Source organism: Diospyros lotus, chromosome 5 (assembly GCF_014633365.1).
Source record: "Diospyros lotus cultivar Yz01 chromosome 5, ASM1463336v1, whole genome shotgun sequence".
Taxonomy (NCBI): domain Eukaryota; kingdom Viridiplantae; phylum Streptophyta; class Magnoliopsida; order Ericales; family Ebenaceae; genus Diospyros; species Diospyros lotus.
The window spans coordinates 40,466,681-40,701,004 of NC_068342.1; the positions used below are offsets into that span (position 1 = coordinate 40,466,681).

A 234,324-nucleotide genomic window follows, 5' to 3' on the forward strand; every position below is an offset into this window, starting at 1 on the left:
TATCACACCACATATGCTCATAATAATAATAATAATAATATAAATAAATTATTGTTTTCCACACCAGTGCTCATCCTAAATTCCAATATTGCTTCTGGAATTAATTGTCTTTGGGGGGTGAATTAAACGTTACATATTTAGGTTAAAAAATGATTTTTTTTAATAGAAATTTTATGTAAAAATGTCACCAAAAGTATACATTTATTGATACTTTATATGATCTTAAGTATGGCAGTCACTGAGACTGCAACCCACTGAACCAAGGCTTCTTTAGCATATGGATTTCTTGTTCCTAATGAGCAAATATATAACGATTTCATCAGTTATTGAGTTAAGCACCAAAGTTATCATTTAGATATATAGTTGACTGTAGATGGTAAGTTTCTAAGACCAAGTGTTTGAATCGGGATACAGCCTTAATCATATGGATCATGTTTAACATCATGTTTCTAAAGAGATAGTTCGCTCAAGGCCATTTTGCTTTTATCATTAATTATATATAATTAGGGCTGTACTTTGTGCTATACACATGAAAGTTAAAAAAATATATTTAATTCTTTAGATAATATTTATACGAAGATAACTTTGAGTACAGTGGCATAATTGGTTCTGTGAGTTGATTTATGTGTTTTTTTTTTTTTTTTTGGCTTTGATATTTAGTTTTTGATTGGTTTTATGGTATTCTATATCGAGAAATAAAAGATAATTTAAATAGTGTTCTTGGTTAGATATAACAATATATTTGTAGTTGGAAAAGAATATTTGTCTCTAGATTTATCTCCGAGAGATCTATGAAATAGAAAATAGTCAGGGGCGCAAGGTCTCACACAAACCCTCCGTTGCTTAGTCCGTGAAAGTATATATATAGAAGTAATATAAATATAATTTAATTGAAATTCCAATCATATCTTGATTGCAGAACTCACTCCTTACACATATAGATTAAGACTGTCAGGCAAAGAGGCATCCGAGTTTTTCAGGAGTATTTGTTACGGATCTCCAAACAAAAATTTCAGAGACTAGTTGACGTCTTCTTGGACTCAAAAAAAGGCTCCCAAGAGGGTCTCCCAGAGACACCAATAAGAGGTCCCTAAGAAGGTCTCCCAAAAGTACCCGACATTGTCCTTCAGGAAAGTCTCTCGAAGACTATTAGTCTATCAAGCATACCTCTTTTGGCTTTCTCCCCTTGGGCTTATTTGAGCTTAGATTCACTTTTTTAGATACAATAAATAGTAATATCAGGTCAAACAAATGATAATTTATAATTAAAACTAAAGAAAAGTATGGTATTATTCTTGAATATTTTAAGAAATCAATCTAAAAATTGAAACTCAAACAAAGTTAAGATATTTTTTGAATAATTAACACTAAAATAATTAAATATACTAGAATTGACAGAATGGGTAACCCAACTAATAGTTAGCCTTATAAGAATTAAATGGCAAATGTACTAAGGTTTTGCTACCAAGTAGGTAACTTTTGTTTTTACATAATTACAAAATCTTACCAATTTATATGAAATTTCTAAATAAAAATATCAGTTTGTATAGGCTAGTGCTTTTTTTTCTGAAAGAACTCAGCAACACTAAAATTTGTCAAAAAAAAAAAGAAAATTAATGATATATATAGCTAAAAATGCTTACATAAAATGATGTATTTTATTAATAATCCATTGTCTTGTTTTTGGCCATCCTCTATCCCGATGTCCTAAGATTCCTTCTCAGCCTCAGGGTCGTGATAGGAAAGACTCTGCTAACAAGTCTACTGTTGAGATCCCTGAAGATGTCTCTAAATCTATTTCTGTTAAGTGAACTATGATGGAGTTGTTGATGGAGAATAGGTTTTGCTCTTTTACAGGGGAGGAAATAGACAACCCTTTTCTTAGGAATTTGAATTTTCCTTTAGAAAGAAGATGTGATGATAAGTATGAGATGGATATTGAAAATAAAGATAAACGTGATCGTATAGAAAATGAGGTTTCTACATCTAATAAGACAGATAGCTTGGGATATGTTTCTATTAAATCCAAGTCTCAATCAAAGAAATAGAGGAAAAAGAAGAAGAAACCTCAAAAGGGTTCCAATGATTCAAGACCCATGATTACGGATCTAACTTAATGGTACTAGTCTTTTATATATTTTAACATGAACATGTTGATAAGTTAGCTTTGTTTTCAGAGTTATTCTTTAGTGATTTTTTTTCCTAGCTAGTTTGTTTAGTTTTTTTGTGGTTGTTTAGAGTATGTCTTATCATAATCTATAGACACTTTGCGGTTTTTTCTATCAATAGTTCATAGTTATAATTTTTTTTTGTCTAGCAAGTAAGAGAAATATAATTATAAAATTATTATTGCTATCATTTCATTTTACACAAATCTTATAAAAAAATATCTCAAAAGAAATGACTTAAAAGACTTGTTTGACTGCAATTTGGTTTTCAGTTTTTTGTTTTCGTCTCAACTACAAAAGCGGAAAGTCAATAAAACAAACCCTAAATTGTTAATTTTCTTCTTTGGCGACTTTTGGACATGTCCACATGCAAAGCAAAGCAAGACTTCCAAGTCGTTGTGGAAAAATTAGCCATTCGCATATGGTCATGCTCACCATAATCAGTGTCCAATCTTCTTTCTTGCTTTTGTGTTGGTTAAAATTCATACATCGTGTAGTATCGGTTTAAGTGTACATTGAATACATGCTCAAATTTATATTTTTATCAGTATACTTTTATACACACTTTTTTTATATAATCATTTAAATTTTTCATTGTTTCAATTATACTTATATACTTGTATTTTTTAATCGATTTAATCTATGTATTTTGATCTTTTTTTTATGTAGTTTTTCAAATTTTTCGTTATTTTGATTACACTCATATACCTGTATTTTGGAATCAATTTAATTTCTTATACTTTGACTTTTTTTTTTCTTGTGGCAAGCTAAATTTTTCATTATTTCAACTACACCTACCAACATTTTCAAATCAATTTAACTCTTATACTTTGACATGTAAAAAAATAAATTGACTCATATCACTTTATATTTTTTTTACGCGTTAAAGTACAGGAATTAAATTGACTAAAAAATACAAGTAAATTAATGTAATCAAAATAACAAAAAGTTTAAATTATCACACAAAAAAAATATCAAAATATTAAAGTTAAATTAACTTAAATATACTTGATCAGGAATGTATCACACAAAAATAACATAAAACAGAGGGACAAAAATATAGATTTGGGCATCATTAAATTTATTAAATTACTTACATTGTCATGTTTGAGAGAAATTAGTGGAATGAGTAGCCTCGCTATAAGCATGGGAGATTATATCGAAAAAAATCTCTTAATTTTCAATCGAATAAGATATCTTGTTAGGCAGAATTAATATATGTTGTATTTAAGTGAATCTTCAAACGACAGCGTTTTAAGGAAGGGCAAGAGGGTCTTTTGGCAACCCCCATGGCTGCCCAAAATGGCAGCGTTTTGGGCCCTAAGTGGAGGGCCAAAACGGCAACCCCCTGCCGTTTCATTTGGCATGCTTTAGCTTGTCCTTTAGCCTACCTCTTCCCCGATCGTCGATTCTTTGTTGTACCTTTATACGATACAATTTTCACCGCTTGTGTTCTCTTTATATCAGCTACAGTCGCCTTGAGATGGGGTATGCACAGCCTCTGATTATCAGCTTCATTTAGGATTTGTTTGCTCATTTCTCTGTTTTCATTCTCTCTAAATAGCCTTTACGATTGCTTATTTTCTCTCTAGGGTTTGTGTCTCTAACCTGTAGTTGTGTGGTTATGGGACCGAGTGGTTATGGGACCGATTTGAATTGAGAGTTGTTCTTTGTACAGTGAGGTTTTGAGAGTGAGTTTGTACATTGAGACTGCAATCGATTTTATCCCGATAGTGCAGTGAGCTCTCTTTACCAGAGCTCAACGTGGACGTAACTTTCTTTAACAGGTGAACCACAATAAATTGCTTGTACTTCTTTCGCTTTGATTTGTTTTACTTTTCTGTATATATTGTTGGATGAGTTACTGCTAAAATCGATCTCTTTATAAAAGAGGTTGTGGAGAGTTGAGGTTGGTCTCATCCCAACAATATAAACACAATATTATTGATTAATTATGTGGAGACCAAGCAGACAGAAAAGTACAATAATTGGAAGTATAACAGCGTAACAACTAATTGGGAATAAGATTGGTATTGACGTACGACTGTTCTAACAGCAACATTTAACTTTAATTATAACTTTACCAATTATCATAATAATAATAATAATAATAATACTAATTTTCCCTATGTTTGTTGTGTCTATATGAGATTAGGTTCATCGATTGATAGTTTCAAATTTGTACTTTCTTGATTTTTTTGTTGGTTTTTTTTTTTTTCATATTTGGCAGTCTGGTTATATATAAAGTTCAGAATTTGATTGTATTTATGTTTTTTACGATGACTTGAGATGCTCGCATTGCATCTTTTTTTTTTTTTTTTGTAAGTTCAGTCAAATTTTAGGGGCTCAGATTTAGGCAGAGCCGGCCTCAGATTTTAGGGGCTTTAAGCTAAATTTTATATGGGACCCTTTACGACTATATTTAAAAATAAAATTAATACAAAGAAAAAAAATATTATATAATTAAAATTCATAATATTTCACTTTAAATTTACTCTTTTAGCATTTTAGATGAAAAATAAATAATTAAACTATTATAATTAATTTGTTCCAACATATGCTTTTCAATAGACATAATCGCCATTCCATTAATGTAGATTCACTAATAACAAAGAGATCACAAATATTGAAATATATACACAAAATTAATTAGTAATTTAAGAGCTAATAAAAAAAATCAAAAGATATACCTAATAAATCACACAACGAGATGATGAGAATGAAAATAGAATCACCAAACATAATGCATAATTATGAAATCAATTGGATTGAGGACCTACGTATGTGCAAATTGATGGCAGATGCAGTGATAATGGATGGATAAAAAATTGAGAATGAGTGACACTAAAGAAGACGATGGAATCACGACCACTGCTTGCTGCATGAAAATAATTGTGATACAATCATACAAGGGGGAGATTGAGATTAATTAAAAATACACGGAATAATTGTAAGGGAATAAGTGCTACTGCGAGACATATGGGAATGTGATTGATTATTAATAAAGGAAAGTGAGATATTGAGATTAATTAAAAATTATATTGATACTCATGGGATTAATTATTGATAAAAGAAATATGAGAGATTGAGATTAATTAAAAATTTACAATGATTTAAAATAAGCATGGGTCCTAATATCTCTTTAATTTTTAAATTTATTATTTTTAATTAATTTTATTTCATTAATTAATTTAAAATCTAAAAATTAAAATGGGCAAGACCACTGCTGGCTAAAAATGGGCATGGGCCCTAGGCGGCTGCCTAGGCAGCCTACGCCCAGGGCCGCCTTAGTCTAAATTTTCTAACTTGACTTGCATCATGACAAGAACTAGTCACCATTGAATTTTTTGCATTTTCTTGAATATTCTTTTAGTATCTTTGAATTTTATACATATAGTTCCAATAATTTTCCACAAAAAACCGCAGATAATATGATGATAGTTTTGGATTACTTGTAGCACTATATATGGGTTCCCACTAAAAATTGCTATAGAAGTTAAGTGGTCTCAAGTTCATGCATGAAACATATTTAAGACAGCTCTAAAAAGACTACTAATGTGAAGTTAATTAGATATTGACCAAGATAGATGGAAGTCTTTTTGAGATAAATTCATATATAAATTTTTATGATACACGTAATTTATAAGGTGTGCCAAAAAGTTAGGGAGTCATCATTTTCATAGACTTGAGTTTACGGGTCCTCATTTTCAATAGTGACTTGCATGACCAGCACTTTTTTCCACACAATTTCCCTATAAATTCCTTGATTACCATCATCTATGATCATCGTTCACAACAACCCTAATTAGGCCTCTGCAAATTAGGGTAGAGATCAAACGAAAAAAATGGGGTTGAACCCTAAAAGAGCAATGCACGACATCTCGATGGTGTCTCTCATCCTTTGTTTCATCATCATCCTAGCAAAGCCCCACACCTCTCATGCCCAAAACACCCAGCAAGAGTACCTTGACGCCCACAACATGGCTCGCTCCGAGGTGGGCGTGGGAGGCTTGGTATGGGACGACACTGTCGCCGCTTATGCCCTAAACTACGCCAACCAAAGGGCCGGCGACTGCGCCATGATGCACTCCAATGGACCATACGGCGAGAACCTCTTCTCTGGTTACGGCAAAGAGTGGACCGCCACCGACGCAGTGAATTCTTGGGTCTCGGAGAAGGCCTACTACGATCACGCCTCAAATTCTTGCGCTCAGGATCAGGTGTGCGGGCACTATACACAGGTTGTGTGGCGGAACTCAGTTAGCCTTGGCTGTGCTAGGGTTCAGTGCAGTAATGGCTGGTGGTTCATCACTTGCAACTATAATCCCCCCGGCAATGTTAATGGCCAATCCCCATACTAGATATGCTTGCTTCTGTTTCAACATCTGCATATATATATATATATATATATATATGCATGTTATGTTAGTTGCTATATATGATAAATAAGATTTGAATCGTCCCCATGGTGGCAGCCCACCTTACTTTGGTTTGAATCTTTCAACACCCCTTTGTGTTCGTATTTTCATTTAGCTTTTATGTATAATAGCTATATAAACATGTCTTCTAAAAAGACATGATGATCGAAGCCAAACCAACAAAAATATGAGTATTTTCTTAGATCTTCTAGCTTGGTCTTTTGTTGTAACGTTCAAGGTATGTCTTTTCTTGTAGTTGTAAACGCTTCTACTATATTTTCTTTTAATGCAATTCTTACTTACAAAAAAAAAAAAAAAACAAAAATATGAGTAAGCACAAGCCTTCAACTAATAAGAAACTAAACAATTACACTAAAATGGCAAGAAAGGCAGTCCCTATCCAAGGGGAAGCATACCCCTTGTGTCCATCCCAATCCTTGAGAAATGGAGGAGAGGGGTAGGGTAGGCTAACTCTTTTGGATGATAAGTTTAAATCATTAATAGCACCCCCAATTCTATTTCTTTGTGACATTTATTTGTTCCAATAAATTTGAAATAATGAAAAAAGAACTTTTACTCTTATAGTTCTAATTCTTAGATTTCTTATTATTTCCAATATGAATCCAACCCGTATCTAATGAAATAATTAAATCAATGAAGGAAAATTAATTTCTAAAATCAAGTAAGGTTTTTTTAATAGCATTTCAAAAAAGTAATTAATTGAGCTATTGACTGGAGTTCTATGAAAACTTTTTCAAATTTTGGAAAAGGATAGTAAGCCTTCTCAATTTGTAACGCTTGAACCAGAATAAGGCATCTTGAAAAATACATACTTGCACTCTCAATTGATATAGCAAATTAATAGAAAAAATAAAAAATAATAATCACTTGAACTTTTCTTTAGAGCAAATATTTCTCCAAACTTTAAAAAATTAATCGCCCGTTCAGTTACTATGAATTGAAAAAACTCAATTTTCCATTTTTTTATTTTATATTATGAATTGAAAAATATCAAAAAAGATATTTTCTAAATTTTATTAAAAAGAATGCTAATATTTTTTAAAACATAAATTGATAGAGCATATATATTTAAAAAATTGGAGTTGAATATTAGAAAATATTTTTTATAACTGAACGATCTCTAAATGTTTTATTTGAAAAAATAAAGCTATTCCAATACTAACATAATATTGTAGACTCACGCTATATTATTTTCTAATAAATTGATATAATTTTTTTTCATCGAAGTTACATATATATTTTATTCTACAATAATTTATTATAATAGTTTATCATATATTTCTTTTGGCAGAAAAATATTATGCAAAAACAATTAATTTGCGACAAACACTTTTGTCACCAATGTGCCAAAAATAAGTGACTTTTAACAGCGATGAAAAGGTTTCATCGCAGAAAAATCATTAATTTTGGTGCAATGTACTTATTCTTTCCCTATTAAGCGGAGACAGAGATACAGATAATGATAACATATTGGCTCCAAAATTAGAGACTTATCAGAGAAGAAGCATTTTCGTCGCTATTGGTCTAACTATTAGCCACAGATTCCTCTGTCGCCATATTTAGGATAAAAAAACATGAACATTCAACACCTTTTCTCAAAAGGTAAATATAACTTCCCCTACCATACACTAAAATTAGCTAATTATAGTTTATGTCTAATTAAAAATTGACCATCACTTGAGCGAGATTGTCGAAGTATTTTTTAGCATCAGTACTGTCCAGAACATTAGAAAAAGATAAAGTATGTAATATAAAAACATCATCACTAATGTTCTGTAATTAATTGAATGTCTGGTCCCTATTAAGGCCGCTTGTGATTATTACTGATTGTTCCAATCATGAAGTGATAATTAGAACTTGAAAACGAATACATAAAAGTGGATGGTAAAATCAAGCTGAATAACTGTTATTTGGTCTCCATATTCATCAACCATAATGATGAATCAATTAACATGAATAGTATAATAACTATATATATATATATATGTAAAGGCCATATATAGTTTCTGAATCGTCGTTGATTAAAAAGGCCGTTCGCCGACATAATTCCCTGGAGGATAGTAGTTGCAGGTGATGAACCACCAGTCGTTGTTCTTGCATTGAACCCTACCGCAGCCGACATCGGTGGTGGTGTTCCAAACCACCTGAGTGTAATGCCCGCAGGCTATCTCCCCAATGCTGCAAGTGTTGCTCTCGTAGTCATAGTAGTTCTTCTCATCCACCCATAGCTTTATTGCTTCTGCAGCGCCGAAGTCACCCGAGCCTTGGGCAAGGTTCTCGCCGTATGGCCCGTCAGAATGCACCATTTCACAGTTGGTGCTCTTCTTGGTAGAGTATTTCACGGCAATACCCTCCAACGTTTTGTTCCATACCAACGGCTTGACGCCGTCGACGGCCCGGTACTTGTTGTGTATGTCAAGGAAGGTCTTCGGGGAATTCTTGGCTAGGGAGAGTTGAGCCATGGCCAAGGAAACAGTGGCCAAGAACATTAAGAGCTTTGAGAGTGCCATTGCTAGGGTTTTCAAGATTTTGTTGTGTCGATGAGATTAAGGGTAGGGTTTGTGGGTATTTATTTATAAGGCTAGCTAGGTGTTGGAAGGAGTCTGCTCCTATTTTTAGTCATGGAGATGTTAACCATGCAATTAATGCATGCTTAATCAGGATTAGGGCAGTCTACTATTAGTTAAAATTAGCAAATAACAGTTGTCCAACTCCACAAAATGAGGGTTAGAGACATCTAGCTAAATTTTTATTATGCCAAAGTTGGGGGGGAGGGAATTGCGCACCCTTAATTGTATGTACTTCTGCCCTTGCCCACGAGATGATACCTTAGTTTCTTGTGGTTGCTTGTAGGTTCTTCGAAGTCTTCCTAGCCTAGGTTCTACCTCGATGCACTTCTCCAATGTGTGGACCACCTTCTGCCATTCTTGGTAATCTAGATGTTCCATGAAGCAAAAAATAGAAATAAAAACAAATCTACAAACATAAAACTCTTCCCAATCCTCTTGACAATATGATAGAAGTATAGGATTGTAACTCCTAGAACATAGGTCAAGCGGTTGAGCAAAGCGATATGTCGGGTTCGCATCGGTAGGTCGTGAGTTTGATCATCGTCGTGCATAGTGAGGCAAAACCTCACGCCTACGATTTACCTCATCTGTTAAAATTGAGAGCACAACTTGCGAGAGCCACGCAAGGGCCATCATCTCAAGTATAGGATTGCAATCAAATCGAATCAAGCTGAGCTTTGTCGAGCTCAAGCTCGGCTCAGGTTCAGGCTCATCAACCTTTTGACGAGTTGAGCTCAACAAAAGCTTGAGTGCTTGCTGGCAAACTCGAGCTTGAAGTCGTCAAAATTTGTTATTTAGCTTAAACCTAATGTACTATTTTATTTTATTATATATGCATATTTTATATTATGTTAAATGATTAAATTAATATATATATATATAATAATTTTAAGCATATTCAAATCAATTATATCATTATAATAATTTAAAGTTTGATGATATTATGTTAAATAATATATTTATAAACAAATTTGTTTATAAACTATTCATGAACTTTTAATCAAGTATATTTACTCGTCTTTAATTGAGCATCTAATCGAACATGCATGTTCGCAACTTTTAATGAGCCAAGTTTTACTGAGTTCAAGTTCGTCTCGTTTGCAAATCAATTTTCAAAATTAGACTTAATCTTATCTCATTTACCTTAACGAATGAGGTTTTGTCGAGCCAAACACCGAACAGTTCACAAATGACTCAACTCATTTACGACCACAAAAACACTAAATGACAATACCTAATATACCAAAATAAAAACTAAATTATCATACAACACAAAAATTTAACATGAAAAACTTTTTAATATTAAAAAAAAAAATTACGAGACATACTCCAACAAACATTTGCTATTAACAATCAACGAATTTCTTTTTCATTTTTCATAAATTATGCCAAGAACACTAGCTAATTAGTAGTTACCCCTCAACACTTTTCATTATCTTCCAAGCACAAAGCCAATTCATTACATACAACATTTGCTCCCAATAATATGTAAAAACTAATTAACTATATCCTAGTTAAGCCTATCTGAAGTTCGAAGAGGTTATCTAGACACTAACATTTTTAATGACACTCATATCTTAACGTATTATATATTAATTTGTATTGATGTTATACAAAATACAACATATTAATACACAATTTTCATAAGAGTAAGTATCAAAATAGCATTTCCGTTTCAATTCTGAGTTTGTTTCCAAGTTTTTGTGTTTATTTCCACAATCATAAAAATAAACACATGAAAATATCACTTCAATTTATGGCTTGTGTTCATAAGTATAGATTGAACTCAAAGTTAGATATCGAAATAACCTCAAAAATATGAAAAAAAAAACATTTTTAATTAGAATTATATTAGTAATATATTAGATTAAAATAATATATAATATAATTATTAATATTTCTATTTTTTATAATATAAAATATATTACATTAACATAATCCCATACAATTATTTATAACAATACATAGTGACATCAAATTTGATTTCTTAATAAATGGCATCAAAACGATTATCCAATAAACGAAATAAAATCCAAATTATCAGAATTTAGAGTCGAAGATCCATCAATCGACTCTTGTACAACACAACCAAATTAGGAAAGGAGAATACTTAGGTACACCACATCATATACCAAATGGTTACGTCGTTCAATAACTTTAGATTTGGCTAATTCTTATTTTACTTTATTTATTTATTTAATCAAATTTAAAATTGTTTATTGACGTTATATAGACCTAACCATTCAATATATGAATGAGTTCGTACACTAATTAAGTGTATCTAAGTATTTTCCTACCAAGCATGACTCATTCACTTTAGAGGAATTTGATTCGTGCGACTTTGTTATCACCATTAATTTGATATGATCTTGTTTCCTCTATATATGAAGTTGCATATACAATATATGAGTGAGATAAGATAATTGTAAAATTGATCGATTATCATACAAAACAAATTCATTATATTTACTTAGTGAATATTTAAGTGGTATTAGAGCTAATTATCGTAACAATATTAATAATATAATTATTATATTGAAAATTAAAAATAAATCAATCAATCAAATCGTGTATTCTATCATCAGCTGTATATGGGTTTGAGTGTAAGATAAATTCTATAGAATGTTTGCTATCCTGAACTTTTTTTGTCTTTTCTAAATAATAAGTAGAAAAAAAAATTGGATCAAAAGAAAATGCTATTTTAAAATTTTATCAACAATTTGCTTGTGTAGAAGGGGATTCGGTATTTTCAGAATCCTTATGTAAGGAATTATAAAAGAAATTCTTTCAACAAAGATGTGAATTAGAAAGAATTGGTCGACAAAAATATGAACCAAGGCTAAATCTTGATATACTTCAAAACAATACATTTCTATTACCATGAGATATATTGGCCTATAGCTGCTCCAAGAGAAATGTTTTTGTGCGGTGCTAACAATTTAATAGCTATCTTTGTAGCTCCAAAATATTTCAATTTATGTTTCTATCTCAGAAAAACGAACGGTCTAATGAGGCTATACTATATTCTTGAATAGAACAAACTCTAATACTCTTGTTTTCATGATTTCTCTTGGCTTGGCTATATGATTCATCCCCACCGGGGGGGGGGGGAGGGGGGATCGAGATTCAAGAAATAGTGAATGTTATTTTTGTTTATTGACTTGCGACAACTTAAAAAAACACCAAACAACATGCGATCAATCAAAAAATTTCTAACTAAACATAAAAACATCTTAAAACGAACATATAAAAATTAATAGTACTTAATTTTACAATCAAAGGAGTTGGAATATATTTTTTCACCAACAACATGATCAAGAAGATATATATATATATATATAAGCGATTACAATTCCTCGACATGGATCTTAATTTAGTTAGTAAGGGTGGTTGCCGATGTAATTTCCCCGGGGATAGTAGCTGCAAGTGATGAACCACAAGTCCAGATTCTTGCAAAGAACCCTACCGCATCCAACGTCGGTGGTCGTGTTCCAAACAACTTGAGTATAATGCAAGCACCCTACATCGGAAAGAACACAAATATTGGCTTCATAGTTGTAATACTTCTTCTCATCCACCCACAACTTAACCGCCTCCGCCGCCCCAAAATCACCCGAGCCTAGGGCTAGGTTCTCGCCGTATGGCCCGTTAGAATGCACCATGTTACAGTTGGTGCTCCTCTCAGTAGAGTAGTTCTCGGCATATTCCTCCAAGGTTTTGTTCCATACAAGCGGCTTGACTCCCACGTTGGCTCGAGCCGCATTATGCTGCTCAAGGTAGTCTTCCGGAGAGTTTTGGGCTATGGAGAGATGAACCATGGCTAAGACCATGATGAAGAGTACTGAAATCTTTGGAGTTGCCATTTTTAGGGTTTCTAAGTAAGGGTAGGATTTGTGGGTATTAATTTATAGGGCAAGTGTTTGAAGAAGTCTCTGCATCTATTATTAGTCGAGGTATTTTGCGTGGTTTAAGAATTTTGATCTAAAAGCATCCTTTTTTAGCATTGTATTAATTAGGAAATTAATACAATATGACCTCCAACTAATTATAAAAATATTCTAGTAAATTATTTTTAACTAATGTAAATAAATCTCCAACTAATCTTTACAACAAAACCCGAATCTCCAACTAATCTTTACAACAAAACCCGAACACGACCAACCCGACTTATAAAAAAAAAAAACAAAACAATTAATATAGGGACACAAATTGGGTCGATAAGGTTGATATCGTCTACAACTTTGTTTAGGTTTGGTTGGTTTTATCCTTATTCCAATATTATGACAAGCTAAAAAAATTATATTGACATGTATAAATACGTCAATATTGCAGGAGTGTCACGCCCAATGTGATTTTGAGTATGCAAGTAGCATTTTTTAATATATATATATATATATATATATATCCCTTTACATAGAGAGCTAATTTCAACCCCATTGATTAAACAATTAATTGAAGACACGTGAAAAAAGGTTAAAAGTTCCCTTAATTTTGTCAAGGTCTCTTGAACATGAAGGCCCGCCATTAACGGTCACTGATTACGAAAAGTCTGGTTGGTCCTTGTGTCAAAAGCTCATGCAGCAATAGTAATTGGAATAAGACATATATGTGTGTGTATATATATATATATGAAATGATGATGACATAATTTATGTGCGTATATATTATTGTTATCGAAATATAATAATAAATTTATTTGACTAATAAAGTCATATTGTGACACTATCTGACTTTTGCAAGAAAGAAAATTGTCATAGAGTATAGAAAAGTTCCGCGTAAACATTTCAATACTTAAATCAGACACAAAAAATGCTAAAAATTGTAAAGCAAAATTTTCACTAGTATCGTATATGTATCTTTTTGAAATGAGTGATTATTTATTTATAAAAGAATATCGAGTAATCCTAAGTATTCTAAGATTATGATTCTTATTGATAATGTTCATTTCTTACAAATGATTCATCCTCTTAAAGAGATTTTTAAATGTCAAAATTATTTTGATTTGCGTGTTGCATAGACCCCCCAGGCGCATACTCAAGCACGGGTCTAGCCCCTGCGTCCGGCTGGGTCACCATGATTAACCCCCCCACAGTCTGTCGGGCCGGGTGTGGGGGCACCCGGGGTGAGCGTTTCACTTTTTGGACAAGGACATGTTTTGGCGACAAAGCTGCTCCCAGGGGTAAGATTGCCCCCTTCCTTTAGGGGTTAATTCTTGGGTTTTGACCTATTCGATCATAGCAGCCCTGGCGAGGCAGAGAGCACCCCCCCCACCCATTGGCCCTGGGGGCTACCCTCCACAAAAGCCCCTCGTGGCTGCCATGGTTGGCCCGTGGGGGTTGCTTCCCATGGGGGCACCCCGTAGTCGTCTTAACCGTCCCATCGCCTGCTATGATCACTTGCTGCGAGAGGCTTGCTCCCCTGCGACCCTTCACCACTAGGTTAACCCGGTTAATCTGGGTCGACCTACTTTTATTAATTATTAATTAATTTATTTTTTGGTTTTTTTTTCTCATGACGCACCATATATATTTTTTCAAATATTAAAATTAATTAAATCATATTAACCTTTTTTTTTTGTTTTTGCTTGGTTTATTAACCTTATCAGTAGAAAAATTTAGTAATATTTCTCCTTATTTTGCAGCCATGCACCCATCTTCTGCCATGTCTTGTGTTCCTTTCCTTGCTTATGCTCAGCTTTTGGTTTCTCTTAGGTTTCTAAGTTCTTCCTCATTTTCTCGGGAAAATGATGGATGAAGAGATTGAAATTTTCTCCAATTCAGTACGATTACGCATGGAAATTATAGGAAATGCATGGCAAGCACACTAAACAAACTTTTTGAGGGTTTTCCACATCTTTCCAAGCACAAAGCCAATTAACATTGCATTCCCACCAAGCCATAGCTAGACAACTACAACTTGTTGCTAATAAAGTGTAATTTCATCTCCATCATATTTTTCACCAAACATGTCGATGGATGGAACATAAGATGATATATATATCTTTAGTAAGGAACTTCGCCGATGTAATTTCCCGGGGGATAGTAGTTGCATGTAACAAACCACCAGCCATTCTTGCAATGAGCCCTAGCACAACCAATGTCGGTGCTCTTTCGCCAAACAACTTGAGTATAATGCAAGCACCCTCCATCTGGAACGCTACAAGTGTTGGTGTCATGGTCATAGTATTGCTTCTCATCCACCCACATCTTCACTGCATCTGTCGCGCTTAAATCACCATAGCCTTCAGCAATATTCTCGCCATATGGCCCCTCTGAATGTTCCAAGTTGCAATCGGCACTCCTCACACTGGCATATTTTTGGGCATAGGCCGCCACCGTTCTATTCCATATCATCGGCTTGAGCCCGACGCTGGCCCGAGCAACGTTGTGTGCAGCGAGGAAGTCTATCGGGGAGTTTTGGGCTAGGGAAAGCTGACCCATGGCGAAGGCCATGGTCAAGGAAACAATGATAAAGAGTTGAAGCTTGGAAAGTGCCATTGTTGGGGTTTGCACTTTGCAAGGTTTTGTGGTGTGTGTGAGATTTGAGAGGGCAGAATTTGAGGGTATTTATAGACTAGGTGTTTGAGAAGGTTGGCATATATCGATTAGCAAATAAGAGACCTAAATTTGGATTTTGTCCAAGTAATACTTTGTAATGGCATGAGTATGTGCATTTAAAGTCACTTTTATTATGTACCCAATAATGATAGGTTTATTTAATTTTCAATATTTATTATACAATAATAAGATAGTTTGATGAAACATAAAAATAAATAAATAAATTAGGGAATATAGTTTAATAATAGTGATTAAAAGCAATATTTTTAGTTTTGAATTATAAATTATCTAATTTTAAGTGGTAATACTAGTGAGCTCTAGACCTTGAGTCTGAGTCTTAAAAAAATAAAATTCTCTCTTATATGTAAACTTTGATTTGTATTATTTTTTTTAAAATTAATTAAATGAGAGACAAATAAGTTTTAAAGCATCAAAATGAATTTTTCCAAAACAAAAATAATTGATCAGTTATAGATATGATAATTCTATTTCTATAATCATGTGACATTTGGATGGACATTTTCGTAATCAACAAAGAATATGCTCTCAAAGATGCAAGCTAAATTTAAGGGAGGAAACAAGATAAGATCAATCCAACTAGTCGACTCAATTATTATATTAACATGATATAAAATATAACACATTAATATATGAATATCACAAAAAAAAAAAAAATGTAACGTCAGACAGGTCAATTCGACTAGGATATATTAATTCAATGATAAAGAAGGTCACATGTTTAGGGTAGGGATTTCCACGGCTTTACTCACAAGCCAAGAAAGATGCATAGAAAATGTTCCATCTTTGATGTAAATATGATTAATTAATCAATCTCAAAGTGCTTTCTTGTACCCGTGAGTGAAGGCGATGGATGCGTGCCCTGCATCAGCACATTTGAAGGTTTTTCGCAATAGAAATGGGAGATTTTCCAATATTTAAGGGCATTCATATCTTATATATAATGTAAAAAATATGATATGTAATACAAAGTGCGCAGATAACGGAATCTAAATGTAGATTTTAATCTCTCAACTAAAATTTTAACATATTCTCTCCTTCAATTATTTTTTTTTTTCTCACTTAAGTCTTTAATATTAGTCTCCATTAAAGCGTAAATTATGCACGCTTACAAGGATGTGAATGGGACTTAAGGTGATAACAAAACTAGTTGAAGGAGGGAATATGTCAAAATTCTAGTTGAGGGACTAAGGTCACAATTTTTAATAATCAAAAAACCCCCTTATGTATTAAGTCAATTTTAGGTTATGTGGATTGAAAATTTTATTTAAAAAAAAAAAAAACTAAACTCTCAAACCCATTGACTCTATTCACCTCCAACTTTTCACATGCCACCACGGTCTTCCAAACTTGTCACTGATTCTACCCCACTTGCCTCCACGAACTCTCACTGGTATCGACTATCTCTAGTTATTGTTATAACGACATAACTCAAACTCTAAGTCCCACTAAGAAGTCAACAACTTCTTCTACCTCTTTTTCACTTTTACCTTCCCCTTCTCTCTCTCTCTCTCTCTCTCTCTCTCTCTCTCTAAACTCTAAGTCCCACTGAGAAGTCAACAACTTCTTCTACCTCTTTTTTCACTTTTACCTTCCCCTTCTCTCTCTCTCTCTCTCTCTAATATTCAAACACTAGAATCACCACCACTAATCCTGAGCCAACCATCAAAAACCACTATCACCATACCATTCCATCTCAAACAACCAAAATCTTCGCAACCATCACTGCTCTGCTACCAGCTAATCCATCTTAAACAACCACCATTGCGATCAGCCATGCCACTCCAAACAATCAAAACCACTGCAACCACTGTTGTAATCAGTCACTCCACATCTCTCTCTCCTTGAGTAGCTATGATGTGATTAGGTGCGGTGGATGAGTTAAGATCTAATCTTGATTCAATTTTGGTTCCTTATTTTTTATTTCTCATTTTTTTTTATAAGATGTGATCCTTTTTTTTCTTTAGATAACAATTCTTATGAATGTCAAGGTTGTTGTCGTCAATAAATGAGGTTTGATTTTTGTTAATCTCTTTGTTTGGTTCTCAAGAAAATTAAGCAAAATATGTAATTTTGAATTTTTGTAATTTTTCTTTAATTTTTGTTGTAATTTACTATTTAATTGCAATTGTATTGTATCTAAAATTTATTTAATCTTGCATTTGTTAATAAGTGGGCTTTGGTGTGATGGAGTGGTGGGTGGAGTTTTTGATTAGGCGGTTTTTGGTTGCGTAGAAGTAATTGGTGGTGGTGGAGAGGAAGGTCTTAAGTGCGTGGTGGTGGTGGCGGCCGAAGTAACTAGGTGGATTTTACTTTGGTGATGGCTGGCATCAATATTTTATATGATGTAAAAATGCGATGTATAATATGAAGTGTGTTACACAAGATAAAAGATATATTATACACATGAAGTATTTTTTGCATAATAACTGGATAATACATCTTTTGTGTTATACATCACACCCTTTACATTTACAAGGTACTAGAACCCATAAGTACCATAGAATTTCCTGAATGGAAAATTGGAAATGGAAGACTTCAAGCATCACATTTCATGATTCAAGACCGACTGTTATTGCAAAATAAAATACATACAGATCAAATCGAGTGTGTGACTAATATAAATTCATGTTGTTTAATCTGATGAGCAAACAATAGTTAATTGTCTACCTAGCGTAACCCTCTTTCTTTATCCGAACTCAGACCAACTGTAAATGGGAACTCTTTCTTTATCCGAACTCAGACCAACTGTAAATGGGAACTCATATGCCTACTTAATGTCGACAACCAACAAATTCTAGGGGGCTCAATTTTGTTGAAAGATTAGAATGGTTACCTCTCAGTTTCTAACCTTGATGTCGTTCAGATGAGCTATGAACAAGTCATTCCAAGTATCGGTAACTCCTGGTAAGCACCAATGCATGCAATCGTCATGCTTCTTCCCACCAGCCGCGGCTGGATGGGCGTCGGCTCTGAACTCAGTCATCCGGGTAATGTCCAACACGATAAATTGAGAGCTGTCGAGGGCTTTGTACAGATGCTGGTTCACCAGGCGCGTCTCCACGTTAGTTCCATTGTTCGTCGGGGAGAAAATTTCTTCGACCTGAAAGGATTATAGGAACTCAAGATCTGACTGCTAAACTATATAGGTGTTGCCGGAGAGGGTAAATACTTGACAAAAAGGCGAAACTATTAAGTAGATAGTGAGTGAGACTTGCCTCTTGTGGCAACAGAGGATGCGACCGCTGACAAGAACCACCTTGGTCCCAGTCGCCTCCTTCAAAATGGCGCGGGGATTGTGTACGAAAGAATATGATTGCACCTGGTTTTATTCGTTTCTCCACAAATGGTACCTGTGAATAGGAGCATAAAACTGGGCAACTCAGCATAGTAATTTAGAAGCCAACCGTGGTACCACACTTCCATTAGCCTCTGGGCAAGTCATAACTGTATCCCGCATGCGATTACTTTAGTTTGCCGCAGGTACTTGGAGATTTGTGAGAGAACATCAATTGATTAACACAAGGAAAATACAATCCCTTCGCTAACCTAAAGCAAATACCAGAATGATTTCTGATTCTTCAAGATTATGTTATAGCAAGATGGAGGGGGGTCAGAAAAATTTAGGGCCTATTTCCACTTTTTTGTCATTTTCAGTTTTTGTTTTGTTTGGTCGGCAGGTTTTGTTTCTAAACATAGAAACGTGTTTTAATTTTCTCTGCAAAAGGCACAGACACACGCGTGCGCGCGCACACACACCAAATTAGTGTACTCTCCTGTGTTGGAAATACACGTGACATACTTTATCTGGCTTTCCATATCCTTCACCTTCACCAGCCAACCCTCTCCTCTCACACAGCAACGCAGCCAGCACCTTTGCTGTAGCCAAAGAAGGTATCACCGCTGGAGCCTCTGGCATCAGTGTTCATCTTCTTCTTCTATTTATCTCTCTATTTTTAGCTGTTGCAACAGAGGGCCAAAGAAAGTTCTCTCTCTTCTCCTCCTCATTTTACTTTGGTCAGACCAAATTTAGATTCTTCATGAACTCAAACTCAACCAAATCCAAACACCAATCAAGTATGCGAGCCCAGACCAAAATCTAAGTTCACTGGCAATGGAGAATTTTAGGTTTAAAAGAAAAGAAAAGAAATGCCCTGTTGGCCAATACTATCCTGTCCTCCTTTCTTCGCTTCTCTTAGCTTTTCTCTTCTGGCCAACACTCTCCTCTCCTTTTTTTTTTTTTCTAATTTTTCTTCTTCTCTTCCTCATTGCTAACAAACTCAAATGCCAATTTGGATTCACTGGCAATGGAGAACAAGAGGGAAAATGGCCAACAGGTTCTGGGGTTCAAACCCACAAACTAGTGGGTACCAAAAGAGAAGGAAAAGGAAGTCCAAAATTTTTTAGTTCAGGAGTATTTTCATCAATATTAAGTGAACTATTACATATTTTTTATTACTAGAATTTTGAGAAAATGTATCAAACGACATATTCAGATTTTATTTTTCGAAAAAAAATTGTAAACAAAAATTTAAAAGGGAAAACTAAAAGCAAACACATAAAAACTAACAACAAATTCAAACGGGCCCTTTAATTTTCAGGTTTATCCTTCCAATAAATTGTTTAAGCTCATTTTAAAGCAACTATATAGAAAAAAAACTGTCAAAAAGGTTTTTAAACTAAAGATGAAAAGTTTAGGCTCCATTCAATTTTAGAAAACATTTTTTAGTTTACAACTCCAATTTTATAACTAAAGGTGTAACAACATTTTATGTTTCAAAAAGTCATAGCATTCACTTTCAGAAAATGTAGAAAACATAAAAAGTATGTTTTCTAATTCATAGTATAAAATTGGAAAATTAGAAGGCTGAGTTTTCTATTTTCCAATGGAAGATTCAATTATTAAATAGAAAATTGGAGTAGAAAAACAGAAAATATTTTCTACAACTAAACAGGCCCTTGGGGTTTTGATTAAAGATTTGACTGTGGATTGATGGTTGGTCTTATAAAGAATCAAACTAGAATGCACAAGATGACAAGAATACTGAAAAACCAGTCTCGGATCTGTCTTCAATTTAACAATCAAGGCTACTCCAAAATACATAAAGAGGGATTTACCTAAGGTGTGCTAACAAACAGTATTTACGCCCACAAAAACTGGAATTAAAAAATAAATAAAACTAAGCAAAGCCTATTTGAAATAAATAATTATAATTAAAGAAACAAATAAAAGGCAATAAGGAAACAAAATAATGTCTACTTATCAACTAAACAGCCTAGAGTATACTTTCATAAAATCTCTAGACTCAGGTTCTCTATCAACTTGTTTCAACACCAATGTGGAGATGAGTAGAACTTCTATCGTGAATGGGAGAAGGAGAATGGAATCTTTCTAAATGGATATCAAAGCTGGAGTATGATTCTTATTTGCCAAATACGTTGGACTACATATGTTCACATTTTACAGCACTTTAATGTTCAAATGTGAACAGAAGGCATGAAATTCATTATTTACAAACCTTTAGCTGTATTCCACTTGTTTCCATCCCCAAGTCCAACACTTTTTCCTCTATGAACAGCATAGAATGCAAAAGTGTAAGTTCTCAGCGTATCCTGCATCCCCATAATATCTCATCTAAATAAGCCAAAGGCCATCATGTTCTCAGGCACTAAATGTTTACAGATAGCCAAATGTGGCACTGAGGACCCTGGGCCAACAATATAAAGCAAGACTTACAATATCCTCCATCTTGATTATTCAGTTACCAGAGACTTCACAAAATGGTCACATTATACTCTTAACAGATAACTTGTGAAACTTTTTAACTTGGCTTTGAAAAAGACCATAGACCTAAAGCAGCGTGGTCAAAAATTGTCAGACCTGAATGACCAGAAGAGTGAGAAGTCAATTTACAGTGCCAAATCTGAATGCACAAGTGGAAATGCAAACATCTTCATACCATGTGAATCAGAATCAAATGATAAATAACATATTGTTAATCAAACTTCAAAGGGAAATTCTAGTACTCAACAACTATTGACTAGAAAACCATCCGATTCTGCAATGTGTCAACAAGTTTCTATGAGTTATCTGTGCAAAGTTATTTGCAACACAACATTCACTCTTTGTCATTGTCAGATATGAAGTAGTCCTATGTAAGATGCAAAATTTCAAGAAGAATGGCACCATACCATGTGTTGTAGAACCATGTCAAAGCCAACATCAGGAGGTACCGGGGGCACCACAGGCAAGTCCTTTTCAAAGAAAAGCATGGGTGATTTTACAGGGTCAAATTTTGAAGGAGCCCACCACCTGAAAAAAGGACCATGAAGCCAAATAATGTGTAAGAGCAATCCACCCATGTGAAAGTTCGCTCTACATTTCAACACTGAAAATTCCTATGTACCATGTGAACATCACAGTAAGAAATATGGCATTTTATTGCATCATGAAATAATATCTCATTCATGGGTGATGATAGACCCTCATTAATCAAGGATGGTTAATCCAATAATGGGCAGAAAACATGCCTCACTCATGCCCCAGAACAGGAAGAGTTAACCCATGGCCGGCCCTGAGGATAGGTGACCAAGGCGATCGCCTAGGGCCCCCCAACCATAGAAGGGCCCCAAAAATTAAGTTTGGGATTTGAATATATACTTTAAATATATAATAAATACATGCACGTTTGGTAGAGTGGTGGGTTTTAAATTAAAAGTTTCTCAGGACATTGGGTCAAATCACTCCACCAGCATGTTTGAATTTTTTTATATTTTAATATTTTTTAAACAATAAATACCAATCTCACAAATTTTGTTAGAAAAATTAATGCTTTAGTGAATTTTTTTATATTTTAATGTTTGCTAAATAATAAATACAATAATAAATATCACTTCCATAAATTTTGTAAGAAAAATTAATGTCTTAGTGAGTTTTTCTACGTTTTAATGTTTTTAAACAATAAATATCATTCCTGTATCAAAATTTGTAAGAAAAATTAATGCTTTAATTATTGAACTTTTGAAAGTTTTCAGTTAAACTTTTTAAACTTGAAAGTCAATCGTATAAACCGTTAATATCATATTCGATCTAAAGTCTTGAAAATTTAAGGCCCCAATAAAATTTTGGTTTATGGGCTTGCTTAGGGTTGGCCCTAGGTTAACTGATAGGATTTCTCTCCAAAGGGCTAGATAGACACTATTCTTCTTCGGTAATCATAAGATAATCCTAGCTTATATTCCATGTACAAAAACAATAATAATATATCAATTCTTAATCCCACTATGAGGGGTGGGCTACAAGAATTCTAACTCACCAATTATTTCTACTATATTAATATAATTATAATATCTTTGGTAAAGTCATTAAAACTTAAATTATACTTCAGAGTTTTCCACCACATTTTCCTTGGTTGTCCTCTTAGCTCTTTTATTACAAATTTCTTCCATTCCATCCACTCTCCTCAGAGGAGCATCTAGTGGTCTTCTTCTCACATGACCAAACCATCTTCTACTTTAACTTCCATGTAAAAGAAATCTCAATTTTCTAAATTCATATTAGTGACTAACTTCATAAAACATAGCATTCAAACAGAGAATAATTACCAGTGTCCTGTGTTAAATATAAGGATATCATGGAACCTCACAGCCTCTGCCCATGTTTTTTCTGGAACATCAACATCAACTCTATATCCCTCTTTATACCCAATAGACTCTAGGGCACCACCATTAATGCTGGCTGACCACCTGCAGAATATATAAATGGAGCAAATCCATCCGAAGTCAGAAGAACATGAGGAACAGTCACATGTGGAATCTACTTTGAAGCATAACAAAAACAGTAAAAGACAACCAAGAAAAAAAAAAATCCCTCAAAAATTTAACAAAGTATTGTAAACAAATATCTAGTTAATCAGATGCACCATCATTGGTGGAGTAGAATTTGGAAAAAATATCATTGGTAGAGTAGAATTTGGTCACTGATAATTTGTCTCAAGCCAGATCAGTAAGAATGTTCATTCGATAGGCAACTGATGTCTTGTCCCACTTTCAGGACAAAGCACCAACATATTTTCAATCATGAAAATGCTTAGTATGTTGATACATGATATGAGGCAAATCAATAAAATCTGTTTTTATGTTATGATTATATACTTCAAAATGACTACAAAATTCAAAATTTGGTTCAGCGCGGATCAACATCTTAGAACCAAATACATTGTTAAGTCAACTTGCTCATATTAATTAAATTTTGATAATTAACAAAAATATTTTTATGATATAAATGTATTCTCTTTCTCATGCAAAAAGTAAATTTATTTTGAATTACAGAGAATTATTTTTAGACATGTTTTCTTTTACTCATACAAAAAGTAAATTTATTTTGAATTAAAAGAAAATTGCTTTTAAACATGTTTTCTTGTTTTAATCATTTATGTCTCAAAAACTTATATTTGAATTTTCAAATTTTGAATTAAAGGAGAATTATCTTTAGACATGTTTTATCTTACTCATGCAAAAAGTAAATTTATTTTGAATTAAATGAGATTTTTTTTAGACATTTTCTTATTTTAATCATTTATGTCTCAAAAGCTTATATTTGAATTTTTAAATCTTGATTTCTCATGTAAAAAGTAAAGTTATTTTGAATTAAAGGGGATACATGTTTTCTTATTGTTTGAGAAAACCTAAATATTTTTTGAATTTCAAACTTCATATTAACCCTTTCTTTAATGACTAGTGTGTTTGGAAGATGTATATATATAGGATAAGTATGGAGGCTCAAAGAGAACAAATTTGATGAGCATTCAAACAAGAGTAAGAAGGTTCGAAGTGTTGGAAGTGTGCTGGCTAGTGGAATTCTCAACCGCTGGTGACTTGTTTGCAATTGTCTTTGATTGTAAGTTTGTTATTTTTACTCACTTATTGTGTGAAGGGATTATATTTGCTAGTAGTATGCTAGTGATTCTTGCTTAAGCAAAGGATTGTATGTTGGTTCTACCTCCAATTAAAAGCTAGTGTTGATTCTCCCTAGTAGAACCTCAAGCTAAGTCTTGAGAGAGAGAATTAAGCTCTTTAGAGCCGAGTCTCTATAAATTTCTCTTGTTCCTTGTGGTTGTGTGATTTTATTACTATTAATCCTACTGCAATCACAACATATTAAGATCACAAATTTAAGAGTTTTTAAAAGAGTTAAAATTATTAATTAATTTTTAAAAGCCCAATTCACCCCCTCTTGGGTATTTTTTTGGACAACATACATAAATATCGGGGGGGTTGGAATCATCAATATTGAACAGAAGTACTTTAGATTATGTTGTAACTATCTAATTGAATTCAACACAAAGGAAAAATAAGTTGGGGTATTTTCCTTTCTTCTGAAATCTAGTACACTTCCAAGAATAAATAACATCCATCACACGTTAGAAAACAACCACCTCAATTCAAAACTTTCAAAATCATGCCTCAAAAGTCTTGAGCCATTATTAGGAGGTAACTGACTAGTTCCCATGCATTGCAATCCACACACAGACTAACATATACAAAAGACAATTCCTATTGGAACAAAAATCCGTTGCTACGGAAGAGAGCCTTTTTGACCTTTTTGACCTTTTGGACTCTTGACCTTTTCCATCTCAAAACAACCTCCCAATCATTTATAAGGAAGATATCATTAAAAATAAATAAATAACAAAGCCAACAAGATCCAAATACATTAAAACATCCTCACTATTACTCTCTCTTTTTTCTTTGTTCTTTTTTCTTTTTTCTTTTTTCATCTTCCTTTTTACGTATCCCACTCATTCAACTCCATTCAAAAGGAAATGTCCTATAATCACCCACAAAAGCATTTCTAAGAAAAAAATGTGAGGAATAGCAAGTAAAGTCACTCAAAATTTTACATGAAAGAGGGAAGAACAAGCAGCCTCTCATTATTACATGATGTCATATACCTAGACCGAGGCTATTACATTGAGGGTAGTTATAGCTACAAGAAGTTGTACTTTGAGTATGCATCACAAGTTGTAATCAAAATTGGTAACCCTTTTTGGCACCAATTCCCAGTTGTGGATCAATATATAAGAGCTGACCCAGCTCATTTGAAACCATCGAATACAATTTGAATGATCTGATTTCCCTCCTCCAATTTTCTATCTCCCTCTCTCTCTTTATCCTTCCTTCCCAAATTCTCGAATTCTCATTCCTTTCTCCTTCACTTTCCCGCCTAATTCTCTCCTAAATAGTTGAGAATTCTTTGTCAGATCTAGGATCTAACATTCTGGTATCAGAGCAAGCTCCTAGCCGAGGAATCCTCAAGTGATCCAATCCCAATGGCGAACGGCACTCACATGAAGCAGATGGAATCATAATTGCAACAGGTGACAACGTCGGTGATGGAGATGCAAGCTCGTGTGGGGAATGGAGGAGACGATCGGAATAGTGGTGGATAAGAAGTTGGAGCTGTCAAGCCCTCAAGTTGTGGGCTGGACAATTGAAGGAATTCAAGCAAAATTTTGAGAAGAAGAAATGAATGTATGGAGAATAGATAGAACGAGGAAGGGAGAAAGAACAGATAAAATGAGAAAGAGGGAGAAATAGAGAACGAGAGGAAGAGAGAGACAAAAATGAGAGAAAGGAAAGAGCTTATTATTCTTCCATAATACATTCTCACAGTAGCAGGTCTCTTTATATAGAGCCTATATCAGTATAACAACAACCTAACTAATCTAACAATAAGGAATGGGCTGTCAACTAACCAACTAACAGCTACATCAGCCTTTTACGGATTTACCCCTAGGGTTGTGACAATCCCCACCCCTTCAAACAATTCTTGTCCCCAAGAATTGACAACTGTGGACCCCGTTCTTCATCCAATTCCAACCTTCACAATCTAAATTCTTCTTTGCCTTCTCTTGCTCTTTTCTCTTACTCACCTTGGCCTCTTTTTTCTTCCTCCTTTTTGGCTTTATCTGATGAATGAGAGAGGAAACAACATCCAGTTGTTCAGTAGGTTTTTCAAGCTCATTTGAAGTATCGCCTTCATTCCCCTCTACCAAAATTAACACCAACTCCTCTGCCTCTTCAGCGGCTATGAAATCTCCAACAATATCATTTGTTGTGATCTTTTCCTTTCCCGTGTTTACAACATCTTCTACTTCCTCATCTTCCCTAGAGATCTTGTCAATAGGACATAGTTATTAAAGAGGCGCCTTAGCGCCAGTTCAGCGCCTCGACTAGGCCGAGGCGAGGCCTTTTTCCAGGAGGCGCACGCCTTGCATGGCGAGGCGTTGGGGCGTGAGGCGCGTTTCATGAAACCTGTTGTCAAGTAGCCCGCTGCCCACTGAAACCAGCTGTCATTCTCAGTTCTAGCCTGCTCTTGTAAGTTTTTTTACTTGTTTTATTTGATTAGAATTAGAATTAAACAAACTCGATCACAATCGGGTTCAACTTTGGTTTCGACCATACCCACCATAGCTCTCCTGAAAAATCCACATTTGGGTCTTGTCCCAAATTATCCGAGCTTGGTCATAACAGGCTTCATTCTAGAAATTAAGACATACTTCAACAACTTCTTTATTGATTACGGACTTGTAATGTTTATTGATTGTGGACTTGTAGTGTTTATGTGTTTGTTTAGAACTTTGCATGTGATTGGTACTTGTTTGAGTTTGAGACTTTAAGTTTGAACTTTAATAATGTTTCTAATTTATAATTTGCATGATGAATGAATCAACTTTAATGTTGTTAATTTAGAATTTGAAGATGATGAATCATGAATGATATGCATGTGTTATTATTGATAATTTGATAGTTATTTATGATTTTACAAGATTGAGTTTTTTTTCTAAAAAGCGCGCCTCACGCCTCAAGCTCCAGGACCCTTTACGCCTCAGTGTGCCTATCGCCTTTTAGAATTATGCAATAGGATTATCTTTTTTTACTTCCTAAATTTCCTAATCCATTGCGGGAAATTCATCAACTTCTTGCTATAAACAGAGGGTAGCCATAGAATTACCTTTGTTTTGCTGGCTACTCTTAAGAAAACTTTTAAGCGGCAGCCTATGCTTTCTGCAAATGGTTTCCAAGGCTAATTCTTGCAGCCTCGCCTTCTCCACCACTTGTTCCACCGTCATAGGACAAAACATGTTCACCATAAGCCTCAACATAACATTAAGACCATTAGTGAATCTAGATACAAAATAAGACTCATTCAATATTGGATGGCGATGGAGCGCCTATGCTTTCAATTTCTCAAACTTGACCTAATACTCCATAACCGAGTCCTCATGTTTCAGCTCATTGAACTCCTCGTTGTAACTCTCGTCTCCCACCTGATTTTTCTTGGTAGACTTAAAAAATTCATCAAACTTACTTGATAGACCTTTTAATTTGCTGTCAAAACTATCCCAAGTATTTGCAATTCTTGTATCCATCTTCTCAGCTCAATTCCTTGCAAATCCGCCTCCAACACAGCAATATGTCCTTGCTTCAAAATCGCACCTTCAAGATTGCCCGGAATCACCCAATCACCATCCAATTTCTGGGATCACCGAAATTTGCTTGCGCAACTCCCACCAAAATCCGCCTTTGATTACCACTACAGTCCTTTCAAGTCTGAGTTGAGAATCTCAATTGGAATAGCAGCAATTGAGAATCGCCAATTGTTAGAATTTGCTTCAGAAATGGCCGAACTTCTCAGCCAAGAAGTATCGGTCTTGAACTTCAATCAAGACCGATTCTTGATCCTTCACCTTCAACTTCTAACCCCAGCTTCGTCAGGATTTCCTTGGGTGTTATACGCAATTGACACCCAAGGTGCTGGAATTCGATCACCCCCGTCGCACCCTTGGGTATGCTTCTGTCGTGCTTGCCTTCAAGTTGCAACCACTGGAATTCACTACCGCCCCCGCCAACATCTTCCTCACCGCTTCCAATGCCATATTCGTCATAATACCCTTCAAGATTTAATTGAGAGCCGTCGCCCGTGCTTGCCTACCCAAGCACAGGCTCCTCGCTTTCAAATTTCAATTCTGCCTCGTTTGAGTCGTCTTCGAGTCCGTTAGTTCCGCCTCTTCTTGGGTCGTGTCACGTCCTTCAGTCTTCAATTCTGCCTTGTCTTGGGTCACCTCTTGCCGACATACGTGAGTTTGACTACTTCAATCGCTTGCAACTACCACTTCTCAAGATTCTATTGAATTAATGGCACTGACTCCCTAGAATTGTTTGCACAACCATGACCACGTCAAAGTTGCTATCGCTAGCAAGTTTTGATGCCGTCCCTCACCGTGATGGCTTCCACCAATTACCCCACAGTCGGTTTGTCTGGTTTTGATACCACTTGTCAAGCCCTCAAGTAGTGGGATGGACAATTTAAGGAATTCAAGCAAAATTCTGAGAAGAAGAAATGAATATAGGGAGAACAGATAGAATGCGGAAGGGAGATAGAACAAATAGAATGAGAAAGAGGGAGAAATAGAGAACGAGAGGAAGAGAGAGACAAAAATGAGAGAAAGGAAAGAGCTTATTATTCTTCCATGATACATTCTCACAGTAACAGGTTTCTTTATATAAAGCCCAGATCAATATAACAGCAACCTAACTAACATCCTAACTAACGTAACAGTAAGGAATGGGCTGTCAGCTAACCAACTAACAGCTACTATCATCCCTTTACGGATTTACTCCTAGGGTCGTGCTAGGAGGATGTCTCTGATCGATTACGACGAGAAATGCGCAATCAAATCCGAGAGGAAATGCGAGAGCAAAGCAATATGTTGCGAGATCAGATGTAGCAGTTCATGCTCATGTTCTCTAGCCAGAATCAAGTAAGGATCTCCCCTAATTTTCCCCCTAAAGATAGGTTGGAACCAGTCCTCTTGGGAATTGGAACCAATCACAAAGTGGTTGGATCCTCAGAGTTGGAGGGAGAACCAACCACTGTGGGAGAGACTGTAGTAGAGAGAAGGCAGGAGACATGGTTAAACCCCCACCCTTCCAATTTCCCGGTGCTGAAGTTAGAATTGCCCCTGTTTGATGAACAGAAGCCCCAATGGTGGATAAGGAGATGTGAAAAAATGTTTAGCATTCATCATGTGGTTGATAGCCAGAGAGTTACTCTGGCATCTGCCTATCTAAATAATGTGGGGGATGTGTAGTTCCAGGGATTAGGGGTGTCAACGATTCGGATTGATTCGGTTCTATAAGAATCCAGTAATCGAACCATTTTTAACGGCTCCAAAAAATTAAGAACCGTAACCGAACCATTACATAAATAAAACCAAACCATGATCAATCCGTCACACCGGACCGGTTTCAGTTCTATCCAATTAACATTTAGCTTCTAAACATTTTCGCAAAATATGAAATTACAAACAAATTTGTTAATTAAAATAAACCCATAACTTCATTAATGCTTCAAGTCTTGAAGTAAAAGTAGAACAAAATAATTCATAGACTACCTCATCAAATGAGATTACATCTACCATTTAGTATAGCAATAGCGCATAAAAGAATAGAAATAAAAGAATTCATAAATCTTGCTAGTTTCCTAGGAAGTGATACCATTTATGCGTATATATATATACTCAAAAAATTATAATATATAAGTATAATATCGGTTCTGGTTCGATTCGAACCACGGTTTGAAAAAAAAAAACTAGTAACCAAACCAAATATATCAGTTCTTAATATTTTAGAACCAAAACCTAACCACTGAACCATAGAACCAATCCAAAAGGCACGGTTCGGTCCGGTTTGGTCTGGTTTACCGGTTTTTGGATATTTTTTAACACTCCTACCAGGGATGGTCTAGAGTGAGGGATGATCACAATTGGGCAGAATTCGTGAAAGGATTGTGTGAAAGGTTTGGAGAACGAAGGACAAGGGATATAGTAAAAGAGTTCAACAAGTTGAGGCAGGATGGGATTGTACATGAATATCAACTCAAGTTTGAGGAATTGAAATCGCTTATGCTAAGTCGAAACCCTTACATGACTGAAAAGTATTTTGTGTCAAGTTTTATTATTGGTCTGAGTGATGATCTCAGACCCATGGTGAAAATGATGAAGCCAAAAACGATTACCAATTCCAATTACAACTTGTGATGCATACTCGAAGTACAACTTCTTATAGCTATAACTACCCTCAATGTAATAGCCTAGGTCAAGGTACATGACATTACAAACCTCATATTATCCCCCAAACTCATTCCAAACCATCCAAAACCCCTTAGGAAGACCCATCCATGAGATTGAACCACCTCCTAGAAACCAATTTCCCACATGCTTCCTCCTTTCAAGGTCACACATCCTTGCTCCAATATGTCCCAAGTATACTCATAGGGCATTTTAACAAAAAAAAAAATAATTAAATATTAAATATGGAGCCTTTGAGACCACGACAAACCCCTCCCACATATCAGTGTAAATGATGCCCAATCCACTACAACAATAATGACATATCAAGTTTTAATCCCACTAGCTAGGGTAGACTACATGAATTCGAGCTCACCAATTATCTCTATTTATGGTCATATTTTCTATAAGGCCCTTATAACACCTATTATTCTAAGGCTTTCCATCATTTGTATCTTTTTGCCTTCCTCTACCACTTTTATTAAAGATTTGTTCATTCCATCCAACTGAATCATGGTTCCCCTTTGGAGCACTCTAAAGTCTAATAATGCTAACAAGTCCCATACTATCTTTAACAAATAAACCTTGTTACTACACTATATAACCACAACTTCCATCTACCATACAGCTTCCTAACTAGAAGGAATATTAACAGGATAGCAGCAGAGTCAAGTTTGAAACATAGAGAGATATATTTATAGTGGAGTGTCTCTAAACTTCACAGCCAGCACATAACACCGACAGAGAATGCTGAGCAGTGAGTTAAATTATATGCCCGTCCAGATGAAATCACCTCCATTTCAAATACCACCAGCCCAAGTGATAACAAGGGTTAAGCAATATCACTTTTTACCTATGATATTTGGAAGCCCAATAATTATTACCATAAGTTTCTAGCATGATATGACTAAAGAGACCTGAATGACCACACCAACCAGCTTGCTTCTAAAATTTCTTGGTTGGTTGAAAAAGTAAACCCAGTATTTAAGAAACAATAAAACAGAAAGCAGAAACTAAGAAAGACAAAATTAGAAAAAAAAAAAAAAAGAAACGTAAATTGCATAGAAAGTCATTTAATTTGAGGGTCCAATCATATAGCTTACCTACCATAACGCACCAACAGATTTGTCCTGTGATATGCAATGGTAAGGTTGTACTGAAGAAAGGTAAATCCGCGGTCAGCTCCAGCAGGACGCCACTTTCTGACATCACCTGCCACTCGTTTCAAGGTGCAAAAGAGAGAAACAAACATATTCCTATTCAGAGAGTCACCTATGAACCCTGCACTGTTAAAGAAGTATAAGGCCTACAAAGTGTAATAACACTGCAAAGAAAATCATATTGTCAACTGATATGCAAAAAAGGCTTCATATTCTTGTGAATAGCTGGAAATTTCATCACAGAGGTGAATTTTATACACAAAATGGAATTTTGAAAGAGAAGGAAATAGAACAAAGCTTCATTTTTTTCATTTCAGTTGTTTGCATTACAAATTAAAAATACTTTTATCATTCTACAACAGTGTTGAGAAGAGGCTATTCTCGACATGACGAGATACAGTGGCCCCTTGCTTTGAATTGTAGAGAGAGAAAATTCCAAAAATAAAGAAAGTTGTAGTGTCGAGCGGTGATCTCAATTAGTGAATCCATTCTTCAATTTGGCTGAAATTTTTGCAGGCCTGTTGGGACATGTGGTTCTACATTGTAGAGGTGAGACTGTCATTTGGTAGCTGCTAGAGGTGATTTTCCGTGCTTGACAATGTACTGTTTTTGGAGAGATTTTTCCAATTTTTCTCTTGTTTGGCTTACACCCTTGTTGGTGATGGCCATTGGAATTGCTATACTCCAAGAAGGGGTTGTTCACGATATATGTTGAAGACTTGAGATGTTGTTAGCCTCTAGGAAGACTTGACTGTAATATTTGTTGAGCTATATGAAAGTTTGAAGTGGACTACGGCCCCGGGGGTCTTCCCTTATTGAAGGATTTTTCACCTAAATCTTGATGACTTTTTTTGTATGTATGACCGTGTGATTTAATTCTTGTGACATATGGGTAATTTGCTTTAGAGGGAAGAGGTGATTTGGGCTGTTGTTTTCTACTTACGGTTTGCCTTGCTTCATTCATGAATAACGGAACCCATTATAAAACAGGGACAAATATTTGGAAATTCGAAATATTATTTGCTTTCTTTCTCCAACTATTTGTTTTTTTCTAAAGAACCAAATAGAGCTCAATCTGAACGAAGTTAAGAGAGAAGAGTACCAATGTTAGTGTCTATGTGGCGTTGGAGAAATTGAATAGGATCGAACTGCGGCAGATCACAGTGATGAGGCTTCCACCGCCACTTGACAATGTCAATAGCGTTGGATTTGTTACCCGCAATGCAGTTCCAGCCCTTGTAGATCTCCTTGCAAGTGTGGTCGTACCGTGACGGTCCGGCCGCCGGATCGTAGATCCACTTCCCATCCAAGTAATCGCAGGCTCCACCTGCTTCACGCTTCTCCGTCTCGCCAACTCCGGCGGAGTCGAGCTCGAAGTTCCGGTGGTCGGGAGGGAGAGAGGGACCGGAGGAGGAGACTCTGAAGAAAGAGAGAGCGACGAATAGAGAGGCGACGCCGAGGAGGGAAACGGAAAGGAAGAGGACGGGGGTGAGAGAAGTCTTCTTCGTGGAGTGATGGCGGTGGTCTCTGGTAGCCATGGAGGATGCTGATGCACAATGGCGGCGCACGTTAGCCCTCACTCCTATGTCTGGCACGATCATTAACCGCCTACATCTTCATATTTTTGACAAAAAAAATAAATTTTCAATTTCAAATTCAATAAATTTTATATATAATTAATAATGAGAAAGCTTTTTAAAATGGGTAACAATTAAATAAATGTCATTTTTAATTAATATATAATTTATCACATTTTATTTTTAATTTTTAAAATATAATAAATATATTTTATGTTTAAAAACAATATACACTTATTATATCTTAATCATGCGTGTCATATGTAAAATAATAACTACCATTATTCTTATAAAATTATTTTGTATGAAAAGATATCTTAAACTCAAAAATAAATTTAAAAGCTTGTAAAAGTTATGGTAAATCAAGTTTTATATTAAAAAAATAAATTTAAAATAATCTTTAAAACAAATATATCTCTTTAGGGTTAAGTACATTATTTTTTCTTTTTTTGTAACATATTAAATCAATAAATATTTTTATTAAAAATTAAATAAATAAATAAATTAAAGTACATAATTTTATTTTTTTCTTAATAAAAAGAAATTTCAAGAATATGGATAACTTAATAAAAGCCCTGATTTTTTTTTTTTTTTAACGTGAAAAATTCGAGAGATTCTTAATACACAAACAATCTTCGGTCCAAGTTATCTCACTCTCTATAAACTCGCAGTCCACTTAAATCCGACGTAAAAATACAAACAAGTTCACCACCAGGCGAAGCCCAAGGCCTAGTCCATCATATAGACACAAATCATTGCATAATTCCACACCGATGCAGTAAATTAATAAATCAATTTCAAATGTAATTAGAATTAAACAGTCCATCCTCGGGGCACAATTTGCTCAAAATCAGACAAAAAGGGAAGTGTTTATAGCATTCAACATAGCTCAATGTGTGCTAAAAAAGAGTTTACTACAGTGCCAGTATAAAAAGCTCCAGCATTTGGGAGCAAGAATCTACAAAGATAAACCCTAGCAAGGGCTAATAATACACAATCTTTCCTCAATAAATTTCAATCAACAGATATCTATTGTCACATAATTTAGACACCAAAAGAAAGGGTATCATGGTTCATTAAGGAAGGAACAGGGGAGTATTTGGGACTCTTGTTGGCCAAGAGGCCCGTATTAACCTGTGATTTTCAAGGTAATGACTTGAGGTGGAAGACTTGGCAGGCTGGCTTATAGGATTTCTTGGTTGCAGCCTGTTCAAACTTCTTAGTAGCAGCTTCATTTTCTTCTAAGTTGGTTTGAACAAAGAACCTTATCCACCAAGATGAGCTTCGCAACTTCGCCTTCACAAGAAACACAGATAAGCTTGTCATGAGTTTTAAGTTTTTTTTCTAATCTCAAAGGGGGGCCGAGAATAGATTGCTGGCATGAAATTGGGAGCAACCAAAAACATAAGTGAATGTTCAACAAAGAGATGCACCTCTCTGAATACTGTTCCTAAGTCCTAACAAATCAAGCATCATTTTTGACTGAATCACTTGAGACTTTCATGATTTCACGAATGTAATTGGCAGGGCTATAAAGCTCCAAAAATATTCCTGCTAAGCTTCGGTGTAACCTCACCATCCAAATACTTAACATTTGCATGGCATATCTCTAGCACTGTTCCCCTTTTTTTATTCAGTGTAAGGCAACTAGGCCTGGGATGAGGGGATGGAGAGTTCGAAACTTCGAATCTTAATAGATTAGACTAATTGCCATACCCCTTGAGCTACTCCTAAGACTCTCTAACACTATACTAAACTTATCTTGCAGATCGGAGTACAAAAACATCCAACTAGGCTTTTTCACAAAAATAAGTAAATGGATATGGTTGTATTTAGAAGCCAATTGTAGGATGCACCCTTTAAAAAAAAAAAATGGGAGGGGTTAACACTTTAACAGTCTGCCGAACCAAGTCACTCGTATTTCATGCGCTTTAAAGCAAAATGAGGGAAGGAGATGAGACAACAGATCTTGAACAAAAATCAGTACTGTCAATAGCAGTAGGCTAGCAACAATATAAATATGGCACCAGTCAGAGTTTGTCAGATTCTAGTTAAAATCCTGAACAAGCATTGCTCCCAATAGAACTTTTTTTGAATCTCTTCTCTCTTTTTTTTTATTTTTTTACTGTAAGAAATCTACTTCAAATGGATATGAGAAATGAGATACAAATCTACAAAACCATTTGGATCAGACTTGATACTCCTGGATTAATGACTACCATTCAACAAGTCAGCCAAAAAGTCAATAATGCATGTGACAAGTAGCATTGTAGAAATCCAGCAAAAGTTTATAGACTTACTGGACGTCCAAATTTGGATAGTTCTGCCCCTTTAGCTCTATGCTGACCAGGATAACCTATGCATGATGACAAAAGAAATTGCATAAAAATATTAACTCATTGTTGCCATAACATGAGAATATCACCAATTAAAGAATATTTTGATAACCATTGGTGGAATTCGTGTCCATTGGTGAAAAAGTAGAAGAAACAAAAATATTATATTATATGTTATAATATTTTGACAACCATTAGGGGAATATAGCATCCATTGGTTTCTGTTACAAAAATCACAAACCAAACTGTAAGTCGTTTTCTGTATTATTTTATATATTTACTTAAAAATATATATTATACCAAAAACTATGTCAATGACAAAATGTCTAGGCAATTTTCTATATATATTTTTTATATAAATTATACAAATAATTATTATTCTAACTTTTCATAAAAATTAATATAAAAAACTATAAAACCAAAACAAATCAACACAAACCTAATTACGAAGAGCAAAAAGTCGAAAAGAATAAAAAAATAACTAAACTAATTAACTAAACAAAAACTAAGCAATACAAACCATAAAATAGTGAAACACATTCCTTCCTTCCTTTCATGCCACGTGAATTTTGATGTTTGGGGTATGTAGAATAGTTATTACTAGCTCATGAACTCGGCTGTATCCACATTAATTAATAAAATCATTGCACAGTCTTCCCAAAAAAAAAATTTGTTTGAACCAAAAGAAACAGTAAATCTTTGATTTGGTTTTGTTTCACAACAATTTCTCCAAACCAAAATTTATTATTTGATTTCTAAATTCTTCAAAACCAAACCGCGCACACCCCTAATGAGCAAAACCAAGATGACGATGCTAAGATGGATGTGCAGCCATACAAGAAAGATAAAATTAAAAATAAAGTTACTCGAAATAAGGTTGAAGTAGCTCCTATTAAAGTTAAAATGTGAGAGGCGCAATACAGATGGTTTGCTTATTTGAGAAGAAGACCACTAGAGGTTCTCGTGAGGAGAGTTTATGGAATAGAACAAGTAGTTAGCAAAGAAGGTAGAAAAGACCAAAAAACTTGGTGGGAGACACTTAAGTTTGATATTAAGAATATGGGCCTTACAGTTACAGATTTTTTTTTTTTCTTGCTGCAATTACAGTTACAGAATATAAGGCAATGGATACACATGAACAGAAAGCTAGAATTTATGTAGCCAACCCGGCACAGTGCAATAAAGGCTTGGTATGTTGTTTTTGGTTGGTAGGTTTTTTTTTTTTTTTTTTTTTTTGAGGGGGGGGGGGGGGTGTTGAGAATTTCATGATTACGCAAAATGCTCAAGAATATATGAAATATAGGGCTTTTGAAGGGATTTACCAGCAAAAACAACGAAACCATCAGCTGATACTCTTGCTAACTCTGGCAGAGTCTTGTTGAGGTACTTTGGTGACAGATAGTCTAATGCATCTGATACTATGACAAGAGAAAATGATTTTGCCCGGTACGGAAGAGGAAACTTGATATCAGCCACCCGCACAATGCCTCTGCGCACCAGACTCTTGCAGTTGTCATCAGCATCATCTAAATCATATGGTTCCACACCCCAGGCTTCGGTATCCTCTTCTTTCAGTAATTTAGAGACCATTGAACAGGTTTCAGGTCCTACATGCAGTACTTTGTGCATGCTGTCACCATAAGCTTTCTGCAGAATCGGCAATGCTTTCTGAGCTTCCAATGTGCATGAAACACCATCTGCATGTACACAAGTTGCCCCTTCAAATTGAGCACAATCATTGCTCAAACGAAAACGTTACAAATAATAAAGATTAGAAGAAAAAGAGTGGAGAAAAAAATAGAAAAGGAACCACTTTAACAGGCCCCTGCCAATAAAAGAGATTTACATGGGTCCATACCTGCAAGGGCATTAATCATAATCTTTTTGTCCTTCATCTCAAAACCCAGAAGAAGAGGAAAAAAAACCATCTCATGTTTCCACTTTGCGTGGATTTTGTACGCTTACATCTCTAGAGTGCATAATAGTTACCTATATCAACTCCTCCATTGACAAACAACCTAGGGATGTAAATGGGTCCCCATGGGAAACAAACATGTAAATGGGGTTAACCCATTCAAATCCCTACAAGCAACTAAGTCTTCCGGTAAAATAGGAATTATGGCGAGTGAATTTTGGCATTAAACCAATTTTCAATCATCAAGACAGACGTGATATAGAGGTGACAGCGTTGACAACCAAAATATACATAAATGGACACACATATAGCCAGACAAATAACTTTAGTCAGGTGCTCAATTGGAAGGCATAATTGAGGACAAAGTCAAAGTCAAAGTAAAATCATAGAGCAAATAGGTCATAATACTGAAAAAACAGACAAGAAGTTTCAAAATGTAGGCACCTATGTCAAAATGTTTGCTGATGGTGAGACAGAAAATAAACTGTGGCAACTAATTCAGAAAAGTAAATAAAATTAGAAAAATAATAACTCATTACTTTTCTCAGAATTTCCTCTAAAAAGAATTATTGTTGGCAAAAGAAACTGTCACGAAGTCGGTAATTAGAGAGTAAGGACACAAATCCTCAAATATAGAACTTTCAACAGACAACATCCATCTTGTTATAGGGACACCATCAAAATGTCTGACAAATATGTCTTCCAACTCCTATCAATCTCTAAATGCCTCCAATAAGGGAGTATAAGTGATATCCAGTTTATGCATCCTCAAGATATAACTCACGTTTTCTTTTTCCTTTTTTTATAAGTTTCTTGCATAATAATTTACTTATCAATCACATCCACAAATAGTGCAATAGGGCAAGAGCTCTGGTAAGAGTCCAGAGATATTTACCTTCAAGTTTACTTAAAGCCTCGATATCATTTCTAGATTGACCTGCCAGGCAAAAAGTCAAAGGTCTGAATGCACGACAGAGAAAACAAATTCCATCACTGAAGAAGAGTAAATTACTAGAAAATTCAGTATTGAAACTGAAAAGTTCCCCTGCTCTCAGGGTTTCTCATGAAAGCAAGAAGAAAACTAACATAAAGCAACCTAGGGCAAGATAGTAGCCAGATTGTTCTAGCTCATTTCTTCCGAATAAAAATTAATCAGATTGATAAAACATTTCCAGACCTGAACCACTGTACAGATACCCAATTATGAGAAATGCACCCTGAAAATTCAAAAAGAAAAAAAAGTAAAAATAATAATCAGCACTTACACGGTTAAACTTAAGCCAACATAAGAAACAAAGTGCAAATGCCTGTGTTAAAATATAGACAACAATTGCCAAAGTTAAGCAACAGCCGCTTATACTTAGCACACAAACATATCCACTAACAGAAATTACAATTGTTAAAGTACAGACATGATAGTTTATTGATGGGATAAAGGAAAATGTAAGGGAGCGCCATCTAGAAGAAGAAGCAAGTGGAGGGGGAAAGAACAGATTACCACGACCACAAGTCCAATAGATAATAAAGGTGATGTCTGAGCTTTGGGATGCAATGAGCTCACAAATGGAATACTGCCACCATCTCCAAGACGTCGTGAGGGCCTTCTTGACATGGCTACTATTGTAGTAATGAGCCTGTAATACCCATCTGACATCAGCTTACAGAGAAAAGAGAATTTCAAGAGTTAACTGTGAATTAAAATAACAATCTTCCAGAGCTAGCCCAATGGAGTGGCAGTTGAATCTAAAAGAACCATAAACTTGAAGGTTCTGGACTCAAACCCACTACATGCACCTTGAACTTAATTGATATCAGTCGTTTTTGGATAATTGGCAGATGGGTCCAATATGGGACCTTTGGGAGGTTCAATGTCATAAAAACAAGTTATCAAAATCCTATTTAGAAGGAGAATAACAGAAATATCCTAAAATGGCAAGGAAAAAATAGTTTACTTTCTGTTTATTTTGACCAAAAAAAACATCTTATACTGAAACTATTAATCATGGAAAAAAAAATTACATTAAAAAATAAACAGATCAATGCATACCCAGGAAAAGAAAAACAAGGAAATACATGTGTGTGTGTGTGTGTGTGTGTGTGTTCTGACCTAATCATGTATATACATACACATGTTGGCCAGCACAGATGGCTCAGTTGATATTTGATTCATTGATTCATGAGATAGCTATTAGATGCTACCTGTTAGGCATAGACTGTTCTGTTCTGGATTATTGCACTATTAAATTTTACTCCCTACCTGTACATCATGTTCATGCACATTTTCTACTACATTTCACCCATTTTCCCATCTGAACTATTGTGTTCAAGCTATAATGTGCATGTCTTTTTTAAACATAAAACCTTTTGCATTCATTTACCATGCTTAGCTTGTTTCCCCTACATCATAGCGTAGCCTACCTTCTCACTGTTGTTTATAAACTCATGTAGTTTTGTATATCTTCTTTTCAAATTCTGGTACTAGAGTGATTAATCCACCTTAGCAGATTGCAGCTGTTTTTTTCGTAGGCTGGATATATCTCTTCTATCTATGGTGTTGTGTACATTAGACATGCTCCTGGTTGAACATAACCATACTAGTTGATTATGTGGCCTTTAGGAGTTAGACTGGATTGTTGATTCTGATCAATTGATATACATATTTCACAATTCATATTCTGACTTTGGTTTTGCCCACTCAACTGTTTTGATGATGTATTTGACTTCCATTTGGTTTCTTTATTCATGAGGCATTTTTAGTATCTCAATGTGCACATAGTCTGATTTAGCTTCTGTCATCATTTGATTAGTATTTCTTAGAAATAATCAAAGACAATTTGTCTTAATTGATTGAAATGAGCAAGAACAACATCCTCTTTTAAGGAGAGGATTATAAACAAAAAAGGAAGGAAATAATCTAAATATTGACAGGATCCTAAACTACATCCTTGACTTACTATATTTACATATTATTTACATAAAACTCAGATCCTAGAATATTATAGGATCAAGGACAAATCTCCCTTGATTTTAGCATATTTCCAACACTCCCCCTCAAGCTAGCTTGTAGATGTCTTCCATAGCTAGCTTGCCAATAAGTTTATCAAATTGCTTCTTGTGAAGACCCTTAGTTAGAACATCAGCAATTTGTTCAGTTGTTGGAAGATATGGCATGCATATTATTCCAGCATCGAGCTTCTCCTTGATGAAATGTTTGTCCACTTTTATATGTTTTGTACGATCATACAACACCGGATTATGAGAAATAGAGATGGCAGCCTTGTTGTCACAATAGACTTTTATAGGTTTTGATCGAGGAAATTTCAACTCTTCAAGTATCCTTTTGATCCACATCCCCTCACAGATTCCATGAGCAACAGCTCTGAATTCTACTTCTGCACTACTTCTAGCCACCACATTTTGTTTTTTGCTTCGCCAGATGACAAGGTTTCCCCCAACAAACGAACAATAGCCTGAAGTAGATCTCCTATCATTAACACTTCATGTCCAATCTGCATCAGTGAAGATCTCAACTTGTAGGTGGCCATGTTTCTTGAATAGTAAGCCTCTTCCAGGAGTCCCTTTCAGATATCTTAGGATTCTGTAAACTGCTTCAAAATGCTCTAGCCCTGGTGAGTGCATAAATTGACTCACCACACTCACTGCAAAAGCAATGTCGGGTCGCGTATGAGACAAGTAGATTAATCTACCCACAAGTCTTTGATATTGTTCCTTGTCCTTTACTTCTTCAGGTTTGACAGCATATAGTTTCACATTAGGCTCAATGGGAGTTTCTGACACTTTGCAGCCAAGTAATCATGTTTCTCCAAGAAGGTCAAGAACATATTTTCTCTGATTGGCAAAGATGCCTTCTTTGGATCTTGCAAACTCCATTCCAAGGAAGTATTTTAGGATTCCCAGGTCTTTGATTTGGAACTCATTTGCAAGTTTCTGCTTGAGGACTGCTAACTCTCTCTCATTATTACCAGTTAAAATAATGTCATCAACATAAACAATCAAAATTGCAACTTTACCATCCTTTGAGTGTTTATAAAATATAGTGTGATCTACCTGACTTTGAAGGAAGCCATAACTGGTAACTGCCTTTCCAAAGCGTTCGAACCATACTCTTGGAGACTGTTTGAGACCATACAGGGATTTCTTCAGTCTACATACTTTGTTACTCCCAAGTTTATTTTTGAATCCAGGAGGTAAACTCATAAAGACCTCATCTTCAAGATGACCATTAAGAAACGCATTTTTGACATCAAGTTGGTGTAGAGACCAATCTGAATTTACTGCAAGAGACAACAGGACTCTGATAGAGTTTATTTTTGCCACAGGAGCAAAGGTCTCCTGATAATCAATCCCATAAGTCTGGGTGAAGCCTTTAGCCACCAGTCTGGCTTTGTACCTGTCAACACTCCCGTCAACCTTACATTTTATTGTAAACACCCATTTACACCCTACTATTTTTTTGTCTCTGGGCAAGTTAACTATCTCCCAAGTACCACTTCTCCTTAGAGCATTCATCTCCTCTATAACTGCTAATTTCCAGTTTAGATCATCCAAAGCTTCCTGTATATTCCTTGGCACAAACAAGTGTGAAATCCTAGATGTGAAAGCCTTATGAGTCTTAGATAATTTGTGGTAGGAGAGGTATTTAGCAATAGGATATTTAGTGTAACTTCTGACACATTTCCTAATTGCTATAGGAATATCAAGATCAGAAATAGTAAGTAAATGATTGGAAATAGCTGAAGAATCAATTTTGGAACTATTAGGTAAAGTAGAGGGAGGTGGACTAGAAGTTGAAGTGGGAGTTCTTGAACTTACAGTGCCATTTATCAGGTTTTCAGACTGGTTTTGTGCAGAATTGACATTCAAGTCTTTGTTCTTTTGATGAAATCTCTTCCTGATATAAACCTGAAGCTCAGAATTTAGATCATTATGATCAGTTTGTAGTAATTTTTCCCCTGCCCGAGAAACCCTTTTACTTGGCATCAAAGAACCAGAATCTCCTAGGTGACCATTATCAAAAACATGTAGTTCCTGAGTAGGACAAATTGCATTTGGAAGGGGAACAAAAACATCCCAAAAATTGTTTTTAGCTTCATGGTTCTCCCCCAGAAGGGAATTTTTGGTAAAATAGGGTTTGTTTTCAACAAATGAGACATCCATACTCACGTGAGTCTTTTTTGTGAGAGGATCATAACACTTGTAGCCTTTTTTATGAGAGGTATAACCTAAGAAAACACATTTGACAGCCCTAGGATCAAGTTTTGAGCGAAATTGAGTAGGTATATGAACATATACAGTACATCCAAAAACTTTGATGGGAAGGTCCGAATGTAATCTAGTGTTGGGAAAAATGTCTTTGAGGCACTCAAGGGGTGTTTGGTACTTTAATACTTTAGTAGGCATCCTATTTATCAAATAGGACGCCGTTAAAACAGCTTCGCCCCATAAATATTTTGGAATATACATAGAAAACATGATGGCACGTGCTACTTTGAGTAAATGTTGATTTTTACATTCAGCAATGCCATTTTGTTGAGGAGTATACCGACAAATAGTTTGGTGGTGAATACCTTTGGTTTTCAAAAATTCCCCCAAGTGCTCATTGAAATACTCAGTGCCATTGTCAGAGTGTAAAATGCCAATTTTGGTTTGAAATTGGTTTTCAATCATAGCGTAAAAGTTTTTGAATAAAGTTTCCACTTCAGATTTTTTGTGCATCAAATAAACCCAACACAAACGGGTATGATCATCTATAAAGGTAACATACCATTTTTTTTCAGATAAAGTAGAAATTTTAGATGGGCCTCAAACATCACTATGAATTATATAAAAAGGTTTGGATGCTTGGTAGGGTTTTGGTAAATATGTAGAACGATGATTTTTTGCCAAGATGTAACTTTCACATTGAAAAGAAGAACAATCCATTCCTTTAAATAATTCAAGAAATAAATGTTTCATATAGGTAAAACTAGGATGTCCTAGTCTAAGATGCCATAGCATAATTGTGTCTTGAACATGAATTGAACTAGTACTACTAAAGCCCTGAGCTTTTTTATTACCAGAAAACTTTTCATCAAAGTAGTAAAGACATTCAATCATCCTACCACGCCCAATCATCGTCCCCAAGCTCTGGTCCTGAAATTCACAATAGGATTCAAAGAAAATAACACGACAATTAGAGTCTTTGCAAAGTTTACTAACAGACAAAAGATTGCAGGCCAAGTTAGGAACATGAAGAATAGAATGGAGATTAATTTTTTCGGTTAGTTGAATAAGACCTTTTCCTGCAATAGATGAAAAACAACCATCAGCAATTTTGATTTTTTCATTTCCAGAGCTAGGAGAATAGGTATTAAATAAATAAGGAGAACTAGTCATATGATCGGAGACTCTGAAATCAATAACCCATGGAGAGGAATGTAGACAAGAAAGAGCTTTAGGTTTTCTACCTGTGTGTGCCAAGGAAACACTAAGAATACTAGATGAGGAACTGGATTGTAACAGCTTCAAGAGTTGATCAATTTGCTCTTTGTTGAAGGGACATGTGTTAACCTCATTCGCAGTAGGGACCCCACGATTACTACTCTTGTCTCCTTGCTTGTTGCTCTTCCAATTGGCAGGTTTGCCATGAATTTTCTAACAAGTCTCATGAGTATGGCGTGGCTTGTTGCAATGGTCACACCAGACCCGAGGCCGCTCATTGCTTCTATGCTGGTAATGCGCAGCCTTGTAGGCAGTTGTATCAGTAAACAAGGCAGAATTTTCAATTGATTCACCAGCAGTTTTTTTGCCGAGCATGACACTCCTTCGGCTTTCTTCTCTTCTAACCTCAGCAAATACTTCACCAATGGGAGGTAGGGGGGATCGGCCAATAATCCTCCCTCGGACCTCATCGAACTCAATATTGAGACCAGCAAGAAACTTGTAAATACGGCCATCTTCAACCATTTTCTTGTGGTGGTTGCAATCTTTAGTAAATTTCCACTCATAAGTGTTGAAGAGATCTTGATCTTGCCACAGTCTCTTCAAGGAATGGAAGTATTTAGTAACAGAATCGTCTCCTTGCCGAATCTCTCCCAGCTTCAGAGTTAACTCAAAAACCTGAGATTGGTTACCTAGGTCAGAGTATATCTGATTTACATTATCCCACAACTCCTTTGCAGTAGGATAACACATATAATTGGAACTGATATCTTCATCCATGGAATTAACCAACCATGTCATAACCATAGAGTTTTCAGCATCCCAAACAGAGTGTGCTAGGTCATCCACTGCAGGTTCCTTCTTGTCGCCAGTAATGTAGCCAATTTTTCCTTGCCCGCAGATATACATTCAAACAGATTGAGACCAGCGAAGAAAATTATCACCATTTAAACGAATGGTGGTGATTTGGACAGAATGGGTACTTGAATGGTTTGGCTGGGTTGCTGGATATTTTGTTTGGATAGCAGTGGCAGGATTTAAGGATGTTTCAGAAGTGACTTCCGACATAACTTACACGTTGGAAGAGGAAAAAAACAAGAAGGAAAGGAAGCAAGTAAGGTTACCAAGATCTGGGAGATGGCTGCAAAATTGGTTGCTGTCAATGTAAGGTGCCAGCAAGTAGAAGGCGGTCACGATTCTCTGCATAAGCGGTTGCAACAGTAATGTTGTGAAAAACTGTGGCCGTCGCGTTGTGCAGAATAAACAGTTGCGGCAGTGCTTTCCAGTGGCTATGGTGGCTGCGACTGCAGTGGCTGTGATGTGCGGCTGCGCTGCACTATGCAGCAATAGTGACTGAAGCTGGTCAAGGTAGAGAGGTTGCGAGCAATCGGCAGTGGCTGAAGCGAACATAGCCAACCCAATCGGAGTGGGTGTCACCGTTTGGAATGAAGGGCTTGCACTCGCCCAGCGGAAGCTTGCACTCACAGGCGGTAGAAAGAGACCTGGCGGTTGACGATGGAGGACGCGATAGAGAAGATGACCTTGGGTCGATCTTGGGTGGCCACGACCAGTAGATTCAAGCTTGGCGATGGCTGGGAATTGCCGAATCCGGGCGTCAGCGACCGATCGAGAGGCCAATAGAGGAGGCGTAGACGGTTGCGCGAAGAGCCTCACACGGAATGGATGGCTGGGATTTAATCCAGTTCTGATACCATCTTAGAAATAATCAAAGACAATTTGTCTTAATTGATTGAAATGAGCAAGAACAACATCCTCTTTTAAGGAGAGGATTATAAACAAAAAAGGAAGGAAATAATCTAAATATTGACAGCATCCTAAACTACATCCTTGACTTACTATATTTACATATTATTTACATAAAACTTAGATCCTAGAATATTCTAGGATCAAAGACAAATCTCCTTTGATTTTAGCATATTTCCAGCAGTATTGTGCAGGCTTGTCAATCCCTAGTGCACCCCACGCCTACCCTAGGGGTCTACCCCGGTCACACCCCCCTATTTTGGGTCATAACAAAAGCAACCTCATAATAATAAGAAATCCCAACTAGGGTAAAAATTTATCACTCTACTATTGGGGAGCTATGACACAGTGCTTACTAAAGGAATAGAGATGCAAAATGCAAAGAAAAAGAGCAGTGATGGCCACGAGAGAAAAGACTAAGAACTAACTATGAGTGATTAGTTGATGTAAATTTCATTCACATAATGGATTGCAACCATCAAGTATAACAATACCATGAGAATGTGTGTGCACGAGTGTGCGCATGTCTGATCTCTCCACAAGTTTCAAGAAATTAATGTTACAAAGAACCCCAAACTATGGATATTCTGGTTTCTTATTATAGCAGGGGGGCCAACAGCAACAACAACACGCCAAGCCCTAATCAGTTGGGTTAATACATAAATTTTTCTCATCGATCATCTCTACCTATGACCATATTACCTGTAAGACCATGTAATGCCATTACATCCAATGCACAAAATATGAAGCGAAGATCCAAAGTAAGACTAGAAAACTTATCCTTCAAATAAATATGTCCACGTGTTTTACCAATAAATATAGTTATGTAATTACAGTTCCATAAACCTGAGAAATTTGTTCGTTAAATAAAAAAAAATATGAAGAAATAAGTAAAGAATCAAAAATCATATGACACCATGTAAAGCTCCAGCTTCAATATTTTCCAAACGTTGTAGAATGCCATGTAAAGGTTCAGCATTGTTGGCATAGCCAAGAACAAAAGGAAAACTGCCTGCCTCACCCCTGAGGACATAAGTAAAGAATCAACAGTATATTGCTCTCACACTTCCATACTTTTCGAGGCAAGCCATCCACTTTAATTTTAGTTTCCTTACAAATTCATTATACAATTCGATGCAAAGCTCCAGCATTTTCCAAACTTCAACAAGCACAAGTCCAGATATGAGAATATTTTCAAGATTTTCAATCACACATGCGCGGAGAGTTCCAGTACTCGGTATGAAACCAGAAACATTCATTGCATGATACAGCTAACAACAGACTAGGTCCTGCTACACTGAATGGATCCACTTAACACAGAACAGAAGCGTCCCGATTAACAGAAAGCCTTAACACGTACAGAAAATAACGATTCCTCGAGTTTCTATTACAGGTTAACAGACAGTGGAGATAATAACAATCAGTTCCCGGTAGAAACTCAAGCAGAGCGCCAATTTTACTGTGCATCACCGAGTTCCTTAGAAATCGGGAAACAAATCAAATGGAGAAAGTGAAATTAAGTAGCAAAACATGCACAAAGTCACATGGCAAGAACGGCAGATATAATATCCACAAATCGAGATGCGATAAGTTCAAATACAAAAGTTGCGCGCAGAGAGAGAGAGAGAGAGAGAGAGAGCTACCTGCGATGAACGATCTGAGGGAACTGAGTTTGGGATCTAGATCTGCCAATTTGCCTGCAACTCAGCTCGAATAGAGAAAGCTATAAGTATTATTTTATTTTTATATATATATACATGCAAGCGAGTATATTTTGGGGTCGATCTAGAAGCTGGATTTGGAGTTGGAAGACCCGAGTCAAGCAGTGAATACTGCAATAGGGGAGCAAGAGGGCTTATTGCGCACTCGGAGCACGATAACGTGGGGCCCGGATTAAGTTCGGCGCAGGACCAGTTCGGTGCGTTTATCGCCTGCTGCTGCCCCATCATTCCACCTACACCGCGCATTCTAGCGGCAAGCAGGGGGCCTCGGTTTTTACCGTGGGCAAGCAAAGATTATCCAATAAAGCAGTGAATTCCCTTGCCAACACACTTAAAATATCTTTTCGTAATGAATTCATTAGATCTTTTTATGAAATTTGGTCCTTTTATTATCTTTAAGTTTTTTTTATAAAAATATTGGATTTTTTATTAAAAAAATTAGGTATTTTTAAACAATTTTTATATTTTTTTATGAAATTTATGTATTTTTTAATATTTTTAGATCTTTTTATGAAATTTTAAGTTTTTTTTAAATTTAATAATTTTTTATGAAATTTGTAGGTCTTTTATGAAATTTATGTCTTTTTTATTATTTTTAAGTTTTTTAAATATTTTTATGTATTTTAAAAATATATATAGGCTTTTTATGAAATTTCTATCTTTTTTTAATCAAAAAAAAAAATTCATATACTATAGACGAAATGTCAAATTTTTTAACTGTTTTAAAACCAAATATCATATTTATGTATTAAATCTAATTTAATGTATTTCGTTGATCTAGCGTCAAACATGATATTCACTCTTGAAAATGGATATATTCATACACGCACTAATGTTCCATTATGGTAAGAATTTAAAAAAATAAATTTTAATAGCTCGGATATTGAATATTGACATTTTACACATTAATGACTAAATACCATATTTTTTAATTATTGAATGACCATCATATGTATTAAGTTTATTTCATATTAATTGGACCAGCCCTACCATTATTCAATCTATTTTTTGGTCTAAATTTGTTGGTCTTATTCAAACCAAATGAACACCCTTATGGGACTATCCAACTCAATATCTTGGTTTAAATAGAGTTTGATAAAATTAGATGGTTGATCACCATTTAATTCATAAGTTGTTTGCCTATTATTTGCATTGTCCCCTAGTTCAAGATTGTCTTAATATTTATTGGAATCTAACATGTTCCCAATGCTCTTGCAAAAAAACAGATAGTCTTATCTTATGATAAATCATTTGATACTTAAGTTAGTTATTACTTTTTATAATGACGCAATAGATGCTCAAGTTAGTCACCACCCATAAATGACACAATAGTGATGTTATTTGAGTGTAATAAATTATGTATATAATTTGTTGAGTATTGTACCTTTATATTAGTATTTAGAATAATCAAGATAAAATCATATAATTAGTTCTATTTAATGGGCTTGAAAGGCCATTCATCAACATTCATTTTTACTAATGTTTGAATATAATAATAAATTTGTCAACATTCATTTTTACTAGTGTTTGAATATAATAATAAATTTATTCGTTGAAAATGTCGTTCTTAAGTCGATCAAATTTGTTGAAAGCTTTGATACAGTATTGAAAATAGTAACAGATAAGTATATTTTTTAGAATAATAACTCATCTATTTATTGAGGCTCATGGGAACTCGTGATAAGTATATATAATATTTCAAAATCAAGTAGGATTAAAAAATTTGTTGATCATGCTTATCATTTACAAAATTATCGAAGAGGTTTTTGAATGTCAAAATTATTATGTTCATACTTCAATGGAGATTTTCCCATGAAGAGTTTGTATGTTGGTTTTTGCGAGAATTCAATATCTTAGAATCAGTTATAGTCTCCAGCAAATCGAAATTTTTTTAATATTACTAATGGTATTTGGGAGACATGATCTCAAAGACGCTTTAGTCTTCCAAAATTTATTATGTATTGCATTTAGGTTATTTTTGGTTGGATTTTTGCTTATGACATGTCAATTTTATTTAAATTTCACCTAAAAATAAAAAAAATATTATACCTATCATATGTCATTCAATAAACTATTATTGATAATTTTTTAAATTTTTACATATATGTATCACACCTCACTCCTCTAATTTAGCCTCCAAAATAAAATCACGATATTTTTCTCTCATATAATTATAGATGAATGACCATTAAAAAATTGCAAAATTAAAGCCAATCTAACAATAATATTTTACAAAATATTCTCAAATTCCATCGTTTACCTTTAAACCTCTTCCATTTTGGGTTCCACGTGACATCAACTTTTCAAAACAAAGCTTTTCACCCTGCGTCCTACTCAAGCCTAGCTGTGTCAAGGTTGTGCGCCACATCAAGAGGCCCATGTCATGGCCCACACCATGCTCTTTGTTAAAGTGGGTGCCAATCCCCTATTCTTGCCTCCCAATTAAATAATATTCGTTCTTTGTATCCACTTGAGAATTGTTAAAAGAATATAAAATTGATGCGTCCAATAGTTCATTAAAAAATCAAAAATCAAAAATAATTTTTTAAACTAAAAGAAGTGTAATGGAAGAGTCCTGAATAAGATGTAAACACGACAAGTCTAACATTAAAAAAAATTTCAAAGACTTATACAAAAATGATATAATTTATTTATAAAAATTAGAATCTTAATAGATGTCGAAATATTAAAATAGACATTATTTATAAGAATCACAATTCTAACAGATCTTATGATATCAAAAACAGTGTCTACTCAAGACCCCAGAGACTCCAAAATCACTAATTTTTATAACTAATTATTAAATTTTTTTTTTTTTTTTTTTTGAGATACAAAATTACAAATTCTGTTTTGTGATGGGTTTTTTTTTCCGAATTCATATTTTATTTATTTTGTTATTTTATTTAAACGATGAGGCTTCTCAACTCTTTATGTGCAAAGATCATTTTCTAATGTTTAGCAATAAATAATAAGGTGTTATTTAGATGAGTAGACCTCCCAACTTCTCAAGTTTATGAATCATTTTTTAATATAAGACAATGAATAGTGAGATGAAAAAAATAATAATAAGTTATGTTATTTTAGGAAGACAATTTGATAAAATAATTATTTGGACGACGAAATTTTCATCTAAAAAATCTGCACTTATCTATGTATTAAAAAAAAAAGTAAATCGATGACTTTTTAATTTACAGGAGTTGGTTGTGGATTCTCCACATTTTTTGTTTATTCAACTTTCATGTTCCTATATATTTTCCTTGTATTATCAATTTTTATAAAATTGAATACAAAAATTTAAAGGGCTACTAAAATAACTCTTGTCTGAGGCCACAAATATTCTTAAACCAACTTGAATAGAAAAAATCATAATCCTAGTAGATATCGTAAAACTCAATATTTCTTGATAAATATTTCTCGATAAATAAATAACCCTTCATTTCAAAAGAATTATATTTTTTATATTAATTTTAATACGATCTTTAAATATCTAATATTTTATTTAAACATTAAAGTGATTACGTAAAAATTTTATTATTTTTTGGTCGTTCTTTTATTACAGAATCTAAACAGCTTCACGACGACGTTTTTAATCAATAAATTTATTAATGTGTTCGAACATCAACAAAAAGTTGCATGACATTTAACAATATCAATATTTTATATAATTAAAAAACTATATTATATGGCATGAAATATATATATTATGAAACTTTTTCATCTTATGTAATATATTTTTTATGTCGCATAATACACCTTTTACTTTATACCCGATACCATTGCCTTTAAACACTTTAACATTATACTTTAATTTATGTTATTTAAATTTCAAATTCTATTATTTTTAAATTCAAATTTATTTTTTAAAAAAGATCTGTATGGTTTGCGTCATTTTAAAATAAGCATCATGTAATTTACTTTTAATATTCATATTATACGTACTTTATATTCTTTTTAGCGACATGTAGAGATCTCAATCAGGTTAGGTGGGTCATATCTGAGATAGCCTGGCACTGTGCGTGTGGGCCAAGTCAGACCCATTTAGTGAATGAGATGGGTGGGGCCTAAGGGGTGGCTCAACAGACACCTGTGTGTGCAAAAATTCAGTTTAATATAAATTATTAAATTAAATTGATTAAAATTATCATTTTACTTCAATTCAATTCACTTTCCCGAGTGTTCAAAAAAATCGATGCACTGCAGAAACTGGTCAGATCAAAACGAACCAAATCAAATCAGTTGATTTTTTTTTTTTTTTTGCGATCGAAAATAATTTGAAAACCGTCAAAACCACTCAATTCGCAATTTGGATAGTAGGCGGTTCGATTTTAAATCGAACCACCCAAAAAATAATAATAATAATAATTAAAAATAATTATTTTGAAAATAATTGGTTTGGACAATACATTATTCAATTGTATGTATATATATTTGGAAATAATTGTATGTTGCATATTTATTGTATGATACATGCATTATTTGATGTTATGTCACTGATAATCTGATGGTAATAATTGGTAATCTTTATTTATCAATTTTAAGTAGCATTTTTAGTGATTTTAAAACTCACCTGTACTAGATTTTCAAATCGCGGTAAATCGCACCAAATCAGACTGCAAATGCGGTGCGGTTTGGCCACACCAAAACTAGACCGCGGCCTGATTTGTTCGAAAAACTGCACTAGTGGTTTAGCGTGCTGAAAATAGTTCAAATCGGGCAAACTCGCGCACACCCCTATCACTTTCAGTTAAAAGTCAATTTGGTCTAATTATTAAATTTGATAATTTTAATTATTTTTATTTAATTTGATTTTTATATTTAAAAAAAACCCAAATAGCTGAATCGATAGAAATTTTTAATTTTTTCCCAATCTGTTCGATTTTTTTTTTATTTTTTTAAAAATTTTGTTAAGTCTTTTACAGTTTATTCAATTTAGTTATCAAATTTGGCAATTTATATTATTTTGGTCCAATTCGATTTTTATACTGAGAAAACTGAAATAATCGAACCAACTGGAATTCTTGATTTTTTAGTTTTTACAATTTTCTAGTTAATTTTAAAATTTTGTTGGGTTTTTTTCTACCGTCTTTTATTTTCTGTTCGTTCGGTTCAATTTTTTATTTTTTTTTTAGTTTGCTCGTTTTTTTTTCTTTTCCAGTTGGTTTGATTTTTTGTATTTGTTTATTTTTTCAATTTTTGATTTATTAGGTACGTTTGGCTCATTTTTTTACATAATTTTAATTTATTTGATTTTAACATTTTGATTATTTTCAATAATCAAAATGACTGAATGTTTACCCCTACTTATAACTAGGGACGGGGGAGTAAATTTTTCACTTCGACCTAAAAATTTAAAAATTCAATCTTTACTCTTAAGTCTCAATTTTAGACCAAAGATCGGATAAATACAATAATATGTATACTGTTATATTTATTATTGTATACTTATATGCATAATAATAGTACATACATACACATAGCAGTTTGTTTTTTATACATTATATGCCGTGCATGCGTATTGCTCATATACATTGTGGCATTATTAACTTTAGATTGGCTTGAAGTAAACTAAACTAGCCTGGTCGGTCCCATCTTTATTTGGTCCAAATTTGTTGTCAATTTCAATTTTAGTACTATCTTGACCGATTAAACATCCGGATTGACACTAACTCCTGTTTAGTCATCTAAAATTAAAACAAGAAATTTTTTATATTTTGAGTTATAGAGTCAAACTTATCTACTAAATATCTTCTATCCTATATTCCTATTTATTTCAAGTGGCAATCAAGAAGGAATTTATTCTTTAATGGTCTAAACTCTAAAAGTCAATTTAAATTCAATTAATTTTTATTCCCGTAGAAACTTCGTAATTAAAGAGAGTAAATAACATTTTTGATTAAACCAAAATACCAGAATCGAATTAGCCAAAATTGTTGGTTCGATTCAATTTTTTAATTATGAAAATTTTGGTTATTTTAGTTTGATTCGGTCTTCATGTTAAGGAAAATCGAAATAACCGAACAGATCGAAATATTAAAAACAATATCATTTTTGTATTCTGTTATTTATATTTTTGGGTTTCTTGATTTTTTATGTTGATTTAATTTTTTAAATTTCTTTTTATTTTAAATTTGAAAATCTATTAAATCGATTAATTTTAATCAAATATAATAATTTTATTAGATAGAATTTGTTAAAATGAGTAAAATAAAATTATATCAAAATAAGTTATTCGAAGGAAAAAAGATAAATTTATTTGAAAAATCTAAAATAAAAAGTCACTTAATTTTTTATAAAATAAATTTAATAATTTTTTTTTTATTTAAAATAATTTTTATATTTCACTTTTTATACTCTATATATTAATTAACAAACAATACCTTAAATCCTTTACAGCAATGTATAATCTTTTCCCGTCCCGGAACGTTTCACTTTGGGGAGGCAACTGAGTTCTTCCACAAGCAATGCAACGTAAGCCAAGCGGAATCGCCGGGGCCTTTAAAACGTGGGGCTCTGCTCTGGCTTTTTGGAGTTAAAAGAGCCTTCTGGAGAAGTGAACAATCTCGGCTTATTCCTGTAAGGTCCGGACCGGCCGACCGAACCGACATCGCTACGACTCGCCGGTGGATCCACCGCCGCCGGGGAAATCTGTGCTTGTCTTTTAGCTTAGAGCCGAAAGCGAGGACGTAACGGTCGCTTTTGGCGTCCCATTTTTATTGTCTCGTCAGGCGGTTCTCGAACCGCCTCATTTCTCAGTACTTACGTCTCTCTTCATGTATGCGCAGAAAGCGTGAAGTCGGTGAGAGAGCTAGGGTTCTGATCGAGTGATGGAGGTTTTTGAGGTCTGGTTGTCGTTTCTTTAGCGGTCAGAGTTGCTGGTTTCTCGAGGATTTGGAGTTGTGTTTGGGAAGTGAGGAAGAGAGAGAAAGCAGGGAATTAATGGCGGTGGAGTACAAGTGTTGCGAATCGGAGTTCTTTATTCACGTACTGATAATCGTGCTGTTGGTGCTGTTCGCCGGACTGATGTCTGGGCTCACTTTGGGGCTGATGTCTATGAGTCTCGTCGATCTTGAAGTTCTTGCCAGGTCTGGAACCCCCACCGATCGCAAACATGCTGGTACGAGTGTTGCTTGTTTCGTTCAGTTCATCTTTCTAAATTTGTGCTGGCTGTTAATAAGTGCTGGTTTCGTGGTTGTTTTACCTTTTTTGGCTCTGTCGAGCTGTTGCGTTCGAGTTCCTTTATGATTTTTCATTAATACAACTATGAATTGTGTTTTTTGTAGTTCCATTCGAAGTTACCTTGACGCGATGACTCTTGTATTTTTCGCATAGTCTCGTTCTTGATGATGAATGTTTAATTGACATATTGCCATCACACAATAAAAAAAATGCGAAAACCGTCTTGGAAGTATAACAGATTCCAGGAAACATGACAAATTTGTCTAGCTTCTTATAGTCTCTCAGCAAATTTATCTAACTTCTCTAGTTCCTCTTTTAATTAGCTATTCCACATTTTGATAAGGTGTAGTTTTCCATTTAATAGTTACTATATGTGGACAATCCTCCACGAGTAAAAGAAAATCTCAACTGCAAATCCCCTCTCACCTCTGAATGTTTTCTGAACCAGTAAACATCTTTTGCCACCAACTGAAATGAGTAATTAATTTGAATAACAAAGAAAATAAATTGTGGAAGGTGTTTTGTTAGAACAGAGAGACAAAGAGACAAAGGTGTAAAATGCTTTCTCGATCTCTTATTCATGGATCTCAGCCATTTAAATACCTAGAACTAATACATCACCTAATTACAAGAATGCCATTATCTTGGTTTAGTTTATCAACTAAACAAATACAAAGAAGAAGACTAACACTACACACTAAACAGAAAGTAAAAAATACATATACAACTAAATGAAATAAGAAATACAAGAAATACAACCACATATAATACTCTCCCTCAAGATGGACTGTGAATATCAAGCACAACCATCTTGGACAACAAAGATTGCATTTGAGAAGTTGGCAACGACTTTGTAAAGAGATCAACAAGCTGATGGACTGATCTAATAGGCATAAGCTTGAATAAACCAGCCTGCAACTTGTCCCGAATGAAATGACAATTCAATTCAATATGCTTGATGCGCTTATGAAAAACCAGATTAGAAGCTATATGAATCGCAACCTGGTTATCACAAAACAAGAGAGAAGGAGTTACTGTAGAAAGCTAAAAATAAGATAAAAGCTGGTGTAATCAAACAATCTCACTAACAGTAGAAGCAAGAGCGCGATACTCAGCTTCTGCAGATGACTGAGACACAGTGATTTGCTTCTTAGCCTTTCAAGAGATTAACGAGTCACCAAGGAATATACAAAAACCGATAACAAATCTTCGAGTGTCCAAGCAAGATGCCCAATCAACATTAGAAAATGCTCGAAGCTGTAAGGAAGAAGAGGCAAAAAAGAACAATCCCTGCCCCAGAGAGGCTTTAATATATCTCAGCAAATGATAGGCAGCACCAAGATAAGGCTTCCTGGGCTTAGAAACATATTGACTAAGCTTATGGACAACAAATGTGATGTCTGGCCGAGAAATGGTTAAGTATAGAAGTCTCCCAATAAGTCCTCGATAAGCATACACATCCTCAAGTAAAGCACCCTCATCTGAACTCAACCGTATATTAAGAATCATTGGAACATTAACTGGTTTACTAGACAAGAAACCCGCGTCTTCAAGAAGCTGTAAGGCATAATGCGCTGGGAGAAAAAAATGCCCTTAGAAGATCGGGTAATCTCAAGACCAAGAAAGTATCGTAACCGGCCTAGATTCTTAAGTTTGAACTTGCTATAAAGAAAAGACTTAAGAGAGGCTATGGCAACCACATCAATGGCAACCACATCAAAACCCGTGATGATTATATCATCAACATAGACAAGTAAGGCCACAAATGAAGACCCAACACCTTTGGTAAACAAAGAATGGTCAAGTTTTGATTGAAGAAACTCATATTCAACAAGGGCAAATGCGAATTTAGAGAACCATTGCTTAGAAGCCTATTTGAGCCCATATATAGACTTGTGAAGTCGGCATACCAAACGCTCCCCCTGAGGTGGAGCATCAACCTTGGGACTATAATCAAGAGGGAGATCCATATCCACTTCCTCAAAAAGATGCCCATTGAGAAATGCATTATTAACATCTAGTTGAATAAGGGGCCACTTATGAACTGCTGCTAAAGCCAACAACACATTGACAGTGACCAACTTGGCAACCGGAGAAAATATATCAAAAAAATCTAACCCCTCTTGTTGTGTATATCCCTTCGCCACAAGACGAGTCTTATATCTCTCGATAGTACCATCTAATCTATTCTTAATTTTATACACCCATTTTCACTCAATAGCATGCTTATCATGAGGCAAGGAAGGTATAGTCCATGTATGCATAGCCTCCAACTCTGTTATCATAGCATCCCTCCAGTGCGCATAGGGCACTGCTTGATGATAGAATTGGGGCTCAAAGGTAGATGAAATGTTAAGAAGTAAATGTTTATGAGTAGGAGATAAATTGGAGTAAGAAACAATATGATCTAGGGGATATAAAGATTTGGTAGAAGGTAAAGAAGTTTGTGATAATAGGTTGCAATGGAAATCTTGGAGATAAGAAGGAGGCCTCGAGACCATAGTTGATCTACGAGGAGGAATAGGATGACAAGGAGAACCTGAAACAGAATCATCAACATCAAGAGTGGTAACCTCAGTTGGGACAGAATCAATAGGAGGAGAAATGATAATAGGCTGGTCTTGAGGCTGAGGAATGACCAAATTAGGGAAATGATTCACCATATCATGAGAAGAGACAATGCTATGAAAAGGAAAAATATTCTCATGTAAAACATCACGGGAGACAAAGAAACGTTTAGCAGCCATATCATACAGTCTATAACCTTTCATGCCGGGAGAATATTCAAGGAAAATACAAGCAGAAGCTCTAGGAGAGAATTTAGTTCTCTGGGATAATAATGTGGATGCATAACAGAGACAACCAAACACTCTAAGACAACTATAATCAACAGCTATATGATAAAGAAGCTAAAAATGAGACTGTTGATTCAATATCGGGGTAGGAGTACGATTGATCAAAAATGTGGCAGTGAGAATGCACTCACCCCAAAATTGGATAGGAACCCTAGATTGAAACATCAATGTCCTAGCTACACTAAGGAGGTGTTGATGTTTGCGTTTGACTACTGAGTTCTGTTCAGGACTCTCAACATAAGAAAACTGATGCAATACGCCCTTAGAAACAAAGTAATCTTGAAACCTCAACTCAGGTGCATTATCAAACCTAAACATCTTCACCTTAGCATTAAATTGAGTCTCCACCATATTGAAAAACTTAAGAATTATGTCCTTAGCCTCAGTTTTATTTCTCATTAAAAATATCCAAGTGAAACGTGTGCAATCTTCAACCAAAGTCAAGAAGTAATCTATAACCCGCATGTGTAGGAATATGATATGGACCCTAGGTGTCACAATGAACAAGATCAAAAACATTTTGAGAGATATGATTATGAGAAATAAAAGGAAGTCTCTTTTGCTTAGCTAAAGGGTAAGTCGAACAATGAGAATCATTATCACTATTTTCAAAATGCAACACGTTTTTCAATTTTTCCAACTTGTCAAACGAAATATGTCCAAGTCTAGTGTGCCAAGTATTTCTACTTACAACATGTGCCACAGTGACATATTTATTATATTTGCTTGTCAACAAATCAGCATCAGCATCAAACACATAAAGGTCTTCGAAAAGTTTACCTTTGCCAATCATCTTCGAAAGATGTACATCCCGAACAATACATGAACGAGAGGAAAAACTGAGGCTCATAGTATTCCCTCTTACTAGAGCACTCACTAAAATTAAATTGAACTTGAATTATGGGACAAACAACACATTTTCAAGCACCAAAAACTGACTGAGCCTCACAGTCCCTATAGATTGCACAGGTATCCGAGAATGATCAGGCAATGTAACATATGTATTAGTAACAGGCCTTAAGGAATTAAAAACAACCTTGCTAAAACATACATGGCTAGAACCTCCCGAGTCTATTATCCAATACCTAGGGTTATTAAGGATTGGACTCACTGATATAGAAAAGCAACTACCCGAGGTTTGTTCTTGTGAAATATCAGGTTCTGCCTTCAGCTTTAATGACCCAAAATGAGAGTTCAACATACTCAACAAGTGTTGATATTGATTAGAGTTCAAGGTTTGCACAAAATCCCCAACAACCGGAAGAATTTTCAGAATTTTGACTCATGACAACAACATTCATTTGATTAGGAGTGTTATTATTGTTATTGTGATTAGGGAGCCTCTGTTTCATCTTATAGCTAGGAGGATAACCATGCAACTTTAGCACTTTTCTATGGCATGACCATGATATCCACAATGTGTGCATATCGATCTCTCCTCCTTTTGAGATTTGTTATGATTAGATTTATTCACCTCATGTTTGACATGAAACATAACAGAATTAGTAACACATCCTATAACACTCCTTTGATTCTCCTCTTGTGATATTAGGGTAAACACCTTATTAATTGGGGGAAGGGGATCCATTAACGACAACTAACCCCTTACTTGAGAAAAAGACTCATTCAACCCTATAAGAAACGACATAGAATACTCCATCTGATAATGATCAACCAAAGCCCTAACACCACCACAAGTGCAATGTCCACAACTACAAGAAGGCATAAAATTAGGAAGTTCATCCCATATAGTCTTGAGTTTTGTAAAATAAGCACTAACAGATGACTGTCCTTGACTTAGATTCATCCATTCACGCCTTAATTGGAAGATTCTAGGGCCATTACTTTGTTGAAACCTTTCTTTAAGATCAATCCACATATTATACGCATAATCAAAATATATGACACTGGCAGAAATCCAGGATATCGCCATATTGTCATTCCTTATCTAGGCATTAACAAGAAAGATATCACCTGTAGGTTGCGTGATGGTACCGTTGATGAAACCTAACTTATTTTTCATAGACAAAACGATTGTCATCGCGCGACTCCAAGGCGCGTAATTATCTCTGGTCAATGGTTGACAGACTAACACAAGCCCATGGCTGTCGGAGTGGTGAAGGAAGTATGGGCTCGATCCATCATCAACGATAGAATAATTCATCGACGAGGAAGAAGAATTAGGCGCAATCGTGGCCATAGAAGAAGCTTGAAGATTAGAATAGACAAATTTGGATGATAAGAAAACCAATAGAAAACCGGATCTGTCCAAACAACAGAAAGATCGAACAAATTGATGAGCTAGGGTTTTGAGTTTGAATGAATCAAAACAAAACAATAAGATCACCTGGAAGAGAAGAAATCGATGAGATCCGGTTAGAACAACAAGATCTAACTGGAAGAAGAATGACAACAAGATCACCAGGAGAAAGACGACAAGAATGACACAAGTTATTGGAAGCGACGGAGGCGCTCTGATACCATATTAGAATAGAGAGACAAAGAGACAAAGGTGTAAAATGCTTCCTCGATCTCTTATTCATGGATCTTAGCCATTTAAATACCTAGAACTAATACATCACCTAATTACAAGAATGCCATTGTCTTGGTTTAGTTTATCAACTAAACAAATACAAAGAAGAAGACTAACACTACACACTAAACAGAAAGTAAAATACAAATACAGCTAAATGAAATAAGAAATACAAGAAATACAACCACATATAATATGTTTTGAGTGTGACAACCAAGGAAGAGCACTGATAGGTATTGCGACATACTTGGGGGAGAGCATCTAGTGGCTGCATTTGATGTGAAATAAGATTGGATTTCTTACAAGGAAAGGGGAAGTTTCAACTTAATTAAGGAATCATAGCACGTGTAATGAAAATTATGCATGATATAAATGTAATTGAGATGCTGACCAATGATGTCTGGGTGATGAAATAAGTTGTAAAGTCAGCATGCTGTACTAGTTGATTTGATTTTGTAAAACAATATTTCTTCAGACTGGGGGTGTTTTGAATTGCTTCCTTCCACATTCCTCATTGTGATTTGGCGCTACCCTGTTTGACAGCTTGCCCTTTATCATGACAGAAAAAATACTGCCAGTTGTCAAAAATCAGCATCTATTGCTTTGTACGCTGCTTATTTGCAATGCTGCTTCCATGGAGGTAAATATGTTGTGAAGTACTGAAAAAGGTAGTTAATTGCATGTATATTGAACTACTTGAAAATTTGTGAGTTTTGTTCTTGTTGTCAGGCACTCCCTATCTTTCTGGATAGTCTAGTTACTGCTTGGGGTGCAATCTTGATCTCAGTTACATTGATACTTCTATTTGGTGAGGTAAGGATTTAGGTTTTTATTTAGAGAAAAGCTATAGAAGTTGGAACACACTGATAGACACCTGAGTTTGTTGGTGCAGCTAGTTGGGTTTATTAGCCATGCATGGTTGTTACATGTGTAATTGAGGTCTGATACATGAAGTGCTTTCAGGAAAAACTGAAGTTATATGTAGAATTGGCACATTTCTAAGCAACCACTTTTCTGGAAAAACTGAACTAGTTTCTTGCACCAATTAGCTTTCAGTTTGGTTGATGCTATCAGCATGGTGAGTTTGCACCCTAATTGCTACTGCTTTGCATGACAGATTATACCACAATCTGTTTGTTCTAGATATGGATTGGCTATTGGGGCAGCTGTTGCCCCATTTGTCCGAGTTCTTGTCTGGATCTGCTTTCCTGTAGCATTTCCAATAAGCAAGGTGATATTTGTGCTTACTATGTCATTCCACTACTTCAACAAAAATAATTGGTTGGTCTTACTAAATAGTCTTCTTGGCTACTTGTTTTCTGTGTTTTCAGCTGTTAGATGTTCTGCTAGGACATGGACGTGTAGCTCTTTTCCGCAGAGCGGAGTTAAAAACACTAGTTAATTTGCATGGTAATGAGGTGTGTAGCTGTATCTCTAAAATTATTACGTCCAATAAGGACCTGTTTTGGTGCTGTTTAGATGCAATCTTGCTCCACTCACTCCGTGAACTCCAGCTGGGGAAAACCCTTCTTTCTGATCTTCTGGTCTCCATTTGTTTTTGTTGTGGAATTCTCATAGCTTTTACCCAGCATTCTTGCTTATTCCTTCATATTTTGCCACTTCCAGTAACTTATTTTTTCTCTTCTAAAAAGTCATTTAGTATTTATTTTAGCCAGTCTTCAATACTTTAGACTTAAAAAAGAAGATTCCTTTGCCATTATGTTTATCCTATTAGTTTTTTGATTACTGGAAATCAGGCTGGAAAAGGTGGGGAGCTAACACATGATGAGACAACAATTATTGCTGGAGCACTTGAGCTTACTGAGAAAACAGCTAGTGATGCTATGACTCCGATATCTGAAACATTTTCTATTGATATCAATGCCAAGCTGGATAGGTATTGCATGTTTATAGAAGTTTTCAGTAGAAGGTGCAGTTTTGCAGCCTTGTGTAATTTTGTGCTGATTACTCTCGTACATAATATGTTTTATGAAACAGGAAGCTGATGAATTTAATTTTGGAAAAAGGGCATAGCAGAGTACCTGTCTATTATGAGCAACCCACAAATATAATTGGACTTATCCTGGTAAAGTATACATTTTTTCTATATGCAATTTGGGAAGTAACAACTGTAGATCTTCTTCTTGGAATGATACTTAAGACTTTAGCTTACTTATAAACTTCTTTTGTTTTAGTTTACTAAGGGAGTTGTTAACTAAGTGATGCAGAACCCAAAAGAACCTGAACAAAATAAAACTCTTAATCAATAACTCAACTCAAGATTTCAAATTCAATTCGATAATCAAGGTTGCCTTCAATTATGATGATTATGTACTTCTAAAGAAGACTTCTTCTTCTTCTTCTTTTTTTGAGGGGTAAGAGATTGGCCCCTAGGGGAACAGAAAGCTGTTTGACATGAAAGCTTGATTAGGTTTTGAGTTGGCACCTTCGCATATCTCCAGATCTCTTATATACCAGCCAAAAGGTATTTTGTTGGTGGAAGATAAAGCTAGGGCTGGCTTGTGCTAAGGAATAAACCGAGAGATACCAAATAATCTCATTCATATCTTCTCATCTCTTATTGATAATAATCTGTTTCAGTTTGTAGTTAATTATCTGTTTAAGTTTGATTATTTAATTTGCTTATGTTGTAATCTAGAGCTATAAATTAGGAGTTATTTAAGAGCTGTAAATTAGGAGATATTTTAGGAGTTAGAGTTGAAGTGGAATTAGTAATGAGCTAGGAAACTCGTGTATTTATATTCAAGGAATAATCTGAAAAAGTGTGAGGTAGAATTCATTCAATCTACCTAATTTTATCATGGTATCAGAGCTTTGCTCGTGGGATAACTGATTAACAAGAGTTCTACTTGTAAGGGAACTCTTATACAATGGCGGAAAAACCTCAAATCAGCGAGGTCTCCACATCAAGTCCTCATTCGGCACCCAGTAGCCAAGTTCCAGCAGCAAGGAATATTCAAGCTCCAGCGGCAGCAACATGCTTTGATGGATCCTCCCTACAAATCACACTCCATAAGTTGAATGGAACCAACTTTCGCAAATGGTTCCAATCGATTATGCTTGTGATAAAAGGCAAAGGAAAGGTTGGATATTTGACTGGTGAAACAGTGCAGCCCAGTGTAGAATCTGTAGAATATGGCTTATGGGAAGCCGAGAATGCCATTGTCATGGCATGGCTTGTAAATTCTATGGAACGAAAGGTTGGACGGACTTATCTCTTTTATAAGACTGCTAGTGAAATTTGGAGTGTTGTCCAAGAGATCTATTCAGATCTTGCAAATACTGCTCAGTGCTTCCAAGTTAGATCCACTATTTGATCCACCAAGCAAGGTAACAATTCTGTAACTGAGTATTACAATATCTTGACTGAGTTATGGTAAGAGATGGATCTCTTCCATGAGATCACTGATAGATTACTGAAGATAATCTATCTTGATTTACTGTAAAATGAAGAGAATTACACTGGAAAAAGTAAGTAAATGAAGGAAAAATGGACTTTCAAGAGGTCCACACTCTCCCAATATCTCCCTTACTCCTGAATACCTTTCTATTCTACTCTCTTCCCTATTCATGTGTTGCTCCAGCTATGCTCCTCTAACAGAATCTGTTGTACGCACATGCCACTTGCTTGCTCTCCCCATAATGCCCTTTAATCGCTTTTGTTTCTTTCTTCCTCTCCCTTATCGCTATTTTGCCCCTGCTTATTCCGTCTTTGGTAACGGAATTGTATGAGTCTTCTATCAATGCCTCCCCCCATAGAACTCACCTTGTCCTCAAGGTGGAAGTCAGGAAATTGTTGCGGGAGCATGTCATAGGGTTCCCAGGTGGCTTCCAAGGGTGGCAGCCCTTTCCACTGAATGAGTACATCCAAGCCTCTTAGGTTCTTACCCATTCCCGGCCTTACTCTAATAACGACCTCCGGTTCTACTAACATCTCAAGTTCTTCACTGAGCTGGCTAGGTATATCAGTTAGGGCGGTGAGCATACCGTTGGCCTTGCGTAATTGGGAAACATGGAAGATGGGATGAATGCTGCAAGTCGCAGGCAAGGATAGCTTGTAAGCGACTTGCCCAACCTTCTTCTCCATAGTGAATGGGCCATAAAATCAAGGTGCTAGCTTCTCATTAGGACGTGCAGCTAGCGACTTGCGACGGTAAGGTCTGATATTTAAATAAACCATGTCGCCCACTTCAAACTGAACATCCCGCCTTTTCCCATCTGCTCTTGCTTTCATCTGAGCTTGAGCCCGCTGCAATTGAGCTTGCAGTTCCTCCAACATCTGATCCCTCGCAACCAGCTGCTGCTCCACTGCTGAGACCGGGGTAGAACCCCCTTTGAACCGCAATAACCTCAGTGGCTCCCGTCCATAAACCACCTGGAAGGGAGTAAGTATGGAAGCCGTGTGGTAAGAAGTGTTGTACCATAACTCCGCCCATGGCAGCTAGCTGAACCAAGCCTTGGGCTTTCTTGACGCAAAGCATCGTAGATAGGTTTCTAGCGTCCGGTTTAATACTTCCGTCTGACCATTCGATTGGGGGTGGTAAGCCGTACTTCTACATAGCTTCGTGCCTTGGAGGCGAAATAATTCTGCCCAAAAATGGCTCATGAAGACTTTGTCCCTGTCTGACACAATAGATCGAGACACCCCGTGTAGGCGTATCACTTCCTTCACAAAAATTGCAGCCACACTGCTAGCAGTAAAAGGGTGTTTGAGCCCTATGAAATGACCATATTTGCTCAATCTATCCACCATGACCAATATGTTGTCCATATTTTCGGATCTAGGCAAGCCTTCAATAAAATCCATAGTTATATCTTCCCATACCTGACCCAGAATAGGGAGTGGTTGCAAAAGGCCTCCTGGTGATAAGGCTTGGTATTTGTGTTGTTGGTAGATGGCACATTGGTTCACATAGCGATGGATATCCCCCTTCATTCCAACCCAGTATACATTCGTTGCTATTCGCTTGTATGTCTTCAAGAACCCTGAATGCCCACCCGAACTACCATCGGTGCCCCTCTTGGAGTAATGTAGGAATCAAAGTCGATCCCTTAGGCAAGTATAATCTGCCCTTGAATAAGAGTTGATTATTGGCCCACTGATAGTTTGGTTTGGCCGACGGATCCAGCTGTATTTCTTTGATTAATTTATGCAATTCCACATCTGCCTCCACTTCCTTAGCCAGCTGTTCAAGTTGAATAACCTTAGGAACTGTTATTGCAAAAAGACCAGCTGAGTGATTGATCCTAGAGAGGGCATCTACTACCTTGTTCGCCCACCCGAGCCAATATTGGATGTCAAACTGAAAGCCCATCAGTTTCAACAACAATTTTTGGTGTTCGGGACTCACCAATCTTTGCTCCATGAGAAACTTCAAGCTCCTTTGATCGGTGTGTATGATAAACTTTCGGCCCAATAAATAGTGCCTCCATTTTTGGACAGCGAACGCTATTGCCATCAACTCCCGCTCATACACCGACTTATTGCGATCGTTAGGATTAAGTGCATGGCTGTAAAAAGCAATGGGGCGATGCTCTTGTATCAAAACAGCCCCTAAACCTGATCCGGACGCATTCGTTTCCACCTCAAATCGTTTAGTGAAATCTGGTAATCCCAACACTGGTAAGGAGGTCATAACTTCTTTCAATTGTTGAAAAGCTTTCTCTGCTGTTTCATCCCAAACGAACCCATTCTTTCGTAGTTTTTCTGTAAGAGGCCAAGCCAACTTCCCATAATCTTTCACAAACCGTCTATAGTACCCTATCAGCCTCAAAAACCCTCGTAATTCTTTTATTGACCCCGGTCTTGGCCACTCAAGCATGGCCTTAACCTTGGACTGGTCAACAGCCACCCCTTCGCGTGAGATGACATGGCCCAAATACTCCACTTCTCGCTTCCCAAACTGACACTTTTTTTTGTTTGCGTAGAGTTGGTTTGCAGCCAACACTTGTAGCACCTCCTTCAAATGTTGCTCATGTGCCCCCAAGTCCTTGCTAAATACTAAAATATCATAAAAAAAAACCAACACGGATCGTCTCAACTGGCCTTTGAAGATCTCATTCATGAGGGACTGAAATGTTGTCGGCGCATTGGTCAGCCCGAAGGGCATGACCAAAAACTTGTAGTGCCCCTCGTGAGAACGGAATGCTGTCTTCGGCACATATTCTTTCTTAACTCTAATCTGGTGGTATCCGGCCTTCAAGTCCAGCTTTGAAAACACCGTGGTCCCATGTAGTTCATCTAACAACTCATCAATCACTGGAATAGGAAATTTATCTGGCACCGTTACTTTATTCAAGGCTCGGTAATCTACACAAAATCTCCATCCCCCATCTTTTTTTTTACCAACAAAACAGGGCTGGAAAAGGGACTAATATTAGGTCTAATAATCCCTGCAGCAAGCATTTCTCGTACTAGCCTCTCAATTTCATTTTTTTGAACATAGGGGTAACGATAGGGCCTCACGCTTACCGGAGAAGCTCCCGGCTGTAAGTTGATAGCATGTTCTCGTGTCCTCCTTGGTGGCAGCCCTTCTGGATCATTGAATACTTCATCGAACTCGGCCAACACTTGCTGGATACCACCTTGTGTGACAGCAGTGAACTCCCCACAATCTACCGAGAGACACCCTAATTCAAGAAGCACTCCCTCCCCGCTATCCTTTAGTGCTTTCATCATGGCCTTCAAGGTGACAAGGGTTTTGCTTAAGCTGGCATCCCCTTGCAATGTGACCATCACCCCTCCTGCATTGAATCTCATAGTTAGGGACTTCCAATCAACTTGTACCTTGCCCAAGGTTGCCAACCATTTCACTCCTAGGTTGCCAACCATTTCACTCCAAGGTTGCCAACCATTGCACCCCCTTACAGATCCTGGCGCCCTACACAGCAATCCCCGTTCCCATGATCACTCCGTAACTTGCCGTCTTTGACCTTGGCAGTCCCAATGTCTGTACCAGTTCAACTGAAATGAAATTATGCGTAGCCCCACTGTCTAAAAGTACTACAACCTCGTGGCCAGCATCTGCCCTCGCACCTTCATAGTTTGGGGTGGGGTAAGCCCCACCATTGAATTCATAGACAATTCTATCACCTCTCCCTTAGCCTCCTGCACCTCCCATTCACCCCCTCCTTCCGTCTCCTCTTCTACCCCCAGCTCATCCTTCTCTTCGTCATAAATCACCATGACTTGTAACTCCCTGTTTTTGCAGCGATGCCCAATAGAATACTTCTCATCACATCTAAAGCATAGGCCCTTCTCCCGTTTGGTCTTCAAATCTGCCTCACTCAGCCTCTTGAAAGGCGGATTACTCTTCTTACCGGCAACCGGATTCTAGTGCAGCACAACTGCATTGGTTGTTGCTGGCTTTGGCGATGTTGGTGGGGCAATCGTGCTTATCGAGCAGTGCTGGTTCGGAAATGGGTTGAAGTGAGTTGTTCCCCTATTTTGACCACTTCTGAAGGAGCCTCCTCTGACCACCATGTTTCTTTCCTCAATTCGCTAGGCCACTTCCATGGGTTGATCCAATCCGTTCGGCCTTAGCATTCTTAGTTCTGCTCTGATTTTCGGCTTCAACCCATTGATGAATTGGCCCTCCAGCATGCCTTTGAGAGGTGAAGCCAATGTCTCAAAGCAAAGGCGGTACTCTCTAACTGATCCCCACTGTTTAAGGGCAAGGAATCTCTCTTCCAGGGTCCTCTCATGCGTGGACCTAAATCGGCTTCTTAGCATCACCTTCAGTTCTTCCCAACTCCGTACCCGCCTCTGCCTTTGTTCCCATTGGAACCATGCGAGCGCTGGCCCATCAAAATAGAGGGCTGCGGACTCCAACTTCTCCAGCTCCGACAACTGATTAATGATGAAGTACCTTTCAGCCCTGAAAATCAAAACATCTGGATCTTCCCTCTCGAAGATCGACATTTCTTGGCGCCTCCCCTTGTAATTGCATCTGCCTGCCCCTTCGACTCCATCATCCCCATTGCCTCTGCCCATTCTCACATCCGGCGTTCCCTCCATGAACGAAGAGGAACCTTGCGGTAGCCCCGTCCCCTCCCGCTTCCCTTTTCTCCCTCGCTCTTGATCATCCCAATGCGCCATCAGAAGAGCAAACTGATCCATCAGTGTGGCCATGTTTTTCTCAATTCCACTCACCTTCTGCACTTCTGACTTCAACGAATCCAACCCACTGTACAACGCATCTATCCGCCCTTCCAAGTCCCTTACTCGGTCACTAAGGTTCACCATGGGGATTGATTTTGTTGCTCTGATACCAAATGATAGATTACTGAAGATAATCTACATTGATTTATTGTAAAATGAAGAGAATTACATTGGAAAAAGTAAGTAAATGAAGGAAAAATGGACTTTCGAGAGGTTCACACTCTCCCAATATCTCCCTTACTCCCGAATACCTTTCTATTCTACTCTCTTCCCTATTCATATGTTGCTCCAGCTATGCTCCTCTAACAGAATCTGTTGTACGCACATGCCACCTGCTTGCTCTCCCCATAATGCCCTTTAACCGCTTTTGTTTCTTTCTTCCTCTCCCTTATCGCTATTCTGCCCCTGCTTATTCCGTCTTTGGTAACGGAATTGTATGGGTCTTCTATCAATCACATGGGAATGCTCAGTTGATGGGAGGAAATATGATCAAATGGTGGAGAAAGAACGAATATTTGACTTCCTACATGGTCTAAATTCGGATTTAGACGAGGTAAGAGATTGCTTGGAACCAAGCCTTTTTCCTTTGTGAGAGAGGTATTTGTTGAGGTTAGAAGAGAGGAGAGTAGAAAGAAAATAATGTTGTCCAATCATTCAACTAGTGAAGGATTATTACAAAATTCTGCCTTGAATACAACTTGAGGAAGGATGTCTACTCCAACTAAAGGTGACAACCAGCGAGAAAAACAATGATGTGACTATTGTAACAAGCCATACCATACAAAAGAACCTTGTTGGAAGCTGCACGGAAAACCTCCTAATTGGAAACCTAAGAATCAAAGGAAAAGTGGACAATCAGCTGCCTACGTGATGGAATCTGACAAGGGAACTCCAACACCGATTTCTTTAACTCAACAACAGTTGGAAGTCCTTCATCAGTTGTTGACTCAAACCAAGATACAAAAGCCTGTCGAAAGTTCAAACAGTAATAACAATTTTGTGGTATCTTTGGCCAACCAAGGTAAAATTAGTCATTATCTATTCTCCAAAAGATTATCAACTGGTGTTTGGATCATAGATACTGGAGCTTCAGACCATATGACAAGTGATATTGATACATTATCAGATTATAAGCCATGTAATCAGAATATTATAGTTTTTATGGCTAATGGTATGTCGTGATCCTAGGGCTTAACCTAGGATTAGTTTGGGAATCGGAAGAATCCGATTCAACTACGGCCAAGAACAGAAGGAAATTAAGGAGGAATTTGAGAGAATGAGGGAGAGATTAGAAGAAGTGTTAGGGGGATTAGAAGAATAGAAAAGAGGGAGGTGAAGATCAAGAAAGGGGAGAGAATTTGGAAGAGGAGAAAAACAGATTTCAATTCATTAATTTCTTGGATAAAGCAACAACCCATTACAACAACCTTATATATAGGCATATTTGCCTTCTAACAGCCTAGCACATGCTCCCATGTGCTTCTAACCACTTGCTAAAATATACCTGCTTCTAACCACTTGCTAAAATATACCTGACAAACTATTCTACTCTATTACAATAATACTCTTTTATTGCTCTTAGGGTCATGACAATTCCCCCCTCTTTAAGAGAGTTCTTGTCCTCAAGAACTTGCCGCAAGTAGCCATTGCTCTTCATCCAATTCCAACCTTCTTTATGCGGATCATCCTCTGTTCTTTCTTTCTACTTCTAGGTCTCTTCTTCTTCATTCTTAGGTTTTCAAGATCAATTTCAAGTATAAATTGGCTCAGAATTTCAATAGGGAAAACTTCGTTACCATCCAATACAAGTAAGGATAGCAAATCTACAACCATAGTTGTTGTTATTGGACCCCCATTCAACCCACAACCATACTCTGCTGCAAAAATATCAACAACATCCTCGAATTGCAGCAATGGGGGATTATAGACTTGCCTTGAATGCTCATACCAAAGCTGTTTGTGAGCATTAACATTAGGAGCTACTGCCACTTCAATTCCAGCCAACAATTTCTCAATGACCGACACCTGACCTTCATCTCGACCTTCTTTCCGAACATGATTTGCATCTAGATTAGGCTGTGCATCACCGGGATCAACTTCTTGCTCTTGTAGAGTATGGTCTATCCCAATCTCCTCATCCAATCTTCTTTCATCTTCGGAATCCTGAGTTTCCATTGACTTGTTCGCTTCATTTACAACACCAACTTCCTTAATATTGGCTGAAGTTTCAGTCGGAATCTCCTGATTACATGTAAATAATTCAGCAACTCCTCCTTCCTTGTGTTTGCTGGAATTTCCCTCTATGTGAACCTCTCTTTCAACAATTTCAAATTGTCCCTTTGCCTTTGTTGCCCTATCAATTTGTTCATCATAGATTCCTTTTGAATAATGCCATTCACCACCAATTTCATCACTGATGTTACATTCCTCCTTGATAGTTCTGCTGAAACCGGTACCCTTCTTCCACTCCACGTTGGAGGTAAGCAATGAATCGCTCTTCCATAATCTTGACTTCTCCTTCGGCTCCTCCATTTTAAGGAAGTCATCTTTATTAAAACTTCCATGATAATCCTCAAAGAATTCTGTAGGGAAGCTGTAATGATACTTCTTAGTAAGTATCATTGCAAACTCTTGCAATTGTTTGTATAGCATCCGGCCGAATTCCTTGCTTGATTCATGTACCACACTTCTTGTTCCCTTGTCTAATTGGCTCATCCCCTTCTCCTGCTTCCCGTTGTTTCCAGTTGAATTTACAACCTTCTTCTGCTGCCATTAAGGCTCCAATTGCCTAATGCGTACACTGCTTTCTGTGGCTGATTTTTCACCAACAGAACACTGCAAAGAACAAGGAGTAGGAGTTCTGTCCATTTTTTCATTTTACCTATTGTAACAATTCCTATACTCGCCTCAAATGCAATTTAATAGCCTAGGAGCACCCGCTGTTCTCCACCTTTCCAATTCGAACAAGTTTATCAGATTCCAAGCCGAAATTTAGAGTCGCTCACTGCAGTCGTCTATTATACTGCTTCTCACTTATTAATTGGCTGACTGAATCCACCTATTGTGCTGATTGACTCGGACACACCCACGGAATTCACCAAATCGGCCTTGCCTTTCAAAATTCGAATTGAGACCCGTTGGACAGTAACAGTCGTTGAACGACCAGAAATGAGCCGTCAAGGAGCGTCAAAAACCCTCCTTCACACGACAATTCCGAGCAAGACTTACTAAAATTCACTATCGAGAGCCAATCTCCCTCTTTGCTTCCACGTTTGCACCAAAGGTTACCTAAATTGCCCTACTGAACCACACTCATTGTGTAATTCATTTTCCGATCTCACTGCGCATGCAACGACCAGATTTGGAAGCCCAATTGAAACCACAGGTCCTGTTTCACCTTCGGAATCATGACAACCAAGATTGATCGATTGCCTTGTTCACCTGCACGCTTTCCCTCTCACTTTCTCCTCTCACTCAAGGTGAATTCAAGATCGCCGATGTAGCTGCTACCCAATCACTGACCACTGGACCAATGGAGTCGGCTTAAGGCCCACTGCCTCAATCGCATACTTCCTTTAAACTCTCCTGCTTGAGTCACCTAAGTCCACGACAATTGTGGCTTATATCGTTGGACTGTTTCACCCTCCAACAGACTTACACCCCTTTGGAACATCTACTACAGCCGAAATTTTACACTGGAATCACCTGGGTTGCAACTAATGGGATTATCTGGAATTGAGGATCGATCACTGTGGAAGGAGAGTAATGGAGAGATTCTGATTATTATTGATGTTCTCGTTGTTGATTTCGGAATTCACCACATTGGAGTTGCAACGTCTCGAGAGTCCGATGGTCTCTCATTGCAATTCCTGTGAATCACCTCCGTTGGATCGACTCCGCTCTCACCACCCGTTGTAGATCGGTGGTCTACAATTTCGCTCCAATCTCGGAATTCATTACAGCCGATCTCTATGGATCAGCCATTACTAGATTTGATCGTGTTCACTGGTAATCGATTTTGTTGTAGTCGTTGGGCTCGCTGAATTGTTGTTCGATCACGTCACTAGAATCGCTTGGGTTATCTTCTAAGATTACAGCCTACCCTGCTCTTGCCTGTTCTCGAAATTATCTTTAGATTTCGTGAATCCACTGCATCAGACAATAACCATCGACATCCGACGGACCTTAATTAGCAACGAAAATGGCCGAGGAAGGATGCTTTGATACCATTTGTCATGATCCTAGGGCTTAACCTAGGATCAGTTTGGGAATCGGAAGAATCCGATTTAGTTACGGCCAAGAACATAAGGAAATTAAGGAGGAATTTGAGAGAATGAGGGAGAGATTAGAAGAAGTTTCAGGGGAATTAGAATAATAGAAAAGAGGGAGATGAAGACCAAGAAAGGGGAGAGAATTTGGAAGAGGAGAAAAACAAATTTCAATTCATTAATTTCTTGGATAAGGCAACAACCCATTACAACAACCTTATATATAGGCATATTTGCTTTCTAACAGCCTAGCACATGCTTCCATGTACTTCTAACCACTTGTTAAAATATACCTAACAAACTATTCTACCCTATTACAATAATACCCTTTTATTGCTCTTAGGGTCATGACATGGTACTAGGACTTTTGTTCAAGGAACATGGAAAACACATGTTGCAGGATTAAGCCTAAAATCAGTCCTTTATGTACCTAGTTTAAGATGTAATCTTATGTCAGTAAGTAAGATTACAAAAGAACAAAACTGTTCAGTAATATTTTCTTCCTCTCATTGTATTTTTCAGGACATACCTTTGGGGAGGAGGATTGGCAAAGCTGAAGAAAAGGACGGTCTATATCGAATATCAAGGCTTGATCACCAAGAAGAATTTAGGTCCCTAGTTCACTCCTCTCTAGTTACTGTTTCTGGAAATAACTTGATGCTATGGCATCAAAGATTATGACACCAAGAAGAATTTAGGTCCCTAGTTCACTCCTCTCTGATTATTGTTTCTAGAAATAACTTGATGCTATGGCATCAAAGATTATGACACCTAGTTTAGATTATCTTCGAGTCTTGTACCCTTCAGTTTCTATCAATAAAATTCAAGGCTTCTCTTGTGAACATTGCATTCTTACAAAACAAACTAGAAGTACTCACTCCAAACATACCTATAAACCTTCACAACCATTCCACTTGGTGCATAGTGATATCTAGGGTCCAGCTAGAATTCCTAACCTAACCAATACTCGATGGTTCATAACCTTCATTGATAATCACACAAGAGTATGTTGGGTATTCTTATTGAAGGAAAAATCTGAAACTTATTTGATATTCAAGAAGTTTCATCAAATGGTCAAGAATGTCTTCCAATCTTCTATTCATATCTTAAGAACCGACAATGGCCGAGAATACTTCTCAAACCACTTTGATGATTATCTAAATGAGCATGGTATTGTCCACCAAAGTTCTTGCCCATATAACTCCCAACATAATGGTATAGCTGAGAGAAAGAACCGGCACCTACTTGAGACAGCTCGAGCACTTATGTTCACTCAATTGGTTCCAAATTCATATTGAGGAGATGTGGTACTTACATCAGCTTATCTAATCAATTGCCTTCCCTCAAAGCCCCTTCAATTCAAAACACCTTTGAGTGTATTTCTTGAGTCTTTTCCTCATTATACCAGAGCCTTAAATCCACTTCCTCCTAAAGTATTTGGGTGTACCTTTTTCGTACATCACAACAAGCTAAACCAGTCCAAACTTGATCCAAACTTAAGTGTGTATTTGTTGGTTATTCCCCAACTCAATAAGGATATAAATGTTATCATTCTCTTACTAGAAAATTTATTGTGTCATGCGATGTTTCTTTCTTGGAAAATAAATCTTTTTTCGTTAACACCAACTTAAATAGTGAACTAGTAGATTCTTGGACTTCAATCATATCAGTTCCTCTCAACCCATCCATCTCCAAGTCAGTTCTTGAATCCCATCCAAGTTCAGTCCTAGCCACTGACATTGATTAGCCTCACCATAATCACTGCTCAAGCCTAGAATCCATCCCACAATTCCTAAATCAGCAAGAGGGGGAGAAAGAGGAAACCGAGATTCAACAAGGTGGCTCAAGCTTGCACAAACCTCCTCTTAAGGTATATTCAAGATGACTTCCAGCACTTCAGTCAACCAATCCTTCCAACCAGGAGGTAAGTCCAAATCAGCAACTTACTGACAGCATGACTGCACAACAGTGTGAAGATGATCTAAGTATTCCCATTGCCTTAAGAAAAGGGAGAAGGACATGTACCAAGCATTCTATCACAATTTTCCTCGAGTATTCTAAACTATCTCCTACTTATAAGGCATTTACCCTCAGCCTTGATAATGTTGTTATCCCAAGGAATATCTATCAAGCACTACAGGATAGTAGATGGAGAGAAGTAGTTATGGAAGAAATGGCAGCCTTGGAGAAAACAAGTACATGGAGAATTGTGGATCTTCCTAAAGGAAAGAAGGTCGTTGGGAGCAAGTGGGTGTTTACATTGAAGTATAATTAAGATGGAAGCCTAGAGAGATACAAGGCAAAGCTTGTAGCTCAAGGGTTCACTCAAACTCAAGGCTTGGATTATGAAGAAACTTTTGCCCCTGTGGTAAAACTCAATTCAATCTGAGTGTTGTTGTCCTTAGCAGTAAATCTGGATTGGAAGTTGCATCAATTGGACATTAAAAATGCCTTCTTGAATGGAGAATTGGAGGAGGAAATATATATGCGTATACCACCCAGATTTGAGACCGATCACACAAGAAGCAAAGTATGCAAGTTAGAGAAATCCTTATATGGGCTAAAGCAGTCACCTCGAGCTTAGTTCAAGAGATTTAGCAACACATTATACAAGCTGAGATATACTCAAGGACAAGCAGACCACACTTTATTTATTAAGATTGGGAGAGATAAGAAGAGAACAATTCTAATTGTCTATGTAGATGATATCATCATCACCAGAGACAATCATCAAGAAATTCAGCAACTGAAACAACAGCTCAAACAGACATTTGAAGTAAAAGAGCTAGGGGAACTACGATACTTCCTTGGATTGGAAGTAGCAAGAAGCAAGGAGGGTATTTTTGTATCTCAAAGGAAATATACTCTAGACTTGCTAAAGGAAACAGGCAAGTTAGGATGTAAACCAACAAGTACACCACTTGAGCCTAACTAGAAGAATAGAGAAGGAGAAGAAGACTATCAAGTAGACAAAGGCATGTATCAGCGACTGGTTGGCAAACTCATTTACTTATCACACACAAGAGTGACAAGACCCGACATTACATACGCTGTAAGTATTGTTAGTAAATTCATGCATCTTCCAACTAAAAGACATTTGGAAGCAGCCTATCACATCCTTAGATACCTAAAGGGAACTCCAGGCAAAGGGCTGCTATTCAAGAAAAGCCAAGACGGAGGAATAGCTGGGTATGCAGATTCAGACTGGGCAGGCGCAGTGGAAGATAGTAAATCAACATCTGGATATTGTACAAGGCTATGGGGTAATTTGGTGACTTGGAGAAGCAAGAAACAACAGGTAGTAGCTCACAGCAGTGTTGAAGCTAAGTATCGAGCTATTGCTTAAGCAAACTGTGAAATAATATGGGTAGAAAGGCTGATGGGAGATCTTTCTATGCAAGTATCATCTCCTAAGTTACTCTATAGTGATAGCAAATCAACTATCAATATAGTCAATAACCATGTTCAACATGATAGAATGAAGCGCGTCCAAATTGATCGACACTTTGTGAAACAGGAAATGGAAGAAGGAGAAATCAAATCAACCTATATCCCCACTGTAGATTAGCATGCTGATATTCTGACCAAAGCAATGCAAAAACAGAGTTTTGAATCAATTCGAAGCAAGCTGGGAATATTTGATATATATTCCTCAGCTTGAGAGTGGGTGTTGGTGGAAGATAAAATTAGGGCTGGCTCATGCTGAGGAATAAACCGAGAGATACCAGATAATCTCATTCATATCTTCTTCTCTCTTATTGATAATAATCTGTTTCAGTTTGTAGTTAATTATTTATTTAAGTTTGATTATTTAATTTGCTTATGTTGTAATCTAGAGCTATAAATTAGGAATTATCTAAGAGCTGTAAATTAGGAGATATTTTAGGAGTTAGAGTTGAAGTAGAATTAGTAATGAGCTAGGAAACTTGTGTATTTATATTCAAGGAATAATCTGAAAAAGTGTGAGGTAGAATTCATTCAATCTACCTAATTTTATCATATTCTCTATATGATCTTTGGGATACAGTACATTGGCTGCAGTCTAGAGCTCTCTCTCAATGCATATGTGTTACCCAACCAAGGTAACGCAAGGAAGGCGGGGGATGAATTTGGTTTCTAGCAAAGCCATCAATCCTTATATGATATGGTGTGGGCAACTACTGGTGTATTTGGTTGTATTGTTTTGGATTTATAGTCATTAATATTATATCCTTGTTACAAAGGTCTTTGTATTTGTTAAATTTCAGCATATTAAATATGTTGCCCAACACAATTGCATTTGTATATTTAAACCTCTTAAAAGTTATACGCGCCCGACCCAATTGCTTGCTGTACATGAATGTTAGTATTAATTAAGTTCTGTTTGCATTCACAGATAGATTCATATTGTTGAGAGTAAAAAAGATAATATAAAAGATAAAGTAAACCTTCTATCTAAAAGCTTAGAAGATGGTTGACAATTCAATATGGTATCAAAGTAGGTACATGTTCTAAATTTAAACCTTATCATTGACCTTATATTTAAATAGTTGCACGTGTTTGGACTGGTTACGTAGTGAAGTTTGGTCACACATGAGGGGGTGTATTGAGAGTAAACAAGATAATATAAAAAATAAAGTTAACCCTCTATCTAATAATTTAAACTTTTAGATGACATGGTGGTTGACAATTCAACACATATAACTAGTAATACCATGAAATTAATTCCCAAGACTAGGTAAAGAACATTCCTATGGATTTTACTTTTACTGATGAGTATTAATCAAGTAATTTTGGGACTTGGTCTCATTCTCCAACAGCCCCTATGATCTTGTCTACTAATTAGTAGGAGTGGAACTTCTTTTTCTAAGGGAAACAAAAATCTTTATTGTATGTGGGTGTTTTAGAGAGAGTTATTTTTAACTATAGCCATTATTTTATCACTTGATTGTCAATTCAGCCTATAAATGGCAGTTATATCTGTTAATATGTATGGTCTTGGATCATTGATAATGTTTTTTCTTTAGACGTTGGCTATTTGATCAATCCACTTATTTCTATCATGACAATATTAATTACTATTGTTGGAATTATGCTTCTTGTTTATGCTGATAATTATATGCCTCATGATCTATGATATTTGTGATTTTTTTTTTTTTTGGCACTTATATGAGTTTTTTTAGTACTTCATGTTAGGATTAGTTACTAGTTCTTATTTGATACATAGTTATATTTTTTGGGATTTAGTTGGATGATACTTGAGAATACCTTGAGAGAAGATCATAATAAGGGGTGACTTAAATGATCATGTGGGTAAAGAAGGGAGTGCGTATAGAAATGTACATGGAAGCTATGGATTTACAAAATTAAATAATGAGGGTAAAGCTGTTTTGGATTTTGCCATGCCATATGAGCTCATTATAGCCAACATGATGTTTAATAAAGGGGATGAACACTCGATCACTTAAAAATGGCATATCAACCACCCTAATAGACTACTGCCTTATGAGACGTGAGAACCAATTATGTTTCAAGGATCGTGAGGCTATACCAAGAGACTGCCTGACTGCTCAACAGAGACTTTAGTCCTTGATGTCCTATATCAGAAAATGGAAAGGGAAAATGACAAAAAAATGATGCCCAAGACTTAGATGGTGGTATTTAAAAGGAGAAAAACAAATCATTTTGAAGGGCAAAGTGGTGTAGGATAAATTGGGCTGTAGAAGGAGAAGCTAACCAAGTGTATTTGGAATAAGGCAAAAATGGCTCTTGGAGAGTCAAAGAGAAAAGGTCCCAAATTAAGAGTCTTGAAGAGGTTTAAGGTCCCAAATCAAGATCCATCTTATGTAAGGAAAATAAAAAAAATTAATTGTTACAGTTACAAGAAGATTCTGATAAGTAGGGTTAAAGATGATTAAACAACGTGCTTGTGAAGTCAAACAACAAAGGGAATAAAGGTGTAGTTAGTATTTGAGGTGAGTAATTTCGGCATATAAGATCCATCTTATGTAAGGATGTAGAGATTAATGTTGGAGTGACAGAAATTAATGTGTGGAATAAATTAAGAAAAATACTTCAACTCATTTGGGCAGCCTGCATATTAACGAGTGAAGGAAAATTTTATAACAAGGTCCTAATATTATAATTTATGGTGCAGAGTTTAGGGTAACAAAAAGGATTATGTTAATGAGTGAATGAATGTGGTTGAGAGGAAACTGTTAAGATGGATGTGTGGTAAAACGAGGAGAGAGAGAGTTAAGAATAAGTGAGATGATAAAGGTACAGAAATTTAAGATAAAAAAGAAAGGGAGCTTGTTGAGATGCTTTGGACAATAACAATGATTAAGAAAGTGAATTTTGTTTTATTATTTTTTTTTTGGGGGGGGGTGTGGGGGGGGTGTTGGGTGTCAACATGAGTTCGGAACAATAAAAGAAAGACATTACATTGTGTTACAAGAAAATGTGGCATTTGATAGATTTAAATGCAGAAAGAGTATTGAGAAAAGATCCAGTTGATTGTACTCTTCTTGTATAGAACTTACTTCATCTTTAAAGGGGAAAATGACATCAAATTTATTTGAAGCTGTTTGTAATGCCTTTTCATTTTCAACTGTAGCAACATGAGAAGTTTTAGGATAGATAATAGTTCTTTTTAACTGACTTCTCCATCCTTATAATGAACAATATTCTTAACCTTGCAGTTTAATATAATATACTCAATTGTGTTGCTTCTAGTTTTATTGTTTTCCTAAGTCATTTGTTTCATGCCTTTTTTTTTTGGGTATTGTGGACTAGTTAATAACCTTTTCCTTGAGCCACCAATAAGTCATTTCTTGAACAGTGGTTCATATAGGATAGAGTTTTACAAAAAGTTGTTGGGTTGGGAGGAAAATTTCCAAGCCCAATGCCTTTAGTGAACTTGTGCTTTAGAACCATGAGTTTAGGTGCTATGGATTCATTAAACAGTTGAGCAATACAATCTGTTTTGGGGAACCATTTCATTGGTTCGAACCTGTGGTTCCAATGAGTATGAACTTATGTTGGGGAGCCCCAGGTTCAATGAGGGCACCGGGTTTGGGAATTTTGTTTCTGATCACTGGCCTACTAACTTCTATTAAAACAGTACTTTGCCAACTAGTTTCTGGAGAGAAGTTGGTAAGTCTACTTATTCGTAAATGACTATTCCATCCTTATAACTAACCAATTTGATGTAAATATTTTTATCATGTCACAAGCTGTTTTCTGCTCTTCATATTCTTTCGTTTTCATGCCTATATTTTTGGTACTGTGGACTAACTAATGGCCTTTTCCTTTTAAATCAAGCCACTAATATGAAGAGTTTTAGGGTAATGTATAGTTCTGTATAATTTTTTTTCCATTTTTCTATCATACAATGTTCCTAACCTCCCAGTTTCGTATGAATATTCTTTTCTTGTTGCAAGCAGTTTGCTAATTTTCATGCTCTTTTTTGTTTATGCCTTAATACCCATTGTATCACCAGCGTTAGATCCCTCTGGTGTATGTTTTTTTGTCTGTTGATTAACCTGAACCATGAGACATAATCACCCCTCTTTTGATAATTTTTTTTGGTGCTTCAGAAAACATCTTTTGAATCATACCAAATTTGATACATAAGCCTGATTGGCCTGCTAAAAGGACTGCAGTATCGGTGTTCTGGACATGGGATTTATAATTGTCTGTAACTATTCCATTAGGTTTAATTGTAATGCTCATACATGAATTAGAAATTCCATAGTGGTAGCTTTACTTTTATTGAAAAAGTCCATCTAGGAAGCAGTGATAGATTTGAACCGCAATCTTTGGCCATGAGTGTGGCTTAAGCAACGATACATATATTTATACTTGTTTTTAGAACTAAGGTAAAACTAAAACAGCATCATAACCTATATGATGTGATGTTCTTATGGTATTAATCGAGGCTCTTTCTTGTGCCTCTTTGGTCAGTACTTGGTTTCCTGAATGTTTTAGAATAGGATGCCAGGGACTGGGTGGTTCCTATATGGTGGATGACAGGCCTCTTTCAGTAAGTTGGTTTTGCATGATTGGAAATTTGGTTAGCCTTAAATATCTTTGCATTGAATTATAGAATTGGTTAAAAGCCATGTGCTACTGGTGCATATCCATGAGTCAAGAGGTTGGCTGCCTGCAAGGTTCTTTCTGAAAACACTTCAGAAGTGATTGTTTTTTGAGTAAGTGTTCTCTTCTGAATAGTTGCTAAGGGAAAAATTTGAAGAATCTTGTCCTTCTGATATGTCACAGGACAAACTTCTATTCTGGAATGAATTATTTAGCTTAGGTGCTTACCTGCTGATTTGCCATAGGAATGTGATCTACAAGCTCTCTCCCTTTGCAGTTTGGACTATTCTTTAATGCCAAATTTAAATTGTTACATTTCAGTCTATGTAGTTTATGTTTTTAGAGCACTTATAATGGTAAATGTGTAATTTGTTACTTGTTCATTAACTGTGTATGAAATGCTTACTTGGTTCATTTATTTATTGTAACTCTAAACTTATAGGTGAAAAATTTATTGACCATCCATCCAGAAGAAGAAGTACCAGTAAAGAGTGTTACAATTCGCAGGATTCCAAGGTAAGATTCTTACATTCATCACACTATGGTGGCATAGTTACAGATTTGGATATTTGTGTGCTGTTGTTCATCATTTACAAGTTTTTTAGGCATAAATTACCAATTCCTATCTGGTTTGAGGCCGCTAAGCTGACTGCAGCTATTATCTTGAATTCTGAAGAGCATAAAAGTGGCAACTATTATTTGCTATTTCTTGTTCACCAAAAGAATTATAGTGATTAACTTGAAATGCTTGTAGCCATAGGAATAATGGGAACAAACTTACATGCATGATATGTATAGATATATCATGTAAATGAGCTTTCATTCTATTATTTACTTTTCTGACCTTAATATTTAAAATTGCGAGCAGGGGATGGAATTTTGGAAATGTTTTTTTATTTTAAATACGCAATTAGGCGTTGCTTTCTTTATTATAGTGTTAAGGCATGTTATATATACGGTTGCGATTTATTCTTCTTGTATTTTGTGTAAACTGCTGTTTTCCTTTCACCTACTTCTTATTTATGAGTATATCAGTTTAAAAAAGAAAGACTGGGTCATGTATTGTTAGACAGGTCTCAGTTCAAGCAATTGATATTCTATAGTCATTTTGTTGGTAAAAAAACACGGGGGTGAAATATCTGCTAAATGTCCAGAATTATGAAAATATGGGTGTAACATTTTGAAACAAACTTATTTTGAGTGTCCAAGAATTGATTGTGTTTGACCATGGCCTTACAGTGTGTGCCCTTAATTCTATAATGTTTTAACTTGTGTTCCTTGCTGATTTGAATTGTTGCTTTGCGTAATAGCCTGGAGGAAACTATTAATAGATTTCTTCCATTTTCATGGTATCTTATTCAAAATTTTCATTATCTGCTAAACAATGTTTGACGTGTAAGCAAAATGCTGTACGTGGAGTTCTATCTGTTATTGAAGTAGATAGTGTGGCCCAATTCTTTTTTGAAGTAAAATTTGGAAATCTGTAGTGCAATTTATGACTGATGTGGTTGTTGTTCATGTGATAGGGTTTCAGAGACTTTACCTTTATATGACATTTTAAACGAGTTTCAGAAAGGTCACAGTCACATGGCTGTTGTTGTAAAACAGTGCAAAAAGGCGGAGCAGCCTGCGACCAAGGCCACTACTGATGGTAAAAGCTGCTATAGTTCATGCATGTTTGAACTTCTTACATTCTTCGGATATTAATTTGTTTTTCTTTCCCCCTCCCGACACTGCATGCGCGCTCACGCAGGTTCAGCAACGGATGTGAGAGTAGACGTGGATGGTGAAATGAGGCCTCAAGAAAGGGCTTTGAAGGCCAAAAGAACGCTCCAGAAGTGGAAGAGTTTTCGCAATTCCAACCGTTCTTTTGAGGGCAGCAGGAAGTGGGCGAGAGACATGTACTCAGACATCCTGCAGATAGATGGAAGCCCACTCCCAAAGCTTCCCGAAGAAGAGGAAGCAGTCGGCGTAATAACAATGGAAGATGTCATCGAAGAACTTTTACAGGTGAATCTCATAACTCTCACTTCCCAACACCCTCTCCCTCCCTCCCACCTGTCTCTTCTTCCACTCGGTACTGCATTTTTGGGATCCTGACATCACCTTTTACGCCCCCATATTCAGGAGGAGATCTACGATGAGACGGATCACCAGTTCGACGATTCATGACGATGGTTTTCTTTACACAAATCGAGCATTTTGTTCCAGCAGTATGTCTGTCTGTCTGTCAGAGTGTGTAATTGTTATTGTTAGTTGTTTGAAGGTTTGAGTCTGCTCAGATGTCTTCTCTTCGGTGGTGCAAGTGTAAAGAGATAAGATACAAATGTGTTCTCTACCTAACTTCAGTTTCATCTTAAGAACAAATGGAAAGGTTGACGGTTATTATGTTCTGTAAATTAATTTAAAAATACAGATTCGGGTATAAATAAAATAATAAAAAGTTTGAATTGTCATATAAAAAAGAAAGTTAAAGTATAAGGTTAAGTTGCCTTGATTATATATTTAGATTTATATTTTTTAGTCAACAACAAATTTGAGTGATTACATAAAATATATATATATATATAACTATAAGAATAAGAATATAGATTTTGTCAAAATTAATTACTCACAAAATTATATACTTTTACTTTTATTTTTAATTTTATTAAATGGGGCATTTAATCTTTATTTAGTTTCAATTTTAAAATATTTTTTCTGTGGATATATTTTATCCTCAATTGTTAACTTGATAAGCTATATTTATTTTTGTTGATGGATAAAGTTTAATAAATAAAATTATCTAAAAATTAAAAATATGTAAAATAAATGTATGGCATATATAAAATTGAAGATTTTAATATATAATATAAAACTCATGAAACCAAGTGCTCTCCTAATTACAAGTGTAAACAATTTTAATAATGCATTAATCAACAATTTAACAAATGATTGAAACTAACTAACCAACTTAGTAATGATTTCTAGTTTTATTAAGGTAGCGAATTAAAATTGTTAGGCTTTAATTGCCTTCATTGCTCTTCCAAGAAGATTGGATTGGATTAAATGTCTATGTCTAGTTTGTTGGGTTTTACTTTAATTTTAACCATTACAATAGTCTTAAAATTAAGATAAAAGGACAAATTTGATATTTTACCTAATTACCCAATTTATAAGAAAATAGTATTTTATTAAATAATTTAAAATTTTGTAATATATTTAAAATTTTCTCAAAATTTCTGTAGACAAAACTTGATTTCTGATTTCTTCCTATTACCCAAAAATATTAATAAGAAAATGTGAAGAGATTAAAGGAAATAAGAAAAATGGTGGAGTTACTGAAATGCCCCTGCCCGAATAGAGCCCTTCTCAGTTCTCTAACGGCTACTTACAGAGACAGCTGTTTAAAGTTCAAACCTCTCTCTCCCTCTCTCTCAGAAAGCAAAGCAGTGTGAGAAACGCAGCCTAACGCTCTCTCTCTCTCTCTCTCTCTCTGAAAAATGGAGGACAAATCTCAGGTGATCATCGACAAGCAAGAAGTCGGCGGCGGCGAGGAAGAGGAAGAGTTCTACGAGAAGATCGAAGCGCCCAAGTTCGTGGACTTCACGGACCCCAATCCTTACCGTCCCGATGATAAGTACTGGTTCTGCCTTCGAGTTGGTAAACATCAATCGACCCTTACTTTCTCCATTCTCTTTCTAGGTTTTCCTTTTTCTTATCTTAGCATCTTGATTTTAGCTCATCTCCATGTTTAATCCTTCCGAGAGTTGTTTAATTGACCGTTCACTTCATTGATGAGCTCTGATTTGCCCTAGTACTGATCTGAGCACTTCTTCCAGGGTTTTCTTATGTGATTTCATTGTTGAGCTTTGATTTAAGCCGAGAATTGATATTTAATTCAAAACTGAGCTGTTTCTTCTCTGATTTTCACTCTTCCTGGAGAATCTGCAACTGGACTTTGTGTTCATCGTAGATTTCAAACTCCCACGTGAAGAACAGGGGTCCTGATTATATAAATTGGCCCACTTTTTTTTATCTTCCATCTCCCGTTTTTTTAATTTTTGGGTTCAACAGAACTCTACTGGGTTCCTGAGAAAATTACAGAAAGAGGGGAGCGGAAATTGGTTGATCAGTATCTTTCATTACCTTAACCGTTGAACAAAGTTGCTTTTTTCTTGCTTGTAAATTTGATTTTCTCCAGCTAAATTATATCCATCAGCCTCTATATGATTTTCTTGACGAGTTTTCTGTTTCTTGCTTGTATGTCTAATGCCCTGGCTCTTCAATTCTGTATCAGGATGTGACCAAAAGCACGAAGAAGAGCTCGACCCAGAAGAAATTTCCAGGAACTTTGTTCTTCGGGTTGGTTAAAAATCTACCCCTTTTCTGTCAAATGGCATAGTTGAATTGTCAATTTAAGGGTTTGGCACCACTGGTTCATGCAGGTCATGGCAGCCAGGAGCCCCAATATCCGACTTCGAAAAATGCTGAACATAAAATCTTCTAATAGGTACTAAGGAAAAGTTCAAAGAGTTGAATTCAAGCTTTACTTTTCTGATGTTATATGGAAGTTGTTTTCACTTACAATCTATACTTGATCTTCTAGTGTGAATGAAAAATGCCCACTTTCAGCCCCACCAAAGCCTTCCAAGCCTCGAGCAGCAAGATTGGCAGTGGTTTCTTCAATTTCTCAGAGGCTGGTAGATGCGAAAGGGAAAGCTAAATCTCTTCCCAAGCTTAATTCAACTCCCCATCCCAAGGCCAGGCAAGTTGCAGCCAAGTATTTAACTACTCCTAGGAACAAGAAGTGCCTTCCAAATCCAAATTCATTTCGAAGTGTTCAAAACCCGAAACCGACAAGCCTTGCAATGCCCAAGAACAGAATGGTAGCAAAGGCTTTGGTCTTCCACTCTCCGAAGAAAGTCATAAGCATAAAGACTTCAGCAGAATTGCGAACTCCATTGACAAAGCTTTGTGAAGGGATGAGGAAGCTAGAGATATCGAGTCAAAGGAAGCGGGCACTGGGGAATTTGAACAAGAAGTTGAAAGAAAATGGCTCTGATCCTAACAGATTGTTGCCTGTAGATTCTTCCAGAAGACAACTTAGTGCCTGCAAGAACAGAAGCAAGGGCAGGGAACTGCCTAGGCCCCCAAATTGCAAGGAGAGGGAAACCAAATCTTTAAGAAGTACCGTGGGAAAGACCAAAAGGATTGTAAGCAAAACTTGCAGCCCTGTGCCCAGGGAAACTGTTGAAAATGACTCCAAGGACAAGGAGATTGAGACAAAATCAAGGAATAGAAATGATACTGAGGAAACATTAGGTTCCATAGATTCTGCTCAAGAAGATGCCTCTACAGGTGAAACAAACTGCTTATTGAGCGCTGAAGAAGGGAATTATTCAGAAAATGATTTCTCCAAACCTCAAGCTAACTCAGAAGATGGCAGCGAAAGCAATGACGGGATTGACAAGGAGAACACAAAAGCATGCTCAGAGAAAAGAGAAAGCCAGAAACACAACCAACCTGAGTTTCAAACTTCAGGATTGGTGGTAGGACATGAAGCTGTAGACATGGAGAGTGATGACAAAGAAAATGCTTCGGCCTCTGAAGCTAACAGGTACGCTAGTTCATCTCTTAAATGCTTCTGATGTACTTACCATTATAACAACCTTCAGACTTCAGCCATTATGATAACTGCAATTCTGTGTTTAATTGGTTACTGCAGGGACTTGGGTCTCACTAAAAACCACTCTGGAAGAAAAATAGTTGGCAAGCAGGAGACTTATTTAATCACCAAAAAGGTTCCAGTCCTTTCCTCTTGTGTTTCATTAGATTAAGTTGCGGTGCTATGCCTCTATAGTCAGTTACACCATCTCATGCTTTTGCACAGGCTAAGAATTTGAAAGGAGCTAGCGCTGTAGCCGCAACCGGCAATCAAGTGATGAAGTTGAAGAAACCAAAATCCACTAATCCCAAGCCCTTCAGACTAAGGACTGATGTAAGTTGCAAAGTTTTCAAATTAGATATACTTTTTAACCTTAGTGTTCTTGTTTAGGATATCTGATAGAACTCCATGATACTTCAGGAGAGAGGAATTCTGAAGGAAGCGAACCTGGAGAGAAGGTTGCAATCTTCAGGTGCTCAGAAGGAAACTGCAGTAGTAACAGAGAAAGAGCTTCAGAAGGATGAGCGTGTAAGTATTTAGTTTCAAAGTTTAGAATTTTCACCCGAAAACAGTCACCACCTTGTTTGTTTCATAAACAGAGAAACACAGCTAGCTCAAGGACTTCGGAAGGGCAAGCGCGACCAAGGACAGCTACCACAACCCCACAACGGCGTTCCAAATCTACACCACAAAAACTCAAGCCGGTTACTGGTGATGTTGCAAGTCAGAAGACAGAAAACAGTCTGAGAAAGAAAAACTCACCTTCACTGCAGGGGCAGTTTATTAGGCCCAAAGGGTGAGTACAAACTCTCTTGAGTTCTGCTATGTCATCATCCTTGAGTTGTGAACCACTGTTGGGGGCTGATTCAGCTAGTTAACTTTTCATTTCAGGGTTTCTTTGAAGACGGAAATGGCTTCATACTTGACATCTGGTAAACAACTCAGTGTGATAAAGGAGCACTCATCAACAGCTTCGAGATCCCAGGAAGCAGGAGAGCAGCAGCATTCATCAACAGCTGCAACTACTACAGCAAATAAAGCCACAACTTCTCCCGCTTCAAGATCACTGTCAAGGGGAAAAAGGCCTGTAACCATTCCAAAGGAGCCACACTTTCACAGTGTACATGTGCCCAAGAGCTGCTCAAGGAAACCGACATAGGCCATCATGAGGAGGATTTCCCAGTTGAGTTGTTGAGTGTGTTGTGTTGTATCTTCTTTGTTGTTCAATTATTTATTGAATTGCATTTGCTTGCCTTAGTTTCTTTTCCATTTCATAAGCAATTTTATGTAGCTCTCTAACCGAGTTGGGGCATCCAACTGAATTGAGTGTACTTTGTCTACAAAGTTTTGCAATATAATTGTTTCATTTTTTTACGGTCCATCGTAGTTATAAAGCTGACTCTAGATATTTGATTTTAAACTTCTCGAAAAAAGGTCCGTTGTTCAGCTGTGCATCAGATTAACCTGAAAGATGATTGGTGTACCATCAAAGTGGTTTCAATTAGGAGAGACGACTTCTCTTGCTTCTGGAGAGTCAAGGAATCATTTTTTTTTTTTTAAATATGAAACTAGCTTATGATAAACATATTTTAATATAAACAGATATATGACCTACCATTATACATATTAGTATGGTTAAGGTGAAAAACTCATTTTACTAATAGTAATTATAGCTTAAATTAGACATATGCTAGCAACATAAAACTTCTATGACAATGTCTAAAGGGATTAAAAGTTATTATATTCATCGCTCCACCTCTGTTTTTTTCTTGAAAAACTTGTCCCTTCCTTAGATTTTTTTTTTTATGTATAAATAAATTAAAATTTAAATAAATAAACTTGTTATCCATCTCCCTTATATAATTACAAGAGAGAAAATTATAACTCCCATAGTACAGGTCCAGTTGTTAAATCATGATAAATTGAAATTCACTATAATCGATTATGAATTTGATTTCTTACCATGCATAATGAGGCAAAACTCCACTTATGATTTACTTACGAAATCAAGAATATGAACGGCAAGAGATCGCATAAAAACGGTAATCTTAAGAGAAAAAATTGTAAAAAAAAAAAAAAAAAGCAATGATGATGGTTGAGACTTTCCTAGAACCAAATAAAAATCTTTTTGTGAATAAGCAAAACAAAGAACTAACAGCATCAGTTATCAAAACTCTACATGTTGGGTTCAATAATTCACAAGATACTTCTAATGCCAAATTCATTAATTAGTCGATAATCAACATAAAATTCACTCTATATTCAAGGATATATTCTAGACAAATATGATAGAGAATTCATATGGAATGAACTCCACCTAATAAAATTAAGACTTCTAAGAATAATAGCGAATATCACAATTTACTCAAAACCTAACTGGTATCACGACGATGGCACTCCAATGTACCTAAATGCAAGCCAACAGTCAATATATGCTCGGCAAGAAACTTAAGAATACAATGAGACAAGTTGCTGTGTTCATAACCAAAAGAGACAAGGACCATATGTTATGTAATCCGTGGGAGTTTCAGGACATAACCAAAAGAGAGCCCTCACGCTCTCAGTTAGGCAACAATTTAATTCAACAACTATAAGTGTTCAAAGTTGAAGCATAGGCATTCACTGTATAAAAACTTTCAAGCACAATAATTTAAAACCATCAGCCAGCTACTGACATGTTGAGTACCAATTTTGTGTTTTTTTTTTTTGGGAGGGGGGGGCGCAAGTAGAGCAAACATCAAGTTTCAAATCTGGTTCGCTGAACTCAAATTCCTTTCCTTTAAATTTCAAATTATTCACTTTTGTCCTTCACTGGTTGAGCCACAAGCACAGGAAACTGCCCTAAGATTAGAGCTAGAATCTGGGCCGCGGTAGAGACAATGCCGCCAACCTCTACTGATGAGTGCTTACACCAAGTCAATTCACGAGCCAATTCCCTTGATAACGTTTTTTAGCTTCTCATTAGCAGCCACAAGCTCTGCTGCTATTCCTGGTTCATTAGCAGAATGGCCGGCATCGGGAACAACCTGTTGCACAGCAGACAACTCTATTAACTTAAAAAGAGCAACCTGGAGAATGAACCAAAAGAAATATTTTCCATCAAGATAAGTAGAACATTGTTCACATAAGAGAAGCACTAGTACTGTAGGCATAGATAACTGAAAGTTCATGTATGATGAATGCCTTTGTTCCCCCCCCTCCTTTTTTGAATGTTTTTAAGTTCTCTTCTCTTGTGGATTATCTTCATCTAATTTTCATCTGTTGTTGAGAGAGAGAGAGAGAGAGAGAGAGAGAAACTGAGCTAAAAGAAGCATGTTAGGCTATGCTATTTTGTCGCCTGTTTAGTTGACCAATTAGTCTGCTAAAGTCATTTTCTATCAGACTTTGGGTATTATGCTTTACATTACTATTTCTGTTTCATATGGATGGAATTTTAAGAACCTAAAATTGAGGACCAGAAAATGAAACCATACTGAGAATGATATTCAAAATTATAATCAGCAAGTTACACAGAATTGATGGAATTTTTAGGACCAGAAAATGAAAACCGTACTAAGGATGAAATTCATAATTAATTGACTCCAATAACCAGAAGGTTACCAAAATTAGTCGCCACTCATGGGGCTGGTTGTAAGTGGAGTTACAGCTCAGATATACAACAGTACACATTTGTGAAATACCTTCTGCTTCTTGAAAAAAAAACTGGTGGAAAAAAAAATGGAAAAATAATATACACTGGACAGTGCATACGTATCCTTTTATTTTGACAGGTAACTTAATGTGAGTTGAACTAGTCTTCTTTACTGGGATTAACAGCACAAGCTGTTGGGTTTCCAAAGGAACTACACATGGATTGTGGACGGCAAATAGATCAGTGAGTTTCCACAAATACACAAAAGCATGTGAACATGTGTATGTAAGCACATACCAAGAGATGGCATTGCATTAGAAGAGTAGGAAAGACCGTCAACGCATTGCTAAATAAAAATCATGTGCTAATGTTGGCTTCAGATCATCCATGTCATACAGTATCACACAACAGAGCAGTAGAACTACCAGATAGACTGAATTACTAAAGCATTGAGTTAACACACTCAAATAGTGAAGAAAGCTAACATCAATCAGTAAAGATGAATAATACCACACTTTTTACCTTAAAATCAGCTTCTGGCCATGCTTTATGCAGATCCCATGCTGACATCATTGGACAGCACATATCATATCTTCCCTGTTATAATTCAAGAAAAGTTCAACTTGGAGACAATCTACCAGGGGTAAGCTGTGCTGATGATTTGTACATGAAATGCAATTTGATATTGCAGAACAGTTTTAGCCTTATCTTCCACATCAAAAACAAGGTGACAAAAATGAAAACAATTGAATGTACAACATAAATTAACCAGCTAACCCAAGTCAACTACGCCTTTTTACCTACTACACAAGGTTGGTGACATGTTTTTCCTTCTAATTTTTTAAAGCTCCATTAAGGTATCTTGCCAAACTTAAGTTTGGCCTCCCAAGTCCCTTAGCAGTACCTTCAAATATGGAAGCGTTGCACTATAATGTGCCTCAGTGGTCTATGCACACACTACAATCATCTCGATTGATTTTTCTTTTATTTTATCTTCAATAGATCCTACACTACTATCTCATAATTCATTCGATCCAAACCCCATTTTACGTAATTTTTCCATGCATTATCTTAACATCCTCACCTCAGCTTCATTCATTTTGCTAAAATGTGGTTCTTAATTGTCAGATATTCCCTACTATAAAATTTATTTTTGTTGCTTCTTGAACAGAAAAATGAAGAAGAAGAAGTTTAAGGGAAGGAAGGGTATGCCAGAAAGTCAAATATATATATCCATGCCAATGCTACAATATGACAAATCATGTTTTAACCATTTCATTTTACAAGCATGTACCTGTACAATTACGGTATTGATATGCCTTATCTTTTCGACATTATCCAACAAGAAAGAATCTGATGGGAAAAAGCCCTTGTTTGTGAAGTAATGATTTTCAATTCTTGCAAATGCCTGGATAGAACAAAAAAGATTTACATGAATCACAATAAGAGGACAAAGTCAATGATATCGACAGATCACATTCATGAAGAGAAACGACAGCATAGAACGTTATAGAATATGTGCTCAGTATACAGCAATCAGCACCAACTGAAAGGCAATGGCACAATGTATACATATTGGAGGCACAGGTTTCTGTCACATTGGAATATCCTCTAAGAAATGGCGTACCCATTCTGCCTCTTCACCACATTTGTCTAAGGCAATAAATTCATATACCATAGTGGATCTAGTTATAACAGTCTGTTTAAAGAATTTCCAGGTCACAACTGCACCTGCAAGTGTGAATACATATTCACTTATAGATTTTGAATTTTTTATATCAAATATCTAGTTCACATCTGTAACACCCCGCCTCGCCGGGCGTGTCACTATAAGGGTATTTTTGGAATTTTTTTTTTAAATAACATCATCACGCGCAGTGCTTCATGAACAACCTTCACATGCACATACAACGTAATCGTACAACTATTCATACACAAGTTGTAATACATACTAAAACCCCCGAAGGTTACAACGACTATCAATCTAAGCGCCATTGACCTTCAACCGGCCATGTCCTTGCCCTTGCAGTGGTCCCTAGTTGGAACATTGAACGTTCCAGGAGCATAACCCAGATTAGATGACAAAACATCTAAGTGACGGTATGAAACAGTTTACATAATGCATGAAAACATACGAGCATGACATACACAAACAAAACGACATGCAACACGTCTAACTTGAGAAATCTCCCTGACATACTCAACCTCCCGTGAAAAATCTATTCCACACACTGTTGGGGTTAACCTTGCCGCGACATACTTAATCTCTCGAGTGCCCTACTGTGTCACTCGTTCACCAGAATTAACCTTGCCCCATTCTCAAGAAGACCCCATCCCGTCCCATATGGACCCAATATCGACACAAAAATCAATGCCCCGATGTTATGAAAATCACACGCCATGCACCGACTCTTTTATAAGTAAAAAAAAAAAGTTGATACAATATACCACATGGTCAATATGCAAATGATGTCATATATGCATGAATAAAACGCATAAACATAGCATCCCGAGTTCTGGTCTTGAGTGCCCTACCGTGTCACTCGTTCACCTGAACTCACTATACTCACACCAAGACATCCAAAACAAGAGTAAAACTCGAGTCAAACCACTCACCTCAATTCGGAATAGATTGGTTCTTGTCTCGAAAAACGTGTTGTGTCTCGAAAAACGTGTAATCCTTCTTTCAAAAACCCAATTATCTCCTATTTACCATTTAAGACATCAGAAATTAATATTTCCATTTTTCCCATAATTTCATCTATTTTCTCTATTTTTCAAACACTTCTTCCCCTCTAAAAATCATAATAAATACCAAACACCCATTTCTTCCAAATATTTTTATACCAATATTTCTAAAATAATTTTATAAAAATAATGGAATTAATTTCAGGCCCGGATCGTACCTCACGCGCCCTCACGCGCTAGCACGTGGGTGAGGCTGAAGTCCGCACGTGCACACGCGCCAGCTGCCTTCTCCAATCTTCTTCTTCGGCCACGGTCGTCGGGGATGACCTCCGATGCCCGATCTGACTACCGGGGCTTGAAGCTCTCCTCCAGACGACCTCAATGGAGCCTTCAACCACCGAAAATAGTCACCGGAAGAAGCCTTAAAAGGCTGTTGCAGGTCGCGGCTCCGATGAGCCCGACTTTCCGGCCATCTCTCTGAAACTCGATGAATCCCATGCCAAACTCTCCCATTTTCTCCAGAAATGCTCCCCATAACACAAAGATCAAAAGCCCCCAATCCTCTTTGCTCGATTTAACCCAAAACGCCCTGAATTTCTCTTGATTCCCTTTTGAAACCCTCGGCCTTGGTTGGCTATTTATACCCGATTTTGATGCCAAAACCCACCAAATCTCGGCCATTCTTATCCTTTAGACCAGCTCTAGCCTTTAATCCCATCATCTAGCCCTAAATCATGCACAAAATCCCTCAAAAATCCGGTCGAAAATTCGATTTCATCCGCCATTAAAAACCGATCACATCACGGCGGTTCTTGGCCAATGGCCATTCCTAACGCGACCATCATCACCTGGAGGCTATCCCTGAGCCTCCAGGCGAGCTTCCCGACGCTTCAGGGTGGCTGGCCGGCGGCCGGTCGGTTTCACACCATGGAGTTTTGTTTTTTTGCATTTTAGCCCCCAATTTTCTTCAAATGGCTTTTCTGCCCTTTCTCCTTACCCCCTAATCTTTCTAATAATACCACAAAGACCCATAAGTTTAATACTTCTCATTTCCCTCTCGAAGCTTTCAAAAAATTATCCATTTGACCACCCTCAGGCAAAATTAGAAAAATTGTACTTAGGCCCGATCGATTGTTTTGACCTTAAGTCCATTCGTTTCAGCCCGGAATCACATAAGGGTTGCTTATACATAAAATATTGATCCTTGACATGTTTCGTTGACTTTTCGGATGTCTCCTACGTCGATTTGGTTTTCTCAGGCCGGTTAACAGCTGTACCGAAAACTGTTCCCGATCCAATTTCTTTCATCACTAAAAATCATAATTCGAATCAGTTGTCGATACTATATCATTTTCCTTGGCTATCTAGGGTCCGGGGTACTCCCTCGGGCCGTTTCGATCACTTAAGACTGCGACAATGTGTCCTATAGCCTTATTCTTTCGATAATTCCACTTGTACCCTTCATCAAATATTATTTATAGCCTTAAATCATTCCTGGGTATTACAACATCACTATATCCTTCTAGGACAGCTGAATATTTGGTGTAGTGCAACACATAGTTACGAGTACATCGTAAATACCTAAGTACTCTTACTATTGTTTTTCAATGGTCAACACTAGGATTACTCGTATATCTTCTACTTAGTCTACTAACTGTATAAGCAATATTTGGTCTAGTATAGCTCATTAAATACATTAAACTTCCAATTATTTCGGAGTACTCTATTTGAAAAATACTCTCACCTCTATTCTTGAATAGATGAAGACTAATGTCTAATGGTGTTCTAGTCATACCAGAATCATTCTTGTTGAATTTTTCTAGGATAGTGTTCTACCATCGTGTAAGTTCACTAGAAGGTTTTGAAGTATCTGTGCTAACTTCAAAATCTATATACTGTTGTACCCTGAGAGATAGACGCCTAAACAACCTCTAGCACTCTCAGTGAGGAGGTGAATTTATTATAAGGACACTATATGTCACACAGGCCTCGGTTCTCTATCCCTTGCACTACTTCCGTTCAATTTTATATACTGTTGTGTTAGGATTTGCATTAGTTAGCAGTCAATTCTCAGGAGAGGGTTTTAAAATGTAGTTAGGAATAATTCTGTAATTTTATATTTTATGAGTTTAAAATATAACAGAAACTAACTTTTATAAGTTAGTACTGGAAGTCCTTTTATTTCTTGTATTTACATTTTTAGTCCTCTGTTGTAACTGCCTCTATCTCTTATAAATAGAGGCGGATAGGTCACACAACATTCATTCATTTTTTCTGTTTAATCTTGCACGGGCTCTAGAGAGAATTGAGAGAGAGCAAAGCGCTCGATCCTTGCATTCTCAGAAGGGAAGGCTATTGTTGATAGCCAAGTGTGTGTGAGAGGGAGTGTTGAAATTCATCGCTTTCTAGTGGATTTTGTCAGGTCTTCGGCAGTCTAGATGTAGGGCATATTATCCTAAGGGGAGATAAGTTTCTTGCCTCATTTACTTTCTGTTGATGTTTGATTTCCTCTGCAATCTGTTATTCTATTCCTGTTCTTATTGGTTGTGAATTGGCTGTGAGAAGTGGGGTTTCTTGTGTGTATAATCGGTCCTATAGTCAATATGTTGTATTGTTAGTTTTAGTTATACAATATTATATTTTGTAACAATCTTAAAACAGATTACTCACATTTAATTTTTGTTTCAGAAATGGCAACTAGTTTAAATTCTGTTAAAGCTACTGAGAATGTGACTCAAGGATCTGCCCCTGCTGCTCAGATGTATGTTACCGTGGCTATGAACCATGGTGAAAAGCCAAAGAAATTCAATGGGCTGAATTTCAAGAGGTGGCAGCAAAAGATGCTGTTTTACGTTACCACTTTGAATATTGCGAGATTCTTAACTGAGGATGCTCTTAAGCTGAAGGAGGAGGAAACAGATATGCAAGTCATCAATGCTGTTGACGCATGGAAGCATTCTGATTTCTTATGCAGAAATTATGTGATGAATGGTCTGCATGATTCATTGTACAATGTATACAATACAATTAAAATTGCCAAGGAGCTATGGGAATCCTTAGACTGGAAATACAAAACTGAGAATGTTGGAGCCAAAAAGTTCATAGTTGGTCAATTCCTTCATTTTAAAATAGTGGACTCCAAAACTGTGATCAATCAAGTGCAAGAAATTTAAGTGATTTTACATGAAATTCATGCAGAAGGGATGATTCTAAGTGAAACCTTCCAAGTGGCTGCTATTATTAAGTTGCCTCTTGGTTGGAAGGATTTCAAGAATTACCTTAAGCATAAGCATAAGCATAAGCGGAAGGAAATGAACCTTAAAGAACAAATAGTTAGACCTTGAATTGAAGAAGACAACAGAGGATAAAAAAGAAAGGGTTCAATCCTGCTGCTTCTAAGGCATATCTAGTGGAGCATGGGCAAAGCTCCCAAAACAAGCCAAAGCTGGGACCTAAAAGAGGAGTTTCCTAGAACAAGTTTCAAGGAAAATGCTTCAACTGTGACAAGGTGGGTCACAAATCTACGGAGTGCAAACTTTCGAAGAAAAAGACCAAGAACCATGAGGCACATGTGGTGGATACCATTACTCAAGATGTGTTTGATATAAACCTGTTTGCCATGGTATCTGAAGTGAATTTAGTCGGGTCTAACTCGATAGAATGGTGGATTGACACTGGTGCCATGAGGCATGTATGCTCAAACAAGGAATTGTTCACTACCTTCGAGCCAATTAATGGGGAGAAGGTTTTCATGGAAAATTCTACTTCTTTTGAAGTTGAGGGACAAGAGAAGGTGTTGTTGAAGATGACTCAAAACACCATACAGAATCCATGCTTGTTCAACAGCAACCCAGGCACTAAGTTTTTACGGATTTCCGGCACATACAGTATGTTGTTAAATGTCTAAGTTTTAAGCTCAATGTAATGACTATTATGAATAAAATTAATAAGCATTTTGTTTGCTTGCTTGAGTCTTCCAATTTGTGGCATGGTATACTAGGACACGTTAATTATGATACATTACGTAGATTAATTAACTTGGATCATATACCCTATTTCCATATTGATTCAAAACATAAGTGTAAACCTTGTGTATAGGCAAAGTTAACGAGATCATCTTTTCGAACAATTGAAAGAAATACCAAACCCCTTGATTTAGTTCATAGTGATGTGTGCAATTTAAAATTCGTACAAACAAGAGGCGAGTATAAGTATTTTATTACTTTTGTCGATGATAGCACTACATATTGTTATGTGTATCTGCTTAAAAGCAAAGATGAAGCTTTAGAGAAATTTATTCTCTATAAAAATGAAGTCGAAAATCAACTTAATAAGAAAATTAAGGTGTTGAGATTGAGAAGTGATCAAGGTGGTGAGTATGAAACATCAATTGGTGAATTTTGTGCACAACATTGAATTATACATAAAGTTATGATGCCTTATTCACGTCAATCAAATGGTGTTGTTGAACATAAAAATCACACATTAAAAGAAATGATAAATGCAATGTTAATAAGTTTTGGATTGCCTCAGAACATGTGGGGTGAAACAATTTTATCAAGCAATTATCTTTTAAGTTATCGTTTGTTAAAATGAGTAAGATAAGATTGTATCAAGATAAAATTTGAATGCTTTCTGAACCAAAATATGGAATATTCAAGATAAGATTTTTATCAAACTGTTTGTTAAATTTTTTGAAATACACTAGAGGACACAAGCGTTATTTTTTCTTATCTATAAGCATCAAGATATGTTTATTTTAAGGGGAGTGGGGAGAGATAAACATATATGAAAAAACCAAGATAAGAAGTCACGTGACTTCTTTTCCTAGTGTTGCCAGATAAGTTTAACAAACACATTGGAAATAACAAAAGTCTGGAATACTTTCCGTATCTTACATTTTTCAGTTTATATTGTGTTTAACAAACACTATCTAAACAAGATACCCTGAAAGAAAGAAGATAAGACTCTCTATGAACTCTGGAAATGTAGGAGACTATCTTACAAACACTTAAGAGTGTAGAGGTGTCTAGCAAAAGTTGTCGTTCCGACACCAAAGAAAATGAAAATAGGTCCTAAAACAGTGGATTGTATCTTTATTGGGTATACACATAACAGTAATGCTTATTGATTTCTTGTGTATGAGTCTAAAAATCCAGACATACACAAGAACATTATAATGTAATCAAGAAATACATCGTTCTTTATTCTATTTATATCCACTTGGCGCTTAAGCTCCGTAAGCTATCTACAATTAGCACTTTTCAAAACATTGGAATTGGCCATAAAAAGAATTCTAGTAATTACCCCAAAATATCATAGATAGGTAGATGTTATACATTTTATTGAAATGATTTTACTATTTTTATAATATATTTTAAGGTCACAATGTTATTTATTGAACATTGTCGTAAATAAATTACAACTTAATTAAGGATATTTTATAAAGGCATGTAATTTAAATTTATAATTTATAAGCTAAAACCATATAATACATAAAAACTAATATTCTTTATATATATTTGTCGAGTACGGTTATGGACCAATTATGGTTATGGATACGGATTAGTTATGGACATCGTTATTTTTTAATAACCATAACCGGCAGTTTTTCTATTTTTTAACTATAACCAAATCTGTATCTGTTTTACTCAGTTAGCGATTTTTTTTCAGATTAATCTAACCGTGCCCATTCCTAATGTGGATGCAACTTTTCATCTCAGAAGAGAAATAATCATAGCTGTCTCTCCAAATGAGGAGCTTAAAGCTTTTATATCTTTGTTTTATCTCATTCTTATGAAACACGAATAACTAAATCAATTTTGAATGCTACAATTTAGAAACCTTTCTCCAATCTAAAACAAACAAATTCCTGAATTGTATACAACCATATATTAGGAGATACCACTCACAGTCATCTTAATCTAAATTTCTCCAACACTGTACTCATAATTTGGAGGACTAAAAAGGAAGGAAACAATTTAAACTTCTCTTAGATATTGAGATTTTATAAAAGATGCAATTTGGATCTAAATGGGTAAACCAACTTGTACAAGGAATTTTAAGTTGCATACTAAGTAGGCCCATGCTACTCACTGCAAATAGGAAAAAAGAAAATAACATAGCAGTTACACTTTGCATACAGTTAATAAGATCAAAATACACTAAAATAAGTGACTCACCAAAGAGAATTTGTCATCATCTCCCCTCTTGATATTCTCTTCATTTGGAAGAAGATGGGCAGTCATCATTTCCCACTTGGTCCATGCTCTAGCTGCTGCATACTGAAGAAGTAAGAAATTAAAAAGAAGCATAAAATTTCCCTCTACAAAGACTACAGTCAGTAGATTTCCAAATAGTAGCAACACAATTTCGCTACCTGCTTTCTCGTCTTTTTCTTCACTTTTCAATCATTTTGCCATGGAAGATATCAAAAGGCAACAGAGAACAAACGGAAACAGAGGAAACGATGCAGATACTTAAGTTTAACATGAGATGAATTTCAGGTGTGATCAACAGAACAATTAACGGAGTTTAAGAAAGGGATGTAGGCATCAACACCAGAAAAAGCAACTCTTACACCTAACAAAGAAAAGAAAAATCAACTCTTACTTGTGTCTCCAAGTCATCAGAGTTCAATCTCTTCCAGTAGGCATTGAGAAAACTTCCCCTTTCATTTTCTGGTATAAGATCTCTAAATGGCTCCCAAGCTGTATATCAACAAAAAAACACAAATAATTCAGCAACTTTAAAAAAGCAAAATCATTCTCCCCTGGAATAGTAAAAAGGAAGCACACCAAATAAATACATGAAGAAGAGAATAAAAGCCTAATGGCACCTAGTTCATCTTCTTGCAGTATGTTATCACCACAATATGTTCTGAGTAGGATACAGTTGCAAGGTTTCTAACTAAAGGTCAAAATAGTATTTTACAATCTTTATTGGGACAGAATGAAAGAAAAGATTTTACCACTATAACTGCAAAAGCCCCATCTTAAACCCTAAATCCATTAAAGAGAACTTACACATTTCAATAACAAGATTTCTGATCAGTTCTACCAACTTTCTGATAAATTCTTAGTAGGAACTTTTGGTGAATTTGAATGTACTTCCTATAACCAACAAGTTCCAGACCAAATTCAGAATTTGGCTCTGTGATAACATTAAACAAGTTTAAAACAAAGAAGATGTGGCAGCAATTCTTATGTAAGTCAGGACAAAGAATGCATCTTAATAAGGAAAACAAGTCTCAGGAGGCATTTGACTAGAAGCCAGAACTCTGCAAAATAGATCTTACAGTGATCTTAAGAGAATCTAAGAACATGAAGGGTAAAAAAATCTAAATTTCACATGAAGGGAAAAAAAATTAACTCTTAACCTAAAAAAGAATGAAACATATGGGAAGAGACCTCCTCCAGACTGAAATTTAGCTATGACTCCTGGACACCAGTTGAGTAGCCTACTTGGACAATTCTGGATGCTTCACCTGAAGTTCATGTTTTACTATTGTTGCATCCTATCCTCCAACATAAAAGACACCCAACTAGGAAAAGTATTGCATGAATTTTACTATTTGATATAATAACCTAAAAAAGAGTAGTAAGTCAAATTAAAAAGGGAAAGAAAGAAGCAGACCATCAGGGCATACAGCAGCAGCACCACCCTCATAAAACCAATCAATCTCTTTCTTCCGCAACAAAAAGATCCCTCTAAGAACAATGCCAGTTACCTTAAAGTAAATTCAGTGAAGCATTGTGAGCAGTTAATTCCATTCTCCAACAAGAAACCTTCCTAAAACTTTCTGTTCATATCAAAAGATCCGTATGAAAGAAACAATAGGAAATGAAAAAAGAAAACCTTTTCCGGGTGAGCTTGGCTGTATGCAAGAGCAAGTGTGCTTCCCCATGATCCACCAAACACCTATAGAATGGGCAAATTTAAAACATCCAAAGGAATGTCCACCTATAGATGGCATTCAGCTAGACAAAATTCTAACCTGCCATTCTGGAATTTCCAGGTGTTCCCTTAGCTTTTCAATGTCTTCAACAAGATCCCATGTTGTGTTTTCCTCCAAGCAAGCATGTGGTGTGCTCTTACCTGCACCTCGCTGGAAGAAGATAATTTTTCAGGGGAAAAAAAAACATTGCTGAGACATTCTGCAAATATGCTAGCTTTTTGAGAAACAGCTAAATAGGTAACAAACCTGATCAAATAGGATGATCCGGTAAAAGTCAGGATCAAAGAATTTCCGGTTACTAGGGGATGTTCCACCACCAGGGCCCCCATGGAGAAAAACAGCTGGCTGTAAGAATATTTAAGGGGAAAAAAAACTCTTTAAAAGAAGCTGCAGAAGCAATAATTATGCAATATGGCCATTTTAAGAGCCTGTTTGTCTGTGCTCTGGTGAGGGAGAAAAGCACTTTTTTAATGACAAAAGTGCTTTTGTCCATTTTTTGTACTGATTGGCCAAAATATAAAATCGTTTTTAGTGACAGCAAAAGTAGTTTTTCTGCTGTACAGCAGAAGCGGGAATTTGGACAAAATTAACCTCAATAAAGAGGCGACAGCCAACGTTACTGGCTGCCACTGAGGCAACAAAGGAATCCCATGGCTGGGGTTTCCTCAACCCCAGCCAGGGACTTCCTTCTCCCAGCGATGGGGCTGCCCATCACTAGGGGAAGGAAACCCCAGCTATGGCCATGGCTGGGGTTCAACCCCTAGCTATCGATTTCAGATGCAGCAGCGGGCGCTGCTTTGATATACATGTGTGTGTGTGTGTGTGTGTGTAACATAATAATATAAAATATATTTATAATAAAAATGTAATAAATTTTTTATTATTAAAAATAATATCTAATCATAAAAGTTAAAAAATATTGAAATCATTTTTATACAAATAGTATTAATTATACAAACACTTCTTTCAATGTTCTTTTTGGTAATTTGATCATTAAGAGAATTTTTAAATAATCTGGCCAAACACTAAACTACTTTTTCTAAAAAGTGATTCTTACAAGTGTTTCTCATGACAGTAAAAATTTCCCAGCCATACGAAACGGAGCCTAAAGTCCTTGGAAAAACAACTTGTAAGCCTACAGGGAAATAAAGGACAGCCTTGACACAAACTTCCTTCCAGCCACTATAAGACCCCATATTGTTCCCAAGGCAATGAATTTCACAATTTTTTAGATCTGTTGGGAAGTAATATTTACCTCCTAATATATAGTGAGGTGATATGCAATACCTGATACAATATTTTCCTGCTGGCTAGTATTAAAAGGTTAAAAGAAAAAATTATGCCCATATTAGAAAATCAAATAAATAAGTATGGCATCAGTGAACATATGCTACATACATCACAACTTGAAAAAAAGAAAACAGTTTTCCTATTTGTGGGCATTAAAAGATATAGCATTGCATCTAAGATACCAAAACTAATTATAAAGGGTAGAGTCTCAAATTGTGTTAACACAAATTTTCATGAGATTACAACGAAACAATTATGTGACCGGTGTTTAATGTGATAGTAAAATTCCATTAAAGGTAAAAGCAGTGTTCTTAAAGACGTGCCTAGGTGCACCTTGGGCGCCTGGAATGCTTCCAGGCGGGCGCAAACCATCAAGGCACACTAGGCCCAAGGCACCTTGGGCTTTGGCGTGCTTGCGCTTTTTTAATTGTTTTTTAGGATTTTTATTTTACTGTGTATTACTTTATTTAATTTTTTACTGTTTAGGGTTTAAATTTATTGTTTCAACTACAAATTTGACAATGAGTAAGACGGTTATTACTTCAAATGCTCCAATTGAATTTGAACTATATGAAGATGGAGAGGGAGATGATATGGAAGAAGATATTAGAGATGATGCTTCTAATGATGAAAATATAGAAATGTTTGATCTTAATAATGATGATGATTTTTAGATTATTTAAAATGCATAATTAGTTAATCTTGATTAAGATTTATGACCTATAAATTGTTTTAAGATTTAATTTAAGTTGACTTAACCTATTTTATACCTTATTCTTCAATTAGAATATATATATATATATATTTTAGTTAGCATGTGCCTAATTCCATCAGACACACACCTCGCCTTGCGCCTTAGACTTCAACACCCTTTTACGCCTTAATGCGCCTTGAGCTTTTAATAACACTAGGTAAAAGACAAAATTTATATAATAGCTATAAAACCAGCTTTATAGTATGGTATGGGAAATTGGGCAAAAAAGCACTAACATGTCCAAAATATGAGCATAATAGAAATGAGGAAATTAAGACAGATGTGCAACCGTATAAGAAAGAATAGAATAAAAAAATGAGGTTATTTAGAATAAAGTTGAGGTGCACCTATTGAAGACAAGTTGCGTGAGACACAATTAGATGATTTGTAATGTGAGAAGAATATAAATGGAAGCTTTTGCGAGGAAAGGATAAGAAATGAAAGAATTTTTAACAAAAGAAGTAGCGGAAAACCAAGAAAACCTTGTTTGGAAATTCTTAGGCATGATATGAGTTATTAGTATTACATAAAATATGATCATAGATAAAGATGATTGACGTGCTAGATTCTTGTGGCCACATGTGGGATTACAACTTGATATGTTATATTTTAATTGTTCTAACTATTAACAGCCATGGACTGTTCACATTCCCGCAACAAGAAGATTAACCGTTAGAAAATTACAGGAAGAATCGGATATTTACCATGTCAGAGGTCACCTTGATCAAAGGAAACACACACACACACACACACATAATTAAAATTCTCATAAACAAATAATCAAAATTCTGATAAATTAGTGACAAGGTGATTCAACCACATGAATCTCAAAATGCAGCTTAAAGACTCCTTACATGCCCATTTGGATTTCCAGACTGCTCCCAATAGATTGTATGAAGGTCTGAAACCTTCAAAAAGCCAGTACTGTAGGGTTCTATATCCGGATAAAGGTTCCTATTTAGCTCCGGAAATTCTTTCTTGGGCTCCATGGATGACGCGCTTGGCTGTTGCTCGCTCTTGAGATCAAGACTTTGAGCACGCAACACCAAATGCTCCGTCTCTGTACATTCATACAAACACTTGCAATTTCAGCATACGCATATGAAATGGCGAACACAGCAATCAAAATTCTAAACTCTACACGAGACAACCACAGTCGAAAAAGGCTTCAATTTTAGCTTCTACAAAGTAATACCACCACCATCCCGGAAACAAAACAAACCCACGAAGCAAGCAACACCCACCACTCCAAGCGAAACAGCGAACAAAATTATATACATATATATGGATAAATTCCTATATATATATGTATATATTAATGTCCGGATACAAATTTGATGAGTCAAATCTTCAAACTGTCTTCTGCTAGTGATTCTTAACAAAGATGAACATTTCACTCACTGTACCGTACTCCCACCTAGAATTCGATGCATTCTAAAGAAACAGAACAACAAAACCACCGTATAGAGAGAGAGAGAGACCTGGGAAGAGAGAGTAACGACCCTGTGATCGAGGTGGGCTGTGAAAGGGAATCGGGGGAAAGAAGCTTGAGGGACGAAGATTATTAGTAGCTGGAGGAGTAATAAATCCAAACCCTAACCCTAAAATCATGGGCAAATGCTCCGATTGGGCGATAATCCGAAGCAGATTTGTAGAAATCGCATCCTATTCCGTTACCCAATTGGGCTTTGATTCGCTTCTTTTTCAATTTTCTTTATTCTTGATTCCATTTTTGTCCGACTGGTCGGAGCATTTCGTGATTCTACACCTCCATCCATGCGGCAGAGGCTCTTTGGCTTGCCACTTTTTTTTCAGGGGCTTATAAGCCCTTATAATTAATAAATGTGTTAAAATTGCAGTTATATAATTATGTATTTAATTGGAAAGAGTTGATAAATCATTAGAATTTAGAACTTGACAAAATGATGAAAATAGACATGCAGTTGAATATTATAAATAAAATTTAAAAAAATATTAATTTTTAATAAAAATAAATTATAAATTAATATCAATAAATAAAAATTTATTATTAAATATTAATAAATTATACATAATTATTAAAATTATATTAGTATAATATATATATGTTACATATATACACACACAGAAAGGCGACCGGTGGAGAATGGTGGAGCTGGAGGTGACGACCAAAAGTTGGAAGGAGGCAATAGTAAAATGAGTAGATTGGAAATTAGAAAGTTGTGTAGGGGTAAATATGTTTTTTACTTGGTCAACGCAAGAAACTGCTAAGAGCTTATTTTGAAAAATTGGGAGTAGTTTTTAGAAAATACTACTAAATTAGCTTAAAAATTAGGTAGCGTTTAAACTCTTAAATATTACTAAATATGTAAAAAATAAATTACATAACTTATAAACTATTTCAATAAATTATAAGCCATCAAACCGATAAACCAAACACCCATTAAGGCTCCGTTTGACAATGCGGTTTGACCGCTTATAAGTTATTAGTATAGCGTTTAATCTAAGAGGCTTATTTTCTTACATGTTTGGATTTACCAATAGCTTCAAAGCTGTATAGATTAAACGCTAATGTATTAGCGTTTAAGGAAAACTCTGGGGCAATAGCTTTTGCAAACAAAAAGCTTTTGAGAGCTTTTGGAGTTGACCAATAAAATGACAATCTTGTCTTATGCTAATTTCAATATTTACACTTTATGTCCCTATACATTCCCGACCCTCTTCTTCTCATTAACCGAAGCCCTCTTCTCCCGTAGCATTTGTGTCTCCTCCATTGCTGCCATCACTGAATCTCCATCCACAATGGTCGATGTCGCTAGCCACTGCCCATCGCTGCCATCCTCGCCCAACGTCACCCAAAAAACCCTTCATTATTGCATTACGACTCACATCACTGCCCAACGTTGCCATTGTTGCCCAACGCCGCCATCACCGACGCCACCTAAATACGCCTATCGCTGCCATCGCCTCCAGTGTCACAAGCTGCCATCGTTGCCTCTTACTTCCATATATATATTGAAGATTTTTATAAATTAAATTTAAATTTATACAAAGTTTAAAAATTATATATTTTTATTTTTTTCATAATTTATTAAATATAATTATAAGTATTTTAACAATTGGATATCAATTTAATTTTTTTTAGAAAAAATTATATTTTCTAAATTTTATTTATATTATTCAATGTTATGTTCATTTTAGTCTTTTTGTCAAGTTTTAACAACTTATCAGTTTTTACAAACCAAACACGTAACTTTACACTAATAGTTTAAAACAACATTTATCCAAACACATTATCAGTTTAAATGCTACCTAGCTTAAATACTATTACATAATTTAAATACTACCTAACTTTTCAACTCTTAAAAAAAAACCTAGCCAAACTAAGCCTTATTCAAATACACTATTAGTTTAAACTCTACTCAGCTTTTAAGTTTTACATAACTTAAAAGTTGCTGAAAAAAACAATAAGCCAAACACCTCCTTATAAGTTGTGTAAAGCTATTTGTAGAAAAAAAATATGTAAAGCTAAAAATCTATTTAGCGTTTAAGTGAATAACGTATTTAGATAAATGTATTTTAAACTATCATATATATAGTTATGTTTTTTGTTTGAAAAAGATAATAAGTTATCATAGCTTAATAAAAAGACGAAAATAGACATTTTGCTAAATAATACAAATAAAATTTATAAAAATATTTGTTTTTAATAAAAATAAATTATAAATTGATATCTAACTGATAAAATAATTATAATTACACATTAATAAACTATACACAATTATTAACAAATATATTAATATAATATATATGTTAAATATATATATATATATACATAGAAATGGGGAGAGGACGCTGATAATAGAGGCGATGATGGACAATGGAGGCGGTGGTGGCAGATGATAGTGACAGACATGGATAAGGCAGCGATGAGGTTGGATGCGGCAACCATTGGGGATGGCTCTAGAGTTAACTGCTGATGGGGATGGGGCTTGAGGCTTGAGGCGATAGACAATATATAGTTGCCATGGAAGAAATGGAGGCAACAATGGTGATGAGAAGCTCGAAAGAAGTGGTGACAAAGATGGCAAAGGGATGAAAATGAAGGGATAGAGTTGTAAATATCTTGAATGTTTGAGGGTAAATTTGTAATTTGCTTGGTCAACTCAATAAGTTACCAAAAGCTTATTTGGAAAAGGTGGGGGGGGGAGGGGGGGGAGTTTTTGAATAAGCTACTAAAATATAGCTTATAAGTTTGATTGCATTTAAACTCTTAAATTTTAACAAACACGTAATGAAATAAGCTATATGGCTTATAAACAAAAAAAGTAGTTTATAAGTGGTCAAACTGATAAGCCAAACACCTTCTTAAACCAATAATAATAGGCGAAGCCATATTTTTGCCACTATATTTTTAAGTTTTTTTGTGTGATTATTTAATTTTTTTTATTATTTCAATTACACTCTTGTATATATATGTTTGAGATCATTTAATCCCTGTATTTTGACATTTTTTTAATGTGATAACCAAAATTTTTCATTGTTTTGATTACACTTTTGTATCTACATTTTTGAATCAATTTAACTCATGTACTTTACCTGCAATTGATCTAATATAAGGGTTAAATTGACTAAAAAATATACAAATAGAGGTGTAATTAAAACAACAAAAAATTCATCTTGACACAAAAAAAAGAAAAGAAAATCAAAGTATAAGAGTTAAATTAAATTGAAAATACAAGTATAGAGATATAATCGAAACAAAGAAAAATTTGAGTTGACACATGAAAAAAATGTGAAAGTATAAGAGCAAAAAAATAAGTTTGGCCAATAATAATATGATTATGAGTTTTAGCTTAGACAATGGTGTTTTGGAGATTTTACTAACACTAACTTATAGTTGGTGGTCGAATCACCTAAAAGCTCATATATAAGAGTGTTCGTCATAACGGGATTGAAATTTGTTCATCGTATAGTTGGTGGTCGAATCACCTAAAGCTCATATATAAGAGTGTTCGTCGTATTAGGATTGAAATTTGTAAATATTATAAATAAATAATCAAATTGGGATCGATTCGGGTCAAATTAGTTCAATTCATTTTTTTTCTTTTCTTAATATAAATTTTTTAAAAAATATCATATATATTATGCAGTATTTTTTACTTGAATTATTGTTAAAACGAGATTGAATTACACTTATTTTTTATAGTTCGGGGTATGAAATATTTTAAACGCTCCTAACAATTTTTTTCCTATACATTTTATTAAGAAACATTTAAACATTTCATGACTCGGATTGCAAAAAACAAGTATAGTTCAGGATTGAAAGTTGTTTTATTTTATTAATATTTAATATTTATTAATTATAACTGATTTTTGGTTTTGGATTAAGATTGGATTGGATCAAATTGAAAACTAATTATGGTTAATATTAAAACTAACAGATTGGACTAAGGTCCCTTAGTCCTAGATGGGATTGATTTTTTGGCTTAGATCGAAATTTGATCACCCTTATGCATAAATGCTTGGTTTGTAAGTTGTCGTATAAATGTTTCAATAATTTATCTGATACACTCATACACATTTAAAAGATGGTATTACATTACAACAAATGTCTTTTACAAAAAAAATAAGTAGAGTTAAATAGAATTGTTAGAGATATTTATAAATGTAATATCACGTGTCTCTCAATCATTTTATATATATCTCTAATAATAATAAATTGTCAGTAAAAATATAATTAGCAATACAAGAAAATAAGGTAGAAATATCCTCTAATGCATGAAAACACTAAAACGGTATCATTTCAATGTTTCTTATCCTGAAATGCCCAGAAACACACACAAAAAGAGTTTACAGGCCATTTTCATAATTTTAGAAACATTTCTAGGACGTTTGCGTAATTTTGAAAATATTTTTAGATCATTTCGCAATGTTAAAAAATTATGAAAATGCGTTATGTTCCATTACCACGCTAAAGATGAAAGCAATTTCGCATCTATTGTCCAAACGACTACATTAAAAATAGAAGTAATTTGTATTTATTTTTGTTTGAATAAATGATAGAATTTATGTTTATTTTTGATTAAATAATTATTTTTATACTAAAATTATTTATAAAAAATCTCTATATTTTTTTATTTATACATTTTTTTTTTTACTTTTCAAAAATATTATTTTTTTATTTTCATTTCGTATTATATCCGTATCACATTTTTTGTTTTCACACAGCCTAGAAAATATCTACCATCTTTATTATAGATACAAATTCTTTAGTTACTTATCTAATTATATCTTTGGGGACAAATCATTATCTTTAGAGACAAGTAACAAAATATTTAGAGAGATTTATTAATACTTATCTCTATTTAACTCTAATTATTTATTTATAAAAAACAAATTTCTTCTAATGATAAATACATATATATATCATCGTCAATATATATAAAATAAATAAATATTATAAAGTTTATGTGTACTAGAGGTCCGTATGAGTTTTTCAAAAATGCTATACAAATACTTAAATTTAACATTTATGGAGATATTCTGCATTAATAGTTCGATATTCACAAATAATTATTTACTAATAGCTATTATTCACAAATATAGAGAATAATCACTTATAAATATCTAACTATCAATATAGATCGTAGTTATATAAAAATATTTAACTTGCGCTTCCGTATTTTTTTTTAGAGGATCTTAGGAGTGATGTTAATGGTATTTAAATTTACCATTATGATCACTTAGGTACATTCATCAATTTACCTTCTCAATGTAATTTTAGAGATGGGGTGGTTGAGGACGTCAGTAATAAAACGTATTAAAAAAATATATATATCAAACTTGCATGTCAGTATAATATTTTATAAATTTTTTCATGGACGGCTGATATGATCAAAATATGAATAGATTCTACGAAAATAAAATATTATTTGCTTTGATTTAGAGGTAAATTGATCCAACAGTGAATAAGAAATTTTTGAATAAGAAGTCTTCAGTCTGGCCCACCTTCTAGCCTTTATTGACAACGACTTCCCTCAACTCTAGAGGCTTTGCCTCTTCCAACATCTGCACCACCGCCCTCATCGACGGCCGGAGAGCCGGCGTCTTCATGGTGCAGTGGAGAGCGATGCTTAGCACGGTGGCCGCGCTTTCTTTTAGGTCCTCCGAGATGGCAGCATCTACCAAGTGAAGCACGCCGTTGTGGCTCCTCATTTGGCCGCACACCCATTGGACTATGTCCCTGTCCTCGCCGAACTCCGCCTCTACTGGCCTTTTTCCGGTCACCAGCTCCATCAAAACCACCCCGAAGCTGTACACATCGCTCTTCTCGTTCACCTTGCACGTGTACGCGTATTCTTCAAAACCCAGAACAACAACCTTAGCACAAATGAAATTCATCATAAAAATTAGGAAAAATGAAGGATTATATAGCTAATTAACCTGGAGCGATGTAACCGAGAGTCCCGGCGATCACCAGTGTGGAGTCCATAATGTCGTTTGCCGGAGCAACTCTCGCCAGCCCGAAATCCGCAATCTTCGGCTTCATCTCCTCGTCCAGCAGAATGTTACTACTTTTAACGTCGCGATGTATCACTGGCCTATTACAGCCATGGTGGAGATATTCCAACCCCCTGGCAGCACCCACCGCGATCTCATACCTGACGTCCCAGTCCATCTCCATTTTTCGGCCTGTATGCATCCGGTCCCACAAACTTCCATTGGGAAGATATTCATAAACCAGAAGATTTGAATCCTCGCTCGTGATGCTGCAGTACAGTTTCACCACGTTCACGTGCCGGACGGAGCTCAGAGTCGCCACCTCGGCGTCGAATTCCGGCCACCGGCGGCCGCCCTTTGCCAGAATGGCGGCGCTACTCCTGCAGATCCTCCGGTCATCGGACTCAGGCTTCCAAATGTGCTTCACCGCCAGTTGCTTTCCGCACCTTAGAACAACTCTGTACACGTTACCGGACCCGCCTTTTCCGATCAAATTCTCCGTTCTGATTCCGTCCATCACTTCTTCTTCCGTGAAGCTCAGAACATGGAACTGTTTCATATTCCAAGAGCCATCGCTCTTGATAGGACGGTTCTGATCTCTGCCTTTGGTTTTATACTTCACATACATGAAACAAGCTAGAGAGACAAACAAGACAGTTGCTCCGGCGACGAAGCAAGACACCTTTGTCCGGATACTGCTTGAATCGTTTGAATCCGACGAACATGACCGGAAGTTCCTGAGCTTCCCATTGCAAAGTCCTGGGTTTCCGGCGAAGCTTTTACTGTACGCTTCAATGGATAAAGATTCCGGTATAGGGCCAACCAATCTGTTGTTCGACAAATCGAGAAGGCTAAATCTTAGTGAAGATAAACTAGCCGGGATTTGGCCGGAAAGCTTGTTGTCGGATAAGTTTAAGGAGTTCAGGCTGAGTACAGAGCCTATACTCGCCGGGATTACGCCGGAGAATGAATTGCAGGCGAGGTTCAGCTCACTAAGAGAAGAACACGAGCCTAATGACTCTGGGATAGTGCCAGAAAACAAGTTGCTCTCTAGATGAATGCTGCTAAGTCTCTTCAAATTGCCGATTGAGGCCGGAATTTCGCCGGAAAACTGGTTGTAGCTCATATCAATGGCGACCAAAGATGTGGTATTTGAGAGTGAGGCCGGTAACTCGCCGGAAAATCTGTTGTAAGCTAGAAACAGCTGGGCTAAAGACTCTGCCCCGCCGATGGTGGCAGCCACCGGACCTTCAAATTGGTTCCCAGTGAGATCAATTATGGATAAATTTGGCAGGCTCCAAATTTCGGCTGGGACTACGCCGGAGAGTGAATTGTTGTTTACCCGTAAACGTTCCAACGTCGAGCAGTGTGCATAGCTCGCCGGAATTCCACCTGTTATAAAAGATGAAAGATGAAGTTGATGGAAAAGATACTAAAATCATCTTGTATACAGAAGGAATATAAAAATTATAAAAAAAATATTCACATTACCTGTGAACTTGTTCTGGAGGAGGAGGAGATCAATCATCTTGCCATTCTTGCACATGTCGGCCGGAATCGGACCAGTCAAGAAGTTTCCGGTGACGTCGATGAAATTAAAGTCTGCCCAAGAACCAATCTTTGGAGGAAGAGAACCTGTGAGCCTGTTCGTGTACAGAGAAAGTCCCAGGAGAGACTTGAAATATCCAAATTCCGCAGGAATTTCGCCGGAGAATCGGTTCTCAAACAGCTGCAACGATTCTAGTTGTGTCAAGTACTTGAGCTCCGAGAGGTCTCCTTCTAGATTGTTAGCTGAAGCGTCGAATTTGACGAGATTGGTGAGATTCCTGAACCCGACGGGAATCTCTCCGGCGAAATCATTGTCGTAGAGCTCGAGCTGCCAGAGTTGCTTCAGCTTCGTGATTCCCCTCGGAATTTTCCCGAAAAATAGGTTGTCGGAAAGCTCGAGGTTTTGAAGCAGCGTGAGGTTCCCGATTCCTTCAGGAATTTGCCCTTCAAGACTGCAATTGGATAGGTAGAGCCAATATAGTTTCTTCATATTCAACACCTCCAGAGGAAACGAATTTTTATCAAATGGGTTGTCTCCGAGGCTCAAGAACTCAAGTCTCGTAAGATTTTCCAGCGATTTCCACGGAAATTTCCCGGAAAATCCACTTTGGTTCAAGTTCAAAAACTTCAGCTCGACTAAAGACGACAAATCGGGCACTTCTCCGGCGAACGAATTCATACCCAAATCCAAGTACTTCAAGCGAGTGCAATTCGCCAATTCTTCACCGATTCTCCCGTTCAAGGAATTCGAACCCAGAGAAATTTTCTCCAGCGATCCAAGCGAGCAAATGGCCTCAAAAGCAAGAGTTCCAGACAACCGTTGCCTGGGAAGATTGATTTCTCTGACCATTTGGCTGCCGTCGCAGCTGATTCCGGTGAAGTCGCAGACGTAATTTTGATCAGTCCACGAATCAAACACGGACGTGTTTGATCCTGCCAGAGCGGTTTTGAATCCGAGAAGGGCTTCAAGCTGTTCATCCGCTCTGGATGGAGGAGCAACGAGGGAGAGCAAACAGAGGAAGGCTAGAAATATGCCCCCGCCAGGCTGTCGCCGGGAAACGAGCTCTGCCGACATGGCCGGCGGCTGCTGAAGTTTGGATGAAACTTGGAAACGGCAATTGAGAGCGCGAATCACATTGGGCATGGGGCGGCTGCGCAGTAGCTGGCCAGTTGCCGTTTTCTTCTTCTGTTCACATGGCGGTATATAAATGTATTAAATATAACTAAAATACCACTAAAATAGTCTCTATTTATTTTAGCAATTTGTAAAATATTTTATTTGAAAAAACACTTTTTCACAAATCAAAATATACAATAGTTTTAATAAATTACAAAACAAATTTTTTTTTTTTTCAAGTAATGTTATATTACTCATGTCATAACCTATTTTTTGGGATAGTTAGATGAAAAAGTCTTTGAGAAAAAATGACGACTATTCTCAAAAAAAAAATCTTTTTTCCTAAAGAGATCATCAGGGTCAACCCCTTGGAGACTTGTCTCACATGCACCACTCGATAAGGTAATTTTTTTGGGCAAAATCTTCACGGAGACACATCTCCCGCATTGCTTACCCCACTTTGTTCCGCATAACATGGTTTATCCTTCTTCAAGTATTTTTCCTCCTAGTAATCATTCTTCCCAAGGGATTTCTCACCAAAATCCTTTTAAGCTTAACCACTAGACAGTTGTATGGGACTAGAAGAGTCATGCAACCCAAAATTTGAAGAGTTGTGTATCCTCTACATATGCAAGAAACATGTCTCGGTCACCATTTAATGCCTATAAATACTTCTCGACCCTTCATGGTTAGGATTCCAATTTTGATTTCATGATTCTTACCCTAATTTTTCCTAGCTCTTCGGGTGACCTAAATGACTATTCAATGTAACTCTTCGTATAATTACATACATCACATTGCATCTGCATATTTTCTTTACTATAATAGTGTTTGACTTAACCATCTTAACCATCTAATGCCTATAAATGCTTCTTGACCCTTCATGGTCAGGATTCCAATTTTGATTTCCTGATTCTAAGGTCAATATTTTCTAACTCTTCAAGTGACCCAAATGACTATTTAGCCTAACTCTTCGTATAATTGCATACTCACACTGCATTTGCATATTTTCTCTACTATAACAATGTTTGACTTAATCATTAGAGAGCCCACGTAAGAGAAATTTTCGTATATTTTCTAATTATCTTTTACTTTCATATCACTCTTCTTAAGCAATCTCTTCCAACGACCTCTTCAGGAATATTTCTATATTCTCTTGGACAACGAATTGAGCACCCCTTCGGCTATGTTGGTTTTTTTTGGACTAGTCTTCTATCCTTGCCTCACTCTATTAACTATTTATCGAGTTATTTTTAAAATAAATAAATTTTAATTATTATAGTCTAATAACAACAGCTCCAGAAAGAGAAAAAAAGTAACCGAGTTTAACACGGCTACAACCCAAATCACAATTCTTTATTTTTAAACTACCATTTCAGCTTCATTATGACAATTAATATTCATGAAAGTTCCATTTAGGTGTAATTTTCTATAAAAGTAACTTGGAAGCTGGGATTGAGACTAACCAAAGGGAGTAGTTGGGGGCCGCCAGTGTTGACGGCTCTAGGAAGCTGCCACGTGTTCAAATTCCCTTATATATGATAATAATATAGAAAGACATTATTATAATAAAGGAGAACACATTTCTCTTTGATCACATGTCATGTCCCTTCTTATCTTATAGAGAAGTTTATCTTTTTTATTTAAATTTAAAATTAATTATTATTAAAAATTTTGCCCGACAATTGCGAAAGATGAATAATCTTATCAAAAATATCCCACACTTATTTCGGGTCGGGTCGGGTCGAGTCATATAAATAGTACAATTCGTAAGAACTAAATACAAAAATATTATTCTAATTGTTTGCTCTCTTTATATGAAGTACTAACTTAATGATCAAGATTCATTTAAAAAAAAATATTCTATTTAGTTAATGTTTGGTGTGCAGGTGTTTCTTAAGTAACATAAAAATAAAAATGAAAAACGAATACAAAATATATGAAAATAAAAAAATAATAATTTAAAAAAATAGGAAACGAAAATACTTTTTTTTATAAATATAATTTTTAATATAAAAAATTATATAATAAAAAATAATACATAATATACAATATAAAAAAATTTCTTTTATAATCTCTTGAATGCATTTTTAATATTTTATTAATATTATTTTAAAATATTTTTAAAATTATAAAAAACTCAAAAATATTATTTTAATATTTTTTAACATTTCGATAAAAAAAAATATTTTAAAAAATGTCAATAGGAGACCCCAAAACATTCACGTGTTCTTAGCAACATCGTGAAGGTTATATATTAATTAACCAAATAAATATTAAATATTAACCATACCCCCTAAAATTTAGACAATTATCAAAACTTTCTTTACTTTAGTTAGAACCTTAAAGCGGAAAAAGCCACTTTGCCACGTAAGGGTGGCGGCGGCGTTGACACCTCGGACTTCGTTCAACACACGTCTGTGCTCCTCTCTCCTCCATTACTATCCCAACCAATGCCGGCCACCTAACTCGCCGACGTCGGTATAATAGAACATACATGCATATACATATATATGCATGCACATGCACGCATGTATACATATATATATACATATACATTGATGATTTATATATATATATATTTATTTATAATCATATAGAGACGGATCTAAGAGAGACAGGTGCCAACTGCAACTCATGCCAGCTTCAGACGGATCTAAGAGGGACAGGTGCCGACTGCAACTCATGCCAGCTTCAGCTCTCCTTCAAATCTTTCTTAAAATTTAAACTATTTAAGAGAGGAGGAAGACTAAAATCATTGATGAATTTGGGAACTACCCTCCACCAGATCCATCATTGAATCCATGTAAAATATTTTACATTAAAAATAGTTTTTATTATAAAATATTTATCACATAAACAAATTAAAACAGAGCTGTAACATAATTCTTTGATACGCAATTTAAATTTAAAAGTTAAACAAGTTTATAATTGTCGTTCTTGAGATATAATAATAGATTTATAGGTAGGGTGAGTCTGTTTTCAAGTTTTTGTACAATTACAAGATAGAACACAGTTTGGGGTCTGAGATGTTTTCTGCGCGAATCCTCTAATATTTAAGTTTGTTTCAATCAAAAAACAACGAAGTATTCAATTAGCTTGTGTTACCTTGATCAAAGGGGTCAGTTTCTATTTGTAAAAGTTGAATCATGATAGATGAAAGAATATTCAGATCATTTGAGAGATTTTATGTTTCAGATTTTTAAGCAAATACTTCAAAAGTGAGTGACCCATTTTTAACAAGCCATAATCTAGAGAGCCCCCTAGAGATCACATCTCTAAAACTTAGTATATTACAACATTTTGTTTGATTTAAAGCGATAATGTTTTGAGAATTTTAATTAATTCAATTTTATGCATGTGTCAAACTAATTGAAAAATATAACCGAATTAAATCAAATCATTTTACAAAACTAATCGAACTGAATTGACAATTTCGTTCCACTTGTAAGATTATAATGCTGACCAATAGATTGCACACTTAAGCTGTTAATAAAAACAGAACTTTATGTTCTTATAGTTTAACGACTCGTCACATTATAATTTGATTGTGATTCGACCAAACCTGATATTTGTCGCAACATGAACTGGATTGGACCTCACCTAAGTTGTGACCAACAATCACCATACAATAATAGAAATCTCAATACATAAACTTGCCTGTGACATTAAACAAGCAACTTTCCACAAGAAACTTTGTAATTGACTTTAAAAATCTTTAATTGTTCCATTTTCTATGGTAGATTTAGATAAGCATTAATTCATCAAGAGCAAGCAATAGAGAAGAGATTTGCTGCCTAATGAATCAATGTGAGATTTTGTTCACAAGAAGAGGTGGGAATAATTGGAGAATTTCCGCACTTTAGACCCAAAATAAATCATGTGACTAATTTGTTAAATTTTTTAGAGATAGTGTCACACAATATTTATATTTATACTATTATGTAAGCAAATATCATATTTTGGTGTTATTAAATTATTTGTCATGTGACCAGTATGTTAAATTTTTTAATGTATTCTGAACTAAATATAAGTTTTTAGAGTAAGCTCACCTTAGCAAAATTGTGACCCTTTGTCCCATCAATTGTAGCACGTCTGTCACCCACAAGCCCGGTTGAAGGGTAAGGCCACTAAGACTTATGCCTAGGACCCCAAAAAAGATGGCCCAAAGTATTTTTAAAAACCAATCTTGTCTGTTATAAAGAATTAAAAATAAAAAAAATTATTATATTTTTAAGAGCTCTTAAATTAATAATGACCTAGCACCTCCTAGTCCCTTAAGCTGACCTTGATCACCCAAATTGTGACATAATATTTACATTTACACTATGATATAACCAATATCTATATTATTAAAGAGAGTTGCTTCGCATCATTAACTATTATCTATTCACTTAATGGGTGTTCGGCTTGAAGGTGCAAAGTGGTTGAGTTGAGTTTAACTCTAAACCTTTAATTCTAAAATTAAATATTAAGCAACACTCTAAAATTTTTAAACTTAAGTCACTTGGATTCAGTTGAGATGATCGAACTCAACCTCACCAAAAGGGACAAATTATAAAATCTTTCTTTAATATATGTCTTTTAAGAGACTTAATACAAATTTTAATTCCCTTTATATCCCTATAAAATCTCTAACCAAATTTCTTTCTTTTGTTAAAATAAATACATTTTTATATTTTGTATTCATGCAAAAAATTATTATAATATATTTTTTCTTAAAGATTTTTTTTTGTAAAAACCCAACTCAACTTGATCGTCATTTATTATTTTTTTAAAATAATTATTTTTTATTTATTTAATATTTTAACTCAACTTGGTCAAATTATACAAAGATTTGTTAAATATACTTTATCTGTAATAATAAACTTTATGTATAATTTAGTTTATAAATATAATTATAACTTTTATATCATTTTTAGTCATTTAACATTCTAACTCAACTCAACTTTAGTTTGTAACCGAACACTTTAACAAAATCAAACTTAGCTCACATAAAAATAAAAAAAAAAAAGAAAAATTACAATTTTAACCTTTTCTTTTGATTAACATGAGTTAGTTCACTCATTGCTATCAGTGAGATTGGGACTCAAAATTTAGTACTTAATATTAAGAGAAAATGAGCAATAAAATAGAAGAATAAATAGATATTCAGATCTCTCTCTTTCTTACTTTATGAGAATATTATTGTTTATATGATTCGATTTTGAGAGAGGTTGAGTTAGATCCTCAATAAAATTTTCTCTCTTATATTTGGATGAGACCCTCGATCGATCGAAGGATTTTTAGAATCAATCAAAGGATTTTTCAGGATAAAATTGATTTGGCTTGTGAGAAGGGAGGATGACAATACTTGGTATATCTTGCAATTGGCTTGTCTCAAGATGGGAGATGAATAGAGGACTCTCCATCACTCATATTAATATACAAAAATGATATGGATTAAATAATGTTACTCCAAATATCATATCTATTTTCAAACAAATACAAACTTGTTAAAAGAAGATAAGGAAAAAGATTTTTTTTTTTTTTTTTGTTATTCTTATTAGATAAGTTCATCTATATCTATATGCATGAATTATAACATTTCAATCACTGCCTATCCATGGTCATTATCTTTATTTTGTCTAAATTTCATTATAAGAAGATCTAATAACTTTTATATGAACAATAAGCCTTCTTAATCATAAGGCTTCTTTCATTTTCCTTTCAACACTTCTTTTCTTCCTTGATAAAGAGTAAAATTGGATGGTCAAAAAATATAACATGTTACTCTATCTTACCCTACATATTGCCCTGCCCGAGATTAGGCATGATGGGGTTGACAACCCTATTTGTAATTCAAAAGGTTGAGCAATAATTCTCAAGTGACCTCTGTAAATTTAACAATACTTTATTAGACTTTTATGATAGTATCATTAATTTCTTTATTCTAAATCACCATGATTGGAGGATTACATCAAGATTTGACGAGCGAGGAAACCAAGACTCATAACTGAAACTTGAGTAATTGAATTTGTCAATATTGCCACATACCATTATACTACTATCGAGTATTCCTTTTTGACACTTTTACTTTTAAACTCTAAACTCAAATTATTTGCATTAGTTAGGTGAGCCCAATATACAATCAACACAAGAACCCATTGTTTTTTAGCCACATCCACTGGATAGGATATGGAAGGATAAGGGCTCAGAAAATCAGTTTCCACACAAAAAGAACAAGGAAAAAAAGATGACATTTTTTTCAGGCAACATCCTTCACGTCAGCCTCCTCGTCTTGGACTGTCCAAGCATTGCCACCATTGCTGTTCACGTCCATACATTTCCCCTTTCCCCATAAATCCAATCCCCAATTGCTCCATTACTCTCACGGGCTCAGGCTGAACCCAAAAATGCGGCCAACTGCAGAAGCTAACCAACGCATTGCCAGAATCTCGGCTCATCTCCATCCTTCCAATCTTCAGGTAATTGCTTTTGTAATCGAATCTGGGTATTGGGTATTTCAATTATGAATCATGGGGCTGAGATATCTGAATGATGCTCTTTTGATAATGAACTGGAAGATGGAGGAGAGTTCCATTTTGGGGAGAGACAATTGTAGGGCAAAAGGTGGTGCTCCTGGGTTCAAAGTTGCCATACTGGGTGCTGCTGGAGGCATTGGCCAGCCCCTTGCCTTGCTAATGAAGATGAATCCTCTGGTTTCTGTTCTTCACCTCTACGATGTAGTCAATTCCCCTGGTGTCACGGCCGATGTCAGTCATATGGACACTGGTGCTGTGGTAATGTTGTCGACTGTTGCCTTGCACAGAAACTGTCTGAGAATATGCCTAGCTGAAACTTTCTATAGTTTTATGATGAAAGTCAGTGTTCCCTTCTTCTTGTTGTTTTTTTTTTTTTTTTTTTTTTGTGTTCTAGGTTCGTGGTTTTCTGGGGCAGCCGCAGCTTGAGAATGCTCTTACCGGGATGGACGTTGTGATCATACCTGCCGGGGTACCGAGGAAGCCTGGGATGACAAGGGATGATCTTTTCAACATCAATGCTGGAATTGTGAAGACACTTTGTGAAGGAATTGCCAAGTGCTGCCCCAACGCGCTCGTCAACTTGATCAGTAATCCGGTGAACTCTACTGTGGCAATTGCGGCTGAGGTTTTCAAGAAGGCTGGAACCTATGATCCCAAACGGCTTTTAGGAGTTACAACACTTGATGTTGTGAGAGCCAATACCTTTGTGGTATGTTCTTGTAACTCAATTTACCATATTTTTGTTTGCTGTGCTTAGCTAGGAAGTTTAGGTTTCTTGTTCTCAAAGTGATTGCCATACTTTGTTTACTAGGTGTAGATGATCCAATGCCAAAAGTATTGTATCCTCAGAAGCTAAAGTTGAGTTTCATACACTTGGACATGTTCTCACATTTATAGATCACCAGCTGTAACAACAGAGACCTCATGACCACTCTTTCTTTTTAGACACGGCTTAGAAGTTGTAGAAGCAGCCTCTTAGCAAAGCAAAAATAAGACTATACAAGAATGACCCTTTCCCGACATACACAAAGTGGGGATTCTCATGCACCATGGGATTGTCCTATCTAATTTCCCCTCTTTTAGATGTGCCCAAATCTCACTTCAAATCCACTGGAGAAGAAATAGAGCTAAGTCATAATTTCTGCTTGATGATATAGTTGTAATTGTAGGTGCTGACCTATTTGTCCGCAAACAAGAATTTCAACCTTGATTGATGCAAATAGTTAACGATATCTCTGCTCCTAGACATGGGTCCCTATACAGTCAGGCATTGGTTTGCAGCTGCCAGGCTATCTGCTTAGTGGCTTCCTATTTATTCAACAGTTTACAACATTTTCTCTTGATGGTATTGCAGGCAGAAGTTTTGGGACTTGATCCCAGAGAAGTCGATGTCCCAGTTGTTGGAGGCCATTCCGGAGTGACGATATTGCCTCTTCTGTCACAGGCATGAGTGAATTCATTTCCCAGTTGTAATATCTATGATGTGAAATGGTTTTCAACATCTGCTTAACCTTCTTCTCTTGGTTCAGGTTAAGCCTCCCTGCTCATTCACTCGAGAAGAGACAGAATATCTCACTAACCGAATTCAGAATGGTGGAACAGAGGTGGTTGAGGTATTGTACCTTGTTTAAGGTTTCCTGAAATTCAAGTACTACATTCAGGAAATTAAACTTATGCCTCACATTTCATGTAGATTTTATGGGTTTTCGATATAGCTCTTGATTGCATCAGAGGGTACTTGATGCATGGTCTAGCCTGTGAGCCCTTTTAACAATTGCCCATAAACCATAGAGATTAAAGGGCTGATTCAGGTGTTTCATCATCGTAACCTAGTTTCATCAATCATTCACTGGAGTGTTAGGAGAATAATGCTAATTTAAATTGGTTCACAACCAAACATCTGGTTTGCACTTTGCTGAAACAGTGCTAAAATTAGGCATTTATGTTTCTTTCTTATTTTATCTGTAGACCAATTATTTTGAATAATATTTAAGCAAAAATCCTGAACCCTTGCAGGCAAAAGCTGGGGCTGGTTCTGCAACACTGTCAATGGTTTGCAAACTATACCCTTTATTCTTCTGCTCAATTTTGACAATCTTGATAACAAAAAGAATCTGAAACTCATGAAAATAAGGAGAAACATTGTATGCACAGGCATATGCAGCTGCCAAATTTGCAGATGCTTGCCTTAGGGGCTTGAGAGGAGATGCTGGCATTGTTGAATGTGCTTTTGTGGCTTCCCAGGTTCTTTTTCGCGCATTTTGGCTAGGATTTCTATACTTCCCCATCTTGACGACTCTAGACAAACAATGCATATTGTCTGTTACAGGTGACAGAACTCCCTTTCTTCGCATCCAAGGTTCGACTTGGCCGCACTGGAGCCGAAGAGGTTTATCAACTTGGACCCCTGAACGAGTTTGAGAGGTATGATAGCTCAGTTATATTTTCATCTCAAAGAACATATACCAAAAAGAAGAAACCACCTGAATTCATTAATCACTTGATAAAATTAAACAGGGTTGGGTTGGAGATAGCAAAGAAAGAACTAGCAGCCAGCATCCAGAAGGGAGTCTCCTTCATTAGGAAGTGAAGGAGGAGATGAGCAGATCTCATGTATCATTGTGGAGGTGGAGGGTTTCCTAAACCTCTGAAAATGCTTTGTATATTATGTTGCTTTTCCGAGTTATATGCCCTAGAAGGCAGTAGTTTCCACTTTGACCCTCAAACTGATGGTATGATTTTTCCTCCTATGCCCATGATGCACTTGGATCTATGAGAAATTATCGAATGAGAAAGTATCCGTTGGAAATTAGATTAGCTCTCCAGTGGTGAAATGTTCATGGTTTTTAGTAGTATGGAGAGAGAATAAAGATTTAAAACTTTTTAAATAACATACCCGCTTTTTATCCCACTATGTAGTGTAGCTAGCTAATAATTTTTTTAAAATTCATCACTGTTTGATCCAACGAGTTTTATCTTAATTGTCAATCACCTACGTAACTCTGCTCTTATCTGGGGTAAGGATTGCGGTAGGTATAAATCTACAAGAGGAGTTCAAAACTCCTTCAAGATCAGAAGAAAAAAACAACATGTTAACAAAAAACTTAAGGGGCAAGAGGATGGCTGAAGTGTAGAGCTAATAACTGAATGTTGTGGCATTGATAATAGCATGAGACTCTCAGAAGGGAAACAGAGCAAGACAAAACAATAATACACAGATCTCTTCATATTTAGAATCAATAACATATTTATCTCAACAGGTAAAGAAGGGTCACAGCATATTGGCTAAATAAAAAAAAGCCTCTAGCGACCCACTAATTTTTACAGCATACCAGACTTCCACAAACCGATACATATATGATTTGTAGCTTAAGTGCTATATCAATAGAAAATTAGAAAAAGGAAGAAAAGATTATCGCGTCTTTACACTTCACCTCTTAAGAATTATTACCCCAAACATCAACTGCTTACAAAGTGAAAGGACTGGAAGGAGGGCGGAAAATTGGGATTTTTGACAGGGTCATGTTTCCGTTAACCAAATTTGGTGCTACACTGTCGACTACCATTACAGGATCCACCGGCATCACCCGCTCCGGAACAATCTTGTCTCCCTCAACCTTTGCCAGGACTTCAAAGTGCATCTTCACGGTTTCGGGGTTTGTCCTCCACGCAGGAAAACCCTCCCAATATTTATCCCCTTCTTTCAGCTTCCTCTCTAATCCAAAACCCAGCTTTACAAATGTCTGAGCTGATGCATCTGCCTTGAGCAACTTGAAACTGCCTTCCTCATTTGCTTTTGGGCCCAGAATAGATGAAAGCAGTGCCTCAAAGCCACGCAGATTGGAGTTAAAGCCGTTGATTGAAGTAAGGGGCCATAGAGTGGTGAACTGATCTGGAGTCAAAAGGGTAGTGACTTCACCTTTGAGATCAATGGTTGGCATGGGTTCAACGGATTTGGTTTTTGATGGAGAAGACAGCTCCACAAGGCCCGGGGCAAGACGCTTGAGCTTGAGTTTGTTGTCGGCAGACATTGAGGGCGACTTGGGGGAGGTGATTGAGGTAGGGCCAACAATGCGGAGGGACAGGAGAGGATCACCTTGGGTGCGGGAAGCATGGCGGAGACGTTCAGCCAGTGCGAGAAGACCTGATGCAAAACCACTGTGCGTTCGGTTCAAGGGAAGTGGAAGCTCAACAGGGTGGCGCAGGCTAACTGATCGGGCACCTGTTACTGTAACCACTGCCCCATCTGCTAATATCACTTTTTTGAGCACTCCAGCATCCACATCATGCTGTATATAGAAACAACAACAGGATCTATGATCAATTTGAAAGATACGAACTACAGGTCCTAAGAGAGAAAGGAGGCAAACAATAAAATAATAACTACTACAGATGCAGCCCAGACATTCCTCAAAAAACTAGGATCCATGACCTTAAAAAGTGTCTTGATCCAAATTAGACCATCAATTGCCAAATCCCGTCTGGGATGCACTTGAAAACATGCGCATGATTCCTGTTCCAATCCCCATCTTTTACTAATTAAAGATAAACCACAGGTTAAATTATTGCCCAAATCTTTGCAATTTCTTTATTTGGATTGGGCGCAACCGTATATATAATGTGAAAATTTCAACGTTTTTCTGATGTTCCATGACCGGAACGCAGCGAAGGCAACAGTGAAAATCTAATCTTGGAACATTTATCATAAAAAATTATAATTATTATATATATTTTTTATAAAAATAATTAAATACTCTTTAACTTTTTATGAAAAATATATATATGATATAAGTATTTAAAACTTTTTTTCATAAAATTTATTTTTTAAGGTGTCGGTTGATTTTTGTTACACTTGATACAGACCCGAAAATAAACAAATATTCGAACGAAATCAACCGACTGACAAACATAACTTACCGGCAAAGAAAGCCTCATATCCTTGGCATCCTGAATCCACAGTTCCATCGGACCAGCGAGCTGGAACGGAGCCAGAACCGGCAACGCACTCTCCATTCTCCGCTTGTCAACCAATCCATTCCCGTTCGCACTCCCCGGATCCTCCTCTCGAAAAATCGGTAAATCCACGTACTCCCATCTGTTCACGTCCTCCAGGAGCTTGAACGGAAGGATCTTGTTATCAATCTCAACATCAAACTCGTACGAGACCGATTGCCCCACCAACGCGTCCCTCAAATCAAACCCGGAAATCTTGATGTCCTCCGCTTGAAGCCCTAACCCCTTCACGACCGCCTCCTTCAAATCCTGCAAACACCAAACAATCAATCCACAATAATAACACCATAAACACGATTGAGAATGGCTGAAACGATTCAATATACACTTACGGAGATAGCTTTTGGATGGGGAGAGAGGTTCGGAGACGACATCAGAGCAGTCGACAACGATTGAACAGCTGAAATCACCAGAAACGTGGCCGCGAAACGGAGCGATCTACGAGCCATCGTTGACGGAAGAGATAAGAGAATTCCGATTCTTATCGCTTTCCGGTAGAGAATTGGAGGAATTTTGTTCGGAGATTGATGAAAACAATAGGGTTTGGATTTGGGGCGTTAAATTGGGAAGTTGATTTCTGGAGGAGCGGTGGAGGTAAGAGGTTCGTCGTGGTGGTGACGTGGACCAATGGGGATGGAGATAGTGATATGGTCCTCCAATGTGATTGGCTGGAATTGTTTGTTGACGTGGAAGTTAACTAAACGTCGACTGGAGTCTAACCGACGTCGTTTCGAGTAGAGAAGAGAGTCATGGGTTCGCCTTGCCTTACACTGCTTGACTGACGTGGAAGTTGCAGGAAAAATGAGATAAAGACTAACCGACGTCGTATCAGTTTACAGGGACGAAAATATAAAACTTGTGGCGTCGCCCGGGTTCGAACCGGAGACCTTCAGTGTGTTAGACTGACGTGATAACCAACTACACCACGACACCAGTTAATAAGATTGGTGGGTTGGGCTACATATTGAATAAAATTAATTATAAAAATTGATATAGTTCTTGGTATTTTGTTTAAAAAATAATTTTTTTCTACATTATCAAAATTTGAACTCATGAGATTTTTAAACAATAACTAATTTCTAAACCAATTTTACCACTACATCAAAATTTATTTTTTAAAAATATTAAAATTTAAACAATTATTGTAAAATGTCACCTAATAAACTTTCCCTTAAAATTATTTATTTATTTATTTGATGAACACCTAAATTATAGTGATAGTAAATTCTCACTATAATATTTGTATGTATGTATCTATGTCACCCAAGTGAGTGAATAATTGATTAAATTTATATTTTTGTATATATACTTTTACGTTTTTCTTGTGTGATTATTTAAATTTTTTGTTATTTCAATTATATCTCTATATACATTTTCGAATCAAGTTAGCTCCTATATTTTGATCTGTTTTTCATGTTTCAAAATTTTTATTGTTTCGATTACATTTATGTATCTACATTTTCAAGTTAATTTAATCATTGTATTTTGATGTGAACAGAATATGACGTGTATTTTTTTATTTCATTTTATCATTTATTCAATTAACTTGAAAATGTGAATAGAAATGACGTGATTAAATTAATTTAAAAATATAGATTAAATGGTGTAACCAAATAATGCAAAAAAAAAAAAAAATCAAAGTGCAAAGATTAAAATAATTCAAAAATCAAGTTCACGATAATAATTGAAACAACAAAAAATTTAAATAATTATACCAAAAAAAACATTAAAATATGAATTTGGTCGTAAATAACCATCTCTCAAATAAGGGGAGGAGCCCAAATGGCGAAAATTATTCTACAAGAAAAATGGCACCAAAACCTTCTTGTCCAGATATATGTAATCCTAAAAGCTTAGATCAAATGGTGCCCAACCCAATCTAATCAAGCCCAAGCCCATACCCAAAAGCCATGGTTTGTGCCATCACGACAACCTTTTACCCCTCTTGGAGAGAGCATTTATTCAAGCTTAGGGCTGCAAGTGAAGAGCATCGCTTGCAACACATTTAAAAAGCGTTTAGTAAAAGAATTGAGATTGAGTTTTAAAATATTTAATTTATTTAAAAATTGCGACTAAACTTGTTGGTAACTCATAAATTCTTTTATAAATCCATTTATAAACTTTTTTGAAGTAGATTTTGAAATAATGCGACTTTTTTTATAATTGAGAATTTTTGTTTCCATATTATTTACATCATCTAAAAATTTTAAAATATATTGAAATACACTAATTATATTCTACATAAATAATCCTAAAATCAAGCTTATAATAACGTTTGAATTTAAATCTTATAAAAAGTTTTATAAGAAACTCCCGTAAAATTCATTTGAAACTTATTTAAAACTCTTTTAATAAAAATACATCGAGCTTGAGACAAACTCAAGATTGACAAGCTTTTAAATGAATAAACCCAAGCCTATCTTTGAGCTCAATTCAAGCTTAGTCTTAAGGTTTAGCCTCATAAAATTTTTAACAAACAAGCTTGTGCTTTTATGGGTGTAATACTCCGAGAGTTTAGAGAAGAATAGTATATATCGAGAATAAATAAAGAAGAAAATAACACTAATTGGATACCTTTTGAACTGAATACAGGCAAAGAACTCCAGGGTTAAGCGTACTTGATTTGGGGAAATCCAAAGATGGGTGACCCCCCTGAGAAGTTCGCATAGACCCATCAAGATAAGTTGTTCCGGTCGTTCCTATCGCTCGATACGAGATGTTACAGATAGTATCAGTGCCGACTCTTAAAGAAGGCAATTCAATGAGGGTGAGGAGTGGCGTCGGGCATGAGGCCTGATCAAAGAGCAGCTCCTAGCAGGCTTCTAGGATGACAGCCTCCAAAGAGGAGAAGGTCTGAGACCAGTTATAAGGTCGCATGATGAGGACGTCATGTGCTCAAGGGGGGAGAATGTAATACCTCGGGAGTCTAGAGGAGAATAGTATATATCGAAGATAAGTAAAGAAGGAAATAACACCAGCTGAATACATTTTGGGTTGAATGCAGACAAAGTACTCTAGGATTAAGCATGCTTGGCTTAGGAAAATTCAAAAATGGGTGACTCTCGAGAAGTTCGCGTAGACCCATCAAGATAAATTATTCCGATCCTTCTTATCGCTCGATGCAAAATGTTACAATAGACTTGCATAATCTTATTTAAACTCACATGATATCACTAATCAACTATATATATATATATCGTGATTTTTATACTGTTATTTGTTTTGTCTAATTATTACTTTTAATATTATATAATTATAGATATTGTTCATGATTAATTTTACCTTTATGATCAACACCGGGTCATCAAAATGAGATGATATATCACTATTATAATAAATGTTTCCTCTCACGTCAATTATATATATTATTAAATTATATTGTTAGTCATTAAAATTTCTACTCTGTAACAAATTAACAATTGTACTTTAATTTTTATTCCCATAATCACTAAACTTTAATTTTTGTAAAAATGTAGTCTATCTTCTAATTTTTTTTTTTATCAAATTCGTAACATGCATTAATATAAATCTCAAAATTACTTTATTATTGGATTTAGGTTAATTTTAACATTAAGTGATTTTGAGATTTATATCAATTCACGTTACGTCATATTTCCTTCAAAGAATTTGACAAGAAATTAAAAGATAAACTATATTTTAATAAAAAAATCAAAATTTAGTGACTAAAATAACAAAAATTAAAATATAATGATTAATTTATTATGAAATACAAAATTCAATGACTGATGATACAATTTACCCTAAAAACATAATAAAATCCTTCATTGTCTTTCCCATTCACTTATAATTTATAGTTCCATTCACTTTCCTCCCCTCCCAGGCAAATCTTGATTAGAATAGAATTATGGATGAATAGCATCTCTAAATGGGCTCACCTCTTGAGACTCAAATAATTTAGACTAAAAAAAAAAAGAAAAAAGAAGAAGAAACATGTGATTGAGAAGGCAGGTAAGGGATTCAAACGATCAAACCCAATAATTAAGGACGTGGGTTGATGAATATGTTGTGAGGTGAATTTTGTTTCATTTCGTTGTCTTTTTGAGTTTATGTTGTTTTCTCGTTCTATTTTTTTTTGTCGTTGTTCGAGATATGCCTTACCTTAAACTTTTGACGCTTTGAGATATGTTCTATGATATTCTTACTTATAAAAAAACCTTTTAATTATTAAATAAGAAAGTAACTTCAAATGCCCTTCTTTTTAAATGTTGAAATTTGGTGAGCTCTTTGACATTGCTTGCCCCTCTTTGGCTTTCCCCATCCCTTTTATCCTTGTCATCTCCCCTAATAATAATAATTGGGGATGGTCTTTTCCATTGTGGTTATAAATAATGGAATTCAAAATCATATTAATCAATGGAGACTTACATATTAGCCCAACTTGATCTTATTTTATTATGTCTCTTAGTTGTTAATTATGTAAATAAGATCTCAAACAATCACTTAATATAAGAGTTATGCAGGTTTTTTTTTTTTTTTTTAATTCATATCCCTGCAATAAGAATCTTTTTGTTGGGTGGACCTAATTTTGTCCTCATTATAAGATGTGATATCTCTTTCTTTATTTATTTTTAGAACTAAATCATCGGTGATTTGATCTTGTTTATATACGATTCGTTAGGTACACTTTAATATGTATAGCACCATATATTTAAGAGGGAGTTGAATTGGGTGAATAAAAATTTGATTGGTCTTAAAAATGTTTTCGAAATAATAAGCAAGATATGGTTTTATGCAAAAGAGTTTTTCAATGATAGTGTTATTCAATGCTTGAAAAGAGCAAGTGCACAAGAGATACAAAAGATTCATAATGATTCGGCCTTCTTAGTCTGCGTCTATTACTCTAGCACTCAAGTAGAGATTTTCAAATTCGCTAACTAAAATCTAGATTGTAAATCACAGCCCAATATAACTATTAACTATCTCGCTAGCCTGCTAGAACTTCCCAACATGAAACTCTTATAAAGAATAATAAGAAATACATCTCTTAACATAAGAATCTCAACATGAGATCATGTTACAATAGGGCTAAAATGAATTGAAGATCTAATATTTAAAATGTACAAACCCACTCTTTCATCAGCTATTTGATCTTCAAAATTCTTGTATTTATAACTTTAAATGTCTCTTATAGATTTTTAGTCGTTGGAGAACAAAAATAACAAAGAATCAATCTGCAAAAAAATAAGTAGTCGACGATTTGTTTTAAAATTTAAGAAAGCGGTCTACAACTTGTCTTAACTTTGAAGATTTCGTCAACAATTTTAGAAAAGAAATCGACAATTTTTCCACTAGATTCAATGTCTGAATATTTTTTCTTCTATTTCAAAACTATTTCTTTTGCCTTTTAAAATTTTGACAATATTTTAGAATTGACAAGATTTCATCAAGTTAAAAAACAAGTTCAAAATTATTTTCAAAAATTATTAAAAATAATTTAAGTTCAAAACCTTTACGTCTAAATCACTTATTTGAAAATTATTTAAACAACACTTATTAAAATTGTATTAAGATACTAATCATCGAAACATCATCTACATCAAACCAACACTTTTTAAGGGTAGTTTTAATGATGTATGATGAAGCAGACATACAAAAATTATAATCACAAATCTCAATTTTATTATGAGATATCAATTGCATAAATTTTATGTTTTTTTTATTATTTTTGTTTATAACCAACTCTTCAACGATGTTAGAAAAAAAAATAAGTAAACCCGTGTCATCGAAGCTATAGTGGAAGTCAATGCTCTCAACCAACTAGATCCTTAGATTACCTTAAGGTTAGTAGGGTAAAGAAATCCAAGTCGACTAGAAGATAAATATCAAAATATTCTTCAAAGCGGGATAATAGTTACCACAATAAGCACACTTTGAGCAAGAGAATGTCTCAAAGATTTATTAGTTAAACCTAAACCATGGGGCAATTCCGCACCGATAAACTCTTGATTTGAGGCAATCCTTAAGACTTGGAAAACATATAAATATTTAAACCTAGCATGAAAAATTATACAATAGGCGTTCTAAGTCTTTTTGATATCACGTGTCCTAATTATCATAAACTTAATTAGATCAAAATAACTCAGGCTTTTTCAACAATTTTACTTCAACTTATTCTTAAACTTCCAAAATTAAGGGAATCAAGCAATTCTCAATGACATAGACAGCATCACAAAGCTCAATTCGAAGGTTATAAAAATATCTTGAGATTTAATATTCAATTCTATTCTCATAAACCTTCAAATTCATTCAAATTTCTTGTTATCGGAAGGTTATAAAAATATCTTGAGATTTAATATTCAATTCTATTCTCATAAACCTTCAAATTCATTCAAATTTCTTGTTATCGGAGTGGTGTCATCCCAGTTATGTCTTGGAACACTCTTTCTTATTTTGTTTATGTATATATATATAAAAAAAATCTTATAAATTTAAATGATTACTAGTCCCTACCTCCTATCTTATATTCAAAAGTTTTTCACCAAATTGTTTCTCTTTCATAAAGTAGACATCGATCAATAATATATATATATATATGTATGTATGTTTGTATGTATGGAGAGAGAGGGGGGGGGGGGGGGGGGGGGGTTGACACAGAGATTATCATTAAAGAGAGAAGATTACAATCTTTTTGTGGGACCAAGATCACAGCAGCTTCTCTAAATAATGGCTAATTAAGTCAATTAACCCTCTGCTATTCCAGATAAGACCTGTAATTAACATGATTAAATTAGTAAAGAACCATATTTATTTCCTAGCTGTCACACTCTCAGTTCCTGCACAAACTGGTAGAAAACAAATTATGCTCAAGGTTAGACTTAGATATAATAATGAATAGGACACAATTCTATGATTGAGATCCCAATTTTCAGAAACCCTAAATTTATCTCTCTGATTTTAAAAAAAAATTATTACAAAGCCAAACATTGCATTCTCTTTGCTGTTTTCGATTCGTTTTGAGTTTTTAATTTCTTAAAATACTAAAAACGCATTTACTTTATTATTTTTAAAAATATATTTTCAAAATTTTATAAAAAAAAACTTAAAATAATATTTTATTATTTTGGATGCTCTCAGTTTGGTTGAAAATACCCAAAACATGGAAAACACACATCCCCCCCCCCCCCCCCCTCCCACCCCTAACCAATTTCGCATAGACCCAACATCTCTTTTCTCTTTCATCTCATCTCTCATTTCTCCTATCTTTTCTTTCTTCGACCGTCGACCGCCGCCATCACCTTCGTCAACTACCCCCTTTGCTCTTTTGCTAGTTTTGTCTTCTCTCTCTTCCTTCTTTTGATAGATTTTGAGTATGTTGGTTGATGTGCTCTTGGGTGTCAGGTGGTTGACTTTGATTGTTGAAAACTACTAGCTATGGTGGCGACTGGAAATGCGTATATAGGCGGGTGTTGAGTTTGGTCGAACGTTTAAATTTAGATCTAAAGAGATTTGACCGTTGGATCTTGCTGATTTTTAGGTATATTGGTCAATAGGCCCTTGGGTGTCAGGTGGTTGCCTCTACTCGCTAAAAATCATCGGCCACGGTGGCCAATGGCGACTAGTAGTGCATTTTTTACTTGTGGCAAAAAATTAAAAATTAGATCTACAAAAATCAAATTGTTAAATATGGTCCGTTTTTGTATATGTTAACCCCTTGAGTTTTTAATGGTAATTCTGATCATGTGAATCTCTAGTTAACGATGGTCGTCGGTGACGAAGAAGATGTAGGGTGAGAAAAAATTATTATAAAATTATATATTTATTTAAAATTTAAAAAATATAATATATCTATATTATAATTAAAAATATAAGATAACATATACTATATTATTAAGTATATAATTTAATATAAATTATTGTTAAGATGTATATCAATAATTTATTGATTAAATTTATTATTTTATTTTAATAATAGAATTTTATTTATTAAAAAGAGTTAATTTTATTATTTAATAATTAAATTCATTGAATAAAATATCATAAAATAATTTTTTTAAATTTTAAAATAAACACGTTTTTTAATTTTTTATTTTAAGAAATAATTTTTCAGAATGATAAAAAGAATGCGTTTCTAAAAATCTCAAAATAAACATTCAAAATACAAAACTGAATAAATTCAAAACATAACTCAAAATTGAAATACGAAAAGAACATCATCTGAGTTATGAGTTTAAATTGTGAAAATAATATTTTTAAAAAATAATATAAAATTATATAAAAAAGCTATTTTTTGACCTTACGAGGGACACTCTTTAGAGGGAGAAAAGAAAGTTAAAAGAAAAACCAAAAACACCTTTTCTGAATATATCCAGCCATCCATTCTCTCCTTTTGGCCACTGTATGAAACAAACACATGTGCTTTTGGCACAGAAGGAAAAGGAATGGAGAGAAGAGTGAATCAAAGTTTTCCCCTTTCCTTTTTGACAAAGAAAAGTGCTTAAATCAGGACCACTTAACTTCAATGTAAACAACCACTAAGAAAGTCAATAATTCATTCACATCTTCAACCACCAGATTTGGATGTGCTAGGCGTGATAACAATCAATTCAACAACCAGTTCATTCCATTCCAAGAAACTATTGTGTCATTCCATTATTGTCAACAGATTACAAAGAAAAAAGAGGCCCAAGAAGAACATAAAGAGGCCTCTAAAACACTGCCAAAAGGTATCATAATTCATTAAAAAGGACTGTTTACCCATCCACCAAAAAACCATCTCTCTTTCCACCCGGACAAAGACACAGAATACAAGTTCAGTTGAACTTTCAATCTCCACAAACAAGCTCAATCAAGCTGCAAGGTCATTCCTTTACAACAGGTGGGTTGATTAACATGGTCGAGAAATCAACCATGAAAAAAGAGAGAGAAAAAACCCTCCTTAAAAATGAACCCCACAGCAAACAAGCTTCAAGGTAATGAGTGGTCTAAAGTGCTGGAGTAAGGCAGACGTTGACTACTGAAAGATTAGAGATTCAGAACTACTGTAGAAACAAGGATGATTCCGAGGAACAGCTTCATAGGAGAACCGAAAAGGAGAGATTGTTGTGTGGTTCAATCACACGAACATCTTAAGAGATGCATGAAGATGCTTCACAAGATCCTTCACTGTCATGGTGAATTCTGCATTCATCTGCAAAAAAATGAAATTGGTTCAATAGAAAGCTAAAGAGTTTGAGATAAGGGCTTGGACTTGGTATTGTTCCCAAAATTTTAAGGTTCTGAACTAAGATATAGACAACTCAATAGCAGAAAAACCACTAATAGCAAATGTTCCTTTGAAGCACTTGCAGCTGAAATGATGAAGCTAGAAACAATGATCTTTAATCAAATTAAGGTTTGTGAAATTACCTCAGCAATTATGGTAATATCTAGAGCTAAACTTCCGAAAGTCAAGACGCTGCTATTGACAATTGATAGACCCAGCTTCTCAATTTCAGCCACTGTTTTCTCTAGAACTCCTTTCTTTTTCTCACAGTGAACCCTTATGAGCACATTTTTGTTATAAATACGTGCTTCCACCTCAGGGAGAGGCTCATCATAGGCGCCACCAGAAAAATTCTCATCCGAGGAAGAACTGTCACCATCAGCATGGAGCTCATACTTCTTCACAATGACAACCGATTCCACCAATCTCTTACTGGCCTGTTCCTCGAGCGTCTTCACTCGCTCCTGGAGTTGTTTCAAATATTTGATAGCATCACCAAGAACAGAAGCCTTGTCCATCTGTTAAATAACAAGTTCACAAGAGTCAGAAAAATACATGTTGTTGCAATAGTTACACTGATGTTAAGGAATTGCTTGACAAAGAGCAGAAGATGCTTTGATCAAGAAATTATGAGCAGATAATATTGAGGGCAAAATAATCTTGAGGTGCAAGACACCGATCTTTATTCAATTTTCAAGCTACCCAAGGTGATTCTCAACTGTCACTGACTTGACAAAGCACAGGCAAAAGAGATGGTGAATACCTTCTTTAGGCCAGGGACTATAGCAGATAAAGCGATGAACAACTGACTGAGCATCTCTCTTCTCTTCCTCTCAGCTATAATGTGATCTTGATTGCTAGAAAATCCATTGTCTGTTCTAGCCCGTTTAGCTCCTTGGCAAGCCTTGAACAGATAATTTTGGTTTCCAAATGCACCTTGAGAAGCCATAATATCAGAGGGCGAAGTACACAAGGCCTCCTCTTTAGGTTTTACACTGCCAACTTGAGATCCATAACTTGAATTGGTGAAAGAAGGTTGGCTGGTGTAAGAATTAGTTTGCCCGTTTGACAGATGATCGATCTTAGAGAAATCCCAACCATAGGTTTTGACCATTCTCATGGGGCTATCGATACCAGTATGAGATGCTTCTGTGGAAGGTTTAAGATCGAACATTGGATGAGAGATAGGGTGATTGGAACTCTCCCCTAATGAAGCTGCAAAAGAGATTGTGCTCATCTCATCAAGAGAATTAAGGATGAATCCCGTATCCTCCATTCCCTGTAAAGATAGGATTTGTTTCCTATTAACTCATACAATTATAAAGCCACCACCAACAAAGTAACTATAACCATGATAATTTTGAATTCTCGCTATAACTATCATATGATATAGACAAGAGGGCAGGGAAAAAGAAAGACAAAAGATTGTTAGGTTCCAGAGAGTGGTCTTACAAATTCAGGCATGCCACTGATATGTGCAATCTCCATGAGGTAACTGCAGAACCCTGAAAGGAAGGTGTTATCAGAATTGGTCCGTTGAGTCATTATCATCTAGCAGTCCACGAGCTTCCTAGGGATTATTCATGCCAAACCAGAGAGGAAAATAGCATCACTTTCAACCCAATGATGACACACAATACATGCCCTAGAGATTTCAATAACTCTCATAAAGGTTGGAAAAGATAACTTTCTGATGCACGACCTCAAAGTAATGAAGTCACCAAACATTTTTTGAGCCACCAGAATCAATCATGCAAGTTCAGGACATCCGTGTGAGAGAGGGAGAGAGAGAGAGAGAGAGATGAATGCTTACCCTTCAGTTCTGGCCTGAGCTTTTGTGGTACAATCCACCAATGTTGGAGACTTTGCTTCAACTTATAGCTTTAAGACCATTCAGGATGTCCCCTATCTCTATTTCTTTCAAATGTTGAACCATCATTACTTAAGTGTTGGTGGGTAGCTTTGAGCTGACAAAATGGAACAATTAACAAAACTTCTCCTTTTTTTAATTTATCTAATCTATTGTAGACTTTTTTGGGACCAGTGCCCTATTTGTTCTAATAAAAAAAGAAGTCCGTGGCCCCTACCGGTAGCCATTGATATTTTTCTAAGTTTTGGCAAATGGAAACACAGGAGCACAATTACCCAGTTGTTAATCTCTGCCGCGTAATACAACTACCCACAATCATATAATAATTGTCACATTCGTAAAACCATTCCAATCCATATTTTGCGGAGTCCTATGACAAACACCATCTTACTGGCTAATGTTGACCAGTCTTATGCACGTGTATATATACATATTATTAATCTATAGACAATACATGTATTAATACAATATAGATATTTCAACTTCGTTAAAAGGGAAATAACGTATATTTTATGTACATATACACATGGATACAGTATAATATTACAAGTAAGTAATCAACACGGATAGTTACATAAATAGATATGATAAGCTATTAATATGAACACTACATATTTTACAAACTTCATCTTGGGCAAATAAGAGAGATGAGCCAGCCAATTATGTGTACAAACAAAGAATTTTTATAAAAGAGGACCTCTCACAACGTGAATTATGCCCAAAACATCAAATCCAAAATGACATGCTGTTGGTGATATATGTCTCAAATAGAATAAAAAATTTTGATGACCCTTTGCTTTAAAAGAAAAGCGAAGAACGTAGAAGAAAGGAGCAATCAGTAGGTCCTTTTATCGAATACTTTCTGGGTAGTAGTCGTATAGATACGTAAAATTCTACTGAAGTAATAATTCTAGTATACATACAACTGCATAATCAAAGAATTAAACCTGTGTCTTGAAAAGAAAAAAGATGGAAGAATGAGATGAGAACAAGAAGGTTGGTGGTAGACTAGACCTTTTGTCGAACACCTGGACTACACGGCATCGATTGGCGAGCTCGTTTAGGCTCGGTTAGTACGAGATCGGAATTGTTTGGCCGGTGGAACAGACTTTCGTTTGATGATCGCAAAACGACAAACGAATCCGCTATGGATTGAACATTTCAACTCACATGCCAATTATTGGAAACAAAAGTCGCTGTTTCGCTTTTAAAATTAATTAACAAAAAATGTTGTCGAGAAGTAGAGATATGAACACGAACACAGATACGATGATTCCGAGAAGAAAAACTAAAAGCAGAAAGCCACAAACGCGGCGGAGAAATGGCGAAAATGTAATGATTTTGTCAAATGATCAGTGCATAGGCTGGTGGTTGGAGGTTTTGGAAAATCTGAAGCCAAAACAAGTCCAAGATTCCAAAGCATCAAATCCTGCAAATCGGAAACGCTTACTGCAGATTGGTTCCTCGCTGGAAGCAGCTTCGATCCAAGAGACAAGCATCCCTAATTGCTAACTGGCTTCAACATCTTGTCTCCAATATTTCATTAGCTGCATCTTCTAGCAATTACAGTTAACTGGCTTCAACCGCCATGGTGGTAGCTCAGGCGGTTAACGGTGGAGGTAAATTTTAAGGTTGAGGGGATAATGCATGAATAATAGTATTGATTCACCTTTGTGTATACTTTGACAACACAGAAGTATATTAATGATAAAAATGTCCCTAATAAGACGCATGTAAGCGAGAGGTATTTTGGTCATAATACTCTTTTATGTAGTCCAAGATATACAAAAATAATGTACATCTAGCATGATTCATAACGTATAGAACATATGATTCCCAGCCATGCATACTTATTAATGTGGCATTAAATACGCTTAATACCGTGTTGTCAAAAATTAAAACAAAATAACTTTTACTCATAAAAAATATTAAAATTTTGTACGTTAAATATTAAAAATTATTATTTTAAATTCTTATCATGACGAAATGTTAGCCCGCGTATGAAAGCATCTGTTTTGTCCGATAAGAATTTAAAATAATAATTTTTAATAATTAAGATACTAAATCTTAACATTTTATATATCAAAAATTATATATCATATTTTTTAATTGTTCAAGAGAGGTCATATGTATTAAGTTTATTGAATACAATATTAAATTTGTTATTCATAAGATATCATATTAGTGCATACTACAACTAATGTTTTATATTGAATTTATAATAAAAATATCATAATGTATTTTAAACGTGACAAAATAATAATTTTGTCAAAAAACCACATGACCTATTAAAAATAATTAATTTTGTTTAAATAATTAATTAAACATAACTTAAAAAAATCGTAAAAAAGTTCTATCATGCATGAAAATACCTCAAGGGATGCTATTTTGACATATGAGAGACTGATTTTTTTTTGAAAATAAAAATTCTCTTATATTATATATTATAATATGTAAATATATTAATTTTTAATATATAATTATTTATATTAAAAATTATATCTACAAAATGATCTCTATATTTTTTTATTTAAGCATTTCCCCATGTTTTCGTTTCTGACTTTTTTTAAAAAATGTCGTTTCTCTATTTTCAATGTGTATTGTATCCGATTTCAATTTTCATTTCCTTAGATTTGTATTATGTTATTTGTTATTCTTATTGATGGTCTTGGCTCTTCTTATGTTAATGTTTGGTACATAAAAAATCTTAAAATTAAAAATAAAATCTCCTTTTCAATCAAACTTTGTGCCTAGAATTGCTATTACATGTAATCTAGTCCTAGCCCAAGAGATACTTATTATTAAAAGAAAAATAGCAATGGAGTTTTGATCACTATTGAGTTGATATGTTAAAGGCATTCGAGTCTCTTTGAAAATATTGTCATGTGAGTTTTGATCGCCTTAGAGTTGATATGTTAAAGACAATCGAGTTTATTCGAAAAAGTTGTTTTCAGAATTTGTATTCTATTTCATATTTTGGAATGAAAATAGTTGAAACGGTATTTGTTTTTGCATTTTGTTTCCAAAATTTTGGTAACTTTTGAAATGAAATTGGTTTAAAACCCATTATGTTTTCCATTTTTTCATTCTTGCTCAAAAGTCACCACCATCTTGTTTTTCATTAGGTGTCGACAATCGCACCTAGTCAACGGGGTTTATGGCGATTAGATTTGCGTGTTTTTTGGCCGTTTGCAAGACAATTCACACCAAGTCTAAGGAATTTCATCATCTTTACACCAAATTTGGTAAGTTATGGGCCATAAACAACAATATGATGACCAAATATTTTAGATTTTTTTACAATCACTAATCGAAAAATGATTTTCAGTTTTCACTTTCAACTTTTTGACAACTCATAATAGAATTAAACAACGTTTTTATTTTTTATTTTTCTCAATAGAAATAAAAATTAATGTTATATTAACAAATAATACTCACAAATTGATATGGAATACACAAAATTCATAATAAATTTATTTAAAATTAACAATAGTTAGTAACAATAATGAATCTACTCACTATTATGAATTATTATTAATTTAGATAAAACTATTATGAATTGTTACAAACTATTGTTAGTTTAGTGTAGAACTATTATGAATTTTATGTGTCACGTTAGTTTGTGAGGGTTATGTATTAAATTTATTTATAGGCATAGCGTTTTTGCATAAAAAATTCTACTTTGACACTTGATGTAACACTCTTGTATTGATATATTGTACTATATATCTAATTAATACAAATATATAATACATCAATACAAAAATATCACACAAAATACCACTTGTTTTTATTGATTCTCAAGGCTTCTAATATGCTTCAAAAAGGGACATTTGGCACGATCCCTCATCCTTTATTCACCAATTGAACGAAGGATCTGAATTCTCACAAATAGAAGGAATTGGTTGAAAAAATATTCAATTACCTTTGAAATGTTATTTGTATTTTTTTATAACGTGGAAAACTCGAGCGCTCTCTCAATCACAAATAATTTTTAGCTCATACATTCCCACTCTCTCTAAAACTCACAGTTCCCTTTGACCCGACCTAAGTGAATGGATAGGTTCGTCACGATCCAAACCCTGAGGCTTGCTTTGTAGGATAAACATAGGCGATTGCGCAATCTAAACGAAGGTAGAATCAAACCCATAGTCTCGTGGTATCCTAAGCTCTCGAATGCGTGTGGTAGACTGTATGTGCCACCCCTAGAGGTTTATTTGTATATTTAAGTTTAACATTTATTATGACATTTTGTATTAATATCTTATATTATTTTATATGTCATATTCATATAAATATACAAAAAATTATGTTACGAAATTAAATTAAATACAAACCACGATCAAACCATCAATCATACACACAAATATAAAATTTTATGTGAAAAATTCAAATTGAAAAAAATCATGAACAAAATTAATAAAATATATCTAAGCAAATATTGCTAGTATAAAAGTGATATTACCACACCCAAAATATCATTAAGCAAATATTGCTACAATAAAAGTGATATAATTATAACTAATTTCAAAGTATTGAACGTCTATTTATAAATTTAAAATTATCTATAGATGTACATAGAAAATCATATACTGATCAGAAGATTCATGAGGATAGTCTTTTAAATGAGATAAATCTCACATAAAATCGAATTTAACATTCTAATCATAGTCAAATTTAAAATCATAATCACAGTAAAATTAGAAGTTTCAATCACAGATAAATTTGAATTTCAGATCACAATTATAACAAACTCTACCTTAACACAAAAGTTAAATATGAAATTATCCAAAATTCCTTCTTCCAACAAAATAACGGACAATTAATCTCTTGATAAATACCAATTAAAACTACACCACAAGAAATACTATCCAAATCCACACAACTTTTAATGTAGTGGATATCTTTAGTCGCACTTAAAGCATAGGAAACTTAATGACTTTACATTCACTAATATAAATCCCCCTTTATGAATCCCCTTCTATCTAAATCCATTTGTCCAAAATTACATGTATTTTAACCTGTCATAATAATAATTAAATATTTCGATTTTATAATGGAATAAAATACTTCAAGATGGCTAATACGAAGATCAAATAATCTCAAATAATGTCAAAGCGATCGGTAAATAAAATACCATTAGAAAACAAACCAGAATACCATAATTGTGTAGTAAATCTGGGCAAACATAGATCTGGATCTGGGTTGTCGGATCTGGAGTGGACCAATGGGTCGGGTCGTATCCGGGCCAGGTTTGGGCAAAAGATAGATCTAAAACTGCATTGTTAGATCTGAAACGAGTTTAGAGTGGGTTAATGGGTTAAACCAAATATGTGTTGAGATCTAGGTCTTGGCTTAGAATGGCTGTTTTAATATGGAGGAAGACCCAGATCTCAATCCAAATCTGGTGGTCGACGATAAACGTGTGAGAGGCAAACAATTGACGAGGAGGCTGAGCGGTCGTGACTCCAATGATGACGATGGCTAGGGGCAATTGACGGTAGTGGCAACGGCTGCCAATGATGGCAGTAGTGACTGAATAATGCTAGGCAACCTGAAATCAGTTGAGAAAGATGATGATACAGATCCAACAGCTAAGATATATCAGACATTAATGGTTTGATTTAATAGCTCTGATATCACTTTACTATGAAATTGGATCGAATACAAAGCACTATTAAACCATCAATCACACACACGAAGGCAGAATTTTACGTGAAAAACCCAAATTAGAAAAAATTACGGGTAGAAAGAACAAAATATCACTAAGTAAATATTGTTAGTACAAAAGTGATATTGACATATCCAAAATATCACTAAGCAAATATTGTTACAACAAAAATGATATAGTTGCAACTAATTTTAGAATATTGAACACCTATTTATAGATATAAAATTATCTATACATGTACATATGAAATCATATTCTGATCAAAAGATAATTCACGAGAATATACCTCTAGATGAGATAAATTCTATATAAAATTGAATTTGACAACATTCTAATAATAGTCAAATTTAAAATCAGAATTACAATCAAATTTAGAGTTCCAATCACAAATAAATTTAAATTTTAAATCACAATTAAAATATAATATATTAATATCAAACATCAATAAAAATATCAAACTCATCTTTACAAATGTCATTTTCATTTTGCATATCGACAAAACATCGACCTTCAATTCTGGATAAATGGCCCATCATGTCTTTAAGTTTCACATGGCCCATTATTATAGATTTTCGTCTATCTCTATTTATAGAAAAGGAAATACCATCCCCACCCTTACTATAGTTATTATTTTAAGGATAATAGTTAAGTATTTTATTTTTAAATAATGTATATTTATTACATCTTATCTTTAATATTTAAATAATTTTATTAGTTGATGATAAATATATCATATTTTAAATTATTTAATTAATTAATAAAATTATTTAAATATTAAAAATAAAAAATAAAAAATACATCTCATCTAAAAATAATGCTCATTTAGTGCTGCTTATCATAACATATTTAGAAAATGAAATAATTAAGTTATTACAAAAATGCACAAAGTCATAATAGAGTTTAAACATGCAATTATGAATTTTAGTGAGTTTTTTAAAATCTTATATTTTTTGGATAGTTGAAGTTTAGTTTTCTAATTTTTTTAGATAATATTTGTACGAAAATGAATTCGGATAAAATAGTATACTTGATATCATGGTAGATACAATACTTCATGAATTCAAATCTTAAAGCTTCATCGTAGAGGAGAAAATAGCTTAAGATTACTAGCTAAAGTCGTTAAATAATCGCTTGGTGAAAAATGAGGTTGTGTGCATAGACAATTAAAAGATTTGTCTATAAGCAACTACATTTGAAAGTGTCTAATCACCCATTGATCAAACGTTCTTGCATTGAATAGGAATGAGGCTAAGCGATTTACTAAAACTATAGGATGTAAAAATACATCAATAAGGAAGCATTTCGTTTAGAAATAAGCACATGTGCAAGCAATAGTAAATCAAGAGGAAACGAGGATGTTGGCTTGAATAACACAAACATTAATGAGAATCTAATGCCCTTAAAACCAAAGAGTTCATTGGCAAGATTTATGGTCAAATCCATATTTTTGTATCTATATTTTTACGTTTTTTTTTTTATGTGGTCACCAAAATTTTTAATTGTTTTGATTACACATCCAAACCTAATTTTCAAATCAAATACAATCCTTGTATTTTGACATTTTTTTATATGGTAATCCAAACTTTTCATTGTTTAGATTACATTCATAGACCTGTATTCTCATGTTAATTTAGCCCGTGTGCTTTTACGTGAAAAAAATAAAATAAAGTGAGATGACGAAATATACTATGTTTAAGTTAAAATACAAAAGTTAAATTGATTTGAAAATGTATGTTTAAAAGTGTAATCGAAATAATAAAAAATTGAAATTATTATAAAAAAATCAAAATATATAAATTAAATTAATTTAAAAATATAATTAAAATAATTAAAAAATTACGAAAATATAAGTTTGGCCCAAGGTTTATCCACACCACCGAAGGTGAGTTGGCGCCTAATATCAGGCTGACAATAAGTTAGGTTATTTGCTTAGCGTTTGTTAAAATAAGCAAGATAGAGGAGTATCAAGATAAATTCGAAATAATTTTCAGATCAAGATATGGAATGGTCAAGATAAAGTTTGGAAGCATTCTAAAATTTTTATCAAGCTATTTGTTAAATTTTTTAAAATGCACTAGAGGACATAAGTGTCATTTTTTTCTTATCTTTAAAGACCAAGATATGTTTATCTTGAAGGGATGAGAAATAAATATATTTTGAAAGATAAAGATAAGAGATCATTAATGATTTTTTAAAAAATAGTCAGATAAACTTAACAAATATGTTGAAAATGATAGAAGTTCGGGATGAATCCCATATCTTGATTTTTTTTACCGTATATCTTAATTAACAAATACCCCCTAGATATAATAGATATGAAAATTAAAAAAAAATTAAAATTGAATACAATCAATTAATCAATGAAGAAAAACAAAAATGGAGAAAAAGACAGAAAGGACTGAGAAAGGGAACTCAGATTGCAACTCATTCTTCAGCCCCTTCAATGATTCAATCGACCTGCTTCGCTGGTTGGGCCATGGCTCAATTGTGCAATTGATTTTCCCGGAAAGTTACTTTCCCGGAAAAATCAACCGAAACACACTAAGCCCTAGCAAACCGAAGAGAAAATGGGAAGCCTAGAGCTCCGGCCGCTCGGCAACACCGGTCTCAAGGTCAGCTCCGTCGGCTTCGGCGCCTCCCCGCTGGGCAACGTCTTCGGCGCCGTCTGCGACGAGGAGGCCATCGCCTCCGTGCGCGAGGCCTTTCGCCTGGGCATCAATTTCTTCGACACCTCCCCGTACGCAATCTGTCGTCCCAATCCTCTGAAAGGTTCTTTCAAAGTGTTTCCGATGTTTTTGAATTAGGCTTTTGGTTTAGCATTCCGCATTGGTGATATCTGGCAGGTATTATGGCGGAACGTTGTCCGAGAAAGTACTGGGAAAGTGTCTGAAAGCCGTGGGGGTTCCGAGAAACGAGTTCATTGTGTCCACCAAGTGTGGGAGGTACATTGAAGGGTTCGATTTCAGTGCAGAGAGGGTGACTAAAAGCATTGATGAGAGCCTGGCAAGGTTGCAGCTCGACTATGTTGACATACTGCAATGCCATGATATTGAATTTGGTTCTCTTGATCAGGTTAGTTCAGCAGAGATGGGTCTCTTGATCTAACACTGAATGTTGGCCTCCTGGTTCCATATGGATTTTATTTAATTGAACATGTGCCGTATTTGGTATTGTTTTTGTTTTTGGTAAGTAAGATTATTCCACTCGGGCTCATTGGGGGAACAACAGAGGCAGACTTGAACTCAAACCTCAAGCTCACTAGCGCTACCACTCATCACTAGGCTACAACTATGGTGATTGTATTTATTATTATTGGTTGTACTTTATTTACTTAGCTATGTTGGTTTATTGTTGGATGTGTGACTCCTCAATTGGTGTTGTATTGTTTATTCCTAGCTTCTCTTGGCCTTTCCTTTATGAATTGTATTCTGTTGATTGGTTCTTGTTTATATCTACCTGCTGCAACTTTGGATTCTCATAAATTGGTTCGGAGCTTCTGTTTTTGGATTTGCATTTGGGTCATTACTTGAATTGGATATTCGTTTTGTGGGTATCATCATATGAACTTTTGGTACGGCCTCTTTGTATTATTATTATTATTTTTATTTTCATGTTTTGATGTGAATGTTCTCTCATGCAGTTTTTACATTTATTGTTGACAATGAAGATTATTTGATATTTTGATTTATTCACAGATTGTGAATGAGACACTTCCAGCTCTTCAGAAATTAAAGGACTCAGGAAAGGTCCGATTCATTGGTATTACAGGACTTCCACTGGGCATTTTTACTTATGTACTCGACCGGGTGCCACCAGGCACTGTTGATGTGATTCTGTCATATTGCCATTATGGTATTAATGATTCAACACTTGAGGATCTGTTGCCTTACTTAAAGAGCAAGGGTGTGGGAGTGATCAGTGCATCTCCTCTTGCTATGGGACTTCTCACAGAGAGCGGCCCTCCCGAGTGGCACCCAGCTTCACCTGAGCTGAAGGTGTCCTTTTTCTTACAAATTATAATTTGTCTTTTCTTAATGCTTTTTCAAGAATTTATTGTTAGGATAGAGGAGTTGCTTTGTGATTTAGTCTGTTAGGCCACGGCTTAGGTTCTTCATAGGGACTTATAGCAAGATTACTTGACGGGATATGACTAACTAAAATGAAAACAATGAATTTGTGCTTGTTGTTGTCATGACCCCAATGGCAGATTAGTAATAATAGATTACATGTATTGTTAGGTGTTGTACTTTACTGCTTTGCTAGCTTGTACCTTTACCTAGAAAGCCTATAAATAGGCCGTAATCTAGAGAAGTAGTCATATTGATGAATGATAATTGACAATGTTTCCCTCTCAAATTCTTTCTCCCTCTCAGTTTCGTCTCAACTCTCCCCCTTTCTTTTGAATCCTCCCATCCTCCCTCATTTCTGTTGTTTCCCCCTCCATTTCTGTCCTAATTCTCCCTCAGATTGTTCCGATTTGCCATCCAAACCCTAGGAAAACCCCAGTTGTTCTGAAATATGATCCCTACCTCAAGACTCAGTTATCTTTTTTTTTTTGCTAATTAGTCTCAATCATCTTTCACAGCCTGCTAAACTCCAGAATCAAGAGTTGTATTAAGGGCATTATCAGTTTATAGGTTTATAATGTCCTATTGTTGCTCTTGAGGGTTCTTTTATTTGTAAATTGGTTTGTCCTATATAACTCCCTTATTGATTTCACTTACATAAGCTATAACTATTTGCTTTTTCTTTCTTCCTCAGGCTGCATGCAAAGCTGCTGCTACTTATTGTAAAGAAAAGGGAAAAAATATATCGAAGTTGGCTATGCAGTACAGCTTGTCTAACAAAGATATTTCTTCTATACTGGTCGGCATGAACTCTGTTAGACAGGTTACAGTTCATCATAGTTCTTGATTACTGCAAGTTCTTATAGTTATTGATTACTGCAAGTCCTTTATCAAACAATATCATTCAGTTGCCTGCCATTTCTTTATCTCAAAATCTTCTTATTATACGTAAAACCCCTCTTTTGTGTCTCATCTATAGAGTGTTCATCCTTACATAATGTATGTCTTGACACACCCGGCCATGCTGATTATAGTTTAATTTGTTTTCCTACTTATGTTCAAGAGTAGAGAATGACAAATCAAACTGTTTAGCTGACAGACAACTAGTCGGAAATAAATCTTTTATCTGATACAGGAATATTATATTTGTTGAGAACCTGATGTGGGGGCTCTGCATATTCTTCGTAGAGAGAAAAGTAGATGTCACATTCCAAAGGGTGGGAGGACGGTAAATGTAATTTCCTTTTATGCTGTAAAGGTTGTACTTAGTTGGTTAGTAGCAGCCATGCTTCACTGGGTGTACATTCCTGGTTGGTTGTACTCCAGCTGGAGGCTATATATAAGGCCACAGCTAGAGAATGTGGAATCATGGTATGAATGATATGAATCTTTTCTCTCTCCATTCTTTTATCTCTCTCTCTCTCTCTCTCTAAATTCTTCTCCATTCTTGAATATACCTACACGGACCCTTGTCAAATCTGGGGATTTGACAGAAGATTATATCTCCTTGTTTTTCTAGTGAAAGGTTGCAGGATTGGGTTATTTTTCTGGGGATTTATTGAATATCTACAGTTACTAAGTTTTAAATGGCAGATTTAGAATGGACTGCAGATGTTTCTATTTTTACCAGTATGTTTACTAGTGCAATGCAGCTGCTGGAACCTTGGATTTTGGGTCCAAGTATAGACATGAGGGGGCTTATGGAATGATACTTTCCAATCTGCCTAACCATGTTATAGATCTTGTATCAGATGGTTTCATATCAGAATGATTTGAGTGATGGTTATAGAATTTTGACTGCTGGTTTTATAGTATGAAGGAGATTTGAGTCAACTGATAAATTTTCTATCAACAGATAGAAAAGAAATAACAATACCTAAGAATGGCTAAATTTTACCTGTCCAAATTGCTTCTTCAACTGCTTCCATTTTCCAATACCTAAGAATGGCTAAGTTTCTCTTGCTTACCGTGTTGGTACTGTGGATTAGTTAACCCTAAATTGGGACAAATCTATATCTGCTCCTGTACTTTTACATTTTTCTTGTGTGCTCACTCTAACTTTTTGTTGTTTTGATTATACCCTTGAACTTAATTTTCAAGTCAATTTAACTCTTATACTTTGACCTTTTTTTTATGTAGCAATTTGAATTTTTCATTGTTTCAATTATACCATTGGACTTGCATTTTTGAGTTAATGTAACTTCTGTATTTTTATATATATAAAAAAAGATAAAATAAAATAATAAAATACACATTACACTTTATTCACGTCAAAATACAGAGATTAAATTAATTTGAAAATAAAAGTTCAGTGGCGTAAATCGAATTGGCCCCTAAACTGCCTTAGGTTCAAATTCCAAGTCACCATTGACCCGCAATTAGTGAGTTGAGCTGTGTTATATGTATCAGTAGTGGAGAATCTCAGTATCTTCCTGACAATGTTATGAACATTTATGGTTTTCAATATCAGGTCGAAGAGAACGTGGCTGCTGCAAAAGAACTCGCTGCTGTTGGGAAAGACGATAAAACTCTGTTAGAGATCGAAGAGCTTCTGAAACCCGTTAAGAATCAGACATGGCCCAGTGGCATACAGCAAGGTTGAGGCTGCTTCCAGAAGTGTATGCCTATTCAAGCATTTGTTTCCCTTTTCATGCTTGCGATTTGCCACTCTCTCAAAATTCGTCCAAACTTAAGTTGAATGTTACTTTGATTCCTTTTGAGACCATGTGTGATTAATTATAGCTCAAACATCGCGTCATTGGAACCAAATAAGGAAATGGAGGAAGTGTGCCAAAAACTAATGGATTGCACAGCCTTGTGATTTCTATGGTAAATTTCGTGTTGGTATTCAAGCGCTTGCGGAGCATGAGATAAATATTGGCACTTGTGATCTGTTTGCATAGTAAATATTGGCATTTGTGAAGGGTAATTTGAGTATTTTAGTGCATGTGCCCAGATCAACCATGGTGAAGTGTACAATTAACTCAAAATTATATAGTTTAGAGATGTAATTAAAACAATAAAAAGTTATAGTGTTTAGATGAAAAAAACCGTGCATATACAAAGGTTAAAATATATATTTGGCCAGAAATTAAACAGTAAAAACATAAATACAGAATCAGAACTTCCATGCTATATAGTGAGAATTTGGAATAAAGCTTGTATATTGTTTTCTGCGGGTACTAGCAAGTACATATAGTAAAGAAGGTACAGAACCGATGGTCCAATATGGACCAAGAGTTGCATCTAAAAGAAAGGTTCGGGGTTTGACTATTTGGCATTGTAGAGGAAGGATCCAAGAGAAGTGTGGTACCAGATCTGGTTGGAAGGCCACAAATCAAGATCCCATTGCTACCTAGAAACCTGCTGTAGGGGAGGCCAAGCAATTTCATCATCGTCTGTATATCCATGGATGAGAAAGTCCGAACAGTTTTTTCGACACCCATGGTTATACGGGTTACGAAATCGCCCATCTGGACCCCAAAGATACCAATAACGTACAGCATTGATGGCTTCATTTGTGGTAAGATTCCGAGCTATCTGCATTTTAAATATAACTCTGTTAAGCATAAAACAACAGTAGTACTCAAACAAATAAACACGTCATCTATGTGGGAATGTATAAAATAACTTACTGTTCTGGTCATTTTTCTGGTTTCCAACACTATAGTAACATTAATTGGCAGCTGTTCACATAATGTCAAAGAAAATGAAACTTAGGAGTATTTGAGCATTCTGAATGCGTTAGGACGCATACTAACTGGCTGAGAATAAATTCCTGGATTGTAGGACCAGCTAGTTACCAATATGTGATTTCTTAGTTCAGCTATTTTTTAAGGTACTTGTGACTACTACCCTTTCCTAAAACTAGATGAAGGATGACACCTAGGCTCAGTGCTAAAGCAGAGGCATTGGAACTCTTAATTGCAAGGCAATACAATGCATAAGATTTTCTATGCACGCAGTTGCCCCCTCACGTGAGCGGTTATTTCCACTTATCAGTTACCAACCCCAAACACCCACCCCCAACATAATAATGCAACATAGGCTGATTAGATCAAAGTATATAGCCCGCCTCAGCTTTTACAGATTCCTGAAAACAAACTGACTACTATAGAAGGTCAGCATCTTCGAAAATTTTGAGAACATTAGTTTATCTCTTGAACAATCAAAACCTAGATACAAAAAACAAGTATTTTGATAAATCAGAGGGATGGTCAGCAAATTTTTCAATTTCCTCAAAAGTGCTTAGTCAATTACCAGGCACATCCCCGCACATATATGATGACAGGCAAACAGTAAGACACATAACTAAATAAATTAATTTACAATCATATCAGTTACCTGTGATGCTTGTATTGCCATCAAACATGAAGCAGCAATCAAAATAATTGTGTCCATAACCAGAAATGCTACCAAACCGGGATGTTGAATTACCATAAAATGAAACCATGTTTCTCCAGCTGATAACATCGGTGCTGCTGTCCAAATCCCTGCCATAATGCATCAGGTTGTAATCTAACATAAATGTTGCATATAATGTGACAATATTGAACTTTACTACAGCCACATACTTTGAGTGGCAACAACAGCACCAAGCAATGATGTCAAAGTTCCCAGGCAGAGAAAAACAAAGAAGTCCCACTTATTCCTCTGCAACACATGAAAGGATCAAAATAGTGAAGCCAGTGATGGTTACAGTGAACATAGTAAGAAAAGAACGGATTAGAGTTCTGTAATATGGTTGCCGAGTAACTTTTAGGGCAATTTTTCATGTATGAGAGAGCGAGAGTGAAAAAAGACACCTTCAGATACTTGAAAATATAAGGTAGCTCTGAGGTTTAGTGATCAGTAGTTAATCCACAAATGAACTGAACAGCTCATTGATGTTGGACCTAGGAATACACCCCCCCCCCCCCCCCCCCCCCCCCAAAAAAAAAACCCCAATATATATGTGTGTGAGCAAAAATTTATTAAGACTTTGACTGGATCAGGGCAATATTCTTTACTTTTTCGTGTGAAGGAAAAATTGTCAAGACAGTTTGGGTCATAGGTGCAATCATTTAGGCCTTGACAGCGCCAAAGTAGTGCTTTCTCATAAATATCTATGAAGTATAGTGCCAAAAGTAGTGTCTACTCACAAATTATTCAGTGAGACTAATTTATCACCTTTCCAACACAATTGGAGATCCAGGGGCAGTGATGGTCGAACTGTTCCACACAGTGCTTGCAAGTAGGACAATGCTTCGAGCGAACAGGTCTAATTATCTAGAAATTAAACAGAAATGAAACAATACAGTACTTACAACTAAATTTTCTGAGAAAGCATATATATCTTTTCAAACTTTTGATCAGCAACTGACTCATAAAACATGAAGTCAATGGAAAAAACCTTGCAGGTAGGGCAAAGTTGAGACCAATTTCCGGTCCAGATGGAGGAATTGTTCAAATCAATACCCAGCAATGGATCCTGTTAAATGTAGAAATTTTTGCGTCAATATGTAAACAGACAATGGAAATTTATCACAATAACTACCACCATATGAAACACTAAAAAGCAATACCATTTATGTAGCACAGCAACATTATATAAAGCAGTGAGAGCAATAAACTGAAATTAACAAATAAAACATTCTTGTCTGAATGTACAAAAGAGAAAAAAAAAATGTAACTAAGACGATAGATAGGAGTATCTTTGCCCAACACTGGAAAGAATCAGATGCAATTATATGCCTAATGAAACAGTTTCATGTGTATTTTGTTCTGTGTGGCTAATAACAAAAAGGGTTTTGTATGACAAGAAGAGCTACTTTCTACTGAAAAGGATAAGCAATTTTTTTGTAGAATATGTTGTGGAGCAGAAGCAGAAGCAAAAATTAAAACTATTTTTAAACAAAATTGCCCTCAGTCAAAATTTAAAATTAAAATACATGTCCTCAAATAGATCAGAAATCAAATCAGTCTATGACAAAATTATTGTAATTAATTTATTTTTTGAATTATCATTTATAATTTATTTCACACCTGTTATTGTGTTAAATTAAAATATTAATTATATTTTTAATATTCTAAACAATAACTTTGGCACAACTAAAGTTAAGAAATTTTTATAATTAAAAATAAAAAATTGCTAAAATCATTGTTACATTCAAATAGTAATATATAAAGGCACTAATGTCAAGGCACCCTTTAGTAATTTGGCAGTTAAAATCTCTTTTTGCAATCACTGGCTTACCAAATTGATAGCTAAACTGTTTTTTCTAATAGTGATTCTAGTAAAAGCAATTTTTATAGAATTAATTCTCACAACAGGAGGAATTTCTCAATAATACTAAAGGAAAATGCTATTGGTACACCCATTTTATACATCTTGGGCTACATAAGGGAGTATTATGACAAAAAAACCCCTCATGAGGCGCATAGAGGCGCGTGAGGCGTAGGGTATTTTGGTCATAATACCCCCTTATGTAGCCCAAGATGTACAAAATGGGTGTACATCTAGCATGATTCAATACTAAATGGGCAGTATAAAAAGTGCAAAAAGAAGGCCCCATCTTGACCTCACCCACCAAAAAAGAAAAAAAAAATAGAATCCTCAAGTGCATTCCATGGAGGATTTCCAAGCTTAAGTACAAACCCAAAGGAAAAGTATGTGCTCACTATCCCAGCATTGTGTATATCTATAACTGCTCAAGATCAAGCCGCATTGATTGACCAGGGTTGAGCTCTCTCACCAAAGGGGAGATTATGTGGCAACTTTTATTAGGTTTCACGACTCATAACCACTTTAGAAATCTAAATCAAAGCCTATGGCCTCCACACCATAAGAAGACTTTTTGGTCCAAAATGATCTACCTTTTCAGTTTTATCTTCAATTAGTTTACTGGTAGCTTTTGTGTATGTATCTCGTACAAGGCAATCACCTTTTCTTCCTCTCTTTCACTTTTACTCTGTTTTCTATACAAATTAATTGTTAAATTGTTAATCACCAACACCACAAAAGCTCATATTGTAGAAAGAAATCCCTCTCACGTGTGACCCAACTGCCATTCATAAGCAAATTGAACATGTGCAAATGCTTATTATTAGGTAATGGAAATAAGATGTATGCACCTAATGTATATTAAGTTGCTAAGCACCACCTAATCAACAGACAAGTTGTTAGAGAAACATCTAACTTTAATATTTAATTTCCAACAAATTATGTCTTTGCATTACCACAGACAACAGAAGATCCATTGTGGAGACAAAAGCAACTGTCAGGAACTTGTCCTGACCTAGGGTTACCTGTTCAATACAGTCTCGAGTAGCTTTATGTCAAGACCTCAGGCATCTTAGGTTTACAGGAGAAATTAGGATCTGAATTCTGTTCTCTCTTCAAGTCTCCCTCAATTCTCTCTGTTTCCCCCTAATTTCTCTGTTTTTCTCCCTCTTCTTTCTCTTTTCCTCTCTCGTTCTCCATTCTGTTCTTAATCAAAACCCTATGTCAGGACAAGTTCCTAACAATTTGGTATCAGATCAGCCAATCCTCAGTCTGCGGTTGTTCGAACCTGAATAGTATCGGAATTTTGGAAGGAGATCATAGAGGAAGGGACGAGAATGAAGCAGTTGGAGGCGCAGATGAGCAGCCTGCAGGCAAGGCTGGAAACAACGGAGATAGGACTGCACCAGGCTCAGGATGGATTAATCAAGAATCAGGAAGGATTGAGTAGGAATCAAGAAGCAATTCAATCTTTAGAGAAGAAGTTAGATGCATCTATGGATGGTTGGGCAAAAAAGGTTAGATAGATTCTTAAATATGTTCTCAAAGCTGCCACAGGTTAGCATTCTGGTGGATTTTCCACCAAGAGATAATGCTGAACCAATCATAACAGGTAATGGACCCCTCCCTAATACCTCTAGGTTACCTGTAACAGAGGTTAATCATGGTAATGATTTTGAGAATCAGATTGTTAGTTCCTCTTAGAATCATAACCATACTCTTCTGCCAAAGCTAGAAATACCGATCTTTGATGGACATAATCCTAGATTGTGGATCAGGCAACGCCAAAAGTTTTTTCAGTTCTATAAGGTGCCTAAAAATCAAAAGGTAAATCTAGCTTCAGCCTATCTTGATTCTTGATGATGTGGCCGATGCCTAGTTTCAAGGCTGGTTGCAGCTTAAGGACGATTATAGTTGGAGAGAATTTGTAGATAAAGTCTATAAAAGATTTGGTGATTGAAATATGACTGATTTCATTGAGGAATTTAACAAATTGAAACAGCAAGGATCTGTACTGGATTATCAAATCAAGTTTGAAGGATTAAAATCTTTGATGATAATGGCACATCCTACACTAGCAGAAGCTTATTTTGTCTCTGGCTTTATTAGTGAACTGAATGAGGAGTTGAGGCCTATAGTAAAAAGATGCAGCCTATGACAGTTAATCAGGCAGCCAAGAAGGCTAAACTGCAAGAATTAACAGTAGAAGCCATCTTTAAGAAGCATCAGATTCCTTAGAAAGGAAATAATTCTGGTAGTCAGCAGTCTTTGAATAATTCTAGGGCTAATATCCAGGGGGGGGGGGTGACTAAGGGGAATTCCTATCCTAGTGCTCCTCAAGGTCCTAGTGTGGTGAAACTCTCCACTTTAGAACAGAGAAGACAGGTAGGTCTGTGCTACAAATGTGGAGAGAAATATAGCCCTGGACATCAATGTAAGAGGCAGGCAGCTGTTGAGAATAGAAGGCCAGGATGAAGGAGAAAAGTCTCAGAAGAGGCAGAAATGGCTGCTGAGAATGTACCAGGGAATGAAGATGGAGAAATTTCTTTGCATGCGCTGAAAGGTTGCCCTACTAACAAGATTATAAAGGTGGAAGGATTGGTTGGGAATGGAAAACTGATGGTATTGATTGAGAGTGGCAGCACTCATAGCTTCTTGGATGAAAATGCTGCCAAGGAATTGCACTGCAAGGTGAAAACTACTTTTCCCTTGCCAGTAACAGTGGCTAATGGGAACAAGATGTATGGCAAGTCAAGATGTGTGGATTTCAGGTGGGAGATGCAAAGGCATGAATTTATTGCTGACTTGCCGATTCTCAAACTAGGGGGCTGTGACATTGTGTTGGGAGTGGACTGGATGAGGACAGTTAGTCCCATTATCTTTGATCTTAATAAGCTTGAGGTGACATTTGAAATATATGGGAAAAGTTGACTCTTATTGGCAGCATGGAGATGGGAGCTTGTAAACTGATTTCAGGGAAGAAACTACAAAAAACCCTTGGGCTGCCCAGTTTCTTTTATTTCTTGAGGACAAGAAAAATCTAAAGGAGGGGGGAACGTCAAGACCTTGGGTGTATTGGGCTTACAGGAGAAATTAGAATCTGAATTCCTTTCTATCTCTTCAATTCTCCCTCTCTATTATCTCTGTTTCCCCCTAATTTCTCTCTGTTTTCTCCCTCTTCTTTCTCCTTTCCTCTCTCATTCTCCATTCTGTTCTTAATCAAAACCCTAGGTCAGGACAAGTTCCTGACAATTTATATAGCCACTGTTTATTCAGTTTTCAGTTACATGTAACTGAAAATGTATAGCTGTCCTGAAACTAATCAACAGAAATAACAACTGCTAACTACTCCTGGGAATTAATCAGCTACAATCAGCTCTCTTATAAGCCCAATACACCCGAGGTCTTGACAGCAAGAAGGGCAACTTATAGAGGAAAAATAGGAGCAATCAATGAACACTGCTCTGAATGGCTAAAATTCATGATACTGGACACTCAGGGTTAAAGTTCATGGAACTGAAAAGAATTGGTATAATTTGAATATTCATAATTAGAGGATACAGATTTTTGTTGAGATCTGCAGGCAAGGCCAGTTCCTCCCTTTCCACTGGATTGGACTACAGCTGTTTTTTAATCTTCTAAGAAATATGAATTTCAAATCTTGCCTTTCCTACATGAAGCTACCCCCTTCAAACAATTTTCAATATAGCTATTACATTTCAAAAAATAAATAAATAAAAAAGATTAGGTAGAAAGCTGTAAAAACTCAATAAATAAATAAAAAAGATTGCCTAGAAAGCCATATAAACTCAATGAGTAAGAAACAGAACACTTTGCCACTCAACAAAACGCCCATGTGCAATTAACATAATTAGAGTCCTAGCTCAGTAATATTCATCATAAAGCCAAGTCATGCAGTAGAAGTTGCATACCTCTGTGTCTGTCTTGCCACTCCCTTTTGATGTCTTTATATAACCAGGATCTTTACTGGAAGCAAAAAATATTATCACCACTAACATAGAGGTAAGGACAGGGAAAAATGCATCAGACACACGAGAACCTACTAGGACATATGGTAATATTCAGGCTTACACACATCAATCATATGCTAACACATGATGACACACTATCCTTTCAACAAGGCCATTCAATCACAAATCAAGAACACACAACTAAAATAAGAGACCACAACTTACAAATTCAAAGTACAGCCTATATGACAGGATTCAGAGACAAAGAACCACAGAAATTTAAAATGGTTGTAACAAGTTACTCTGTTGATTCACCCCAACAGTAAGTAACCTCCTGGTTCAGCCAGCTGTCTTCAAGAAGAAAATGACGCACTCATTGTCACGGCAAGTTTTTTTAAATAATTAGAAAAGAAAAGTCAAACTGAAGAAAAGAAGTTGGTTACAGAATACAAAGAAGCTATGAACTAGATTATGAACAAGAAGACGCAAGGACAAGGTAAATAATATAGCAAGCATTGATAGATATTCACAACAGGAACTGTTAGTTAGATAGAAATGTCAAGCATTTGGAATACACAACCAGCAATCAAAGAAATGTTTGTTTGCTTCCTCTCAAGTAATATTTAGGTGGCATAATGAACTTGTCCCCTTTGCACCATCTTCTCCCACTAGTTATCTCTCATAGCAAGCTAACAACATCTAGCCTTTCCCCATCCGCCACCCCAAGAAAAGATAAGAGAAAAAATATAAAGAGGAGAGGGGAGAGATTGAGATCAGCTACACTGTGACAAAGAGAAAAACTACCTATGCTGTTAGCAGAAAGAGATGTAAACATTTTTCCTAATGGAACATGTTAAAAATTCTAAGTTTTCACCTCCTGCAAACTGCAATAATAGTATCATCAGTCTTCTCCAATCATCTCAATTTAGATAGCATTCTTGACTTTTCAAGTTGAGTGGGTCGCTGTCAACCTTATCAAAATCATCAACACAGGTAATAGAATCATTACTCAGCAATTGTTTTTTTACTAAGACAGAAAAAATAATCTGTTTGACTTATTATTAATCCGTTTATATTTATTAATAAATGCCTGAGGTTGCACTTTTCTCCTTCTGTAAGTCCTTAGAAGTACTTAGCCTTCAGTCTTTAATATTATACACACCCAACAAAATTACTAAATGATCACCAAAATCAGAGAATGAAAAGGCAAACAATCCAAGTGTAGTGCCCCATTTAAACCAACAATGATGTATCAGAAATTCTTTTTGTAAAGGTACAAACCTGAACTTGAAAAACAAAAAAGCAAACAAGCTAATCACTATATTATCCAATTTGATAAGGTGGTTTCACCCCCCTTTTATTATGGTTAGCCTCTTGTCTAACAAGAATAATCCTTTACCCAAGGAAAAAGAAGAATAAAATATTTACCTCAAAAGTAGACATTTTAAGCTTAGCTTGAACCTCCAAGTTGCTACATATTTGTATGAGAATTGATATCAATCAAGTTTCCAGCAGAAAATTATTATCTAAAAAAAGTTCCGAGCAGAAAATTGAGCAATTGTGATGTGGGAAGCTCATAAAACTAATATCCCTTCTTTTTGTGTTATTTAAAAAGAAAAACCACCTTGAAAGTATGAGTCATGAAAGCCCAGCCAAGCCCAACTATACTTTTTTCCCCCCAAATGAAAAGGTGCAACTGAAATGACAGTGGTGGAGCCCCAGCCAACGAAACTATGCCCTTCTAATTACTTTCTTCCCTTTTCTCTTCTCTTTTGTTCCTCATAAAGGGGCTGAATCAAACCGACTTTCATATATATTTCTTTCCAACTTTCTAAGAGCACCCAGAGGACACAAACCCATGCATACAGAGAGAAAAGTATACTATAAAGCCTCCTTCCTGTCCATAAAGTTCAAATAACTTGGAATCAAAGTTCCCAAACTTTAAGGTGCAACTTATTTCCATAAAATCAGCAAACAGAAAACACTAGTGATGTGAAAATTCTAAAGATAACAAAACCCCATTCTCAGAAGCAGATAATTGAAGACTGAATAACTCAGTTCTTGATAGTTATGCTTTTACATTGAGAAGTACTCGCATAAAACTACAGCAATGTGAACTTACACCCTCAATATAAGCACTGCATACCAGCACTTCATTATTCATCAAAGGCCCAAACGATCCAAATCATGATACAAAAGAATCATTGGATATTCATCAATACAAGCACCAATATTGATGTGCTATCATGGAATAAACATTAATCATCAAGAACCACTCTCCTTCCCCATTAGTAAAAGAAAGAGAGAAAAGAGAAAAAATAAATAAACAAATGACATGAAGAAATGTAACTTGGATTCGCATGGTTAAACAAGATCATACAAGGTGTGAAGTACTTTGGAAATAACTTCTTATGAACCAAATGAACATCAAAGCATTGCCATTTTCATGCAGCATGTGCAATATAATTAAGAATGAGGCGTCCATGTAAACTTCCTTGTGCAAAGTGCGCACATGTTTAGATCAAAATTTAGAGAGAGAGAGGGAGAGCGCATTTATACATGTCAGACTGCTATTGGAGATTAATGGCTAATAAAATAAATAACTACCTACTGCATCGGTAGAACATTATCAATGCAGCAACTGCAAGAGAAAGAGTAATCCATCCCCAGAGTCCAACCAGAGCAGTAACCTTTTGTAGACCAGGAGCTAGCATGGGTAGGAGGGAGTTAGTGATGATTAGGACAAAAGATATTTCTCAATAAGATTAAAGGAAGACATCATAAAACAAAGCCTCACTGACCAAAAAAAACAGAGTTGATGAAAAGTATGATGCTAATACATATTGCACAGAAAAGAATAGGGGCATAACCCATATCCCCTTTCTTGCCCAAGCAAATTTTTCCACCCCAGCTTGTGCTTCCACCATGCCGTGCATTAGCCTGGAAATCAAAGTACACAATATCATTTTGTAAGGCATCAATGGCTAAATACAGATATTTCTCTGTAAAAAACTTTGTGCTGGGCTTCACAAATGTTAACAACAGAGAAAAGACAAAAAACTTTATCAATTAAATATGCATAGGAAAGAGAAATCAGTGCATGAGGCTTCCACTCTGAGGTGTTGGGGAGTCAGATGCATGTGAAATTGCCCTCCCCTATGTTGTGTTTCAAGCCAGCAATTTCAAGTTGCAACAAGGACTGTCCAGTAATTCCACATAAAGCATTTTAGGTTACAAAGAAAGAAATCTTGTGGAATTTTGTGTCTCATTTAGGTCCATTGCAATTTAACATGCTACTGGATAACTTCCTTTGAGTTTTACTAGGTTGATTCCAAGAGTACTTCAGAAGTTTCAGTTTTGTTCCAGTATGAGTTATAGGGTCATCAGTGGGTCTTCCTATAGGCCACATTGTTTATATTGCTCAAGTTAAACAACATTCCGACTCTTAGTTCCCCATTTGTTTAGTCATAACCTCATGCTTTTTTATCCTAAGAAATTGAGTTTCATAATCAGGCTTGAACAACTTTGCCCAACCCTTAGGAGGATTACACACTTCTTCTTCCTCCCTTTTTCTTTTCTTTTTCCACTTCTCCATGCAAATTACCCAAGTGCTGTCTAAGTTACTGTACACATACATAACACAACCCTGATTTTAGCTATTAACAATTCAATCCATGTCCAAACCCTTTTCATGCTCCATAAAATAAATACTGCCTAATCACTTTAATCATGTTATTTCTGAACCGACCTACAACTTTAAAAAGTGAACCAATTTAAAACTTTGAAATCCAATCAATTAAGCCCTCTTCCTTCTAAAACCCCAAACTTATCTTCTAGCAACCCATTTGTAGACAGCCCCAGGTCAGGTTCCTAAGAACGTCCCTGCATCATCTTAAAAGCATTTAATTTCTTTATTTTTATTTTCTGGAATAAGTTTATACTATTTAATAGATTTTACACTATAGACAACCCACATGCAACAATGTGAGCACATCCAAAAAACTAGAGGACATTATTGGTCTGCAATCTGCATTCAGCTTGTATTTTATTTGCAAGAGTACATAATACTTAACTGCAAGTAACATATTGGACATTCCTAATAAATAGCCATTGTTTACTTATGATTATCAACTCCATGCTTTTCTCAAAACTGCATCCACTTTTAGTTAAGGAATGCTTTTCTCCTGTTCCTCATGCAAGTCTCAGAATTTTTTTTTTTTACATTAAAACAGTGCATGCTTCATAGTGTCGAGAATAATAGATAAATTTTATAGATTTATCTGATGTGTAAATTATTGTTATTTGTTTCATATAATTTCTGATGTGTTTTTTTTTTTTTTTACTTAGTAGTGGGCTAAGTTATGGACTTAGTGAATGATCTAGATGGTTAGCTAAGTGCTTCCTTATTTTAAGGAAGTGGGGTAGTGCTCCTCCTAATTGTATATATATTGAGGCAGTGAATCAGAAATAATCATCAGATTTTCCTTGCTAAAATCGTAACATGGTATCAAAGCCATAAAATCCTATTTTGGAGAAGCCATCACCTTGCAACACTAAAGCCTAGCAATCTCATGACTCAAGAAATCAAGTTCAATTTACCTAGAAGCTATGTTTGCCTCAATGGAATCAAGTGATCCATCTGAAGCACTAGTTCTAGCAACGGTTAACGGGGAGAACAAGAACAGCTCCTCAACTAAGGAGTTGCAGAACATTCAAGCAGCCTATAGATTAAATGGTAAGAACTATTTAAAATGGTCTCAATTGGTTCATACATTTCTAAAAGGGAGAGGCAAGCTAAGCCACTTACTCGGTACCGGACCTAAACAAGGAGACTCGATGTTTGAGCTTGGGATGAAGAAGATTCTGTGGTAATACTCTGGTTATGGAACTCAGTGCTTCCTGAAATTAGTGATATTGTTATGTTCTTAAGCACAACTAAAGAAATTTGCGATGCAATCAAGCAAACTTAATTTAAAGTGAATGACGCTGCCCAAATCTATGAGATTAAAACCAAGATCTCAATGACAAAGCAAGGAAGTAGATCTATCACTAAATATTCCAATCTCCTGCAAACTTTATGGTATGAAATAGATCATTATCAGTGCATTAACATGAAATGTAGTGAGGATGCAACTCTACTCAAAAGGTTTGTTGAAAAGGGGCGAATTTATGAATTTCTTGTTGGTCTAAACATTGAATTTGATGCAGTAAGAATACAGATACTTGGGAAAGAGGATCTGTCATCCCTAAATGAGACTCTAGCTATTGTCCATGTTGAGGAAGAAAGGAGAGGAGTTATGCTTGAGACTCCTACAGTGGAGAATTCAACACTTATGACAAGAAAGGTGCACATGCAGCACCCAATGTTAAACACTAAGGAAATGAAGTTAAAAGAACCACAGATGGGGCACGAGTGAACAAGGACTTGTTGTGGTGTACCTACTGCAAGAAGTCTAGACGCACTATAGAGAAATGCTAAAAGCTACATAGAAAACCTCAAGCTAAGAGCAAAAGGGGATCAAGCAAGCAGAAGAGGCATGGGCAGGCCTATGTGGCAAGCACACAACAAGCTACAGAAAAAGACCCTACAGAACTACTGACAACTGAATTCAACAAGGAGGAAATTACCAAGCTAAGGCAACTCGTTGGATCCCTAGAGAAGCCTACTGGATCAGATATCTGTACTCTTGTTGATTCAGGTATTTCTACACTTTCTCATGCTCTAAATGCCTCAAATACTACTCTCTCAAGTGACTGGATTATTGATTCAGGAGCCAAAGATCATATGACCTGTTCCTCCCAAAAATTTGTTTTATATACCCCCTTGTCCTAGCAACAGAAAAATCACCATAGCCAATGGAACAACCACTACAGTGGCAAGACAAGGAGATGTCTATATTAATGAGTCTCTTACCTTGAAAAATGCCTTGAATATACCTAAGCTATTTACTAACCTTGTTCCAATTTAGAAAATAACCAAAAGATTCTTTGTATCTATGGATGTTACAAATGCAGAACAAAAATCAGTATTTTGTTCAGAATTCTCTTTTGGGAGAGACCTCAATAACTGATGAAGCAGATAAGGATTTATTCCTTCTTGAGTTTCCATCCTTATCACCTTCATCTATGCAGCACTCTCAAACTAATGTTGTATCTCTACAACCTGCATTCAAGATTCAGTCTAAACCTTAAAAGCAAATAGAAGAAGTGCTTATTCAGAAACCTGAATTTCGTCCACTTCAAGTATACTCAAGGAGGAAGAGACCAACTGTTCATTCAACACCTGTTCAAGCATCTGAATCAACACTTGATCCTGAACATGAATCAATACCTAATGAGGTAACCACTTTTACCTACATTTCTCCTAATGAACCTGAGCATATTGCTAACTTATCTAACTCCTATGACCTACGTATTGCTACCCGTAAAGGAACTAGAACCTGTACAAAACATCCCATGCATCTGTTCATGTCTTATGAAAATTTGTCTCCTAGTCACAAAGCATTTATCACTACCATTAACTCAATTCCCATACCAAAAATAGTATCTGAGGCATTAAGCAATGAGAATTGGAGAGATGCTATGAGAGTGGAGATGCAAGCACTTGAAAAGAATAAGACATGGGATCTAATAAAGTTGCCTAAAGGGAAGAATGCAGTCAGGTGTAGGTGAATATTTACAGTTAAGTACAGTTCATATGAGTCTTTAGAAAGGTACAAGGCAAGACTAGTTGCTAAGGGTTATATCTAAACTTATGGTGTGAATTATCTTAAAACTTTTGCTCCGGTTGCAAAAATGAATACCATAACGATTTTACTATCCCTAGCAGCTCACTTTGGCTACAAACTACAACAATTTGATGTGAAAAATGCATTTCTACATAGAGATCTAGAGGAGGAAATTTATATGGAGGTTCCATCGGGAATGAGTTTAGCAATTGAAAAAGATGTGGTATGTAGGTTAAACAAAGCCTTATATGGATTGAAACAATCACCTAGAGCTTGGTTTGGGAGATTTACCAAAGCCATGCTAAAATTGGGATACAAACAAATCCAAGGAGATCATACCCTATTTATAAGACAGTCTATGGTTGGAAAGATTTTTGTTTTGTTGGTTTATGTAGATGATATCATAATGACAGGAGATGACTTGGAAGGAATGGAAAGTGTAAAGCAATGCTTAACTAAGGAATTTGAAATCAAAGAGTTAGGCAAGCTGCAGTACTTCTTGGGTATTGAAGTAGCTCACTCACAGCAATATATTTTATATCCCAGCAGAAATATATTGTTGATTTGCTAATCGAGACAGGTATGCTAGGGTGCAAGCCAGTTAAAACCCCTATTGAGTCTAATCATAGACAAAGTAGTAGCCAAAAATATGTTGCAACAAATAAAGGTCTCTACCAAAGATTAGTTGGGAGACTCATTTATCTATCACATACCCAACCGAACATAGCATATGTGATGGGAGTGGTTAATCAATTTATGCACAATTCTAAGGAGATACACCTGAAACCAGTGCATAGAATCTTGCATTATTTGAAAGGCACACTAGGTAAGGGAATTCTATTAAAAAGAGGACAAGAACTAACTCTTGAAACCTACATAGATGTTGATTATGCAAGATTAATAGATGACATGAGATCAACATCTGGATATTGCACCTTCCTAGGAGGAAATATTGTGACTTGGGGGAGTAAGAAGCAAAATGTTGTGTCAAGATCGAGTGTAGAGGCAGAGTTTAGGTCAATGGCCCTTGGGATTTGTGAGCTACTACGAATTAAAATAATCTTAGAAGATCTGAAAGTCAAATGGAAAGATGGATCCTATGAAGCTATGTTGCGATAACAAGTCAGCAATCAATATTGCACACAATCCGATGCAACGTGATCATACTAAACATGTGGAAGTTGACTGGTATTTTATAAAAGAAAAACTAGAGAGTAATATAATCTGCACTCTATTTGTGCTTACAGGAAGTCAACTTACAGACCTTCTCACTAAAGGCCTTCTGAGAGCAGTATTTCAAAGGCTAACAAGCAAATTGGAAATGGAAGAAATCCATTCACCAGCTTGAGAGAGAATGTTGAGAATAATAGATAAACTTTATAGATTTATCTGATGTGTAAATTATTGTTATTTGTTTCATGTAATTGCTGATTTTTTTTTTTCCCAGTTTTATTTACTTAGTAGTGGGCTAAGTTATGGACTTAGCGAATGATCTAGATGGCTAGCTAGCTAAGTGCTTCCTTATTTTAAGGAAGTGGGGTAGTGGAGTAGTGCTCCTCCTAACTGTATATATATTGAGGCAGCGAATCAGAAATAATCATCAGATTTTCCTTGCTAAAATCGTAACACATAGAAATGCAGCTTTCAAGTTATCCACATATCCCAGCTTTTGCAGACTGCAATTTTCTTTAATAAGAGTAGAAAAGCACAGATAAACTGTCATGGAAAGAGGAAAACCTGCAGATATTTTGTTAGGAGAAAAACATCCATATTCAGAAAATATAGAATCTCCTAACATTAGCATTTTCTTCTTTTACATAGAGAATAAAAGAATACACAAAATTGTTGTTGCTTGCAGAAAGTATATATATATTTTTACCTAATAGAAATAGTAGAATAACAGACACAAAGATAAATCTCAGCATGTTATGGTAGTTGTGCCATCAATCCTCAAAGTAAAACAGTATCTAAAACTATAACCAAATGTAAGATTGATTAGAGAAAGTAACATACTAGCAGTAAACCTATATGGCGATGACCTTTGTCAAATGCCAGCTGTACAGGAGTAAATCCAGTATCATCCATCACCCACAATTCCTGTTTGTTGCCTTTATGTACCAGTACATTGCATGCTTCCACATTTCCCGTTAATGCAGCAAAGTGCAATGGTGTACAGCCTAACAAGAGAAAATTTAGCAATATCATCTACTGGTTAGATTACTGAAAAACATACAACATTTTTGTTTGTCAGAAACTGTGATGTATATTTGAATCGCAAATTTGATTTGTACACACCTAACTTTATAGAAATAAATCAGGAAATGATTTTCTTGAGCGCAGTTATATTTTTGTTTCTAGCAGGTATGATAGCCAGTTGCATTGCTTGATTTTACAAGTAACCAGGTACCTTCTGGAAAGACATCACACCAATGACACTATTCAGTCAAGTTTTTCTTCTTTTTATGCAGACCACAAGTGCAAAACAAATCCATTTTTATTAGAATTAATGTGTTTTCTTAAATGCAAGTGAAGTGCAGTACGCCGAGAATATAGGATGCAACATGGTATATCAAACACCAAATCAAACCATTATAACTGATTAACAGCCAAATCCATATCACTATCCTGTATTATTACATTATCACTCCATTTCAAGTTTCACAGCAATATCCACTAGCAAGCTCATTTTTTTCTTAAATTTCTTCACCCAATTGGGATTTCCTTCTAAAAGTCTCCCGAGGAAAGAAGAGAGAGAAAAGAAACAATAAAAATCTGGAATATAGATTTTCACCTTAAAAAATTGGGGTAAAGGCATGCACCATAAAGACCAAAATATTTGAAAAAATGACAGTGGAACATCAAAAATTTAGAGGATGATCAATTTGTTCCCTAGGAAATCATGAGAAAAGAAATTGGAAAGATTAATATGACAATATCATTATTTAAAAGGTTCAAAAACTAACAAATCACTTCAATTAGGCATAATAAAATTATATAAGTTCTACAAGTTCTCATTTCCTTTTTTGTCATTCAGAAATTGCCATGTTTTCAAAGAAGGGAGCCCCATGCACCCAGAACACCCTACTTGGAAATTGATAGTGTAGAAAATCATGTAATTACATTTCAGTGTACAATTAATTTTGTCTCTAGGTGACAATTTTTCCTTCCTTAACCGACTCCATACGGGCAGTTTCTCCCTTATAATTTCTATATATGTATGTCTAATCAAATGAAAAAGCAAGGAGTAAGGAGTTTTACAATACAAACTTCTTCATGATATCAAGTGAAAAGTTCAGAGGGGGAGAGAGAGAGAGAGGGGCAAAGATGGTGAAGTTCTACCATCGTTGGCCACTACCCATCTCCTTCATCTTTGGTCATCTCCTTCATCTTCGTCTGTCATCACCGTAGCCACAGCCAAAACCGTGGCCATCGTAGTTGCCCTTAACCACAATCACAACCATCACCATCAAAGGGATAACCAACCACAATTACTAAGCTACATTAGAGAAAGCGAAGGGTTGCAAAATGCAGATCGACGGAGAAGATGGGCGGTCACTCACATCAGAGAAGGCGGAGAGGACTGTTATGTACCTAGGGTTTACCAAGTTTGGATTGGAAATTGAAAGAATTGAGGGAAAATTTAGAAGGAGAATAGGGCGAACCAGAAGAACAAAAAGTGAGGGAGAGAAAGATTGAGAGAGAGAGAGAATTTGCAGAGGGAAATAAAAAATATTTCAATTATATTCATTTATACCCATGGATTACGTTGGATCAGTTTTATATACTAATCCAGATAGCAGTGATTTGGCGCCAATAGGGCTGTCAAATATTCAAACTGATTATAGTTAAAGGCTGCTGCCTTCTAGGTACAATTGCTAGCTACTTCTAAGTACAAGTGGTTCAATCCAAACTAAAAGCAAATACAACAAAGGAATACATCTATTATCTATTACTACTATACCCTTGGGTCCTGACATTCCTCCCGCCTTGAAACATTTCTTGTCCCCAAGAAATGCCACCCCTCCACAGCTTCCAATATGCTTTTTCCTTCTCTTCCATAGCTTGGATGGCACAATCTTGAAAAACTTCTGTAAGCCTAACACATTGTCCATAGCCTTCTTGTACTCATCAGCTGAAACAAAACCCGAAGCAACCACTCGTTGGTTGTCGTAGTGAGCAGCCGAAACCTATTAACTGTTGTCCACACCAATTCTCCCCATCATCGCTCCTTCGATGTTGGCTATTTTGAACCAAGAGGATGGTCTAACTAATTCGTCAGCCACAGTAGAAAAATGCTAAATAGATAGACTCTCTTCCTCTAGTCTTAGGACCTCATCATCCATATGAATAGTTTGCTTGTAGCCATTATAAGACTGTTCCAATTTGGATGTGGAGTGTCAAAGACTTTATCCAACCTAGAATCGTTATCATAGGCATCACCACTCACACCTCCGACCTGCTTTATAACTGACTTATCTAACAAATTAGTGTTTCGTTCCAAATCTAATTGTTCCTCAGATTTCAGCAAATCAAGTTTGGGCACCGAAAAATCGGAATGGCGTGGAAGAGTTGGAATCTCCTACCTCCTTTCCAACACATTCTCTCCCACTATAGTTGGATCTACTTTGAACTCCGACAATCCAACATTCTGGTTGCTGGTTCCAATTCCCGGTAGAATTGGTTCCAACCGATCCTTAGGAGGGAAGTCGGGTGAAATTCTTACCTGATGTCGACCAAAGAATATAAGCATAAATTGTCGCAGTTGATCACGCAGCAAATTGCCCTGTTCCTGCATCTCCTCCCTAATTTGATTGCGCATTCCCCTCGGAGCTTCTTCGCAACCACCTCAAACTTCCGATACACCATTGATCCAATATTTTCCTCCATCGTCTCCACACGATTCTGAAATTCCACCATGGATGCTATCACTTGCTGCAACTGCGATTCCATTTGCTTCATTCGAGTGTCGTCGACCATGGTGGATTGATTGCTTGGAAGAGTCTTCGATAGGAAACTTACTCTAAATTTTTTATTATTATTATTATTTTCACTAGAGTTGTTCGCCACTAATTCCGAACACGACAACTCAACAATCCTCCAGTTCTGAGACCTCACTTTGCTGAATCTACCTAGCCTTCTTGAGCGACTACAACAAGCTCAAAAAATAACAGTGAATCACCATGTTGTTCCGCCTTCAGCGATCGAACCTCCCGCTTCTCTTCCACAATTCGAACGGGAAGCTCAGAGTACTTCCTGTGAGTTCGATCAGTTCTCTTGCAGCCTCTAGAAAATCGATTGACTCTGAAACAACTGCTATTATCCACTAGAATTGAGAATCGATCTCCTCCCAATTCAACAGCCTTGGATCCGTTTCACTAAATCGTTGTAGGTTTCGCCTAAGTCACCTTGCATTAGCCGATAATCATCGGCTCTGAACTGCCTTCAATTTCGATGTATCATTCAGGGAATTCCGCCCTAGGAAAGTCGGACTTACACAAGTAGAAGAAACCAAAGGCTAAGGAACTGATCTAGAATTCACCACTGCTCCAAAAGTCGAACAACCTTCCAAGTCGCCAGAATTCCGCCAGATTGTTGGAATCCACCACTGGAATCGTCTAGGCTGCTTGCCTTCCTTGAGCAATTGTGATGCAACCAACCGAATTCTCCAGAATTGAGAATCGATGGCTACAGTAGTTTATGACTTGGCTTCCCAAATCCGCTTAAGTTGCTTTGCCCTTCCACTTCGAGCAAACTTATTGCAATTCATGGCCGAGCATCAACCTCTTGCTCACCCCCAAGAAAATCGAACAACTCTTCTAGATCACAAGTCGTGATCGCCTGTAGCTCAGCTTACCCAATCGCTCCCTGTGACTCAACCGACTCCAAGAACCACTCACTCCGTGTTGCCCACAAGTTGAACGAGATGTAATCGTCAGGCCCTGCACTGCCTTCGATCGGCTCTGTTACCGTCCTTCAAAGTCGCCTCAATCAGTTCCGAGGAGCACCTCACTTGGTGAAGATCTGTCCTTGATTCCTTAGGACACATATCGGAATTGTTAGCCGATCAGTTCTGTTGAAGCTCCTTGACAATTCACTCATATCGCCGGAATTTCACAACTGAGGATTGATCGATTATGTTCACCAAATCGCTGGAATTCGCCTAGCTATACTTCAACGTATGAACAAATCAAATCAGAATGACTAAAATTATTTATGTTATTCAAGTTTTGCATTGAGTAGAAGATCTCGGGCATATCAAAGTGAATACCCGACAGTGGCAAATTAGGAATAAAAGGGCTAATTGCGTGTATTTAAGTGAGGGGTAGTTAGGGTATTGTTTATGGTTATTTCATCTCTTGTAACTATCGCCTCTTATGTCTATAAATAGGAGGTGCCAGGGAGTATGTCGATCACCTGATTTCTAATCGATCTCATTGAGGCTTGACTGTTGAACTGTTAGAGAAAAGTGTTAGAATTCTTTGTAATCTACAGTGAGAGTTCTTGAGGGATTCAGTGAGTGTTGTGGGGTGTGCCAGAGTGATTGCTTGTACTGTTCTTCATCAAGATTTATAGTGGATTACTCTCTTTGAAGGCTAGATGTAGGACTGGTGAAAACTGGTTCGAACCAGGATAAATTCTCGGTGTTCCTTGTGTGGTTTAATTGTTCTATCTCTACTTTTGTCAATTCTTTTGCTTAATGTTTATGTTGTATGTTTAATTGGCGAGATAAAGCATGAACGAGTGAATTCTTTCTTGGTTTATTCAGTGATTTAGTGGACCGACAGTGCTCCCAATTGTAACAATTTCCTCGTTCGATCGATGCTAATCTGGCTAGCTGGAAATCACTCGAGGCTCTGCTTCGATCGCGCCTTCCTTCTCGCTATCTACTCATAATCAAAGTGAATTCAAGAATGCCAATGGAGTCCCCACCCAATCACCGACCACTGGTTGGAATTCATTTCAATTCTTGAATCGATCTTAATTCCTTTCGGATGCTTACACTCGCCTATCACACCGTAACCAATGGAACTCGTTGAAGTCCTTGTATTCACTGGAATCACCCAAAGTCTCTGCTTTATCAATTCCCCCGAGAGTTGTCGGAATCAACTACTACCAATTGCAGGAATTACAGCCAAGGAACGTTGGCTTTGATACCAAATTGTTATGTACCTAGGGTTTGGATTGGAAATTGGAAGAATTGAGGGGAAATTTAGAAGAAGAATAGGGAGAATCAGAAGAACAGAAAGTGAGAGAGAGAAAGATTGAGAGAGAGAGAATTTGGAGGGAAATCAAAAGATTATGCTGGATCAGTTTTATATACTGATCTAGATAAGCAGTGATTTGGCGCCAATAAGGCTGTCAAATATTCAAACCGATTATAGTTAAAGGTTGTTACCTTCTAGGTACAACTACTAGCTACTTCTAAGTACAAGTGGTTTAATCTAAACTAATAGCAAATACAACAAAGGAATACATCTATTATCTATTACTATACCCTTGGGTCCTGACAAGGACCGCTAAGAAGTCTCACATCAAGGCATTTGTCGGCATCACCAAATACCCTAAAAGGATGATTCGTGTCAAGTCTTAGAGATCTAACAAGAGTTCTCAAGAATTATGTGAACAATTCTAGAGACCACGGGGAAACTTGATGAAGAACGAAGAGAGAGAGATAGAGAAAAGAGAGGGAAATGAGAGAGATTGAGAGAGGGAATTTTTCGAATTTGAATTAATACTTCGAATGCCTTCCTTGGGGCGATTAGCCTCTATTTATACTGATTCCCCAGTCACATGGAAACCATTTCTAGAATACATTATTGCCAAAATTGGCAACCAAGTAAGTATCAAAGACTAACTGACTACCCGTCTAAGTAAGTACAATGCACCCCATGTTTCCCCTTTATTCCTGAGTACAACATATTAAGTAGGTATATAACAATTTCCCTCCCCTTCAGGAATTTCTTGTCCTCAAGAAATACAGAGTAGGTTAGCCACCCTAGGAAACTATTGCAGTAGATTAGGGAGATACTCCCAGGTATTGTTGTCTGCATGTAAGGTAGACCACTTCACCAGAACTTGGGTAATAGGGGCGTCATGCCTGTAGATGACCCTCCTGTCCACGATAGCTATTGGTTTTGCCATCTTCTCATGACCTCTCATCCTTGGGGTTAAGTTGGGACTCACAACCTAGTTCCTTATCGACTTCTTGAGCAAGGAGAGGTGGAAGACTGGATGAATTTGGAAGTTCTCCAAAAGCTGGAGCTTGTAAGCCACACTCCCCAACTTAGCTATAATGGGGAATAGTCCATAGTACCTTGGACAAAATTTGGACACAGAGGGACTCATATAAATGATACCGAGAGGAGAGAAAGTGATTATAGGAAGTGACTTAAATAGTCACGTGAGTAGTGACGGAAACGGCTATAGAGAGGTAATGTCGCATATGGGCTCATCATAACCAATACTAGATTCAAAAAACGAGACAAACACTTAATTACATAAAAAAATGTCGCATTAAGCACCCAAATAGATTGCTTCCTCATGAGACAAGATGATCAGTTATGTTGTAAGGATTGTAAGGTGATACCAGGGGAGTGTTTGACTACTCAACATAGACTTTTGATACTTGACATCCAAGTAAGAAATTGAAAGAGAAAAAATCACATTAAACAAAATCCAAAAATTAGGTGGTGGGATTTAAAAGAGGAGAAACAACTAATCTTCAAAGAAAAATTAAGGGGTAGAAGGAAATGGAATGGAGAAGGATAGGTAAACCAAATGTGAAGGGAAATAGTTATTGCCCTGAGAAGCACGGCAAAGGTAGTCCTTGGAGAGACAAATGGTAGAACCCCAAACCTTAAGGAGTCTTGGTGGTGGAATGAAGAGGCACAATTGAAAATTAAAAATAAGAAAACTTGCTATAAGGCTATATATTAGTGCAACAATGAAGAAAATCTAAAAAATTATAAAGAAGCGAAAAAAGCAGGAAAAAGAGCTGTTAGTGAAGCAAGGTCAAAAGCATATGAGAATCTATATAAACGACTTGATACAAACAATGGAGAAATGGATATATATAAATTAGCTAAAGCAAGAGAAAGAAAAACAAGGGATCTAAACCAAGTGAAATGCATAAAAAATGAAAACTAAAATGTATTAGTGAATGAGAGAGCGATTAAGGAGAGATGAAAGGAGTATTTCACAAAATTATTCAATGATGATGGGGACACAAGAGTTAGGTTGGGACATCTTAATAACTCCAAAGAGAACGTGAGCTATACATTTTATCGACGCATAAGTTCAAAAGAAATAAGGCAAGTATTAAAAAAGATAAAAAATCATAAAGCGGTGGGACCGGATAATATACCAATAGAAGTATGGAAATGCACGGGAGAAGAGGGCATCTCCTGGCTAACGAAATTATTTAACGCGATCCTTAAATCAAAAAATATGCCAGATGAGTGGAGGAAGAGTACTTTGGTTCCTATACACAAGAACAAAGGAGATATTTAAAACTGTGAAAATTACAGAGGAATTAAGTTAATAAGCCATACCATGAAACTCTGAGAAAGAATAATAGAGCAGAGGCTCAGAAAAGAAACAGATGTCTCGGAAAATCAGTTTGGTTTCATGCCTGGTAGGTCAACAATGGAAGCTATATATCTACTGAGGCGCCTAATGGAAAGGTATCAGGATCATCAGAAGGACCTATATATGATGTTTATAGATCTAGAAAAGGCCTATGATAGAGTCCCTAGAGAAGTATTATGGAAGGTTTTAGAGAAGAAATGAGTCTAAATAGCTTATATACAAGCTCTTAAGGACATGTATCATGGTGCAGAGACAATGGTCAAAACATGCGAAGAGGATACTGAACCGTTTAAAATTACAATGGGACTGCATCAAGGTTCTACACTAAGTCCATACTTATCTGCTTTAGTAATGGATGAACTTACTAAACACATTCAGACAGATGTGCCATGGTGTATGCTATTTGCAGATGACATAGTGTTGGTGGATGAAACAAAAGAGGGAGTGAACACTAAGCTTGAGTTGTGGAGAAACAATTAAATTAAGTAAAAGGAAAACAAAAAATAGGAATGTAAATTTAGTAAGAATGCAAGAGTGGAGAATGTTATAATAAAATTGGAAGACCAAATCTTACAAAAAAAAAGACCATTTTCGATATCTGGGATCAGTTATTCAAAAAGATGGAGAAATTCACGAGGATGTCATGCATAGAATTAAGGTAAATTAGCTGAAATGGAGAAATGCATCGAGGGTGTTATGTGATGGCAAAATCCCATTAAAACTGAAAGGAAAATTGTATAAGACAGCTATAAGACCAGTCTTATTGTATGGCTTAGAATGTTGGGCAGTCAAATACCAGCATGAGCAAAAGACGAGCGTAGCGGAAATGAGGATGCTAAGATGGATGTGCGACCATATAAGAAAAGATAAAAGTAGAAATAAGGTTATTCGTAATAAGGTAGGAGTAGTGCCAATCGAGTAGAAGATGAGAGAGACTCGACTAAGATGGTTTGGTCATGTGAGAAGGAGACCAAGAGAGGCTCCAATGAGGAGAGTTGATGAAATGAACAATTAGTCAAAAAAAAAGAGGTAGAAGCAGACCCAAGAAGACTTTAGGAGAGACATTAAAGTTTGATATGAAATGTATGGGCCTAAATGAAGATATGACAAAAGACAGAAATATATGGAAGTCTAGAATTCATATAGCCGACCCCACATGGTGGGATAAAGGCTAGATATGTTGTTGTTGTTTAGGCCCGACCATCACTGCCTTGAGATGGGATGGCCGCAGCTTCAGATAAACCTTTTCTCCAACCTCAAACTCCTTTTCACTCTTTCCCTTATCCACCTATTGCTTCATTCCATTTTGGGTCATAGCTAACTCCCTTTTAAGGTGTTGCAAGACCTCCTGCCTCTGCTGGAGGTGTGCATCAACCGCTGCCACATTGGTAGTGTCGTGAATAGTGGGTATAAGTGATGGCTTATACCCAAATAGAGCCTCAAATGGTGACATCCGTATTGAGTTGTGGTGGCTAGAGTTGTACTACCATTGGGCTAGGGCTAGCCACTTATGCCACTCCTTAGGGTGTAGGAAGCACGAACACCTCAAGTAATTCTCTAGGCACTAGTTAACTCTTTACGTCTGCCCAACGGTTTGGGGGTGGTAAGCTAAGGACATACTTAGCTTGGACCCTAAAGCCTTTAGCAAATTCTGCCATAGGAGACTAATGAAAACCTTGTCTCTGTCAGAGACTATGGTGCTAGGGACTCCATGCAGCCTGACTACCTGGTCTAGAAACACACTCACCACTTCTTGAGTTGTGAAAAGGTGCATTAGGCTTAGGAAGTGTGCAAACTTCGTAAGCCTATCCACCACTACCAATATACAATTCCTCCCTTCCGACCTTGGCAACCCTTCAACAAAGTCCATCGATATACTCTCCCAAGCTAAGGGCTGCAACAACCCTGGAAAAGCCATTGTTTCATGCTTGCACCTCTTACAGGTGTCACAAGTCATTACAAATCTGATCACAGCCTCCTTCAATTTAGGCTAGAAGAAGAATTGTTTGACCTTATGATAGGTGTTTTTCTATCCCCGAATGCCCACCTAGTGGTGACTCATGCAAGGTCTGCAGCATCCACTCCTTAAGTTCTAATAAATCCCCAATTACAATCCTTCCCTGATATCTGATCATCCTATTCTTTAGTGTGTAACCCCACTTGCTAGTAGGGTCTAAAGCCAACTGCTCCAACAATTGTTTCAATCCTTCAACTAATTCATAACTGCTAGCTACCTCCTAGTACCAATCAGGCACTAGTGTGGAAATGGCAAATAATTCTCCCTCTTCTTGGCACCTGGATAGAGCATCGACAGCTATATTTTCCTTCCCCTTCTTATATTGAATTACGTAGTCTAAACCCATTAACTTAGTCATACCTTTCTTTTGCAGTTGGGCGTGAAGTTTCTGTTGTAACAGGAACTTCAGGCTTTCGTAATCCATCTTAATCACAAAGGTGGCTCCCTCCAAGTAATACCGCCACTTATCTACTGCAATCAATACCACCAATAGTTCTTTCTCATAAATGCTCAAACCTTCATGTCTTGGGGCTAAAGCCTAGCTGATGAATGCCAAGGGTCTCTCCTCCTGCATTAGCACAACCCCTGCTCCTTTCCACAGGCATCAGTCTCCAATACAAAAGCTTTATTAAAATCAAGCAGTCCTAGCACTGGCGCTTCACCCATTGCCCCTTTTAATTGTTTAAAGGTTGCTTCAGCTTCGGGGCCCCACTTGAAACCCTCCTTCTTCAATAATTCTGTTAATGGCCTACTGATCACCCTATAATTCTTGATAAACCACCTATAGTATACTGTTAGGCCAAGGAATCCCCTTAAGGCCTTAATGGTGGTTAGCCTCGGCCATGCCCGCATGGCTACCACTTTCTTTGGATTTGTGCTCACCCCTTGATCTAAAATGATGTGGCCCAAGTATTCCACTTGTCTTTGGGCAAAAAGCACATTTTGACTTCTTAATATACAGTTGATTAACCTTAAGGATCTCAAAGGTAGCCTTTAGGTGTTGATCAAAGGTTTGGCTATACACCAATATGTCATCAAAGAATACCAAAATAGAGTTTATGAGGTAAAGCTCAAAAATATGGTTCATCAAGGATTGAAATGTAGTTGGGGCATTGGTAAGGCCAAATGGCATTACCAAAAATTCATAGTGACCCTGATGGGTTCGAAAGGTAGTATTTGGTATGTCTTGGGAGGTCATTCTAATTTGGTGACAGCCTGAACGGAGATCGAGCTTAGAAAAAATGGTGGCATGCTTTAGCTCATCTAATAAATCTTCAATGAGCGAGATAGGGAATTTGTTCTTGATTGTCATAGCGTTTAGCTAGCGGTAATCCACGAAAAATCACCATGTCTCATCTTTCTTTTTGACTAATAACACAAGGGATGCAAAGGGGTTGTGGCTGGGTTGGATCAAAGACATTTGTAGCATGTCTTTGACCATATTTTCTATTTCAGTTTTCTGGATTGGGGGATACTGGTATGCCCAGGCATTAATAGGCTCAAAATTGGGCCTTAGGACAATAGAATGGTCATGTGGTCTGAGAAGGGGTACAATGTTCAGTTCCCTAAATAGATCCTTAACGAACTCCTCCCACAAGCATACCTCTTTCACCTTGAACCACCCCTGGTAGCAGGTGTCACCCGCATCGTTAAGGTATGCCACAGTGAAGGTTACCCTCTGATGATCGGGAATTCCATACCTTTCGAACATTCTCTCACACCTTCTGATCCACCACCTGGGGCTAACCCCGTCGAACATAGGGAGGTCTAGCCTTGGCATAGGAAATCCTTGGTGGTTATGCCCCCCAATTCCCCTAAGCCTATGGTCACCTACATTCTCCCCTCTTCCCATTGTTTCATCTCCACTATCTGGAGTACTAGGCACCCCCTAATTCATCCCTTGACCTGGGAGAATCGATTCAGTCCTTTTTCTAGGAAGGAAGTTTGGGGAAAGTCTTGCCAAATGTTGGCCTGCAAACATCAGCATAAATCCTTGTAACTGCTCTCGGATCTGCGTCCCCTCTTCCTTGTTTTGAATAACAGCTCCATCCAACTTCCGATCAATGGCATTGATCGCTTCATGATTGCGATTCGATCCCAACTCTAGCTGCCCCACTCGTGCCTACAATTCGGTCACCGTGGATCCGAATTGCTGCAACTACGCCTCCATATTCTTCATACGAGTTCCCTCCGCCATCGTTAGGAATTCACCTCCAATTGCTTCAGCCTAAGACTCGCTATGATACCAAATTGTCATGTCTTAGAGATCTGACAAGAGTTTTTGAGAATTATGTGAAGAATTCTAGAGAACACGGGGAAACTTGAAGAAGAACGAAGAGGGAGAGATAGAGAAAAGAGAGGGAAATGAGAGAGATTGAGAGAGGGAATTTTCAGAATTTGAATTAATACTTCGGATGCCTTCCTTGGGGTGATCAACCTCTATTTATACTGATTCCCCAGTCATATGGAAACCATTTCTGGAATACATTCCCGCCAAAATTGGCAACCAACTAAGTATCAAAGACTAACTGACTACCCATCTAAGTAAAGTACAATGCATCTCGTGTTTCCCCTTTATTCTCGAGTACAACATATTAAGTAAGTACATAACAATTCACAAGGACTCGGCCAAGAAGTCTCGCATCAAGGCATTCATCAACCTCGTTAATACCAATAAAATAAATCTACTATCAGTGAAGACACAAGAAGTCGGAGTAAATTTCATCCTCCACAAGATGGCACAAGAGAATGCCACAAAGGAAAAGTATTCTGACCCTAAAGACACATCAAATCAGAGTAAATTTCATCCTCCACAAGGGCAACACAAGAAATCTAAGATGCAGCAAATGAGACATATTCCGACATTGAGGACAAAACAGAGGTGTTGGGAGACCTCTCAGTTATCCAACATGTTAGTCGTCTAACTAAACATTGACAGCAACTCAACATGTTCCAAGTGACCTAAATAGGCAGACACTTCATAAAGAAAAATTGGAGGTGGAAAGGATCTACCAAAGACTCAGTTTGAAGACATGAAGATTTAAGCTGGATTTCCTTAATATTTACAGCCCAACTTGAGGAGGCGCGTAGAAGATCACGTAATTACATTTAATTGTACAGTTAATTTTGTCCCTAGATGACAGTTTTTCCTGCCTTAATAGACTTAGTTTTTCCTTCCTTAACCGACTCCATATGGGCGGTTTCTCCCTTATAATTTCTATCTATGTACATATCCAATCAAATGAAAAAGGAAGGAGTAAGGAGTTTTATAGTCCAAGCTTCTTCAGACAGCAAAACTGCAAAAAATGTATTCATTATAATTCTAATTTTCAGGAACTAATAGTATTTTCTCTTCATTGTACAAGTTTCGCAGTTATCTCGTTATCGTTTTATCATCTGAAAATTGACATGTTTTCAAAGCAGAGAGCCTCATGTACAGGGGATGCTCTCTCTGGAAATAGATAGCAAGACTGCACAAAACATATTCATTATAATTCAAACTTTTTGGTACTAATAGTATTTCCCTCCTGTGAGATGGTTCAGGGTGATATGGACTGAAAAGAAAATTTTAAAGATGAATAAAACTGAAAGGACAAACAAAAATCAAAGAAAAGTTAGACCACTCACTAAGATACCTTTTTTATCTTGTCTCCCTTGGCAGGCATCTCTAAATAGAAGCAATCTAATTGTATCAGCAAATCCTCTATATGCAGCCCTGGTTAAAGAACTAGAGTATAAATTCCCAATTTGAAAACTTGTGTAAAAAACTCAAATATAAGGACAACCTTTCAATCAAATAAAATAGAAGTTCTAGTATATGCCTCCAACATAAAAATGCACAATGAGGACAGACACGAATTTGAGTACACAAGACAAATCCATATTGATTCCAACGAGGGAGAAGCCCACATCAGATGCTTCTCCCTCATTGATGCAAATTTTGTCTAAAAAATTATTTCCTGCTTCTACTCCACACCGGATGCTTCAATTTTTTGCTTACCGTCTACCAATAAAAAAAGTTTATATTGCCATATAAAATCAAATTTTCCCATTGAACAAACAACACAAAAAACTGTACGAAAGCACTTTTATCTACACAAAAGCACTTTTTGGCCATTCACCACACAGCCAAATAAGCTATTAGACTAAAGTGATTTACTCTAGATCTGTTTTCGAGTTGCAAGCTTACACAGTTAGTCCTTTTAAACTTTTGAAGTAGGTTGGACCCAATTATAAGCCTTTGATATACCATCTAATTTTAGTTTTAGCTCTACATTTAACATTGAAAAGCTTGTTGTGTACAAAGGAGATGCAACTCCCTTGATGATCTTTTGTTGCTCTATTTGGGGGGAGTATAGTTGCCCTTTAACCTTGCACACAAAGATAATTTTGATGCTAATTCAGATGAGAGTATTGTTTACACTATGGATGAAGGAGTCGTCATTTTCTTATCATGGATAACCAAATTTTAGACTGTACATTGATTACTGTGGAAGTATTAGATAATTGAGGCAATTTTAAGTTGTTTCAGTTGTTAGTTATATAGCTATATGTTGCTGTCTTTACTTTGTTTTATATTGTTTGCCTTCCGTGTATGTTGAGCTATTCATATAAATAGCTCAACTGTTTATTTGTTATGTGCGGTGGTATTCATTCTTGTTATTGAAGATGCACGATACATTTTGTTTTCTCTCAACTGTCTTGTTCGGTTCTGCCCTAGCTTAAGTTTTCACATGGTATCAGAGCCACTTTAACAGCTTCCGATCGAATTGTTGGCACTGCCTCTTCTTCTCCTCCTTCTCATTAATCTAACTCGAATCTTTCAGCTACCTCGCAATCTGATTTCTCTACAATTGCGAAGGCTTTTAGCTATATTCCTTTGAAATTAGACACTAGAAATTACATTTTCTGGAAGGCTCAAATTCTCACCACTGTTCGCACCTTCGATCTTGTTTCATTTCTGAACAAAACAACTCCTTCGAAGAATGTGACTGCTCTTGACAGTGAGAATGTGGTGAATCTAGAGTACATGAATTAGCTCCGTTCAGATCAACTCTTACTCGACTAGTTGTTCTCCACAATCAGTGAAGAAGTGCTCGCTCAAGTGATACATTTAGAATTATCGGCCGAGGTATGGATTTTGTTGGAGAATTTATATGCTAGGCAGACACTAGCAAAGTCCTTTCAACTTAAACAACAATTAAGGTCTGTTAAGAAGGATAGTATGTCCATTAATGACTATGTTTTGAAGATCAAAACCATAGGTCATGCATTTGCAACCATAGGAGAACCTGTGAATGATAATGAATTACTGCTGGCCATTCTAAATGTTTTAGATCAGGATTATGAGACTGTTGTGAGTCTCATAACCTATCAAATGGACGACATAGAATTGGAAAAGGTCCAATATCTACTTCTAATGCACGAACAACGATTGTCTGCTAAGAATCAGCCTCTAACAACTCTTAATTTTGATGTTTCTACTTAGAGCAGTGGAGGATCTAATAATAATAGAGGAGGATTTGTTAATCAAGGAGGTGGTAATGGTTTTAGAGGTGGTATAGGTCGTGGCAGAAACTCTAACAGACGTATCTATTGTCAATTGTGTGGCAAGGAAGGTCACTTTGCAGATCGATGCTACTATCAATTTGATAAGAATTTTCAAAGAGTAACTGGTTAAAATAATGGGAAATCACAAGGAGGTAATGGAAGTATTCCACAAGTGGATGCTCGTGGTTTTAGTCCTCAATTGGATGCTCATGCTTATGTGGCTTCTTTTAGTGACTCTAACGGAGCATTCATGCCTGACTATGGTTCAATCCAGGGTTCTCACTATGGTAACCTTCCTTCTAAACCTCTTTTGCATCCTTCTGACCAATTTACTTCTCCATCATCTGTTCCAGACCAATCTTGGTTCGTTGATTCTAGTGCTACGAATCATATTACCTCAAATCTGAACAATCTGTCAATCCACACTCCATATTATGGTGGGGATAAAGTTACTATAGGCAATGGTAAGCAATTACCTATAACACATGTCGGCACAGGTTCTTTACAACTTTTCCTCACTCAACCTCTGTTTTGTGTGTTCCAACCATTCTTCATGTTCCAAGTATGAAGACAAAATTTACTTAGTGTGTCTCAGCTTATTCGTGAACATAATGTGATAACTGAATTTCACTCTAATGTTTGTTTTATAAAGGACAAAACTATCGGACAAATGTTGTTCCAGGGACACCCTAAGGATGGGCTATATTGGTTGGAACCATCTTCTAAGTCTGCTGTTGACAGCAAGTCTGCCCATCCTCTAGCATGCATTTCAGTTCCTTCAGTGTCTTACCTTTCTTCTTGTACGAGTGATAATAAATGTACTAGTCAGCAATGTGATAGACAGTGCTCATTTGGTTATGAGATGTCTAAGTCTGTAACTGAGACTCAGATTAAACCCAAAACAGTTGTATGTAAACAATGACATGATCGATTAGGTCATCCCTCTCTACATGTGTCACGTTTGGTGCTGAATAAAATTGGATTACCATGTTCTGTTAATGATTTATCTTTTTGTGATACTTGTAAAGTTGGAAAACTAAGTCAGCTTCTGTTTTCTAGGCATGATATCACAGTTAATGCCCCCTTGAATTAGTCTATTCAGATCTTTGGGGTCCTGCCCCTGTATTATCCACAGAGGGTTTTCGATATTATGTTATATTTGTTGATGCCTATACCCAGTATACATGGTTTTATCCTCTTAGACTCAAATCTGATGCTTTGTCAGCATTCACGATATTTCATAAACTTGCATAAATTCAGTATAAAACCAAGCTTTGTGCATTGCAAACCGATAATGGGGGAGAGTTTAAGTCCTTTGTTCCTCATCTTCAGTTTCATGGAATTCAATCTAGATTTATTTGTCCTCACACTCATCAACAGAATGGTGTGGTGGAAAGGAAGCATCGACATATTGCAAAAAAATGGGCCTTACCATGTTGTCTCATGCTAGTCTACCATTAAAGTTCTGGGTTGAGTCTTTTCATACAGTTGTGTATCTCATAAATTTGCTTCCCTCTTCTTCCATATAGTTTAAATTCCTTTTGAAAGATTATATAATCGCACACCTAACTACAATATGTTGCAACCATTTGGTTGCGCCTGTTTTCCTCTTTTACGGCCATATAATAAACACAAATTTGATTTCCATTATGCTAAGTGTGTCTTTATTGGCAACAGTCAAAACTAAGCTGGGTATAGGTGTCTCCATCCTTCAGGCAAAATTTATGTCTCTCGTAATGTTGAGTTTAATCCTTCTGAATTCCCCTTTCTTCAGTTGTTTTCAGCTTCCTCTTCCTCATCCTCATAGTCAAGTTCACGAGGTCATTCCACTGCCTTTCTTCATCCTATTGTCTCTTCTTCATCATCTTCTTTGTTTTGTCCCAAAGCAACTCAATCCGTGTCTTCAGGATTTCCTGATCCTTCCTCTGTGCCATCTTCTGGCACATCTGTATCAGACACATCTCCTGCCCCTGGTGTGCCTATGCCTATTGCTCAACCTGTTAAACCCAAACCTGTTAAGCCTATCCCAGCACCCTCTATTCATCCTATGCTCAGTAGGCTTCGAGCCAAGTCTCTTGCACTTTCTCCTCCACACACCTTAGTGAGTACTCTGGAACCTAGTTCAGTGAGTGAAGCTCTTTTAGATTCACGATGGGTTAAGGGTATGGAGGATAAGTATCAGGCCTTGGAGAGGAATCATACATGGGAGTTGGTTCCTTTTTCAAGTGACATGAATCTGATTGGAAATAAGTGGATTTTCCGAATTAAGTATAATTCGATGGGTCCATCCTTAAGTAAGGCTCGGTTAGTGGCAAAGCGGTTTCTTCAAAATCCAGGCGTTGATTATGCTGATACATTTAGCCCTGTGGTTAAGGCTCCCACTATTCGGGTTTTGTTTTCATTGGCTGTTCAGTTTGGTTGGGAAATACAGCACTTAGATGTGAATAATCCATTTCTCAATAGTGATCTGAGTGAGACAGTGTATATGGTACAGCCGAAGGGGTTTGTGAGTTCTAAATTTCCTTAGCATGTTTGTCAGCTTAGAAAATCTCTTTATGGTCTAAAGCAGGCTCCTCGAGCTTGGTATACCAAGCTGAAGACAACACTTCAGTGTCGGGGATTTGTTCGATCAATGTCTGATGCCTCATTATTCATCAAACGGGATGCTGAGTATGTGTTGTTTGTATTAGTCTATGTTGATGACATTCTGCTTACTGGCTCCAGTTCCATTGCCTTGCATGCTTGTATAGCAGATCTTGGTTGTGCCTTTGCACTAAAGACTCTAGGAGCAATGAATTATTTTTTGGGGTTTGAAGCATATAGAGATCACACTGGTCTTTATCTTAATCAATCCAAATACATTCGTGATTTGTTGTGTAAAGCATCAATGCAAGACTGCAAGCCCTGTAGTTCTCCTATGGCTGCTGGAACTTCTTTGACTGATGATGGAGAATTGTTTTCTCAGCTTAGTTTGTATCGTACATCGATTGGTTCACTACAATATCTCACATACACTCGCCCTGATATTGCCCTACACTGTGAATAAATTGAGTCAGTTTATGGCAGCTCCTAAATTGCAACACTAGCTGGCGTGTAAGAGGTTGTTGAGATATATTAAGGGCACAATTGGTTTGGGGTTAGTGTTTACTTCCTCGCCAAAAGATCTTTCTTTAGTGGTCTACACTGATGCAGACCATGCTAGTTGTCGAGTTACTCGTCGATCTACCAGTGGGTTATTGTGTTGTGTCTACATTGGTCCAAACTTGGTTGTATGGGGATCTAAGAAGCAATCAGTTGTGGCTAGGTCTGTTGGGGAGGCAGAGTACTACGCAGTTGCCTTGGGAGTGACTAAGCTTTTGTGGCTTAAACAGTTACTATTGGAGTTGGGTTATCCTTGTGTAAATACTCCCGTTGTGTGGTGTGACAATCTGACTGCCAAAAGCATGGCAGAAAATTCCGTGTATCATTCTCGTACTAAGCATATTGGTGTTGATGTGCATTTTGTGCGTGAAAAAATAGAAAACGGTGAGGTGGAAATCCGATATGTTCCTACTACTGAGCAAGTTGCTAATGTGTTTACTAAGGGGCTGACTAGAGATCGATTTGAACTACTATGCAACAAGTTAGGCTTCACAGAAATACCAGGTTGCTTAGAAGTAAAGACCAGTGCAAGAGTGCTAAAGGATTCGGAGCCTAAATTGAAGGGGAGTGTGGAAGTATTAGATAATTGAGGCAGTTTTAAGTTGTTAGTTATATAGTTGTATATTGTTGTCTTTACTTTGTGTTATATTGTTTGCCTTTCGTGTATGTTAAGCTATTCATATAAATAGCTCAACTCTTTATTTGTTATGTGCGGTGGTATTCATTCTTGTTATTGAAGATACACGATACATTTTGTTTTCTCTCAACTGTCTTGTTCAGTTCTACCCTAGCTTAAGTTTTCACAATTACTACAAAGAAATTCATTAGCTTGATCCAAATTTTATGGAGTTCTACTAGAGTCTTTAATATTTTCATCTAATAGGGTCATGTTAGAAATCACTTGTATTAGATTAGCTTATATATCACGAGAAAGGTGTTTTTTCTTTCTATTAAGCATTTGTTATATCACTTGGTATTTCTATTCTAGAAGGATTGTTTCTAGAATGTTAATTAGCAGTTTGTTAAAGCCGTTAGTTAGCTGTAACTTCCGTCTTTTTGAATAGCTTTCTGTTACCGCCTCTATGCTATATAAATAGAGGTCGGGTGTTAGCTTTAGGGGTACTCTTTTATCTATCTTGGGCAGTGAGGAAGAGAGGAGTATGCGCTGGTGTTATACTTGAGTTCTTAGAGGGGATATCTTTGTAATTCTGGTAGAGCAATCTCTCGGGCAGTCTGTGTATAAGGCTAAGGGGATTGGTTAGTGCATGTAATCATTTTCAAAGTTCATTCAAGATAGTGAAGATAAAAGAGCCTAGGGCAGTCTGGATGTAGGTCTTTCTAAAGACCGAACCAGGATAAATTCTTGGTGTTCTTGATTGTTTTTAGTTGCTGATTTGTTTTCTGTTTTATCGCAAAATGTGTGTGTGTTTCGGGTGAGTGATTCAGGGAGTGTTTCGGCTGTTTGTTTGAGTGTAATTGGGTGATTCGAAGCTGGGAGATATTCCAACAACTTAGTATCAGAGCCTTCAATCTCAATTGACATTCAAGATTCATCAAGAAACCTCAGGAGGGAGAATCAGAGACTCAAAACTCGATGGCACCAACTGCAGCAAGATACGACATTGACAAATTCGATGGGACCAACGACTTCGGCCTATGGAGGATCAAGATGGAAGCCTTCCTCTGCAGTCAAGGTTTAGAAGGGGCGCTGGAATCAGAGGTATCCCAGTCATCAACTGAAAACGTGACACCAGTTCTAACTACCGCACAGAATGAGGCTCAGGCAGAGATCAAGAAAAAGGCATTCAGCCTTCTGATTCTGAGTCTTGGAGACAAAGTTTTAAGGGAGGTATCGAAGTTAAAGTCAGCAGCAGAAATCTAGAAAAGGCTGGAAGATCTCTACCTCAAGAAGACTCTATCCAGTCGGTTATTCCTAAAAGCCAGGTTTTTTAATCTTAAAATGCATGACAATCAAAAATTGCAGGAGCATTTAGATGACTTTAACAAACTATGTTTAGATTTAGAAAACATAGATGTGAAATATGATGACGAAGACAAGGCCCTAGTTCTTCTATATTCGTTACCAAAGTCCTATGAAAACTTTGTAGATATTCTCCAACACGGTAGAGAGAAACTTTCTTTAGAAGATGTAATAGGGGCTCTAAACTCTAAGGAATTAAGAATTAGGATGGACAGTAAATCTAACCCTAGTGAGGCCTTATCAGTAAGATCAAGAAGTACTAAAAAGGATCATAAAAATAAGGGAAAGTCAAGGTCTAAAACTAGAAATGGAAAAGGCCCAATCAAATGTTACTACTGTCAGCAAGAAGGTCATATTAAGAGGCTGTGTCCTAAAAGGAAAAAGGATTTAGCTGAGAAGGAGAGTTCAGGGGGAGGAGTAAACTTTTGTGATAATGGCTATGATAGTTCTGAAGCTTTAGTTGTAAGTGAAAATGCTGAAAGCCATGAATGGGTATTAGATTCTAGCTGCTCCTTTCACATGACTCCAAATCGTCACTGGCTGCAAAACTTTAAGAACTTTAATGGAGGAAAGTGTCATGAACCTAGGGTTCAAGACGGACTGAAATGGACAATCAGAAAGATCCGATTGAATTAAGGTTAAGAGTAGAATGTATTAGAGGGAAAATTGAAGAAGAATGGGGGAGAAATTAGAGAGAAAATGAGGGAGAGCAGAATAGAAAAATGAGGGGAATATTGTAGAGAAATTGTAGAGAGAGAATCAGATTTCAATTATCAATTCAAGCATACCCTCTCTTCTTACAATGGGCATTTTTATAGGCCTTAGCTAGCTCCCTAACTAATTTCTAACAGCACCCATGTGCTCCTAACAAACACCCAAATATCTCCTAACAAACTAATATAACTAATTACATTATTGCCCTTCTAATTACCCTTAGTACATGACAATTTCCCCTCCTTGAAATGTTTCTTGTCCCCAAGAAACTTATTACCACCTAGCCATTGCTTCTTTATCCAATGCCCGCCTTCTCTATCTAATTTTTCTTTCTTTCTTTTCCTGTCCTTATAGGCCTTTTCTTCTTCCTCATTCTCAAGTATCCAAGATCAATTCCTGTCGTAATTCGGCCTAGAACTTCAATAGGAGCAAGTTGATAGAGTTCAAGTTCAATACCAGCAGCAGTTGTTCCTACACCTCCATGGTGCACCACAGCTGCAAATTGAAAGATATCATCAGCATCCTCGGAATGCAGCAATGGAAGATTGCAGATTTGCCTTGGACACTCATACCAAGGCTGCTTGTGAGCATTAGCCTTAGGAGCTGGTGCAACTTCAATTTCAGCCAACAAATCATCCTTCCATGTGTTAGACAGCAACTTGGATTTTCTAGTAGGAGCAAAAACCAACACAGCAGCGATAGTTTTGTTTTCTTCAGCAAAACCTTCAACTTTTTCAGCTACCTCCCTTAGTTTTGTTCCAGCTACATCCTCTTTGGCAAAACCTACAACTTCTTCAACTACCTCCCTTAGTTTTTTTCTAGCTACAACCGGCCTCCAAAATTCCTCACCCCTTTGAATTTGCTGCTGGTCAAGAGGACTACTTTCGTGATCATAACTCATAGAAAAATTCCCTTGGCTGAAAGTGAAATCAGCATCTCTTTCTTTAGCGAATGTATCCTGCCCCCTTGAATGATCATGTGAGCTGCCATTAGATATCTAAGAAAGAGCAATAGGGAGATTGTTTGAGGCTAAACATCCACTAGAAAAACTCCCAGCAGGCTGTTGAACTCCTTGAATGGTTCCTGCATGATGAAAAACAGGTAATGCAGCACCAGATTGAGTAGAGAATGATGTGGTAAAAGACGTCCCAGTACTCTTTGGAATATTTGAAGTCAATCCATTCATCCCACAGCCATGTTTTGCTGCAGAAGTATCAACAGCAGCCTCAAAATGCAGCAATGGAGGTTTGTATTCTTTCCTTGAATACTCATACCAAGGCTGTTTGTGAGCATTAACATCAGGAGATGCTGCAACTTCACTTCTAGCCAACGATTGCTCAATGATTGACACCTGACCAAGTGTCTTAGGACTAGTAAGAGTGCTTGAGAGGCTGTCAATTGATTGATTGCCTTCCTCCAATTCATTTTCCTCACTTTTTTCTTCCTTCGGCTTCTCCATTTTAAGAAACTCCTCTTTGTTGAAACTTCCATGATAGTTATCAAAGTATTCGGCAGGAAAATTGTAATGATACTCCTTAGATAGTATCATTGCAAACTCTTGCAATTTCTCGCGGAACATTCGACCAAATTCCTTGCACTCTTCATCAAACCCACTGCTGGTTCCTTTGTCCAATTGGCTGATCCCCTTCTTATGTTCCTTGTTGCTGCCAACTGAAAGTGCAGCCTTCTTTGGCTGCCATTGAAGCTTCATTCCAGCTGAAAATGAAGCATTCTTTTGCTGCAATTTAGGGCTCATTTGCTCCATGTATGCACTGCTCCCCTTGGCTGCCTTTGTTTCCCTTTGCTCACAGCCTCTCCTAACTTCATGAGTAGGACACCCCACTGAAAATGCAGCCTTCTTTGGCTGCCATTGATGCTCCCTTCCAACTGAAAAGGAAGAATTCTTCTTCTGCAACTAAGACTCCCATGGCCTCACATATGTCCTATCTGCCTTGGCGTAACTTTTATGGGCGAAATCAGCCATAGGCCAAGAAACTGGAACTCCTTCCACCTTGCTTCGCCTCCCAAATTCACATGCCCGAACCGAGGATTGCTCTATCGCTGGGAAATTAATCAGATTGGCTGGAAATAGCCTAAAGGGATCGGAATTCACCTGGACAACTTGCCGACGAAGTCCGCTGCCTCTCGAACTCCAATCCTCAGCACTACGACCGCCGTCTATCCCCTCAGGCATTTGGACAACTTGCCGACGAAGTCCGCTGCCTCTCGAACTCCAATCCTCAACACTACGACCGCCGTCTATCCCCCCAGGCATCTGCGTCTAATGAAATTAATGGCAGTTCTTCTCAACCCAATCACTGCCCAAGGTTCCCAGCCCACTTGCGATCACCTCTGATTCCAAAATCACCAAAACTCGCTACCGAGAGCCAATCTTCTGCTTCTCCTTCAGATCCGTTTAAACTGGCTGCGATAGACTTCTTCACCTCTATCGTCAACTCCAACGATGCTCCTGCAACCTGTCTTCCGTTCGTCGCACACGCCTAGGTCGTCAGCTTCACACTCCGATGGACCCACGCCTCTTCGAGATGTCCGCTACAGTCGCGGACGCTCGGTGGTCAGCTTAACTCTCCGACGGACTGCCTCTTCCCACGAACGACGCCCGTTCGCGTCACCCCACTGTCCGCTTCTCACGAACAATTGTTGTCCGCTTCACCTCCGACGGACTTACGCTCGCCTTGGACAATCGCAACCCACAACCAATCGCGAATGCTCCTCAGTTCGTGTCCCACCTAATCACCGACTCAGCGACCCAGACCCAGTCGCTCCAGATCGCGAATCCTCCTGGCTTGCTCGTCTTCAAGTCTGGTCCAAATTACTGGAGTCTTGGCCGCGATCCAATCCTTCTACTTCTCCTTCGCGTCTTCACTGGAAGTTGCTACTTCTTGAATCGCCTCCTGCGACTTGTTCCTTTCAGCCACTGATTGCCCGTCAGCTTCAACACCTACCGTGGATTGGTGTCCGTCGCGGCTCTCATTCAGATCCGAGTTGACACTCACTCACCCCCTCGCAAGTCGGAATTGACTCCGAGATTCAACCGGAAATATTTTGATTGTTTCTCTTGTCAAGAATACGCAGTTCACCGAAAGAAGAAACTGACGGCTGCCGTTGATATCTGTTGGACCTAAATCAGTAACGAAAACTGCCGAGGAACATGCTTTGATACCATTTGTCATGAACCTAGGGTTCAAGACGGACTGAAATGGAGAATCGGAAAGATCCGATTGAATTAAGGTTAAGAGCAGAATGTATTAGAGGGTAAATTGAAGAAGAATGGGGGAGAAATTAGAGAGAAAATGAGGGAGAGCAGAATAGAGAAATGAGGGGAAGATTGTAGAGAAATTGTAGAGAGAGAATCAAATTTCAATTATCAATTCAAGCATACCCTCTCTTCTTACAATGGGCCTTTTTATAGGCCTTAGCTAGCTCCCTAACTAATTTCTAACAACACCCATGTGCTCCTAACAAACACCCAAATATCTCCTAACAAACTAATATAACTAATTACATTATTGCCCTTCTAATTACCCTTAGTACATGACAGAAAGGTCTTACTAGGTAATGACCATGAATGTGAGGTAAAAGGGATAGGAGACATTAGGCTAAAGCTGCATGATGGCTCTCTTAAAATCCTCACAGCCGTTAGATATATCCCATAATTAAAGAGAAACTTGGTTTCTCTTGGAGAATTGGATAGGAATGGCTTAAAGTTTAAAGGTGAAGAAGGAGTAGTTAAAATAACTAAAGGGTCCTTAGTATGTATGAAGGCAGAACTGAGAAATGGAATTTATTTTTTGCAGGCTACCATAGTATGTGGGGAAACAGCAGCCATAAATCCTATACCAAAATCTAAGGAAACTCTATGGCATTTACGGATGGCTCATATCAGTGAGCAGGGCCTTAAAGAGCTTTCAAAGCAAGGTATATTGGATTTAGGACAGACCATAGGTATAGGCAAGTGTGAGTCTTGTATATATGGTAAAGCAGCAAAAATAAAATTCAGTAAAAATGCTATACACTCATCAAAAGAACCCCTAGACTATATCCACTCAGATTTATGGGGTCTAGCTCAAACTGAATCCCATGGTAGCTCAAGATTTTTCCTATCTATAATAGATGATTTTTCTAGGATGCTATGGGTATATGTCCTAAAGTCAAAAGATAATACATTTAAAACATTTAGGGCATGGAAGGCTATGGTGGAAAACCAAAAAGGCAAGAAAATCAAAGTTATAAGAACCGATAACGGGTTAGAATTTTGTAATAAGGATTTCAATCAAATGTGTAAGGAAGGGGGGATTATTAGACACCTAACTGCACCCGATAAACCTAGGCAAAATGGTGTTGCAGAAAGGATGAATAGAACCCTCTTAGAGAGGGTTAGATGCATGTTAAACTATGCAAATTTACCTAAAGAATTTTGGGGAGAAGCTGTATCAACAGCATCCCATGTTATAAATAGATCCCCATCAACAGCTATAAAATTCTTAACTCCTTATGAAAGATGGTTAGGCCATAAGCCAAACCTTGATCACCTTAGAGTGTCCGGATGTCTTGCCTATGCCGATATAAAACAAGGAAAACTTCAGTCTAGGGCCAAGAAATGCTTGTTAATAGGATATCATCTAGAGTGAAAGGTTATAAACTATGGAATTTGGAATCTGAAGGTCAAAGGATTATAATAACTAGGGATGTAACATTTGATGAAAATTCAGCTATGAATGAAAATGAAGATAAAACTCAGCAAGATAAGAGTCAAAATAGAGTTTCAGTACCAGTAGAGCTCTCAGAAAACTCTCCATGTTTGCCTCAAAATATCTCAGAAGCTGAGTATGACTCTTTAGACCCGAGCTCTAATTCAGATCCTGAACATAGCCATAACCATGAATCATCTCAATTTGAAGGAGATGAAGATGACAGTGAGGTAGACTCTAGCATAGAAGATCAACCTAATAGGGATAGATATAGTGTGGCTAGGGACCGGCAGCCTAGAACCCGTAGACCACCTCAAAGATACGGCTACTCAGATTTAGTAGCCTATGCCCTAATTAGTGCATCGAAATAGCTAGTGAAGAACCTTTGTCATATGAGCAAGCAGTGTCTTCTAAGGATGCTGATAAATGGATAGAATCCATGCAATCTGAGATAAATTCCCTTAAGAAAAACCAGACTTGGGAGCTGGTGGAGAGGCCTAAAGGGCAGCGAGTAGTTGGCTGTAAATGGCTGTTTAAAATCAAAGAAGGGGCTGGAGTCAATCCTAAGCCAAGGTTCAAAGCTAGGCTTGTTGCTAGAGGTTTCACTCAAGTCCCAGGAATAGATTTTAATGAAGTTTTTTCTCCTGTAGTAAGGCATTCTTCTATAAGAATCCTACTGGCCATCACAGCCAAACTGAACCTTCACTTAGAGCAGTTGGATGTTACAACTGCCTTCCTTCATGGAGACCTTGAAGAGAGAATTTTCATGGACCAACCTAAGGGGTTTGAAGCTAAGGGAGAGGTGGAGAAAGTGTGTCTCCTTAGAAGGTCATTGTATGGACTTAAACAGTCCCCAAGACAATGGTATAGAAAATTTGATTCGGTTATGATAAATCAAGATTATCTAAGGAGTTCCTATGATTGTTGCATATATTTTAAACATGTTTCACCTAGAATTTCTATCTATCTATTCCTATATGTGGATGACATGCTTATTGCAAGTCAATCCACTAAAGAAATCCAGCTTCTCAAGCAAAGGCTGAAAGCTGAATTTGAGATGAAGGAATTAGGTGAAGCAAAGAAAATTCTAGAGATGGAAATTTCTAGGGATAAGCAACATGGAAAAATTTATCTATCTGAAAGAACATACTTAGCAAAACTGTTATCAAGATTTGGAATGGCAACTGCAAAGGCTGTTAAAGTGCCTTTTGCACCTCATTTCAAACTATCATCAGAACAGTCCCCAAAGGATGATGAAAATAAGAAGGAAATGGCCAACATCCCATACTCAAGTGTTGTAGGCAGCTTAATGTATGGAATGGTTTGCACAAGGCCCGACTTAGCTCACGGAATGAGCGTTATAAGTCAATTTATGGCTAACCCAGGAAAGCCTCACTGGTTAGCTGTAAAATGGATGTGTAGATATCTTAGAGGATCAGTTAATTATGCTCTGTCCTATAGTGGTGAAAGTCTAGAAGATCCTCCTATAATCCAAGGATATGTAGATGCAGACTATGCTGCAGATATCGATAGAAGAAGGTCCACAACAAGCTATGTGTTTAGGTTATGGAATTCTACTATCAGTTGGAAATCTAGCCTCTAACATGTGGTAGCATTGTCAACTACCGAAGCTGAATATATAGCCCTCTCAGATGCATTTAAAGAGGCTTTATGGCTAAAAGGATTAATAGGAGAGATTCTAGGTGTAGATGTTAAGACTATATTAATGTGTGATAGTCAAAGTGCAATCCACTTATCTAAAAACCAAGCTCATCATGAAAGAACAAAGCATATAGACATAAGATATCATTTTATTAGACAAGTTATTGAAAATAAAACTGTTATTCTAACCAAAGTTTCAGGTGAGGAAAATGCAGCAGATATCTTCACAAAGGCTGTTCCTGTTTCAAAATTAAAGCATTGCTTGAATATTTTAAAATTGATTCCGTCAGATTGGCAGCAGAATCAAAGCAGCAAGTGAAGATTCAGGTAGTAGAAGGAGACCTCGTGAGGAAGCAAATCAAATCAAGTGGGTGGAGAATCTGTTAGAAATCACTTGTATTAGATTAGCTTATATATCACGAGAAAGGTGTTTTTTCTTTCTGTTAAGCATTTGTTATATCACTTGGTATTTCTATTCTAGAAGGATTGTTTCTAGAATGTTAGTTAGCAGTTTGTTAAAGCCGTTAGTTAGCTGTAACTTCCGTCTTTTTGAATAGCTTTCTGTTACCACCTCTATGCTGTATAAATAGAGGTCGGGTGTTAGCTTTAGGGGTACTCTTTTATTCTATCTTGGGCAATGAGGAAGAGAGGAGTATGCGCTGGTGTTATACTTGAGTTCTTAGAGGGGATATCTTTGTAATTCTGGTAGAGCAATCTCTCGGGCAGTCTGTGTATAAGGCTAAGGGGATTGGTTAGTGCATGTAATCCTTTTCAAAGTTCATTCAAGATAGTGAAGATAAAAGAGTCTAGGGCAGTCTGGATGTAGGTCTTTCTAAAGACTGAACCAGGATAAATTCTTGGTGTTCTTGATTGTTTTTAGTTGCTGATTTGTTTTCTGTTTTATCGCAAAGTGTGTGTGTGTTTCGGGTGAGTGATTCAGAGGGTGTTTCGGCTGTTTGTTTGAGTGTAATTGGGTGATTCGAAGCTGGGAGATATTCCAACAGTGTTTCCCATCCTAGTAGAGTTGGTGTAAACACTAAATGCAGGCCGCCACTTACACATGTACTTTAGTAGCAAAGGAAGAAGATTGTCCAAGCATCATGGTTGGGGCCAAGCAATAAAAATCAACAAAAGTCAAGATGAAATTTTCTTCAGTGAGGAGATTAAAGCAATCAATGTGATTGGGGCAACAAGATAATTACATCACTAGTTTTATGCGATTATGACTCCTCCATTTTGTCTTGATGTAGTTTGCTTTTATCAGGATTTCTAATAAATTTTATGAGGCTTTTAAGTGGCATCGGATTAGCATATCATGCAAGACGAGTTTGAAAAGATTTTTACATATTTCAGGAGTTTTATCAAATACATATGGCTTATTAAGGTTTTATAAAATAATGGCAATTCACCCAAAAAGGATAATTAAAACCCTTAATATTCTTCTTTAACCTTGTTTCTTTCTATTTCAGATATATGGTGGTAAAACTCAAACCAAAGCCTTTTTTGGTGGGGGAATGTAATCTAAACCAATAAAGTGTCCTATGACACTCCAAGGAAGATTATAGAATACGGAAAAACAACCAATTTTTCCCCCTTGTAAGCACATAAGTGAATTTACAACCACTTCAAGTAAGAGTTGAGTAATTTTCATCCTTAACTTGCTCCTGATTTATGCATTCTCAACCAAAAAGGTAAAGATATATAATGTAGGGTTTGTTTGATAAAGTGAAGTTAAATATTGGAAACATAGTGATAAGTAATTATTGCTGGAGCTACCAGCGTTCCTTGCTTCAGCAACTAGAAGTTAGAAACTACCAGCATCTGAAGTTTGTAGCAATCCATAAATGAGGGAGATACAGCATCCATAGAAGTTCACCCCTTGTTTCAGTTTTCCTTTCAAATCAAAATTACAAAGGGAAATAGTTTACACTTTATTTAAGTTCACCTCTTAATTATCCAGCCATCCTCAAGTGTGAAAAAAGTAGCTATCTATAAAGTATTTTATCTTCTTTCAGTCACAGAAACATAATGAATGCGGCAAAAAAATGTTCATCATAAGGTTGAGAATCTATTGAGAAGACTAGCATCTACATTCAAGGCATAAAATTAGAACCATAAGTCCCACTCTTATACAAACTGTAACAAAAAATGTCCTCAGTAAATATATATGATCGAGCATCATGTATTTTAAGAGAAAATTGGATTTAGATACAGCAGTAAAATAAAATAATATGTCGACTGCAAACCAACAAAGTAGACATGTGCGCATGTGTGCGTGTAGCATGCGCTATATAAAATTAGCATACCAATGAAGAGGGCTTCTACCATCATTATCTGGAACATCAAAATCAGCTTGATATTTTGCAATGATGTGATTTAAGAATGTTGTTTGTCCATATTGAGCTGCAACATGAACCACCTGCACTAAAATCATTGGGGTCCCAGTAATGCCTTATTGAATATTATGTATCTCAAAAGCCATGAAAAGCAAGAAACCACACAGCAATTACATCAATCCCATGACTTCCGGCAAAATATGATTGAGAAAGAGACTGAATTGTTTGATCTCAAAGAAATGCCACAACCCAGAGATGCATGTTAATGAGAGTTTCAGCACCTGGAATGGGATCCAACCTATACAAGAACTAAATAAGAGAACAAGCCATACTGTCACCAGAAAGCTACATGCCTAAACCAAATTTTACATGAACTCCCCGTTGTCCTTTGCATATCTGTCAACCAGATACAACAAGAACAAGGTATGAAATATATGTCTGGGAACAACTAGATTTTCGTAAAATTAGTGCACGTCTTCTTGATTTTCGTAAAATTGGAGAGCAGACCAAAAGAAAACAACAGTTTGACTATTGAGAGAACAACTAGATTTGGCTACCCTATGAACCATGAATTTCGACATGGTATAAATGTTCCGTTGTGGTACTAAATCCAGGTATGCTACTGCCGATTATTTACTTCATATTTACTTCTTCAAGTTTCTGCTTTAAAAATGATGCATAGTTACATGAGGACTTTATATCACTAATCAAACTAGTACTTTCTGTAATCCATACAAAGCAACCTAATGCTTGCTATGAATACATCCTTGTCCTCTTTTTCTTTTAGCTTCTGTCATTTTTGTAAAAGAAAATTTTGACACTTGATATTTCCACATCTCTAATTTCTTCAGGAGAAAAACGAACTGATGTGACAGCTTATATTATTACTTGATAGCATCTTATCCTTCTCACTTGCAAATCACCAAAACATCTTGAATCCACATGTTGGACCCCTAAACATACACTGGTCTTATTACTGGACAAAAACCCTTGACCGGCATGTAAATCAGGAAAACTAAAGAGCCTACGCCATTAAGCTTTACAGAAAATTGTTAGAGCGTTGAAGGCATATTAAACCCAAGAGCGCAAATATTCACTCTGTGACCAAGCAACAAAAGAAAATGCCAATCAATGCAACCACAACAACGTGGCAAGCACGGCCCATTTTCAAATCTTTTCGATAGAAATTTCAATTTTCCTTACGCCAGGTAATTAAAACCATTTCCACAAAGAATAACTTGTGAAAGTTCCATAATTCAACCCAACTTCAATCAATTACCCGATAACCATTTACGTCAGCCGCCTCAACCCGAGCCCCGTTATGCAGCAACACGTCCGCCGCCGCAATCGAACCCCGCACCGCCGTCCAATGCAATGCCGTCTGCTTCGCATTGTCCGTGGCGTGCACATCGCCACCATGCTTCAAAAAGAAACAAATTCAATAAAACCCCAAAACCAACCTATCACAACTAACCTCAGCTCCAATCCGAACAGCACCTCATACCTCGATGATATATTGCACGATAGCGGCGAAATTGTTAAGCGCAGCCCACTGAAGAGCGTAGTACCCGTTGCGGTCGGGTCGAGAGAGGGAAACGCCGTCCTCTTCCACGAACTTGCGCAATTTCTCGAAATCCCCGTATGCAGCAGCGCCGTAGACATCGATTGACGGCTCTTCGTTAGGGCCCGGCGCCGAGCTGTTCCGATCATTGGAGTTCGGCACGACTTCGATTTCCGATGAAGCCATCTCAATTCCGCATGCGATGAGGACAGGTATTGAAAGAATTGGGGTTTCAAACAACTCCAATTGAACAACCTCTCGACTGTTTTGGGTTTATGGCAAACATATACATACAATTCTGTTTGCACGCGTATTTGCGTATATCTATATATATATATATATATCAACAGACTCGTTCTGGAGCTCGAATCGAATCTACCAGGAAGAAGAGGTGAAGAACTGTGACGCGGGGAGGAAGCTCTTCAGGAGCTTCCCGTGGATTCATTCATTTTTCTTCTGCGCTGTGGACTTCTTGTCTGCGGAACCTGGGCGCAAAAGGTGAGGTCACTTTCGTCATTTCGTATTCCGATGAAAATCATGGATTCATGGTCCTGATCGGATCCGGGTCGGGGTAGTATCGGGTTTTTTTTAAAGGTTGACCCAAATAAAGTTGGTCCCATATATATCACAATAGAAATAGGGGTCCTAATCAAAATTATCGGTTCGGTTCAAGTTACTTCGATTTGATTTTTAAATTTGATAATTTTAATTATTTTGATTTCGTTTGATTTTTGTATTAAAAAAATTAAAATAATCAAACTAAACAAAATGTCAAAAATAATATCATTTTTACACTTTATGATTTCATTTGTTTGATTATTTCATTTTTTAATTAATTTGATTCAAATATTTTTACAACAAAATCGATCTATTTTACTTGAGCAATTCAGTCAACTGAACGCTTAAGCACTCCTACGTCGAATTTCAGAATGTCCTAAATACATTTTACTCACTTTTTTTTAAGATAAATTTCAATATATGAGAAAAAAAAGAAAATTTAACCCTAAATTTGACAACCCATCACAAACAGGCCAACCAAATCATTATCTCTCCATCACTAACAATCCTTGAATCGTGGTAATAGAAAATAATGACTATAAAAGTCAACATTGACGATGAATATCAATGTTTTAAAAATCAGGTTAGAGAGTGAATTGGTCTATTAATTGAGTTACAGGTCAGTTGGTTTAACTAGAGTGGTCCGACCGAATGATGTCATATATATATATTTTATAATTAAATAATATATATATTTAAAATACTAATATTCTATATATTATTATGAGAAATGTTATTATTAACTAATATTTTATATATAATTGTTATATATGTTGTTAAAAAATTAATTAAGAATTAAAAATTTAAAAATAAATGTGAGGGTGAAAAAAATCGGGATCAATCCGATTCTCGGTTCACCGATTCGACCGGATTTTGACCGGTTTTGACCGAATTGAAGAAGATTTGGTTTTTTATGTCAAACCAGATCGGATAGGCCACCGGTTCCTGATTTTGCCGATCCGATCCGATTTTTAAAACAATGATGAATATAAAAGTGGTGTTCCCCCTCTCTCTTTCTTTTTAGTTAGAAAAATAATCATAAAAAATTATCTCATCTTTTTCATATCCTTTGTGTTGGATATGGATCATGAGTTTCAATTAGAAAATAATAGTGAATGGTGTAATGAAAAGAGATATGGTGGCGCTCAATCGTGATGAGATGGGAGACAATGGTAGTCGATAGTGAAATATTTATTCGAGAGTATTTGTGATAATAAAATGAAAAAAAAATGGATACATGGGTAGAGAAATAAATAGAGCAATTGTTTAAAAGATAGTGGGCAATGGTTAGCTAACAATAAATACACATTGTTTTCAAACAAATATATATTTAATCAAAATACATTTAATGTATTTTTATTTATAATATTTAAACAATTACATTAATTAATGATAAATATATCATATTTAAACTATTTTATTAATTAATAAAATTATTTGACTGTGTAAAAATAATACACAATAAATATATTTTATCTAAAAATAAATTACATTACACTTATTTAGATATAATGATAAAATTCTCAAACAAAGGTACTCTCTTAATAGAGACTTATGATGCATAAAATGTCTCGAAGATATCATTTTGACGTTTCGAAAATGAAAACAAGATAAAAAAAATTTAGATTATTTTTTTAATTTTAACATCTAAAACATATTTCATAATATTAAAAAATTTTATAAGCGTGTTTCGTCTGTCAAACTCAAATTTTAAATTTATTATTTATTTTTTATTCATTTATAATTAGTAAAGTTATGGTTTATGTATAATATAATTTATATTTATATTTATTTGAATGTATTATGAAATTTAGGTTTATTTTTAGATTAAATAATTAAGTTTTAATTGTTTATATTTAAAATTATATTTATAAAAAAATTTCTATACTTTATTTACGTATTTCCTTACATTTTCGTTTTCTATTTTTTTTTTTTAATATCGTTTTCCCACTGCCGTTCTGTATCGTAGCTATTTATCGTTTCCGCCCGATATATAGGGCCTCGGGGCCCAAATGATGGGCCGCCTCACGATTCACGAGCTGAGAGCGCATCGGCTGTCGCCAATTGCTCCGTGGCTTGGCTCTGCACCCTTCACCTGCTGCTTCCTCTTCATCTCTCTTCCTCTCACTAGCAAGAGTGAACAGCAAAACCAACAATGGCGGCGGCAAAAGTTATGGCGACCGTAGCGGCGAGCAACACCGCCACAGCTGCCTTGCTATTCAGAGGCCCACTGCGGAGATCGCACGGCTTCAGTCTCGGCCTCAACTGCAACAGCAATGGATTGGCACCGAAGCGGAGGCTCTTCACTTGTCGTGCTCTGTACAAGCCCGAGGTTCAGATCAAGGAGGAAGGCCAGCCCGAAACCCTAGACTACCGAGTGTTCTTGGTGGAAAATTCCGGCAAGAAGGTTGCCTTATATTCATTACTCCAACCATTTGGGCCTTGATTGTTGTGATATGCTCGATAGTCGTGTTTTTATGCCCATTTTTTCGTTTTTTATTTCAATTCGAGTAGTTGGAATGGCATTTGAAATTGCGAGGCGGCGGGGACCGTCCCAATCGTACGTTTTTCTTTACGCTTTATGGATTGAAGATAAACGGCAGGACAAAGGAGGAGTTTCTAAGAATTCGGAATATACTAACATTCTTTCTGCTCTAGGTTTACTTGATTTCTCTTCTTTCTGCCCGCTTGTTTTTTATTTTTCCCGCTACTTGTGGCTGCTCAACGTTTTATTCCATGCTTTTGCATATTTTATCTTCAATTTTGAAAGAGCAAATAGGAGTTCTATGATTATTTTGAACTTCTGACCAGCAACAAGTTAGATCCAGACGTATTGTTTGGTGAACCAGTCAGCCCGTTTGAACTTTATTATTTTTGCACAAGTGATAATTACGAGGAAGCTACTTCTGAATTGGGTGTGTCGGTAATTGCCTTTGGTGTTAGACATAGAGTTGCACCCACTTTCTGCCCACAGTGAAACAACTAACAAGTGGAAATAACTGAAAATGAATTAGATAGTAGAGAGCTGAGGAAACTTGAAAATCAGGATGCAGATAGAAATATGGACTTAAATAAAGCTTTCAAAAATAAAAGAAATCAAAACAAAGAAATTGAGGTAGAAAAGATATCTGTAAAATAATTTTTTTAATTTCAAAGATAAAATTTTCCTTGATTTATGAATTATTTTGTGTTGTTTTAGCAGTCCTGGAACATGCAAATATTGAAATATATTTTTATGTTGCTTTCAGCTTGAGTCCTTTGCTGTAAAGGGATTTATTTACTTGAAAGTGTCCGATTATTATGCAGGTTTCTCCCTGGCATGATATACCATTACACTTGGGCGATGGTGTTTTTAATTGTATTGTTGAAATACCCAAAGAAACAAGTGCGAAGATGGAAGTTGCTACTGATGAGGCACACACTCCCATAAAGCAGGATACAAAGAAAGGAAAACTTCGATACTATCCGTAAGATGCGACATTTTAACTGTCTTCCCTCACATTCATTTTTTCCACAAAATTTAATGCCTAAATTTGTTGTTCTTTTGGTGTTTAAATCATCATCTTAGCTTGTTTCAATGTATAGGCTTGAAGTCAAAATTTTCAGATGGAGTGCTCAATTTATCCGTTTCTAATGTGTCAAATAAAGGGCATGCAATGAGATTAAAGTATTACTGGTCTCATATGGAAAATTTGCAGGCTACAATTGAGCTATATTGGTAATCCTGGTGACCATTATGTTATTTCTAGCAAACTTTGCTTCTGAGGTTTGCTTTTATGGCAATGATTCAATACATTTCCCATCAAACGACAAGCACCCTGGACTTTGAGAATGTTGCCCATTGTTGTTCTTACACACTTTGCGTTCTGGATTTCAGTTAGTTTTTCTACTGTTCATGGATCAAGAAGGTGGATATTTGCCAAAAATCTACCGAGTTTTAAATACCATGTTATTTCTATTCCATTGAGAACTGCTTGTAGCATTTAGGTCATTATGCATCATATCCTAGTAATTCATTTGGATATCGTAGAAGAAAGTTAAGAATTAGCTTCTGTGCCACCTATAACAGTTGTCCTTTGGAATTCATGCAATTTTCTTGAGTTCCTAGCATATGTACCCATTTTCAAGGAATGAGCTACCTTTGTTGGTCATTAGTAACACCCTTTTAGAGTCATTCTCATTCTATGCTTTAGCAATTTAAGATATGAAGTTTCTTCCCTAGCTGTTTACTATTTTCATTTTTCCTGTCCAATTCTCTTTTTCCCTTTAGGTTTTGGCCAATTCTAACATCATTACAAAAAAAAAAAAAAAAAAAAAAATTCCAGTTCTCTGGTACTTCTACCACTGTGTTGGTGTAATCATGAAATGCTGGACGCTATACTTGCAACTCATTCCATATATATATTTTTTTAAAATTAAGAACTGCACTTCTTAAGATTTAGGCTCTGAAAACTTTTTTCTTTCCCAGATACAATATAAATTGGAATTATGGATTGCTTCCACAAACATGGGAAGACCCATCATTTGCAAACCCTGAAGTTGAGGGGGCATCTGGAGATAATGATCCAGGTAACACTTGGTCAATCTATTCACTTTCTGTCTTTATTAAGCATTCTTTTATACTGAAAAGATTATTATAGTTGAAAATGATTAAATTTTTGTGAAATTCATCAATTTGTAGTTGATGTTGTTGAGATTGGTGAAACTCGTGGAAAGATAGGGCAGATTATGAAGGTCAAGCCCTTGGCTGCTTTGGCAATGATTGATGAAGGGGAGCTTGACTGGAAAATAGTTGCGATTTCCTTGGATGATCCACGAGCTTCACTTGTTAATGATGTTGATGACGTGGAAAAACATTTCCCGGTATGTGTTAGTTGAACTAAGCAATGATTCATTTATTTTCTGCAACATTGTTTTTCAAGATAAACATCATGCTATTAAATTTAACTGCTGAGTTTGACTAAATATAGACATGATGGTACCTAAACTATTTGAACTAGGTAAATCTTTTCCACAGAGTTTCTTGTAGTCCATACATCTTCCCATCCCATGATTCCACCCTGGCTTGAGAAAGTCGAAATAACTTTTTTTTTTTATCATGATAGTCATAAGATAATAATTAGACGTCTATAAGACTAGCTTTATCATATGACATGGAGTGTTGGGTAGTAAAGCACCACAATGTGCAGGATATAATTGTTTGGGAGATGAGGATATTATCGTGGATGTGTGTCGATACAGAAAAGGATAGAATTAGAAATGAGATTACTTGTCATAAGGCTAGAGTATGCGTGAGACACAATTAAGATTGTTTGGTTGTATGAGAGGAAGACTGATTAATGTTTTGTGAGGATAGTAGATGGAATGGTAGAATTTTTTTGTAAAAAAGATAAGGGAAGGTTGGGAGAAACTTGATGGAAAACTCTTGGGCATGATGTGTCATAATGTCTTACAAAACATATGACCATAGATAGAGATGAGTGGTGATCTAGAATCCATGTAGCCAGTTCCCACCTAGTGCAATTAAAGCTTGATATATTGTTGATGTAGTTATTAGTTAATAAATCCCATTTCTTCTGCCCTTCCTGGGCTCTGTTTGGCTTGCCACAATCCTAATGATGACCATTATATGCTGGCTTTGGGCTTGAAAACCCCTCCTGTCAAGTCAAACCATCAGTTTTGGTATTTGGGATAATTTATTTTGGATCACAATAGTCATAAGATTATAAGTCCTGGTTCTTCAATCCAACTAGAACCCAGTGTGGTGTTACAAAACTACTGATGACTGTAGTTGTTGGCTTGGGGCTGGATTTGCCCTTTGTTGTTCTGCATATTCTTTTCCGCACTCTCTTTCCTCTCTTGGAGGATGTTATTCTATTAGGCACCATAAGTTTTTCTCAATTTAAATCTTAGTCCTATGATTATCAGTGTTTGCTTTCTCCCCCTGTTACAAGTTTTTTTCTTTTTAGCACATAAAGTATATGCTTTTTGGCTGATTATGAGCATTATATGGCAATTTTGTGGCCTCTAATTTCACGAAAACATGAATTAGTGTTATACCTAGGGTCACTGGAATAGTTTTCTTGGACAGAAATTATGCCACACACAATCTCACACACTCATGAGTTTGATCTTAAGAACAGATTCAATGAATTCAACAAAAAGGATAAACAGAAACAGAATTAAACAAACAAGAAACAGAAACACAAACCACAAACACTAGATTTTATCCTGGTTTGGATTACCTTTTTGGACAACCCTACATTCAGTCTTGAACCCCCTCGAGCAGTCTTCTTTTATTCAAAGAATGATCAGTTACACAGTTGAATTATCACCCTTTGATTCCCGAGTACACCAAGCCTTCGCCCCAAAATTACAAAGCTATCAAACTCTAGCCTCTCTCTAGCGATTAGTACTCTTACAAATAGAAAATTGAGAACTCTCTCTCTCTTGCTACCCCTTACCCTCTATTTATAATAGGGGTGGATATCCCAATGAAGATATAAAATATTTATAGTTTCACCCCATAACTTTTACTAATTACAGTTTTGGGTTATAACTTTTATTTAATATTTCATTTTCCTTAAAAAAACACCGCTTTCACTGATCTTCTTATCCTATACTCTAGACAACTTTTAACAATTAGTCTTTGTGCATGATTTGGTGTACTGAGCTATGCTATCGGTTCCCATTCTTTTGGTTGTCAACTTTGACCAGCATCTATGCTAGGTTGACTCTTAAATTTCTCAAGCCCACGTGCCTGACTCTTTACACTGAAAAATAAGATATTATGTGTCCAACATGGTCATGGTATCCACAAAGCTGTTAAAGTAGAAGAATTCTCTGTGGAACTGTGAATAAAATTCTTTTTTTGGAAGGTGTCCCTGGTGCACGAGGTTTCCTCCTCCCCTGCAAGGGTTGGAGGAGGTTTGTATTTCTATGTACCTTTCCTTTACACTTTTGCAAAAGAATTATTTTCATAACTCGAAACTGTGACCTTCCAGTCACAAAGGAACAATCTTATTGTTGCTACTAAGGCTCACCCTCCCATAAAAAGCCTTATGCAAATCTATAAAAGTTTTTTTTTTTTTTTATATCTATTAAAAGTAAATTTTGTAAATGAAAATGTATTTTAGTGATGCGTGTTGCCATTTGAGCATGAGAATTAGGCAGATCGGATGAACATAGACATACTTGCATCAGACTGCATGTTTGAGACTAAATTCACTTGTTTTGTGCCAGTCACTAGACCGTTTTCTTTGTCATGAGACTCATATGTGAGAGCAAGCTAGTAATTACACCAATCTAAGGTTATTATGGATTTAGCTTCTTCCTAAATTTATTAAGCAGTTTTAGCCCACGAGCCCTTGAGTTCTGGCTTTGCTTTTTCCATCACCTTTTTCCAGCTGCTGTGAATTCCTTTTTTTTTTCTTTTTTTTTTGTGGGAACTTTCTTTTTTTTTTTTTTTCTGTTTTTTGGGTTTTGAAGGAGGGGGGGGGGGGGGGGGGGGGTACGTTCCTGTAAATGCATAGGGGTTAAGTCTTATGTTTTATCATATATGTAACAGATACAAGCTAGTGTTGCTTTTGGTGCTCGTTATAATTCAAATTTTCTTAGCAAATAAATAAATAAAGTTGATAAATCGCTTAAAGTAAATTGATTTCTGTTCACCAGGGCACTCTTACTGCAATCAGGGAGTGGTTCAGGAACTACAAGATCCCCGATGGGAAACCCGCCAACAAGTTTGGCCTTGGCAACAAGCCAGCGAGCAAGGTATTCACAGTTAGCACCCGTTTCCATTTACATCGCATGTCATGCAGCATAAGCACATTGCAGTAGCAACTGGTGTGCATCAAACTTATGCATTCTGGTGATCTGACTTTTAAGTAGTCTTTCACTATGGCATTTTTAACATCAAAATCTCTGTGCTTATATACCCAATGAACACATTATGTTCCCCTTATCGTCATTTCCTTTCCCTTCACCTCCGATCTTCTACTTTTGAATGATATTATTCTTTCGTGTGTGGCGCCTTAATTGTTTGGAATGAACAGGATTTTGCTCTTAAGGTAATCACCGAGACCAATGAATCTTGGGCCAAGCTTGTGAAGAGATCAATTCCTTCTGGCGAGCTGTCACTTTGTTGATGGAGGGGCAGTTGCTTATGAGGAGGACGACATTCCTTCTGTGTGGCCAAGGTGGGTACTGTGATTTCTTCAGGCCAATATCAGAGTGATTAATTTCTTCCATTAGGGAGCTAATTTTTTGGGTTGATTCTTGTTTCCTCTGTTGAATTAGTGCAGCTTCTCTGTTTTACCAGAACTTGTAATATTGAGAGAGAGATTGATTATGCTCATTGTAACTGAGATGGGATGAACTCTTTCATGTGGCTGCATAACTGAGTTTGAGTTTCTGTCTAGTGTTTTTATTCAATAAGTAGATGCGTGGCTAGTGCTATGCATGGGCAAAGCTAAAATGTAAAAGATCTTAAATGAAGGTTATTCGATGACAATTAAAAGTTGTAATTTAGTTTTCATGTTTTTTTCTTTTAGGTAAAATCTAAATAATGATTAGATTTAGTGTGACGATGAACTTGAGTATATTGTAATTTGAAGTCATGAGTTTAAATTTTGTTTGTATATTTTATTTTTTCCCATTCTAACAAAATATGTAGAGGGTATTTTAGAAATTTATTTTGGTGATGAGATTTCATAACACTAAAACACAATATTCGCTTATAGAAATTCCTTGGGTAGCGTAGATGGTTTATTGTTCACATTCGAGAGTTTGGTTATTGCAAAGTCGTGAAATTAAGTATGTTTTTGTGCGATTATCAATAATTTATATATATTTGAGGGTTAAATCATATGTTTTGATTTATGATTTACTTGTCGTCTACTTAAATCGAGAGTGTGTCAAGTCATGAGTTTTAGAGTGGATGATAGGTCGAGATATGTGTGTTAATTGGAACCCCTCCAATTTTTTACTCCAAAAAGAAAAAAGGTATTTGCTTATATAATAATACAAATATAGATAAATAATTGCATAATTTTATTACAAAATGACTTATTTTGTTGCCTTTTTTATACAAAGCATAATATCTTATAAGGTTTCTAGTTCAAATTACAAAAATAGTCACTTCATTAAAAAGAGAGAAAAATTATGTACAAAAAATGACACATTTTTATCACACAAATGGATAGTATTTTGTCTTTTTTATATAATTATATTTTTGTAGAGTATGCAATTTTGGCTTAGACTCTTCCTAAGAAATATGTGACATGTACATAAAATTATTCATAAGATTTTTTGAGCAGTTATAATTTTATGTTTTGCTAAGTTATAGCCTTGTATGCAAATTTTTTATTTATAGGTTAGGATATTATTTTTTTATATAATTATACATAAAATTCTTTTTTAAATATGTGACAACATTTTATGATAATCGAACTCAATTTAAATTTGAGTAATGTTTTTCATTTTAAGTAGAGATGAATAACAATCGTGTATAACTCAATCTCACATAAAAGAAAAATATTTGTTTGGGAAAGATCAAAGAGCACGTAACAACCAAAATTTAAATAGTATTATTTCATATATTTCGTTCCACATGATCTGTTACATTACCATTATATAAATCATAACATCAGTTAAATTATCATAATACCTTTCAAATATGTAGTTTAGTAAAACCTCAAAATTATAGAAAAAAAAGTACTGAATATTCATTGTGTCAAAGGTTATTAGACTATTAATAAATTCAATTTTTAGCCTTTCAATTAAAATTTTAGTATATTTTCTCTTTCACCTATTTTTTCATCATCTTAAGTCTTTCCACGAGAGTTAATGATTATGATTCCAATATTACTCTAAGAGACCCTAAAATAGATAATTTAGATTATGTTAAAAGAGTATTTAAGTTGTTTTGTTTAAAAGTTTTTTAAAATTTATAAGTTAATAAGATTTTTAAGTCAATAAAGTGTTTGAATAAAATATATTTAAAATTATTAATTATGTAGATGAGAAGTTATAAAAATGATGTTCAAATTATTAAAATGCAATATTTAGATAAAAGAATTAACAAATATTGTTTTGTAACTCATTATAAAAATATATATTAACTAATTGTGATAATAAACTTGATAAAAAAAATGTTAACTTTATGTTAATTAATGGATAAATTTCACAAATTACCTTCAGATTTACCTAAATTACACTGCTTACCCTTTTACTTTTTTTAGAAGTGACACAGGCCGCCATTGCCATTAATTGAGTATGAGAATTGACCAATTTACCCCTATATTTAAATTGCTTACCCCTATCTTCTCTCTTTTATCTTTTCCCTCCACTTCCAAGAATCTTTCATTCCCTGTCATTTAGCGCAAGTTCCGTGACAGACAGCCACGTTGTCGGTTGTCAGTTGCAGTTGAAATGCACTTCACTTCTCGTTCCTACTTTTTCTTTCTTTTCCTCTCCTATCATTATGTTTTGGGACTTAGATTATCGCTTTTCTTTTTCAATTTTAATTTTAATAATAAAATCTTTATCTCATTAAATAATCGAATCTATGAGTTACTATTGTGAATTTTAATTATTATTGCTCATATTTTTAATTTTGATAATAAAATTTTTATTTTATTATATAAAATAAAAAATTAAATTTATAAGTTACTGATGCGAATCTTAACTACGATCACTCATGTTTTTTATTTTAATAGTAAAATCTTTATAAGATAAATAATCGAATATAAGAGTTATTGATACGAATCTTAATTCATCGTGACCTAATTAATTAACTTATACCATAAGAACAAGACATTTAAAATTGAGATTTATCTTAATTTTTTAAAATAAATTTATCTCTTACAAATTATCTTTAATCTTATTAAAAAAATTATTTTAATATAATTTTATCTTATCTATTTTAACCAACATTATCTAAGAGATTCCAATAAGATAAAACAGTAAAAATTTAAATTTTGAAGTTGTAATTAAAATAGGGAAATTGTGAAATAAAAAATTAAAATATAAAATTAAATTAATTAGAAAAAATTAAATTTAAACAAGTAATTAAAATAAATAAAAAAACATGAAATCACACTGAAAACAAAAACGAAAGGGACATACTCAAAAATTCATTTCTCCCTTACAGTTGCTTCGACATAAAGCTGACTGAAAGAGTGCAGACCCAAGCAACCAGACACCGGCCGTTACTGTTGCCTCTCTCTCTCTCTCTCTCTGTAAAAGCTATTCGTCTTCTCTCTGGATCTCCCTCAAAGCAACGGCCACACCGTCGCTATTTTGCCTCTTCCACCACCACCGGTCGACGACGAAGAGATGATGTCCCGGAAGGAAAGCGTGGGATCGAACTCCCCTTCAACTTTTCCGATTTCCGGCATATTTTCTCCTTCCAACACTTGCAATTCCGACCCTGGAAACCTAAACTCTCCGCCGCCTGCTTGGAAAGACAATAGCCTTTGTTTCTCCTGCCAGCAAGCAGGCCACTGGGCCAGAAACTGCCCCAACAGAACCCCAACAGCGAGGAGGGAACTCCATCTGGGCCCACCATCGTCGCTTCCCTCTGCTGGTCCTTCGCCCGTTGTTTACTGCCCGTGCGGCGGCGGAATCTGCGACGTGAAGGTCTCTCGGAAGCCCAAAAGCTCCGGCCGCAAGTTCTACGCCTGCCCGCTCTACCCTTCCGTCAGTAATTTTTGCACACCTTCTGTGCTTAATTTTTAGTGTGACCAAGAGATGAAGGTCTGTTTTTGATATTCATTGTCGTGTTTCGTAGGTGAACAAATGTAACTTTTTCAAGTGGTATGACGAGCTGAGTAGTGATGATCTAACGTACGATGCTCCGACCTGCGAGTGTGGGGCTGGACCTTGTCATGTTTATCGGGAAACTGATGGACCCAATGCCGGTCGGAAGTTCTTTGTCTGCCCCATCAAGAAGGTATCCTCTCCTATCATCTCTCTGTATTGTGCTAAAATTTTGCAGTAGCAATCTTGCTATCATTTGATGGGTACTAGTAAGCAATCTTCTGTGTGATCAGATAAATCTGAATGAATCATCATCTGTTACTCTTGTGCATTTTATATTTAGTGATTAACATATCCATCTTGCTCAAATCCTTACATACTTTCCCCGTCTATATTCACCAACTGATCTTTACATACTTTCTTGCATGAATTTAAGTGTTTTAATTGTCAAAAGCAAAAATTCTTCCAGGGACAGGGTGCTTGTGATTTCAGGCAATTGGTGGGTGCTACTGATAGTCATTCAAATGATGGTACTACTACTTCCCCGTCTATATTCACCAACTGCCATGAAAATAACTCTGCAAACAGTGACTTCGTCGTGGAAGGGGATTCTCCAAAGAAAAACTACTTCCAAGGACAAGGAGCTTCTGGTTTCAGTCGATCTGTGGATGCTACTAATTGTCATTCAGATGAAGGTACTACTACTTCCCAGTCTACATTGTCCAACTTCCATGAAAATAGCTCTGCGAACAGTGAGTTTGTCGAGGAAGGGCATTTTCCAAAGCAAAAATCCTTCCAAGGGCAGGGTGCTTGTGGTTTCAAACGATTTGTGGATGCTACTGATTGTCATTCAGACGAAGGTACTACTTCTTCCCAGTCTACATTGACCAACTGCCATGAAAATAGCTCTGCTAACAGTGACTTCGTTGAGGAAGGGAATTTTCCGAAGCAAAAATCCTTCCAGGGACAGGGTGCTTGCGGTTTCAGACGATTTGTGGATGCTACTGATTGTTATTCAGACGAAGATGATACTTCCTCCCAGTCTACATTGACCAACTGCCAAGAAAATAGCTCTGCAAATGGTGTCTCCGTGGTGGGAGGGGATTTTGCCTGCCAAGTACAAGAGATCGGATCGTCTGTGGTGGACTGTCTCGAGCATGCCCCGAAGTTTGGAATTATTTCTGAACCACCTAGGAAAGACAGAATTCGACTGGTGAATTCCGAAGGAAGAGACGACACATCCGATGAACCTTTGCGCAATCGTTATAAACGCCTCCGATTTGGGGCTCTTAAATCCGATGGCGTCGCTCTTAAGATCACTAGTGATGGCTGGGATGTGCCACAATCAAAGCCAAAGGGCCCGACAATGGTGAAAGCACTCCGAGCCTCTGTCCTGACACCCGAGCCTTCAAGTCCTCAGAAAAGACATTTTCTTGGGCAGATTTCTCCTGCTGGATCTTCTTTAACAGGAGGTTTCTTTTCTTTGCGTTTTATGATTTCACCTCTTAACGTCATTGTGTGTGATCATTTGTTTCTTCAGAAACTACTTTGTCACAATTCAATTTACATTACTGTTCTTCCTTTGTTGCAGCTTCTTCCAGTTCTCTGTGCTATAATTCTCCTGCCTTGCCTAGCCTCAAGGTTCCGGTAACATGGAATTGTTTGGAGTCCGCTGTCCATCAAATTTTAGGCTTTCAATTTAGAGGCTGGTACGGCCAGCTTCTGTTTCCTCCATCTAGGAGCCTAACTGTTCCCTCACCTAAGCCCTTCTTTTGCTGTAAGTATGATGATATTCTTCTGTTTGTGGTTTGTTAGAGCAGGTGGAGTGGAACTAGTGTCGACTAAAACAGATAGAGAAAGGCCCCCCCAAAAAAGAACTTACAGTGGCCAACACCTTAACTGTGATATAAGTTAAAAGAGCCCCATAGAAAATAAAAGTTACTAATAGAAATGGTTGGTGAGTTAGAATTCATATATTTTTTCTATATCTCTTATGGCAGGCATCTTTCCTTCCTTTGATCCAATTTGTGACTCCCAAGATGTCAATGTATCGAATGCTAAAGCCGCGATCATTGTGCCATACAGTCAGTCATTAGCTGAACCCGACTTGCAATCTCTTTTGCTCGAGGGGCAATTGTGTCTCAAGCAGCCTTCCAAAACGTTACAAGAAAAAAAAATCACAGAACCAATCAAAGAGACATTCCGCAAGGCAGCAAAGCAAATCCAGAATGAGTTTCTCACTGTCTTAGAGTTGACCGATTTTCGTGACCACGAGACCATGGCCAGTGATGCCAGTTCAGTTTTCAGGGCTCTGGATGCCTTGTTTGTTGATTATCAACCCTTCAAACAACAAGTAATGGGATTCGTTGGCTCTGCAGCATCACTTGCAGAAGCTGAACTGTGGATCCAAGAAGACAACTCTCTGCAGCAGCTTGTTGACAGATACAATTGCCAGAAACAATGCTTGGAAAATGTTTCTCATCTTCACGCGGAGACTGCTGCTGCTCTGGAAGCTTCAACCAAGCACCTTGAATCTCTCAGAAAAGAGGTTGCCCTGGTCAAGGCTATGCTCCGTCGTATCGAGGAGGAGTTGTTATCCTGCGAGACTGAGAATGTGGAAATCTTATATCGCTTGGAGCAAGTCAATGAAGAGAAGCTGAAATCTCAACAAAGATTTCAAGTTGCAGCCATGGAGGTGGAAGAAGCACTAAAACTTGGTCAAAAGAGGGAAGCTGCAGAGGCTTCTTTCAAGGCTGCAAAACTCAAACTCCAACACTACTGTAAAATATCGACCCTAGATCCTAAATCTTAAATAGTAATATATAGCCAGATAGGAATAAATTTAACTTTTTGTAGTTTACTACAATATATTAGCTGAAAGTAGTTGTGGAATTATATGCTGTCACCAAACTTTGAGAGTTTCTTAGTCCATTGTGGAGTTTTCTTCTTTCTTATGCCCATTAGGATACTTGCATAGGAGATAAAATGCAATCCCATTGTTCATTCTGAAATTTTAGATTTTAATTAATTAAATTAATTAATTGTCGACTAGGAATTGGAAGATTGAGAGATCGAAAGATGAAGTACGGCATATGAATTCTTTCACTTTCCGAGAATCTTTGAATGGATAGAAAGAAACGAATTTTCATTGAGAAAGTCATATCATCATCATATGTACATTTTCTGGTAAGATCCCAATTCGCGCCGTTTTCCCTTGGCCGTTTCAGTCACCAGCAGCTGAATTGGAGGGATTCTTGAAACATCTTCTCCATTGCAGAGTCGGCGGATGAAGACGAAGAGCCAGGAGTCGGATCCGCCATGGAACCTCTCGCTTCCCCGGACACCCAGTTCGCCGCGGAGGGCTTCACCGTGAAATCCATTGCAGCCGGCGGGGGAGATGGACGACGACGGCGAGGATTGTCGAGTGATGGGTGTGGAGATGGCGGCCGGCCATAGCGGCCCAGAATGAGCATCGCCGCCGTTGGCGCCATTGATTGATTTCTGTGACACTAACAAGCGAATACGAAGAAGACGAAGAAAATTACAGAAGGGCTCTTGCATTGCATTCTTCATATTCATGCATGCAGACACACACACACATATATATATATATAGAGAGAGAGAGATGGAGATGGTTTGATTCTCGTGGGCTGTGCTTTGCTGGTTTTGCTGGGTGTTTGGATGCTGAGAATCCGTCAAGAAAAAGAATTCAAATTTGTTCATTGGTATCAATTTCCCTTCCATAAGAATTTTACGTAATGCATTATATATTGATATATATATATATATATAAGAAATGTGACGTGTATTATTAATGTGTAAATAAAAAAAAATATTTTAAATAAAAATTTATTAAATAAAGTAAAATGATAAAATACATATTGTACTCTCAAAATATAGAGATTAAATTGACTTGAAAAGTCAAGATATATAAATTAAATTAACTCGAAAATATAAGTTTAAAGATGTAATCAAAATAACTAAAAAATCGAATTATATTGAAAAAAAAAGGCAAAATGCATAAATATGCTTTTGCCCTTGTAGTCATTTGACCATCTAACTTTAGAGTGGACCTATCATGTCTCTAAAGTTTTAATTTTGGAATAATCACACACTTTACATTGCAATTTCGGATCAATCATGCATCCCTTGTTCCTGTTAGCATTGCGCGTGAAATCACATCCGATTGAAGAGTGTAATGGGTTAACTGTACGCTCCAAATAATAATTTTTAGGTTAAACTTTCATTTTTTCCCATTCCTCCTTACTGTTGTTGACGACTGACTGACCATCAACCGATTGACTGTGCTTCTTCTTTCTCATGCGGACGAACCAAACAACCTTTCGCCTACTACACAAATATCTTGCATCGCTGATTAACCAATCTCTGGCCTTCCTCACTTTGATTGATAGATTGACCGACCTTCATCGCGATTGTGCTTCATCTTTCTCACACTAACAAATCAATCGACCTCTCGCTTGCTATGTCAAGATTCACATAATTGACTGATCGCTCGCCTCTCTCGTCATCAGCCAATCTCTGGCCTTCATTGCTATTAACCCACATCTCGCATCTTTTACTGTCAACCCATCTTTGGCCTCCATCATCGTCGACTGAGCTCTTATCTCCCTTTCAATCAATTGACCTCTCACCTCCTTTGTCGCTGACCCACCTCTTGTAATACTCAAGAAATTTGGATTATTTGAGAATAAATGTTTTATTAAAAAAATAAAATTTCGGGGAACATTAGTATCTAAATAGCCCAAAAAATTGAACGAAACAATTGTAAGGAGAGTCCTGGAGCTGAGATATCTAAGGAAAATGATACGGCATTAACAAACATCTCGAGAAATGATTTTTAGCATCGAGAAAAATTGGATCAGAGACAATTTTCGATATAGCTTCGGATTGGGCTGAAAAATCGAATTGTCCTAAGGGACTTTCGAAAAGTCAAAGAAACCCTCAAAGAAGTCATATTGGGCCTAGTAATCAACCCTTAAGTGGTTTTGAGGTGAAACAATGGGATTTTGCAAGCAAAGTATAAGTCTGGGCCAAAGTGTAATTTTTGAAATTACCCGAGAGAGGTTGAAATGACATATTTCTTGGAACTTCGGGAGTCAAATGGGAATTTTAGAACGTGAGGGTCTCAACGGAAGTTTTGAAAAACTCAGAGACTTTGTGGAAAGGGCCGAAATGGCATTTCAAAAAAATTCAAATGGTGAAAGTGTAATTTTCAAAAAAAATTATCCATGGCCGACCAACCTTCCAATCGCCGAAATCGGCCATGGGAGACCTGAGAAAGTGGATGGGGGGCCTCGGAGTAAGGCCAAGACAAGCTTCATGGCTGTCAAACGACTAAAAATGGATCGGATTTGGCAAACTTTCGGCCAAAAGTGGCCGAAAAATTGGCCACTTAATCAAGCTTTTGAGGGCTATTTTGATGGGTTTTGGACGGATATATGGCAAGGGGAGACACTAGTGGCTTTGGTTGAAGCGAGAGTTATCGTTTTAGGGTTCGAATTCAAGTATAAATAGAAAATATAGTGGCCGTGAGTTTTACAAGATTTGAGCTTCAAATCGACCTTGTTATTAAACGAATTGAGACTCCAAATTAAGAGGCTTTTGTTTCCCATCAATTGAGGATGTTTTCTAGAAAGTTTAAAGCATTTTGGTGGCTATTTGAGGGGTTTTCAAGGTTTGATCGAAAAATCGAAGCGGGCGACGAGGTCGGGCATGGAAACGGCCGATCGAAAAATTGTGAAAAACAAATTTCAAGTCAGTGCACGAGTAAGTAAAGATGCAGAGTATTAGTAAGTTGGCAGGGAAAACATTACCAGGGCTCTCGCAAGAGCTGGTCGATATATGGGAGGAGGAGATCTCCCCCTGCATGGAAAATACAACTCAATGATCATCTTCAACTTCATTCAGGAGTTGTATTTATAAGCATCCCAAGAGTTTCAAGAGAAAATTAGCCATTGGAGGCTTTCTACGACTGATTCGGTCGATAGATAAAGAGGATTAGTCGACAGATTAAATTTAAAGTTTATGTTAATCAACATATTGAAAGCATTAGTCGACAGATATATGAGTTAGTCGATAGATGAAAATGAGTTAGCCGACATATTGAAAGCATTTAGTTGACAAATTGCTATATAATATATTAGTTTACGCACATAAATAAATAAATAAGTTAGCTTTTAGAAGAAGGGATTCATTTCTTTTTCCGAAGTCTAGGATTTTGCTAGTGACAAGGGTTCAAAATTCGAAGTAGCAACAACTACACTTATTTTATTTTCAACCCCTTTAAAAAATTTTGATACAACATTTTTAATCAAATAAAAATGCAACACTTCAAATATCATCAAAAAATTTATCACAAGCTTTTTAGTATTAAATTGCTAAAGTAATTTTCATTCAACATTTTTAATCAATTAAAAACGCAATATTTCAAAATATCATAAGAAATTTATCATAAAATATATTGACATTGGATTTAATTTTCATTCAACAATTTTGAACATAATATTTCAAATGTCATCAAAAAATTTATAACTAGATTTTTGACATTTAATTGTATGATGGAGTTAATTTTTATTTTGATTCTTAATGGAACATATAAAAATAATTTAGAACACTAAGATAATAACCATTGATAAAATAATTTCATCATCAAAATGCAATTAATTTTTATCATAAAAAATATATCAAAGACAAAATATCAATCTATTAAGAACATAAAGATGGTCTTTTTGCCTTTGAAAAATATTGTTTCATTTTAACCAATGGTTTATTTAAGAGATTCATCATAATACATGTTTAAACAAATATCCATACATAAGAATATAGTTTGATTGATCATATGATGACAAAGTACATGAAATTGTTTCTCCATTTTATGTTAAATTGATTTTTATTTGAAAACCATATACTTAACTTATGACTCATAGAGTAAAACTTATTGTTGTTTTTCATTATCAAAATTAATCATAAGAGTAAAACATCATCAGGTTTCAACACCTGCAAATATATATACTATTTTTTAAGTCTACATTTTGCCCATACTCCCATTCCAAAACCTCAAAACCAGTGTCTCTATTCCAAAGAATCTGACACTTCATTGCTAAGATTTTGTTCACATTTAATTTCTCCATAGCATAAGGTGAAATATCTGAAATCCATATATCTACAAATTGCCTCATAGTTGCAATTCTTTCCATCACCTACTATCTGGCTAATTCTATTTCGCAAGTGGACGGATCGTGACAAGTAATATAGTAATGAATAAAGTGTCATACCCACGAGGACTAATTTTTGATGGTTACTCTAATTGATTTAACCTTAACCTAACACACACATTAACAATGACTTTAATTGTAATGAAAACTAATTTACTAATAAAAGTTGCAAACAAAACAATTCATTTGATTCAAAACTCTCAAAGTTAAGACACCAGGGTTTGTAAATCCACTGTCGGCCTTCTATGGTTCAATTATTCATTACTCGAGTCTTGCTATTCCTTATCTTAGATTGAAAATCGATGATCCAATTACAACCAAAAGCCTCTCTCGATGGTCATTCAGTTCTATGTATATATATGAGATTAACTATCTCTAGTCAACCTTCGAACATATAAACATGCATTCAATCACGGAGATCATCACAAAAAGATTTCATAAGGCATAACGGTATCTCTACCTATTATAGGACCCTACGTTGTTTGCTACCATGTCTAATCCATATTGAATCTCTTGAAAGCAATACAAATCACAAATATGTTCCAATGGTGATCAAGTATCAAAACAACATCATGAACATAACAAACAATCAACCCGAATGGATAAGAAAATAGCAAACCGAATAACTTTAAATCAAACCATTAGAAGTCGAGGTTTCATCATTCACCCTAGTTATAAACACTTAGCTATGCGTGCTCTCAATCAAAAGAAAAAGAAAAGAGTTTGAATCCATAGTAGAGATTGAGAAATAAAAGAAAAATATAACCCAAGAGTCTTCAATCTTTTGTCCCCTTCTCTTCTTTCCAAAAACTCCCCTAAACCCTCAAGAACAAGTCTTTATATAGTGGTTTTTGGGTTATTAGAGTCGTGCATAGTCAAAACTCTCATTTTTCATTGATTTGGACGGAGATGGGCCGAAATCGAGCTTTAATTTGAAGTTCAGAACGCTACCGTGGTCCTACCGCGGTATGTTTGTTGCTACAGACCCGTGAGCTCCAGATAGCAATTTCTAAAGCGGTCCTACAGCGGTATACATTCCGCTGTAGGACCGTGAGCTTCAAAAACTAAACCTTAAAGCTGTCCTATAGCGGTATGCATACCGCTATAAGCCCGCTAGCCTTATTCTTTGGAATCTTGCTTTATCATCTTCCACTTTTTGGCTCTTGATAATCTTTTGTTTTCTTTTGCATTAATACCTGACCTTGCCTCTAAGCTTTATTTCACTCCCATCATGAGCCAAAATCACTCTTTTTGCTCCAAGTGTATTCAACACATGCTCCACATCTACATAACCATATATAGAACCAAATCAAGTAGAAATCATGCTCATTGAATGTATAAATGCTAAGTTTATAGACCAAAATAAGTGTATAAAAGACACTTATCACCTACGCTCTAATTTCTTCTAACATAGTGATAATGGACTTCAATCTAGCACTGAGAATCCAACCATTGAAAGTTTCAATCATGTTATTCTCTACATCACATTGAGAATATGTTCTAAAGAATGCTCTACACCATGTATTATGGTTATAATATAAGAGGTCCTCAACTATCTCTTTTTCGAGCTTATTCATTTCATCCAATTTTTCCTTTAAAAACTGCTCAAACGGTGCTTTTGTAATCTCCCAAAATTTCTTCCCTCTCTCCTAACTTGTTCACTTCTTCGTACAGTTTGACCATACGTGGCTAGCACACATCCTATGCTTGATTTTAGATAACTCATCAACAATTGCAAAGTTTAAACTCTACCATGCAAATATTTAATTCATGTATTGGTATTACATGAAGCGTAATTCATAAATGAAAAATAATTAATTGGACTATAAGTTTAAATAGTATACTTTCTGCTTGTTTGTGATCACCGTCCAACCAGCATATGTACTGATACCAAGGTCCATCTTCATGGTGGAGATAAACCATTTCTAATTTTTCTTGTTCTCTATATCCACAACCTCTCAAGCTATTGGATACATTTGATTATTACCATCATTTGATACACAAATTAAAAGTTGACCCTTAAGAAATCATCCATCAAATCCCAAAATCTATCTACATCGAACTTTGAACCCCTTTTTAATAGCATCAAAACAAATATAAAATCTCTTGAAATGTTGCAACCCATCTTCACCTCTTTTCACTTTAACAAAACATGTAGATCCAAGATTGGATCTCCTTATTTCATCAGTATAATCATGCAGCCTACCATATTCAACCCTATAATCACCTGTTACACTTCTAAGCACCTTATTATTTTCTCTCATGCACACTATTTTACCTACAAACACATTCAATGACTCTCTACAAAGTTTTTAAATTTCTTTAACTTTGATCCCAGGTTGAGATAAAATCTTCTCCCTAAAATGCCTAGCAATGAACTTTGAATTGCATAATTTATTTATGTTAGTTTTATAACATTTGCAAACAGGGTTATAAGTTTTGATTTTGAAGTTGTTTAATTTTTTGTCTACACTAGCAAACAATAACCATTGGCACCTTCCTTACACTTAACCCTAACCCTTTTAGGCTTATTAGGTCTAATGGTAAGGTTAACTTCCCTTGCAACAACATACTTAGACACAGTCTCCCTGAACTTATCCACACTTCGAAAAATCATACCCAACCCCCAATAAGGAATTTCAATAATCGGATCATAACACATATCCTCTTCCTTTGCTAGTCTTTACCCAATTTTCAAAGTCTCCCTCAATACCCTCTCTACTATCAAGATCATAAATATTCTCATAAGGCTTATCACCTCCAATTACGCCCCTAGATGTAGTGTTCATAACAAGCTCCCCTTGAAACCTCGCATCAATAATTGTTTCCCCTATTGATGCATCTCCATCATTTGCAAATCTAGTACTCCTTTTGTAATTCCTCACCCTCTTTTAGTTATCCTTACCTCATCATCAATCTCACTATTAAGTTGACCACTCACCACATCACCATCATGTAGTCCATCATTATCTTCTTCTGATGACTCAATCCCCTTCTCATTATTGCTTCCACTATTGTCAATACTACTTTCCTCAATGCTCAACCCCTCAAATCCAGATTCTTGCACCCTACTACCCTCATTTATTGAATAGTTAACCTCACTATCAATATGCTCAACAAATGCATCCACAATATCACCATTTGTTAAATGCCCAAGTGGTTGGTGTAACACGACTCTCTGACACAAGTTTGCAATTCAAAAAATGACAATTTATCTAGGTCCACAATGTCTACATTTTGAAAGCCACCAACATACCACTTCACCCCATAATCAATTACAAACATTCTTCCATAGCTCCACCTTAACATCACAACTTTTTCAGCCATGTGCAATCACCTTTTAAAAATTTTAAATAATAAAATAAATAAAAATAAATTCAATTAGCATAATCGAATCGCTTCTTGCATGACACAGTGACAACAATCATATACATATATATAAAACAAATTCATATATTACGAAAATGTAATATATGGTAAATGATACCTTAGGCTCAAAAAGCACGTCGGTTGTTTCTGTTGCACATCTAACCCGAAGTCTTTTAATCTCCTGATTGAACTCCCACAATCCCATCATGTATCGAGTGTCCAACTTGCTTATCGATCCAACTCCTTGTTTGCTCTGATACCTATTCTTGACTGATCAAGCCACCCTCACAAGTACAGGGGATCAAATCAGTCACCCTTACAAATCAGTCCACCCGTAAACTGCTCTACCCTTTGCTGGACCCATATTAGGACCATCTCAACAAAGATGAATGCGAGTTGGGACCGTTCCTCCAAAAAGGATTGTCCATCAAATGGACCAATAACGGGATTTCACAAATGGGCTACGGGTATGTATCTACCGCCGACAATTCTTGCCAGATAGCCATCGAGAACTCATCAGAAAATCCAACTGATGTACCAACGACAGCGCTGGAGAACGGACTACGACTGCCACGGGCCGTCGGCAACAACCCACTCATGACCGCCGACAACTCTTGCCACACCAGAGATATATGCTGTACTCGGCTGCCTGCATTGGTCTCCTGCAACGACCACAACGAACGTCTTCGCCGAATTTGCACGTTGTTGTCCATTCTCCAGGTCATTAATATTTTCGGTCACAAGCTTCTATTTGTCCATAAAGCGTCCAGCAACTGCAACTCCTTGCAATCGGGTTTTCTTCCCCACATCAGTAGATCTAATCTACCATGGAGAAAAAAACAGAGACCGCTCCCTGCCGTCGGCGTACTGCTTCCTCCATCAAACATATATCCAATATATATTAATGGAGAGAGGGAGAAGGAGTTGCGCTGCCTGCTGCTGTAAATATATATATCATATATATTCGGTGGATGTTGGACGGACAGAATAAAAGGGTGGAAGAAGACGGAACAGTGAGGCTGCTGGAAAAATCGGGGAAAAGGAAGACGCACGCCGAGAGAGAGAGAGAGAGAGAGAGAGAGGCCTTCCTCGAGCCTCTCTTTTAATCCATTGGAGGGAGGGCGATTGCAATGGAAGACACGGCTCGGGTGATGCCATGGTTGTGCGTGCCAGCCCACTCTCCCACTTTGTCCCCCACAATTGCTTGTTTTCTTCCATTCTTTTCATTTTCAATTAGATTCTAGGAGCAATTTACGATTGTCATTCCCCTCTGGGTAAACCATCTCCTCCTTTAATACATATTATATATCATATACCTACAAATATTTTATATATATAAAAGCAATGAACGGCAGCTTCACATGGTGCGTGCTTGTCTCCCACTTTCTTTTTTTTATCAACTAAATTAAATAATAAAAAAATCAAATTCACAATAAAAAAAAACTAACAACAAATAATTAATACTCAAATGATGTGATTTGTAGCTAGCGTCACATTTAGTAAATGTTCTTTAATACCTATTCACATGTCTATTATATATATATATATTATGTAACGTAGTGTATACATATCACGATAATATCTCATGTGTCAATTTACTAATTAATATATCATATTATTTTTTGAACAAATCTAAAAATCAAAAATACTTTTAAAAAGTCTTGAGTTAAAAATTTACGTCAGAGTCTCAACACTTTGAGAATATGAACTCTACCAAAAAAAAATCTAAAGACTCATTCGTAATAATAAGATGAAGAGCTTATTAACGAATATATAACCATACAAGATTATACCATTAAGCCATTAGGCATACCTAACTTGAACAAAAACAAGATTACAAAATATGTATCTTTCTCGTTAATATCATACAAGTTAGCAAAAATTATGTGTAGAATTAATATCATTAAGAATTATAAGAAGCCAAATTAAAGCATCCACCAAAAGGTTCTACAATTATAAATTATAACAAATATGACAATAATAATTATAAGTTTTAATCGCCCTTACAAAATCGATGAAACAAATAACTCTCGTAAAACCAAACCCTAGAAGCCCAAACACAACACAAAAGCATAGATCGAATCAGCGACAGTGAGCGACCGATCGAGAGAGACAGAGAGGCGAGATTTTGCGGTTGAATGTGCAGCAGAGCCTACTGGGGGATTTGTGAATCGACGGAAGCACTGCACACCGAGCACTTACGAAGCTGGAGGTTTTCGAGCGTGAATCGGCTGGAGGTTTTGGAGCACCGGTGTTGAGAAGGGTTTGCAGATGGCAGTCTCACCGACGGAATGGAACGATTTGGAGTTGCAAATGCTAATTTCGCAGTTCAAATATTTAGGGTTTGCATAGCGTGTGTAACTCACGCACCCTCAATTACAAGGTGTTCAAAGTTTAGACGGATGAGAGATCACCTTAAAGTTGGTGTACGATTGTTCTAAATTACGTTTGCTTCGACGTTAAGCAGATGGCAGACCCAAGAAACAAGACACTCACCCTTACCTTTGCCCCTCCCCCCCCCCCCCCCTCTCTCTCTCTCTCTCTGTATAAAGGCTGGTCGTCTTCTCTATGGATCTCCATCAAAGCAACGGCCACACTGTCGCTATTTTGCCTCTTCCACCACCACCGGTCGACGACGAAGGCATGACGTCCCAGTGGGAAAGCTTGGGATCGGACTCCCCTTCAACTTTTCCGATTTCTGGCATATTTTCTCCTCCCAACACTTGCAATTCCCACCCTGGAAACCTGAACTCTCCGCCGCCTGCTTGTAAAGTCAATAGCCTTTGTTTCTCCTGCCAGCAAGCAGGCCACTGGGCCAGAAAGTGCCCCAACAGAACCCCAACAGCGAGGAGGCAACTCCATTTTGGCCCGCCATCGTCGCCTCCCTCTGCTGGTCCTTCGCCCGTTGTTTACTGCCCGTGCGGCGGCGGAATCTGCAACGTGAAGGTCTCTCGGAAGCCCAGAAGCTCTGGCCGCAAGTTCTACTCCTGCCCGCTCTACCCCGTCAGTAATTTTTGCACACCTTCTGTGCTTAATTTTTTAGTGTGACCAAGAGATGAAGGGCTGTTTTTGATCTTCATTGTCATGTTTCGTAGGCGAACAGTTGTAAGTTTTTCAAGTGGTATGACGAGTTGAGTAGTGATGATCTAACGTACGATGTTCCGACCTGCGAGTGTGGGGCTGGACCTTGTCATGTTTATCGGGAAAGTGATGGACCCAATGCCGGTCGGAAGTTCTTTGTCTGCCCCATCAAGAAGGTATCCTGTCCTATCATCTCTTTGTATTGTGCTAAAATTTTGCAGTAAAAATCTTGCTATCTTTTGATGGGTGCTAGTAAACAATCTCCTGTGTGATCAGATAAATCTGAATGAATCATCATCTGTTACTCTTGTGCGTTTTATATTTAGTGATTAAAATACGCATCTTGCTCAAATCCATTAAGTATGTTGATGAAATGGAAATATTAATATCTCTTGCCTAAGGCTGATCCTGTGCAATCAGAAGGTCACGACAGGTTTGATTGGTGGAACAGCCTCCCGCCCCTCCAACTATTGCAAAGCAGGGAGTCTCATGCACTATTTCCTCGTGTTGTCCATAATTGGATATGCAAATTGGATGATTGGCATGAGGTTTAATCTTAAAACATTTTAGGTTAACAGTGTTTTCTCAGGTTTATTTTCTGCTTCTAAAATTTTGTACGCTTGTTGGCATTTCTAAATGTTGGATCATTCTTTACTTAGAATTCAGTTATGCTTAATATTGCATGAATTCTAGTGTTTGGATGAAAGCAAACATTCTTCCACGGACAGGGTGCTTGTGGTTTCAGTTGATTGGTGGGTGCTACTAATCTTTACATACTTTCTTGCATGATTTTAAGTGTTCTAATTGTCAAAAGCAAAAAATTTTCCAGGGACAGGGTGCTTGTGATTTCAGACGATTGGTGGGTGTTACTGATAGTCATTCAAATGATGGTACTACTACTCCCACGAACTGCCATGAAGATAGCTCTGCAAATAGTGACTTCGTTGTGGAAAAGGATTTTTCAAAGGAAAACAACTTCCAAGGACAGGGTGCTTGTGGTTTCAGTCGATCTGTGGATGCTACTGATTGTCATCCAGACGAAGGTGCCACTTCTTCCCAGTCTACATTGAACAACTGCCATAAAAATAGCTCTGCAAATAGTGTCTCCATCGTGGGAGGGGATTTTACCTGTCAAGTACAGGAGATCGGATCATCTGTGGTGAACTGTCTCGAGCGTGCCCCGAAGTTTGGAATTATTTTTGAACCACCTAGGAAAGACAGAATTCCACTGGTGGATTCCCAGGGAAGAGAAGACACATCCGATGAACCTTTGCGCAATCGTTATAAACGCTTACGATGTGGGAATCTTAAATCTGATGGCTTCGCTCTTAACATCACTAGTGATGGCTGGGATGTGTCAAAATCAAAGCCAAAGGTCCCGACAATGGTAAAAGCACTCCGAACCTCTGTGCTGACACTCGAGCCTTCACGTCCTCAGAAAAGACTCTTTCTTGGGCAGATTTCTCCTGCTGGATCTTCTTTAACAGGAGGTTTCTTTTCTTTGCGTTTTATGATTTCACCTCTCAACATCATTGTGTGTGATCACTTGTTTCTTCACAAACTACTTTGTCACAATTCAATTTACATTACTTTTATTCCTTTGTGCAGCTTCTTCCACTTCTCTGTGCTATAATTCTCCTGCCCTGCGTAGCCTCAGGGTTCCGGTGACATGGAATTATTTGGAGTCCGCCGTCCATCAAATTTTAGGCTTTCAATTCGGAGGCTCGGACTGCCAGCTTCTGTTTCCTCCATCTAGGAGCCTAACTATTCCCTCACCTAAGCCCTTCTTTTGCTGTAAGTATGATGATATTCTTTTGTCTGTGGTTTGCTAGGGTGGGTGGAACGGAGTAAAAGAGATAGAGAAGGGCCCGCCGAAAGAAGAATTTCCAGTGGCCAACACCTTAACTATGATATGTGATATGAGTTAAAAGAGCGCCTGTAGAAGATAGAGTTATTGATAGAAATGATTGGTGAATTAAAATTCATATATTTTTTCTATATCTCTTCTAGCAGGCATCTCTCCTTCCTTCGATCCAATTTGGGACCCCCAAGATGTCAATGTATCGAATGCTGAAGCCGCGGCCATTGTGCCATACAGTCAGTCATCAGCTGAACCCAACAAGCAATCTCTTCTGCTTGAGCAGCCTTCCAAAACGTTACAAGGAAACAAAATCACAGAACCAATCGAAGAGACATTCCAGAATGCTGCAAAGCAAATCCAGAACAAGCTTCTCACTGTCTTAGAGTTGACAGATTTTCGTGACCACAAGACCATGGCCAGTGATGCCAGTTCAGTTTTCAGGGCTCTAGATGGTTTGCTTGTTGATTATCAACCCTTCAAACAACTAGTAATGGAATTTGTTGGCACTGCGGCATCACTTGCAGAAGCCGAACTGTCGATTCAAGAAGACAACACTCTGCAGCAGGTAGTTGACAAATACAACTGCCAAAAACAACACTTGGAAAACATTTCTCATCTTCACGCGGAGACTGCTGCTGCTCTGGAAGCTTCAACCGAGCACCTTGAATCTCTCAGAAAAGAGGTTGTCTTGGTCAAGGCCATGCTCTGTCGCATAGAGGAGAAGCTGTTATCCTGCGAGGCTGAGAATGTAGAAATCCTGTATCGCTTGGAGGAAGTCAATGAAGACAAGCTGAAATCTCAACAAAGACTTCTAGTTGCAGCTGCGGAGGTGGAAGAAGCACGAAAACTTGTTCAAAAGAGGGATGCTGCAGAGGCTTCTTTCAAGGCTGCAAAACTCCAACTCCAACAATCATTTAATGAATCTTAGAGCACTCAACAGTCATCTTTTTTTGTACACGCAATAAGTAAAAGGTTCATTTTGTTCATATATTAAATAGTTAAGTGATGATTTATTTCTCATATTCTGCAGGATGGGTTTAAACATTTTCACATCTAAATATTTACCTATATTTATATATTTTGAATTAATAATTCATAATCTTATATAAGAAAATGCTTAATATATCCTTAGATTAATTTTATCATACTAAACATCATCAAGGTCATATTTTTATTTTTATACTTTTACGTTCTTTTGGCATGGTTATTAAATTTGGTTATTATATTTTTATTATTTTGATTATATTTTTAAATTTGATCTTTAAGTCAATTTAATTTTTATATTTTAATTTTTTTTCATGTATTAATCTCAACTTTTCGTTGTTTTAATTATATCTTTATATTTATATTTTTTAATCAATTTAATTCTTATATTTTTATGTATAAAAAAAATAAAATAATATGATAAAATATATGTCGTATTTTATTCTCATCAAAATATAAGAGTTAAATTGACTAGAAAATATAAATTTAAGAATGTAATTGAAATAATTAGATTGTCATAAAGAAAAGTTAAAGTATAAAAATTAAATTAATTTAAGAATATAAATTTAAATATATAATCAAAATAATAAAAAGGTAGATTTAGAAAAAAGAAAAAAAGGAAGGCACATGCTAAAAAATTCAACTCTCCCTTAGGCTATATCTAAGAGTGGCATTTTTTGCTCCCAAGCCAAAAAATAAAAGGAGCCAAGATGAAAAAATTAGTTATAACGTTGCTTGTTATACTTATTTTCTCTCACCAAAAAATTGATAAACTTTAAAAGGCTCACCATAGTTGGCGATCGAAACCCACGCAACCCTTCTCGCGATTTCTTCCCCACCCCCCAATGGCCATCAATGCAAATTCGGATTCTAGAGAAAATAATCAGAGAATACGGAGTTACAAGCGCAGCAAACAAGTTGCAAACACCAAATCTGGCAGCAACGACAATGACCTACAGAACCGACGTTAGTGACAGCGACGTCTTCTTCGACTAGTCTTGAGCCTGATTTATGATTTTGTATATTTTATATTTATTTTTGTATTAGATGATTGATATTGTATATTTGATTATTAATTTTGTTTACACGTATATTTGATTATTGATTATGTGTGTGTATCTAATTATTTTGTGTGTTTGATTATTCAATTTGTGTATGTATGTATTTAATTATTTTGTGTATTAAGTGTTCAAAGATAATCCTATGTTTAGATTAAATGAATTTCTAAACAAAATGTCACCAGTTATCTAAATTAGAGATAATTATTTTAAATATATTTATAGTTTTTTTATACAAATTATACACTAGTGAATTATTTCACATAAAATTTGTAACATATTTTTTCTAAATTTTTCAATGTAATGTGTTGACCTTATTCTAAAAATGGGTGTCAAAGTTAATCAATTAGATTATTTATTTGTGTATTTAAAATATTAGTTATTATATTACAATGAGAATGTTGATTCAATCTCTATATAGTTTTTGTGTGATTTTTGACTCATGTTGACTAATTGCCTTTTGTTTGCCACTCGAGGAAGGGGATAATAATAAACAATACTATACAAATGTACTTAACAATAACCTGAATATTCAAGACGAGTATGCGAATGTGGTACCCACTCTATCCCAACTTGATTCATTCGATGTCAACACTCAAAGAAAGATACGAACAAAAATTTTCTCAACGTAAAAGGATTTGATGCTCATGTCAGCATGGATATTAGTAAAGATGTTACACACAGGTAACAATAAAACCAAATAAAGGTATTGAAAAAGAGTTTATGCTTATTTCAATCAATATAAAGAGTTTGAATATGATCGAACTCTCAATTTGTTGATATATCGTTGGTCTACAATCCAACTTTCTATAAGTAAATTTCAAAGATACTATAACCATGGATGACAAAAATCAAAATGGAACAACAAAACAAGATAAGGTAACCTCCATCGTTATCCTTTTATTACTAATTATTAATATCATGTTAATAGTCATTTTTTATTGACATTATTCTTTAACTTATTAGATTTCTCAAATAGTAGAGATGCATAAAAGCCTACACAAGTCTATTTTCATATTTCTACATTGCTGGAATGAGTTGTGATATGCTTCCAAATTTTTCTCGACTTCATCGAAGAAGAAATTCAAAATTTCTCAACATGCAAGTCTCGCAACACTGTCACTATCTACTCCGATTCGATGAATTTGTCTAATATTAATGTTCGAAGCAACAAACCTTCATTGAAATGACCAAGGGGAAAAAATGCTACAAAAGAACGTGGACAGAAAAAAAAAAATTCAAGGTAACAGAAGTTTCTATTAAGGAAATAAAAAATATGTTGACAAAAATTACTGAAAAGAGAACGCAATCCAAAATGTTATTATTTGAACAAAAGAATGAGATGTTAAGACTGGAAAGAGATTGGGTAGAACTAGAAAAACAAAAGAAGAATGAGAACAACTGTTTTATGAAGAAATAATTATTGGAATTGATATTAGTGATATGAACAAACTTCAAATTGAATATTACAGAGGTCTCAAACTCAAAATTATTCAGAAATGACAAAGTGCAAGGTTTCCAGATTTGTAAATTGAGTTGGAATTAATATATGTATATTTTATTTTTATTAATTTATGGTAGTATTGATGTCTATTTCTCATAAGCGCTAACTCGGAGCTGACTGTTTTTGTCTAGTAATATAATCATTCTTGGAATTTTAATTTTAACATATCAAAATATTAAATTTTGAATTATGAAAATATTTCATACAATTTTGTTAAATATTTTTATTTAAAAAATATTAGTAAATTTATTTAAAAATATATTAATATTAAAAATATAATATCGTCATATTTCTTATTAAATTAAAAATAAATAATAAATTTTTATAGTAGTGAAAATTATAAGGTAAAATAGATGGAATTGAATTTTATTAATAAATAAATAAAATAAGGAGTAAAATAGAAAAGATAATAAGGAGTGTAGTTGAAGTATGTACAATTTTTAAAACAAAATCGAAATAAAAAATAAATTATTTATAATATAATATAGAGTAAAATAGGAAAGTAGCGTTGGAGATAGCCTTAAGCTGACTCCAACAACCTTATCCATCCTACTCGCTTATTATATTACAAAGAATTCGCTTTATATTCTAATTTTGTCTCGAAAATTGTATATGCTCCAACAAGACTCCCTATTCCTCTCTGTATTTGACTTCATATTTTATTTATTTATTAATAAACTTCAATTTTATTTATTTTAACATACACATAATTAATAATCAAATATAAAAAATAACTAAATATACTCATATACAAAATTAATAATTAAATATACAAAATAATTAGATACACACACATAATTAGCAATCAAATACCGCACAAAGTCAATAATTAAATACACAAATCAATAACTAAATATACAAATACATAATATCACTTATCTAATATACAAATAAATAAAAAATTAAAAAAAAAATCAAAAACCATTGGGATGATGAATGATGGTCGCTTGTGGAGTCGCCCTAGCCGGTTGTTCCACTGGTTGGTCACCGCAACCACCGAATCTAGTAATCGATTTGTCTTTTGTTGCGCCTACTTCTTTGGTGATGTTGTCATATTCTAATGGGAAAATATTAGAAAGTCTGACGGCCTTACCGATAGGTTTACCGAAATGGGGCAAAAAGTCGATTTTGCCCCCACTCCCTGCTTTCTTCCTCCCCCTCCCATGGATCCTCCCCCGCTTTATGCGTCTCCGTCGCCTGCATCGACTGTCGGCGAGAGCGAGGCGAGGCGGCCATGACAGCGAGGCGCGGCGGTTGGGCGAGGCGACGGCCATGGCAGGCGAGACGCACAGAGAGAGGGGGGCAGTGGCCTGCTTTGCAATTACAAAGCGAGTGGGGCAAAATCATCTTTTTTGCCCCCTTCCAATGTTAATAACGGTTATAGAGAGAGAGATGGCAGGGCTGTACTTGTAGATTTGGATCACCATAATTGATAGAGTCATGCTACATGTACATCATTTTTGTACATCTTGAGCTACACAAGGTGTATCAATGACAAAAATACCCTGCGCATCTCCATGCGCCTCACGCGCCTCTATGCGCCTCAGAGGGATATTTTTGTCATTAATATACCTTTACGTAGTCCAAGGTGTACAAAAAGGTATACCAATAATATTTTCCTAATTGATATCCAGATGAATTTAGCGATGGGAGGTCTCTCGGAGGCACAATTTTGAGATCGCTTCCCTAAATTTGGTAATTATGGTCGATTTAGCAAGCTGTTTTGGGTCAGCCTTACATTTCCTTCGATATTAAGCTGACTGCAGACCCAAGAAACCAGACACTGACCGTTACCTTTGCCTCTCTCTCTCTCTCTCTGTGTAAAGGCTGGTCGTCTTCTCTCTGGATCTCCCTCAAAGCAACGGCCAAACCGTCGCTATTTTGCCTCTTCCACCACCACCGGTTGACGACGAAGAGATGACGTCCCGGAAGGAAAGTTTGGGATCGAACTCCCCTTCAAAATTTCCGATTTCCGGCATATTTTCTCCTTCCAACACTTGCAATTCCGACCCTGGAAACCCGAACTCTCCGCCGTCTGCTTGGAAAGTCAATAGCCTTTGTTTCTCCTGCCAGCAAGCAGGCCAATGGGCCAGAAAGTGCCCCAACAGCGAGGAGGCAACTCCATCTGGGCCCACCATCGTCGCCTCCCTCTGCTGGTCCTTCGCCCGTTGTTTACTGCCCGTGCGGCGGCGGAATCTGCAACGTGAAGGTCTCTCGGAAGACCAGAAGCTCTGGCCGCAAGTTCTACTCCTGCCCGCTCTTCCCTTCCGTCAGTAATTTTTGCACACCTTCTGTGCTTTAACTTTTTATTGTGACCAAGAGATGAAGGTCTGTTTTTGATCTTCATTGTCGTGTTTCGTAGGCGAACAGTTGTAAATTTTTCAAGTTGTAAATTTGATGGGTACTAGTAAGCAATCTTCTGTGTGATCAGATAAATCTGAATGAATCATCATCTGTTACTCTTGTGCGTTTTATATTTAGTGATTAACATACCCATCTTGCACAAATCCATAAGTATGGTGATGAAATGGAAATATTAATATCTCTTGCTTAAGGCTGATCCTGTGCAATTAGAAATCCACAAGTATGATGATGAAATGGAAATATTAATATCTCTTGCTTAAGGCTGATCCTGTGCAATCAGAAGGTCACAGGAGGTTTGAGTGGTGGAACAGCCTCCTGCCCCTCCAACTATTGCAAAGCAGGGAGTCTCATGCACTATTTCCTCGTGTTGTCCATAATTGCATATGCAAATTATGAATGATTGGCAGGAGGTTTAATCTTAAAACATTTTAGGTTAACAGTGTTTGCTCAGTTGCATTTTCTGCTTCTGAAATTTTTTTCGCTTGCTGGCATTTCTAAATGTTGGATAATTCTTTACTTAGAATTCAGTTATGCTTAATATTGCATGAATTCAAGTGTTTTGATGAAAGCAAACATTCTTCCGTGGACAGGATGCTTGTGGTTTCAGTTGATTGGTGGTGCTACTAATCTTTACATACTTTCTTGCATGAATTTAAGTGTTTTAATTGTCAAAATAAAAAATTCTTTCAGGGACAGGGTGCTTGCGATTTCAGACGATTGGTGGGTGCTACTGATAGTCATTCAAATGATGGTACCACTACTCCCCGGTCTATATTCACCAACTGCTATGAAAATAGCTTTGCAAACAGTGACTTCGTCGTGGAAGGGGATTGTTCAAAGCAAAAATACTTCCAAGGACAGGGTTCTTGTGGTTTCAGTCGATCTGTGCATGCTACTAATTGTCATTCAGACAAAGGTACTACTATTTCCCAGTCTACATTGACCAACTACCATGAAAATAGCTCTGCTAACAGTGCCTTTGTCGAGGAAGGGAATTTTCCAAAGCAAAAATCCTTCCAGGGACAGGGTGCTTGTGGTTTCAGACGATTTGTTAACACTACTGATTCTCATTCAAACGAATGTGCTACTTCTTCTCAGTTTACATTGAACAACTGCCATGAAAATAGCTCTGCAAGTAGTGTCTCGGTCGTGGGAGGGGATTTTGCCTGTCAAGTACAGGAGATCGGATCGTCTGTGGTGGACTGTCTCGAGTATGCCCCAAAATTTGGAATTATTTCTAAACCACCTGGGAAAGACAGAATTCCACTGGTGGATTCCCAGGGAAGAGTCGACGCATCCGATGAACCTTTGCGCAATCGTTATAAACGCCTCCGATGTGGGGCCCTTAAATCCGATGGCTTCGCTCTTAACATCAATAGTGATGGCTGGGATGTGCCACAATCAAAGCCAAAGGGCCCGACAATGGTAAAAGCACTCCGAACCTCTGCCCTGACACCCGAGCCTTCACGTACTCAGAAAAGACTTTTTCTTGGGCAGATTTCTCCTGCTGGATCTTCTTTAACAGGAGGTTTCTTTTCTTTGCGTTTTATGATTTCACCTCTCAACATCATTGTGTGTGATCATTTGTTTCTTCAGAAACTACTTTGTCACAATTCAATTTACATTACTTTTCTTCCTCTGCAGCTTCTTCCACTTCTTTGTGCTATAATTCTCCTGCCTTGCCAAGCCTGACATGAAATTGTTTGGAGTCCGTCGTCCATCAAATTTTAGGCTTTCAATTCAGAGGCTGGGACTGTCAGCTTCTGTTTCCTCCATCTAAGAGCCTAACTATTCCCTCACGTAAGCCTTTCTTTTGCTGTAAGTCTGATGATATTCTTCTGTTTGTGGTTTGCTAGAGCGAGTGGAATGGAACTAGTATCTAGTAAAAGAGATAGAAAAGGCACCCCGAAAAAAGAACTTACAGTGGCCAGCACCTTAACTGTGATATGAGTTAAAAGACCCCCTTAGAAGATAAAGTTACTGTTAGAAATGATTGGTGAATTAGAATTCATATATTTTTTTTCTATATCTTTTCTAGCAGGCATCTCTCCTTCCTTTGATCTAATTTGTGACCCCCAAGATGTCAATGTATCGAATGCTGAAGTCGTGGCTATTGTGCCATACAATCAATCATCTGAACCCGACATGCAATTTCTTCTGCTCGAGGGGCAATCGTGTCTCAAGCAACCTTCCAAAACGTTACAAGGAAACAAAATCACAGAACCAATCGAAGAAACATTCCACAAGGCAGCAAAGCAAATCTAGAACAAGCTTCTCAGTGTCTTAGAACGAATTTTCGTGAACACAAGACCATGGCCAGTGATGCTAGTTCAGTTTTCAGGGCTCTAGATGACTTGCTTGTTGATTATTAATCCTTCAAACAACGAGTAATGGAATTTGTTGGCACTGCAGCATCACTTGCAGAAGTCGAACTGTCCATCCAAGAAGACAACTCTCTGTAGCAGTTTGTTGACAAATACAATTGCCAGAAACAACACTTGGAAAATATTTCTTATCTTCATACGGAGACTACTGCTGCTGTGGAAGTTTCAACTGAACACCTTGAATCTCTCAGAAAAGAGGTTACCCTGGTCAAAGCCATTCTCTGTTACATAGAAGAGGAGTTATTATCCCGCAAGGCTACATGAAAATCCTAAATCGCTTAGAGCAAGTCAACGATGAGAAGCTGAAATCTCAACAAAGACTTCAAGTTGCAGCCATGGAGGTAGATGAAGAACGAAAACTTGGTCAAAAGAGGGAAGCTGCAGAGGCTTCTTTCAAGGCTGCAAAACTCACACTCCAACACTACTGTTAAATATCGACTCTAGATCCTAAATCTTAAATAGCGATATATAGCGAGATAGGGATAAATGTAACTTTTGTAGTTTAGTACAATATATTAGCTGAAAGTAGTAGTGGAATCAGATGCTGTCACCAAACTTTGAGAGTTTCTTAGTCCATTGTGGAGTTTCTTCTTTCTTATGCCCATTAGGATACTTGCAGAGGAGATAAAATACAATCCCATTGTTCATTCTGAAATTTCAGATTTTAATTAATTAAATTAATTAATTGTCGACTAGAACTTGGAAGATTGAGAGATCGAAAGATGAAGTACGGCATATGAATTCTTTCACTTTCCGAGAATCTTTGAATGGATAGAAAGAAACGAATTTTCATTGATAAAGTCATATCATCATCATATGTACATTTTCTGGTAAGATCCCAATTCGCGCCGTTTTCCCTTGGCCGTTTCAGTTACCAGCAGCTGAATTGGAGGGATTCTTGAAACATCTTCTCCATTGCAGAGTCGGAGGATAAAGACGAAGAGCCAGGAGTCGGATCCGCCATGGAACCTCTCGCTTCCCCGGACACCCAGTTCGCCGCGAAGGCCTTCACCGTGAAAACCGTTGCAGCCGGCGGCGGAGATGGACGACGACGGCGAGGATTGTCGAGTGATGGATGTGGAGATGGCGGCCGGCCATGGCGGCCCAGAGTGAGCATCGCCGCCGTTGGCGCCATTGATTGATTTCTGTGACACTAACAAGCGAATACGAAGAAGAAAGAAGAAAATTACAGAAGGGCTCGGCTGCCTTGCATTCTTCATATTCATGCATACATATATATATATATATATAGAGAGAGAGAGAGAGAGAGAGAGAGAGATGGTTTGGATCCAGTGGGCTGTGCTTTGCTGGTTTTGCTAGGTGTTTGGATGCTGAGAATCCGTCAAGAAAATGAATTCACATTTGTTCATTGGTATCAATTTCCCTTCCATAAATTTTTCGTAATGTATTATATATATTGATAAATATATATGAACCTTATTATTCATGTGTAAATAAAAAATAAAATATTTTAAATAGAGATTGATAATTGGTAATTATGTCATAGTTTTTATATTTTTAAGGAAAAATTTGGATAAAACTTAAAATTAATAAAGTTATAAAATTTGTATCATACATTTTTTATATATATTTTAATATTTTATAAAATCGATATAAAAATAAAAATAATAAATCAAATATGTTTGTGCTAAAAAATAGTGAATTCAAACCCAAATAAAGAAGCCATTGAAATCCTCCTGATAAAGTAGTTTCCAAAAGACCTTCTTAAAGGCCTCTCCTTAGTATCCCCAAGAGTTAAGAGTCCCAAAAATATAATTTTTAGAAATTTTTTAAATTATACTTCATTTAGAATGTATCGTTTCATATCCAAAATTTTTACCTAAAGATCAAAAACAAATAATTCTAGAAGATGCGAATACTTTTTCACCCGTCAATCTTAATCTCTATAAATATAGAATCATCCATCCGATTGAAATTACACAAAAAACTCTTACACAATCTATTCGAATACTTCTCTATTTTTTGACTAAGATTAACTTAAGCATTGGAGGCCCCACGCAGAAGACACCCACGCATCCCTAATTGTCTTCTATTTTACAGATTTTTCAAGGACTAAAGACGTAAAACGAACACTTTTTACAATTCTAAATTTATTGTTGTATTTCGACAATAATAAAATCTATAATTGAAAATAGAGATGTTAAGAATAATAATTTGGCTAAACCCTATGCAACTTTATGTGTTTTAGTTTTAGTACCTTTAAATATATTTATAGGATAAATACATTTTTAATTTCGATAGAATGGATAATTTTGGAAAAATCTAAAATATTAATAAAATAAAAAATTTAGCGTAATAAAGCAGTAAGCGCAGTAAAAGAACAGTGGGCTGGCGATCCATGGGATTATTTTTTTATGGGCGGCTCACTGTTTTGTTCACTGAGGCTGGTTTTTGGTAAGCCCATTGACCATCATCTCTTTATTCGCTTTCAATTATCTAAATGTAAAAATTATCTTTAATATAAAATAATCTTTATTCAATATTCACAAATTTGTTTTAATGTAAATATTTTTAATTTTTTATACAATAAATTTTTAATGAACCAAAGTA

General features: G+C 36.2%; 17 protein-coding genes and 2 non-coding genes across 38 annotated transcripts; 8 read left to right on the forward strand and 11 right to left on the reverse strand.

Moving 5' to 3' along the window:
• Positions 1-5,943: 5,943 nt before the first annotated feature.
• On the forward strand, positions 5,944-6,672 carry LOC127802008 (pathogenesis-related protein 1B-like). Its single transcript, XM_052337624.1, has one exon. The coding sequence runs from the start codon at positions 6,014-6,016 to the stop codon at positions 6,527-6,529; it is 516 nt and encodes a 171-aa protein (XP_052193584.1). The 5' UTR covers positions 5,944-6,013; the 3' UTR covers positions 6,530-6,672.
• A 1,956-nt stretch (positions 6,673-8,628) lies between these two features.
• On the reverse strand, positions 8,629-9,117 carry LOC127802267 (pathogenesis-related protein 1A-like). Its single transcript, XM_052337981.1, has one exon. It carries the CDS (start codon positions 9,115-9,117, stop codon positions 8,629-8,631), a length of 489 nt encoding a protein of 162 aa, XP_052193941.1.
• A 3,437-nt stretch (positions 9,118-12,554) lies between these two features.
• LOC127802268 (pathogenesis-related protein PRB1-2-like) lies at positions 12,555-13,040 on the reverse strand. The gene has a single exon (XM_052337982.1). It carries the CDS (start codon positions 13,038-13,040, stop codon positions 12,555-12,557), a length of 486 nt encoding a protein of 161 aa, XP_052193942.1.
• Positions 13,041-15,001: 1,961 nt separating this feature from the next.
• On the reverse strand, positions 15,002-15,731 carry LOC127802331 (pathogenesis-related protein 1A-like). The gene has a single exon (XM_052338075.1). It carries the CDS (start codon positions 15,672-15,674, stop codon positions 15,180-15,182), a length of 495 nt encoding a protein of 164 aa, XP_052194035.1. The 5' UTR covers positions 15,675-15,731; the 3' UTR covers positions 15,002-15,179.
• Positions 15,732-18,258: 2,527 nt separating this feature from the next.
• LOC127802269 (protein trichome birefringence-like 13) lies at positions 18,259-33,647 on the reverse strand. The gene is made up of 6 exons (XM_052337983.1): positions 33,149-33,647; positions 31,990-32,098; positions 23,358-23,498; positions 21,945-22,065; positions 18,971-19,105; positions 18,259-18,855 (listed from the first exon to the last, which is right to left on the reverse strand). The coding sequence occupies exons 1-6, from the start codon at positions 33,645-33,647 to the stop codon at positions 18,592-18,594; spliced, it is 1,269 nt and encodes a 422-aa protein (XP_052193943.1). The 3' UTR covers positions 18,259-18,591.
• Positions 33,648-34,476: 829 nt separating this feature from the next.
• Positions 34,477-47,914, reverse strand: LOC127802018 (probable pectin methylesterase CGR3). Of its 3 annotated transcripts, XM_052337641.1 has the most exons (8): positions 47,723-47,914; positions 43,952-44,027; positions 39,373-39,508; positions 39,052-39,091; positions 38,770-38,811; positions 37,282-37,656; positions 35,924-35,979; positions 34,477-34,919 (listed from the first exon to the last, which is right to left on the reverse strand). In XM_052337641.1, exons 3-8 carry the CDS (start codon positions 39,484-39,486, stop codon positions 34,767-34,769), a joined length of 780 nt encoding a protein of 259 aa, XP_052193601.1. In that variant the 5' UTR covers positions 39,487-39,508; positions 43,952-44,027; positions 47,723-47,914; the 3' UTR covers positions 34,477-34,766. The 3 variants fall into 3 exon arrangements, with proteins under 3 accessions (XP_052193601.1, XP_052193600.1, XP_052193599.1); XM_052337640.1 differs by lacking the exon at positions 43,952-44,027; XM_052337639.1 differs by lacking the exons at positions 43,952-44,027; positions 47,723-47,914 and adding an exon at positions 42,708-42,797.
• A 6,470-nt stretch (positions 47,915-54,384) lies between these two features.
• On the forward strand, positions 54,385-83,275 carry LOC127801787 (DUF21 domain-containing protein At2g14520-like). Of its 2 annotated transcripts, none has more exons than XM_052337188.1 (11): positions 54,385-54,914; positions 60,928-61,004; positions 61,094-61,177; positions 61,482-61,595; positions 61,696-61,782; positions 62,122-62,261; positions 62,363-62,450; positions 81,333-81,406; positions 82,417-82,541; positions 82,644-82,900; positions 83,018-83,275. In XM_052337188.1, exons 1-11 carry the CDS (start codon positions 54,737-54,739, stop codon positions 83,060-83,062), a joined length of 1,269 nt encoding a protein of 422 aa, XP_052193148.1. In that variant the 5' UTR covers positions 54,385-54,736; the 3' UTR covers positions 83,063-83,275. The 2 variants fall into 2 exon arrangements, with proteins under 2 accessions (XP_052193148.1, XP_052193149.1); XM_052337189.1 differs by having other exon boundaries at positions 54,771-54,914; positions 60,908-61,004.
• Positions 83,276-84,291: 1,016 nt separating this feature from the next.
• LOC127801270 (uncharacterized) lies at positions 84,292-87,916 on the forward strand. 2 transcript variants are annotated; one of them, XM_052336212.1, is made up of 9 exons: positions 84,292-84,532; positions 85,170-85,234; positions 85,318-85,382; positions 85,479-86,489; positions 86,598-86,673; positions 86,763-86,870; positions 86,958-87,065; positions 87,110-87,333; positions 87,429-87,916. In XM_052336212.1, exons 1-9 carry the CDS (start codon positions 84,373-84,375, stop codon positions 87,694-87,696), a joined length of 2,085 nt encoding a protein of 694 aa, XP_052192172.1. In that variant the 5' UTR covers positions 84,292-84,372; the 3' UTR covers positions 87,697-87,916. The 2 variants fall into 2 exon arrangements, with proteins under 2 accessions (XP_052192172.1, XP_052192173.1); XM_052336213.1 differs by having other exon boundaries at positions 84,293-84,532; positions 87,137-87,333.
• A 1,069-nt stretch (positions 87,917-88,985) lies between these two features.
• Positions 88,986-104,651, reverse strand: LOC127802339 (proline iminopeptidase). Of its 3 annotated transcripts, XR_008023269.1 has the most exons (12): positions 104,339-104,650; positions 103,712-103,917; positions 101,060-101,158; positions 100,853-100,963; positions 100,714-100,776; positions 100,492-100,585; positions 99,469-99,566; positions 99,039-99,140; positions 91,463-91,576; positions 90,691-90,765; positions 89,345-89,563; positions 88,986-89,291 (listed from the first exon to the last, which is right to left on the reverse strand). XR_008023269.1 is itself a non-coding variant. In XM_052338089.1 (11 exons), exons 1-11 carry the CDS (start codon positions 104,466-104,468, stop codon positions 89,459-89,461), a joined length of 1,107 nt encoding a protein of 368 aa, XP_052194049.1. In that variant the 5' UTR covers positions 104,469-104,651; the 3' UTR covers positions 88,986-89,458. The 3 variants fall into 3 exon arrangements, 2 of the variants coding, with proteins under 2 accessions (XP_052194049.1, XP_052194048.1); XM_052338089.1 differs by having other exon boundaries at positions 88,986-89,563; positions 104,429-104,651; XM_052338088.1 differs by having other exon boundaries at positions 88,986-89,563.
• A 5,159-nt stretch (positions 104,652-109,810) lies between these two features.
• LOC127802270 (receptor-like protein kinase 7) lies at positions 109,811-113,031 on the reverse strand. The gene is made up of 3 exons (XM_052337984.1): positions 111,831-113,031; positions 110,283-111,731; positions 109,811-110,197 (listed from the first exon to the last, which is right to left on the reverse strand). Exons 1-3 carry the CDS (start codon positions 113,029-113,031, stop codon positions 109,851-109,853), a joined length of 2,997 nt encoding a protein of 998 aa, XP_052193944.1. The 3' UTR covers positions 109,811-109,850.
• A 6,227-nt stretch (positions 113,032-119,258) lies between these two features.
• Positions 119,259-122,340, forward strand: LOC127802081 (malate dehydrogenase, glyoxysomal). The gene is made up of 9 exons (XM_052337768.1): positions 119,259-119,471; positions 119,571-119,786; positions 119,923-120,237; positions 120,883-120,972; positions 121,058-121,141; positions 121,545-121,580; positions 121,683-121,772; positions 121,858-121,952; positions 122,046-122,340. Exons 1-9 carry the CDS (start codon positions 119,400-119,402, stop codon positions 122,116-122,118), a joined length of 1,071 nt encoding a protein of 356 aa, XP_052193728.1. The 5' UTR covers positions 119,259-119,399; the 3' UTR covers positions 122,119-122,340.
• A 390-nt stretch (positions 122,341-122,730) lies between these two features.
• On the reverse strand, positions 122,731-125,121 carry LOC127802080 (uncharacterized). Its single transcript, XM_052337767.1, has 3 exons — positions 124,874-125,121; positions 124,446-124,790; positions 122,731-123,817 (listed from the first exon to the last, which is right to left on the reverse strand). The coding sequence occupies exons 1-3, from the start codon at positions 124,988-124,990 to the stop codon at positions 122,996-122,998; spliced, it is 1,284 nt and encodes a 427-aa protein (XP_052193727.1). The 5' UTR covers positions 124,991-125,121; the 3' UTR covers positions 122,731-122,995.
• A 279-nt stretch (positions 125,122-125,400) lies between these two features.
• Positions 125,401-125,474, reverse strand: TRNAV-AAC (transfer RNA valine (anticodon AAC)). The gene has a single exon. It is a non-coding gene; the product is annotated as a tRNA-Val (tRNA).
• Positions 125,475-133,094: 7,620 nt separating this feature from the next.
• On the reverse strand, positions 133,095-137,237 carry LOC127802869 (transcription factor bHLH18-like). 6 transcript variants are annotated; one of them, XM_052338942.1, is made up of 6 exons: positions 136,649-137,224; positions 135,578-135,731; positions 135,217-135,269; positions 134,528-135,043; positions 133,908-134,282; positions 133,095-133,689 (listed from the first exon to the last, which is right to left on the reverse strand). In XM_052338942.1, the coding sequence occupies exons 3-6, from the start codon at positions 135,250-135,252 to the stop codon at positions 133,615-133,617; spliced, it is 1,002 nt and encodes a 333-aa protein (XP_052194902.1). In that variant the 5' UTR covers positions 135,253-135,269; positions 135,578-135,731; positions 136,649-137,224; the 3' UTR covers positions 133,095-133,614. The 6 variants fall into 6 exon arrangements, with proteins under 6 accessions (XP_052194902.1, XP_052194898.1, XP_052194901.1 ...); XM_052338938.1 differs by having other exon boundaries at positions 135,217-135,334; XM_052338941.1 differs by having other exon boundaries at positions 135,217-135,334; positions 137,085-137,194.
• A 6,465-nt stretch (positions 137,238-143,702) lies between these two features.
• Positions 143,703-148,224, forward strand: LOC127801174 (L-galactose dehydrogenase). The gene is made up of 5 exons (XM_052336070.1): positions 143,703-144,042; positions 144,149-144,377; positions 145,001-145,300; positions 146,067-146,195; positions 147,843-148,224. The coding sequence occupies exons 1-5, from the start codon at positions 143,873-143,875 to the stop codon at positions 147,972-147,974; spliced, it is 960 nt and encodes a 319-aa protein (XP_052192030.1). The 5' UTR covers positions 143,703-143,872; the 3' UTR covers positions 147,975-148,224.
• Positions 148,225-148,487: 263 nt separating this feature from the next.
• Positions 148,488-196,067, reverse strand: LOC127801172 (probable protein S-acyltransferase 23). 4 transcript variants are annotated; one of them, XM_052336066.1, is made up of 14 exons: positions 195,539-196,065; positions 195,314-195,454; positions 194,005-194,117; positions 177,574-177,653; positions 164,347-164,510; positions 158,407-158,545; positions 158,213-158,312; positions 155,567-155,621; positions 150,765-150,842; positions 150,542-150,640; positions 149,947-150,025; positions 149,717-149,865; positions 149,008-149,058; positions 148,488-148,912 (listed from the first exon to the last, which is right to left on the reverse strand). In XM_052336066.1, the coding sequence occupies exons 1-14, from the start codon at positions 195,779-195,781 to the stop codon at positions 148,724-148,726; spliced, it is 1,680 nt and encodes a 559-aa protein (XP_052192026.1). In that variant the 5' UTR covers positions 195,782-196,065; the 3' UTR covers positions 148,488-148,723. The 4 variants fall into 4 exon arrangements, with proteins under 4 accessions (XP_052192026.1, XP_052192028.1, XP_052192029.1 ...); XM_052336068.1 differs by lacking the exon at positions 177,574-177,653 and having other exon boundaries at positions 194,024-194,117; positions 195,539-196,067; XM_052336069.1 differs by lacking the exon at positions 150,542-150,640 and having other exon boundaries at positions 195,539-196,067.
• LOC127802926 (small nucleolar RNA snoR35) lies at positions 186,408-186,488 on the forward strand. Its single transcript, XR_008023376.1, has one exon. It is a non-coding gene; the product is annotated as a small nucleolar RNA snoR35 (small nucleolar RNA).
• A 2,110-nt stretch (positions 196,068-198,177) lies between the features above and the next one.
• LOC127802794 (soluble inorganic pyrophosphatase 6, chloroplastic) lies at positions 198,178-204,689 on the forward strand. Of its 2 annotated transcripts, XR_008023346.1 has the most exons (7): positions 198,178-198,560; positions 199,460-199,620; positions 200,622-200,722; positions 200,835-201,016; positions 203,828-203,926; positions 204,208-204,351; positions 204,457-204,689. XR_008023346.1 is itself a non-coding variant. In XM_052338819.1 (6 exons), exons 1-6 carry the CDS (start codon positions 198,309-198,311, stop codon positions 204,298-204,300), a joined length of 888 nt encoding a protein of 295 aa, XP_052194779.1. In that variant the 5' UTR covers positions 198,178-198,308; the 3' UTR covers positions 204,301-204,689. The 2 variants fall into 2 exon arrangements, 1 of the variants encoding a protein (XP_052194779.1); XM_052338819.1 differs by having other exon boundaries at positions 204,208-204,689.
• A 2,621-nt stretch (positions 204,690-207,310) lies between these two features.
• Positions 207,311-224,476, forward strand: LOC127801430 (uncharacterized). 5 transcript variants are annotated; one of them, XM_052336590.1, is made up of 7 exons: positions 220,520-221,520; positions 221,613-221,774; positions 222,292-222,350; positions 222,428-222,641; positions 222,740-223,088; positions 223,207-223,392; positions 223,609-224,476. In XM_052336590.1, exons 1-7 carry the CDS (start codon positions 221,086-221,088, stop codon positions 224,385-224,387), a joined length of 2,184 nt encoding a protein of 727 aa, XP_052192550.1. In that variant the 5' UTR covers positions 220,520-221,085; the 3' UTR covers positions 224,388-224,476. The 5 variants fall into 5 exon arrangements, with proteins under 5 accessions (XP_052192548.1, XP_052192547.1, XP_052192546.1 ...); XM_052336588.1 differs by lacking the exons at positions 220,520-221,520; positions 221,613-221,774; positions 222,292-222,350; ... (2 more) ...; positions 223,207-223,392; positions 223,609-224,476 and adding exons at positions 207,311-207,853; positions 207,945-208,106; positions 208,383-208,773; ... (1 more) ...; positions 209,505-209,690; positions 209,914-210,859; XM_052336587.1 differs by lacking the exons at positions 220,520-221,520; positions 221,613-221,774; positions 222,292-222,350; ... (1 more) ...; positions 222,740-223,088; positions 223,207-223,392 and adding exons at positions 207,311-207,853; positions 207,945-208,106; positions 208,383-209,385; positions 209,505-209,690 and having other exon boundaries at positions 223,612-224,476.
• Positions 224,477-234,324: the final 9,848 nt, after the last annotated feature.

What these genes read in the sequence shown, in the direction of transcription:
- LOC127802008 (XM_052337624.1), top strand. Translation starts at nt 6,014, where the DNA reads ATGGGGTTGAACCCTAAAAGAGCAATGCACGACATCTCGATGGTGTCT.
- LOC127802267 (XM_052337981.1), bottom strand. Translation starts at nt 9,117, where the DNA reads ATGGCACTCTCAAAGCTCTTAATGTTCTTGGCCACTGTTTCCTTGGCC.
- LOC127802268 (XM_052337982.1), bottom strand. Translation starts at nt 13,040, where the DNA reads ATGGCAACTCCAAAGATTTCAGTACTCTTCATCATGGTCTTAGCCATG.
- LOC127802331 (XM_052338075.1), bottom strand. Translation starts at nt 15,674, where the DNA reads ATGGCACTTTCCAAGCTTCAACTCTTTATCATTGTTTCCTTGACCATG.
- LOC127802269 (XM_052337983.1), bottom strand. Translation starts at nt 33,647, where the DNA reads ATGATCGTGCCAGACATAGGAGTGAGGGCTAACGTGCGCCGCCATTGT. An exon ending in CCACATAGACACTAACATTG is followed by an intron (nt 32,099 to 33,148) that starts GTACTCTTCTCT and finishes AACGAGTGGCAG; the next exon opens with GTGATGTCAGAAAGTGGCGT. An exon ending in ATCCTCTGTTGCCACAAGAG is followed by an intron (nt 18,856 to 18,970) that starts GCAAGTCTCACT and finishes TAATCCTTTCAG; the next exon opens with GTCGAAGAAATTTTCTCCCC.
- LOC127802018 (XM_052337639.1), bottom strand. An exon ending in TGGTTTCGTTGTTTTTGCTG is followed by an intron (nt 35,980 to 37,281) that starts GTAAATCCCTTC and finishes CATCATGCATAG; the next exon opens with GTTATCCTGGTCAGCATAGA. An exon ending in TATCCAAATTTGGACGTCCA is followed by an intron (nt 34,920 to 35,923) that starts GTAAGTCTATAA and finishes TTTCTTGTGAAG; the next exon opens with GCGAAGTTGCGAAGCTCATC.
- LOC127801787 (XM_052337188.1), top strand. Translation starts at nt 54,737, where the DNA reads ATGGCGGTGGAGTACAAGTGTTGCGAATCGGAGTTCTTTATTCACGTA. An exon ending in TTAATTTGCATGGTAATGAG is followed by an intron (nt 61,783 to 62,121) that starts GTGTGTAGCTGT and finishes ACTGGAAATCAG; the next exon opens with GCTGGAAAAGGTGGGGAGCT. An exon ending in ACAATTCGCAGGATTCCAAG is followed by an intron (nt 81,407 to 82,416) that starts GTAAGATTCTTA and finishes TTCATGTGATAG; the next exon opens with GGTTTCAGAGACTTTACCTT.
- LOC127801270 (XM_052336212.1), top strand. Translation starts at nt 84,373, where the DNA reads ATGGAGGACAAATCTCAGGTGATCATCGACAAGCAAGAAGTCGGCGGC. An exon ending in CTGGTTCTGCCTTCGAGTTG is followed by an intron (nt 84,533 to 85,169) that starts GTAAACATCAAT and finishes ATTCTGTATCAG; the next exon opens with GATGTGACCAAAAGCACGAA. An exon ending in CAGTTTATTAGGCCCAAAGG is followed by an intron (nt 87,334 to 87,428) that starts GTGAGTACAAAC and finishes TTTTCATTTCAG; the next exon opens with GGTTTCTTTGAAGACGGAAA.
- LOC127802339 (XM_052338088.1), bottom strand. Translation starts at nt 104,468, where the DNA reads ATGATTTTAGGGTTAGGGTTTGGATTTATTACTCCTCCAGCTACTAAT. An exon ending in CTGGAAATCCAAATGGGCAT is followed by an intron (nt 101,159 to 103,711) that starts GTAAGGAGTCTT and finishes ATATTCTTACAG; the next exon opens with CCAGCTGTTTTTCTCCATGG. An exon ending in GGATCATCCTATTTGATCAG is followed by an intron (nt 100,964 to 101,059) that starts GTTTGTTACCTA and finishes ATCTTCTTCCAG; the next exon opens with CGAGGTGCAGGTAAGAGCAC.
- LOC127802270 (XM_052337984.1), bottom strand. Translation starts at nt 113,031, where the DNA reads ATGCCCAATGTGATTCGCGCTCTCAATTGCCGTTTCCAAGTTTCATCC. An exon ending in CCTCCAGAACAAGTTCACAG is followed by an intron (nt 111,732 to 111,830) that starts GTAATGTGAATA and finishes CTTTTATAACAG; the next exon opens with GTGGAATTCCGGCGAGCTAT. An exon ending in TCTCGGTTACATCGCTCCAG is followed by an intron (nt 110,198 to 110,282) that starts GTTAATTAGCTA and finishes TGGGTTTTGAAG; the next exon opens with AATACGCGTACACGTGCAAG.
- LOC127802081 (XM_052337768.1), top strand. Translation starts at nt 119,400, where the DNA reads ATGCGGCCAACTGCAGAAGCTAACCAACGCATTGCCAGAATCTCGGCT. An exon ending in TGAGAGCCAATACCTTTGTG is followed by an intron (nt 120,238 to 120,882) that starts GTATGTTCTTGT and finishes ATGGTATTGCAG; the next exon opens with GCAGAAGTTTTGGGACTTGA. An exon ending in TATTGCCTCTTCTGTCACAG is followed by an intron (nt 120,973 to 121,057) that starts GCATGAGTGAAT and finishes CTCTTGGTTCAG; the next exon opens with GTTAAGCCTCCCTGCTCATT.
- LOC127802080 (XM_052337767.1), bottom strand. Translation starts at nt 124,990, where the DNA reads ATGGCTCGTAGATCGCTCCGTTTCGCGGCCACGTTTCTGGTGATTTCA. An exon ending in CCCATCCAAAAGCTATCTCC is followed by an intron (nt 124,791 to 124,873) that starts GTAAGTGTATAT and finishes TGGTGTTTGCAG; the next exon opens with GATTTGAAGGAGGCGGTCGT. An exon ending in ATATGAGGCTTTCTTTGCCG is followed by an intron (nt 123,818 to 124,445) that starts GTAAGTTATGTT and finishes TTCTATATACAG; the next exon opens with CATGATGTGGATGCTGGAGT.
- LOC127802869 (XM_052338937.1), bottom strand. Translation starts at nt 137,133, where the DNA reads ATGCTTGTCTCTTGGATCGAAGCTGCTTCCAGCGAGGAACCAATCTGC. An exon ending in TCAGTGGCATGCCTGAATTT is followed by an intron (nt 135,044 to 135,216) that starts GTAAGACCACTC and finishes CTATCTTTACAG; the next exon opens with GGAATGGAGGATACGGGATT. An exon ending in TAGTCCCTGGCCTAAAGAAG is followed by an intron (nt 134,283 to 134,527) that starts GTATTCACCATC and finishes GTTATTTAACAG; the next exon opens with ATGGACAAGGCTTCTGTTCT.
- LOC127801174 (XM_052336070.1), top strand. Translation starts at nt 143,873, where the DNA reads ATGGGAAGCCTAGAGCTCCGGCCGCTCGGCAACACCGGTCTCAAGGTC. An exon ending in CAGCTTCACCTGAGCTGAAG is followed by an intron (nt 145,301 to 146,066) that starts GTGTCCTTTTTC and finishes TTTCTTCCTCAG; the next exon opens with GCTGCATGCAAAGCTGCTGC. An exon ending in GCATGAACTCTGTTAGACAG is followed by an intron (nt 146,196 to 147,842) that starts GTTACAGTTCAT and finishes TTTCAATATCAG; the next exon opens with GTCGAAGAGAACGTGGCTGC.
- LOC127801172 (XM_052336066.1), bottom strand. Translation starts at nt 195,781, where the DNA reads ATGGCTTCATCGGAAATCGAAGTCGTGCCGAACTCCAATGATCGGAAC. An exon ending in GGTAGAAGCCCTCTTCATTG is followed by an intron (nt 177,654 to 194,004) that starts GTATGCTAATTT and finishes TTCTTTAACCAG; the next exon opens with GGCTGCATATAGAGGATTTG. An exon ending in CCAGAAAAATGACCAGAACA is followed by an intron (nt 148,913 to 149,007) that starts GTAAGTTATTTT and finishes TTTAAAATGCAG; the next exon opens with ATAGCTCGGAATCTTACCAC.
- LOC127802794 (XM_052338819.1), top strand. Translation starts at nt 198,309, where the DNA reads ATGGCGGCGGCAAAAGTTATGGCGACCGTAGCGGCGAGCAACACCGCC. An exon ending in TGGAAAATTCCGGCAAGAAG is followed by an intron (nt 198,561 to 199,459) that starts GTTGCCTTATAT and finishes ATTATTATGCAG; the next exon opens with GTTTCTCCCTGGCATGATAT. An exon ending in GGAAAACTTCGATACTATCC is followed by an intron (nt 199,621 to 200,621) that starts GTAAGATGCGAC and finishes TTTCTTTCCCAG; the next exon opens with ATACAATATAAATTGGAATT.
- LOC127801430 (XM_052336586.1), top strand. Translation starts at nt 207,491, where the DNA reads ATGATGTCCCGGAAGGAAAGCGTGGGATCGAACTCCCCTTCAACTTTT. An exon ending in TGGATCTTCTTTAACAGGAG is followed by an intron (nt 209,386 to 209,504) that starts GTTTCTTTTCTT and finishes CCTTTGTTGCAG; the next exon opens with CTTCTTCCAGTTCTCTGTGC. An exon ending in ACCTAAGCCCTTCTTTTGCT is followed by an intron (nt 209,691 to 209,913) that starts GTAAGTATGATG and finishes CTCTTATGGCAG; the next exon opens with GCATCTTTCCTTCCTTTGAT.